This window comes from Helicoverpa zea, chromosome 1, assembly GCF_022581195.2.
Source record: "Helicoverpa zea isolate HzStark_Cry1AcR chromosome 1, ilHelZeax1.1, whole genome shotgun sequence".
Classification (NCBI taxonomy): domain Eukaryota; kingdom Metazoa; phylum Arthropoda; class Insecta; order Lepidoptera; family Noctuidae; genus Helicoverpa; species Helicoverpa zea.
Genome location: NC_061452.1, coordinates 13,747,257 through 14,035,614, shown reverse-complemented (window position 1 = coordinate 14,035,614; position 288,358 = coordinate 13,747,257). Strand labels below are relative to the sequence as shown.

The 288,358-nt window shown below is 37.5% G+C and overlaps 14 protein-coding genes across 24 annotated transcripts; 7 read left to right on the top strand and 7 right to left on the bottom strand.

Moving 5' to 3' along the window:
• Positions 1 to 9,141: 9,141 nt before the first annotated feature.
• Positions 9,142 to 10,875, bottom strand: LOC124632066. The gene has a single exon (XM_047166728.1). It carries the CDS (start codon positions 10,873 to 10,875, stop codon positions 9,154 to 9,156), a length of 1,722 nt encoding a protein of 573 aa, XP_047022684.1. The 3' UTR covers positions 9,142 to 9,153.
• Positions 10,876 to 54,355: 43,480 nt separating this feature from the next.
• On the top strand, positions 54,356 to 96,672 carry LOC124639797 (transmembrane protein 205). Its single transcript, XM_047177664.1, has 5 exons — positions 54,356 to 54,643; positions 87,065 to 87,234; positions 90,238 to 90,401; positions 94,088 to 94,210; positions 95,082 to 96,672. Exons 1-5 carry the CDS (start codon positions 54,396 to 54,398, stop codon positions 95,241 to 95,243), a joined length of 867 nt encoding a protein of 288 aa, XP_047033620.1. The 5' UTR covers positions 54,356 to 54,395; the 3' UTR covers positions 95,244 to 96,672.
• A 2,112-nt stretch (positions 96,673 to 98,784) lies between these two features.
• LOC124631830 (protein adenylyltransferase Fic) lies at positions 98,785 to 114,046 on the top strand. The gene is made up of 4 exons (XM_047166456.1): positions 98,785 to 99,951; positions 100,350 to 100,547; positions 105,704 to 106,146; positions 112,630 to 114,046. The coding sequence occupies exons 1-3, from the start codon at positions 98,921 to 98,923 to the stop codon at positions 105,834 to 105,836; spliced, it is 1,362 nt and encodes a 453-aa protein (XP_047022412.1). The 5' UTR covers positions 98,785 to 98,920; the 3' UTR covers positions 105,837 to 106,146; positions 112,630 to 114,046.
• A 131-nt stretch (positions 114,047 to 114,177) lies between these two features.
• On the bottom strand, positions 114,178 to 171,451 carry LOC124631812 (kinesin-like protein Klp10A). Of its 3 annotated transcripts, none has more exons than XM_047166424.1 (14): positions 171,024 to 171,446; positions 150,538 to 150,731; positions 144,060 to 144,096; positions 129,221 to 129,387; positions 128,123 to 128,308; positions 127,424 to 127,603; positions 126,910 to 127,055; positions 126,447 to 126,558; positions 125,931 to 126,065; positions 125,405 to 125,560; positions 124,820 to 124,973; positions 120,538 to 120,869; positions 120,032 to 120,221; positions 114,178 to 118,859 (listed from the first exon to the last, which is right to left on the bottom strand). In XM_047166424.1, the coding sequence occupies exons 1-14, from the start codon at positions 171,082 to 171,084 to the stop codon at positions 118,717 to 118,719; spliced, it is 2,193 nt and encodes a 730-aa protein (XP_047022380.1). In that variant the 5' UTR covers positions 171,085 to 171,446; the 3' UTR covers positions 114,178 to 118,716. The 3 variants fall into 3 exon arrangements, with proteins under 3 accessions (XP_047022380.1, XP_047022389.1, XP_047022399.1); XM_047166433.1 differs by having other exon boundaries at positions 120,032 to 120,206; positions 171,024 to 171,445; XM_047166443.1 differs by lacking the exons at positions 114,178 to 118,859; positions 120,032 to 120,221; positions 120,538 to 120,869 and adding an exon at positions 121,298 to 124,773 and having other exon boundaries at positions 124,887 to 124,973; positions 171,024 to 171,451.
• Positions 171,452 to 171,718: 267 nt separating this feature from the next.
• LOC124633467 (bifunctional arginine demethylase and lysyl-hydroxylase PSR) lies at positions 171,719 to 174,335 on the top strand. The gene is made up of 3 exons (XM_047168700.1): positions 171,719 to 171,904; positions 172,945 to 173,648; positions 173,731 to 174,335. Exons 1-3 carry the CDS (start codon positions 171,832 to 171,834, stop codon positions 174,112 to 174,114), a joined length of 1,161 nt encoding a protein of 386 aa, XP_047024656.1. The 5' UTR covers positions 171,719 to 171,831; the 3' UTR covers positions 174,115 to 174,335.
• Positions 174,336 to 175,093: 758 nt separating this feature from the next.
• On the top strand, positions 175,094 to 176,685 carry LOC124632620 (cytochrome c oxidase subunit 5A, mitochondrial). The gene is made up of 2 exons (XM_047167515.1): positions 175,094 to 175,440; positions 176,185 to 176,685. The coding sequence occupies exons 1-2, from the start codon at positions 175,307 to 175,309 to the stop codon at positions 176,504 to 176,506; spliced, it is 456 nt and encodes a 151-aa protein (XP_047023471.1). The 5' UTR covers positions 175,094 to 175,306; the 3' UTR covers positions 176,507 to 176,685.
• A 1,856-nt stretch (positions 176,686 to 178,541) lies between these two features.
• Positions 178,542 to 195,644, bottom strand: LOC124632569 (DNA-binding protein Ewg). 7 transcript variants are annotated; one of them, XM_047167447.1, is made up of 14 exons: positions 195,510 to 195,644; positions 192,618 to 192,786; positions 191,649 to 191,799; positions 190,765 to 190,889; positions 190,247 to 190,420; positions 189,382 to 189,544; positions 188,917 to 189,029; positions 188,339 to 188,455; positions 186,034 to 186,222; positions 185,542 to 185,664; positions 185,188 to 185,323; positions 184,696 to 184,811; positions 180,614 to 180,760; positions 178,542 to 180,086 (listed from the first exon to the last, which is right to left on the bottom strand). In XM_047167447.1, the coding sequence occupies exons 2-14, from the start codon at positions 192,708 to 192,710 to the stop codon at positions 180,045 to 180,047; spliced, it is 1,689 nt and encodes a 562-aa protein (XP_047023403.1). In that variant the 5' UTR covers positions 192,711 to 192,786; positions 195,510 to 195,644; the 3' UTR covers positions 178,542 to 180,044. The 7 variants fall into 7 exon arrangements, with proteins under 7 accessions (XP_047023403.1, XP_047023417.1, XP_047023427.1 ...); XM_047167461.1 differs by having other exon boundaries at positions 180,614 to 180,748; XM_047167471.1 differs by having other exon boundaries at positions 189,382 to 189,520.
• Positions 195,645 to 195,802: 158 nt separating this feature from the next.
• Positions 195,803 to 200,093, top strand: LOC124632613 (5-demethoxyubiquinone hydroxylase, mitochondrial). The gene is made up of 5 exons (XM_047167510.1): positions 195,803 to 195,820; positions 196,075 to 196,122; positions 198,360 to 198,462; positions 198,712 to 198,940; positions 199,253 to 200,093. The coding sequence occupies exons 3-5, from the start codon at positions 198,373 to 198,375 to the stop codon at positions 199,528 to 199,530; spliced, it is 597 nt and encodes a 198-aa protein (XP_047023466.1). The 5' UTR covers positions 195,803 to 195,820; positions 196,075 to 196,122; positions 198,360 to 198,372; the 3' UTR covers positions 199,531 to 200,093.
• Positions 197,188 to 208,737, bottom strand: LOC124632601 (protein shifted-like). Of its 2 annotated transcripts, none has more exons than XM_047167499.1 (8): positions 208,562 to 208,737; positions 203,794 to 203,957; positions 203,336 to 203,575; positions 203,001 to 203,165; positions 201,400 to 201,600; positions 198,209 to 198,304; positions 197,811 to 198,041; positions 197,188 to 197,408 (listed from the first exon to the last, which is right to left on the bottom strand). In XM_047167499.1, the coding sequence occupies exons 2-8, from the start codon at positions 203,954 to 203,956 to the stop codon at positions 197,368 to 197,370; spliced, it is 1,137 nt and encodes a 378-aa protein (XP_047023455.1). In that variant the 5' UTR covers position 203,957; positions 208,562 to 208,737; the 3' UTR covers positions 197,188 to 197,367. The 2 variants fall into 2 exon arrangements, with proteins under 2 accessions (XP_047023455.1, XP_047023457.1); XM_047167501.1 differs by having other exon boundaries at positions 203,022 to 203,165.
• Positions 208,738 to 210,025: 1,288 nt separating this feature from the next.
• On the bottom strand, positions 210,026 to 253,259 carry LOC124629427 (neuroglian). Of its 2 annotated transcripts, XR_006984570.1 has the most exons (17): positions 253,126 to 253,259; positions 252,655 to 252,747; positions 250,018 to 250,144; positions 243,718 to 244,332; positions 242,267 to 242,457; positions 236,641 to 236,916; positions 228,715 to 228,856; positions 224,020 to 224,147; positions 223,504 to 223,785; positions 222,550 to 222,772; positions 222,204 to 222,348; positions 221,807 to 221,968; positions 220,702 to 221,674; positions 217,214 to 217,424; positions 216,615 to 216,712; positions 214,971 to 215,880; positions 210,026 to 214,664 (listed from the first exon to the last, which is right to left on the bottom strand). XR_006984570.1 is itself a non-coding variant. In XM_047170338.1 (16 exons), the coding sequence occupies exons 2-16, from the start codon at positions 252,710 to 252,712 to the stop codon at positions 214,567 to 214,569; spliced, it is 3,729 nt and encodes a 1,242-aa protein (XP_047026294.1). In that variant the 5' UTR covers positions 252,713 to 252,747; positions 253,126 to 253,259; the 3' UTR covers positions 210,026 to 214,566. The 2 variants fall into 2 exon arrangements, 1 of the variants encoding a protein (XP_047026294.1); XM_047170338.1 differs by lacking the exon at positions 214,971 to 215,880.
• Positions 253,260 to 254,472: 1,213 nt separating this feature from the next.
• Positions 254,473 to 255,639, top strand: LOC124629578 (the record flags this gene model as incomplete). The annotated part of the gene is made up of 1 exon (XM_047163054.1): positions 254,473 to 255,639. A coding segment is annotated over one exon (1,167 nt), but the record flags the coding sequence as incomplete, so codon positions are not given.
• A 166-nt stretch (positions 255,640 to 255,805) lies between these two features.
• On the bottom strand, positions 255,806 to 266,905 carry LOC124630586 (neuroglian-like). Its single transcript, XM_047164551.1, has 10 exons — positions 266,694 to 266,905; positions 262,511 to 262,652; positions 262,073 to 262,200; positions 260,415 to 260,696; positions 259,872 to 260,094; positions 259,546 to 259,690; positions 259,137 to 259,298; positions 257,613 to 258,585; positions 256,243 to 256,363; positions 255,806 to 255,946 (listed from the first exon to the last, which is right to left on the bottom strand). Exons 1-9 carry the CDS (start codon positions 266,749 to 266,751, stop codon positions 256,275 to 256,277), a joined length of 2,202 nt encoding a protein of 733 aa, XP_047020507.1. The 5' UTR covers positions 266,752 to 266,905; the 3' UTR covers positions 255,806 to 255,946; positions 256,243 to 256,274.
• Positions 266,906 to 267,702: 797 nt separating this feature from the next.
• Positions 267,703 to 276,943, bottom strand: LOC124630578 (scm-like with four MBT domains protein 2). Its single transcript, XM_047164540.1, has 7 exons — positions 276,643 to 276,943; positions 274,185 to 274,595; positions 272,501 to 272,623; positions 270,649 to 270,777; positions 269,476 to 270,341; positions 269,191 to 269,366; positions 267,703 to 268,650 (listed from the first exon to the last, which is right to left on the bottom strand). Exons 1-7 carry the CDS (start codon positions 276,715 to 276,717, stop codon positions 267,761 to 267,763), a joined length of 2,670 nt encoding a protein of 889 aa, XP_047020496.1. The 5' UTR covers positions 276,718 to 276,943; the 3' UTR covers positions 267,703 to 267,760.
• Positions 276,944 to 277,983: 1,040 nt separating this feature from the next.
• LOC124630535 (CSC1-like protein 2) lies at positions 277,984 to 281,361 on the top strand. The gene has a single exon (XM_047164486.1). The coding sequence runs from the start codon at positions 278,321 to 278,323 to the stop codon at positions 280,565 to 280,567; it is 2,247 nt and encodes a 748-aa protein (XP_047020442.1). The 5' UTR covers positions 277,984 to 278,320; the 3' UTR covers positions 280,568 to 281,361.
• Positions 281,362 to 288,358: the final 6,997 nt, after the last annotated feature.

Here is a 288,358-nt window from a genome sequence, read left to right as displayed (position 1 = left end):
CCCACAGACCGACGCCTACGGTGGCCGGGAGTCGTCTCTCGACACTTGGCGCCCGTGGTATCTTCCTGGTCCAATACAGCGGCTGGGATGAGAGGTGCGAATTCGCAGTCTCTCCGCCGTCTCCTTCTCGAGCATGACTGCTTCGCAGAAGGAGGCGACGGTTTCCCATCCACTCAGGACCATGGTTTGAACCAGAACCGGGCACGAGAGGTCGACGCTGCCTATTGCCTCGTCGACGACACGGCGGTACTCTTCCCAGGCAGTGCACACCTGGACTGTGTGCTCCATTGTATCCTCAGAGCTGTCCGCATGGTGGTGAAGTAAAAGCCCTTTTTTTTGTTTTTTTTTTTAACGACGTCAAAAATCATCAAATGACCCCTTCCGCTGTGGGTTAGTAGCGGAGTGGGAGTGTCAGACTCTTACTGACTAAAAACCGTCGTGTTCCGTCATAGGCCTTTTATGTACCAGGGCCGCGGTATCTCTTTCGAACAACCCGCAGCCCCGGAAGTAAAAGCCCTTGCTCAGTAAGGTCATAGAGTAGGTAAAATAAGCATTAGCTACATTTTTACCTAATATGAGCTGACAGCTATCAGGAAAATCAGAATAACCGAATGAATAAAATTTGTTTACATATTATAAATTAAGATGAGAATGAAGATTTGTATCAATTGTATCTAACCTAGAGATAGTTAAGGAGACACATAAGTTTACTTTCCTAAAAAAACAGCAACTTTAACACTCTTACAATATGTAATGTATGCAATATTACCTTATGTTCAGGCTACATAATGAAGATTTGACGTTAAATGACCAATTGCTATATTTTATCACAAAAACGTAAAAACCGGTAAATTACCGGTTACATATTATTTTTACCGGTAATTTAAAAATCGCGAAAATGGGCGGTTTTACCGGTAAAACCGAAACCGGTAAACCGGTATTGCATGCCCTAGTTGGCAAGGACTGGCAAGCGGTTCTGAACAAACTCTGAAGAAACAAGCTAGTCCATTTCACGGGGTCACAATGTCACAAGGTCTTTTAGACGCATAATTTTTAAGAAACACACACATGATGCAGTGCTGTTTATACTAAGACATCATTTCACCACCTTATAAAACATTAATGTCATGGAAACCTAAATACACAACGTGCATTAACATTCTTTTGAACATTCTCTTCAACAACAAGAATTATTTTGAGACCCAGAAGTTTGCTGTTATTCTTACAAACAAAAGCCATGCAAGTAGACAAATACCCGTATTGTTTTCTAGTCCCATAGCTTCAGTTGATTGGACACCACAGAACAGTTTCTGTAAAAACCATGGTCGCTACAAGGTAACGTTTTTAGATGATGATCGCTTTTTTGTCAACTGAGGCGACTATAAAAGTTAATAGAACGCAGTAATTAGCACAGTGTTTGTTATATTTTGGAGTACATTTCCATATCCATAGCTGTTAGAATAGTTTTGTCATAACCATATACAAGCTGTTGATTTGCATCCGTGCCATAGTCAAGGACGTAATTATACTAATGATTCTCAACCCAAATCAACAAAAAAATTGGTACGATTTTTTTTTTTTTTCGGAAATTCGTCTATGTCACCTACCCGTTTTCAAACTCAGCGCGCGTGTTACTGGACTCAAAACTGTGCTGCGCCCTCACACAAACGCAAGCACAAAGCATACGCAACGCAAATTCATAAATTTCATTCATAAAATTGGATTACTTCGGAAATACTACGACTTTACAATTACAAAAAAAGCAGTGCATATTAGCTATTTCCCGTCTACTGTAATTCCAATCGATTATTTACGTATTTTATGTCCTCCTCCTGAAGTATGGCACAAATGCAAATCAACACCTTGTATAAGTAAGTCGTAGGTAGATAAGATACTTACTTACCAAATAGTTACTACGTAGTAAGTTTCACTAGTAAAATGAGTTCTTTTTTACAGGAGTTAATTCGAAGAAATAGCGTAGGTAGTTATTTCGTAAAGAATATTTTTTAAATCAATCCTGTCCTTAGACTTCTCATGAAACAGCATATCTATTTGTGTCCAAGTAACAACGACGTAAGGACATTTCGATAGAATTTTCTAGATCAGCTGCCGTTCATTCACGTCCACATGACAATAGGTATAATAGTACCAGATGTGTTCAGGGTCAACTGACCGTAACCTTTTACCTCTTCGTAAGCAAGTTACACCTTCCACGGTGGCCAATGATTTTCCTGTTACCAAATACGAGTAATAGTTATGATAAGGTTTTTACCAGCACATGGCTTTTCGTGAATGCTTTGTGCATTTCTGGAGATAAGTATTATTCCTATGATGTTCCCAAGATTGATTTGATTTGATCTGCGCAAGTCCTCACGTATAGTCCTCTAGATCATATTGATGAGACAGATAGTCCAGAAGATCACGCTCATCTATCTATTCTATTCTATTCTATTCTATTCACCTAACATGAATATTGGTAGCAATTGGCACATTCTGTCATTCATAATTAATATCCTATAGACCAAAAAAGTGTGTACGAATATTGAAGAAGCATTTTACTAAAAGCATTTTTTAGATCTTTGAAACATGCTGAGCAACGTAAAATAATTGTACCCATCGTTAGTTGCTAACTAGCATTGCTATTGCAATATTCCGGTTCCGGTATGAAGGCCATACTTCCCGTTGTAAAAACTTTGCTTTACGGGGAAATTGAGATAACTCTTGTATCATAGCATAATTTTATGGCTGACATCCTTATGATGGGGATTACTTAACACTAGAACAGTTAGCTTTTTATATAACTGCAATAAGTAAATAGCAGTCAGTCAGGTATGTCTTCTGCTAGGCACAGATGTCCGGTGTATCAAATGCAATGATGGAATAGTATTTGGCTGTCTGGAGTCCCTATAAGCAATGGAACCATTTGCCAGACAACCATAGTATAGGAACATTTACTGAGAAGCTTAGCAAAAAGGATTTAACGGTATTTTTACATTCAGTGTTGTTACAAAATCAGTCAAATAAGTGTCGTTAAGTTACTATGCAGTAACTTAACGAGTACAAGAAAGCATTTTTTATTAAAAGTAGATCCTTGAAGACTCCACAGTAAATAACAATATTCTTGGACACTCACGTTGCTACAGTAGTAGCAAGTTAATTAACTAAGTGTTCGTAACAATAAATTGAATAACAGCTGTAAAACTCGATCATCACTGTAATCAGGTTAGGCAGTCACGTGGCAAAAATGCCGACCAGATTTTTTTAAGGGGCAAAAAATGGCGTGTCTAAAGAGTGTAAATTTAATGATGGTCCAATGATACCTGACCATAGTTAATTGAGTCACTTGATGAGTCTTTAAATGTTGCTTTTCAGGACTGACCTTATTTAAACATAGAGAGATAGAATATAGTGTAGTAATGGGTTGCCCAGATAACTGAGCTGAAGAAGTAAGATATGGGCAATCTTTCCGTGCAAAACACTGGTACCCAGGAGCCTTTAAAGGTTGGTTTTCAAGACTGACCATAGAGAGATAGGATCCAGATCCCTTTAGTACCTATGACTTGCCCAGTTAACTGAGTTGAAAAAAATAGATAAAGGCAGTTATTCCGTGTAAAACACTAGTACTCAGCTTTCTATTCGACCAAGGACAGATCAATTGTTTTTCTTCGAACAAGTCTTTGGGGATTCGCATCGAGGACTCAGTTTATACTGACGCACATCATTACGCAACGTCGCATAATGTTATCATTCCAAAGCGTTGTTGACTGTAACATGCTTGTTTGCTATTGTTACCAGCGGCGCCCGCGCATCGCAGTTTCCCTGAAATATAAGCATGATACTTGGCTTGTCTCGAAATTGTGTGTTTATAGTACGCATAGGTAGTAATAATACGTTCTGCTGTTGTATGCGCTGTCGCTGTTCTTGAAACGCAAAACGGTAATACTTATGGCTATTGTCATTGGAACTGTTAGTTACTCAGAATAAAGTATGTGGGATTAGGACGATTGAAAAATATTTTGGGCATGATTATACCTATGCCATGAGACAGGAACAGAGTTTGATTACCTGCGTCTATCTCTCATCCAAATCAACAATATGAAAAGTTTTCTCATCCATCTTTTTAGGGATTTACATGTAGCTATTCTTCTTCTTAGATTGTTCAAGTTGTCCTAAGGACGCATCATATTATTAAATGAGTATTTTTATGTATTAAATGAGTATTAACTATGCTTTCCATAACATGTCTAGGAACAAACATATCATTAGTTTTGCATATAAAAGAGGTTACCCGGAAGGATGAGTAGTATTCACTTGGCAACTATACTTGGACATTACAGCATCGTTACAACCATGTTTATAATACTTCTTGCATAGGCCTACCCTTTGTAGTACGTGTTCTGGCTGTCGATGAACCATCATCGATAAATAAATATGAAAAGCAAACCTGTCCGTTTATCTTTTTGAGTTTTCTCAGAATACATTTGTACCATTTTGGTGGAAATCTAGAATGTTTAGAGATGTTTTGATCTGCTTAAAGTCAAGTAGAACATAGGTAGGTAGGTACTTAAGAATACCTACTACTCTCAGGTTGTGAGGTAAGCCGAAACTTTCAATTAATCTGTAGAGCTAAATTCAATGGGTAGGATGATGAAAAACTTTTTAGGTACTTGGATATAAAATAGTGTAGTTTCCTCGAAAAGCGAGTGAAGCTCCGGAAAACAGCTAGTTTTTGCTTTTAGATGGTGAAGTACTGATGATGCTGTAAATAGATCACGTTCATGGTCACAGCAGCTTCCTTTATTGTTGTCAGGTAGTTTAAAAATGATCCACGGTTCACAATTTGTTCTGTTGAGGAGTTTTTATGTGAGGATTGGCGGAAGGCCTTAAGTGAAGAAGAATTTGAGGACTGGATTAAAAAATATTGATATTCTGTAGTAGTGCATTCATTATTTGGTGGCTGGATTATCTCAGTGTGTGCTTAGGGAAGTAGGAAGCTAGCTTGTAGTAGCTTCTCATCTACCAAATATTTTATGTATATTTTAAGTCCCATACCACGCTTTATTTCTAGATATTTTACTAGCGATAAAGAAGTTTCAACAACTTAGCAAAACGAAGTTAACAAAAGAAACCAAGCTCACACAACAACAACACATGATTATGTATAAAGTACGCCATATTTAATTGTTATACAATATGATCAATTTGGTTCTGTCGAAAGGAAAGTATTTGCGCAACCTGGGTCAGTATGTCTAATTGTTATGCCTGGCCTATTGTGGATCGCGTGCTTATTCTGACCTACTGAATCAAATATGATACACCATTATATCTTGGCCCGCAATAAAAAGCTGAACTAATATTCACTTCTCCATTGGTGAAGACAGTGGCGCCGCTATCAGGGGCCAAGTTATACTGGTCATTTGAAGAGTTACGTGACGGAATGTCGCCATTAATTTAATTTAGTTTATTTTGCGTCCATTTTGTATGAGATGGATGAAATATGTAGTTGATTGGGAGTAGTCACGAGTTGACGTGGGTGATCGGAGACGAGAAGTAGGTTGTGGGTTGGCCATGGCACTATAGTAGCTAAGACTTGCTGGCCATACACGGAAGAGAGTAAAAGAAACCTTAAGACTACTCTTTAATACCTATAGATCTACTAACGTAAAAGACCTGTAAATACATTTAACATGTCACCATCGAGTTGGACAAAACGTACACAGTCACACGACATCGCATTTTCACGGCCAGACATGAAGCGTAAATAGATATAATGACTAGGTGGAGATCAATTAAAAACATCTTATTGAAGCAGCCCCGGATCTAGGGGGGGGCAAGCCGGGGCCTGTGCCCCGGGCGGCAAATTCAGGGGGCGGCACAATCAGGCGGGTACCAAATTCACACTTCACAGACCAATGGATAATCATTTATTTAACTTTGACCACGGAATAAATAATAGCACAAGTACAGCAATTTCAGCGCGCTCGCTACGCTCGCAGCTTTTTATTGCTTTACAATATCCTTGATCAGATATTTTTGTGTCGCAAGCTCAAAAAATTTCGCGCTCGCTTCGCTCGCGCAATATTATACATGCATTGCCTTAATGACTTCATAAGTCAAGTCCACGCTGCCTCTTTTTTTTTAGCGACGTTAAAAATCATCAAATGACCCACCCCTCCCGCTGTGGGTTAGCAGCGGTGAGGGAGTGTCAGACTCTTACTGACTAAAAACCGTCGTGTTCCGTCGTGGGCCTTTTATGTACCAGGGCCGCGGTATCTCTTTCGAACAACCCGCAGCAAGTCCACGCTGCCTTACTTTTATAAGTCAAATGTAGTAAAAAAAAAATATTTATGGAGTCCTCAAAAACAAAAAAGTTTGCGCTTCCGCCTGCTTGTAACAGCGCTTTTTAAAACTAATTAACCTTTTGTGTACCAAATTAAAAAAAATGCGCGCTCGCTTCGCTCGCGCTACTTTTTACGATTGCATCGTTCTGTCTCGACTTTTATAACTTAAACCGCCAACAGTTTGAGCCTAAAATGAATTGGACACATTTTTTTAAGTCCTTTACCTACTAAATAGTGCACTTCATTCGAACGTTCTTATTTATATTCCTTGTGACTACTCTAAGTACTTCACTTGGGTGACGATTGCACCCAGGCGCTTGGGTGATGATTGCACCTAGGCGCTACATGAGCTAAAGACAGCCCTACCTGCCTACATATTGATAGCTAAAATTATATGGATGATAAAGGTGAAAATAAACATAAATAGGTAATAGGTAGGCGGGGCGGCATTTTGCAGATTTTGCCCCGCCTAAAAAAAATTGAAGATCCGGGGCTGTATTGAAGAAGCCTATGCCTATGTCCTTTTTTTGTAACACATTTTCTCAAAAAGCCAATTTCCCTCAATCTACCTATCTGTTACGTAGTTTGAGGTTTTTATGTAAAATAGTTAATTGATTTAGGAAAACATTAAATGGAGAATTTCATCTGAAAAGACAGATATTTGTTGTATTTAGCAATCGCTGAAGCGTATCTAATAAATATAAACAAAACTTTTCCTCTTCCGAGTCCGCCATTTTGTTTTTTCTCGGAAGTACTTCCTATACTTTAAGGTTGGCAATTGATTGGAAAAAAAGTTATCTATAATCTATAATATAAAAATGAATCGCAAAATGTGTTGGTAAGCGCATAACTCTAAAAATAGGGTAAAGTAGAGAAGTCAGTTGACGGGAGCGAAGCCGCGGGCAAAAGCTAGTAGGTAATAAATGTTTTTAAATTATGTACTTTAGGTACTGACTTGATTTTTTATGAGAAGCAGGAGTCGTATCTTTTGTGTCCTGGTAAAAGTTTTCTAATCTACTAACAGCGAAGTGGATTTCCCAATGGGGAATGTTGGACAGGGTAACCTAATAAGCATGTATTGGTTTTGTTACATTAGTTTTGGTCGGCAAGAGTCTGTGCTCTCCCAATTCACCAACGGCTACCGCAGGATACTCGACAGACTACCTTATTTGACTGCCTAAAATTTTTGTTCAGTATGTCTTTCATCGGCAAATGTATGTTACAATTTTATCAGGCGCGCACAATGAGGGTCTTCTCAATTTTTTCTGCCACAGGGTGGCGCCACGTATGCGTCTGGTCCAAACAGCTGTCAAATAGTATGGAATTGTAGGGTCCGAACTTATTGTTTATTGAAATTCTGTTATATTGGAAGTGTTATTGATTTTATTATGGACTACGGTCAGAATAAGGTTTCCGAACTAAAAATTGAGCTAAGAGAGAGGGTGCAAAAGTCACTGGTACTAAGGAAAAGCTTGTTGAAAAATTTGTTAACACAATATGATTTAGTTTTTTTTATTTACTCAACCGCAATAGTAAAACAATAATGCAGTGCTTTAATTATAAAATAAAAAAAAAAACACTAAAATCGTTCACTATTCATAGTAAAGATAAGCACTTTGACAGTTACCTGGACCTGACGACTCGGTGCTGCCACCTCGTGGACGCCATTTTAGAAAACCCTCATTGCTGTCTTAGCCTTGGAAATTGCAAATTAAAGTTTTGATTTTATTTTATAATTTATTAGTTTTTATAAACCTAAATAAATATTTTTTCATCCACTGCATTATAAAGCAACATTTACAAAGGTAAGGAAGATAGTATATTAGTCTACTAGCTACAGTAACAAATCGCAAAATGGGAAGCGCCTACATTATTATGAATAGCAACTATTCTGACATTCAATAGTAACGCTTATCTTCACAGGCACTCAATGAATAAAATAATTATATTTTGACCTAATTTATCCCACTACTACAGAAACTATATAATCCAATAAACACACTTACTGATTCTACAAGCCAGACTGATGGTCGTCACTGACTCACACCATGGTCGCACTTGACCCGATTGTCTGACCCTGCCCTTGTCGATTGTCAGAAGGTCAGAACTCAGTCCCTAATATAGTCCACGGGCAGGTAGGGACGCAGTATGAATAATATATTCGTAGGACGTCCTTACACGATGAGTAGTTTCAAATAGATAGAATTTACGCGTAGCTGAGAACTTGTTTTCAAAAATCTTATCTCCACCAAATTAAAAAATATCCCTGAGCGGAGAAATTCTATCAATTTGTTGATTTAAAACTTCTCAGCTTGGTGAAGTCTGGGCTCAATGTCCAAGTGAAGTGTATCAGAATGAAAATCATAGGATTCCTAGACTAAACTATTGGAAACAATATCCTTGAAGCCAAGTACCAATCAGCTAAGGATATTTATTAGCATTTGAAGATGTATCTTGCATTCTTATTTATATTCTCATTGTACAACAGCATAGTGACTGTAATTAAGGAAGTCTGTAACTAAATTAGGAACGTGATACTAAATTATTTATTTATTGGATATAAATAAAAATTGTTGTCTAATATAACTAACGTGTATGCAACAATAGGTCGTCTTATAGATAAACATTAAAATGGAATGATGCCAATATTCTCGTCTGTTGATTTGCTTACTAAATATCACTGGCTTACCAGGATATCTACATTTTTAAATCTACCTCGTCCTTATAGAAAACCGTCTGCCTAGAAAAAAACCTCTCTGATCTTATAAAATCTCATTTATTTAAATACAAAATGCTTACAACTCTTAAAAAATCATATTCGGTTCTTCATGTAGCGTAGAAGTGAGACGCCGACCAACACGGCGGTAGTGACCGCGGTTATTTTGATGCCGCTGATTACGTTGATCTGCGATAACCACCTCTGCAATGGACTTTCGCTGATAAATATTGGCCAATCGGTCGCAATGATGTCATCGTACGTCTGAGCTTGAGGTCGCAAACACCCCAACAAGTGTAAGTAAGCAGAATGGCCAGCTTCCAACGCGGCTGCCACGTCACCGTCAGCGAATATATCAAGAGCTGCCCATTCTAAAAATTTTGGGCTCCCTACAGTTGTTAGTTCTCTTAGAGCAACGTAATCCCCACAGCGTGGAACATACACATCGGCTACAGGTGTCTCTCGGTAACTCGCAGGAAACGCCGCTTCTGGGCCAAACATATTTACTAGCTGCTCTATGACAGCTTCTTTAGAATCCTGGCCATCGTCGCGTACCATCAGATAACCAATCAACCCTGAATATTTCTCCAAACTTCCTGTAGTAGACAGTTTTGGTTTCTGCATCGCCCAAATTATTGGACCACGCATACTAAATATATCTCCGCTGTATCCTAGTCTAGTCCAAAAGTTTTCCCTGTATAGAATGTTAAACTTTTTTGCATACCCAGGTTTCATTTCTTTGGTTATTCTCGCGAATTCTTCTGACAGCAGCCGATCTTCTACTTGTATGTTGTGAAGCTGCTCTGGTCTCAGAGCCATCGCTAACAAGTTGCACACGTAAGTAGTCTCACCCTTTATCGTTTCAAGGATTACTTGCTCAGCATATGTGCGGATCCCCTTAATAGACATAGATTGCAATGTTATATCAGCTATACTTTGGTTAAGTTTGGAAGAAAGCCGTTTCCTACATTGCCCTAGAAGCTTTTCCCGAAACCTTGTGTTTAAACCACCGAGATGGTTCTTGGCACTGCTTGTCCTGTAACATTGATGAAGATAGAAGAGAAGGGATACGCTGTTGGCTGGAGCACCACAGACTAATCTAACTATAATCCTCATAATTTCCCTCGTATTTGAGAAGAGGAGCGTCTCGCAGATATTTTTCTCCATGGTAGTCCTATCGTAGTACAGCAATGTTTTTCTTTCTTCCTCTATATTTACTCTGCTAGTTTGGAAAAGATCGGTCATACATCTATCTAAGAATGTTTGGTACTGATTTAATTCAAACTTCTCTAAGAAGCTAAGGTATTCAAAATCATGTACGTTATTTAAAAATTCTACTGTATTACCGTCAGGGTATTGGAAGAGCTTCTGGAGCGGTACTTCTTCCCCAGGCTCTTCTGGTAATATCACGTCAGGTGCATGATGTGATCGCATTAGGTATCCGCTGTGTGCCATTAGTTCTGAGTTTTCTTCGGCCAAGTCGGGGTAGATGATGCAGTCGGGCAGGGGTAATTTGAACTCTTTGGCGTACTTGATAAGGTAAAATCTGGCGACGTTGTCTAGTAGCTGCCTGGCTGTTAAGTCGTACGATGAATCCTCGTTGTCGTAGTCTGAGTCCATCATGTTTGTGAAGGCGACGTTACATTTAGACACGTGCTTGGAGTCAGGTCCTGGCAGATCTATGACCATGATATCCATGGAGTCTCCAAACTTGCTCTTCAGTTTGTGCGCTGCTACAATGCCTGGGAGAGTACATCCTAGGACGATGACGTCTGCTTGTATACTAGTTTTTCCGCCAACACCGAACTTCTTGACCATTAGTGGTTATTATAAATGTATGTAAATATAATATTATATAAAAATTAAATGATTTTATATTTTTTATAGATTGACAATTAAATGACGCTCATATTTTACTTGTGAATTTATGGATTGAAATGAATGAATGTTTATGACGACCTTTTTACATAATCCTTTCCAAACAAAACAAAAAAAGGGTTCGTTCAGATTTAAAATATTGTTATAATCTTTATGTTAATGAGTATCTTATACGATTTCTTCTTTACACCTAAGAAAATATAATGTAATTTAAGATTAATTTTAAATTACACCTTAAACGTCTTTAATAACGATAGCCTAAAATAAAATTGGTTTTAAATTATAGATCAATGATTATTGACATAATTTATGACTGTAATATTAGGAATCGTCACGATAATCACCTTGACCATGACTTTGATAAGGTCAGCTTTATTTTATTTTACTTCATTACCGGCCATTACGATTCTCAAAGGTTACTTTAACTGGAACATTATACGAGTCGTATTTTATTGAATACAAGTCATATGGATACATGCTATAAAATAGGTATTAGAGATTTATATGGTCGATATTAGTATATCATTCCGCGTCCTGGTTCTGCTTGTTGCGTGGGATTCGTTGCTGCGGCTGCAGAAATCCTCAAAGGCTGCTAATATAGTTGTAGGTTGTAGCTTTGACGATAACTTGATGGTAAGTGACCCCTTAGCATTTGCCGGGGAGGGTTCTCATCAATCTAGCACCAGATTGAAACATGCTCATCTGCTTTTAAAAGAACTATGGGACATTTTTTTGAGCCTTCCACGCTACCCATGTCTCTTTTGTAGTCACAAATGCATAGACTCTAAAGTTATTCAGGGTGCAACGAACACAATAAATGGTAATTCAATAGGACCTTTTAATACCAAATGGTATTTGAGCGAACGCCTCACATAATTTATATAGCAATCAAGCCAAAATTTTAATGATGTTGCAATGTAGCGCAATATTTACACATTTGTTGCATATTATCGTTTTAAAGAACAAACAGTGTTATCACTCTGTTAAACATTAAACGTAAGGCGCCGCAAAAATAACAGTTAAATAAGATAATGCAAGGGCCCGATTCTGCTAAGTTAATAATGTCAAAATTGAATAGAAATTGAATCGCAATAGAAGTATATAATACCTTAGCGGGCATTTTGCTATTAATATAATAATGACATTCGATTGGTTTGCGATTGGTCTGCCATTTGGTCTATACGGTAGTTTGCTCTACGATATTGCAATCGTATATAATTTGCAGACAATATGATTCATTGTTGAATCACAGACTGAAACGAATTTTTTTTTATTTAATAACCAAAATAGCAGTATGCCACATACGCTTCAATAGTAATTGAGTCGTGGTTGGAACACAGTCGGATGTGAATCGTCTGTCGTTTAAGTAAAATTAGTAGAGCGCGCCCCTGATATGACGGCTGTTATCAATCAGTTAGTGACGTTGTGCAATCTGTCTGTGTTTGTATATCGCAATCAATGTCGTGTGCGAGGTGAAATACCCTTTACCTTTATAGTTTGTCATCTATTGTCATCATAAAGGTCCCTCCTGATACAGGTATTTGGCTCTCGAGCGGCTTGCGCCCATTGACGAACGCGCATGGTCAAAAACTCATTTGTAGCAGAATGTAAATGAGTGAGCTGATGTCTCGTCTCGAAAACGGCGCCATAAATTACCATATTATGATGACTGACGCCTTGGCCGGCCTCGTCTATCGCGGGCTGGGGCGACCAGCGGCTCGTCGATCGTTTCGGAAGGTCACCATAAAGTAGCTCCAAATTTCGAATGGCGGTACTCATTTTGATGGAAGTATATTTACTGTAATATGATTAAAAATGTCATAATCGCTAAAACTGGTTGTGTAGTTCCAATTTAAAATTTTGAGTTCTTCACGAATAGTTCTATAAGTTTACCTACATATGTATGACCACATTATGTCTTCTCTAATCTGGAAACACGCAAGGTCATACATTAAAGTCATATCATTTGAAACAGACAATTAAATTGCCTATTTGCTAATGCTAATGCCTATTTTAAGGTATTTAATTCAAGTGAATTCAAGTGAAGGGGAATAACTATAAAGATAACAGCTGACATTCGTTATCACCACTCACTATTTAATTTCGTCCTGTTACAATTAATTTTGGTAGATAATATTTATCTTTAATAAGCTCTCAGAATTTCATGAACGCGTTCCGTCAATCATTGTGACGATAGTCGTCACGAATGACGAAGAAGTTGTAGCTAAATGTTTATAAATAAAACTGACATTTCAGATACTTTGACACCTCTAAATATAAATGATCTGATTTTGATTATTCTAGAATTCTAGATATAATAATGAATTTTCTCAGACTAATAATTGCAGATATAGAATGACATGAGACATGATTTTGTGTCTAGAATGTTAAACCTGGGATGCGGCTAGTGTCATCGATGGCCTCATTGTTGAGGTTGTATCAAAATAGTTAATAGGTTGTACATATGTAATGGCAGGCAGGTAATTAACGTGTGACAGTTATAAAAATAGAATTATCAAATAAATGAATAGTTGCTGTCCAACCGTCGTTTTATTACTCATTTCGGTGATCTCTTGCGATCAGTGACAACAACTGGACCTTTGGGTACCCTGTGTATTTGGGTAACTTAATAGAGACAGCATTACGTAGCTGCCCCGTTCACAATACATGATACAGATATTTTTGTTTTCCAATTCAATACGTATATTTTTATTTGTGGAAAAGTACACATTTCAAAAATAAAAAACAGAACTGGTTTTTCCTGAGTTTCTTTATGTATAGTAGCTCCGCTTCGTTACATTTATTATGTATAAGTATTTACATAAAAAAGTAAATTCTGCTTATTAGAAGCTTAAGTGCCATGCAATATCTTATCGTACAAATAGCAATCAAATCTGTTTATGTATTTTGTTAATTAAATGTTAAAATAGTGTAAACATTACTGCGTAAATGATAAAACTTATCTTAGTTTTATAGGCTGCGGCTCATCTGCATAGCCATAAAATACTTGCAGTAATATTATGAAATTGCTATAAGTTTTCTAATTACTTTCCTTCATAAAAATATTTCGTTTAGAATAAAATGAATAGCGGAGATGTCTTAACGCAAAATCTCCTAAGAAAGTTGCGCGTCAAAATGCGGGGACGAGAAATGTTACTATTTCCGCCCTTATTCGCCCCCTTTGCAGCCAGACCATTTAATTCAAAATAAAATCACCAATCAATCAAGAGCTATCTTTGTCAGATTGGCTTTGATTTGACCAGGAACTCGGCAGCCTCGTTAGTACTAGTAACTGATCGTTTTCATCACGCCTGCCATACGTTATTTTGGACCTACAAGACGGCACCTGACCTACCTTCCCTTTGGGTTACGCCAAGCCAAGTGCAGTTTTGTTTGCCAAATTTATATTCCTTGCTAATGTTAAGATGGCGAAATTAATTTGTCTGTTCAGATTAACAATCTCTCATTCGCATTTACGAACTAGGATGATAAGGATTTGAACTGGTACCTAGCTATATAATACATAATATTGAGCACAAAGGTTTTTTTCATTATCAAACATTAATTATATGTTTATCTATAGTTATTGGCTTAGAAATGTGGCAAAAAAGACACATTAATAACTGCTAATTAGCATCCATAAAAGTTAATGACCAATCAACCATTATCTATAACCAACGTAATTAAGATAGTTGTCATGACAACGAGATATCGACATCAATAAACAAAATTAATCTAGTAACCACTCCACGATTAATTTTATCTTGGAACATAACTTGTATAAAGTAATACAGAAGTAAGCTTCATTAGCTCGTATTTACGAGATACTAAAAGAAGCATAAACATGTAATATGGCGCCTGATTTCCTTGAAGGATTGAGAAGGAATATAAAGTATTTACGCCCACATTTTACTATACCCTATAAATATTTTACTTCATCCTATGTTTGTATTCTACAAGTGGCAATTAGCAACTCTATATTTCGATTTGATATTTTACTTTTTATAAAAATCATACCATTTTTCCTGATCAGGAATACAATGCTCATAACATCTCATTAGACTATCGAGGTGTGATTCTGGTTTTTAACTCACTTCTGAAATTGAAGAAGGTTGTCAATTGGACTGTTTTCTTGGTCTTAGTTACTCGTTATCTAAATAAATTCTTATAAATTTCTTATTTTCTTGAAACAAGTTCACGCTGGCAATCTAGCGAATACATTATACAGGTAGATACATACATATATACATACAGCATGATGAAACAGTTAGTGCGTCCTCCGGGCGTTCACTCGTTGGCAACAGACTACTAGATACTTCATCATTACAAGTGCAGATTACTATCAATTGTATGAACAAGGTCAAGGGGTATTGTTTTGTTCTTCATTATGGATTAATGACTGATCTAGACTGATAGGTGGTGAAGTATAGTGTGTTGTTTATAAGAGATTTGAAGTCGGTCTGAAATTGGTCGGATGGTGAACCTGTTTTAACATATCTATCCGTATTTTTTGGTAACAGATTTAATTTTGACATTAGCTATAATATATACAAATAGGCTAGGCTAGACAGGTTATTAAAATCGGCAGGTATTCAGACAAATTTTCAAATCGACGAAGCCGACCCCAACATGATTGGGAAAAAAGGCTCGGAAGATGATGGTAGAATTAGGCAGTGAGACAATGATGATAGTATTTCAGATTGAATGTTTGTCCTAACTTGCCCTGAATTGGATGATTTATTGAACTTAGGCTTCAATGATCACTTACCATGGTTAGCGGCTCTTGGTACTGCTATCTCGTGGCAAGGTCATCATCTAAACCACTTTTAAATGTTATGTGTACCTGTACTGTACATATTAGACATCTGCCAAATCATGGCATAGCAACCAAGTATATAACTATTTTAGCCGTCTCTATATCTTGATTAAATCACCAACGTCCTCTTTGACTTACCAAAGATTACGACAATCAAAGCAAAAAAAAGCCAATTGGAGTCAATGATCAAAGTCAAAGTTCGCAAAAACAATTGAGGAACTATCATTAAGACGAATTGTTGTATAAGAGAACAAATTAATTTACTAACTATAAGATAATGATATCTCAGGCCATGGTTGTGGTGTCAGATAACATGACTTAACTCCCGGCGAGTGGAATAGGAGCCGGCGCTACGACGTGCGCGCGCGCACGTACGCCACCCTCCGTGTTTGTGTCCGTTGTTGTACGGTACGGGATTTTTTGGAAATGTATGTATGAGTATGAGAATAAGATATTTTGAGGGATTGTATCGGTAGTTGCTAGTAAACAAAATATGGTATTCTTTGGAAATATTGGTTTGTAATATTCACCCTTAAGAGAAATTGGAGAAGCTATCTTATTCAAGATATAAAATATTTAAAAGTCGTATAATATTTTCGCTTTTCCTGTAGATCTATCAAACATATTTAACGACCTTACATATATTCGATATTAAATAATTGTTGACGACCTCGATGGCGCAATGGTCACCATGCCGGACTGCCGGACCTGAGGTCCCGGGTTCGATTCCCGGTTCGGTCGACATTTGTGTGATGAGCATGCTTGTTGGCCGTGGTTTGGGTGTTACAATATGTATTTATAAATATGTATATATGTAGCTATATGTAGTCTATCAGTTGTGTTAGCACCCATAACACAAGTTAATTAATAACCTACCATGGGGCTAACCGACCGTGTGTGAAAAAGGTGTCCCGACATTATATATATATATTATATATATTGCTAATTTGGCTTCATAAACTGTAATTGTATTTGCTTATAACCAGTCATGCACACCACGCCAAACTTTCACAAATCAGCCTTGCATTGTATTACCGTGCAAAAACAATGGACACGTACTTTTATCTCGCATACAACGCGAAATGAGCGCGTTCCCATTCTAGCCGGGCCGGACGACTCGATTAGTTGACGATTCGCAATAAAATTCGCGATTATATCAACGTCTGCGAAACATATATAAGATCGATGGCCTCAGAGTAAAAATATACAATTTACTTGATCACTTATGCGATTGCGTGTCTCTTAGAAAAGACTTCAACGCGTTCGTTTTATTGGAAACAGCGAAATAAGGTGTATTTGCAATTTCTCGGTCTCTTTCTGTTGTTTTGGGAGGAAAGGAGATGGATGCGGCTATATTTAGATTAGCAGGTTCATGACCTTTGTAGGCAAATTGACATGACTTGATAGTTTTTATTTTTTTTGTTTTTAAACATTGTTCTTTTCATTCAAACTTAGTTGCAATTTGCAATCCTTGAGTTCAGTTTATTAATAGAGAGCTGGTATTTCGTGACTAGTTTGTTAGTACCTAAAGGTGAAAGTTCTCAATAACTGGTATGTGGTGAGGTTGTATTACTGAAAATATCAATACTTAGGTGAAAGGCAATCAACATTGGTAATGAAAGTTCTAATAATCATATATCGGTCTGAAGGGTGTTTAGACTTTGAAAAATCTGAAGGTAAGATAAGCTCTGTTAGCCGAGGTCAGTGCATGTATGAGTATTTCAAATAATTGTTGACGATTCTAAAGTGGATTAACGTGAAATACAGGATTAACGTGCAGTGGTTCTATTAATTATTATACATACTATTTATGTTTGGGAACATTGAAATAACTTTATTTAGCAAGCTGGCGAACCAAATATTTTCTGAACTAAATTTATAGGTACTAAAACCTTGAAAATACTATAGAAATACATAGTTTTAAAGTGGATTAATGTGTGAAATAGAGAGTGAAAAATAAAAATCATACATAACTCCTCATTATCTCATTTACTTACAACAACTCTCTGTTTATTTGAGCAAACAAATGCTGCGCTAAGCATTTTACTTTCATTTGGCATTGAAAGTGCGTTGACTAAATTCACAAACCCCGTTTATTTATAGATATCGTGGGAATATATAATATTGTATAATATGATGGACATAGTTCCTGATTCTTACTTCCTTGCTAATATTGTAATGATGTCAGTATAGTCTCCTTATTATTTCTGGCCCTGATCAAAGTTCTAAGTTATTTGGGGTAATGTGTTTGCCACTTCCATTCCTTTCTGTCTGACGTCTTACTATACATCCAGTCTCTTATTCATGTCATCTTTAAGAGGATTCATCCATCTTTTCATAAGTCTTCCTCTCTCACTTCATCCATTGGTACATATTTTTTAACGTACTTTTTGTAATATGCGTATAGTAACCTCTTTTTATTTCATCTTAGACGTTGGGCAATTCAAATTTTATAAATATTATATATTTTTTTTCCATAATCCATGTTGTACATACGATTAATTATTCAGGCCAGAACCTAGCCTCAACCTAGTTGAGTAAACTCAGGAATTTTATCTATTCAGCTGTTTTATGAGCAATAATATAATAAATGAAATTTTAATAGTCAAAGTAGTAATAAAGCACTAAAAGTTAGATTGACTTTACTTTATTGATGCTTAATTTTGTTTACAGTATTCCGTCATACACATTCCAATATTGTTATTAAAATATACACATTAAATTCTTCTTTCAGAGAACCCTTCGCAATCATTTAAAAGCCTAATTGCAAAATGTAATAAATAAGTGACATTTTCCAGCATCATTATCATCACACCCTGATAATATTTAAGTTGTAGTCGGTATACTCTTTTATCCGACATCATCTCTTAAGTGATATTCCTTCCATCTCTATCATATTCAAAAGGTTCTCCCTTCTAAAAATTACAAAACTTCACTCTGCCAACATAATAAATTGCTTGACAGCAGTACTAAATATTAATCTGCCTTCCAGTTAACACTTCATCAATAATGTCAAGTACCATAAACAAGCAAACTAACCATAAATCTCGCGACAAAAACCTGCTATATCTCAATACCTTGCCTATTCCCCACCATAAAAGGTCACCCACGAATCGCAATCACTTCTAATTTGCAAAACAAATTGTGTAGATACCCATCAAATAGAAATTACAATTTAATCATAGTATAGTGACGGAAGAAGGCGGCCACCCATCTATTTCCAAGCCTGGGTAATGGCGGTGCAATCTAAATCATTTTGTTTAATAACAAGGTGACAATTTCACGCCTCTCAAGTCGTTTATAGAGTGCAAGGTGAGTGCACCTGTTGTGAGAAGACTTTATTTTAATATTATCGGATGGAATGTTAAATTGTGGATCTCAGCTATCATTTGAACATTTTTGATGGTCGTTATGTGTAGGTCATAAGCCAGAAAGTCATGACAACCAGTGTTTCTAAGTGGTATGTTGTTGCCCAGGTTACTGTTGATTTATTTTCTTTCTTCCTTTTGAATATATGGTAATGATAAATTGGTACCGTTTGGGCAGATACAACGATCCGTACGATTACCGAGTGCTCAATTTAAATCTTCCAATACGTTGAAGAGAAATTCTGAAATTTTATTCAAATAAATCGAAAATGAAGTCGATTAAAAGGCCAACAAAAAGAAGATTCGGCAAGAAGACTTTCAAATACTGAAAAAAATCAATCGTATATTAAACAAAGACAGTTAGTAGTTTTATTCATAGTTGGTATTCCCTGAAAGTAAAAGCTTCTGTAAGGTTTATGAATAACATGTAAACAGGATACAATAACAGGATATTCATTAATATTGCGCAATGTGACAGTCGCGGTCATCAATGAACATTCCTCACTTTGCATAGGAGTTTTATTAAGCCATTATTTCCGTTTTTATAAACATGAGCAAGTCTATTTTTTATGAGCTTGATATTGAAAAAGTATTTAAATTGTAAATGACAATAAGTAAGGGAAGTATTTCGGCGGTTGAAACCACTGGCAAAACCTAGTTATTTCATTAAAACACAACCTATTTGATCGTATTTTAAATTTTGTAAACGTTACTGTGTGGTATACTCTTATGTAAATGTTTAGTGACTTATTTGTGCAGTACGTTTGCCAAAAAAGGAAAACAAAGGTATTGACCTACATGGCCATATAGTCCTGAAATAAATACACCCATGTCCAAAATCACATGCATCCAATACTGAACGTGGGTACCGCGATGAGATTTTATGGCCTGACATGAACGTGGCCTACGTAAATTTTACCGTAATTACCTAACCGAAAAAAAAAACAAAAGCAAACGAATAAAGTTTTATTTTTTTGCGAACTCCACGTGCTCCTGAAATTCGGCCACACTTAAGAGCAAACCTTACGATTTTACATGTAAATATAGATACTTGTATGTAGATATATTACTACACTTAGTTATGTCAGAGGTGTTTCCTCAAAGCTGAGTAATATACCTAGCGGTTTATATTATGTAATATTTTTCCTTGTCGTGAACGGAATGCAGATATAACAAGTTCTATATTTAGATTTCTTCACGGATTAAATATAACTGTACCTATTCTGTATTGTTTTTCCTTTTTTCTTTCGTTACACGAGCGATGAATAAATTCTTGTGATGATGATGATTTTGTGATTTATGTTCGATAAATTCAATGGGTACAGTCCCGCTGTTATATTAGTCTATTAATAGAATATATAAGGTTGTGTTCTACTTTACATCTTATCTAATGCTTTTTTTTTGCTTTGCTTTTTTTCAATACTTCGATTACTTAAAATGGGTTAAAAAATTCATATTGTCAAACAGCCGTCAACAGCCACACTCACCCCACACCTAATCCCGTTATTCCAAGCAAGGCTTATTCCATCTAGAATTAGAACATATTAAAAACTTTGACAGATATATACACCTCATATATCGAGTAGAAAATATGAAGGAAGACAGCCACTTAGAAACCAGCTGATCAAATTATACAAGACTTCATAAAATTCATGGGATAATGAAAGGTCAGATAAGCCTTGAAGAACGGTTAACTTTTTCTGTTTGAATGGATATTGGAAATGCGTAGTGATGTAAAATGAAAAAAAACGATTTGTTTTTTTTCACTTTATTGAAAAAAAACATGAAAAAAAACTTTGCATCGTTGTTTTTTTTCTAAATTTGGTTTTTTTTCTAGCCTACTTTTTAGTTCAATTTTCAAAATTTCCCTTTCGTTGAGTTAATATCAATGAATGTTGCCAACATTTTCATGAAATTTGGTTCTGTTTTATCAGAAAAGTACCGTAGATTCAAGAATAAACCTAAGACTCTTTTATGTAACCTTAAGTATTAATCTTTAACGGTAAATGCCCTAACAATTTAAGAGTTATTATACTCTTGAAAAAAACAAGGCCCAGAAAAAAAACAGTTTTTTATCTGTTTTTTTTTCAAGGTTTTTTTTCACACTAGAAAAAAAACGGTTTTTTTGCAACACTAGAAATGCGTATATGCAGATTCAAGACATGTATGTTAGTGTAAGATATTTAGGCGTTAATTGAGTCTCGTCTTCTGCAACATAGTTTCATGTATATGCATTTCGATACACACTAATGATAATTCAGTGTTTTAACATTTTCAATATGTCCTCCCATGTATACAATACAGCTGCGCAGAGGTCGTTCTATGTTTTTTATTCCTTCGGGTTCAGTTCAACTTTCATTATTACTTAAATCTTATTCTTGAGTGTAAGTTTGAGAATCGTTTTCTACTAACTAAACTCAAAGTATAGCGCAAGATGAGAGGAGAGCATCATACTTTGTTAGCTAATACAACGTGCGTCAATTCTCTAAAAGTAGGCAATAAACCAGTGAATTCTACTAAATGTTTATTTATAGAGCTGATAAATGTGAATCTCTGATAGTAATTCATCTCACATATCAGCATTACGAACAAACATTCTAACAATATTTGTTCCTACATTTGTCAGTCTATCTTCTCTTATCTTGGGTAAAACTGCAAGTGTGATGGGATTTCCACTATTGTTCACATCGAATCTATTATTGTTGCAACGTATGTTTTTCTGGGTAATTGACTAAGACAAATTAAAGAAAATTGTGCATGTTTTAAAATTGTTTATCTCTTTTATGGTTATAGGTTCACTGTAGAACGTGACTGTATCTGGTTGTAAAGAATATGATCAATATACTTACACATATAAACAGAAAAATATGTTTCAATATTGGTAAAGACTCTAGAACTCGCATGAAAATTCCCTGCGTTGTGATATCTAAGCTGTGGGTACTGTTTACTGAAAACTTCCTTCATAGTCTTATTCTTGCGGATTTTCAGAAATCCCTGTAACTAAGACCACTCTTTTCAAGTCTTTCAAAATACATATAAAGAAATCACCCAAATCCTTTTCCCAATACATTCCCCACCTTCATTTAACTCTAACAGCGATGTTTACTGCCTACATGTAAACAACGAGACCGTGTTTTGTCTTGTGCAGTGAAAGAATTCGTCGCCAACCGTAAATATAAACCGGCGGTGACTGAATACGTTGGTCTACGTGATGATGTTCAGGACGGCACTTTCGTGTTTGGAGATACGCAAAATGGGATACTATTGAGCTGTTGCAGCGATGTTTGTAGTCCTGTAGGTACTAGGAAATATTTTTGTGAAGCTTAATAGGGCTTGCCACATAGTTTAAGCACAAGGCTGAAGTGGCAGTGCACATAACTCGCTGAACTGATGGCCGAGGGGACAGAAAAGTTCTCGAGTGGCGGCCCGGAAGAGGCAGCATAGACCCGGAAAAGGCATCGTGGGCAGGCCCTCCACTAGGTGGACGGACAATCTGGCAAAGGCCGCCGGAAAGCAGTGGAGGCGGGTTGCTGAAGGCCTTTGGACGTCTTTCGGCTGACATGACGACGAAAGAAAATCGTCAAACCCAAAAATTGGCCGTAGATACACACTTTCATATGATTTATAAAATGCAGTATATATGTTTACTATGTATGCCTCTGTCAAATTCCTACAAAAAATTGGCATGATATACCTACTCATAAATATATTTATAATAATTTTCATATTTTCCGCTTCTGAAATGCTAGTGATGGCATACCGAGTTGCGCTCATTAGGAAAAGTGATGTTAACGAGATAGAATTCCTAACTGGCCAGATGTAGCAAATTATGTCAAGAATGCTTTTACTCCATCTTATATAAAACATTTCCTACGAGATATATCTACTGAAACCAGATCATCTTGCTAATTAATTTGAATAATTGCTTGTCTGAGTTCAGGTTGAATTCTTGGCACGTTAAACCGACAAACAAAAGGAAGGTTGAGAACCGTGGATGAGAAATAAAGGAACATAAATCAGTAAGAAATTGTTTAAGTATATATAAAGCAACTGAAAAAGATGGTGAATTTAAAACTACTAATTTATAAACCTGCACAGTTGGGCAGGTTTGAAATCGCTAATCCCTGGAATTACTCTGGTGGTCTGGTTAGAAAAATCAATAAATTGTGATTTAAATTACCTAATGGGTCAGTTAACAAAGGAGTCTACAGTATAGTGCTTTTATCCGGGTGCGCGAAGTAGTTCTTTCGGGATGACAGGGAATCCTTGCCTTAGAATACATTTCTAGTATTCTTTTAAAACAAACGCAAGAAACGTTTAGAACACACTACAACAACAATTCATAAAAACACTTCTATTAGTCTAACCCCATCCTTTGTCTATTCCCGCCTACGTCACAAAATCTAGAATACTAGATGTGCCATCGCGTGTCACGTATGCCGTGTTGATTGACGCCAGTCGGTGTCGTGTCGGACACACTTCATCAACAATTCATAAAAACACTTCTATCAGTCTAACCCCATCCAATTGTCTACTCCCCTACGTCACTAGATCTAGAATACTAGATGTGCCATCGCGTGTCACGTATGCCGTGCTGATTGACGCCAGTCGGTGTCGTGTCGGACACACTTCAACAACGATCCATAAAAACACTTCTATCAGTCTAACCCCATCCAATTGTCTACTCCTGTACGTCACTAGATCTAGAATCCTAGATGTGCCATAGCGTGTCACGTATGCCGTGTTGATTGACGCCAGTCGCTGATGACGCCATGTCGGGTCATATCGCTTCTAGAACGCGAATTTATGTCAAGGTCAATGTTACGGCTGATTTTAAAGATTGAAGTGATGTAAAGGTTATATTAATAGAAGTTTGAGGCTTTTTTTCTTTTTGCTAATACTTTGAGCACTGATGATTGAGATTGGAGTGATTATTTGGAGTAAATCATCACATTAATATTTTAAGGGCGAGTGTTTTTGTGTGTATGTTTATTACGTCTTCACGCTCTAACGGAAAACGAATTTCGATTAAACTAGGCAGTTACTTGGACATCAAAATAAAGTATAGGCGATTTGTATCGGGCTAAGAATAAAATAACGCATGCAAATGACATAATTCATTAAATTAACAGCAATCAATTATGTTACATAACTCACTACCAAAAACCGATAAAAATGTCCGCACATTAGTACGCAAATACGCATACACTCTCTTTCACAATTACATATGAACATAACAAATAATAACAAAATAATCAGCAGCTCGTGACGTCACGTTGTTATCAAAACATCGACGTCAGTAAATATTGATGAAAATATTATATTACTACGATGTTGATCTATAGTGAAGCTGTGCAGTCGCGTGATCTGGGGGCATAAATACATATATATTACAAGAATAGGTTTGTAGTTTTTACACGTGATATTGAAAATAGAATATCTATTGTCTTGGGTATGACAACAATACACGGAAAGTATTAAACGAGCCGCCTAGAAAACCTAAAGATAGCCTGAGAGATTGCTGTAAGGACAAGACCGCTCATTGTGTCACCTAAACATTTTATTAAATTGGCGTAAATAATAAAGAATATATCTGTCCATCCATCTCGCAGCTCGGGCTTCAAAAGTGTTTAAACTAGTTAGAAAGTAAGAAGTAGGTAGTTTAGAAATAACTATTAAAGTAATCTGTGGTAGTTGTTACACTCTGTTTTCATTAGGAGCGCACCTTAACACCAAATATTATAAAAGATCTGTACTGAGCAAAGACAAACTGTTTTCCGTGATATCTCCTACATCTACAGCGGACCTTCTTTCCGTACCTAGATGAAATAACTATGGCTTGCAATAATCAGGGATAAAGTAACACTCTAAATGATTTAGATGTTTTGAATGTGTTTGTTACATAATAGTTTTGTGTCACCATTTCATTAAAGTTGTCTCAAAAATGCTTCTGCGTGGTGACTTCGGCTCCACGTTCGCCTTCCAAAAATCCGGAACTCAATAGTCCCTTGGTCTGGTAGAGATATACAAAAATAATACTTATGTCGGCTTCGGCACCACGCTCGCCTTCCGAAAATCCGGGACTGTATAGTTCCGTGGTTTGGTAGAAGCAAACAAATATTAATGATAGAGATATAAGTTGGGTCTTTAGTTAAAGACTACTTAGTATACGTGACAGCACATCGTTAGATGTCTTCAAGAGACGAATTAAAGAACATTTCCTGTCAACATGACCTTATTTGTATGTATGTACTTATTTATTTATTATATTTTATGTTATGTAGTTTCATCTTTGTTTTGTTTAATGTTGTGCACTTAATATTTTCTCTTCCCTATCGCATCTCTCTATCGCTCTAAGGTTTGCTGTTAGAGAACCCAGTTCTGGGTTAAGCTCGCCTTTGTACATGTCTTCTCTGTGTTGTGTGTGTCTTTTAAATGTTTTTGTGTACAATAAAGAATAATAATAATAAAGACGTAAAAGACACAATTACAATATAACAGTCCAAAGCTGGAATTCACCTTGCCCTACTCTACACCATTCTGTAGGTACCTCTGATTCCACGAACTCCCATATAAAGAACGAAATATTTATTATAGCTTTTTAAAGATCATATCGACAAGTAAAATCAACCGACCCTTTAATTACGGCGCCATTTATTAAAAAAAAATACATTTAACAAACAATATTTCTTACATTGCACCTTAATTTGACAGTTAGCAGGAACGGCAGCCATTTTTCTTTGCAATTAAAGTTTGGAACGCGGAAGATGGCCGAGATTCGTTATCGAAGTTTGAAATCTTATTTCTCACACGATAGAATATTACGCGTTTTTATTGTAACTAATTCGGATTGATTTCAGGGTTTTTATACCCTTTAGGGTTGGTACGAACCGATGGAACTACTTCCCACACAAAAAAGATGAAGTCTTAACGTTTTAGGAATAAAAATATTGTTATTCTGATAGCACTATGACTGTATTTCATCAAAATCCAACCAAAATCAAAGATTTCTATTAGCATCAAATTCCCCAATAGGTAGTATTGGGGAATTTCAAATTCCCCACTGTCTTAATAACCTAAGGAATATTTCAATATTTGTTTTTTTATGCAGCTGTGAAGTTCTAAGAGCGAACTTTATAATAATGTGCACACAATTTGCGTCATATGATTATCACGAAATCTTTGGCAATAAGAACCAGGATTCAAATCAATTCCGACGCTATTTTCAGTACTATGTAATTCTTTGTTTTTATTTGATTACGATGATCGAAGTTTTAAATTGATCATACTTCCTTGTGGGTAAATACTTCATAGGTATCTACAGTTGGACAAATTGTTAAATCATTGCGGTTGTGGTTTTCAATTGTTTCGTAATAGTTGTGTATGTGATCGTTTATTTGTTGCTAACCTGATGTGCAACTATCAGATTGACTGAAAAACTAAAACTAAATTAGGTATATTAAAGTAAAAATTCCTTCTTAGAAATTAATATTTAGGTCAATTTCCGTCATTGATCCCAATGTTCGTTTTTAGAAAAACGATTGACTAAGTATATCTCAGTGCCCAAATTTCAATAACGTTTAAACGCCCCTTACATAAAGATCGGCGAAGACAAAAGCTGGATGTACGCATATAAGGAAGTATCACTGTAAATGTAGACTCTATCGTTCTTATAATTTGGTGGATATACCTATTCATGTTAGTCATGTTATCTATTCATGTTGTCATAATATTTTGTCACACCAAGCAAATAATCTTCATGATAACATCAAAGCCAAGAACGGCGATGATGCATTTCACCGAACCCTTCCATATCTTTTCTGATTCAATAAACTATCCAACAACATATCTATGAGTAACTACATTAATCCCTGTCCGTCAGTTAGTCACAACAATCAAAATAGTCGGCCTCACACTTTGACGCACCCCAACAGTCGCCAGTTAAGAAATGTGATCAAATGACATACTACGATCCGGGAAGACTCTCATTACAATGATGCAAAACTATTTGCATGCCAAAACGTCTTAAAACACAACTTACACAACGGAAAATCAACCTTAGCACTGTATGCTAGATTTGGGTTTCGCATGACGGGATTAGCGATATAAGATTATACGACGACGGCATAGATTTGATATTTGCACTGGGTGCACCGACCTCTGTCGATCACGTAGGCATCGCGAGAAACTCAAAAGCAAACAGTCGTATGTTTCGACGTATCAATGGAAGGCCGGATTGACTCGCTAAATATTAATTTAGAACTGTGTTTGTAGGTCAGGTACCGAGTAATTTTTTGACTGAACTGTCAAAACATGTGTATGAAGACTTTTGTAACATTAACCATTTTACCAGAAATAGTTAAGAAGTTGTTATTAAACAACATAGTTGTTATTAATCTGGTAGGAGACAACAATGGAGTAACTAAAATACCTGTCCCTCATCAAACCATATGGAAATCCATTCCCCTAGCAACCGAGCAAATTCCTATAACCTTCAGTAGGTCATCGGCCCACCTTGTGGGACCTACGCTGCCATACAGTGATGTTTGTAGGCTATTTATGTAGCAGACCTTGACCCTTCATGCTAGGAATCTTCTACTAAAGAGCTTCGTAAAATTATACTTCTCTATTAATCAAATCAAACACTCGAAAATGACTAACGATGAACGATGAAAAAAAAAACAGAATATTTAAATGAAAAAAAAAGCTTCTATCAGACAGCCAGACAAACCAGCCAGCAATAATTAAAGGTGTCAATTTACATCTTCAAAAGAAACAGACATGAAAAGAGGTCAACACCCAACCACGTACAAACTTCTGTTGTTACCGCGAATTGTTTTGACTAAAACCATTATAGTTCGGCCATTCAGAGAATGCGTTCCTGACACGTCGCGATTGAACTGACGACGTAACTTTGCAATGGCGTTGCAGTTACGATAAAAATATTTTTGCTGGTTGTTTACCGTTTTAACAATTGAGGAGCATTAAAACAACATTATTATATCAATAATCAATGAATGTTATTACGTCGTCAGTTCAATCGCGACGTGTCAGGAACGCATTCTCTGAATGGCCGAACTATAGCACTTTTTTACCTAGAAACTAAGCTTTTAAATCCTAGATTCAAAGTAAATTTTGCAATAAAACTGACGTACTAAATCTAAATATAGATCCAACTTGACAATTTTATTTGCAAATATGTGAGTCAGAAACATTTTTAGAATTGTTTACTTCCGATATGCTCATGAATGTTGGTCGTACTATATTTTGTTAATTTTCCCTGAATGGTTACTGGTTAGAATGAATGTTTACAGGAAAATTTGATTTTTATTAAAGTCAGGTACGCAATGTGACACGTAACGGTATGCAGTGGAAATAATGATTTAAAGAAATTATAATTATAGTATTTAAGAATTTAATTAAGTTATTTTTTCAGGTTAATATAGGTACCTAAAATTTAATTTAGTCAACAGGTAAATTATTGCACGTACAGTTGAATTGTGGTCTGTGCTGGTAGTATTCTACCGTTCTTACTTATACAAAAATATTTGGGAAATCAGTTAAAAATTGCTCCCAAAGTCTACATAAATTATGAAAAAATTCTTCTTTCGGCAGTCATAAAAAAAACTTTCAGAATTATCTGTTCTTACAAATGAACATTCGTGGAAAAATTGGATTTTTACTTGAGAACCTGAGGGTCTGCAAATTATCGACTTTACATTAAACTCAGCATGTTATTACTTCCGTACTGCCAAACCTTAAGTACATAATTACGTTAAGAATTTACCTTAATGTAGAAACAATTGCTTTGGAAAATGGTTCTGTACAAGATTTGTATAATATACGTGGAGGCTTGTTAAATTATTTGTTTGCCTTCATTAAAAGAAATAAACAAAAGATTACAACTATGTAGGGTGGTCCAAAAGATGTCGAACCGGAAAATTTAGACTCCTTATATATTCACTGTGAGCAGTTGGTTATTGTTGGATTTTTATTTATTGTATTGTAAATCTGAAATCACCTTTTATGCCACCCCATATATATGTTACCGTAAGATTACAAACATCGTTAGATTACAATCTATCTCGAGAGATTGCAAACTGTCGAATTATTGTGAACCGTAATATCTGATTGCAATTTAACGCATTATTTTTCGCTATATTATAATCTATCGATGAGAAATTGTCAAATTGTCAACTGTCCGAAAGCTCTCTCTGATTGGTCAGTCTTTTTGTAAGATCGACCAATCACGACCAGCCGTTCTGTTCCCATGGAGTTCCCGTAGAGTTAGGAATGAAATAGAGGTGTCAGTTAAATAAAATAAATGCTCTTCAAAAATTCTTCAAGTATTAAATTTATATAAAAATAACTCTTATAAAAATACAGTTAGGTATTTTGTCTTCAAATACAAACTAATATTTAAAAATAAAATAAAAGGGGTGCTAATTAAACAGGCTTCTTTTTAATATCATTATTCGCCCCCAAAAATGTATGTTGCCTTCTAAATTACTAAGTCAGCCACAATTAATAAAGCGTCGAGCATCTAAATAATACTATCTTAGCCACGAGTTATCTTCCACTCTAAATACAACTCAGCATGGTGGTTATTTTTTTGCATCTAAATTTGTAGCATGCATTCTAACAGTAAACTTCTTAAATACTATTAAATGACATCATAAAAATATTTATTTACCTTCTAATTTTTTTACTCGTACCTACTGAGTTTTTTGTTTAAAATATAACACATCCCATATTAATTGACCCAGCATGGAAGTAAGCATGCAACATGCAGCAAGCATAACTTCTGTCACGGCTCCGGCGCTGCGGGGCTCCGGCGGTCCCATGCGAGCTTATCGTCGCAGATGGTTTTCACGCTCACCACCGCAGCTTCGGCTTGCTGGCCGGCTCCGCCGGCCAGCCTCAGCCGCGGCGGCGAGCGCTGAAACTACCTGCGCCTCAGCTCGCAGCCGCCTCGCCCCTCCGCGCCTACGCGGTTTTGAATTGCACTCTAGGGGTAGGGCAGACAAGACTACGTGGAGTCGGTTTTGCAGCGATTCGTTTTCGTCACTAACTTCAATTTTTAATACAATTTTTAATTGTGTGTAATTTGAGTCTTAAAAATTAAGTACAATTTTTGATTTTATAAAAAATTAAACCGTCACTTATTTTTGCACGTCAAAGAGCTGTGACACCGGGAGTTGCAAAGAACATTGTCTTTTTTGACGTTCTACCAATCAGCGCGCAAGATGCATTCCGTTCTACGCCAGTTGACAATTTGACCGCTCTACATCGCTCTCGATCTTACAAAAAGACTGACCAATCAGGGAGAGCTTTCGGACAGTTGACAATTTGACAATTTCTCATCGATAGATTATAATATAGCGAAAAATAATGCGTTAAATTGCAATCAGATGTTACGGTTTACAATAATTCGACAGTTTATAATCTCTCGAGATAGATTGTAATCTAACGATGTTTGTAATCTTACGGTGACATATACATATTTCATCATTCGTACATTTTCTAAATGTGATTTCATTTGTTTCCATGCAACTGCGGATGGTCATTTATTTTCCCGCTTTCAATTACTCATATGGCGCGTTTAGGTTAAAGAATGATGGCCTTACTACAAAAACTTTAACCCCTGTTTTACACTTGTCTAATAAAATTTTGGCTGCAAAATGAACCGTATGTCAACGTCATAATTTGACATTTTTTTAGACAAGGCATAAACTGACGTTTAAAAGTTTTTGTGGTAAGACGGTGATTGTTTATCACATTTCTGGCAGGCCATGAATCGGAGTCTAGATATATTTGTGACAATGCTCTTATGTCATGTCAAGTTATACCTATGCAATCATGTCACGTAGGTGTGGTAATTAAATATGATCAACTTTAATATAATTTATCGTTGTCAATCAAGTGGAAAATTAGTTATTTTCTTTAGGATGAGGCTTTTTCTATTTACATAAACTCTATATTGTTACTTCTATGAAATTGTTTTGTGTGTCTGGGCCATTTTTAGGGTGTAAGCTCTGGATAGACTGCACCGATTTTGAAAATTCCTTACCAATAAAAAAACTAGGTTATTCTCGAGGTTATTACCATAGGTTATATTTAACCACGGAGAGTAGTTCCCAAGGGACGCTGATGTAGTTATGAGAAACCGCTAGTTTGTGATAAAAGTCACGTCACTCATGTTTACGTACGGAACGCCAAAAATCGTGCTCTCACAAAAAAACATATGATTTTAGTAAAAAACTGGTTTTGGCACGCGACACCCATTATGTGAGAAATTGCGTTCTTATTTATTTTTGATGACTTCGTAACGTTTATGTCATCGAACTTTGCTGATAATGCTTGGTATCGATTTTGTTTATTTTTCAAAATGGTTCAAACATTTTTCTTAGACATAATACATTCGCTTATAGTTTTTCATGCTGAACATATTTTATCTCATAATTAATAAATATTGTCACCTTCAAGAATGAGTTATCAATTATTTTTCTTACTAAACCAAAGCATGAATGAATTACCCATACTTACGTAACTTACCATTATCCATTCACACAAAGCCATCAGTCTTCTAACATCATAATACCATTACATTTTTATCTTAAACCCTACGTAATTGATTGATAAATAATCAGATGTGTGAATAATGTAATCAATCACTAACCCATATTCCCTTTTATAGACGAATAAATTGTTTCTACGTTGATATGATAAAATATATATAACTCAGACAAGAGTACGCAACGTATGTGTGTATATTAGATTCAACTAGACACGTGCTCGCAATGTTTCAGGTACCAATAGCTAACCTAAGGTATTTTTATTCCACCGCTTTTCAAAATGTGGAAACAAAATATCATCATACTGGTATTTCGTTATTTTGAAGTAAATTATAATTGTGGTAGGTAAAACACGTTTTTGTGACTCTTTGTGGCTACTACTTAATATAGTACCTTCATTTTGCAAATCAACCCGTGGAATTTCATTTTTCAGCAGTCGACTTAGAACCTTGTCAGCTTTAAAAATGTATACCTACTAATGTTATGAATTTAACGTCTCACTAACTAAAGGTCCGATATTAATGGCCTTACTACAAAAACTTTAACCACTGTTTTACACTTGTCTAAAAAAAATGTGGCTCCAAAATGAACCATATGTCAACGTCATAATTTGACATTTTTTAGACAAGTCTTAAACTGACGTTAAAAAGTTTTTGTGGTAAGACGGTAAATATCTTTCAATGGTAGATAGCCCATTGCCCACAAGACGCGGCAAAACCGCTGTAGCTAGTGTACTACAAATAGAAGAATTCTTCAATAATCTCATTTCTCCACTTTCAGTCACATACCTCACCCACACAGACACAGTTTATTATAAACAGTAATGAGAGTGAGGGAGTTTGTTTCTATTGTAGACACCACGTGACGAACTCACATGACAGGGCGACGTGACCGACAGACAGAAATAATTGTTTATATATAGAGAGTATTATTAACGAAGCTTGTGACCTATCCCTTTATGTAACTGTAAAAGGCAAGTGAGATGTTGAACGTTTCCTAGACTGAAACTACTAATGTTCAATGTTTTGATGTCAACAAATCATAATGTTAAAGCAACACTTATCTAGTGATGTAAAATGAAAAAAAAAAACGATTGGTATTTTTTCACTTTATTGAAAAAAAACATGAAAAAAAACTTTGCATCGTTGTTTTTTTCTAGCCTATGTTTTAGTTCAATTTTCAAAATTTCCCTTGTGTTGAGTTAATATCAATGAATGTTGCCAATATTTTTATGAAATTTTGGTACTGTTTTATCAGAAAAGTACAGTAGATTCAAGAATAAACCTAAGACTCTATTATGTAATCTTAAGTATTAATCTTTAACGGTAAATGCCCTAACAATTTTAGAGTTATTATACTCTTGAAAAAAACAAGGCCCAGAAAAAAAACTGTTTAATCAGGTTTTTTTTTCAAGGCTTTTTTTTCACATTAGAAGAAAAACGGTTTTTTTGCAACACTACACTTATCGCAGTCGATCCATGGATGAGTGACCATCTTATCGTGACGAATTCTTCGATGCTTCGGTAGGCATGTTATTGGTGGGTCTTGGCTGTCATATGTACTTCTGGTGTAGTGGCTACGGATGGTCAAAAGCCTGAAAGTTTGACAATCAGTCTTTCCAAGGGGTATCGGGCTGCCCGGATAGCTTGAGGAGGTCATATAGGCAGTCTCTGGCGCTAGTCGGACCCCCATAGAATTTTGCGGGCACTGTACATAGTATATACAAATTCCCTCAGGTGTGACCGAAAACGTAGGAAACTGAAACACATTTTATGAATCATACTGTTGGTATATTTGCCGAACAAAAAAAAAGTGTTTTGGCAAGCTTATCATTTTTGACACCTTTTTTTGTAACGATGTGTAAAAATCATTAGGTGATGGTCATTAACAGTTAACAGTAATATGCTATCAGTCATATGATGCACCCGACTATTGCATAATATGTTTGCACATTAATTTTATATTTTGGTCTAATTATTTAATAATAGCCATTATATAAAAGGCATCTAATGACTTTTATGAATTCGTTAATTTTTGCGGATTCTGATGAAAATTTAATATTGTGTAACTTTGCGTAGAATTGTGCAATTTATTTATGAATTCAATCAATTTACAGATTCTATCTACCATCGAGTTGAACCAATATCCGATATCTCAATATTTTGGTAAAAAATTGACGAGATTAGTATTTATTTGTAGTTCTAGTATTCTCTAGGAAAACATCTTGAGGAAACCTGGTCTATAGTCTGAAATTACCAACCCGCATTGAGCAAGCGTGTGATTAACGCTCAACCCTTCTCTTGTGAGAGGAGGCCTGTGCCGCGCAGTGGGAGGATAAAAAGGCACGAGTATTCTATATAATAGCATTCGATTGGAGGAAATCTCTCATGACTGTACAATACTTTTTCCTAGCTATTGACAAAGAATAGATAAAGATACCTATCACCTTTGTCCATTTTGTAAGGTCTGTTTACTAAGGTTAAGGGAAATTTATCCATGTGTATAAAATATAAATGCAATTGCGCTTTGACGCGACTACGTGGGAAATTAGCCTGACATCATATAATATTAAACAAATACAAAGATAGGTAGTTATTTCTTATTTGAGTTTAACATCAAGTTAAACACGGCGGGTCGACTAACAGAGATAGTAACGACAAACAGTGAAATTTTAGCGTTTAACCGTCTAGTTAGAACTACAACTAAGTTAGAATCTTTCAGAGTGACCTGATGGAACCGGATATCAGAGTTTACATGGAGTCACTGTCTATCCGACGTCCTAAACCCAGTTACTTGGTACCTTTGGTACAAAGAAGTTGATTATCAGACTGGTTGTCAGACTCTCTGGCTTAACTACCCGTAATTACTACCAAAGATGATCAAATGACTACCGGGGCACACATTTTAATGTGCTTCCGAAACGCAGTAATTTAATCGCTGTTTACAACAAAAAAGTTAAGTGCCATTATAAATCAAGTATAGGAATCAACAGTTGTTTATTTTCGAATAATTTAGATAAGGTTCAAAAACCTTAGTTTTAATGATGTCCAAATTATCATAATGTTGTTAATTGTAGTACTTCTTATCAACTTAAGGTATCTTTTATCACATGATTTCCGATGTATAGTATACATGTATGATTGCCTAGCAACAGAACCGTTGAACTGATAACAATTGATAAGCTAAAGTGGGTCATTAATTAATACTACTTGAAATCTAGGAAATTCCTACTAATAATGGAATTAGTCACCAAAAAACAACCTTCAACAAAGGCTATCTAGTTTTTTATCAACAGGATAAATAGTTCATAATGTTAAAACATTTCGGAAAGTACATACAATTGGAATTCACAGGAATACTCAACTGTTTTAAAAAAGAGATATCCTACTTATTTTGATTCCGACTGAAGAGAAAATAATAAAGTAAAGAATTATGCCTTACTACAAAAACTTAAAACATCTGTCGAACACTAGTCTAAAAAAATGTGACTGCAAAACGGACCTTATTTCGACGCCATAATCTGTCATTTTTTTTGTCAAGTGTTCAACAGATGTTTAAATTTTTTGTGGTAAGACTATTATAAAATCTGTGGTAAGACGGTTAATCTTTTGCATATAAAACAAATTAATAATAAGGTTAAATCAGCATGTTTTTAACCATATTTTCCACCATAAAACTATAGCCTTATCTGAAACCTATCAATTTAACGACACTTCGGAAAAGCGATGTAAACCTATGAGCCGGTTGTTTGAAGCTTCCTTGTTCCTATAAGATAAAACAAACAAGATGATAAGTAAATAAAATACATTACATAATCTGACTTCATTGAATAACTTACTGTGGAGTTCAAAAATATGTCCATAACTATATATGGTTTCTGGAGATAGAAAATTGACTTGTCATATTCCTATATCTTTAGTAGATCAACAGATTTATTAAAACAAGTACCTATACTGTAAGATATTAATTCTGCTATTGTTGGGGGATTTAATTAGTGGTTAAGCGTGCGACTGTTGAGCATAGTGTCCAAGCTGGACTCAATGGCGTACAAGTACTGTCGCTGTATTTTTTTAGCAGCAATCCTACTGTCAGGATCTGTATGAAAAAAGTGAAAGCTCGACCTATGGTAAATTATAGACTTTTTCTTGCAGTTATTGCATAAAACAGGGTAAAGAATCTGCGAATGAAATAAAGGTCAAAATCGATGTCTTTTTCTGACCTTCGAAGTGAAAATCCTGATATTATGGTTAACTACTACATGACGTTGTTAGTTAGCTATTGTTTCTAAGGGGAAATAGGTTAGCTACCCACCAAACCTGTTTAGGTTAGGTTTCAAAGTATTTCCTCAACGATAATTTTTCAAAATCGGAAGCGGTTAATTATTTTTTTAATTAAGGAAATGTCACACCACACATTGTTTTTTAGATTTTAATTGCTTGATCCTTCATTCATGATTTATGAAGCTAATCTTTACTGTTATATCAAGGTTACAGGTACTAAATGGGCAATTTTTATTCCTCGTACGGAATCTTAAAAGTTAAATAAATGTAATTTTTGTAATTATTATTGTATGACTTTCTGGGAACTCATTAACAAATCTTATGCTTATCAGAAGATCCTACCTACTGTATTTCGCTTTATTCTTTCTATAAATAATTTTGTAAGAGTGGCGATTCTTGGGGAAGGTATTTATTTCAGTCTTTCGGCTGAAATAACAATCATTTTGTATTGTTATTATTTCGAAGGTGAAATATGTAAATATTGGGCTATGTAATTTGTTTACAAAGTAACTGAGTTGTTACCTTCTGTGTCATGAAAACATTGTTGAGATGAAACGTGGTCTCAGATATTCACACTATGCAAAGTATGTTAAAGTTGGCAAATATTGAAAACATAGTCATCGTAATAATACCAAAAGCATAAAGAAACTACGACTTAGAACACACACACTGCAGATTAAACAGTCTGCCGACAGTTGGGCCCGATTTTTTTTAGAACGTCCTGAATTCCATCAAAGTTTTCAGCCATATACTCAGGTTAATTATATCTAGTCTTTGTAATGTGCGAACTTCCATTCATCTTCAGCAAGACATTCATAAACAAACTATCAGCCAGCCGTTTAGCTATTATATAAAAATTCGCAGGGTGCTCTTATATAATTAAATACATTTCTCTTTCTTGTTCCTTCTTTTATGCAATTATAGTTCATATAGTTAAGCGTGAATTTACGGTACTTGTCGTGAATATCACGAGTTACTACTGAACAAACAGACTCACGCGTGTGTTTGTGTATTGTGACGTAAGTAAGTAGTACGCGATGTCTTTATGTTTATGAACTTTCCTTTCATAAAACAGATATATGTACCCTTTGTAATTAGACAATAAAGCATTATATTTTGCTAATTAATATAATGTGTTTGTAATTTTAGATGTGTGAACTGGAATTAAGTAGCGATCCGCAGAACATGGAATACTTGTATCCGGGTGTCGGAACTAGTTTTTTCGAGAAGCGAGTACAACCGCGGGTGGAAACTAGTAAAATAATAAACAAATTGCTCACACATGTGTCACTGAAAAAAAAAAAAACTATATCCGTTTAAGTTTGCTTTTGTTAAATAAACTATAAAATATACTTTCTTTTATTACATGTTTAAGTATTTAACGAGACATTATTTATATTACTTAAACTTAAAAACTTTCTCCATTTTCTCAGAGAATAATCACAATAAAAAATACCATAATTACCTGTCACAATCTTCATACATATTTTTAACCAGACAGAAAAATATAGATAAAATAACTCAATAATAGTCAAAACCTTTCACTAGTTAATTGGTAGTTTATCGCTAAACTAAGTTGACACATGATAAGTGAAGTAAGGAGTATACATTAGTATTATATTTAGAAGTCTCTTAATGTCTACGTGCGCGAGAGTGCGTTCGGTTTGAGTACATACGGTCCCGTTTTTAGTGCGGTCAAGCTTATAAAAGCTGGTAATTATAGTTTCAGTATTTTACTAAATGAGGATAGAAAACAACAATTTGGTTATACGTATCTTTTTGATAGATAGATGGATGGTAAATAGTGAATTTCTAAAAATAATTTAAAATATTTCCAAATTAATCACGTACGTGACAACGAAAAATTGCTTATATACTAAAGAAAAAGAAAGTTCGCAATGCATTCAAAATGTCTTTCAGTGTCATATAAATAGATAAAAAATATAGAAAAGCTTTCTTTGATAAATAGGCTATCTGACATCATCATCCTCCGAGCCTTTTTCCCAACTATGAAGGAGTCGGTTTCCAGTCTAACCGGACGTAGCTGAGTACCAGTACTTTACAAGGAGCAACTGCCTATCTGACAACCTCAAGGTTAGACTGGCTATCTGACATCTATAAATAATTTTTCAGTCGATTAAATGTAGTACTTTCTGGGGTTAGAGCGTTCAAACCAACTCTTCACCTTTATAATATAGATTCGCAATATCTCCAGCAATTACTCTTCCCAATCAAAACACATTCGCATCAATATTTACGATACAATACACTAAATTACTACCACAATGTAACCATGGTCCAAATAACTTCTCGTAGCAGGTGGAGTGATAAATTGTCTTCGAGCGTTAACCTATATACTGCAATTGGCTCCTTGTTACATTGGTACGATTTCTATGTAGCGTGTATTGATTTGGTTCAATTTGTAGATCTATCAATCATGGTAGACAACTCTAGCCTCCACGTACATACGCTAGGGTTCGCATATCTTCGATATTAAATGTTTTTGGTCCATAGTATCTTTAAGAAATATGAATTTGCATAGCGGTAGTTGCTAAGGAACCAAATCAATGATATGTATGAATGGTCGTCACGGAGAAGAGGCAAAGATATATAAGACTATCTGACTTTATCTAAGTTAAAAAAACACTCACTTGGCTGAACCTAGCATAAGACCCTGAAGTCACTTCCCGTATAATTTTATTGGCATTTTTAGACGGATAATATTTTGAGCTCTTTATATTTTACATGTTCTTTATATTCCGAACTGCCTCGTTGGTCTAGTTGTCGCAAGTGTGACTGCTGAGCACGAGGTCTCGGGTTCGATTCCCGAGTCGGGCCGAAATCGCTTTGTGGGTTTTAGAAGACTTTCACAAAGCAGCCCGAAGCCTGGAAGTTGGTGATTGATTCACCCGTGCATCGGAGAGCACGTAAATGTCGGTCCTGCGCCTGATCTCTTTCCGGTCGTGTCGGATTGCCGTCCCATCGGGCTATGAGAGTGAAGGAATAGGGAGTGCACCCGTGTCTGCGCAAATGCTTGTGCACTATAATATGTCCTGCGCAGTTGGCTAATCTCCTTACATGAGAACAGCCGCCGTAGCCGATAATCGGCTAGGAGGACATCACATGTGCCATATTTTATCACAATTACGAAACTTGTACCAATATCGCATTAATAATATCTAATTGAAACGACACGTCACTTTTATAAACGGCGTATCAGTAATTTTAATTAACACATTTACCACAAAACGCTTACAAAGGCTGAATTCATTTGAACGTTAAACAACTTCCTGACAGAATCCGTCTGGACCACAAATATTGTGCAATAAGTCTGCAAAACAAGTCTTTAAGACCGCTTCTCATAATTACAAATGAATCATTTTGAGTCTGAAACTTTGAACTTAGGGGACTGCCCCTATATCGGTCAATGGTATACCATATGTGCAGTATTCCCTATAAGCAGTTATTTTATTTTCAAGACACAGTTTGTTTTGGTATTGATTTTCCTTAAATCCTTAAGGATGAATCAGTCTATTCTGAGAGTAGTAAGGAATCACCTAGTTGACAACATCTTTGGTGTAGACGGATCACACACTACCGACCACGTAGGTCGACTATATAGTGTTTACATAAACTCGCCTTGACAAGGCGTTGACACTTTAACATGACGCGTGGTTTGTGTGTGACCCGCCAATGCGTTTACCGCAAACCAATAATAAATTCCTATTACAAGATCAATTAAGCGTCTATAAATAATGATAACATCAGCTGCATTCCAAGAAGATAATAGTTGCAGTGTATTTTTGGAAGATCACAGTACTGGTTACTTTATTGTTTACTTGTAGTACTTAGAATTACTCCTGTTGAGGAAATACCATTAAAAAATATACACAGTAAAAATAGGCTGGTGTTTATGATGGTTTTTTAAGTTGAAACGGAATTTATAATTCAGACCTACTTTTCTTATTGCATCGTAAGGCAGTTTTCTACCGCTTTTACTAGCTTCCGCCTGTGTTTCACCTGACCCCTAATGGAACTAGCTAAGTCCCGTTCTCAGATGGGGTTAAAAACCCTATTTCCTTCTCCCAGGTCTAATCTACCTCCCTTTTTACTTACTACCTACATATTTTCAGCATAAACTGTTCAGCCATTCGTGATTAATAAATAGTATAACTATCACGAGTTTTTTTGCATAAAAGACATAGATGAATGACTGTAAAAGATTTGTTTTACTTCAGAGTAGCAGCTGCATAGTTTCACTCAGTTATGCAGTTACTGAATACCAATGTTCAGCTTCAATGAATGAATTATGTAATGACACGTGTGTGTCTGATACTGAACACATGTGACTTTGACCCATATATCAGTGTTTATACAAGGATATTTGAGGATGTTTAACTAATTCATGGTATTATTTACCTATATAGTGTAAATACACGGTAAACGGTTATCGGAAGCTAGTTATATTCCGCAGTTTCCTCAGAAATCTTAGTTGCAGCCTCTATGAACATACAGTTTAAACTTAGTAGTTTTTTAAAGGCGTTTAAACAAATAGACATTCAATTATAAGGAGAGTATTGCTAGAAAAATAATTTACACGTTTTTTAGTGATATAAATTATATACCCATTAATCTATTGACCTTCTATATCTACCTGCAATTCATGAAGTTAAACACTGGTACTCAACTGAATCCAGTTAGACTGGAAGCCGACCCCAACATAGTTGGGAAAAGGCTCGGGAGATGATGACTTTCATGCAGTTGTCTTAGACTCTATGGATAAGCAGATATAATATAAAAAGTACAGTACATAGCATGCTGTTGACAAAGTTGAACTCTTCACACCGTATTGAAAATCGAAAGTTTACGATGCTCGTAAATGTTAATAAAGATTCATTTTAACTGCAAAACGAATTGTATTGAAAACATCTTGTACTCGTGTTTATTGAAATTATTCTATTGCTGCAATCTTTTTATGCGAAAATTGTAATTAATCCCAAATTGATGTTACCGGAATGTTGTCAAGAATTTGATAATAAACTTAGGTAAGGTATATTAAAATTATAATGGTTGTTACTAGAGGTATATTAAGTAATTTGAGCTACAGGTTTGTTGCTGCAATGTTTGTTTGTATGATTTGATGCGCTGATCTTAGAAACAACTGGTACCTAGTAGTATTTTTTCCAAATGCGCGAAGCATGTGTCGAAATAAAGTTTATGTTCTTTGTTGTCTGCACTGAAAGACAAAGTCAAAATGATTATTTTATCAATAAAAAATATATTTTGAAACAATAGGATGTGATAATAGTAAAAAATAGTAAAATCACAGTGAGTTGCATTTGTAGAAAAAAACACGGATACTAGTAGGTATTGCCATAATTTCGTAATCAGATTTTGTAAAGCAAGTGGAGAACAACGTGAGTTGTAATCATATCTTACAGTCGTTTTATAGCTTGCACCTTTGATCTTGTTAAAATATTTATTTTTAGTCACTTACACTTACATCAACCTTCTTGAGAAGTTATAGTTCGGCCATTCAGAGAATGCGTTCCTGACACGTCGCGATTGAACTGACGACGTAACTTTGCAATGGCGTTGCAGTTACGATAAAAATATTTTTGCTGGTTGTTTACCGTTTTAACAATTGAGGAGCATTAAAACAACATTATTATATCAATAATCAATGAATGTTATTACGTCGTCAGTTCAATCGCGACGTGTCAGGAACGCATTCTCTGAATGGCCGAACTATAGGTACCTACACCTACTTACTTCTACTCTAAAACCTGAAATTATAAACCAGTGTTTTATTTCTGCTTCAATTTTTTTTTCAATGTTTAGAATTCTTTAATTACATAGATATTTACAACACAAAAAAAAACTATCCTAGTAAAACAATCAAAAAATCACAAGGACACACACGGACAAAGGATCAGCATGGCCATCCAACGAGGTAATGCTGCCAGCCTCTTGGGTACGCTCCCAGTTGACAGCGATGGGGATGATTTTTGACGCGTTTTAGATATACTCAAAAATTAATTTAAAAAATGAAAAATAATATTTTTCCTTGCTTGGGAATCGAACTGATTCAAAATCACTACACCAAACCGTCTGTCTTTTTTATCTATTTAGAGATACCTACCTTATAACTGCGCAGAATCAAGTCCAAAATATACTTGCGTATATTTTCAAAACTTCCGTTGACTAAATACGGCCTTCGTTAGTTAGGCTTATACAAAAAGTACTCTGGTGACCCCAATTAGTAATCTGAAATCGATTTTGTCAACAGTTCGAGACATGGCTATGGGCACGTCCCAAGAAATTCCTTGTAAGTTTATGTTCGCATAAGTTTACTGTTTGCTGGAGTGAGTAGACCAAATAATAAATAATAAATAAATAAATAAATAATGTCGGGACACTTTTCACACACGGTCGGCTAGCCCCATGGTAAGTTATTAATTAACTTGTGTTATGGGTGCTAACACAACTGATAAACTACATATAGCTACATATATACTTATTTATGAATACAAATTATAACACCCAGACCATGGCCAACAAGCATGCTCATCACACAAATGTCGACCGAACCGGGAATCGAACCCGGGACCTCAGGTTCGGCAGTCCGGCATGATGACCATTGCGCCGTCGAGGTCGTCAAAAGATTAGTGTACGCCTCAGTATCGCTTATCAATGGAATCTCACATTCAAGATAAGCAGGAGAACTAGCTAGTCCTAGTTATTTTTAACCCCGGATAAAAATAAAAAGTAGCCTATACCTATGTTATTCTGAAATTGGTATTCGCTTCATTATTTCTAAGGACTAGGAGTAAAATGTACTTTTCTTAATTTTTATCAAAAAATTATTTAAACGACTTTACAAAAAGGAGAAGGTTCTCAATTCGGAACTTCGTTTTTTTTTTTTACGAGTACTTAACTGGATGGTAATTTCTAAAACTTTCGTAATAAAGATTTACTCAATACCAACAAGGGACACACAAAATCGACAATCAAACAAATAAATCTTAAAAAAGGTGCGAGTAAGTACTTGTGATTTTCAATTGTTTATGTAATTGAGGAAAATATACACCATCTTCCGTTTGTCCATCCTCATTGTTTATTTATTTTTTTGTATAATCGCCGTGACTCCGTGAGAATATTTTCTTACGATATCTATCTAAATATATATAATATGCAGAGGCAGCATGATTTGACAGAAACTGTAAACTTATGTGTTTCTGACTGAAATCTATTGCATCATGAAGTATATAATCTATATCAGTTATATCAATATTAGATTAGAAGTCATCGATTACAAAAATAGTATCAGATTAACGTTTTTTGTTTAATCCAGTAGCTAAGTATGTTATGCGACATTCTATTATCACACTTTGATTCACTCTTGACTAATTTGGATACTCGAGACTGAACCAAAATGAAATCCCGAAAACCCATTATTATTTTAAAAGGAGTCACCTGCTACGATTTACTTTATGATAAACGCGGCTAAAGCAATTTTTATGAATCAAACCAGGATAAATATTATCAATTCATAATAAGAATGCCAATGAGCAATATACTACTTATCTGGAACCAGTGAAACTAACCAAGAACCCACCTTATAATTAAGCAAAGTTTTTCTACGAAGTCCTAGCTACAACACGATTTTTACCCAACCACTAGAATACAAACATTGCTCAGTATTGTTTGTCCAATCATACGTCAATGTATGACCCCCAGACGGCAATATTTGGGGTCTATGAAAACCCCAAAATATTCACAAGTACATGACTAAATCTCAAGATTCTTAAGATCTTGGAAAGTACACAATTGGCTGCAAACCGAATAATATGTAATGTTGACGTCAATATAGTGACACCATGAACCTTGGTTTTTTATGGACTATTATAACTTTACGTTTATTACTTTCAAGATAATTTTATGACAACTTTCAATATAACATTGTGTTACTTTTTCGTTGTGATCATCAGTGAAAATGGTGTATTTTCTTAGAAAGATTTGCGACTCTATAGAGCTATAAAAATTACAATGTAAACTTGTAATTGAAATAGAATTTACTCGTAATATTTTCGTAGGGAAAACTCAGGCATGTGATTCTGAATGAACCGAAACTTATATATAACTAGACTTCGCCCTTGGATTTGCATTTCAAGGTACTGTTTTCTGCACCCAGATAAAAAAGGTCCTATGAATAAGACTACGTTACTATAAAGTTTTATCAAGATCCGCTAAGCAGTTACAGTAGACATACACCTAAACTTTTACGTCAATATATGCTTTAACTTGCAATTTTGTTTTTATTACAAACATCTTTCTTCATGTTATGACATCTATGAACTTAATACCAAAGACAAACAAAACCTAAACTTTCACCCCCAAATCATGGTCACATTTCAATACATTGTGGAATACCACACAGGTAAAATAATTTAAAGGTTTTATATGAGACGAGAGCCTTTGGTACCATTCACGAGGCTTTACGAAAGGGGAAACCCTGGAGTTGGGGAAACCAACCAGGGAATCTAGTACGGTTAGCTTAACCAACTGTACCTGGATGGGAAAATACGTCATTAAAGTAAAAACAATCAAGATAAGTTGATGTAGACAAGTAAATTCAATTAGTCAAGAGTTCATTGTCGTTTTACCATCTCGGAATTGTTGCTTCCTTGTGTTTAAGTTGCAAAATGTTTGTACGTAATGCTTTAATAGAATGACTGAACCGAGTAAGATAAACTTAGATAGCATGAATAGTAAACCTGCAGTTGTCATAGGATTTTAAATGAACGCGAAAGATTTTGTTACTTCAGTATACTAAGGCAAAAATTCTCGTCATTTCCTTATAACAGCTGTCTATATACTTTGAAACTTGAACCTGAAAATTCATAACTAGGTAAACAGTTTTTTTTTAAGAAAACTGACTTTAAATCTAAAACCAAAACAACAACAAACAAACATACTTAAGTCACAAACTAATTAACATTAAGCAGGACAACTGTTTTTAACGACAGATAAAAAAACTGGACTTAACTTACTTACTTACTTTAATAACCAAACAACCTCATTAATAAATAAAAAAAAATGCTCTACTAATTAATAGATATAAGCATAGAGTAGACATATTAATTAAAATTGTCTGTCTCGATAGTATGTTGTCGAAAAATATCTTGCTTTCTTTGAGATAACGTGAGATGACGTCACACACCATACATTATAAAATTGCGTCCATACTTCTGTCATCTATAAATACCATTTATATGTCATCTGTGTGCTTTGCATATTCTAGGAATGCACTTCAAGACAAAATTATTTTTTTTAGACGTACCTGTCCGTATTATTCAGGATTTTGTTTTGTTTTCAGCGTATTAAAAAAAGGAAAAATTAAATTGGTACAATTAGGTCTCCACACTCTCTACTTGTAACTAAAACTAAGAAATATAAAAATCACGACAGTTTATTCTTATCTTCAAAAATGACTCGGGCCTTATTAAGCGTTTTAATTTTCTTTAGTATTAATCTTTGGTCGTGTTGGTCAAACAAAAACTTAGTTCACTTCTATAGAAAATTAATTAATTGGGAAAAGACACAACAATAAATCCCGTAAAAAAATAAAAACAAACCTTAATTCTTTACTAAAATTGTTATTTATTTATTTCGTAGAAACCCACTCTCTTTCTACGTAAAATGCTCATGACGTTGATGATATGTATGCAGCCAGGTGGGCCGATTAGGTACTTCCCAATCTACTCAACGCGATATCAATAATCTTCTTAGAACGAATGCCTACATGTGTACCTATACTAATATTATATACATAGCTGAAGAATTTGATGCGATTTGATGAAATATTAATAACAATCTACCATCTCGATTTGATGAAAAATTAAATATCAAACTACCACAGTCTTCAGTTTTGCATTTTCTGGTTTCGGTCGAAATCAAGAATTGAAACCGCAACCATAACTTACCTAAAACAAAATAAAAAAGTTATAAATACCTACGTCATAGCAATGCAGGCACCCTAAAAATTTCCCAAACTTGCCACTTTTTTATCCCAACTTCAAAAAAGGAGGAAGTTAATTGAAATTAACTACTTTTAACTGGTTCGAAGACGCACCAAGTAGCGTACTGTGACGTAGTCAGGAGCCCTTACGTCAAGCAGCAAAAGAAACAAGACTTTTATGTCCTGTTACTGTAAATAAATGCCTACAAACAGGATATACCGACATAAGCTTCTAAGAATAAATTCAAGATTTTTTTATATCGATTTATGTACCGAGATTACGATTTGACATTTCTTTCATAGGACTAGTATCAAAACTCTATCTCTTGTAAGCAAATCGATAGATAGATAAGTTATAGAGACTGGGCATAGGAGAATCATAATCAGGAAATGATCACAAACAACGTGACAGCCCAGCTGACTGCGCATGCGTAAATAAATTGGCAATGGGTCACGTGGATAGGGTCATGTGTTTACACTGTCCAATTCGGAGAACATTTAATAGATATAGATTATATTGTTTTGAAAAGACAGTTATTATGGACTCCCTTTCCATCCTTGTTAAGCACGAATCATCTGCCTAATCTTTTGCCAACAACGTTGGAGTCGATTTCCAGTCCAACCAGATGCAACTGAATACCGGTGCTTTACTCAGAGCTACTGCCTATCTGCCCACCTCAATTCAGTTACACGGGCAACGTTTCCATTAGGTAAGACTGACTTCACGGAGGAATCTTATGAATGTAACACAGGTTGGCTAGGTAGCCACGGACCTCGTCTCGACCCATGTAGTTGTTACTTAGCTACGAAATCTATCACAATGTACTTATTTGAATCTATATTGACAGGTATCACAGATTACTTAATGGTGCCAGTATGAACTCACTCAAGGTGAAATTTTCAAGTCAACGTCTCCTTTCTTTGCCCCTGAGAGGCCACAGTTAGAAAGATTTCATACATAGATAGTCCAGACTGTTTTATCATCAGACCCATTGTCGATATCATGACATTTTTGAAATTTCGTCTGATATAATAGTGACGTTACAAGATTCGGGTAGATTGCTCAAGATATTTTTGGATATTTTTACAGGAAAAATGTTTAATGCTTAGATTAGTACATAATAAGTACAACGTAATTTTACTTTTAGTCACATAGCTTATGTAATGAAACGTTACGAAAATCGTATGAATGAACAACATGCAACGTCATACAAAAATCTTTAGAACCTATAATACCTATACAAGCCATGTTTTTTATGTCAACCTCCTTGAATTTTGCACGGATGCAAATCAACAACTTGTATTTTGAATCTTTTAATGGGACGTAAAAAACTGTTTACCGTATTTTTCTCCATAACTTTATCTTAGTTTAGTTTTAAGCCAAAATATTTACAATTCAGAATACTAGAGATATATTTACAGTGTTATATAAGAGATGCCTTCATTTGTAACCCGAAAGGTTATCATTTACGTAACTAAGAAGTGTGAATCTGTATCGAAAATCATTCGATGTGTTAAGGTCAATTAAACAACATGGATAGCCAGTTCGTATCAAAATAAAACCATGAAATATAAGCGTATCACCCGCTCATTTCGTGAAATACTCTATCAAGTTCAAAAAAATAATCGTATCTGTCTAGTTTTGTGGTATCCAAAAATCTATTTAGAGATGAAAAAAAGTATTAAAGTTAATTTGTATCAATAGCCGTTTTAATTTATGTAAACCTGTTTAGATTCTTGCCTCTTCTTCTCTATAACATCCACTAGTTAAAAGCGTTCAACTAATTACTGAGAGAGTGCATATCTATCATACCTTCGCCGAACTTCTTTTCATCTTACTTCTAAAGAATTTTCTATGTTCCCAAATGTGTCACCTATGATAGTACAATATAAGGGCGGTATGCACTCAATACTAATTATATTATCGTTTTATGAGTCAGTGGGTGATAATAGATTGATTACTGTATTCTGTTTACGTTCCGATATGAGTCACCTGCGTGGCCTAGAATTGCAAATTCTCCGAAAGGATGCTGGATAAACAGCTTCCGATTATTGGCGTGAAAAGCAAGGGGATTTTTGAAGTCCCAAATCTAAAAACAATACCCGTGCAACCTGTACCCCAATGACGTACAAGTACAAAGATGAAGGCAAGTCACTTACCGTACCCCAAAGGATTTAACACAATGTCGCATAATTAGTATGTCATTGAAATACATTGACTAGCATACGTAATAGCAGTAATAGACTATTCTTGTATGTACACAAACAATGCGAACAAAGATTTACAACATAAGTTCTTAACAAATTGTAACCTTGCCATGTAGAATTACCGATATCAAAAGAAACTGGCCATCTGCGCAGGAAATAACGTACATACTACAAAGTGCAAAAAAAGTACTTGCTATTATAGGCCGTATCATAAAGTTCTAAGTCCGATGCGAAGGCAATTTAACACGCACGTCGAGGGATTATAAGCAGTACCGACCATTGTGGACTTTGATACTTAATGGCTTGTACTTGTGAGAAAATAGCTACACATTAAACAGCTGGTACACATCTTACCGTAACTGGTATGTTGTGTATTTCTGCCGAAAAAATACCTATTAAAAATTCATTTGAAAAGCAACACTTCAATCCAAAAAAATACATTATTTAAGAGAATTATTTCCACTGCGGCTCCGCATCGCTGCCAGTGCGGTGAATCTGTGGACCGCCTTGGGCACCATGGTCTTTCCTGTATCAAAAGTGCTGGTCGCATGGCACGACACGCCAGCATAAATGACATTATCCGTCGTGCTCTTGTCACCGCCGGAGTGCCAGCCATTTTAGAACCCAGAGGCTTGGCGCGCGACGATGGCAAGAGACCAGACGGGATGTCTATAATGCCTTGGAAGATGGGAAGGTCTTTGGTGTGGGACGCAACCTGCGTCGACACCCTTGCACCTTCCCACCTTCCCAGTACGGCGAGCTGTGTCGGTGCAGCTGCTGCAGCCGCGGAAAACCTCAAGCGGCACAAATATGTAAACCTCACCGGCAATTGCATTTTTGAGCCGTTTGGGGTTGAAACCCTGGGACCATGGGGCCCAAGTGCCCACAGACTCTTTCGAGAAATTAGTAAGCGATTAGTGGAGTCCACTCGTGACCAAAGGGCTGGCCTATACTTCGGTCAAAGGATATGCATTGCCATCCAGCGTGGCAATGCAGCCAGCCTTTTGGGCACGATCCCAGCTGACAGCGATGCGGATGAATATTTTGATACTTAGTTTCCCTATAATAAGATCATTTTGTAAAACTATTGAATAAAATAAAGATTATTAATATAAAGCAACATAATAAAGTAAATGATTATCAAATTTAAGAGAATGCTTGTTCGGTCACAATGCTTGTTTAAACAAAATTCCTGCTACGAGATAAAGAATATTTTCAAAATTGAAAATGTATAAAAGAACAAGCAATAAGTCCACATTTGTTAATAGTCCTATTTCCATATTACCATTCCCTAAGCAGATAAACTAGTTCCTACCCCGACTGTAGTTATAAATGTTATAATATACTTGGTTCAGTTAACGCTGTCATCAGCGGCCACCTAGAGCGACATCATCTTATGATGTTTATCGCTGTAAGTCTACAGATTATATTAATGGAGGACTTAACAGTGTCACTCCAATCAGAACTTAATGCTTAAGGTTACAAACCACTTTACATTTTTAAAAAGTATTAAGAGACTGGTTACAAGACTTAGGGTCGCTCATAGTTGGGCAAAGGCTGGGCAGATGACAAAGGCGAAGAGTCGGTATGAATTAGTAGGTCTTAATTGTTATAGAAATAGATAGCTTTTCATATATTTTAATAAGATTTTCGATAAAATGAAAACAATGTATTATATCTTATTGTTATATTTGACATTTCATGATGAGTTTTTGATCAAAAAAGATTGTGTGATTCATGTGACATATTTCGCGCTGTACATGTCGAGTATTGCTTTTTTAATGCTTTCATTAAAGACACTATTTATGTATTTGAAAATAAAATGTTTGCGGTAGAGGTAAAACGACAGAATTAATTCGTTGAATAGGTATACTACCTTAACTACCTTTTTCCCTAAATAAGATTTGCAAATTCCATGCACCAAATTAGGGACAACTTAGTGAATTAATAAACATAAATTAAATAAGGTATATATAACTTGTTCATATAAATAGAGTTATAATGATAAATGAGGCATCCTTACAAATAAAATAATGGATCTCTGCTGTTTCGCGAATTAGGTAAAATACCCATTTATCACCATTTTACGACATTAGTTCGCGATCTTAATTATATCTACTGTTACAAGTGAAAACAATTAATAAGAAAATCTATGAACACATTGAACACTTATGCATTGATATTCTTCGTAAAATCATCATAAAAAAAAAAAAAAAAAACATTTTATTTCGTTATTAGGTACACGATTTTACAGGGTTTATACAGTGGGTGGCGTCTCCTTTTAAGCATATAGATGCCTGTGCCAGGAGGTGCCGCCCTTTTGTATCTTACAATTTTAATCATTAATTAATAACTTAAATCTAGATAATTTTAATATTTGGTATGTGTGTGTGTGTGTGTGTGTGTATGTGGTCATCATCACCATCATCAATTGTAGACGTGATCAATGAAACTATACTAATTTAAGTAAACACCTTATTTATAGATTGTTGACACCCTAAAAAGTACATGAAAAATATTTTTATCATTTCTGACTCGAATTTCGTACTATTCCATCTGACTAACGCCTTTATCCACAGTTTAAGATAACAGTAAAGAAACTGCGCAGTATTTTGGCTAAAGAGTCATCGTTTCATGAAAACTGTCGTCCTTGGAAACTGTGAGCCGTGCCCCGATCATTGGCAGACTTTTCTCAGAGATAAAGTAAGTCTTATCATTGATAAGATATCGACAGAGGCCTCTCCGATACATAGGTCAAGTTTTTCCTCACTGTACTGTGATTCTGTGTCTTTCCATTATTATTATTATTTGTTGCACACTTAATATGAAAAACACACGTAGAGGCAGTCTATGCACAACGGCGAGCATAACTCAGAATTGGGTCTTCTAAGCCAACCTTAAAGCAAAGAGATTCGATTGAGGTAGGGTAAATTAAAAATGCACAAAACGAACAAACTTATTTTCACTTAGGTGCTTATTTTACACGTGTCAGTGAAAATTGTTGACGCTTTTCTTTCCTGATAAAAGTTTACTGATATATCACTCACTCACTTTCACTTGTCACTTTTTTGATAAATCTATTCAGCCTGATACAGTTCTAGCTTTTGGGAAAATTTTGAAAATGTTGTTGCTCAGATAAGGGTCATTGTCATTCAAATAAAATTAGTTTTTGCTCGTTATTTTGAACTCTAAGAAACCTGCAGAAAATTAAGTTCAAACACAGTAATATAATACATATTATGATAAAATTTCCTGAAGATTTTGGCCTTTTTCATAATCAATATTGAAATACGCATATCTTCTCAATCAGGGTGGAGTTTTAGGCTACATTTTAAAATCTCTAATAGCTATTAACTTTTCCACTTAAAACAATAAAAATTAATCGTTTTACTATCTAAACAAATACTAATCGTTTACAATTACTAAGATTACAACAATGGTAAGTATGTCGACGTTAATCTAAGAACCAATAAACCGATGTCTTATGAAATATGTTGAGACATTGTGTGAATCCCTTGACAAGTGCTTACGTCAAGATCAATATACTGACCACATACTGACCAATGGCTACATTCGGTTAGACTGGAAGCCGACCCCAACATAGTTGGGAAAAAGGCTCGGAGGATGATACTGACCAATGGCCTAGAGGTGGTAAAAGCGACTGCCATACGAGAGATCCCCCGTTCCTGATAACCTGAGTAGGTTGACGGAGTTACGCCTGGTAGACGTAACACCAGGGTTCTGATCTATTACCCAGAATCCATTAAGTCGTCGAATTCTGACACTAGGGCTTGTTGTTGTGGAAATAATAAGAAGAAGAATGTAAATGTGGGATCAAGGATCCCTAGAAGAAAGAAAGCTACTACATAGATTATTCTTATTCTATGCTTCATTCCTCCGACGCAATCGAATTTATAACTGCAATATTATGGCTCTACAGTAGCTTTACATTAACATTTGGACATAATTTGATTGATTCAGGCACACCTCGCAAATAACTACTTTTTATGTTACATTTTCTTTGAAAACCTATTTTTGTCACCTGTTTGATGAATAAATGAATATTTTATTAATTGCGATTCTATAGAAACCTATAAATGTCAAACATTTATATCTCTGACGATACACTTGATATCTATGATGTGGTTACTACACCCACGGGTCAGTTGTGACGTCATAAGTCATGTGACGACAGATGTGCTAATAAATAGCTTTTATTTAGACTTCAGAACACGAGATTTTCTTGCACATAATTCATTAATAGCATACGGGTGATATATGCCTAGGTGGTTTATGTTTGACTAATTATTTTAGGTAAATGAGTCATAATTTTAAGCTTATCTAATGGCACATCTTTGGGAGTGAAATAATGTTTCTAGTTATGGAATCTTCGCATTCCTAAGTACTTTTTAATAGACTGGGCACAGACATCGATTGGCTCTATTATGAGTTATGAGTCATTAAAGAGATCTACAGTTCTTGTCAAATAGGTTTACTGCTCTGAAGCTACCAGTCACTTCACGAGACAGTAGAAACAAATCACTAGGTACTCAATACGACCGAGGCAGCAAAGGGCTTCCTTAATTTTCCTTTTTGTAGCTTTTTCATTCTACGTTAAATCAGAATTTACTATTAACTGTGTAAGTACCATATTTCCAAATAAGCAAGAGCTTATATCATACAGTGTTTATGAAAACATGTGAATCCCTTCAAGACTATAATCTGAAAAATATTCATCATCATCATCATCATCATCATCTCAGCCATAGGACGTCCACTGCTGAACATAGGCCTCCCCCTTTGATCTCCACAGATACCTGGAAAATATTAAACAAAGAAATTATCGTTAACTAAATTCTGGTAATAGAGGTTTAACTAAACACTTTTAAGAAATTATCGTTATCAGTGCGTGGACCTTAACCTGTAGTCATGGCGCCTGTCTGCGACTAACAACACTAAAAATATTTATTGTTACTATCAGTTAGTCTGGAGATTCTTACGTAGTTAAACATGTTATGAGAAAGATTACTTTATTTATGCTTACAAGTTAATATTCCTATTGATCTTCTTGAAGTGACTTTGTAATAGAAAAGCTGGGTAGTTTCTAGCAATTTCCATTTTGGTGACAATCTGTCATCGTCCGGAAAAAGTCGAAAACAGTAATTAATTTTTGCGTCTTATATGATTTTCTTTTTCTAGACAAGACAACGGTTTGTACGTTACTTTGTATATAATTTTATATGGCTGTCCATAAATCTAAAATAATGACGTAAATAATGAAAATGCATATAATGATCAGATTCATCCCATGTACGTGTTCTTGTAAATGACAATAAATCCGTCTTCTAAAATTCGTCATTTGTTTACGAAAATATATGTTTTTTTATGACTGTAGTTCTCTGGAAACCATCATGTAAGCTTACATCATCGAATTTTGGGAAAAGCGCAGTTGTTCAATCTTATCACGTATGCATAAAGTTTTTTTTTTATTCTAGGTTCCTACTTAAACTAGATGATATTCGTATATTCATTGAAAAATGCTAATAGTTTTTGTTCATATCTATAACATAAAATATCTATTAATTATCATAATCTGATGAACAAAATATGCATGAAAATTGATGATGATGATAATTTTATTTTGGTCTGAAAGACTCTACATTACTTTGTCACAATGAATTGTGTATTATGTGTTCAGTGTATTATCTACGACGTTTGGAAGTAAAAGAGAGAGAAAGTGTGCCTAGCTGTTTATATATGGTGACTGGTAATTAGTGACAGAACGTAAACACGTGATTCTACTCATAATCATAAATACCTTTCCCAAACAACCCTTTTTCATGTATTTTATTTCAATCATGATTAAAATCACATGTTCTAGTTTCGGTCAAAAATTACCGGTCATCCAAAATACAGATAATGCTATTGTTTTAAAAAATAATTTGGTTTATTACTGCACATTCTAAATTTTAAATTAGAAAAAAAAACTATTCAGTGGCCACACGTAGGGGTCACAACTCGGCGCATGATTTCCAATGAAACATTTCCCGCGTTATCAGGGCGCCTGCGCCCGCTGCACACCTCCTTGCGTCACACCGCGGTGGTGGGGATAAAAAATCATCGAGTTATATACGCGAAAGGCGCGCGCGTCGGCCAATCGGTCAGTGAGCGTTCAACGTGTGTAGACGAAAAATGTGTAATATGTGTACCCGTGACGTGATTGAGGCCCCGGCTGTGGTGGCGCCGGCGCCGAAACCCTCGCGTACTTTAGAACGAATGAAGAAGAAGCATAACATTGTGACGGACCCCAACAACCTCGAGAAGCAGCAAGAGGTGGAGTACCAGCCCGACCTGCTGGCTATCTCCACCAAGTACTCGAAGATCGGCTACGACCTGATGAAGCAGGGCCTCGTCCGCCTGCAGGAGACGAAAGCATACGTGTGAGCGCACTTTCTTTTTTGTTAGGTTATGTTCGTAACATTCTCTTCGTAAAGGTCATTTAGACTTAAAAAAAAAATCATGTACTGTCTCTAATAATTATTATTGAAGTGGTGATTACAATATTTTGGCGATTAATATCTATCACATGAATGATTACGTGTGTAGTTTTCAATAGACATGACGGACGGCTGTAGCGGTTAAATGGCTTGTCGATGCAATTTTTCCGAGTGTGAAAATTTTCTTTTAGCACTTCCGATATTGATACAAGCAATATAAGTTTTCCCATTATCCATTGTGATTTTAATAGTTACTTCCTCCAGCGATTTAACATGTGTACTAAGGGAATTATCATGATCCCAGGCATATATTATTATGATCCCAGGCATGTATGAAAGTTTATGTTAATATGTAGTTATATGAGCTATAAGTATTATTGCCAAATTTCATGAAAATCCAATCAGTTGTTCTAGCGTAAAAGGGTAACAAATATACGTATACATCCTTCGCATTTATAATGTTTTTTGCTCTCATACAGTAACAGTGAATGGATAGAAAACTACCTAATGGAGAACGAATCAATCATTCCATCGGCTTATCTAAATTAGAAATTTCTCTTACGGCTATTTTCAATATCATATCTATCGTTAATTTGCTTACTGGAGATCACAATTTGACACAACTTGTAGGGGCTATTGCTGAAATTCTCTGTTAACTAAATCCACAGATAGATTGAATTAATCCGCAGTTGCGGATTAATCACTCAGTCAGTGCATGGTCGATAGCGTTGACCCTGCATCGGCTACACGTTATCAGGAACTCGTGATGCGTGTCACAAAGGATTGATGATCAGATCCACTTAATCTGGGGCCCGATTCTCCTAATTTTACTTAAGCGACCTTCGATTGACGTTCGACTCGATTCGACTGAGATCCAATCCCGACTCGATTACGATTGAAGCGTATGTGGCATTCCGCTATTTTTTCTTTGAAATAAGCCTTTTTATCCTTTTCTGTCATTCAATAATGAATCATTTTGTCTGCAAATGATTTACGATTGCAAAATGATTGTACAGCAAACTACCGTATAGACCAAAATCATCAAAATAGCAGACCAATCGCACACCAATCAAATGTCAATCGAATACGATTGGTCTTTTATTAGTAGCAGAATGCCCAATATGGTTAAAACTGCTATTACGATCATATTGCAATTCGATTTCTATTCGATTTTGACATTATAAACTTAGGAGAATCGGGGCCCTGAAATGTCGTGATCGGTGAAAGAAGTTATCTCTAGGACTATACTTTGGACTTAGGCGGAGCACGTAGGCCTGCTTTCTTTCAGACTTTATGATTCCATGCGACGACATACTGAGGTTTTTGAATTGAGAATCTACATCAATAAATTAAAATGGTTTCCATTTTTAAAATTACCGGGATACGCTTTTACATTAAAAAAAATTAATTCAAAATAAAGCGTTTACTTCAAATGGTGTTAGAAAATTTCAAACAATTAATTTTTCCTTACTAAATAAGTACATAGTTGCGCAAATTCTGTAATCTGTCAATCAAAGATATGCGTATCTGTTTAAACGATAACAACTAACACGGGCTGTGTTGACAGGTATCATAGATAAATTATATTCGAACTTCCTAGATCCATTATCTTAAACTACTAAACCCACTTACTCTTTGGAACTCGCCTTAACTACCGTTTAAGATAAGTTGGGAACCATTGTTCCTATTCCTTGTTAAAAGATACCATAGACTAAAATGTAAATGACGTTGCATTTTTTTTCTTTTTTGGATAACACTACACTCAAACTGAGGACTTTAGAAAATAGATAACATTCAATATATCCAGAGACATTTTTTAACTAAAGACATGTTTAGATAAAATATGCAACAATATAAATCACAAAATTAGGTAATCAAAACTTATCTTCAATAAAAAAAATCGTGCCGCGTCAACTTCTAGTTCATAAAAAATCATAACTCTATCGCTCATAAGACCATTTCTCGGTCACTGTCGCCATTTTAAATACTTCCCATGGAGATAATAGTTGTATTATAAATTACTATTATTCTGTTACTGGGCATTGATTGGAACGGATCTAGATGTCTAGCCTAAACCGAGGTCAGACTGTCTACTGTCTGTCACGAATATTAGTAGGATTTTGATATAAAAAGTTCAGATTGGTTCTTTCTAAGAAAACAACTTTGGGAATGTAAAACAAGGATATGAGAAGTTCCTGCTTACAAATGTTTAAGTTACTGTTAAAGTCTGACATTTTTAAAGGATAAATAATGAGAATCTTTGTACGATTATGTTAATTTTAATTGACTACCATGTCTTACAATAACCATTTAAATACATATTAGCATAATTATTTAAAAATCTACAATTTATTATGAGCTTAAATCTACTCACTCGTTTCAAACGTTGACAATTTGTCACATGAACCTTTTTGTTTCGGACCACTTTTAAAAATTAACCTTGGATTTGTCTTTGGTTACGGTTTGGTTCAAATATGGCGGCAAATTATCCATTCTTTAGATAAATAGCGAAATGATAAGGGTAACCATTAATTGGAATAATGTAGATCGTGATAATAATTTTCTACGGTTCTTTTCTGTTTAATAAATGCTGTTTTTTTAACAATTCCAGCTAACACGGTCTATTTCTTGAATTATGGGAATTGAATAGACAAAAATAGAAACTCTTGAACATTCAAATTGAATGACAATCGATTGTGAATAAATTAGGCAATAGTGCTTTACACTAAAAAGAATCGAATCAGTTGCTCTGAATCGCGACCACATAAAAGGTCAAATCACATTTTGGAGCACGCTTTCATTTCATTTGTATCTTATTGGGAATGTTCTTTAACTTATACATATAACAGTCACTATATTTACCTAATAGGTAATTACTATAAAACTTTTTGAATATTAAACATAGCTTGAACCCTGTACCACAGATAACTATAATAGTTACTGTACTAGATATGCTACTGATGGCTACCTATTTTTGTCTTTTTTTTTTTTACTTAGTAATAATCCAGCTGTCAACTATTTCTCGTATATTTACTTGGAAAATTAGGTGAACAATTTCATCACCCATGTGACAGATATTATATACTGACCATACATAAGCAATTACTAAGGAATGCAGCCGCATGATGCAACTGTTCGGCCTTTAATTATAGCCGGCATAGTGATAGCCTGGACGTTAAATAGTATTAATTGATAACAATGTTTAAATGGGACATATTTATTTATCCATCTCGACTCTTCCAATCAATACTTAAGATTGAGTACCAGTATAATCAAATATGAACCTTAAGAAAAGATTAGAAAGTTAAGAATGTAATGTACATATTTTTCAGTATTAGAAACAAAAATCTTATCATTTTATTATCACATTAAACACGTTAATCTTCAGTACAAATAAATAACAATTATATATATATATATAATTATTATATATATAAATAATAATAATATTTTCGATCTATTTATAACACTAGACGTCAGCTATTTAAACAAGCGTGAATACTTTATAAGTGGTTGCACAAATAAATATAATGTTTTACTATGATAAACAGGAAAACATAGTGCAATGTTCCGGATATACACGGAAGAGACAGATAGACAGACATTTGGAGTGTACACATACATAGTAGCTACGATAAACGAGGCCACAGAAACTAGTTTATATACTAAGAAAAAAAACATACATTACTCATTGCAAACATTATCTATTTCACGTGAGACTGAACTAAAGTCGGCTTTCAAGAAAATTGATGCAATAAAGAAACATTGAAAGTCATGCCAAAACAAAGTAACGTATCACATTTCAAAGACTGAAGACAAATAGGTTGTTTTAGTCAAGTTTCCATTAAAATCTTCCACAAAACAATAAACTTTACAACACGTGAAATTAAGGACACTCATAAAAAACTAAAGACAATATTGTTGTCAATAAACGGTCATAAGTCAAGCTGCAGAGTTTTAAGCGCCAATAGAATCTCTGCAAGTCTTGGTAATAATGACTGCTGAAACTGATCTCATATATACATACTCATAACATGATGTACGTGGCCTGAAAACGTGTCTGCAGGCACGTAACACCAGCACTGCACTGTTTATAACCCTCGTGATCATGTTATTGTATTCTGCAGAGTTATTGAAGCAAAACTGCAGAGAAAAATCGTCTCTGTACCGATTTAATAAGGATGACAGAAAACGCATTGTTCTTTTGGTGATGGCTATTCAATAGGGGCTCGTGCCTTCAGTTCTCACGGTTGTCCGACAATCACATGTTATGAAGTATTTCAGCCATCAAAACGTGAGGTGTTTCGAGTTTCCATTTTCAGACAATGAATACAGGAACTTGATAGCAGGAAATTTAAAAATCTAACTTTAAAAGTCTAACAAGATTAATGTGTTCTAGTTTTCTGCATTAATATAAATAGAAGCAGCTTTCGTAATAAACTTGTTTTTGTTTATAAATAAACTCTGCATTATCATTACGACTCTGCAGTTTCACTTCAGTTAGTAATGAGACTAAATATAACTGCAGAATTAGATCAATAAAAAGATAAAGATTGAAATAGATCACCTTCAATTAATTATACAATTACTTTTAATAGTATCTCCTTTGATAACAGACTTATCTAGTAAGCTAGTGTACTAAAAATATATTCTTTGTTGATAGGGTTTACTGGTAGGATTTAAGATAGTAGCCCTAGCCAGTTGATTGTCAAGTGAAAGATTTCAAAGTCCAAATTCTACTTTTACTGAATGTGTAGTTGAATAGAATTGCGTGGGCGAAAGTATTTTCAAAACCAGTTTTCACTTACTACTAATTTTATCAAAGACATATTAACTTCCACGCAAAGTTAAAGTTAATAGTTAAATTAACAAATCTCCACTTTCCTATCCATGAAACAGCAGGTGATATAGGTTAGCTTATGGCAGCAATTAAATTGTCTATTGCCTGTGTTATGCCAAAAAAGGTTGGATTTATACAAGAAAATTCCTGTGTCATTACACTCTTATCTGTTACAAAGAAAAATAAACCTTACATCAGTAACTTTATGAATCAAATCAGCTGTATCAATACTTTATAGGTACAAGTAATTTGAGTGAATAATACCTAATTATAACAAGTGCTATATCAATGATATAACATTATAACATTAGTAATGTTATCGTTGCATAATTTTTGTTAAATGTATTGTGATTCATAGAGGTCGGCTTTCGTACTCAAGTTTCAAGTTTATTCACCTTTGGACTTCAGTTTTTATTTCTGTCTAGACTTTGGTAGGAACTTTAGATTTTTCTTGGAAAATTACTGTATCATTAAAGCTGAAGAGATTTTTTGTTCCCATGTTTGAAAGCACTAATCTCTGGAACTACTAGTTGGGTTTGGAAAAATCTTTCAATATAAGAAAGGCATAGAGGTGGAAGCCATCCAGTTTACAGACGCCTTATCTAATAACCCATTTCAATTGCAATGACATGTGCAATTTATTGTATGTCGTTACATATTTGATATTAAATTATCCCACTACAAACTATCTTCTAGACATTATATTGCATCGGAATTAGACTGATTAATACTAGGTACTTACTGCACTTAACATGAAGTGGTTCAATAAAACCAATGTATGTGTACATTGTCACAATGACAATCCATCTTTTTCCGAGTCCGTGATACATTTATCTAGATTGCTAGATATATTGACAGCTACATAATCTAGACTTTCCTTAGGGTGCGTCCACATCTGGCGAATGCGCCGCGAATGCGCAGCACGCGAGCCGATCGCGAGCTGTCCGCGAGCTGCGCGCGTGCATTTTTGTTCGTGCGCCGCTTCTGCGCCGCACGCGCGCAGCTCGCGCGCGACCTAAGCGCCGCACGCGAGCGGCGCGCAGGCGGCGCGCGACGTCTGCCATCTTCGATAGTACTGAGCCAATATACGGAACTGTAAGGGCGAGAACTGATTGCGCGCAGATCGCGCGCCGCTCGCGCGCTCTATACGAGCCTTGCGTGAGTTGCGCTAAAGAGGCGCACCGAACTATTGCAGTGACTGCACGCGCGCAGCTCGCGGACAGCTCGCGATCGGCTCGCGTGCTGCGCATTCGCGGCGCATTCGCCAGATGTGGACGCACCCTTAGAAGAACGTGTTTGTTTGTTCACTTGTTTTTGTTTTTTAGGCCTTGTGTAGATAAGATGACGTGTTTTGTTTGTTTTTGAGAATGGAAATTATAATAATATTTTTCATATACTTTCATATGTTTTGCAATATCTTACTACTATATAGTGTCTGACTTTTCATTAGAGCCTGCAATGGCCGTACTTTTTGAAATAAATGCTTATGACTTTAACTTCTAGAAATTTCCGATCTTTAAGTATCCAAATGCGAGATAGCTCCATGATTTCCAATTGCTTTTATAGTTACCTGTAATAATAATAATAGCTACCTATATACTGGCAGCAAAGTGAGCATTTAAAAGCAAATAAAATATGTATTTATCACTCCTTACTGGAATACTAAACTTAGTTATTTCATTTTACTCAGAATCCATTCCTGCACCATACCTACAGAATTGCATAATATACCTATGCAGTTCTAGGTACCTAATTATAATAAGCACGTTGCTAAGCTGTCATTGTAAACTATGTGAAGCACCTGACGTTGCTTACGTAACAATGAGCTCAATATGTAGAATGCTCTGAGTGCCGACATTTTGAATGCGCGGGCGTGAGCAACTCGGGGGCGAACTGGGAAATAGGCCAATAGTATTGTGAGATTTGGACTAAATTGTAGCTGTGGTGTAGGGACTTTTTAGGTGTTTGTTCTAGAATAATGCTTGCTTATGTAAGATTGGGTTTTGATATGAATTAAATACTATGGCGTCAAAAATATTTTGCAGTTTGCCCTAGTTGTAAAACATATTTTTGTAGAACCTTATTTTAGGAACTGTTATTCCGAACTTATGAAATTCTCAGGAAATTATTCCCGAACACATTTTCATAGGTAGGTAAGCCTGTTCAGACTTGATTGACTTGTATAATAATATAGGTAATACATACAAGTCAGACATAGGTTTTCAGGAAAACATCAAATCGTCACGAGATAAGAATGATTGATTATTTCTTAGCATTGTTTCGCATTGCGAAACATTTATTTTTAGCGTCGGTAAAACCAACGGGATGTGGTCTTACTATGACTTCAGAAATAAGTGAGCTATAGTTAAGGATTTTTTGACAGTAACAAAAATTTTGGAAATGGAAAACAATTAAAATACCTTATATTTTTCCCAGTTACACAATAATGAGTACACTTTTTTCTTCTGTAAAGAACAAAAAGAATTCTATCGGATTGAATGTCAGTGACATCCATAGATAAGATTGTGACAGATTTTAAGCGCCAAATGATAGATTATCTTAAATTCTAGAAGTTCATTTGAAATGAAACATGAATATGAAAAACCCAACTGTAATAAAATTGAAAGATATTTGATAATGTCATAGTGGAACATAGACAGATTCCATGACTAAGATTTTACCTACTGATCACAACTTACTTTAATTTTTCAGTTTTCTTATTTTAAAATGTAGGATACTGTTTTTCTAAATAGGTTTTTAAAATATAGGTACGTTATTTGTCCATCATCTTCAATCGCGCTTTTTGCACTTTTTGCAACAAAATAATTTGGCTAACGGATTATCGACTGGCCATCGACTATTGTGCAGAATGACCTCAAAATCAAAGTTATAGCGGTGAAGGTTGGCAAATAACGCTTCTTATTATTTGCAAATAAAATTATACTAAGATCGAAAAGTAATTTTATTAGAATTATAGGCACATCGTTAATTGAAAAATTAAAAGCTTACTAACACACTTAGCGTTATTTGGTTGTAACCTGTATTGTAGATTCCAAAATTAAAAAGCTTCTATCAAAAGTCTACGGTTGAGTGTGACCTCTTGGTTACTATGACTACCGAAAAACATTAGAATCTACATATATAAATAATCTTTATATAATAATAGTCTGTCCTTTATGCTGTCCTTTTGATATAGCTAAGAATCTTATAGATTCCAGTTATCACTGACTTGTGACAGATCTGCGTATTGGCAAATCCTAACTGACGTAAGATTTACTAAAACAATGGAAGATTTTACGATTTCATTGGAAAATTAACTGAGAAATATAAATGACGGTGTTTATGCAAGGCGTATGAGTATTGGTCTGAACCTTGTATGAACTTAGAATTATGACGCTTCATTATAAAAATAGGATTTCCAGGTATCAAAGAACCGTTCAGTAGCCACAAATCTTGAGTAGGTATTCTTCTTACTGAAAAGACAGAAAATGGGTTTTTTTAGATCATGAAATAACTTCTGTAAAAACTTAGTTATAAATTTGTGTTCCAAGCATGACAACATGAATTTTTTTCTGAGATAAATCAATTATGTGATGACAAGATAAATACTCTTCTTCATCTTTATATCCGTGACAAAGGTTACAAACCTTTCTTTTAAAACTGAAAGATAAGATTTAAGAGGACAGGAGCCAGAAATGACAGGTATATCTTATCACTTTTCTTTTGACAAAAGAAATCTATCATTGACAAAAAAACTGCTACCTACTTCATTTGTAGCTTTCTATCTGGCCAGCTCCCAATTATTCGTTCAAAAATGCATCTTCTATTCAATTGTTCTAAAAGCAGATCAATGTGCCCTCACTATTCCAGTTCTCTCATAGCCCGATGAGACGGCAATCTTTCACATAATGTGTCTATGAATCATTTTTTAATTTTCTTACTATAATAGTGAGCTATGTATTAATTAATATCAGCAGTATTACTAAAGAAAGTAATTCCTTGATAATGAAAAGTGAATCAAAGTGCATTCTGATCATAAAACTAATCTCTTAGTGATAAGGATTGCAAGCGAACTACGTCACTGCTCTTATCTATACATATAATAAATCTGTAAAAAAACTTTGTCTGTACATTGAATATAATAAAAAAATAATAATTGAGTGGAGTTCAGAAACAGTAATAGAGCACAAATCCAAAAAAAAAATTCTGTCTGTTTGTCTGTATGTCTGTATGTCTGTATGTCTGTATGTCTGTTTGTTTGTACACGCTAATCTTCGGAACTACTGGACGGATTTCAATGATTTTTTCTTTGTTGTAACGGTATAGAGTCTGGGCAACATATAGGCTATAATTTATCTTCGAAACTTGAAGACCTGGTGCAGAACTGCAACAGACCAACAAAACTATAAGAGATACAAAAATGGTGCCATGGCAAACATTGTTCCACGTGATGAGCATTTTTGGCTGAGAGAATAAATTTGAAGATCTGGAACACCTGATGTGGAACCCCAAGAGCCCAGCTACACTGTAGCATATACGGGTATGACGTTTTAGCAAAAGTTGTTCAATCTGATAAGCACTCTCTGTTGACTTATAAAAAATGAAGATCTAAAACACCGGGTGTGGAACCCCAAGAGCCCAGCTACTGTGTAGCATATACGGGTATGACGTTTTAGCAAAAGTTGTTCAATCTGATAAGCACTCTCTGTTAACTTATAAAAAATGAAGATCTAAAACACCTGGTGTGGAACCCCAAGAGCCCAGCTACTCTGTAGCATATACGGGTATGACGTTTTAGCAAAAGTTGTTCAATCTGATAAGCACTCTCTGTTGACTTATAAAAAATGAAGATCTAAAACACCTGGTGTGGAACCCCAAGAGCCCAGCTACTCTGTAGCATATACGGGTATGACGTTTTAGCAAAAGTTGTTCAATCTGATAAGCACTCTCTGTTGACTTATAAATTGAAGATCTAAAACACCTGATGTAGAACTCCAGAAGCCCAGCTAAACTATAGCATATAAAGGCATGACGTTTTAGCAAAAGTTGTTCGATCTGATGTATATTTTCTGTTGACTTATGAGAATCGAAGATCAGAAAAAACTGATGTGGAAATGAAAGCTATCTCTAATTTCACTGTATAATCATATAATAAGCTGGAAGTACCTCCAAACGGTGAAGGCGGTAATAGTTTAGCACAGACTTTCAATGGTGATGGTATATCATCCTCAATTTTACTCTTTTACTACAAAACTTTATAGAATGAATGTTCGAGTTTTAATGCTATTTGAGGGTTGTATTCTTTTTCATTTATCTTCGTAGCAGGGTAGCCTGCTCAGTAACGCGGAGGGCGAGGGGGCAGTCAGCTAGATTTTAATTGATCAGGTATCTTCTCCACAATAAAACTATTACCATGGCCAGAAAGAGGTCGACTTTTTTCCAATGTTCCTAGGGAGAGAATCATAAGATCCCAAAGATATACGAAGAGCGTTTGGAAGGACTTGATGCTGTTCGAGAACATCAGTCTGCAACTTGCTCCGAGGAAATCTCATCGGATCACGAAGCGCGCCTCCGTCATTGGAAAATTTACGCATCTACATCCATATCTCTAGAGAACTTCTCAAGTAAAGAATATGCTACTCGCGAGTCGGAGACGTTCACTGATACAAAATAAGCATGGTGAATCAAAGAAAGTAATATTCCGTCTTTTAGATAACCCTAAAATAATGGACAAGTATTTTTTCTTTTCTTTCACAAACAAAGAACAACGAAGATACAACACGCTTGAATGTTGTGTTAAGTCACTTCTTAGTACAAATTTTACATAGACGTGACGTCGAGCCCCCACTCTCCGACTTTGTTGCGTTAAATCTCATTGTTATTATTGTTATTACCTCAAGAGCCTTTTCCCCAACTATGTTAAGGTCGGCTTCGATGCAACTGAGTACCAGTGTTTTACAAGAAACGACTGCTTATCTGACCTCCACAACCCGGTTACCCGCTCAACCCAATACCTCTTGGTAAAACTGATCACACTTACTAGCTTCTGACTACCCATAACGACTGCCAAGGATGTTCATTGACAGCCGGGACACACTAGGAATGACAGCTTCTCCAAAAACCGGTCATCATTCATACGAAGTAAGAAAAGTTGCATTGGCAGGTACTTTACAGACCTGGAATCGAAATCACACACTCATACTTGAGAGATTGGTTCTTTAAACACTAGGTCACCACTACTTTGTTATTTAAGGGTCCGTTCAGAAAGACCACTTAAATGCGGACTAATTAGAATCACTACTTTTCTCCCTATGGTCACGCCTATTGCGCTTTAGTTCTTAGCGTTTTGTTTAGTCTGCTGTGCTTTTGCCGTTGACGTACAAAAGTTAAATATATGGAACGTTTCGAATGATTTTGCGTATTCCGTTGTTTTCCCGTCAACGGGCCCTTAAAATTCAACATCAGACGATTCAGATCTTTGATTTTGCTGACCCCGTAGTCGCTGGCATAAGGGACAGGATCCGCGTACGAAGTCGCGGGCAGAAGCTAGTCATACATAAAGTTTAATGAACAGAGAAAGTTATGCTTGCCAAATATATAAATAACTTTAAAATGACATTTCAGAAAATAAATATGGACTTGAAAATTGAGCCTTAATCTAGAACCTGGCCTCATCTAGTTTATTATACAGATATACCTATTGAAGAATTGAATGGAACCTCAGTTCACTCTTGATGTCTATGACCGATTGACAATTCAGGCTGAATGAGGGATATTCCCTTTACTGAAGGCCGTTTTACTGATAACCTGATATAATAGATTCTAATCAGCTATTGTCTTAGTAAACCCACGTGATATATTTAAAACGATATTTTATGTAGGTACTGCATGATAAATCGGATTTAAATGTGCTTGACGTTTTTTGGCAAGCACACTTAAAAAGTTCAGTCACACTAAATGACAGTATAAAAATAGAAATGACACGTCAATTGCATAAGATGACACTTGTTAAAACTTTCACTCAAATACAAGTATGTCCATTGTGTACTTTAGCCATTGTCTATAAAAATACTGCAATATACCGATTCTAAATGTAACTACAATTAATACATCTTTATCTTATTACTGACAGCGTTGAATAAATATAGGTCAATTAAATCAAAAAAAGTTTATATTTACTAACAATTTTGTATATCATATTTATGCTAGTTTTAAGGTCTCTATCTATGGGCCTTTGATGCCTGAGAATAAAGATGATTTGATTTGAAATCAATATCTCTTCACGAAAATTTTTATGTATTGGTATCTTAATTATTTTACAACCAAAGATAAATCACGAAAATGTTATATAACTAAGTACGATGCAAGAGGTTTCTAACACATATTGAAACTCTTTGGTATATACTGGCTGCTTTGAAAGTACTTCGTTCGATTTAGCAACCATAAAAAAACAATAGAAGCTCATACAATTAGAAAAGGTTTCAAAAAAGAAGGATAAATACTTTCTCAATATGAATGCGTATTAGCTCCATTAATTCTAATAAAAATCTTCACAGAAGACCGTGAATTACATAGTAAACAAATTCTTGATACCTTTTACAGTTTACCTTCGGGCAGCTAATTATATACTAATCAGACCAGATCATTGCAATCATCAATCATTTACGCTTGTTCAAACAACAAAAACTCGAACCATTCTCTTACAGACAACCTTCATTGCTTCCCAATAAACAAATAGTACAAAATTACAAGATTTGTAACAAAATTCTTCATTAGAATTCCTAATTTTTCCTACTTCTTTCCTCAAATAAGAAAGTCTACTCGATTAGGTAATGTACTGAAATCATAGTATCAAAGTTTACCAAAGTAATATCCTTCTAGGTAATGATAGTAATTAATATGAGATAATAAAAAGTATAAATACACCTAATACTACAGACATCGGTGGGAAAACAATGTCCTGATTGAAAGCGTGATTAGTTTATGTAGACAAACGAAAAAATCCTTCAAAGATAAGCAAATTACGCTTATCAAAATGCACTTAACCGAAAATAAATAAACGATGTTTTACTGTATACCTAATTGAAGCCTTAAACAACAACGGGGTAACATACTGTAAACGAGTTAACATTTTCTAAATGCTAAGTGCATTTTCTAGCTATTGCAATATCGATTGTTTTCCGATAGCCTAAATACAATCGATTCAAAGCCTCATAAATGTTAATCGATAATCGAGTACTTGATTTCCAGGCTAATTGTTTTAAATGTTAATACGGGCCTACGAGGTTTGTTCGAATCGATTCCGGCCCACACTTTGTAGTTGGCCCAGGAATATTGTTCGTACTTATGTGTGGTAGATAAAGCATGTCTTGTGTTCTGATTGTATCCAATTGTGCTGTAGGGCTGTGTACAGCTTACTTCTAAATTGTAAATTACTCAAAGTTGACTTGAAGTAGACTTTGATACTGCGGAATTCGATAAATCAATAAATTCTCATAAATCTACGTGAGCTTAATGTTGTCATATCTGGACTCATTTAACCCCTGTCACAAAGACTGCTGTAAATCACAACGTGGTAACCGATAACTCAATTTCGTCACAGATTATTTAAAAAATACACGTTTTTACTACGAGATAATAAAAAACCGCATGCAAAAACATGTGAGTTACGAATCTGTAATCGAATCGACTTAACGTTTCGTTAATCAAACTGACGTCGCCCACGTACACATAACGACTGATAGGCAGTTGTATAAATAAACTAATCGGTTTATTTACCTTATATTTAGGTAAATCATTATTATGACTCAATGCGGACTTTGAAGGAAATATTGCATAAAAAATTTTCAATGTCTTCAAGCTACAAAACAAACGCCTTGATTCATTAGGTACAATAAATTGTAACCATCATTCAAAATAATAATCCTGAAAATGCAAAAACTTAAAAAAACAAACAAGGTACTAGAAGCTTTATTTAGAAAATGCATACAACATAAAAGATGAAGAATAAAAGTTTATACAAAAACTCCAAAAGATAGTCGGCTACCACGTTACTATAGTGACGCATGTATTTCTTTTTAATTTTTTTTACCACGTGAACCAAGCAGGTCACGTTGTCGCCAGTGTGCGAACTGGCCAATATTTTGCTAATACTGCACGATAAATTCGATAAGATTGTAAAACTATGCTTCCCGGTCGTTACACAGACGTGCTTTAGTTGACAAAGAAATGTTTTGTATCAATAGCAGTTTGGGAATTGAAATTGGTCTTCAATTGATAGTCTCTCCATGTTGAAAAGTTGTATCAAATAGAATGACAATAATAGTCTTTTGTTTTATTTGAAAATGCTTAGTTATTAATGTTCTGAAATACACATGTAATTCTTGATTTAAGACTCGAGACTCAAATAATAGTTAACTTTAAAAACTTATAAAAGTTGTTTATGGTAAATCCATACACACAGGATTTTCCAACCTTGTGACCTTAATAAAAAGACACGGAATGCAGTCCTTCAATCCGCTCTTTTTAATTTTTCTAGTAATCTGTCGTAGTTTCCCATACAATCTGAAGAAAAACATTGAAACGACTTATTTTTTTATATTTCCAACGTCGATTAAAATTGCAAATTATTTTATCTAACTGCAGCCGCCGTCCCTGGCAGCTTGTTAGCAGTAAAATTTAAAATGAGGTCGCATGTAGCGCGGCTCCGATGAATTGTACAAGATACGAGATTTCTCGGCATCAGACACATTATTTTAAGAAGAAAATCGTTTGAAAGACTGGAATACTTTCAGTATTTTTAAACTACATACTTCTTTTATTTTGAGCAATTCTAAAATCATAACACTGGCACAAAACATTTGGAAAAGTTCAAAAGTGTCGTCTAGAAAATTGTCTGGCACATTTCAGTGAGTGCTAAAAACCACTTCCCGCCAAATTGCAATTCATAAAAAGAATCCAATTTGGCGCGAATGTGATCATGAAAAATAACTTTGTTTTATCTACAGACCATTAATATTTATGGTCTGTGAAAATGAAATTTCTTGAAATTGTCTAAGAACTTCAAAACCTTTGTATTTCCATGAATTATTTATGTCCTTCCAGACCAAAAACATTCCAAAACTCCATTCATACAGAATCATTACAATTTGTTTCTGAACGCAGTAAGAAACTCGTATTCTCATGCATTATCTTGAAAAAAGTAATAATTTGCTGCTTGCGCAACTCGCGATTACTGACCGGTCGGTACAGATTCAATACGAGCAGTTATTTTTATCAGGAACGCATTTTCTCTGTTCGCCATATAAGACAAGTTATTTTCCGATATTTAAAGTGCGGCTGCCAGTGTCAAAGCGGCGCCATCACCGCATTTAGAACCTCTTCAGACCAACTTACATACTTTACATTTATTTCTGCGAAAGAAACTACTTTAACACGTTTTAATTAGAATTAAATAGACTTGAGCTACATCAGATATCTCGAGCTACAAGACATAAAATGAAACTTAAGCATGTTCATAAAAACTTTGTTAATGCTACATAAACGATATATTCATATCGCTTAGGCATGGTAATGTTGTAATGGTTTCTGACATTCCACGTGTAAATTAAAAAAAAAACTAGTTGCTTGGTACTAATTTATGGTTTTTTAACGCGATCGGAAACGCATCAAGAGGTTTTTTTACGAGACGTTTTGTAATGCACTCAATTAAAAACACCGCTCTGGTGTCGTAGTAAGTGAGTTATTAGCTGTAATTACTAATTGTAAGCGCTAATGTGCAGTCAATTAACTGAAACGCTACTGTTCGGAATGTAAGTAGGTTCCGATAACTGGCCAGCTTAGTAAAAAAATACCCATAATGTTACAGATTTTAATGATTCAGTTACTTACTATAAGCAAGTAAAACACGCGATCAGACGGCCTAGATCTTTTTATATTGCTGATGTGAATCCGAACGCAAGGTTTTAAATGGCATTCGAAATATGAAATGCCGATCTTCAAGCCATATTGGTAAAATGGCCACCCGTTAAGGCGGAAAATTATTTCCAATAAAAGGCATTACGACATAGTTTATAAAGGCTATAATTGTGTGAATAATTGTATGCAATGTATAATTAAAATTTGTCAAAGGCGCCTTGCGAATTAAGTGTACAAGTTTCCATAAAGGGCGTGTTCTTTGAAAGATCCGCTTGACTTATTCTTTTAACATATATTATTGAAATACGAGTCACAGCTGAAATGACAGGCTATCAATTACCCTTGTAAATTAATATTATTTTAAATGCGAAAGTCATTAAGTAACTTCTGTATTTTCAAAAAGTTTTAGGTATTGAGAAAATAGGTATTAATTAACCTATGCCAGGGCAGGTCTCAAGGACTTTTCAAATATGAATCACGACATAACTCTTAATAAAACGCTCCGCATAGTGACAAGTGACGTCACAAAATTAGTTTACTCTGCACTCTACGTTGAGTATGATGATAAAAGCAAACATACGTATGAAAAGCAAATATGTTTACAGTAAAGGAGTGTGAGGGGATCGTCTTCTTGTTGATTTCTTTTACAAATACACTATTACAGTAATTTAATTTAAACATTAATTTTAGATTAAATGTCTTTGAACCGAATTATTATATGTATGATTATATAGTATTTACTAAACTTTAGAGCTCTATATTTTAAAGGTAAAATTTTATAATGATATCTGTTTCTTTTAAACCACATAAAAAATTCTTCACGGAATCAAAAACAAAAGTTTCAAGCGACATGACCTTTGAAAGTCGCTCACGAGCGCGACGTCTCAGGCCGGTTACGTACGGCTGCGGCAAATGACGTAGAGACAACGTCACGTCGCGTGGCGTAGCTGTCACAAGGTCATATAACAGCCCGAGTTGACCTGCGGTGACAGTTGATTAGCTTTTTATAGCATTGTGGGATATAAAACTGGGTATAAGTATTATGTTTATGATAAATCATGGCTTAGTTGAAGAAATGATGGACACTTTCAAACAAACGCCCTGTTTGAGCGCAGCGCCTGCACTCTTGTTAATAGCAAGGTTACGCGTTCCGATAATTAGCTGTTAGTTTTTAAGTTTTTTCATTAATGTCATTTCTGTCATCTCTGTCATAACCTTTGTTCGTGTTTTTAGGTATTACATAGTTATTTTAATGTTTCACCAGCGACTTTCCTTTAATTCCTGTAATTCCTGTACATTTTGTGGTCCTTCGAGCCGGATATATATTTGGATAAAGGAAAAACAGGATTACCAGGAAATTGCGGATTCTTTTGGATTTTACCAAGGAAGTGATAAGCCGGTTAAGTGTGGTAACGTGGATAAAAGACTTTAAGTTCATTACAGTGCTATGAATAATTAAAATTAATATCACCCAACACTCAATCAGGTAGTATATTATGTAATTAAGGATTACAGGTCGACTGCACTCGGTTCCCAACATGTCCGAAGAAAAAGAACTCAAAAAGAAACGTGGAAGCTTTAAGGGTCGCTTGACTGCCTTTATCAATTACCTTGACGCATCATGTGATAAGCAGTTAACTAGTTGTGAGGTAAAGGAGTTACAATTGCGTATGGGAAAAATCGAAAGTTTGTTTGAGCAGTACGATGAGGTTCAGTTGCGACTAGAATGCATAGTTGAAGACGTCAAAGAACAATTTTCGGAGCGTTCTGAGTTTGAGTCGTTATATTACAAAGCACTATCTAGATCGCAGGAATTGCTGTGTAAGTACGCTAATGACGATAAGGAGTCGGTAAGTAGTGATAAATGCACACGTATTAGTCAACGTAAACCTGTCAAGTTGCCCACAATACAGCTACCAAAGTTCGATGGGTGTTATAGTAATTGGTTAGAGTTTCGTGACACTTTTACTAGCCTAATTCACTGTAATGATGATATTGATAATGTTAATAAATTCCACTATTTGCGAGCGTCGCTGGAGGGATCTGCTGCTATTGTGATCCATGCTATTGAGTTTTCCGCAAGCAATTATGACATAGCATGGAAGCTAGTTTGTGAGCGGTATGATAACAAACGTTTATTGGTGCATAATCACGTGTCATCCCTATTTAATATTAATGCCATCTCTAAGGAGTCTTCAGTTGCGTTAAAAGGATTGATTGACCTACTTAATAAAAATCTGCGTGCATTAGGATCTTTAGGTGAGCCTGTGAAGTATTGGGACACTTTATTAATATACTTAGTCACTCGTAAGTTAGATAATGTAACGTATCGTGAGTGGGAGCAGCACAAAGGTCGTATGAACATGGAAACTATTGTAACATTTGATGCATTCATGCAGTTTCTTCGTGATCGTGCTGTGTTGTTAGAAACTTTAGATTTAAAGGGCCACAACAGTAATCATTCCACTCAGAGTAAACCCAGTTCCCAATCTAATAAGATTAAATCTACGAGTATGGTCGTGTCACAGAATTCTCATAGTTCCAGCACTGATTTTAATAAATTATGTCCGCACTGTAAAGGTGATCACGTGTTATCTAGCTGCTCACAGTTTCTTGCACTCAGTATAGACGCCCGTCTCAAAGTAATACCTAACTATAAGGTGTGCTATAATTGTTTTCACGCAGGTCACTTTGCTAACCGGTGCAGGAAGCCGGGATGTAAGATCTGTAAGCGCCGACATAATACATTGATACATTCAGAGGACAAAGGTGCTTCTACGGCTCGCGATAACAACATAGTACACAGTAGCTCGTCCCATCCCGTATCAACGTCATCGCCCACTGACGCCATGGCTCGCACTAATGATGCGACTGCTAATAATTTAACTTTGGCCGCGGACGTCGTTGGTTCATCTTGTGGCGAGCGTAAGCAACACGCTGGCGGAGTTTTATTGTCTACCGCTCTCATCAAGTTATGTGATCAATATGATCGTCAGCACGTAGTGCGAGCCCTGCTTGATAGTGGTAGTACTTCATGTTTCATGACAGAACATTTATGTAGACGGCTTAACTTAGATACACGCCAAGTAAATGGATCAGTCCGCGGCATAAATAATGTGAGTTCACGCGTAGGCAAAATGTGTCATATTAAAATGACGTCGTTAGACAATAGTTATAGTTCTAGCCTTTATTGTTTCGTTTTGCCATCTTTAACGGGTGTAGTGCCGTGTCGTGAAATCGACATTTCTGATTTAAACATTCCAGATGATATTTGTCTGGCCGACCCCACCTTTTATAAACCTTCAGAGGTAGATTTATTAATAGGTGCTGATCTCTTCTGGGACTTGGTTGGTTCGCAGACAATAAGGCTTGGTGTAGGTAAGCCAGTATTATGTCAGACAGCGTTAGGCTGGATAATTTCTGGCCCTGTTACCTATAATAACGGTAAATCAGCTGATGTTGTTTGCAATTTTACTCAATCCGATTCCTCTAGCGTTGATAGTTTTAATAACATTCAAACGGATTTAGTAAAGTTTTGGAATCTGGAAGAAGTAAACTCTCAATCTTCTAATTTTTTACCAGAGGAAAAATTATGTGAAGAGCATTTTATTAAAAATACGACACGTTTAGACAGCGGTCACTTTTGTGTTCGTATTCCGTTGAAGCAAAGTCCTTCTGTTTTAGGTGAATCTTACCAAAGGGCTTCTAAATGTCTGTTCAGTTTGGAACGTAGACTGAAGTCCAAGCCTGATTTCAGTAAGCTATACTGCGACTTCATGTCTGAGTATGAGACACTAGGACATATGACTGAAATTATGCATTGTGACAGTCCCAATGGATATTTTATACCACACCATGGGGTACTCCGTGAAAGCAGCACTACTACCAAGCTTCGCGTAGTTTTTAATGCAAGTTGTGTTACTTCTTCAGGAGTTTCTTTTAATGATGTGCAGATGGTAGGTCCTACGGTGCAGGACGATCTCTTGTCTATACTTCTTCGGTTTCGGCAACATCAATTTGTCTTATCGGCCGACGTCGAGAAGATGTATAGATGTATATTCGTCCACCCATCGGATAGGCACCTGCAACAGATTCTCTGGCGTGATAATGTCTCTAATCCTGTTAAGGTCTTCAAGCTTAATACCGTAACGTATGGTACAGCTAGTGCGCCGTTTCTCGCCACGCGTTGTTTAAAACAGGTTGGTATAGACTATCGAAACGATGCCAATAAAACGACTTTGAGTTCTGCAGGTAAATCATGTTCAGAAAACAGAGATAAGATAGCTGACGTCATCATCCATGATATGTACGTTGATGATCTTTTGACTGGAGCTGATGACGTCGATGAGCTCAAGTTCATTCGCACAGAGGTCACCAACGCCCTCGCTTCAGCTCGCATGCCACTCAGAAAGTGGAGGTCCAACGTACCTGAATTAGTTCACGGGGATTCCCAGCCGTCATTAAATTTAGATGTAGGAGCTAGTGAACCTAATACATTATTAGGACTCAACTGGTTTGATGCCTCAGATGAGTTAGGATTTTCAAGTTCCCCACTACCTTTTAAGGATTCGGTTACTAAGCGTGACGTACTTTCTGTCATTGCACGTATTTTTGACCCTTTAGGACTTTTATCTCCATGCGTAGTCACCATGAAAATATTCTTGCAGCGAATGTGGTCAGATAAACTGTCATGGGATGAGCCGTTAACTCCTGCATTACAATCCAGTTGGAACACCTTGGTAAAGACATTACCAATGTTAAATAAATTCCGTGTTCCACGTCTTGTTGTTTGTCGTTCTAACTATGTTATTGAACTTCATGTCTTTACAGACGCATCTGAACGTGCATATGGCGCATGCGCATATGTACGTAGTGCTAATGATGAAGGTGAATGCATGGTTCGTCTGTTAGTCGCTAAAAGTCGAGTGGCGCCGATTAAGCCAACCACTATTCCAAGATTGGAATTATGTGGTGCGGTAATTGGAGCTCGATTGTGTGAAAAAGTCGTGAGTTCACTGCGAGTAAACTTCACTCACGTCTATTGCTGGACTGACTCCACCGTTGTGTTGGGGTGGTTGAAAATGTTGCCTTCTAAGCTGCAGCCGTTCGTACGGAATCGTGTTGCTGAAGTCTTAGAAAAGGCGGGGCATTGTACTTGGAAACACATCCCAACCGACAAGAACCCTGCAGACCTACTATCTCGTGGCATGGACATTAGTGTTCTGCAATCGTCGGACTTGTGGTGGGCTGGTCCCAGTTTTCTGAAGCTTCCGCAATCTTATTGGCCTTCTCAGCCCCAATCATTAGAGATAGATCAGCTGCCTGAAACTCGAACTCATGTTTCATTAAGTGCTAACGCTAATATTAACGTGCCTAATTTTATAGATTTTAATCGGTTTTCTAATTACTTAAGGCTTATTCGTAGTGTAGCGTACGTTCTAAGATTTATTAGATTATGTAGAAAAATTAAGTCACCATCTAAATTTCTATCACACGAAGAGTTGCAAGATGCATTAAATGTTATTGTAATTACTTGTCAAATAGAATCCTTTCCTGAGTACCGATTACTAGTTAATAAACAAAAGTTGCCATCTAAAAGCTCCCTCATTAAATTCAACGTATTTTTAGATAAAAGTAACATAATGCGTGTTGGAGGACGCTTAGGAAATTCAACATTTCCATTTAATAAAAGGCACCCTATAATTTTACAGTCCACTCATAAATTCACGAAGTTATTATTTGATTATGAACATATTAAGTTGATGCATGCAGGCCCACAGTTATTGCTGGCTTCCATAAGGGATTCTTACTGGCCTATTGGCGGTCGAAGCTTAGCAAAAAGATGTTATCGTAAGTGCTTGCGTTGTTCACGTTTATCGGGTAAAACTCTCACACCTTTAATGGGCAATTTGCCGCAGCAGCGTATCCTTCCAGGTGGCTATCCATTCGAGTGCACTGGTGTGGACTATGCTGGTCCCATTATGGCTGCTAGTAAACAAGGTCGTGGATGTAGGTTAGTAAAAGTGTATATAGCTATCTTTGTGTGCTTTACCACCAAGGCTATTCACTTGGAGCTGGTGAGTGACTTAACCAGTGACAAGTATTTACTGGCATTATTTCGTTTCATCTCGCGGAGGGGGAAACCCAATGATATGTACTCCGATAATGGTACTACTTTCGTCGGTGCATGTAACGAACTTTCGAAGTTTCTTAAAGCTAATTGTGATTCCTTGGGCGAACAACTAGTTAATAACGGGATCAAATTTCATTTTATTCCCGCGTATACACCTCATTTCGGCGGACTTTGGGAAGCGGGTGTTAAGTCAACCAAATTTCACCTTAGGCGAGTGTTGGGAAATTGTCACCTAACTTTTGAAGAACTTAGCACCACGTTAGTTCAGATTGAGGCGATTTTAAATTCACGTCCACTGACACCGCTATCATCCGATCCAGCAGATTGCACCCCACTGACCCCAGGGCACTTTCTAATCGGCCGGCCTCTCACTTCACTTCCACAGCAAGATCTTCAAGACTACTCCACGTCTTCTTTGAAGCGCTTCCAACGTATTGAGCAGCTACGGCAGCATTTTTGGTCACGTTGGAGCAAGGAGTATGTGTCTGAGTTGCAACAAAGGACGAAGTGGCGTAGCTGCAAAGATTCACTCGGTCTGGGTACCTTAGTTGTCATCAAGGAGGACAATTTACCTCCTCTTAAATGGAGATTGGGAAGAGTCATCGCCATTCATCCAGGGTCTGATGGTATTGTTAGAGTTGCGGACATCAAAACATCTGCTGGAGTGGTACGAAGAGCCTTCAATAGAATCTGCCCACTGCCCGTTGAGCCTGCATCTGGTTGAAAGTGCATCAGCATCTTTCAACGTCCGGGGGCATGTTTGAGCGCAGCGCCTGCACTCTTGTTAATAGCAAGGTTACGCGTTCCGATAATTAGCTGTTAGTTTTTAAGTTTTTTCATTAATGTCATTTCTGTCATCTCTGTCATAACCTTTGTTCGTGTTTTTAGGTATTACATAGTTATTTTAATGTTTCACCAGCGACTTTCCTTTAATTCCTGTAATTCCTGTACACGCCCACTTGCTTTTTGACGTTCAAAACTGGGATTAGGACTGTCCATCCAGTCAAAATTACACTAGCTACTTTCGTAACTTCCATAAATAGATCAGCACATTTTATCATCAACATACAATCAATGCATATCAAACCTTTTTTTAGATTATCATCACATCTAGATAATTTATTTTAATCTGCACTCAAAAGAATCCGACGTGATATTAATCAAATATTGCAATATACTTCAATTGCATACAAATAAATATTTGCACTTTTATCAATCACATTGGTATTTCGAATTAGTCATCTTGTGATGATTTTTAAATATCTTTGTTCGTAAACCGGACAAAACAAAACACGGTCGATCAATACATTGGACCAATATATTCGATTATTATTCGATGTTTAATTAATACGGAATCGATGGAAAGGCAAACAATGTCTGTTTGTACGTGAAAACACGTCAGAAGTATAAGACGTCATACATTTTATTATTAACGATTTTACTGTAACATTTAAAGGGCTTTAAAGATCAGGATCGTGCGTAAACAAATATGTTTGTATGAACAATTGTAAAAAAGTACCTAAGTAGGTACTGAGATATTTTAAGTATCTTGAAAGGAAAAACTTCATCCTTTAAGCCTATCAATATTTAAACTCTAACAAAGCCATATCAATTAAATCCATAGTGTCAATATTAAATTAATTTACTTTCAAATCGTCATATCACGTTGACCCCATAGACATAATATTAGTAAACAGGACTGCGCACATAAACCCAAAAAACGAGCCGAGTGAGACAGTTAGTACGGAGGCTGTCTGTCCCTTTCTAATAGGGTGACTATGAGATTAAGCTATGTGAGACAAATCCGAATTTGCTAAGATTATTAAACGCAGATTGGTATTGAAGTTTTAACTTACGCAGTTTGTGACCTTAAGATACTTATAAAGGTTTTTAATAATTAGCGGGAATTAGCAGTATAAAAGCAGGAAGATTCGAAGTGAAGACTGTTTTTTTTGTATTTCTACTTCATATATAGACTGCTGATCCATTTATATCGCCTTTCTTCATTTTTTGGGAAGCTATAACAATAGTACAACAGTTTTAAAATCCATCACCCATATTTTCACTCATTACAAGAATTCATGGGCACCCTAGTTGTTTGGTTTACGAAAATGTTATTATTAGCTAACCTGTGGAACGATATATTGCAACCACCATAGGATTCACTTTTACAAGTATAAACGCAACACTTTTTCACCATTTAAATAGTTTAAATTGATTTAATACAAAAAATATAAACAACATTTTAAATGCTGATTACGCGCCAAGAATGTTCAGGGTTACCGCTAGAAAAAAAAAAAAAAAATATGTTGTTTATGTTTTAAGAATTTATATAAATAATTTATTCGTATAATAAATTAATGCGATTTTTATTAATTTGTTGACTTACAATTGTTAAAATAAGATAAAAAGATATGTGATTCCATTGTTTTTTTGGGAAGACAAAACTGTTGATCACAACATTTTTTTATGCTGGCAAAGTGTTAGAAAGAGACAAACGGCCTCCGTTCTGACTATCCCTCTCGGCTTGGATTTGCCTCTGTGTATTATGCAACAAATTTAGTAACTTATTGCGTTGGAATAGAGTTCATTTTCGTAAATATATATTTTGAGCGTGCGCAATCTTGTTTATTATATTACATCTATGGTTGACCCAGACAGATATTTTCTTTATCTGTATTTAATGGGTAATACGTAACTTAATAACTGGAAAAGCGCAAGCTATATCAATAAACGTTTATTCCCTGTTATGTTTCCAAGTAAAACCACAGCAAAATAAAATTACAACAGCTAATTTAAACCTATAAATATTTAATTAAAGTTCTAACCGCGTCCGGTGTAACTTGCAAGCAAACGGGGTTGTAATCTATGGTCAGCTTAGCACCAGCAACTGATTAACCAGTTACATTCAATCAAGGATGACAGCTGTCAGGATTATAGAAGATATTTTAATTGGTATGATCATTAGACAGATATTTATGTTCATCCTGATATATTAATTCTTTAATCAAGAAAAGACTAGCCTTTTGAAAAATAATTTTGCTAAATTATTTCACAACTTTTTCATTGACGACTTCATTAATTAAAATAAGGTTGCATGTCTGTTTTTTTTTTCGGTGTGAAGCTATGTAAGATGTACTTGAATATAAAATCTCCTTGGTGGACTGATCATCTGTGTAATTATTTGCGATACTTGACCTTTTACAAGGCAAAGAAGTTAATAGGAAGTTGTAAACCCATTAATAACTAGCTTCAGACTCATTTGTAATAATGTAATAGACCATTATACTTCTTAATCGCCACTCAAGGATAGCTAGACCTTTTCGTTATTTTTTTTAATTCACCACGACCATCTTCAGGCTTCAAAAAAATAATCGAAATATAAAATTTTACCTCTGATACACTCTTTCCTTCATCTACAAAACTTCTGCGGTTAGAAGGAGCAAGAATTATACTCTGATCAAAAATGTATAGCCTGTTCCTGGAAATCAGGTCTAATTTTAGCGTTCCAATTCTCTGAAACAGCAGCTCAAAAGGGCGTTCGATATTGGAAACTCCAAAGTTAACTCTAAATGACCCAAAAGATTTTTACCGATTAAAAAGAGGTTTAAACCAGTAAATATTGAGTTTCTAACATTTTATACGGATATAGTATAAATAGTACAGTTGTTTAATTACATTAAACGACTCTAATAAACATTTATAGAAGTCTTAATTTGCAGAATTTGTGCCTACATTTGCGTAAGTTAGTGTCCGCACCTTAGGTAGCTTGATTCTGTAAAGTTATGGCTACTGAAAAGCCGTTACATAAAATACTTACGCCATTCTGAAGGTACTTGTATGAACTATGTAAATCTTTTTCTCCTGAATGAACCTACTTAGTAAACATGGTTCCACGTGGCATTCAATAGACAAATACCACAGTTTTTAAAATTAATACAGATGAGCAATGTAGTTCGCAAATATAGACTACAAAGTCTACAATACAGTTCACTGACATTATCTATTTGCCTTGAACAAGTACCTACATACGACTTTAAGCAACTAAGTATGTCTTTACAATCAATGTCTGTGATGTCATGACATACCTACTTACATGTTTCCGTACATTTGTTGACACAGTGACACAAATTGTAAGCACATTTACTATGACATGTAATTATGTAAAATTATTACACGTACACAAAATTAATTCTGTTAATATTGCATTTGATTAAGTTTATATTAGAAAGAGCACTGTTGTCTGGACAAAAGTCCATCCTAATTATATGTGTATTTCTTTCTTATTTCATATAATAATAATTAATATTAAGTGTCTACCAGGATATACTTTTCATTAGCTACATGTGAAATTATATGGCGTGTCCACCAAATGTAACTAATAGCTATTTTTTGCAACCACTAACCGTTAGAATCGCTTAGAAATTATCAGTTCTCTAATTGGTAATAAGCGTACGTCTATAAAATCAATATTTATTGTTCGTATTTTAGCGATAAGCGTATCCAGCAGTTCTCACCGATTATTGTGTTTCTGCGCAGTAATATTTTTTTTCAGCGTTTTCTTTCCCTCAAGTTCTTCCTAATTCTTGGTCAAGTTAGGGTCTTTTAATATAACTTTAAGAGCGCGTTTTCAAGTATGTGGATTAGAATATGTGCGCTTGTCAAGCTAATACATTGTTATCCAGTAGGTAGTAGTTTAGGTAGCCTAAAAAACTTAGGTTCTATAGATCTGTTCTAGCAGGTACATTATAGGTCAATGACTGCTCATACCTATTATTAATCACTATTGGCACTTGTGTATGAGATAAGACCAAGCTATCAAAAAAAGGTTAACTAAAAATAGCCGACAAAAACTAGTAGAATGTAATATAGCTTTTTAATTTATATTCATACTTTCCGGTTTGATCTGGCCACTGTCCGATTTCTCAAGTTCAAGATCAAAATTGCATTGCAAATCGATTCCCGCCGAAACAAACGGAACGATACAAAAAGACATTTTATTCACAAAGATGGCCGCCACGAATTCCATTTTTTAAATTTCTTTTTTTATTCTAATTCTATAATGTTAATGTTTTTGTGTGCAAACTGACCACAGGTTGAACAAACCTTTACATAAGGGTGCGTCCACATCTGGCGAATGCGCCGCGAATGCGCAGCACGCGAGCCGATCGCGAGCTGTCCGCGAGCTGCGCGCGTGCAGTCACTGCAATAGTTCGGTGTGCCTCTTTAGCGCAACTCACGCAAGGCTCGTATAGAGCGCGCGAGCGGCGCGCGATCTGCGCGCAATCAGTTCTCGCCCTTACAGTTCCGTATATTGGCTCAGTACTATCGAAGATGGCAGACGTCGCGCGCCACCTGCGCGCCGCTCGCGTGCGGCGCTTAGGTCGCGCGCGAGCTGCGCGCGGGCGGCGCAGAAGCGGCGCACGAACAAAAATGCACGCGCGCAGCTCGCGGACAGCTCGCGATCGGCTCGCGTGCTGCGCATTCGCGGCGCATTCGCCAGATGTGGACGCACCCTTAAATAGATCACTAACCTTATTTTGAGCAATAAGTCGTAATTTACATGAACTAAATAAGTAGCGACGACTTGAGCTAACTTGTTCATTGCTGTCTAATCTAAAAGACAAACAGAAATAATGTTTTTGTTTAAAATGCTATTACCACTTTAGTACGCTAAAAGTTTAAAGTCCAAATCTCGCCCTCAATGGTATTTTAGACTTTAGACTTCAACCTTACAAAATGACACATTTAAGGAACATAGATTATGATTTACCCATATTGATTACCCATATTGAGAAATTATCTAAGATTAAGCAGATTAAGCTATAATTATGAATCATTAGTAATGAACAGGAGGTCTGAATTATTGCGGTGATAAATACTATTCTGAAAACAGAAAACTGCACCAATTAGGTAACAGGTAGTAGTATGTCACTAGGTGGGAAGATATGAACTCTGGCATTTCATAATTTATTTTTTTCTTTTCAAACGATTACAGTTTTAAATGTAATTATTTGTCAAGATCATAATAAGTGGTATGGCAAAAATCTCGGAGAATTATCGTAAAAATAATATAGAATGTCGTTTCAGACTTCAAAGATCGTCACTTGTTGGCAAGCAAACAGACTCAACTCATTTCAAAAATAATATGAAGACAATTAGATAGTTTCTTGAAATGTAAATTATTGAAGATATCAAGTAGATAAATGAAAACATTATTCATTATACAAAGTTATTTATTAGTTTTTATTCATTTGTGTTTACATTCGGTAACATCACAACGAAAAATCGAGAGCAACCTCAATAAACTAAAATATTCCAATGCCAGCGATCATTGCTTTCAATTGCTAATTCTTCGTACATACTAATTAAAAATACGCACGTGGTTGGAGGCACGTCGGCAGTTGTTAATTCCTAATCAATAGTAGATATTGCCAATAAACGTCATGCTGATATTGCAGTGTGTAAAATTAAAACCGATAGGAAAAGAAAAAGGTCTGATAATTTGTGATGGACCGATAAACGGCTTGTCTGCGTTGTGTTGTGAATGTTTCGCAATAGAAATAGGTTATTTGCCTCTTGTGTATGAAAATTGTAGGTACTTGAATCCATTTTGGGGGTGGATTATAAAAGTAAATAAATGTTCTGTCACCTACAATGAGATTATGCGATTTCAAAGTTCACTATTTAGTGACGAACGACTTATTGGGATTACTTGGGATTTATCTTGAGACAAGCTAATGACTTTAATAATATGGGGGCTCTCAAGGCTTTGTATGACGCCTTGGTTAGATCTCACCTCGAGTACTGTGCAGTGATATGGGGACCAAGTGAAGCCAAATACAAATTCATGGTTGAGAGGATACAAAATAAATTCACCCGATTTTTGTATTTAAAAATATACAAGGTATACCCCGGCTATCCTCTACTATACCCAACATTATTTGTGTTGGGTATGGTGGGATACTTCAAACTGGAGACTAGGCGGGAAGTGGCACTGGCTGTTTATTTATTTAAAGTATTGCGAGGTAAATTATTTAACTCCACAATTCTTATGGAGCTACGCATGTGCGTGCCGGATGGGTATGTGAGTAGGCGGCGACGGCCGCAGCTGCTGGCGGTGCCGAGCGCGCGCACCAACCTGCTGCAGCGAGCGCCACTGACGCGCGCCTTGCGCACGCTCAACGCAGTGTCGAGTAGAGTCGATTTGTTTACTTGTTCGCTGAATGAGTTCACAAGGGCCACCTATAGTATTGTTAGTATTTAAAACTTTAGTAGTGGTATTATTTTTGTGATATTATATTTAGTTTCGTATGTATAATGTAATTTTGAATTTTTAAATTTTATATAATGTAACTAATTTTGTCGTATTAGGCTAAGTGCCTGTAAAGATTAAATTAGCTGTGTTTTTGATAACTAAATAAATAAATTATATCCCGGAAAAACTATTCGTCCGTGTGGACTACAGAGTCAGTACAAAATAAACACAAACAATAAATTACGTACACATTCTGTTAAAAATAAACCAAAGTCAGCTCGTGACGTGGCGTAACGCCAAAATCACATGTTTTCTGCACAGTTTTGTCTCGAAAATATTTTTGTTTTGCCATCTCAAATAAATATTTGTCTTTATCTTATCTTAAATGGGACGAAAAACAAATACTATAAATTTTCCTAGGAAATTGGCAAGATAATTTTATTAATAATATTATTGTTTATAGGCATAGATGGTGTCTTTATTCTTTTTCAGTATAGACAAAAATATTTTAATAGGCCTGAAAAACAATACATAAATCTGTCAACATTTTCTTTATTGTATTTTAATAATATTTTCGTTGAAAACTTATCAATCTAAACCTTTTCATATTATTTGCAAATAATATTGCCTCCTGAAAAAAAAAAGATTATCCCTATTCTTTAATATCCTATAAACTTAACAAAATATTAATGTTTTAAGTTCTGTAGTGTGTTTTTATTTCTGTTTTATTGCCTGACATTAAACTCAGTGACATTTGCAACCTAATAAAATATTTTTTGTTGCTTCGAGACCCAAAAATTTCGTATATCAAGGCCAAATTACAGATGCGAGATAAAGTGAATAATAAATAATCTTAATGATTAATACTTTATCTGTTTTGTTCAGGAAATCCTGTATTTTATATAAGGATCTAAGTTACTCGGTGCAGTTGAACGTTAGTTCCTTATTGCATTGTTTTTATAAATATAATAAGTTATTGAACCGCTTGGAAAGGAATGTCATGTGATTTTTCAATACAAAATACAGGTGTCATTGTTTTCAATTAATATGAGATTGAACGTTGTGTAATTAGTCATGTGATGAACTTAGAGGCAGCCATTTTTATTTAGGCTTAATGCACACGATATTGCACACGCTTTTTATAGAAAGATTGGTTATGTATGTATTTACTGCCTAAATAGAGGTCACACTTTCAATATTAAGATAATTATACACTTACTGTATGTCTTTACAATTAGGAACATTTAAAGACTTGTCGGCACAAGTAATTCTACATTCAAATATACAAATACATATTATTTGTGCGCTAAATTATCAGCAGTGACGTATCTATTATCATAATAAAGTCAGGCGCCGGAATATCACGATTTTTAAAATACTCACGTACGCTTTTTTGAAGAAATTGCTCTGTAACGCTTTCCTTTGGCTATTGCCCAAATAAGGCACGACTTGGGATACAAAACTAGGAGATTGTCATTAACAAGTATTGTAAATTCGCATCTATTGTCAAGAGAATTAAGTTCAATATCGAAAAAAAGTTGCACGATACTGCCAAATGAGGTTGTTCAAATAATGACACAGATATTTACAGATCTCTTTAGCACCTGTTTTCGTGGTTGTGAAATAATGTGTTCATTGCGTTAAGGAAGTCACACTTTCATATCAGCATCTTTTTACTTTAATGCTTTGTAAAAATACTTATACAGAAAAGAAAAAAAATATTTCACAAGAACATAATGTAGATCAGTTACTTGATACGAAAAAAGTTAACGCTCCATTTGCTTAATTTTTTGCTGCCGCGAAAAAATTTTGACAGCGAATGTCAAATGTAAAAGTAGAACTAAATGGACCCTAAGGGCGATTTATTGAGCAAGTACCACGTAGCTTGTCCGTCTGTCAGTCACAATTTAATGGTTAGCGGTTAACTAAAATGGCCCAGAATTAACCCCTTTTACTAGTAGTTGCTCTAGATATGACGTGGAGAGCATCGTGAAACTATTAGGGCTAGTTGCATCATCAATTTACAGATAGAAGTGAATGACCTACTCCTTTGTTTAAGAAATTATACTTCGAAGACGTGTGCTTCGAAACGGTGCTTGAAGTACCTAATCGTTACACCTTAATGCCTTCTACAAAAGTGTAGGAATTATAAATCGATAGCTTTTATCTGTATTTTTAAACAATCGGCCAATAAAAGAGACCTCAATATTCCGAAAGGCTCCGAAACTACTAAACTGATTTGAAAATTTCTTTCACTGTTGGAAAACTTCCCTTTTCCCGAGTATTTTAGGCTATATTTCATTCCGGTACGGGCAATAGTTTCCACGGTACGCGGTGAAACCACGAAAAAACGGCTGGTATGATCGACTGTCTACGTCATATTCATAGCTATCAGTTTGACGGCACGAGTAACAAATGACACGGTGCGTCCAATTTAAAGCAATCTATTCAAACCGACAACTGCACAAATTAAATTTCCATGCCGCCATTGTTTTTCCGTGTCACGTGTCCAAATCGATTATGTCGATAACTTCACACGGTGATATCGATGTTTTCACGTGGCTTTACCGTTTTTGGAAAATGTGGTGTCGAACGACTCACACTATAGGTACACTAGATAAAAATCAGAGAACTATATGAAGTTTCTTCACCCTAGAAACTTAAGTCTAACTATGTATAATAAACATATTTATAGGTAAAATCAAATAACACAAGAAGTCGTTAATCTAATTAACCACAAAATCGACCACAGCATTGCATATTTGTAGACTAACCACATGCCTACAAATGACATTCCAATTTAGGTGTCCTTATACATTTCCTCCATACTTTAATAAGGTTTCAATAATGAGGTAGAATATAGCTAGTACTTAGTCTACTGTTTATCGGCAGTTAGCAACAACCTTGGTTCAGTTACGAAACACTGCGGTTTTAATAGACTGTTGCTGTAAACTTTACACTGGTGTTCGCGTTTTGTATGATTTTAGGTTGAATATTATCGACTGGAGATATTCTAATTTAGTCTTAACGTCCCATTGCTGGGCACAGGCCTTCTCTCACATGGTCAAGGATTACTTATTCCGACTAGAACTCGGCTTTAATAACATAAGAATTATTAAACACCTGTAAAAAACTAAAGGACTCCCCATAATTTCTTCATCTTTCATAGACCTGTTCGTAACAAAAATAACTGACGTTCCTCTCTCTTGTCCACAGTATTGCGACGAGAACCTCTCAGCCTCTCCACGTGGCCCTCGCAGTCGTGGTCCTCCTAGCCTGGCTGAGCCGGCCCGGCACCAGCGGCAGCATCCGCGGATGGCGAGCGCTGTATGTCACAGCGGTGGCAACGCACTTGGGAGCGCAAGTCTGGATGACATTAGTCTCTGGTAAGTCTAGAATGTTCGAAAATGGCGGGAGTGTTTATGGTTCGTGATTAAAATGGTGGGGATCTTTAAATAAATATAGGTAGTGAGGATGATGATGCCCAAATATAATGTAATGATGTGATCTAAATATGAAGTCAAAAGTTATTCAACTCCTGAATACTTTTAGGTTTTCTTAAATTAGCCCTTACTCATCGAAGCTTTAAAAACCTGAAGTGTGCCAAGAAATCGCTGTTAATAGACTCTAGGTCTTGTGCTAACTAATTGTTGAAAATAAATTATTCATACATACAGATTCGATCATTGTTATCACAAACCAAATAATTAACGTTTTTACTTTCCTTATATAAAACCACGTCCAGAATCTCGTTTGAATTTCGAAGAAATGTATCACGTTTCCAAGCGCGCGCATTACGTACGTGAAGGAACGTTCGAATTAAAAAGTTACAGTGTTGTCGTTGAGAAACACCAGTTTTTATTAAAGAAGGTTGAACGTATGTATTTGAAGAAGGCGGAACTCTGTAATTGTTTCTGAGGATCTTGATTCGAAAATATTTGAGTGGCTTTAAGAATTTTCCTCTGTATTTCAAGAATTTATTTTGAAATAAAAAAAGAGCAGTTTTTTTACAAAATACAAGTACTTACGTAAAGAAAATGTTGTTTGAGACCTTTGAAAGTACCTAACATAACCATTAAAATGAACCTACGCAGTTTCACGAAGAAGCCATAATGAGTTAGTGTTGCTATCAGACTCATAAAATGACTGATCACGAGTGTTCAGTGTAGGTAAGTGTTCGTTCCCGCGGCCATTCCACTTTACACGTGTACATCGCAGAATGTATTGTTTACAGTCTCCATTCCTTTGTTTTTCTATAATAACATCAGCCAGTATTTATCAACTATCTCTGTCAATCTGATCGGATATCCTCTTACAACTGTCATTTGTGTCACTAGAAAATGTCTATGCACGATATTTAAACTGCACATTACGTTTCTTATCAAAACAAAGAACATAAAATTAGCATTCAAATAATATAATTATTTACATCCAAAAAGCTATTAAATAAATTACATTTTTAATAAAAAAATATCACCGTTTAGGTAGATCCTTATTTATTTCCCTAATGATATTTTGCAAAGGTCACAAAATAATAAATGTGTTTGTTTTTATGAAAAACTTTTGACCCAAAAGATGTGAAGGTGACAACAAGGACGAACATGTTGGGATAATAAAACAATTGCAATTATGTTTATTACGCTTGTTTCTTGTAATTGCATAACTGCTTGGTTTCTAATTTAGTAAATTATATGGTTACTACGTCCGTGAATTAGGAGTAGGTATAAAACTTTACAAGACAGAGGTGCGAGAAAACTTACTGACAGATTACCTCATATCTCTACTTATACAATACTTGGATCTGAGTAAAGGGTCCATTCAACCAAAGCATAAATATTTCTGCACGAGGGTTGATGGGCGATGGCCTAATCATTTAAACTGGCACTTTAAACCTTAAGGTCTTCCTAGAAAGTTAAAAATCAATTGGCAACAAGTTTTCTTCCTGTAAATAATTACTTTTGGGCTTGAAAAACATTCTTCACAAAGAATAACAACAAATAATTGTGTAATTATTTAATGAGAACTAATTGACGATCTCATGTCTTCGTGCTTAAGATACCGGGATTTTGTGTGTCCGTTAATTTCAAGTACTTAGCTCAGGTTCCAAGTTAAAACCTCTTTGGAAGAACCTGTTTGCAAGATGATATTTTGATAAGAAAATCCGAGCATGTTTAGAGGTGAATTCTGGATATTTCTTTAATGGTGTTCCATTTACTTAATACGCTTATTTTTCAAATGTAGTTCACTGCTGTTTTAACCGAATTACAGTGATTTAAAAAACATGATAAAAATACTGGCATTACATAATTGGCATTCATTTTAAAACGAGGTGTTATTCGAACAATCTGATTCACGAAATAATTCAAAACAATTTGGACATCACATTCATTACATTACAGTCAACATCCTTTATAAGTAGGTACACTGTCGTGCAATTTGCCGGTAACACGAGCGGACGAATTCGCGGGCATGCTGTGTTCCGGGTGACACTGACATCTCAAATAGATTGAAACGACCTTTGTGATTTGATCCTGGGTACTAAGTATTATAAATCTGAAATATATTAGTACCTACACGTGTTGTAATCGCGTTGTGTAACATTAATTCATTAGGTATGTAAATGATATGACAAAGAAATGACAGAAACAAACAATTGGAACCATTTGAATATTCCATTGTTAAGTACGTTGACATGCTTCAACGTTTAAAAAGACTTATCCTAATTATACCTATATAATAACAAAAAATAATACTAGGAATAAAAAAATGAAAATCTATTTCCTTAATATATAAACTTCTTTTTCCCCATTTATCTCAAAAATAACAAAGGCACAATGATGTGTAGGAGCGTCAACCCGATTCAGGGTCACTCACAAAGGTTCGCCAGACAGGAGCAAATATTTACAAGGAGGGCAATAGCTTCGGGGCAAGACTACCATGTCTGTATGTGTTTTATATAATAGGGACCATGACACGACGAATAAACGTGTTGACGTACTTACTCCATACTTATTGACGTACGCAGATAGAGTACTTTTGAAGTACGAGCTTAAACCCTCTTTACAGTAAAACCTTTTCAACGCATTCAAGTTTCGAACAAGGATGCCATTAGCAATTTTAAAAAAAGATTATGTAAATCTAAAATCTAGCTTAAATGTTTCGTGTTTTAAAATTGGAACCACATGCTTAACAACTAAAACGCGGTAATTTATTTCAACTTATCACATTTGGAGATCTTAATTAATTGATTGAGTAATATGCAGAAAATTTTTATTTTTCATTAAAATACTTTGGAGTTTATTTTTCCGTCATCCGTTTCTAGAAAAATTTTACCAATATTTTTAATTTACTAGGAAAACAAATAATATAATGTTTCCCTTCGTCAACAGGTATAGTGCTATACTTCAACCTCCCTCGCCACGAGTTCGGTAGAGTGCAAACGGTGCTGTTCCCAGTGTACTACGCCTTCAACGCAGTCATCAGCCTCCTGGCTCTGCTTGCTTACTACAGGACGCAGTGCCTCACACAGTTCGAGCAGACCTCCTGGGTACAGGTGAGGATCAAAAACATGATAACAAAAAAATATATATTGAAAAGTCTAATAATGATAGAGAATAATTCACATTGTGTAGTTTTTAGGAGTTCATCATCATCAAAACATAAGCTTGTTTTAAATTCTCAACATCTTAAAGACCTCAAAATTTAACCTATATTTAAACCAATTTACACACACACTTAAATTCAATCACATCTAACCACCAATGACCAATATATGCTTTGCATCCTTAAACAAAATTAGCACATAGTTACCAGGTTCTGATTTACAACAATCCATTTGACATGAGCAAAAGGTTACAGGTCCGCAATAAACTTCAAGTAAACGTTATACAAGAGTTGAACACAATATGGCGCATATAAGAACATTATATGGCGCATATCATTACATACGATATTAAATGGCGCCAATGCGTTAAATGTATGCACTTTACTTATTGCCATTGACATTAATTGAAACTATATTATACGCTGTTTATTCGATGTTCTTGCATATTTCATAAGTAAAAGTAGGTACGTATGCAGTCCGTAGTCTATAAGTAAGAAGTTTCAATTCAGCGGTACAGAAAAATGAATAGGATTAGAGCATTATTTTAGCCCATCCTTGAAGTTTTTTGTTATTTCCAATAGCATTTTAAATATGAATCCTAGAAAGTAAACCAGCTTCTCTAAAAATAATAAACACTTAATCCTTCTAACAAACAAGCACAATAGTAATACTCAAACAGTGATTTCACCAGACAACCACAATTGGACGTAGTTATGCCGAAACGTTCCAACCCACTGTACGCGTAAATGCTTATATCTCAAATTAAACTTGAATTTGAGATATAAGCATTTACGCGTTTCAGTTGTATTCTTTTTTATTAGGGTTCCGTAGCCAAAATGGCAAAAACGGAACCCTTATAGTTTCGTCATGTCCGTCTGTCCGTCTGTCCGTCTGTCCGTCTGTCACAGCCGATTTACTCGGAAACTATAAGTACTACAGTGATGAAATTTGATGGGAATATGTGTTGTATGAACCGCTACAAAAATATGACACTAAATAGTAAAAAAAAGAATTGGGGGTGGGGCCCCCCATACATGTAACTGAGGGATGAAATTTTTTTTTTCGATGTACATACCCGTGTGGGGTATCAATGGAAAGGTCTTTTAAAATGATATAAAGTTTTCTAAAAAACATTTTTCTTAAAGTGAACGGTTTTTGAGATATCAGCTCTCAAAGTCGTAAAAAGTATGTCCCCCCCCCCTCTATTTTTATAACTACGGGGTATAAAATTCTAAAAAAAATAGAGGTGATGCATGCTAATTAACTCTTTCAACGATTTTTGGTTTGATCAAAGTATCTCTTATAGTTTTTGAGATAGGTTGATTTAACTGTAATTTACGGAACCCTTCGTGCACGAGTCCGACTCGCACTTGGCCGGTTTTCTAACTAGTAAAGGTAATAGAGGTTTTATTGTTGAATTATATTGAGTTTAGATAACCATATGCTAAATTTTAGGCTGTTCAATCACAATAACTCGATTTCGGGTGATTTGTGGGTTGGAACGTTTCTGCATAACTACGTCCAATTTATTTCCTCACTGACAATCAATTTCATAAGGGACAATTAACTTCTTAAGAAATAGTGCCCTACAAGATAAATCATATAAAGGAATGTTCTAGAAGCTCACACAATATGACCCGTTATCTGATGAGCACTTCACACATTCCTTCAATTAACTAGATTTATTGGCCTCAGGAATTAATATATGGACGATATTAATTAATGTTGACACTTGTCGGTCGGTCTTAAAACGGGTCCAATTTATGTTTTGATTTAAAATGCAGTGTTAAACAAAGAATTAATTAACAGATTTATGTGTTTTTAGTGACACTATAAACTAGGCAAATTAAATGCGATATGGTGATTGAAAATGATGAAATTACGCAAAAACAGTTACCTATTGGATATAGGTACACATATTCTAGAGCGTAAATGGTAAATTCCAAAGAGGTTCAATTCCATTTTATCGATCTTTTAATCATTTTCTACGAATTCAGTACTGAAAATAGAGCTTTATTAAAGCTTGGTAGTTACGTTGATTTAAGCACAATAAATTCAGACTGCAAAACACTACAATATTTAGTACCTTATAATCATTTCACTGGATATTACATCGCGAGTTAATGACCTGTCTTATCAAAAGTAAACTAATTACCCAAATGAGTTTGATTAATGATGATTACAAGTAAACAGCCGCCATTACACATGAATTTTTCATTTGCGTCCTTGCAAAGCTATAAAACTTAAGTGCAGTGTTAAAAATACAATTTTTATTTATTGTTTTCAAATGTCAGGGTAGTGCCATTGTGCAAATTGTTAAATAAATACAGTTTCAGGCATGTAACTATGATTTTAACATCTCAATTTATTTGGCCTTTAAAAAAATCAAATATGATTAATGATAATGTTTATTGGTCAATTTTCGTACTCATCTCTTACATGCTCGTTAATAATTAGGACAGCATATACAAAGCCTAAAAGCCTTGTAGCAATAGGTATATTAAAAAGTGACCAATACATAGGATTACTGACAGAAGCCTCTATTCAAATTAAGAATAACCACAGACAGCTATTAGTATTTTGACATAACTTTTTTGAAGCTAATTGAGATGTATAATCTTCGCAAAATGATTGATGAATTGAAGCATGAAATAGTTATTATTAGAATGTAAAATGTACTTGCAAAAGCCTCATTGCTTTGCAATTATTTGAAACATGCAACACTACCAAATTGTAATGTGTGAACATAAATCATTAACCACAAAGAAAGGATACAAGGTCTTGATTAATCTTATAAACACTATATTTAAGTATATTTTTAACCGACTTCCCAAAAAGGAGGAGGTTCTCAATTCGTCGGGATCTTTTTTGACCACTCAGTTTATTACAAGATATTTACTTTGTAATCTTAAGTAAATGCAAGGTTGATTTAAAAGGTCGGATTAAAAAGCATGATCTCATTCTGGATAACTGACAGATTAAAAATTAAGCGCCATTTTATTATAGGAACCGGATATAAGGAAATATACGTTGAGATACTTTTAATTGATATCGTGACAGAATGTACTGACAACTTAGGTCAATGTACACTAAGCCATTGTGAACTTTTATGCCTTTTCTTGAATTCTGCGAAACATAGTCATTACTTAGGCTTTTAGTACGAGGAATAAAGCTTTTATAGTTCTATTCTATGTATTGTTATAGAGCTTCGAAGTAATTATAGCAAATGGATTTACTTTATTGTTTTCTTTGCGGATTCTGTATCATAAAGTTGATTGCCAATCTTACAATAAAACATCACACACTGCGGAGGTCAAATAGGTAGGCATTCACTTCATGTTATTTAAAAATATTTTCAGTAATACACAATATGAAATAAGAATACATCGACATGTCATAAAAACATCCAGAAACACACACACTTTTATTTCTAACCAGCTGTTTTTCCGCGGTTTCACCCGCGTCTCGCGAGATAGTATAGCTTCCAAACAGTGAAGACTTTTTTGTAATCTGCCCAGTATTTTCGGTGCTTTTAGGCTTTTAGGTTATTTTTTTTTTACTTTTCCTCTTAGGTACTTAGGTATATTGTATAGATTTTAACCTTGTACTAAATATGTTATTTCTCTTTGTTACAGCTAGCGCTTCTGCTAGCGGTATTCAGCATCGAGTCGTACGTGCGCCTGCGCCTGGTGCGCCCCATGCTGCGCGCCAAGCATGTCAAGACGCAGATGGAAGAGGCTGCCGGTGGCGGACAAGAAGTAAGTAGCGTTATTACTAATAATATGAGTTGATAAGACAATAACAGTAATACATATACATAGGTCTCTCTTTTATGTGGCTACCTATACCTCGCTGAAATCGTTCGTTGCACTATCTTGCAGAGAAGACGCAATTACTTAATTGGTTTCAAACATAGCCAATTCTGTATTTATGAAGAGATATAGAAGCAATCTAGATCGTGTACTCTTCTAAATTAATGCAGCCATTACCTACTCTTAAACAAAAGGTGTGTCTTAAACAAAAGAAACAAATAAACAACGTAGGTTCACAAAAAAATCCAGTCATGTCATTGCAATAAACTAGACAAATCTATTCAAACACTTTCTCTAGAACGTAGTGATCAAACATCAAAGTTCAAGGTTTACATTATCTATGACACATGCTTTACCCGCTACTAATTCATAAACAGCACTAAAACATAGGAATTGAGTCAATTGAGTGGCACTTGACAACAGTCACCTGATGCCTCCATACCTCGTGATTCACATCACACGTGCTATTGTTGCAAAATTTCGTACAACTGATAAATGCATTGGAAAACAAATGCCAATGATGCAATAAAACTGAATATTTAGCAATTGTTTACTTGGAAATGATGTTTGTTTTAATTTGAAGAATCACAGTATTATGTAATGCAGTTTCAGTTTGACGTAATCGAATTAGGGCTTATTTGCAAGGTTGCAAACCACGTGTAAAAATTGTCGATATGAAGTGCCATTAAAGCATTTCGATTAGGTACATGCTATTCCTCAATTGTCTCTCGAGTCAAACTATTCCGTGTCAATAATCGGATCAAATCGATATCAATGTCATAGATTTTTACTTAATGTCGTATTTTCTTTGTTGCAGGTCGGTCGCCTAATCCTAGGTGAGCTCGCACACTGTCCCCGCTACCTCCGTGTCCTCAAGACCTTCCGGACATACCACTCCAGTATAGCCATGGGCACCATGATAGCCCTCGGCTGCTCAATATACTCAACCATGATCATAGTCGATTCCATGTGCCGTTAATCGACTAAACGAGTAACTATTGGAGATGAACTAACTTTATCATATTTCCGTTGGCATGCTGTGTAAATTTTAACGTAGGAATTTGAAATTGTATTCTATTCGATTTTTTTGGTAACGAATTAAAATTGTTGAATTGTTAACATCTGTTTTTGTAGTTGGATTTGTACGGAGTTCTAGATGAATTAATTCTCATTACTAATCAAATAATGTTAAAACTAGGTTATTGTAGTCTGTGTGCAATGAAGATTCACTTTTTATGTAGAAACACAATGGCAATAGCTAAGTTTAGTGATTAGTTTACATCTAAAAAGAAGTTTACATAGCATGATACCACCGATAAAAAATAAGGATAGATTTCATGAATGCATAACTTTCCTAGTTCCAATTCAGGCTGTGAGGTCTGTTTCACTACGTACGCTTTTTCTGAGAAAAATAAACATAGTATTAAAGAGTGACTCGACAGGGATATAGGAGTGTGAGGCGCTGGTCGCATGAATTGTTTCCTAGAGAAACGCAGACAGAGAATTGTTCCAAATTATAATTTAGTTGTAAGTGACGGTAGCAGATGCGGCTAAACGCAACGATTGTATTTATACGATATTAACTCATCCTTTTCCAAAGGATTCGTAGAAATTGTAACATCGTTTTATAGGAAAATTATAAGTAACTTGCCAACAACTAACATTAACAAAATTAATCTTGCCAATTGTATGTCGCAGTATCGGTTAGCCGTCGGCAGCGGGCCCATCACTAAGCTGCTTGATATTATGAAACTCATGTTGTATGCTCTCTAATTTCCTGCAATACTGCCATAGTATAGCGCTAAGCGTAGTTTTAAGTAGTTTAGACTCTCGCCAACGCATTTTGTCGCACAGTAATCGTTAAAATGCTCCTTGAACGCAGGAAGTTACGAGCACGCAACTTACGACGATGGTGTTCAATCAAATCGATTGTAGCTGAGCTCTACACTCGATCGTTCGAAGAATGTTTGATGATCTTCGGAACTTGCCATTAGCGATTATGCTCGCTAAGTTTTATCGTTGTGACGACTCGATTGTCTAGTCAGCAACTTACGACGCGATCGTTAAATCGCCATTTTGCGAATTCGCGCGTTGATGAAACCTGAGCTTAAAAGTATTGCATTTAATCAAGTTCATTGTTACGAACATGTTTAAATGATTACTTTTAATCGTCAAGCAGCTTATGCCTTATTGGCAGAGGGTTTGTTTAGCTAATTTTAAGTATAATATTATAATTACTAAGTTTAGTTAGAAATAAATTTATTTAATCAATTAATGTGAATACATGTTAGTGATTACTGTTTACTTATTATTCGTAAATGATCTGAGTGTCTACGTGGGATTATTATTTATTTGAGACGAGAGAACGATAAAAGTATTAAAATTAAAAATAAATGATTATAATGAAAGTTTGTTGTGTTACTTAAGTTTAGCCCCTTCTTAGCTCGGCTGGGTAAAGTAACCTTAGTCCTTTCCCTGAACTGGTACGCCTAAGGCAGGCCCGCCGCTAGCTGTTTGTTCGCCCGCGTGCAAAACTGATTATGCCGCCCTACGACTACATACGTTTTGACAAAAAATATATACGGGGGGGGGGCGGATCCTGGAGGTCCGGACCCCCCCGCCCATTCGTATCCATCTTACTAGTCCAACAGAAAAAAATATGTACATGCACCGCTTTGATTGCAGAAAACCCACCTACTTTTGGATAAATAACTATTGCAATACATAACATACATTACACATAATTTATTTACTTGAAATGTTCAGAGTAACCTAAGCAGTCCTGGGTTAGCCCATAAGCAAACTAAGCAATTGCTTAGGGCATCAATGCAGTGCAATCATTACCCAAGTGGCTCCTATGTATTGAAAGATTGTGATTAACTTAAACTAACGCACTTAAATATCTAAAACAATGTTTAAAGTCAGTAACATATGTTATTTGGTGGGTTTCCCGTTGAAAACTTATAAGGCACATTTCATATGTAAGGAAGCGCGAGCGGAGCGAGCGCGAAAATTTTTTAGTCTGGGGACACAAAACAAATAAAGACCACTGTAAATTAACAAAGCAAAGTCAAAAAGTAAGATATGCACAAAAGTGAAGTGCAAAAGCCGCGAGCGACGCGAGCGCGATTTTTTCCTTAGACTTTTCATGAAGTAAACATATTGTCATAAAAAGCCATAACGGACGTGCGCGAAAATTTTTTTTTCGGAATTGAATGCCTCAACAATTAAACAAAGATAAAATGCGACATCTGACATGGAGCCGCGAGCGCAGCGAGCGCGAATTTTTTTGGGAATGCAAAGGGTGAAACAGTCAAAATTTATAGGAGACGACCAAAGCTAGGGCGGCTTTTTCTGAAATTTTATTGGTTTAATTTTGCCGCCCCCTAAATAGCATTTGCCCCACGCTACGCCACTGGTTGATCTTAAATCGTTTTTAAGAATCTTTAATTTTGAAAATGTCCTTTCAACAGATGTACCTACCTAACTGAAACCGGCAGTGTAAGTAATATTCTTAGCGCTATTGCTGTGTTCGGAAAGATTGAAATCAAATCATTAGTAAAAAGATATTGTATTTTTTTTAATATTACGTGATAACTCGCTAGATTTGCCGCCCCCTAGGACGTGCCGCCCGCGTGCTGTGCACGCGCTGCACGCCCGCTTACGGCGGGCCTGGCCTAAGGCGACCTTATCCTACTCTAAACAGTAAAATAAATAGCTTAAGAGTTACCTACAGTTTACAGTAGATATTGTCAGTAACATCCACCTTACTAGAAATGCATGAAAGTACTCACTACCGCTGAGGCTCCGCTCGACAGTAGCGTGTTGTGTCTCTTAAAAGAGATAGACATGACTTGTGGCGCTTTTGAAGCACCTTCGATTTTGAAGGTAATTGATAACGTTCGCTGGCTGACGATCGCAAAGCAATGAGTAGACATTATTAAAATATAGGAATCGATGCCACTGGTATATTGTTTTTAATACCACCTATTCTATATACATTTAAGAATAAATGGTGTTAATAATATGTAGTTCAAAGCTCACGAAGTAGCGTCGCACCGGGACACGGCTCCCCTACTACCTTCGAACCTGTGTACACCGCACACTTCTCACACAGGGGCGGCTCGGCTTGCAAATCAGCGAAAATCATTCGCGTTTGAAACTCTACAAACATGTGTTAGCATCGTTTCACCTCTTTCTAAACTATTTTCTGCGTGTAATGAAATGTTAAAATTGACACTGACAGCTTATTACAGGTGTTGCTAGTTGTAGTAAACTTTCTATTAAAATAGTAGAAAACTATAGATATATAATTTAAAAATGAATGGGTAGGAAACCTTTGTTTTATTAGTTTTAATCAGTTTTGAATGTACAAAAATATAATTTACTTCTCAATTCATCAAATCTAGCTTAGTGCAGTGTACAAATTAAACTGGGATTTTATTTTAGATCAAACATTTCAACACTTTTCTACCATTTCGGGCCTGACACTGACTGATGACACATTCAGTGTGTCAAAATGTCAACAATGACCTTACGTGTTTTTTTGTTATTAGAGTTTAGAAACAATATTGCAATATACGATGAAATCTAAAACTTTTACAGTCATTACAGAGATTTTATCGGTAAACATATGCTACAGTGAACGACGCAATCATGTTATTCATAGGTAGGACAAACAAAACCGAAAAAATGAAGTGCGGTTGTAATTGGAAAATCAACACAAAAATGATCGTAGATAGATGTAAAACTGTGCTAATTTTATCAAGTTTGGTGTGTACGATATCAGTTATAATAGCGCTGCACAAATTGTTAAACTACGAAGTGAAATTAGCGAAGCCATTTGCACCCATACCAGATGGTTTGTATGGTACTTATTTGGAACCCATTTCTGAAGAGAATCCGGTTCCGCCCCCACTGAGATCATTTGACAAAACTCGCGATGCCGAAGCAGTTGTTTCTCTGAACGCTGCTTTGGAAATGAAAAAGGTAGGCAAAGATGACAAAGCATTGAAATTGTTTCAACATGCTTTCGCCTTATCTCCGAAACACCCCGACATACTCAACCACTACGGTGAGTTCTTAGAAGATACGAAGAAGGATGTGGTCAAGGCTGACCAGCTTTATACTTTAGCTTTAACAAATTATCCTGAGCATACTGGAGCTTTAGAGAACAGGCAGCGCACTGCCAGCATAGTGGAGAACTTAGACAGAGAAATGTTACGGAAGATTGATGAGAAGAGAGATGCACTACTATCTATACCTGAAAGTAACTCAGCTTTAAGGAGAGCAAAGAAAGAAGCATACTTCCAGCACATTTACCACACTGTTGCCATTGAAGGAAATACCATGACACTGCAGCAGACTAGAAGTGTTTTAGAAACTAGGATAGCAGTATCAGGGAAAAGTATAGATGAGCATAATGAAATCTTAGGTCTAGATGCAGCTATGAAGTACATTAATTCCACACTGCTGTACAGATTACGGGCAATCACGATGGGTGATATACTGGAGATTCACAAAAGGGTGTTGGGTCATGTGGATCCTATTGAGGGAGGTCAGTTCCGCAGAACACAGGTTTATGTTGGTGGGCACATACCGCCTGGACCCTCGGAGATACAGAGGCTGATGATACAGTTCTTGGAGTGGTTGAACTCAGAAGATGCTTTGGACTTGCATCCTGTTAGGTGAGTTATGTAAATAACACACAAATTAATGTTTTTAAATGAAGTTCCTGTTTTTGTTATAATTTTGATATACCTATAAATTGTAAATAAAAACTCATATCAAAAGTATTCAAGATAAACTTTACTTATATTATGTAAACAAATACATGGACATGTAAACATTCACTAAATAGAAAGTAGTTTGTGTCTCACTGAACACACTCCATATGACTTTCATTTCCAAGTCTTTGCTATTTGTGTGCTGTGTGAACTATTGAAATAATTATGTTTTCCTGCAACATTTTTATGACAAAGTGCATATTCACTCCTTCAGTTAATCTTTTTAAATTGTTATCAAATCTTATAATTGCCCAAAATAAGCCCTACACATTTTCAATATTATTTTCAAACAATTCCAGATATGCAGCGCTTGCCCACTACAAACTAGTTCACATACATCCATTCATAGACGGTAACGGCCGCACGTCTAGACTTCTCATGAACTTGCTGCTGATGCAGGCAGGGTACCCACCGGTGATCATCGCTAAGCAGCATCGTCATTTGTATTACCAACACTTGCAGACTGCCAACGAGGGTGATGTCAGACCTTTTGTTAGGTGAGAATATTTATATTGCAATGGTTATAAAATACACCTGTGTTTTGTAAAAACCCCTTGCAAATAGGTGTTATTTGTAAAGAAAGAAAGAAAGAAAGAAAGAAAATACATTTAATTACGTAATTGATTGTTGTAATTGTACGTCGTAATTGATTTGTGTGTGATATGTGTTATTTGTATTCATGTTTTTTATTTAAAGGACAATGGGCGATTCCGGTCCAAATGTCCACCACGCACGAGACCTACATGGCTAGATAGCCCGTTAAATATAGAACATTTTTTGTTATGAAAGTAAAAAAAAATATAATGCCAGAAAAAAGTTATAGCAAAATCAAATAAAACATTTTATAGATTTTTTTCAATTTCATTTTTTCAATTACTTTCCGCGATGTTCGATTTTCGTACTTTCTGTTACTTCTGACAAAATATAATTGTTCATTATTAGAGAGAAGACACCACCAGTAACATCGAACTTTCTTAGATCCAGGAACAGCTGAGTATATTCAAGCACTTCTGGCGCCTCAATTGGTTAGTGATTCGTACATCCATCGGGCAAACAAATATGGGCTGTTTATATTCAAATGTGTCTTACTCATCTTAGTTTTAGATAAAATGCGGAAATGGAAGTGGAATAAAATAAAAAATAATAATGATAACATACAAAAACTACCGAAAATTAAGAATACATTTTTGGCTATAACTTTTTTTTGGCATTGTTTTTTTTTTTACTTTCTTAGTAAAAGTTACTCTAAATTAAGTGGACTATTTAATTATATAGGTCTCTTTCGTGGTGGACATTTGGACCAAACTTCATACATTCTTGCCCAATCTCCTTTTTATTTCTAGAGATATGTTTAAGAATATTGGTTCATCCGCAAAGCTGCTGTACTCCAAATAGACCCACAGCTCAAACTTATAACACCCGTCTTTTTGCGTCAGGTGTTAGAATAAATAAAATTGCATCTGTTATAGATGTTATGGACCAAGTGATAAATTGAGCAGTATACATAAGGGAACTATATTTTTTGTCACCAAAATTTATATTTGTCATCAAGTTGTATCACCTAATAAATAGATCTATCGCCACGAAATATTTTCGTTCTCAGATAAACAAAGAGTGTTCCCAGGTATGAATTAGCAAATTATTGTTAATATAATGTGTAAAATATGAGATGGATTACCAATAAAATTGTAGTGCATTACATGAATATAAACTTCGTTCTTATAATAATAGTTTTATTACTTAAATAATAGCTTGGTGCTCAAAATGGTAGATCTGTCACCAAATAAATCGATTAATCGATCCCTGACTGCGACTCCTTTTTATTTGTTATTTTGTCACCAATACAGTAGTTACATTTTATTTCGTTCAGTTATTAAAATAATGTATTCGTTACCAATTTAATACATCAGTTTATAATTTTAATATAAATATGTTCAAAGGGAAGAGGAAGGGAAGGGAGACAAATTGGCGCGCTTTCGGGCCTCAACGAATGGGTTGTAGGTTGGTTGTAGGTACGATCATACGATGCGTGGCGCGGGCAGTGAGATTTTTAACAATAAATATTGATTATTTTGATTAATTGTTTTATTTACTATTCAGCTAGAAATTTAATTTAAATATATTTATACTACCTGTGGAAACTAAAGCCCTTGGGGGGAGGCACATGGCCAGTTAAGTAGTAGACTCTTTTGGTTGAAATGATGATGACGACCACCCTACATTTTTAGACCTTCATGAAATTTTCTAGTGATATAATATATGATTTAATGGTGATCTCTTTAAATTAGTTTGCTTAAATACTATTAGGACAAACCTATTATAATACATACAAAATCATTTATTTGGTACTTGACCCCATATCTCCATGATTTTCGGTAATTTATAGTGGAAATGATTTTATATTGTTTGGTGACTACATTTGGTGACAAATCTACTATTTTGAGGGCAAACCCTATTATTTAAGAAACACAAAATGAATTAAATTGGTGACAGCTTAAATCATACCCTATACATAATGCCCGGTCATTATGAAAAATGCCCAATATGAGAGCGCAATTTGATAATAATTATTCAAATAATCAAATTGACCGGGCACTATACATATTGCCCGTGACCTTTTGGGCAAAGTAATACAAGCAAAGTAAAAACATATTTATATATTTAATTTTTTATTGTTATTGCCATTTAATTTAAAATAAACTAAATATTAAACCACTTAAATAATCAGCCTCATGATTTGGATTAATTATGAAGGACTTCTGCCTTAAAAATCCACTAGTTTTTGCATTTGAAAGTTAAGGAAAGTCATATTTAAAGGGTGCTTATTAAACAGGCTCCTTTTTAATATAATTATTCGCCCCGAATAATGTATGTTGCCTTCTAAATTACTAAGTCAGCCACAATTAACGAGCATCTAAATAATACTATCTCAGCCACTCGTTATCTTCTAAGTAAACCGCTCTAAATACAACTCCGCATGATGGTTATTTTTTAGCATCTAAATTTGTAGCATGCGTTCTAACAGTAAACTTCTAAAATACTATTAAATGACATCATAAAATTTATTTATTTAGCTTCTAATTTTTTAACTCAGTACGTTTAAAATGTAAGCAAGCAACATGCAGCAAGCATGGCTTCTGTCACGGCTCCGGTGCTGCGGGGCTCCGGCGGTCCCATGCGAGCTTATCGTCGCAGATGGTTTTCACGCTCACCGCCGCAGCTTCGGCTTGCTGGCCGGCTCAGCCGGCCAGCCTCAGCCGCGTCGGCGAGCGTTAAAACTACCTGCGCCTCAGCTCGCAGGCCGCCTCGCCCCTCCACACTTACGCGGTTTTGAATTGCACTCTAGGGGTAGGACAGACAAGACTACGTGGAGTCGGTTTTGCAGCGATACGTTTTCGTCACATCATCCTCCGAGCCTTTTTCCCAAACTATGTTGGGGTCGGCTTCCAGTCTAACCGGATGTAGCTGAGTACCAGTCCTTTACAAGGAGCGACTGCCTATCTGACCTCCTCAACCCAGTTACCCGGGCAACTGTTACGTGGGATACGTTTTCGTCACTAACTTCAATTTTTTGCTTTATTATCAAATTGCCCAACTGTCATGTAGCAATATAATAATGCCCGTGCAATGTGATAAATAATGAAGTTAAGATAGTTATTAATCACTTGGCCCGATAAAGCTAGACATTATTCATAATGCTCGGGCATTATTAATAATGCCCGAATTAATCACATGGTCCATAACATAGATAGTTCAACTCAGATTTGCGCGCGGCCCTATGTGTGCGTCGGCTTGTAAATATACAACTTTCATTCGTGTGACAGTGACGTCGTCCGAGCATGACGTGTTCTTATCGCTTTTTGTTATGGGTACAGTCGTTTACGAAAATGTCTAGTTCATCACGGAGAAAATGTTTTAAGGAGTCAGGTAGCGTTTCAAAAAAATGAAACAACATTCAAAGCTTTTTATTATTACATTTTACAGTTTATCATTATTTTCTCATACGGCTTTTCAAATTGACATCGACAGTAGCTAAGAAATAAATGAAGTGAAATATCTAAGATTAATTAAATACTCCTTACATATTTTCTAGCTCGGGGTACGCGGACAATAAATAAATGTGTGGACTAAGAATGTAAAAGACCTATAATTTAGTATAATAATGGAAACAAAATGTGTGGGGAATTTTAAAAAATTATATTGCTTCGCATAATGTCGACCAAAATAAGACGGAAATAATGAAACTCATAAATGAACGTTTAAGTCAAATTGATGAAGGGATGTTGGGTAATACTTGTCGACATGTACAAAAGAAAAAAGAAGAATACTATAGACATTTTGACATGGAGTCAGAATTTATAATTAACATTGGTGAAAGTAGCGAATCCGAAAATTCATCATTTGATTTTTCAAGTAGCGATACAGAATCATTATAAATAAATAAACTAAATTACGTAATAACTGTACTTTAAACAGCCGTATACAACCCCTAAATAACTGTATTTGTACCCGACTGTACCTCTTGTCACGCACACAAACTCACTGTATATGTACAAGGGTTACCCACACATAGGGCCGCGCGCACGACTGAGTTGAACTTACTATAATGCAATGGAGTTATCAATAAAATCAGCTTTAATTGTATGCATGTTTAAGAGAGTTGATATAACGATATTATTTTTTTCTCCAATAAGTATTCAATCGTGGTTATTTCGCTACACCATTAACATTTCGTTAGATTTGCAATCAATTTAAATTTTCCACACCAATTTACTTATTAAACTGAAAAAAACTAGATATGACGTATTTGTACTTTATAAAATGTACATAAACTTGAGATTTTATTATAATACAGCTAAATATTTTGACATCCACGTGTAACCATTGAATAGACTATTTACCACCTTATAATAATATGTTCCCTTTATGCCTGCTGAAATAAATTCCTAGTTAAGTATTTACGAAGTAAGCTTGGTAGGGTATGGACCGTCATAATAATGAGTTTATGTAATTTCTATTTCTTATCGCGATTTCAGCGAGGGAATTGTTCGATTGTTTGTCATTTGTCAATATTTTTATACTTGCGGCAGTCATTCTGGGGCCCGCTGCTCCTAATTTTACTTAAGCAACATACGATTCACGTTCGACTCGATTCGACTGAGATCCAATCCCGACTCGATTACGATTGAAACGTATGTGGCATTCCGCTATTTTTTCTTTGAAATAAACGTTTTTATCCTTTTCTGTCATTCAATAATGAATCACTTGGCTGCAAATGATTTACGATTGCAAAATGATTGTACAGCAAACTACCGTATGGACCAAAATCACCAAAATAGCAGACCAATCGCACTCCAATCAAATGTCAATCGAATACGATTGGTCTTTTATTAGTAGCAGAATGCCCGATATGGTTAAAACTGCTATTGCGATCATATTGCGATTCGATTTCTATTCGATTTTGACATTATTAACTTAGGAGAATCGGGCCCCTGTTTTAATAGTATTTCTTCAGATAATATGCTGAGCGTGTTTTCATTCAGACTTGGAATTTACCACTGCGTTGTATTAACTCTATTATTCTTTTACATATAACATTATATTTACTTCATTATTTTCAACGCCGCTAATTTCAAATTCTGTTCTCTTTCAGATTCATAGCGCAATGTACGGAGCGAACTCTAAACCTGTATCTATGGGCTACCAGCGAGTACTCGCACATGGTTCCTGCGATCGGCGATCCGCACATACTTACCGGCGAAGGCTTCGAAGATGACATGCTGTGAAACCTGATACTGGGGAAATAACGGTAACAGTGACTGTCACTACTGAACCCAAAATTGCCATGGCTAGTATTGGTTCTTTAGATTAAGTAGGAAATTCAACTGTGACTTTGGAACATGTATTGTAACTTTTTTGTGAAATTCTAAATTCAATCAATTACGTTTTTTTAAACAATAAAATCGCGATTAAAGAATTACTGAGTTGTAAATTAAATTAAATGCAAAAAATATGTTCCATGTTGTATTATACTGTTCTTTATAGTATTCTTTGTAAATAACCCTTGTGGTGCATTTCAAATTGTAAATAAGTGTTGTAACGCGCGCCTACCTTTCGTGGTCGAGTCCATGGCCATATATGGCCATCGCGTGATCACCGAGCCGACCAATACGTGGCCGGCCGGCAGAGGGGTGCGGGGAGCGAGGGCCTACTCTCACGAGCGGGGACGCTCGCTGAGTCGCCAGTCCGGCGCACGACGCCATGTATTTCGCACGATGTGTTAACTCTCGCGACCGTGGCTATGTAGTTAAGTACGACGTGTGTTTGTGAACTACCTATGTAACTAATTACCATGTCTGTATTCGAATTACAATAAACTTTCTATAACCAACAATGTGTTTGTTGTTATAAGTGGCGCTTCCAACTAGTGGCCGTGAATCCGCTAGCCAGTTTAAACCGGTTCTTTGCCGATCGACTTAGGACATTAGTGTTCGCGTTTATACCTGCGTCGCTGAAAATGCCGCCACGCAAAGTACGTACCGACGCTAATGTGGAGGACGCGCAATCCAGCTCGGATGAAGAAGCACCGAGACCGTCGCCAACGCTCATGTCTGGGGACCAGTTGGCCTCGTTCCTTGCCGCCTTCGCGAAATCTCAGGCGGAAGCGAACCGGCAGCTCGTCGAATCCCTCATGGCATCGCACGCGATAGGATCAGCGCGACCCTCACCGACGCCCTCGTCGACATGCAAGACCGGCAACATGTCCAAGTGTACGGCACGCTTCGACGGGCATAGCAGAGATCCAGAAGTCGTAGAAGCGTTTATCGACTCCGTGGAAATCTACAAAGAGTGTGCATCTGTCCCCGATGACCTGGCACTCCGTGGTCTCCCGATGCTTCTACATGGCGAGGCAGCTGTGTGGTTCCGCGGCGTTAAGGCATCGCTTACGTCGTGGGATGACGCCCTTGCCAAGCTGCGGGCGATGTTTGGTGTTCCTCGTCCGCCACATAAGGTATTCCGGGATATGTTCGCCGCGGAACAAAGTGAAGAACGGACGGAGGTGTTCGTCGGTCGTCTCCGCGCACATATGAGCAGGTTACCTTACAGTCTAGACGAACGAATCAAGCTCGACATAGTTTACGGTTTGTTAAACAAACGCATTCGTAAACGCGTAACGCGCGAGTCTATTGAGGACATCGATCAATTAATCGAAAAGTCGAGAGCCGTCGAAGATTCGCTCTCCGAAAAAGAGATGACAACGTCGTCAAGTTCGAGTAACAATAACACGCAGTCACAGCTCACACGAGCAGCGCCAGCACGACCCAGCGCGGCCGGCTTGCGGGCTCAGCACGCGGCCGCTCCGATGCAGACGCCGTATTCGGCGGGGAAGGGCGCGTCGAAGCCGCCAGCGCTGTCCAGCGGCGCGGGGGCACAGCCGTCGTCGTCGCAGCTCCAGCGTAATACTTCGCCGAGTGTTAGTGCCGCGAGTGATAGTGTAAACAAAAAGTCGTTTTGCGTGTATTGTAAGTGTCGTGGTCATACGCGTGAGTCTTGCCCAAAAAGAGGCTCTAAAGCAGTGGTTCTTAACCGGTGGTCCGCGGACCACTGGTGGTCCCTGGAGGCATTCCAAGTGGTCCGCGAAGCTTTGCTTCGCGACGTTGCTATCCATCTTACTTGACCAATAGAAAAAAATTAAGGTTTGAAATATAGCCCTTTTACGTAATTTTGGTTCTGAGTCTTAAAAAATAATCAAAATTTACCGCTCGCTTCGCTCGCGTATTCAGAAACTGTATGCCCTCGTTTTTACATTTGTCAACAAACAAAAAGTTAAGTACGTTTGGGCTACATTGTACGTAATTTTGGTTTTGAGTCTTAAAAAATAATTAAAATTTCCCGCTCGCTTCGCTCGCGTATTCAGCAACTATATGCCCTCGTTTTTGCATTTGTCAACAAACAAAAAGTTAAGTACGTTTGGGATACATTTTACGTCCGTACGAGTCCGAAAAAAATTTCGCGCTCGCTTCGCTCGCGCATTTGTAAGTAGTGCCTGCTGAGCCAAGAATTCTGAAGTTAGTAAAGAGAATGCAGTCACAAAAATCTCATTAAATTAAAGTCTAGTTTTTTGCTAAATAATAAAGAAATGAGCGCTAATTATAAAGTGTGCTCGTATTCTTTATCAAAGAACCCTCTATTTAGGCAAACCAATGGGGTGGTCCCCGGCAAGCCAAACTTTTGATAAAGTGGTCCCTCATCACAAAAAGGTTAAGAACCACTGCTCTAAAGACTTATTCTGTTATGGTTGTGGCGAGAAAGGGTTTGTTAGATCAAATTGTCCGTCGTGTAAAAATGTTTCAACTTGTAATGTTGATGTTAATAACTCAGTTTCACAACCACAACAAAATGTTTTCTACTCACTTAACACGGTACTCAGTGAGTGTTATAATGTAAGCTGTGAGAGTAAGAATAATATTATTATCAGCCAAGGCCGACCGATTTTAAATATTGAAATTTTAGGGCACAGTGGCTCAGCGCTTATTGATACCGCGGCCCGACGTAGTATCGCGGGTTCGACCCTGTATGCCTTACTTTTACGATTGGGTAATACATTTGTTTCAAAAACCATGTCGGTGAAACTGGCTGATGGTACTATTAGAAATAGTACCGTTTTGTTTACATGTGTGAATGTAAAATGTATGTCACTGTGTATACCTATTGAATTTATTGTGTTCCCCGATGCATGTAATAACGAAACCCTTTTGGGAATAGATTTTATTAGGCAGTCTAAGATTGTTTTAAATTTTAGTAATATGACGTGGTTCACAGCTGATCGGCCTCAGGTCATTCACCCCCTGCTCACAGAGAGTTCACGCGAGGCGGTGGAATGTGCTTCGGTCAACCTGCTGCGGGAGGACGAGGGCACACTATTGACCTTGGATCAGCGTTCTGACCTTGAAAATTTATTGGGTGAGTATTCTGATATTTTTGATCAGGTGGGGGAACCAACGCCATTTGCCGAGCATCACATCGACACCGGTGACCATCCTCCTATCGCCGTGCCTCCATACAGGGTCACGCCGGCGAAGAAGGAGGTCATGCGAATAGAACTGGACAAGATGCTCGCAGAAGGTGTCATCGAGGAGTGCGAGTCTGCCTGGTCTGCACCTACTGTTTTGGTACCGAAGTCTAACGGTGGGTATAGGTTTTGTGTAGATTACAGGAGACTCAACGCTGTCACTAAGACAGACGCGTATCCTATGCCGCGTATTGATGAGCTGCTGCAGTCCACTAAGAGAGGTTGTGTGATGAGCACCTGTGACCTTCGGAGTGGCTATTGGCAATGCAAGGTCAAGGATAAGGATAAAACCGCGTTTGTCACGCCGTTTGGTACGTACCGATTCTTACGTATGCCCTTTGGACTCAAGAATGCACCGGCTACGTTCCAGAGGCTTATTGACCGGTTCCGTGCGGGGTCGTCACTTAATGACGTCACCGTACTGACATATTTAGATGACATCCTAGTGATATCAGAGTCCTATACTCGTCACCTTTCAGATCTCCGTGCAGTATTTGACCGTCTCCGAGTGTTTAAGCTCCGTGCGAATCGAGACAAGTGTGTATTCGCCAGAGAAAAGGTTAAGTACTTAGGTCACGTGATCTCCCAGGAAGGTATATCACCGGATGAAGACAAAGTACATGCTGTACTTAGTATGAGAGAACCTACCTGCCTCCAACAGCTGCGCACCTTCCTTCAAACATGCTCCTGGTTCCGTAAGTTCATACCAGAGTTTGCGAAGGTGGCCGAGCCGCTGACCCGCCTCACTAAGAAATCACAGGCGTGGCAATGGAGTCTAGAGCAAGGTAAGGCTTTTGATACTCTTAAGAAGTTGTTAACTACGGCACCTATACTAGTGCAAGCTGACTACACGAGGCCATTCATATTGCGAACCGACGCCAGTAATTATGCCCTAGGCGCTGCCTTACTCCAGGGGGAGTCACCGCATCAAGAACATCCGATCGAGTATGCCAGCCGTCTGCTCACGCCAGCCGAGCAGAATTATTCTACTACGGAGAGAGAGGCTCTCGCCGTTGTCTGGGCTGTGGAACGGTTCCGCGGTTACATTGATGGTCATCAGGTCCACGTGATGTCTGATCACCAATCCCTGAAGTGGCTCTTTTCTCTCAAGTCACCTAGTGGAAGGTTAGTTCGCTGGGCCATGAAGCTACAAGCTTTTGATCTACGTGTCGAGTATGCACCAGGTAAAGTTAATGTTATTGCCGACACGCTTAGCCGCCCTGTGTTGGAAGATGGTTCTGCATCTGAGTGTGACATCTGCCCAGTTGTCGTGGATGTTCCACGCTGGGATGCCACCTCAACTCGGGAGGCGCAGTTAGCAGATGCTGAAGTCGCCAAGATCATCCTGGACTTGGAAGGTAAGGATGACCTTTCTGTTACTCGTTGGTCCGAGCGAGGTTACCTATTGAATCAAGGTGTTTTGTATCGGTACGTCCCGGATACTGATTCGGAGGAGCCTCAGCTCGTTGTCCCGGAGAGCCTGCGGAGCACAGTCATGTTCGAGTGCCATGACTCGCCCACCGCCGCTCATGGTGGAATTGATAGGACTTTACATCGTATCTCGCAAAGGTTCTATTTCCCCGGGATGAGAAGATTTGTTACTGACTATTTGAAGACGTGTGTCGAATGTCAACGATTCAAGCCGTCGAATGTCAAGCCTGCTGGTCTGCTACAAACTCCAGTTCCAGCTCAGAGGTTTGAAACTGTTGCAACCGACCTCTTCGGTCCGTTGCCTAAAGGTCCTCAAGGTGAGAGATGGATCCTGATAGTGGAGGATACCACTAGTAAATGGGTGGAGGTTTTCGCTCTTACTGAAGCTACAGCGGAGACATGTGCCAAAACTTTGGTTAATGAAGTTTTTATGAGGTTTGGTCTTCCAAGGCGTATTATCTCAGACAACGGAGTGCAGTTCGTAGCAGATGTTATGCAGAAGGCTATGTTTGTCTTAGGTATAAAGCAAAGCCTTGTGCCTCTCTACCACCCTGAAGCTAATCCAGTTGAGAGGAAGAACCGAGACCTCAAGGCTCAGCTCGCCATCTTGGTGGAAGGTCGTCACCAGAATTGGCCCGAGGTATTACCTTTTGTACGGTTTGCTTTTAATAGTTCCGTTACCCGGTCTACCGAGCACACCCCTGCTTATCTTACCTTCGGTCGTGAGCTGCGGTCTCCTCTGACAGTTCAAGCTGACCTGAGAACTGTGGTCGAAACTGAAAACTTTGTACCACAAATCACACCTTATCTGCGGAAACTCGCGGATACCATCTCGACAGCCAAGGAGAACCTCGAACGTCATCAGGATGTACGTAAAGCATACGCTGATAAAACTCGGTCTTCGCCTGTAAAGTTTCTTGAGGGTGACTTGGTGTTGATGAAGACTCATGTCCTCAGCAGCACTGCTAAAGGTATCACGTCCAAGTTCACTCCGAAACGGGACGGACCCTACGTTATATCTAAGAAGGTGAGTCCTACCACTTACCTCCTAGCTCATAGTAAGACGGGGGAAGTTTTTGGTAAGTACCATGTGTCTGACTTACGCCCATATCATGCGAGGGAAGGTGAGTGTCCTGAGCCGATGGTGCCTAAGCGTGGTAGGGGTAGACCGCGGAAGGGTGTCACCTAACTATATTACTTACCTTAGGTGGTTGTTCAGCTGAGTTGTTACTAACCTTGTGTTGTTTTCCTTATAAGTTTACTTACCTTGTGTTGTTTACCTTATAAGTTTACTTACCTTGTGTTGTTTTCCTTATAAGTTTACTTACCTTGTGTTGTTTTCCTTATAAGTTTACTTACCTTGTGTTGTTTTCCTTATAAGTTTACTCACCTTGTGTTGTTTTCCTTATAAGTTTACTTACCTTGTGTTGTTTTTCCTTATAAGTTTACATACCTTGTGTTGTTTTCCTTATAAGTTTACTTACCTTGTGTTGTTTTTCTTATAAGTTTACTTACCTTGGGTTGTTTACCTTATAAGTTTACCTACCTTGTATTGGTTACCTTTCAAGTTTACATATCTTGTATTGTTTACCTTTTAAGTCTACTGTATTGTTATTTACCTTATAGGCTATATAGGCTTGCTTACCTTGCAATGTTTAATTTATAATGTTACTTACCTTGTGATGTAACTTAGAGCCTCGCGTTACTGTTGTTCGACCAGTCGGGGGACCCTCCCTGGTCTAAAGGGGGAGTGTGTAACGCGCGCCTACCTTTCGTGGTCGAGTCCATGGCCATATATGGCCATCGCGTGATCACCGAGCCGACCAATACGTGGCCGGCCGGCAGAGGGGTGCGGGGAGCGAGGGCCTACTCTCACGAGCGGGGACGCTCGCTGAGTCGCCAGTCCGGCGCACGACGCCATGTATTTCGCACGATGTGTTAACTCTCGCGACCGTGGCTATGTAGTTAAGTACGACGTGTGTTTGTGAACTACCTATGTAACTAATTACCATGTCTGTATTCGAATTACAATAAACTTTCTATAACCAACAATGTGTTTGTTGTTATAGTGTTATATGTTATGTTATATTTTCTTCCATTGTGCTAACACGCCTGCTGGCAGGTGACTAGTGGCTCTGTACACGGATTGTTTAGCTGTTTGTTTTATATCGAGTATTGTATAAAATAATATGACTTATGACGAACTTCTATACAATGTCTTAACTCCTTGCATTTGCCCTTGCCGGTGCGCGGATCCACGCGAGACAAATTTGATTTTCTATTGTTCTCTAATTAGCGGCATTCAACCACTTAAGCCCAAATTAAGGGGATAAATAATTGTCAAAAATTTATATGTTTACTACAAATTGCAGGCGAGCTATTCAACGGAGCATAAAAAAAAACTTAACTTACTACACTAATTTTAAAAAGCAGACTGTTAAGGCATTGTTTATAGGCAAATTGAATAAAGTTTATATTACTTTATCTAACTTACGCTCATAAAAGGGCCATGACAAGTTATTAATGTGTACTAAATTAACTAAAACCAAAGAAATCTATAACTTTGTAATATTGACTTGCAGGATAGAGATTATGTGCTAGCAGCATTTGCGTAGTTTTAGAAATGTGATCTTATTAAACTTTTGGCACAGGCAAATAAGTGCTTCCACGACTATTACAAAATAACTTTTATACCTACATTTTCATTTGTAAAGCCATCAAGCTGCGATAACTTTGTTACAGGAAAACAAACAGGTTTTTTAAAACTCCACCAAAATTGTAAATATTCACAAAAATCACTAGGAATATGCTGTGATAATTGATTATTTATTTATTATTTTCTAATTAGAATGCACAAATTTTCGGGTGAAGGAAGACTAGATGAAAATTGTTAATTTATTTTGTGTAGGATTAGTATTTAGAATGTATTCAACTGTAAGTTGATACACAAAGTGCTATTTAGCATGTTTCTAAATTTTAATAAATTCTTTAAAATTGTTCTTTGCCATAATATTAAATTGAACATTAACTAAAAATTGCGTTGAAACTATCTTATTTAAATGTTTTATTTTTATTTTTTATTAACGCAATATAATAAATACAACGCGCCCTTCCGCCTAACTAAAAAATGTTCTAGAATATTTCTAATGTACCATAATGCTAAGGGCCGATGTGATGTTATCATTACTTTACCAATGATGTGTGTTATTCAAAAATATTACCAGCAGTTGCAATTTTAGAAGTAAAACATGAAAAATACAATACTAGGAGCAATTTTCAAATACCTTTATGATTAATCTCTTAACTTTTTTATTTTCCACGAAGTTGCAACTGGCTGGCGATCCTACTATTTTAAATCATATAACATGAATTATCCCAAATATGTACTTATGTGGTTTGTGTTGTCTTCCAGTATTTATGTGCGACTATTTATTTGCATTTCCATGATACCAGTACAAACTTGCTCTAAATATAGAAGCTAAGTTCTTTGAATATTTTGTTTTATTGCATACATCCTACCATTCTCATTAGTGAACAAATGCAGTTGTTTAATTTGTTATCTATGTATAGGCTCTAAATCAAAAGGGCAATTTCAATCAGGTATCCAACAATAAAACGTCAAATCAATTTTGATTAATTTATTATCATGTGCGATGTTAAAATAAAGTTTATAATAAAGCATTTAACTAGACAACTAGAGCGGGAATGCGCCGCACCTGCATTCAACACTTGTTCATTTACTCAAACGCTTCTATACAAAAACTAATTCAATCCAACGCGGTTACAATCTCTATAATAATACAATTATTAAAAAAAACGTATAATAATTATAGTAAGAGAGATTTTTTTGTTCAGTACGATCAAACATCGGCGCAGCAGCCACTCTGATACAGAGGGCCGATTCGTTTTGTTTTAATTATTTATTAATAAGCGCTATCTAATAATGTTGTAAGCTACAGTATACATAGTTACCTCGGATAGGGTCGACGTAGCCAAGGCGTTCTGAGGGGCTCGCACTCGTACATTCGCACGGACATTACGCAAACGTAATGATTACCGAGCCGAAATAACACTTGTAATTTTACTTAGCGTCAGCTGTAGCCACATAATAATTTTCTAAACCAAGTGTAACTAGCTCCCAATGACAACTGTTTGTGTTTTCAATCCATGCAAATATACGAGTGCTTTAATCAAATCCTTGACAACCCCGCATTTTCCACGATTACGAAAACTAAATTCAAAATTAACGTTACTTTCTGAAAATAAAAGCGAATACTTGTCAATCCTTCGGACCCTCGGGGTTATAGTTAAAAGCAAAGTCTAGTCCTAGCACCAGAAGAGCGGATATTAAACCACAAAAATGTTCGTGTTATGTTTATTTATTATTTCGCAGACATTTATAGTGGTTATTAATTCAGGTTACAAACGAAAAATTTATTTACGTATATTTGTAGTTCACTACGTTCTATATTCCATTCTGTTGTATGCGACAATCATCCGACCAGCAAATTGTAAAGATACATTCGTAAATTTATATAACTAAGAGAAAATTCCAGAATGGAAGATAGTGTTCGCGTCACGCGTGTCGTCGCGAGCGCAGGCTCGGCGTCAGGAACACGAACTAATATATGCTCGTTCTATCACAACATAATAAATAAGTCCCATTACAAAACAATTGAAAAAAAATATAATGACTGACTTGAAAAACTTACATAGTTACATAGTCTTTTAAGTAGTTTTACTATTTTTATTAATAATAAAAAATGAGTTTACGATTTTTAATAGTCGACGATGGTTTTTCTATAAAATAAATTACAATATTCATGGTAGGAGTAAATATCTGTGTATAGAAATTTATCTCACCAGCCCCTAGCATGCTAGTCGTTACTATCGAACACAAGACTGCATTGCCGTAGCAAACTGAACTAAACGCACCTGGGTTAGACTACACTCACGATGTCGTTTAGTGTTAATTCGCCGCAGTAACACAAATAATGTGAAAAAGACACAATTAAAAATGCGGGAAAGAGCTTTGCTCGAAGCCCACTTTATTGAAGTCAAATCACTGCCTAACGCACTGATCCATAAAATAAAGCATTGACATAAATAAGCAGGAAGAATGGTTCCATGTTCTTCCTTCACAATAAGTATCAATTAGCCGATACAACACAACATAGGGTACTTCGGACTACCGTTGAGTGAGGAACTCCATACGTTCGTTCTATCGAGTTATACCATGCCTATGTAAAGGCCAACGAATTCAAGCACCATAGGTAGGAATTATCAGTTATGTAAAAACGTACGACAATGAAATATTGATTTAAAAATTATTCAATAAATGTTAGTGTTGTCAAGACATGATATAACTTGATAATTTTACATAGTCACGCCAATGTTGAACGTCAAAAAATCAACAACACAATTATTACTGCATTTACTATTGTATATTATAAGATATATATTAATATGGCAGACAGCTGTAGGAATTATCTCAAGACAATATTGTGGTAAATGCCACAGCTAAAAGCTGTATGTGATTTCAATGAATGATATTATGAATGAACAATTTTAATTTTAAATGTATAATTTCTTAAATAATGACTGTAGAATAATGTTGTAATCTCATCGCATGGAATGTGTCACGTCGAGATGTCCCCTACAGCTGTCCCGGACGACTTAAATACTCAACTTTTACATTTCTAGCCAACTATACCATTCACGTAATTTATGAAAACTAAAAATTTATTGTGTGCGTATTTATGGAGGCATAAGTGAGTGGTTTGCATTCCCACAGAAATAATAAAAAAGAGAAATACATGTATAGCTAGAAGAGGTTAAGATTATATGACAGAAATGTATTCATTGTGTATAATAGAAGAGACAGTAAGAACAAAAGTGGATTTCGGGTATTGAAAGTAGAAACATCAGTAGAAATTTATTAACAAAATATGCCGCCTTAAATACGTACACAAAAAACTCAGTAAATGTCAATAGTTACGTTCACAACGACAGAATAACAAGCGATTTTATATGCAAAAGATATGTTAATCAATCACATGATACTCAACATTTATACATTATCGATCAATACTTCATTAGTTCATCGCGTTACGAAGATTATTTTTGTCTTAAAATTTTTTTTTTAATTGACAAGATGTCAGTAATTAAACGCAACTTAGGTAATTTATACAAAGATATTTTTAACAATAGTGAAATCTATCATATATTTTCTATGTTTAGGTGCATTTTACTGTCAAGATAAAAACAACCTTCGTGCGCAAAAGTATTACAACGCAGTATACATTCAAAAATATCTAATTTTAAAACAACTATTTCACAACATTCCGAGTACTTCGTTATGCCAAACATATTATAACAATTTTGTCATGAAAACAAATCACAGTATTTATCCGTCAAAACCGTCAACTTGGCTAGTCGGGTAAGCGGCCAAGTTAAAACTGAAACCATCATAAAAAGCTAGAAATAATATAAGCAATACTTGACCACACTTGGCTTAAATCAAGCATGGCCAAGTAAGAACATGTAAGCGCCAAGTTATAGATAAACACGATGGATAGAATTTTGACAGATACATTAATGTTTAAGGACATTGGCGCAACTAGGGCATTAAACAAAACGAACTTGGCCTGCGCCTTTCGACCCTTACAAACTTATTTATTGTTTTATTAACAATATATAGAAGTTAGTTTTTAGGTTAAAACAAGGCAATAAAGTTCTAAGCGGGTATCGGAAGCGGATGATGAGACTGGGCGGGGTCGGCACATTCCCGCTGCATCTAGTCACGCCAATGAGGAACTACGCACAATCACTGGGACCGCCTCACTGTCACGTTTGTACTTCCAAATCTCCCGGTATATAAAAATATCTACAGTTTGACAATAGGCCTTTAGCGAAAGTTAAATGCATCCAGAATTAGTGACTTAACGTTAATAGGGTAATGTCTCGCACCTTACAATTATATGATTCGATTACGTCTTAGATATCGATCGATAATCGTACCTACCAATATCTAACACGTAGTTTTGTATCTGTAGTATGAGCAAAGGGTGAATTCACTGATTAAACCTCGCGTGGATATAAATAAAGTGTTAGGGCATCACTCAAAACAAATTGACCTATACTGTCAAGTGAATTCGGACCTTTATCCACTTTAGTACTGTATAAACAATTACAGAAACTAAAGATTGGTCTCTACTACGGATACTCGTAATAGCACGTTTAGTGTCACACGCATAGCTTCGGCAGTACGACTGAGGCTGACATGCCGTTTTGGACGTTATTGAGTTAAAAATACACGTCAAAATGGCGCGTCAACGAGTCGCGGGACAGTTGCCGGCCGTACGACCATCATTTGTGCTTCAAACATTACAAATAAACAGTCTCTCGTTTTCAACACGACGGCACATACCTCGGTATACTAAGCTTTACAATAATATCGAACAAGTGGTCACAACTCGCTCAGTTTCCGAACCGCGGGCAAATCAATCAATTGAAGCAATTATACAGTAGGCCAGCTACACACGGTCACCGAACATTCAATTTGTCACAATACTGATTAATTTACACACTGTAATTTCTGTGTCAGCGGTTTGTGTGACGTGTTCGACCGCCATATTGGCCGCCATCTTATGCAGCGTCGATAAAATACGGAATAAATTCAATAGTCTAGTTATCGAATATCGCGATTCGTAATTTCTTATGTCAAGGATTAAAATTGATACATTACATTCGTCTTTATACTCCGCCCTCAAAATATCCTATTTTTATGCTAACTTTCAAAATGATCAATTTTTGTACATTTTCAATCCGGAGCCTAGAAGACAGCTCTCCGATGCACTTTACAGAACAGTTGCATCTTTATGCGAATACATGTATTTCATAATAAGGCGAATAAGAAACGACTAGTGGTCAGTCAGTATTTTTACAGAAGTTGATGTCATGTTATAACTAAAACAGACCGTTGTTGCACAAGTTCTATATTATATGCGAACAATACATTCATACGTCACTCGGACCGGTGCTCTTAGCAGGGAGACGGAACAATCCTGCTAAGAGTGTCGGCCAACCACAGACAAGTGAGAATCTCGGAGTTTATCGAATACGTACGAAGTGGGCAGGGTATGGGGGGGTGGACAGTGGGGCTAGTGGTGTCGCGGCGGCTGGATGCGGCGCGAGATGTGCTCCTCCTGCTGCATCTTGCTGCGGAACTCCGCCACCAGGTCCCGCGACTGCGCCAGCACGGCTAGCTGCTCGTTCAGCAGCTCCTCCCATTGGGTCGCGTATGCTGCGGAGATAAGAACATGTTAATAAAGAGAACAAGTATTATGTGCCAGGTTGATGTAAATAGAGGTTCCTTAACACTTGATATAGCAAAACTTTTTTTAAATACTCTGCCTTTCACTTAGACAAGAGAAAATTAACTTCTATTTATTTCAACCTCAATGTAAGTCCATTATTAAGCCGTTTTTTTTAGTAAAAATAATAATAAGCAAGGCGGAAAATAAAAAAGATTCGACGGTATTATTTTTTTAATAAGTAAAGATTTACAGACAAATTATTTGAAGAATTTGTATTTTTATACTTGTAGTTTAGTAGTGAGGACGCAAAATTTTGAATATTATGAAACCAATCGGCCCTGTGAGCGACAGCATTGGCAGCAGGATGAGCGACGCAGTTATTATGACTTTTATGATTGTTTCTTTTAAGGTACCGTCCACTCTACGTTTGTTGAATCTTATTATGAAGTTGTAACTATACTATTTATTGACAAACTTTTCATTTAAATCACTGTATTTTTAACAAACTTTCATCAAGTTTCAAAATTGTAGCCTGCCTAAAATGAGATCCTGACAGATTAAGATATAGACTGGATTAATTTATTCAGGTATATTAAACAAATTAAAGTTATGTGAATTTGTGAGCTCGTCCGTTTTTCTGAAAACAACTTTAATATAACTTTTCACGTTCAATTTTCAAAGTAAATAATTGTTTTAAGTAAACGGACATTGGTTGTCTCTGAACTTGGGCCTGTCTTAAAAAAAAGTCTAGTGGACGGACCAAAAGAGGTTGATTTAGAATTTAGAATGTGTTTGTGACCAATACCGGTGTTACACTAGAGACGAGACATCGCAAACCTAATACACGGCGCCGTCGCCGCGTGCCAACGCCGGCGCTCGGCAGGAAGCGCAGCCGCTTGATGCGGGACTGAACGCCTGACACACACACGCAGCATCAGACAAGCGAGCAAACACGCAGACATACAATAAGTTGTAGCCAACACAAGGATGACAAAATTGCTATGTATTTATCGTCATTGTTACGTCAAAGTCTTGCAACGATACCACCAAATAACATAATTTATTTAGGTGAAATTTCGAGAAAAGTAGTCGGAGATGGCCTTGTCCAGCACCTGGTCCTCGCGATGATCAACTGTGCATATAGTTAGCTACAACTCACCGTCCTGATCGTAGTCGACGTCCCTGGTGATGGCGAGCAGCTGGTTGCAGCGCTGCAGCGCATGCTGCAGGTAGTCGGAGATGGCCTTGTGGTTGTCCAGCACTTCCTCCTCGGCTCGCTGCATCTCGTCGATGGCCTCGTGGAACGTGTACATTTCCGCCGACATGTCGCCCTCCTGGAAATAATTGTTCTGAAAATATTATTTGGATAATTGTTATTATCCTTGTTTGCAATAATGTGAAGGTGTTAGTATTTCATGTTTGTCTGTGAAATGGTTAGAAAGACTGAAATGATGGATGTAACAAGTGTCTTGAAGACGGTTATAATAACCGCCTTTTAATGTGGGTGTGTATAACAGTATCATCAGCACACAGCGGATCTCGTGACGCTCAGGCCGCGTATCGAGTGCGCGGCGGCCGCGACAATGTTCGATAGCGGTAGCCGCCCGCACTCGGTACGTGGCATGCGGGATAAGCAACATGAGCAAATTCAAATATAACACTTACATTGAGTGACCGTAGCTGCGCTAGATCATGTGCAGGCTCCATGTCGACATCAGGCAGGGGTTCATCGTTCCTCCTGGCGGGGTCTGCAGTGCCCAGCTCCTTGACGCGGTCGGCATAGCGCAGGGTGTTGAGCGAGTGTTCGCAGGAGGACAGCGCGGGGGAGATCATGGCGATCATGCAGGTGCGGGACTTGTCGCCGATGAAGCTGTCCCGCAGTACCTGCGTCAGCTTCGACACGCGGAAGGGAAGGTGGTTCTGTCCCTTCATGCCGAGGGCTCGGATGCATTCTTTGAGAGCGAGTAGGGATTTGTTGATTTCTGCGCTTTCCATGCCTGTGGGTAAATAGGATAGATGATTAGATTGTGATTGATTTTAACATATATGATATTATTGCATACACATAATTTACATGTACATAATTTACTTATTATCTTCACTACATTTTTTTGCAAGTGTCGAGACAAATCCAAAATATAATATGAAGTCATGTCAAAAAATGCTACCATTCAGTTTTTTTACAATTCATTATTTAGTTAGACCGTCAAACGCCGTTGCGTTGGTACGATTATGATCTACATGTGGACATTTTGAGAGCTTTCTTTTTGACAAATTGACCACCTAGTTTGTCATAAGTTGTCAATATTTGTAGTAATAAGGTCCACATACGCGTCTGCCTGTTGGCGGAGGAGGTGTCGGCGCCGCGCTCGTTGCCGGCGAGGTCGATGAGCGAGAACTTGCCGTGCACGCGGTGCATGCCGGGCTATATAGAGTGTACATACGCGTCTGCCTGTTGGCGGAGGAGGTGTCGGCGCCGCGCTCGTTGCCGGCGAGGTCGATGAGCGAGAACTTGCCGTGCACGCGGTGCATGCCGGGCTATATAGAGTGTACATACGCGTCTGCCTGTTGGCGGAGGAGGTGTCGGCGCCGCGCTCGTTGCCGGCGAGGTCGATGAGCGAGAACTTGCCGTGCACGCGGTGCATGCCGGGCTATATAGAGTGTACATACGCGTCTGCCTGTTGGCGGAGGAGGTGTCGGCGCCGCGCTCGTTGCCGGCGAGGTCGATGAGCGAGAACTTGCCGTGCACGCGGTGCATGCCGGGCTATATAGAGTGTACATACGCGTCTGCCTGTTGGCGGAGGAGGTGTCGGCGCCGCGCTCGTTGCCGGCGAGGTCGATGAGCGAGAACTTGCCGTGCACGCGGTGCATGCCGGGCTATATAGAGTGTACATACGCGTCTGCCTGTTGGCGGAGGAGGTGTCGGCGCCGCGCTCGTTGCCGGCGAGGTCGATGAGCGAGAACTTGCCGTGCACGCGGTGCATGCCGGGCTATATAGAGTGTACATACGCGTCTGCCTGTTGGCGGAGGAGGTGTCGGCGCCGCGCTCGTTGCCGGCGAGGTCGATGAGCGAGAACTTGCCGTGCACGCGGTGCATGCCGGGCTATATAGAGTGTACATACGCGTCTGCCTGTTGGCGGAGGAGGTGTCGGCGCCGCGCTCGTTGCCGGCGAGGTCGATGAGCGAGAACTTGCCGTGCACGCGGTGCATGCCGGGCTATATAGAGTGTACATACGCGTCTGCCTGTTGGCGGAGGAGGTGTCGGCGCCGCGCTCGTTGCCGGCGAGGTCGATGAGCGAGAACTTGCCGTGCACGCGGTGCATGCCGGGCTATATAGAGTGTACATACGCGTCTGCCTGTTGGCGGAGGAGGTGTCGGCGCCGCGCTCGTTGCCGGCGAGGTCGATGAGCGAGAACTTGCCGTGCACGCGGTGCATGCCGGGCTATATAGAGTGTACATACGCGTCTGCCTGTTGGCGGAGGAGGTGTCGGCGCCGCGCTCGTTGCCGGCGAGGTCGATGAGCGAGAACTTGCCGTGCACGCGGTGCATGCCGGGCTATATAGAGTGTACATACGCGTCTGCCTGTTGGCGGAGGAGGTGTCGGCGCCGCGCTCGTTGCCGGCGAGGTCGATGAGCGAGAACTTGCCGTGCACGCGGTGCATGCCGGGCTATATAGAGTGTACATACGCGTCTGCCTGTTGGCGGAGGAGGTGTCGGCGCCGCGCTCGTTGCCGGCGAGGTCGATGAGCGAGAACTTGCCGTGCACGCGGTGCATGCCGGGCTATATAGAGTGTACATACGCGTCTGCCTGTTGGCGGAGGAGGTGTCGGCGCCGCGCTCGTTGCCGGCGAGGTCGATGAGCGAGAACTTGCCGTGCACGCGGTGCATGCCGGGCTATATAGAGTGTACATACGCGTCTGCCTGTTGGCGGAGGAGGTGTCGGCGCCGCGCTCGTTGCCGGCGAGGTCGATGAGCGAGAACTTGCCGTGCACGCGGTGCATGCCGGGCTATATAGAGTGTACATACGCGTCTGCCTGTTGGCGGAGGAGGTGTCGGCGCCGCGCTCGTTGCCGGCGAGGTCGATGAGCGAGAACTTGCCGTGCACGCGGTGCATGCCGGGCTATATAGAGTGTACATACGCGTCTGCCTGTTGGCGGAGGAGGTGTCGGCGCCGCGCTCGTTGCCGGCGAGGTCGATGAGCGAGAACTTGCCGTGCACGCGGTGCATGCCGGGCTATATAGAGTGTACATACGCGTCTGCCTGTTGGCGGAGGAGGTGTCGGCGCCGCGCTCGTTGCCGGCGAGGTCGATGAGCGAGAACTTGCCGTGCACGCGGTGCATGCCGGGCTATATAGAGTGTACATACGCGTCTGCCTGTTGGCGGAGGAGGTGTCGGCGCCGCGCTCGTTGCCGGCGAGGTCGATGAGCGAGAACTTGCCGTGCACGCGGTGCATGCCGGGCTATATAGAGTGTACATACGCGTCTGCCTGTTGGCGGAGGAGGTGTCGGCGCCGCGCTCGTTGCCGGCGAGGTCGATGAGCGAGAACTTGCCGTGCACGCGGTGCATGCCGGGCTATATAGAGTGTACATACGCGTCTGCCTGTTGGCGGAGGAGGTGTCGGCGCCGCGCTCGTTGCCGGCGAGGTCGATGAGCGAGAACTTGCCGTGCACGCGGTGCATGCCGGGCTATATAGAGTGTACATACGCGTCTGCCTGTTGGCGGAGGAGGTGTCGGCGCCGCGCTCGTTGCCGGCGAGGTCGATGAGCGAGAACTTGCCGTGCACGCGGTGCATGCCGGGCTATATAGAGTGTACATACGCGTCTGCCTGTTGGCGGAGGAGGTGTCGGCGCCGCGCTCGTTGCCGGCGAGGTCGATGAGCGAGAACTTGCCGTGCACGCGGTGCATGCCGGGCTATATAGAGTGTACATACGCGTCTGCCTGTTGGCGGAGGAGGTGTCGGCGCCGCGCTCGTTGCCGGCGAGGTCGATGAGCGAGAACTTGCCGTGCACGCGGTGCATGCCGGGCTATATAGAGTGTACATACGCGTCTGCCTGTTGGCGGAGGAGGTGTCGGCGCCGCGCTCGTTGCCGGCGAGGTCGATGAGCGAGAACTTGCCGTGCACGCGGTGCATGCCGGGCTATATAGAGTGTACATACGCGTCTGCCTGTTGGCGGAGGAGGTGTCGGCGCCGCGCTCGTTGCCGGCGAGGTCGATGAGCGAGAACTTGCCGTGCACGCGGTGCATGCCGGGCTATATAGAGTGTACATACGCGTCTGCCTGTTGGCGGAGGAGGTGTCGGCGCCGCGCTCGTTGCCGGCGAGGTCGATGAGCGAGAACTTGCCGTGCACGCGGTGCATGCCGGGCTATATAGAGTGTACATACGCGTCTGCCTGTTGGCGGAGGAGGTGTCGGCGCCGCGCTCGTTGCCGGCGAGGTCGATGAGCGAGAACTTGCCGTGCACGCGGTGCATGCCGGGCTATATAGAGTGTACATACGCGTCTGCCTGTTGGCGGAGGAGGTGTCGGCGCCGCGCTCGTTGCCGGCGAGGTCGATGAGCGAGAACTTGCCGTGCACGCGGTGCATGCCGGGCTATATAGAGTGTACATACGCGTCTGCCTGTTGGCGGAGGAGGTGTCGGCGCCGCGCTCGTTGCCGGCGAGGTCGATGAGCGAGAACTTGCCGTGCACGCGGTGCATGCCGGGCTATATAGAGTGTACATACGCGTCTGCCTGTTGGCGGAGGAGGTGTCGGCGCCGCGCTCGTTGCCGGCGAGGTCGATGAGCGAGAACTTGCCGTGCACGCGGTGCATGCCGGGCTATATAGAGTGTACATACGCGTCTGCCTGTTGGCGGAGGAGGTGTCGGCGCCGCGCTCGTTGCCGGCGAGGTCGATGAGCGAGAACTTGCCGTGCACGCGGTGCATGCCGGGCTATATAGAGTGTACATACGCGTCTGCCTGTTGGCGGAGGAGGTGTCGGCGCCGCGCTCGTTGCCGGCGAGGTCGATGAGCGAGAACTTGCCGTGCACGCGGTGCATGCCGGGCGACCGCACCACGATCTGGAACACCGCGTGCGAGCGGGACGAGTTCGAGTTCGCCGACGTCTGCAACAGTAGGAACAAGCATTACATACAGGAACAATACTGGAGTGGAGCGACTGACGAGCGTCGCGCGTTGGTGGGAACATCAGTACGCGCCGCGACGCTAGCGAGGACGCTACGGCCGGCCCGGACACTACAGCATGGTGCGCCGGACCGACCGACCACTTACATATTACATTATATTTACTTCCATATATTTACTTCTACTAGCACATATAGGACAATAACATATTTACATCCTCGCGACGAGTGGTAAAATTACAAAATAAAATCGCCCACTCTTTCTTCTTCATTAAAATCCTGTAACTTGTTCCTTTAAGTCTTCAAAGTAACAATTCTATACCTATATTATACAGAGTCATGGTTACTTTACAAACAAAGAATACTCTTCATCAAAACCATTATATTGTGAACATTTCACTATTAAGCCCCACCTGTCCTGAAGTCCTGGCGGCGTTGCCATGCTGGATGAGCTTGAGCACCTCGTCGACGTTGTCCACCACCTTCTCCGTCAGCCCCACGATCTGCACCTGCTGCTTGCCGTCCTCCAGCACCCGCAGCTTCGCCTTGTCCGCTAGCAGGTCGAACACCTGCACAAAGGGAAATATTTTAATGGAAAAATAAAAAATTGTGCACAACAAACATGGCGAATGATTAGTCCGTTTTTAAGACAACCCTAAAATAATGGACACGATTGAATTTTGTGTTACGTAACTTTTATGCAAAAAATTTACATAGACGTTCACGCAAACCCACTGTCAATCTTTCTTACGTTTAATCTTAGCAAATATTTAATGTTTGGTAAAATAAAAAATACTTGTCCAATATTTTTCGACTATCTAAAATGTGTAATTAGAATTACTACTTTTATATGCCTATTGCTAGATTATTTTTTGACATGTTTATTTGTCATGCAATTCCAATCTATGAAATAGTAAATCCTAAGACTATGTTATTCACCTTGCCGGAGTATATTTCGAAGAAGGAGGCGGACACGATGAGGTTGAGCGGCTTGTACTTGGGCGACTTGAGGTACGCGAACACGTCCCGCGCCGCCATCGCGTAGATGCCCTTCTTGCAGTCTTGAGTTTTACCCTGAAATGTTACAACTGTATTTGTAATCAAAGAAATAGCAGCGATTTTACTGAACTATTCAAGAGGCATTTTATATGTTATTGTTATGGAACTGTGAATTAGACTTTTTTTTGCGATTCGAATGCGAAAAATTATTTGTCTTTCTCTTTACTCCGTTTTACTAACCTTTATTTTCAACATTTTTTTTTATTTTTTTTACAAAAACGTCTCTCAGAACACATCCCTTCGTCTTACATACGAAGGTTACAGCCAGAAAAATTTCCATTGCTGCACTATATTTTGTTTTCTTATATCTTTTATATTATCTATGCGTCATGTTCTCATAAATAAATGTATCTTCTTTACTCTCTTATATACGTAATATAAGATGTATAACGTTACCTGGAAGTCGCCACCCATGGTATGCGTCTTGCCGGAGCCAGTCTGTCCGTAGGCGAAGCACGTCGCCATGCCGCCCTCGAATATCGTCTGCACTAGCGGCTTGGCCGTATATCTGGAAATTTCGCAATATTTGTTGTAATTTATATTTAAATAAATATCATAATCTACGATATCAAAGGTCTATCTCCATGATTACAGCCTATAAAAGGCTCGTCATAACATTTGGTCAAAATATTTAACAAAGGTTCGGTAAATGTCAAAGATTGCATTTATTAGAGTAAACTTCAGAATACTTTATCAAAATTCAAGATTTCCAACCTTTTAGCAACAATTTCAACATTTCAGGCATATTACTCCAAACTTATGTTCTTAGTACTTTTCCCTTGTTTTTTTTTTATAAGACTTCTTTGGTCCTAAAATAATGCCAAAATTCCCTTCTACCATAAGAATATACGCTACTAACTTGTAGACGACTTCATTGGTGCAGGAGTCATCGAAAGCGTAGTCGAAGCGGAACTTCTGATTCTCCAGGTACTTGGTGAGGTCCACCTTGTTCTTGGGCTCGTGCACTATCATCTGGTCTTTGGTGGGCACGCTGATTACGTCCACCTGGAATACATGTACACATTGTATTAGGAAATGTCAAAGAAAGACTAGAAATTGTAACTCCGTTAGGTTATCTGTCTTAAAGGTAAAATAATATCTTTTCGAAAGCACTATAATATTTTCCTGCGCAACTGGCTGATCTCCATTATATTTTTTTAGTTTGAACCAACCATATCCGTGTTAAACCATAAATAAAATTATGAACTTATCTTTGCGACGAAGATTTTTTAACTGATCTTTTTTTTAACTCTGTATTTTTAAACCAGTAATATTTCGTTATTTTTATGTGACTAATTCCTTCGTTTACTATATATTTGTTCTACCTACGGAAGGAAAAAAATCCCATGCATCCAAATAGGCACACCACTAACCTCTTTCTTCAAATTCTCCTTCTTATTGAGCGGCCTCTTCCTTACACAGACGGTGATCTGATGATCTTCGACCGGCTCGTTGCCAGTCAGCGGCCGGAACTCGATGCTGTTCTGATACTCTCGGATCATGGCTAGGAACTCCCAGTTCGGATTGCCAGGATCCAAGTTCATTAATGCTTCCTGAAATAGGATGTTGGTGGAGTTTAATGTTTGTGATCTATGTTGGAAAATATGTACATATTAGAAAAGTTTTACTTGGTTATATATAATTGATAATACGTGGATAACTAGAACCTCCACTAATGTAGTAGTTCTGGCAAGAAGTAAGTTGCAAAACCATTTGGATATTTCAGTTTTATTGTTGCTGTCTTCTGACCGTCATAATTATCTTTGGAGTATTGCGCCTAACACAAGGAATATTTAAAGTATGTTTGGGAAATTATTAAATGAGCCCTCTGCTGTAGAAGGGAGTAGTTAACTTTCGAACAATCCCTTAGCGCTGACTGGCTTAAGAACTGCCCCATCAATGTGCCCTGCGGACTGCCCGCTTATTTCAACCACGAGTGCTTTACCAATGATTGGTGATTAACGTTTAATCGTTCTCCGTGTAAGAGGAGGCTTGTGCCCAGCAGTGGGACGATAAAAAGGGCGATGATGGCTTTAGCAAATTTTTTGTATGTTTCATTAATTTCACGATACCTTTTCCTCCTTGAGCTCGGCCTGTCGCTGGCGCCGCTTCTCGCGGTTCTCCTTGAGGCGCTCGACCTCCTTGACGACGTTGGAGCGTCGCACGGCGCCCGACGCCACCGCGTGCGGCACCGACACCGTGCTCGACACGCCCGCCGGACGAGCCCCGCCGCCGCCCGCCACGCTGCTCGCTGTGAACTGCGGGAGACAAATCGTAACAGTTTATGTTTTGGTGAGACATCGAACAGAAAGACAAGAATAATATTTCGATTAAAGAGGACTCTGTTTCTTCCCTTCAGGTCCAAATCTGAAGAACGTCATCAACTCAGACTTTGGCTTAGGTGTTATAACCAACAAGGTGAGATAATAACGATGATGGCAGTCCAGAAAATATCCCATTTGGCGACGGCTTCATTGTTCATAACTGCGGATGACAATAACAAATCCTTCCGATGTTTTTCGATTAGAAACTGAAATTCGACATAATTTAGCTATGTGAACAACGAATGGATCGGCTACTGTAATCCACAGTAAGTTAGTTATATCTGCTCTACCATTTCCTCCTCAAGCTTCGTTATACAAGGTAATGGATTAAGGATAGAGGAAAGGAACAAGGAACCTCTTTAACATTGTGCATCCTCCTCTGCAGATGTGGCATGTAGGGCGACTGCTGCAGTCCTTGCGGCACCGACGCGGCGCTCGGCGTGCTGCCAGCTCGAGACCGCCCGCCTGAGGGGGGCGGCTGGAAACCATGGGATTGTGGTAGGACGGGTATATGGTAGGACAGGGCTTATACAGGGAAAAGGCATTGGAAATAAGGATATTAGTAAAGCTCTGGTAGGTTTGTTTGCGTGAAATATTAAGCCTCATAAAAAAAGAATATTCTTGCGCTATTCCACAACTTGTTATCAAACCTACCAAGAGTTATTTTGTTTTGTGTTTCCTTCGTCACCAACATGAACATTTATACAGCATGAGTTGTAAAAAGGCAACTGCGAATTTTTAAACTCCAGTAAATTGAGGACCTTTCAAGGTATGAAGATTGAAAGGACCCTAAGGATGGTATCAACAGACACGGAATTTCATAGCAGCATAAAGCCTGGTCCTCACCTGCTGCGTAATCCGGGTGTTAGCAGGCGTCGGCTGCGGCGGCTGCTGCGGCGGCGGCACGTTCTCCGCCCCCCGTCGCCCCGTCGTGTCGCCCCCATGCCCGTTCGTGTACGCGCCGCCCGCGTTCGACAACCGCATCTGGTTGTTGCGTGTCACCCGGGACGGCGCTGAAAACAATCATACACAAACATTAGTGTGAGATTTTTGGAGGCTCAAGATCATGGCAAGCGAAAATCAATTTAGGCACTCCAGTAGCAGATAAATGGTTTTTGCTGCTTGCTGAGAGATAAAGGTTATAACTAAGCATCACACCGGCTAAACAAATGAATCTGTTTTTTTATGTCTCAAAGAACAGTAACCCACTAAGCTTTGAAATCAGCGTAGGAAGACGACTATGCCAAAGCAAAAATCCTATCAGGCGATACAAATTATTGCAGGTTGATAAATACTATACTTAAAAGCTATGATATAAGGCCAGAAATATTGCGCTAACGGCATTATCGCCCACATTTTCATATATGGTATGTAGATATTTCGCATACAATGCTCGGTTTGTAATATTATGCAAAACTATAGAAATGTGTGTTAATCCTTAGCCTCTTTCAATGTTTAGTGAGGGATTATACTCGAGAAATTCTTGTTTCATAATATTTTACAAGGCTTTTGTTACAGCCAAATAGACTGGTTTAAATTCCTTTCCTGATACGCTTTAGCTATAATAGTTAACAACGCTATTAACAGACAGTATCTCCAGCCTTAAATAGAAACTCATAAAAATCTTAAAGACACGCAAAACAGCCGTCATGCAAAGATATTATTCAGTCCATATATTCGTCCATACAATGCCTAACATGTCTGTGAATCATACTGACGTAATGCTTAAATCTAGCCGAGAGGAAAAGAAAATGTCCAAAACTGTGCAAAAAGCGTAACGTAACGACAACTAGGAACGCGATAGTGGTGCGATATGGAACTGGTCTTACGTGACGTGGTCTTTTGTTCCTCCTGCGTCGCCTCTTCAGGAGGGGTTTCGGATTTCTCAAACGCTTCCATCGGAGCATCGTTTTCTGTCGAATCGGCGACGCGCCTTCGACATCTCAACCACGAACAGCACATTTTTGGTGAAATTGTTTATCTCGTTTGTTATTACATGATGTGTACTGCTCTGATAGACTGATTGCTCCGAATGAGTTCAGCATGCGTTGGCGCAAGGCAATCCTGCGCCTGCGCCCGCCATATTAGGATCTCTTTCCGTAGTCAAGGCAATGAACCGTGACGCATGCGCCGGGCACGGCCACACGTGAAGGTGAAAACACATATCAACCTTATTGGTAAACGAAATAGTTCACATACTATTTAAATGGGTATTTGCATAAAAAGTGATCGTTATCGTTGACCCGGTTCGGCATAAAGGGTAAAGATACTCGTTTCATTTAAATGCAGTTGTACCTAATATAAAAAATGTCAAACAAAGGGTAATATTTATATTGGTTTGTTTACATACTGTTGTAAACAACAGAGCTTAGAAAGTTTGACAAGACAATTTGTACTAAACTCTCAACGAAGATAAACACAAAACCGCAAATCCAAGTAACGGAATAACTTGCAATAACTTTCGAACATTATTCGCGATTATCATAAACCTACGCATCCTAATAGCATTTACAGCTTAAAACTATTTACAGTTACGAGTAACAACTATACGATTTACCGCCTAATACGGTAGAAAAACCTGAGCGAACCGACGGCTTACGGGGAACTGACGTGAAAAACTACTCGATACCGCCAGATCGATTACTTCCATCAATCCATTGGACAATCGACTAAAATTGGAAAATAATAGTCGTCCATTATTGTCCCCTAATGAAACATTTACTGTGATGTGACGTCATGAGCTTTTGTGTGACTAATCGATAGTTGTGACAGCTAGGGTTGTGAACTTGGCAGTGGGGTGTTAGAGAGGGTGACTGAGTTCCGTAGTGACGAACATTTTCGGGGGTTGACTTTGAAAATGTCTCTCTCAGCTGTGCGTTCCCACAGTGGTACCTACGTCACACGAGCTTTTCAAATTGTCATCCTAAACATTCGAAAGCTTTATTTATTAGAAGCAATAATATACCACAGTTGTATTAAACCAATCACTATAGACATGGTGTTTTCTAAATAACGATAATATACCAACCGCAATTTGTTGAAAAGCGACGAGAAACTGAATGGCAATTGAGCAAAACGCCTGCTATTAGCCGTAAAACTGAAATTAACCAATTCAATCTAAAAGCCCACCTGGGTATTTTGCTAGTGTTTTTGCTCAAACAAAGAACACGCGAGTAAACCAGACTTAGAACATTTTACACGCAGCCATTAATCTGGGTAGGAAAATATGTTACATATATCTTCTAACGGCCAGTTTCTTCATAAAAGTTAAAGTTAAAGTAATGTCTAAAATAAAAGTAACGGTTAAATTCGTTTTTTCAAGGCTAAAGTGACAGCAAAATTCATAGAAAAATTGAATTTAACCGTTACCTTAACCTTAGACATTACTTTGACTTTTACTTTGGCTTTAACTTTTGATGAAGAAACTGGCTGTTAGTGAAATATTTCGACCTCGGTTTATTAAAATTATGCTATTAAAAATTCTAATATGGCCTGCATAATTAAAATAATGTACCATATTTTTTTTTACTTTTTGCTATAAAATATTTTTTCTTCTCGAAACACTGCAAATCCAGTCACTCTTGGAACCTGCTGAAACTCAACTGATACACGAAAATTTTGTTCATCAATATTTTGAACTGGGTCATCGATTCGCATAACCTTACAGCACGCTACCTCCTTGCTAAAAACTTCATCAGCCTTTGTGGCAACATCCACATTTTAAACATCCACTCTTCAACCATCAAAAACACTCTTTCCACTCACATACATTCTAAAACCCAATTTAAGTCAAAGATTTTATTTTCAACAAGTCCCAATATCACAGCTGTTCAAGAAAATATAACAATGTGGTTGCCTGACAACGTCGTCTGTCACATGCCCTAACCTGTAGAATATTGTGCTTCGCCAGAATAAAGACCAGTAATAAAAAAACGGTCGTCACTGGCGCATAACAACGGTTCTCTTGACAACGAAGCGACTGCTATGCATTGATCAATTGGGATCCGCTTCCACGATGCACATTCGAGAGACAGCTGTTGCCAACGAATTCGCCCGAATGGATTTTGGGACGCGGTGTCGCGGCCAGTCCGTTAGATTGCAATGTGACATTTCGTAAAGTATATCAAGATCAGCTATTTTTAATTGCAACCTCGTAAGAGCAAAATATCACGTACACGTTTATGTAAGAACCCTCGAAAATCCGAAAAGAATTACCTGATAGACGAAAGAAAAACGAATGGTTATATCCTCAAAAAGTCTAGAGAAAAAGATGATAATGTAGGTTTGATAATTAAAGTACAAATGAACGTAGTGTTTACTATAACCACATAACCGTATTAATAACCGGCAGTATAACCACTAATAGCTAGTAGTAGTTTACGAGTCAACACACGGCTAATGTTCACGGCAGCTGAACATAAAAGTTACCTACTATCTACACGAACTTTACATTCGTAGTTTACACGTATGTATCTAGTAAGTTTGGCTGCAATTACCTGTTTGTATTTTATAATTTGGATCATTATTAGATCATTATTATCATCATTAGCATTTTATTATTATTTTTGTAGATATCCCGACAGACCCATGTTTCATGATGTCTGGTCACATGACAAGTTATTGTTCCTTCAACGGCGCAATTTTGACATTTTCTTGTGAACATGTTAAAACAAGCAGACAACAGGACGATAACAAAATCCTCCTAAAGGCATAAACCGGCCACGTTTCCTTGCCTAAATAATCGGGATTTCCTGGTTTACACCGTTATCATGAGAGTCCATCGCAGACGCGTGCATGATACCGGGCTCGATAACTGAACCAAGTATGTTATGTTCTAACAAATGAAACACGAAGAGAACTTATGTAATGACTGGCGGTAGAACGGAAGTAAGTGGACGTCGTTAGTGGAAACTGCTGTGGAACATGACAGCGTGTCGATGGCCGATTGTCTGTGGTAGAGAAGTTTTCTCATAGACAGCTGCAAGGCTGCGAAGAACGGTTCTTTTATGAAAAAGTGCAGCTCATTGATGTATCGTCATCGGTTTTGTTTCGACGTTTCGGAAGAGAAATCTAAGTGTTACTTGCTCACGCATTTTTAAAAAGTATAGGGAACGAAAGGAATGAGATTCAGAATTAACAACAGCCGTTATCATTTCTTTGTTTCCATACAATTTGCACACAATTTCATTACAAAACAAAAGAGTTTAGTTTGTTATAAGATCACCCACGCTTATCTCAAGCGTTAATTAGAACGGGAAGCAGTGCCAGAACTCAGTTCATAGGTTAAGTAATCATCGGAGTTCATTGTGATCAAAGAATACAATCCACTGGTAGGAGACTAATTTCAAGATTATTATTATTTACAAGATGATAATTAAAATTATCTCTTGGTATCTGGGTTTGAAGAATATTTGCCAATCATTTGAAGGACTGAAGCAACTGAGTCTTTCGAATCCGCTAATGGACTTCTTGCAACATAATAAATATCCCCAAATTACCATCACGTCAAGAAGCATTATCCAATTGTTCTTAAACGAGTTATAAACGACAGGGACTTAATGAACCGGCGACATGAAGACGTGGTGCAACGAATCGCGTTAGAGAATGACCGAGCATGCAAAATTTTTATTAACCCTATGATGGATCACACGACCTTTGAGGCCGAGATAAGGTCTGGTCGTAATCTGGCAGTGAGATTGCGTATAATTCGCTACAAAATCTTGTTCTTGTGAAATAATCATACCATTTTTCCAAAAATTCTGCATCTTATTAGACCATTGTTGAGGCCATGGGAACAATTTCCACAGAAGTAGACCTTTTTTGTGCTCTCTGCTTGCAAAAACTTAATTGTCGTCCCAGTTTTGGACATACCGGGTATGCATATCATCGACTTCCTTAGTTGCTAAGGAAAACGATGCGAACCCTATATATAAAACCTTGACGTATACATGACGGAAATGGTAAACAGCCTTATTGTATCTTATGGTAATAAACAACTTTGTATAATCCAGGATATGGTTTACTTTCCTAGCGTATTCTTTCTAAGGCAGTCGTTGAATATTAAGTCAATATTGATGAAGCAGGGGTCGCGAGACTGTCTCGTGGGTCATTACCCAGCTCCTACGCAAATGATTCAGAGTGTATCCTTACGTTCTTCATAATAAGATCATAAACAAAAAGTGTCGTGTTACAAACTCATTGCACGTGGGATGGGAACGAAGATTCGGTGATCAATGAACTCTATGGGTATTTGCGTTTGTAGATGCAATTACGAAGTTTTGATTTGTGGGGCCAAACTTGTGTAAAACTTTTTGGTTTTAGCGGCGTGAGGCTCTGAAGTTGTTGGCATGTTCGAAAAGAATTATACGATTAAAGTTATTAAACTTTACTTCGATCGTAATTTTAGCAAGTAAAAATACATAGATGCGTAGATAAATTTTCGCATGACAAAATGTTTAGATGTATGCCGAAATACAATGAAGTTAATAATTGTGTATAAAACAATGAGCAAAGAAAGTTTTTGCAAACAAAGACACAGAAATCAAGACATTAAAATTATGAAAGGCTGAGGAGACCATATCTGGAAAGAATTCATGTACAAAGAAGGTATGTTGTTTCATTTGTTCAGCTAATTTTGAAATGAAGTGCAAATCATAACCTGCATGTCTTATTAGTTTAAACATTTCAGTCATTATTGCACAGACGTCAGTAAGTAAGGAGCACTTGTTTATTAATCAGGTTATTTACTTTAAATCGATCGATAAGACAATGGCAAACTTTATTTATAGCCCAGCCTTTATCCTCTAGAAGGTCGTTCACGAACCAAACTCGGTAATGTCAACAGCTTCAACAATTAACATAATAATACTCCGTCGAGACTATCTGAAAAGGGAAACTTCCCCGTCTACTCCATCAGTATGCGAAACTTGCAACTCGGAATCAATTCTCGGGACACCTTCACACTTCACCACAAACTGAACCTTAACACAATGCATTTAGGATTAGTATTCCACAATCACCAGCACAGACAGACAAGGGGGTTGAACTTACGGCCTACAGTCGCCCGCCGCGCCTGAAGATTCGGCTGAAGGCATCGCTCGTACAACACTGGCATATCGATGAAAAATAGAACAAAAATAGCTGAATTTCCAACCCAAGGTCAGGTTAACAGCACTATTGTGTGTAATCCATTTGTGTGATTGGTAAAATTCGAATTTGGAACACCGGTGCCAGCCAGTGTTGTGGTACACGGCCGGTCGCGCACTGTCCGCGCGCCACGGCTCCGGCCCACACTTATAGCGATGGAACTAACGGAGTCACGTTGACCGCCCTATGTAAAATTCATACAACCCCAAAATAAAGCGGCTTAATAGCGACACGCTAGCACCATGTGTTATTATGATGATGAACATGGAAAAATGCTATATACGTCGCTTTCGGAAACCATATGTTAGGCCTGAACTTCCTGCGGTGGAACAAGCTGGGGAAACAGCTCTTGATAAAATAAAGGCAAAGGTCAAGTCCAGAATAGCATTTGTATGACAAAGTTAAAATGACCTTTGCAACAAAAACGTCACGTTCTTGGTGGTTATCTAGACGCCACTCAGAAAGCTTTCCGCTATAACATGAGGGTTTACTGAAAACTTGAGACGTGCTTCAAATTTCATCTAAGAGCTATTTCTGTGCACGTCAAATTGCCCTTATCGAAGAACCCACTCGACTGAAGGCTAGATTTAAGTAGCTGATGTAAAAATCAGGAAAGCTGTTCTTACATAAATAACAAAAATATCCAAAAATAAAATCATCTCGCTGTGTAGCTGCCGATACAAAATAATTGTTTTTAGGCCTTAGGTAAAAAAGAGGAGTGGGGTGTTATGTGTATGTAATTGATTTCTTCAGAAGATTAACGGGATTATCTTTTGTTTGAAGAATGAAGCCCATGAATTGGTGGTAGCATTGGCAATACTTAATCTCATTAGCTTAATTTTTTTATCCAGCTTTAACACTTGGAATAATCAAATTAATCGACTACACGTCTGTACGTCTGTTCATAGGTTCCTGATGTTTATACTTCGGCCGTTCAGAGAATGCGTTCCTGACACCTATCAGTTAGTCACGACTAGTGATGGGCACAACATAACACTGAGTTCGTTACCGTTCCTTCAAAATGAACCGCCGCATTATTTTAAGATTATTTTCGTTTTAAATTGGCGGAATCATTTGTTTTATATTTTAGTTATTTAAGTGGAAACCAAAAAAAGGTAATATTCATATAATAAAATTGTTTTATTTATTCTTTGTTACAAGTACATTGAATTGAATGTGCGAACAGAATATTAATCAGACTCCGATTTGCTTGAGGAGGTGGTGTCTTCATCATCATCTTCGCCTACATGTATAATTATATTATTATCAATAACAGAATCAATCCTGATATCTCGGTCTAACAAAAGCCGGGTAATCAAATAAAAACAGATCGAAAACACTTGAAAAACGTGGTCTATGCGCACGAAACGACAACGGACGACTGTTTTAGCGTCACAAAATGGCGGCCCATAACGCCATTTGGGGTTACCATTTTTAATCTAAGTATAAAAATGCGGTTTGGTCATAGTTTTATTTTTATTTTTCATAAAAGTTATAATTAAGTCTTATAGTCCATTATTTTCCAATTCTTAAAAAGAAAATCAAAACGTATTATTTTATATTATAACTGTATAAGAACAGATTACGATACTTGCCTGTTATTTTTAGCACAGCACTACAAAATATAAACCGCTGACATAACCTTGTAATAGCGCAGTATAGATTTAGAAAAATATTGTTTACCAAGTTATTTGACACTCAGTTTGGCACAAAATTATAACATTCATTGATTATTGATATAATAATGTTGTTTTAATGCTCCTCAATTGTTAAAACGGTAAACAACCAGCAAAAATATTTTTATCGTAACTGCAACGCCATTGCAAAGTTACGTCGTCAGTTCAATCGCGACGTGTCAGGAACGCATTCTCTGAATGGCCGAACTATAGTAGCATTTTATCAAAAACAAAAAGTGAAACGCTGTCCAGTGCACAGTCTTTTGTAAGTGAGAAAAATTTTAAAGGATTAACTAAAAATAAATAACACACAATGCCGCATAAACTAGAGCTAGCAAACGCAAACTACTAGAACAATGACACTGAACAATTCGTATAAAATAATTAAAAAGGTAGTGCAATGCACTTGTCAGTCGCATTCTCATGCCAGGCGGGAACGATAAATATATTATAACACGTCCACTAATTGTGTGAACCACCACCGGCGCCGAGCATAACTGCATAGGCACAGCACGCCATTGTTGCCTTCCAACGCTAATTGTGAAATTAATTAACGAAGAATTCTCAGATTTGGATGAATGACGGCTCACTCAAAAGACACGACTTTTAGAAATGGCCACGATATCGTGACGGTGTCAATGAATTGCTACCAGTAAATGGCTGGAGCAGATCAATAATGGACCATTTGCATGCAATTTGGCTGTTCAGATTTTCTTCCGAGATCCATCACACGATGTAGCTATGATTGATGTTACATCGGTTGAATAAAACCTGACTACGATGGAAACCAGTGAAAGTGAAGTATTATTTCTACATACATAAATAATATTAGGTCTTTTACCTCTGCGGTTAGGCAAAATTGCATACAGTCACGGAATATGTACAAAAATGCATTTAAAATAGTTGTTATGAATAACTTTTATTAGAACTGTCTGCAGTATTAATTAAGGAAATATTCACATTATTTTTTACTCAAAAAAAAAATACTTGAAAGCCAGAACATTCAGTACCTATCATTATTCAGCAAACAAAAAGCCATCTTTGCTGTGGTGGGTGGTATCAGATAATTCATGTCGGTAGCCGCGGAAGGACTACATTACAGGCAATGTATATCACCTGAATCTCTTGCGAAACGTTGACAAAACTGAACTGTAGATAATTCCAAAGAGTGTTTTCCCGTACTAAAGCTGAACTAGATATAGAAGCGATTTTTACTTTGCTCAACCAACGGCCATAAACTATGTATAGAGCCTATCTCAATCAATCACAATAATTATGGCTGAATTAGTCACTAATGGCAAACTTCAATCAGACCTGAATGAGAATGATCCAATCTGCATGATTACAAGCCACACAAAGTCGGTCAGCAACGCGTTACAATTACGCTTACGACCTTCGCGGCACCACAATGTCAAGTGCGGTAACGTTTTGACAATGACCCTACCTGATCGAGTGGTGCTGTTAAAGTTTGAAGATAAAAGGATAATGGCAATTTTAAGGTTGTCTGTGGAACACCAGTAGCAAGTTTTGTAGTCACAAAAAGCAGCAATAAATTAGATTTTGATGAATACTCTGATGAACTTAAGAATGTGCAAACAACAATGCCAATATGGTGCTTTCATAGCTTCTTTATGTGTTAAAAGCATGCAAGGGTGAAGGGTTATTGATTACTGTAATCAATTGGCGATAACAATGCTCTCGATAAACAAAAAACAAAAGCTGAGTGAGTGTCTTTTTAGAAAACCACAACTTTTCTTTTACTCAAGACATTCTAGAAGACCAAGTGGATCTTAAACCAAATCATGTCATCTTATTACAGGAAATGCACTTTCAAGAAACAACATTGACCACATCCCAAGTGGAACAGTCAATTGGGACATTTCAGATCACGAAAGCTGCCAAATAAATCTTGCGCAATCGATTGACGCAACTCTGGGGGTATGTGAGCGGACACGCGATTGGGGTGACCATCAGGCTGGACGGCCAACGAACTTAATTTTTCATATCGTAGTAATTGGTTACAGGTGGCGAGGGGTAGGTCAGGTTATGGACAAGGACGCACCGAATATAGACTGAAGAAAGTATTTAATGCGTCAGAATGTAATTTATAATCCATGAAAACTGAAATAAAATATTCCGTTCCATTAGAAGTCTCGTTGCTTCATTGGGTTTCAGACATAGTGCTTAACTCCTAATATGTAATACATAGAAATGTCGTGTCATTTAGAAATGCTACTTTCACAAAAGCCCTTGGAAGCCTCCGGCCCTAGGGGAGAGTAAGGATCCTTCCCAATGAGGGGACCTAACTAACCGGAGGCGGGCTATAAGGGCATGTCAATTTAGAACAGGACCAGAATACAAATACCTATCTCAAGTTTTCGTGAATCGAAGGGTTCCTCTACGTAATGAAACATAGCCACGATTGGAGGCGTGATCATCATTAGCGACTTTTGTTTTCTAATACCTACTGTAACTTTTCAACGTATTAAATAAGTCATGAAAATTACAATATTAATTAGATTGATTCAATATAACGTGTGGCTTGCGACATAAATAACATTTTACTCGATTTCCCGTAAATAAGTTGCAGCTGTTTATTTGGTGACTGACTTTTAGAGCAGTGCCTCTCGCTTTATTTTCCACTTTTCAGAGTTCTTGAAGTTTTAAGTCTCAGAAATATTTCAATGTATTTTTTATCATCGACTGTATCTATTTCATGTCTGGTGAAAATTACTTCCAGCTATGAAGCGGTATCAGATAAGTGAAAGTATTAAGAGCATGATAACAATTGATTTGGCAAGGCAGTTTGATAAGGAAAGGTCAACATAACAAAACATGAACATTATGCATGCATGCTTTTCCTTTCACGATTGGAGGTTCAAAATTAATCCAGATAACTGGAAATATTAGTCTCATAAAATTGAACATTATCACTCGACTGGTCATGTCTTTCAAACGGAAAATGGCCATTGAAAATGATTTGTAGTTTCATGAGGCTGCAGTTAGACACGATTGTCTCTGCTTTTGATAGAAGCTTACACCATTCGTATATCCACAAGAGGACATAAGTAGCCATAATCAAAACTCCTGAAATACAGTAATCCCCAATATTACCCGATGATATAGTTTTTGTCACCTATTAAACCAGGTCTGTCTGATAACAATCTCGAATACTTAAATAAAATTGTCACAAGTGACACAATTAGGAGTTCAACGACATTTGGATAGGACAAAGAACTTCCAATATTGATAGAACTGAAATTAACCTAGATATGGGTCTAAGATAAAATTAATGTTATCTTTTAGTCATTATGGTAAGTTTTACTCTGATACGCGTACGTCCGTAATATATTCTTTAAAATATTCAACGATAGACATAAAATAAACATTTCCCAGTGGAATACACCTGAATACGTGTTACCAACACAAAAGTCACGTAGGTGCACTTAAGTTTCCTACAACGCCGGAATTTGCTTCAGAATTTGAGAACCTTTATCTTCAGTGCCAACTCATTTATTTAGGTAATGTATTCGAGTAATATCTGAGCACCAGAATTCCGTGGTGTTCGTGATGAGTTGGTCACCTTAGTAACCATAAGCTTCTGTATCTATAAATTACAAAAGTGCAGCCAGGGCTTAGAGATCCGTACCCAATAAATTGAACTCGGGGTGGCACTTGGGGCTTACTGTACCTTACCTTACGAAGACTAGCACCTGACTTTTCTATAAGTATCAGGGAAAAACGCGCTCCCTCGTGTACTTTTTCATGTAGCCCGATATTTGTTCTTATAAAATTTGAAGTTTCCATATTTACTTCTCTTGGTCAGCTAAATGTCTTTGAACTTTAGAAAAAGTCTGGCACGAGACAATTCATAATTTCAAATCCTGCACAAACATGTACAAATCGACCAGTTTCCCAGTAACACACGAGTACACCAGTAGCCTATGATTGTGACAATCATTTCGCGTGTCCCACCTGCCCGACAAACAAATGACCCGCGACCGTTGAACCCGGCCAGACGCAGCGACGCTCATGCACGACGAATCAAACGTCAACCTAGCTTTGTCTCACTCTAAAGTGATAAAGATGTGTGTATAATGGGGGTTATACCTACTTGTGTTTCTTTAATTCTCTCCTCAGGTTAAGATGATTTGGCACTAAACATTACTAAGAGGAAAGCAAAGTTGTGATGGATACGACCCACGGAATTATTAGATCAGGTTGTCATCTCAATTGCGCTGAACTGGAGAACTCTTTCATTGATGGGATAGAATCCAAAATATAAAGTAAGTCGAGTCCAAAAGCTTGTGCAACTTTTACTCATCTTTAACCCGGCTGTTTTGTCGGAGATGAGTTCACAATCACATCACAGTACATTCATCACAAAGACTTCTTTGCTCATACGCGCTCATAAGCGTGTTGCTTCCCACAATCCATTTGTTTACATTGGGGCAAGGATTCCTTTCTAAGAATGATATTATTATTCCTACTTCGCAAGGAAAAATACCTCATACTTATAGTTATCTAGATTCCGTCTAGGTTAACGTAATGCAGTAGATAACGACCTGATGAATCATCGCGTGTTCGCGCTCATTGCAATGCATTGCCGATATTCGTAGACATTATTGTGATGAATGTTTGTTGAAGTTTATGATTGTAATTTGAGGAATAAATATTTTTGAAGGATCTATAAAAAAATACTTTTTATCGGAGCAACGACCTTCTGGGACAAAGTATTTTAAACTTAATGACTTGGTCCATCGGGAGACTAATGAGAACTAGCGAAATATAAAAACCAATCAAAACTGCTGTCGACATTCAGAAATCAGTTTAGGTTCATATTGTTACAATAAACATAAAAAAAAAATGAAAAAAAAAGAATACAAAGAGCACCAAATTGTAAAAGGACACCACTTCGGCCGTTCAGAGAATGCGTTCCTGACACCTATCAGTTAGTCACGTTTTTTTTTTTTATAGTGATGGGCACAACATAACACTGAGTTCGTTACCGTTCCTTCAAAATGAACCGCCGCATTATTTTAAGATTATTTTCGTTTTAAATTGGCGGAATCATTTGTTTTATATTTTAGTTATTTAAGTGGAAACCAAAAAAAGGTAATATTCATATAATAAAATTGTTTTATTTATTCTTTGTTACAAGTACATTGAATTGAATGTGCGAACAGAATATTAATCAGACTCCGATTTGCTTGAGGAGGTGGTGTCTTCATCATCATCTTCGCCTACATGTATAATTATATTATTATCAATAACAGAATCAATCCTGATATCTCGGTCTAACAAAAGCCGGGTAATCAAATAAAAACAGATCGAAAACACTTGAAAAACGTGGTCTATGCGCACGAAACGACAACGGACGACTGTTTTAGCGTCACAAAATGGCGGCCCATAACGCCATTTGGGGTTACCATTTTTAATCTAAGTATAAAAATGCGGTTTGGTCATAGTTTTATTTTTATATTTCATAAACGTTATAATTAAGTCTTATAGTCCATTATTTTCCAATTCTTAAAAAGAAAATCAAAACGTATTATTTTATATTATAACTGTATAAGAACAGATTACGATACTTGCCTGTTATTTTTAGCACAGCACTACAAAATATAAACCGCTGACATAACCTTGTAATAGCGCAGTATAGATTTAGAAAAATATTGTTTACCAAGTTATTTGACACTCAGTTTGGCACAAAATTATAACATTCATTGATTATTGATATAATAATGTTGTTTTAATGCTCCTCAATTGTTAAAACGGTAAACAACCAGCAAAAATATTTTTATCGTAACTGCAACGCCATTGCAAAGTTACGTCGTCAGTTCAATCGCGACGTGTCAGGAACGCATTCTCTGAATGGCCGAACTATAGTCACACGAAACCGCGACACAGATGCCAAAAATATACCCAAATCCAGGAGTCACAAAGGAAATCACGAACAATACGAATCATCAGTTAAAATGGAACTGAAATATGTTGGTAAAGTCGAGAGAGGCACACGTCATGCCAGTTCAAGATCGCCATTAAGATTGCCACCGACCGTTAGGGCAATGTCGCCTCATTAGAACGTCTTAACTCTTTGGAGACATTGTTATTACATGCCAGTTGCAATACTTTAAAAGGAGGTTTATTCAAGAGTGACGTCATTGTACACGGTTTTGTGGAATACTTCTTTGGGTTAATTACTTAGAAAAATAGTTCAGTCAAGGTCGGCAAACCACAAACAATAATGCAAAACAGAAAGCCTATTGATGATGAATATTATTTAGAAGGATGATGTCAGAGTACTGACTGTGCTACGTCAAAGTTACGTTTCGAGCAATCGTAAGCATTGAAGTAGGTACTTCGATTCTTTAATATCTTTTTAGCAGTTGATACATTAGGTATTATGAGATTCTCTATACAATGAAGAAATGATAGAAAAGCCATTGATCTGGCACCGTACGATTGAGATTTATAAAACCCCAATGCATTGTATTGCACCCGAATGTATTAGAATATTCGCATAACATTGCAGTATGATTCACAGACATCAAACAGTTGTATGACTAAATATAAACAGGATTTGTTCGTCCTTTTGGAGATGGTGTTGCAAAACCCGACTTTGTTACTAATAAACATTGCTTTAACATTGACCGACGTTCTCTTTGGTGCATAATTTGGAAAATAAGATGATAAAAAAAGAAGTAACACTTTTTGCGAACTTTGCATACTACATGACACATATTTAAAGCAATCGGAACAATGTTTATCAATCATGACTCGTTTAATTCATTACTCATTTACATCCGGTAATTACTTTCTCGTTGTTGAAATTTTCGTTAAATAAAAAATGGAGGACTCACCTTTTGTCGCCACCGGTATGGATTGCCGCGTCATATCCTATAACAGAAAACTAACATTAATCAACTTCACACTTTAATTATTACTCGCTAAATAATAATAAAAAGCCGCAGGACGGGGAAACGAAAAAGAAAAAGATCTATTTACAAAATTTTCTGATAGCCCTCAATCCGAAAGTGCGATAGATTGAAGAAAATATTCACATCACAAGAATTATTTGAAACATAATATTTTTCGAAAAAATCACCTGTCTACCAAACAAACGCATGTAAAACAATACGTCGATGTAACACGACATATAGACGAAAATAAGCATTCCATTCTAAAATTCATTAAAGCTTACAAAATAATAGTAACAGCGGAAACGATCAACTTAGATAGTGTTACAGTCTATGCCCGCATAAATATTACATTTTCATTTGGCAACACTGATATCAGACAGCTTTCGAAAAAGCCTCTTGTGGCGCTCGTACATGCGGGCATTTCAGTAATGTACTACTACGACAATTGAGTAATATGGAACGAATTGTTTTCACTTTTTGGGACATGGGACGCTACCACGCCCTCCTGATGTTGGTGTTGACATCTTTACAAATGATCTTTTCAAACTTCGTAACCATGAATCGATAGAAAAACTATGATGGTGTATCTGATACACTGGCATAGAACATTTAATAGCTGGCATACAAAAATACACAGACATCATTTTATACCCTGTACTTGAAGTTCGATTTCGTTCCAAAATTATCGTTGTGTTTTTGAATCGTTACGTTATCCATTTCATTTGGTTGTAATAAATACTGGAATAGTGCTTTGGTCCAGAGTCTGGAGACACTGGTCTTTCAAGGTACAATCTAAATTATTTTAGGTCTAAAGGTCTTTTAAAAATTTCCTTGCAGTTAAAATCTCCACAAACTACCCTTGATTAATGCAAATCCGTGGCCCACTAACCGAGTTTTTCACAACCGAGTTACGAGCCGAGCAAACTGCTTAACTTTGTAAAAGCTATCGACCAACTACTGAAAAGGATACCACAGTGATACAGCTAAAAGCAAATATTCATAGTTATAGTAAGCTTTTGTTATGTATGACTACGCAAATACTATCAATTTGGAGCAAAGGCCTTATTCCTTGGTTCATTCATGCGTAGGTACACTAGAAACCTATTTAATAAAATATATAAGCTAATCCATTTCACGACCAAGTCTACCAGAACATGAACCTATCACTTAAGTTTTACCAAAAAGCTTTAAGATCCAACTCTTAATACGATCATTCAATTTGAGAAATGTCCAGTATAAATATCTACGTTTACCACAAAGTCTCCAAACTTTTCTTTTGTTCCACCAATCTTATCGAGAAGGACATGATTGTTATCTCCATCATTTCGTACTATCGGGACACACCCAAAGTAAGCCTAGAGAAACCAGGCCAATAGTACGTTGCTCCTAACTTCCTTATTCACGGTACCTCACGGGCACTTCCTTCGCGAAATGCAATATAAACCCACTTTGATGGCTCTCTTCCTGTTTATCTGAGTGCAGTGGAGATTTATATCTTTATTTGCTACGATTTATGAGTTTAGACTTCAGCAAGTATGACAAAGCTGTTCTAAGAAATGTCTTAGATCAGTGTGATTTATTAGAACGTCATTTTGTATGCTAGTTTCAGCACAAGGCGCAATCGAATATTGCTTATGCAAAATAAGCAGACGGTTCATGAGTAGGCTGTCGAATCTTATATTATTCTTATATTCTCTTAGACTCTCTTAGGTAAGTCGTGGTGGCCTAGTGGGCAAAGAACCAACCTCTCGAGTATGAGGGCGCCGGTTCGATTCCAAGTCAGGCAAGTACCAATGCAACGTTTCTAAGTTTGTATGTACTTTCTAAGTATAGCTTAGACACCAAATGACTGTGTTTCGGATGGCACGTTAAACTGTAGGTCCCGGCTGTCATTGAACATCCTTGGCAGTCGTTACGGGTAGTCAGAAGCCAGTAAGTCTGACACCAGTCTAATCAAGGGGTATCGGGTTGCCTGGGTAACTGGGTTGAGGAGGTCAGATAGGCAGTCGCTTCTTGTAAAGCACCAGTGCTTTCACCAGTGCACTCAGCTGAATTCGGTTAGACTGGAAGCCGACCCCAACATAGTTGGGAAAAGGCTCGGAGGATGATGATTCTCTTAGACTCTCTAAAACATTATCCAAAACTTTTTGAAAAAAGATAAATTATCTCCATTTCGCGCCAGATAGAAAGCAATTAGCGGGAAGCAATTTATCACGGTCGGGAGGCGAGGCAATGAATGGCGCCCAACGCCAGGACTCTAATCTCTTCCACGGGACTGGATGCCGCACGGCCAATTTCCCAGACGACGGTATACCGCTAAATCGTTAAACTGTTAAGTGGAAATACGCTGAAGGAAGTGGGAAGGAGGTTCTATTTAATGTAGGAGGAAAGCCTTGAGAAAGTGTCACTAATACTTCGTTGACGGATAAAGAAAATACCTCTTGAATGTATCCTTACTTTCGTCGCCATCAAAGCAAAAATATGCAGGTGAATATTACGCTGATAAAATTAATATTGCAGTACAAACCAATGTCCATTACTGGGAATTTCAGCAAATCCTCAATTACGTATCTAGAAGACCTGATATTATAATTAGGTGCACTTTAATCAGACAGGTATAGTACTAATCTTATCAGCACTTGCGCACGCTTCCTATTGATAAGATATTTATGCATGTAAGACGTCATCGGGATTGACATGATTTCCTAATATGTTTTACTACAAAATCTGAGTAATTATTTAAAATAAATTATTTTGGTTCTGATTAAAATAAATGTTTTAAATCTTATTTTTGTCGTAGTCTGGAAATAGAATTTATGATTTTATTTATGTCAGCTCTTGAGAACTACACAAAAATTTTCTTTGACAATACCCGTTTTCTTTGTCTTCTTGGAATGAACAAACAATAGAACGGAATCCTAAAAACCACAAAGAAGATCCTCTTAACAAAATCCGCGATCATCTTATCCGCGTTGTTCGAGTTGACGCAAGCTGATTACAGTAACAACGGGATGTGTTACGATTGAACAATGAATAGTAATGTCTACACGTGTGGACAGTTTTATATGTCCATAATACTGCAATTTATTAATCATCTAGTATTTTAGAGTCGGTACCTGCTTGAGGTATGAAATGGTTTAGGAAAGCAAAATTGTCTACAACAATGCTTTTAAAACCGCTCACTTCAGCTAATAAATATGAAACTTCGATTGGTCATATCAATTTACTAATGTGATTGATACTTTAGCTACCTGCCTATGTAATTGACCCTTGAAAGTATGTAGAAATTATACTTTTGGTTGAAAGGATTTTCTAAGTACATTCCTTGTGGAACACTTGTCTTCGTAATATACCTAAGACATTATTCATGATGCGTTCATCTGCATGAACCTTGCTAAGAATCCGTAATAAGCATTAGCTCTGTTATTACGTATTCCCCTTGCAAGTTACTTTCTTTCAATGTCAGTAGCGTTATGTTCGTGCCTATTAATTGGTCGTTCATCAATTTAGAAGTGCACGTGGAAAGTTTTTTATTGCGCAATAGTAGTGTTTGAAAAGTTGTTATTATTACTCTTACTTCGTGTATTGCTTAGTTGTGCTCCTATTAACTTCGATTTATATTTTTTCTTGAAATGATTATTTTACAGCAAAATTTCATTTCATCACAAAAAGGTTAATTAATTCAAATATAATAAAATTAAAATAAAACACTCAAGGCAACGAAAATAATTATTCCGCCAGTCCAAAACATTTAGGTAGTTTTATAACAGCTCTTAAAGAAAACCAAAAAGCTTAAGCTGATTCAATTACGCCGAAACAGGCGAATGCAATTGGTCATTTGCTTCACAAAACGTAAGAAAATTTCCGTTAAAAGCCGATAAGACAGTCAGAGCGGCGTGGGAAGATGAATCATCAGTTGATGTCATTGTCGACGACCAAATCAGACTTATTGTAAACACCTGATAAATAGGCCATAAAAACACTATTTTTGAACATCTACTCAACCCAATTTCAACTTTGATTTCTATTTTAACTTACAAATTTTACATTCGGTCAAATGAATGAGTGCAGCAAATATACAGTACATTAACATTATACAGAACTACATTAAAATGATTGGATCGAGTTTTTGTTACGCCAAAGCCGCTGCGCAAACCGTATCGCATTGTCGACTGAGTTATAACAGGCGTGACAAAAGCACAATCCATTACATTCAAACAAAACACCATAACAAGCCGTTCGTGTGCAAATCATAGATCGTGGAGCAACGTAATCGAAAAAGTGTGAAAATAAAAAATAAGGTGGTATCGGAGCGGCGCAGCACGAGGTGCGTGCGCGTCCGGATCCGGCGTGCGAATGATGCGTTTAGTAAGTGCGTAAACTGTACCGATCGTGAGTTGCGCACGGGCAGCGTGTGTCCGGAGTCCGCGGCCGCGTCGCCCTCGGCGCTCTCCCGCAGGAAGCCGCCGTCGTCCGACGACGAGCCGGACGGGTCCTTCGCGGCCATGTCAAACATACACGTGCCAATGATACATGACAAAACACGGTGCAACCACTTACTGGACGCTCCGGAGCTTCGCCCTCCAGCTGCGTTTATTTTTATTATCAACAGTCACAAACGAAGTGCGTCCCTAATGGACTAGGTACGAGTTGAAAGTGAAACTGAAATGCTTGCACGAGTGTGTAGAAAATCGATGAAACCGGTGTCCGGCATGCGTCAAACCCATACAAGTTGGAAGGTCGTCTATATGTCTAACCATCAATCATCGTGGGACCGGGAGCCGGCCACTACTTAGCACGCGACCACCAGCCGGTGCTTTCGTAAACATCGTCATTATCTAGGTACATGTCACTTAACTACCGCTGTGTGTGTTTATCCATATCTAAACAGTGATCGAGCTTCGTGATTATGATTACACAGCGGCGTGCTCTAACAAACTACGTCGCCTTGGCAACGGTGCATTTTACAAAAGAAAAAACATTTCGTCAAGCTATGATCGCTACTGAGCTAGCTGCAAATAGTCACCTGCCAACTGTAGATGTATGGGAACATTTCTACATTTTCTCCAGCGGTTGTGCGACTACCGTAACACTGATGCTATTTTTGTCGCGCATTGACAGGATCACATATGCTTTCTTTGCACTGCACCTTTTGGTGTAAACCGACTGCTAAATGAGAGTTTTAGAGGAGTTCATAATGAGTATAACAATATTGAGATGCGACAGGTGTCGTGGCGTCATGGGCGGACAGCACATTCGCCTCACGCGGATATGTCAGCACAACTGTGGCGTGGCGTCTATTAGCAACTGTTCTCCACAACCCAAACAATGAGAGTGATCGCGGCTTGGTACGCGATTCGGACGCCCTTACTAATCGATAACACTAACTAAAGCTTTCATTTAGCTTTATCGCTAAAGTTTACAATCGATTAGAGGCGCAAACTGTAGGCGAAAGCAAGCAAATGGCGACTGCAGGCTTTCAGCAAAAATTAGGTCGATTTGACCTTTGTTGTAGCCGTGAGGAAATGCTTTAAGGTCTGGTCACATCGCATTTTTACACGTTGCGTTTCTTGTACGCTTCGTTAAGGCAGTTGGCAATTTCATGTCGCAAACTGTTTCAAATGTTTGCAGAACTATAAAGAAGTAGATTCTAAAAAATATTGGTTGAAAGCGTTTAGGATGAACTGAATCGGTTGGAAAGATTTGTTAAATATCGATTAACATCCACATGAAAAATTCTTACATTATGCTGTTACAAAACGCAGTGTTGCAACTTAGGAGCCACCGATCCGTGCCCAACAATATGAGCAGACCTTAACCACTAGAATTTATTGCACTGAACTTTACAATAGAGTTAACGCGGCTAAATAAATTGGACTGTAATGAAAGCAAGGCTGCCACGTTCCTGCATTACCTACATGTAATAATGTATTCATTGCTATTAATATTAATTTCAAAACAGTCGTGATGCAATCAGCTAATTGCAGATTAACACGGTCTGTGGGTATAAGAATGAATGAAATCATTTTATTGTATCACCGACTTGTATGATACTACATATTAGTAACACACAACTAATTCAAGCATGAAACTAATCTATCACGGTTTGCGGAGCTATGAATCTAGAAAATAAGTTTCACTCTAACATGAATTTCAAGCGAATTCATAACTGGTAAATCAATCGATCACGCTTGACGAAGTTTTTTAGAAATAAACACTAGCATTATTTATTTTCAGATTGTAGTGCTCGAATGATTCGCATGGTATGTTTCTAATATGATCGTGTTTAGCAAGCATAATGAAAATGTTATCTAGTCGATCACGCTTGACGAAAACTGGCAACCATAAAACTGCTAACATAGACCCACTTGTTATAGAAGTACTAGGCGCGCATAAGTTGAGAGGAGATAACTCTTACCCTGGCGAGTTTGTTGGGCATTGGCTGTAGGTGTGGTGTGTGGTGCCTGGGTCCGACTGCGAGCTCCGGGTTGAGGGCCAGGATGGCGTCAATCTCCACCTCCTTGCCCTTGGTCTCGCCACGCTCGTACCATTCCACTGTAACTGACCTCGTCTCCAAGTTGACCCCGGAGACGATCGCCGAATGGATCCGGCCTGGAAATTATAAAATGCACCAATTAATGCAGGGTCCCTCTCTACCATTATTTACGTTCCTTTACGAAAACATTTTAATTTCTTGTTCGCTTTATACTTGAGTCAGTTCAAAAATAATATAGGCAGCAGAGTAATGTCCTCTAGTAAAGGCTGTGCAAACAAATGTATGTATGCAAATCCATTGGTATATTTAAACAGTTGTTATATGGAGATTTGCCTGAAAAGAAGTAAAATTCGCACGAGCAACATATCTACTATAAATATTAACGGACCACCAAAAACGGTTTAATCAAGATGAAATTATTACATTGCTATGAAAAGGCTGGCTTGCAATTTAGCTATAACCGACGCTCAATTTTGTCCGTCCCGGTTGAGAAGTTTGTAATTAACTTTGGGCGAGGAATAGCATGTCTTGCAGTTTAAACTACTTCAATATTAGGGCTCATATTAATTATTGCAATGCCGTTACCAAAACTATAGTCGAAATTTGCATTTTGCCAAAACCCTGATACGCATTCCCAATCAATGAATAGCAAGGCCAACCGTACCAGAGTTCAATACAAAACGTGTGTCAAGGCTAGCAGATAAGGGAACAGTTAAGTCACAGTTTAATTAAACAGCTGTAGATGCATCTATACATAGCTATATGTTCATAGGGGGCAGGATAGTCTGCGACAAAAGGGGGAGTGACTAGACGCATTAAACAAACTGCCTTGTGTGGCTGCGCGGTTTATAAAAACGTAGGAAGTTGTTGTTTTTTCTAATATGATTCCAGTCTGTGTTTACTGGGTAAATATCCGCTTAATGTGTCTGTCCAATAAAGACATAGACAAGATTATAAAAGTTTGGCAAACATGGACCCAGAAACTAATAGGATTTTCTAAAAAAATGAGACTAAAATTATGTGTAAACTCTAGACGAAATATTAAAATATACACAGGCAACCTCGTACCTGGCACAGGCTATTCAACTCGCATAAAATTCAGCAGGACATACGATATGAAACACATTGACAACATAGTAAATATTCTATCTTTTACGGACGACATTCAGAGATATCAAAAGTCACAAAATACGAGCAGATGAAGAATTTACGACAAGCTGAAGTAAAAAAAAAATATAGGATGCTGTTTTGGAATTCATCCTACCTAATATGTTACAAGAAACACGTATATTGATGACAGTCAAACTTCAAAGCAAACAAAGAACTAATTATAGACTCAGGACAAGATCGCTGACCTTCTCCAATTCCCTGCTGTCCGCGCCCCTTTATTAGCTCGAGTATACACAAAAAGTAAAATTTAAAAATACACCATCCAAACAATAGGGACCTTGATAACAAGTGCTTCTAATGAGCTGATTTCGTTCATCCATCAGGATCGAATTTTAGTACATCATGAAATCGTAGAAGTTTTATTTGTGACTTGGAGGAATAAATATTAGAATCTAGATAAAAGTACCCAAGACATACCCAGCCTAGCAATTTCTTATCTATCAGATCGTTTATGGAAATGTAACGACGCCTTAAACGAGTTATTGCCATATTTGCAAATGTGAGTCACGAGAATCAGGTGTTTAAACCAAGACCACACACACATTGGAAACTTCGATTTTGAACAGCAAACTTTTTACTCCCAAAAGTCATCGATATAAAATGCAAAACTGACAAAGTTAAAACATCTCGAAGTTACTAGGTAAACAGGTACAACTTTATTATAGGCTAACGACCTCAATGATGTAAACTCTGAAATATTATCGGGTCAAGGCCGTCGACCTGGCGGGTGACACATTCATGCACTTCATTTATAAGCATGAGATACAAGTACATCATAAAAAACATTAAGAAAGTAAAAAAGAAGAGTATGCTGCGCTGATTCAATTACTTAATGTGATTGATTTTATCTGAGATACCACAGGCATTCTCATGAAATTAAAAGATGACCCTTAAGCTATATCAAGATTCTATATGCAGACTTTCAGGTTTAAGGGTGATTCACCAACCCATAATCTCTTTGAAACCTATCGAGAAAGTGACTTTTTTGTACTAGAAGCTAACAAAAGCGCTATACGCAGAACAGATTACGTCCACATTGTGTTCACCGACCATTGTGATAAGGTCGTACGCATCAACTGAGCCAGTAATAAATTATCCGAGCGGAATACCGCAGACGTGCATTGCTGTGTCATAGTAATACTTTATGCTTTCATGTACGAACTTTGTTAAGGCGACGAGTTTTTTGTCACTTTATCTTCGCCTTCAAAATCTCATTTAAATGTGGATCATTTCGTAATATACATTAAATCATGAAATAATTTACATACTATCATCGCTACTATATATTCATATACAAGTCGTGTCTTGTGCTAAAATATCTTAATACTGAATATCTAATTTACTACGCAAAACGATAACACAGCAAGTTATATAAATTAAGACAATAATAAAAAATACGTGCTACAGATGTGATATTAAACATGTTAAAAACTATCTTCTACTACAAAATAAATCGAATACCAAAAATATATCTAAAACGAAAGTATCTAAAACTGACAGACTGCTCAAGTCACTTTCAACGTCTGTCTGCGAGAAAGATTTTTATCAGCGTATGATTGACAGCTGGCACGCGTAAAGCAACATCATTCAGCCTTGTACAAATTATCCAAGTCCCAATTCTTAAAAAAACATTCGTTGATTCGTTTCCCCATTTCGCGGTGTGTACTCACGTAGCTTCTGATATTGAACACACTGCCGTCACCATGGTTACGCTCGGCGGACCCAATGAAAGTGGAACGAATCGCCGAAATAAAGTAAGCAAAAAACCACCGTTATTGGAAATATGCTTTGCGATAGGTACGGTCACGTTTGTGATACAATCGTTTGGACTTTCATCGTATGGCAAAAGCAATCAGATGCTGTGACCTATGGATTGGGCCAAATATCAGTAGACTCAGAAGTAGCAGTCTTAACATTTCAAAAGGCTCAGATTATAAACCACTTTTCAAGGTTTTGGGTCCATGAAATCGCCGTCTTGAGGTTTTAAGACCCTAGCCTACCAATAGAGGTAGAGTAGGTGTATAACTTAAATAATCTGTCAAATATAACCAGTGCCTACTGCTTAACTTAAACAATATTTGGGTTAGTTACTTTCTTGCAGTGTCTGTGATTTCCCATAAAACGTGACGAGTGAAAACCACAAACATGAAGGACAACACGAATTAGGTTAACAAAACGATTTCACTAGCTGTAGATAATTTAATTTCAATCAATATTTTGTTTGCGTAAACCACGACCTTTTCAATTTAATTTTCACTATTTTACACCTAAGCGATGAGTTACTTTATTACAAGGAGATTCTCATAATCTCCTGGACATTCAAATGTGTATGACTTTGCATCGGTTACTTCGTTTGCATTACCAGAGATGGCGCTACTTACAACATTTCTTTATAGAACTCAACTTCCACCTACTACACCTACAATAGAACCTAACATGTTCATGCAGAATGACAGTCATGATTCCTTCACCGTTAGGACACGATTAATTTCAATCATTGACACGTACTGTGTGTATATTGTCACGAAACTTTGAAATCGTGCTTCCCTCACTATACAACTATACCTATCCTATCTACTTAAAACAAACAGGGTTTCAAACGCCAGGATTACAAACATTTGTAGACAAACACCGTAATTAACTTAATAAGTGGGCGTAATTATGCAAATATTGGCCAACACCTTCATTTGTTGGGTTGGGTTGCAAAACAACGAACAATTTTGGGCTGCCTTGCGAAAATTGAAGTCCAAACGGCATGCTACTAATAAGTTAAAACGCCTTTCATAAAAGGAAAAGGATCGGAGAAAAATGTTACATAAGAATATTTAGTAGACCCAAACAGAAGACAATATTGATTAACTTAGTCTAAACAGACCGTAAACAAGTTCTCTATTTGGATAATCTTATGAAACTGAGCCTAGCCGTAATCTTAAATGGCAGTTATTAACAACACGAATTAAAAAAGGCGATGGCAAAAACTAGTTAGTATCTCATCGGAGTAGCTGCGAAAGTGCCAACATCCGGATATCATCGACTTTCATGCCGACGGCCGATGGCGAGTTGCTATCGCGAATAATCGCGATGCAGTGACAGGACATCGATATGAAAAGAAATAACAATAGCTGTCTGTAAATCTGAAATTAATTGACAATTTATCTTCAGATAATACGTTTATCTTGACTTAATTCAGCAAAGGAATAAAATGCACGTCAATTAGTATTTGCAGATTTTTTTGCGGTGAAACTTATGTTTTCCAGAGCCACATTGGTATGAATAAACGACATTTCCATGTTTATTAATTAGGCATACATGTGACACTAGTTGGCTAATGCCGTGGGAATGTTATAGCTGCATAGCAGGATATTGACAAACGGTGAAAAAAACGTAAACAATAGCGGCTCGGACACTTTAATTAACTAACAAACATGTGAAGAATACCTTTAGCAATTTCGCGTAAAATCGCAAAATCTTTAATTAAGGAAGCGGTCATGCTCGCATCCTCTTCACTTAGCAAAGAGGAACCTGGCACAATGCCAAGGAAACGTAAAGGGAGAAACACTTGCAATTTAATACATACTTCGAGCTAGACTAAAAGTATAGCAAAGAATATACGGGATGCCGTCAAAATTGCACACATTTTTTTGAACAGAAGTCAATGTACGATACTTGGCAATGACATGGCGTTGACAATGGTAACGAGAAGTAAACAGACATTATTTTATAAAATAACTAACAACAATTGCAATAAGCGCATCTGTACAAAAAACTGCCTAAACAGGGGTATCTATTTATGATATTGTAGAAACCAAATAAATACGGATTAAAATTGATTCTCACTTCCTCCGCCGATAAATAAACAACCTGCTTTCGAATATCTTCGACCTGATGGCAATAAACTAATAATAATCACTCTCGGAATTAACGTACGGGAACGTAGTTAACGTGCTAATTAATATGTAATCAATTTAATAGTCAAGTGGGTGAGGGCGTGAGGTTCAATTAATCGCGGGCTTGCATCTGACCGAATTGAAGCATGGCAGTTCACGTAAGTAGGTCAAGGGCGATTAGTTACTGATATAACTTGCGGCTAGGAAGCAAGAAATAGTGAAAAATAAAAAAGATTGTGAAAATGCTTGCTTTCTCTGCCAAGTAAGCACATAAAACCAACTATACCTTTCAAACTTTCATAAAACCAATGACCTATAAGCTGAAACTCAACAAAATCACCTGCACATACAAATAATTGTCAGCAAGAAACTGCAAAAACTAGACAGGTATTATGACTACAGTCGCATGAGACTGCACGCAACATGTCGTTAGCTGAAAGCATTCTGTGCTCGGAAATGACACTAATTAATACAGTGCTATTGTTCCTTCTTTGCCTGTCGCATAAAGTCTTCAAGAAGAAATCGTTAACACTGGAAATTGTGGAGAATAAATAAGCTTTGCTGTTTCTGGGGTTGTGGTAGAAATACTTTCTCGACTCATAAAACGTTTCGCAGCAACGCTATTTGTTTCAGATAGTCAATAAAAAATCTTAATAGGAAAGCTTAGCTAATTCATTGTCATATCAGACGTAGATAGTTTCGGTAATGAAAATGAAATTAAATGTTACCGAAGTTCTTCTAATTCAAGATGACGGTATGATTACTTTTAATGCCGGATTACCATGAGCTCAAACGCAGCACGAAATAATTAATTTTAAGTAAAACCAAAGAATGCATATTCGCTTAATAACATCATCAGATAAAATTCAAATGATCATCACACAATAAAACCATTCACTCTTTAGCCATTACTCGTTACTACTTTAAACAAGTGTTATAAGCATTTAATAGCTAATTAGAATGATTGTGAATCAGTGGACTGTAAAACGACTCAACTGCCGAAAAATGTTGTAGCCATAACTTGTTTCATCCTACTAATTGCTACAAACAAGGTCTGTCGGTTTATAATGTACTCATTAGTAGTAAACAGTGAGAAGTTGGCGTTGTTAGCAATTCCTAGTTTTGTAGTAGAAAGTTTAAAATTGACCTTCAATATGAGACTGCAGAACTTCATAGAGATAACAATGGCGTGAAAAATAGAAGAATCATCAATCGCCATTATCACGAAAACCGGAGTTCCGGACTTCATTCGCCCGATTCACTCGAGTACTTTGAATTTCGTAGTCAAACAGCATACATTCGCATAGTTACATCACCGTGCTGACTGAATACACAACTACCTTTAACGGTAGTCGGAGATCGAAGATCAGCTATCGATCCTTAAATAAACCCTAGGAATCACCAGCTGAACCATGGAATACGTGGCTGGCTGCCAAAAGTGCACCTGCGACCATTTTACTGAGAACTTTCACTACTCATTCGTAGGTGGAAATGAGGGATCTCTATGGGTTGGTCGCATGGCCAGTGACGATTTCGTATGGCATCAGGCCGCGTGTCATTGACCCGTTAACACATCGCTTAGCTAATTATAAATCGGGTGGGTTTCCTTATGTGAGCATATTTCGTTTTAGTTTCTGGTTTTCTGCTTAGCCCATGCCCGCTCATTAACATGATCATAAAACCCGTGCCAGGATTAGATTTTATAGGAGAGTGAAATTGGTCGGGCATTTGATGTAGCGTGTTATGAATTTACTGCTAAGGCAAGAATTTCCTGAATTAAATATGATCAGTCCAACAATTATGTTACGTTACAAAAAGTAATAAAATTCTTAATGGATAACGCGAAAGAAATTGTAATTATAGTAAGTACTTCCTACAGTGAATGTTCTACAGATACGGATACACTCACATTTGAAAAGTTGAGTAAAATCTGCTTCCACTGCATATCGTTTAACAGTACCTAACAAATTCAAACACAGAAACAAGTTTCTTGATGAAATCCAACTTTAACTGCAAATACTCACATGGTCAATGATTAACGGAGGTTCAATATACATAGAAGATTTAATCTAATACCATCCTAAACTGGGCCTATGTAGGACCTAAGTGCGGGTGAAGGTCAGCATAGAGAACACACTAAAACGGAACAATTATTTCCAAATCCAATTTAAAATGAGCATCTATCAAAATCCCAAGATAACAAGTCTCTATTACAAACTAAGGTTGTGTTAAATGGACGTAGTTATGCAGAAACGTTCCAACCCACAAGTCACCCGAAATCGAGTTATTGTGATTGAACAGCCTAAAATTTAGCATATGGTTATCAATATAATTCAACAATAAAATCTCTAGTACCTTTACTAGTTAGAATAAAAAAGAATACAACTGAAACGCGTAAATGCTTATATCTCAAATTCAAGTTTAATTTGAGATATAAGCATTTACGCGTACAGTGGGTTGGAACGTTTCTGCATAACTACGTCCAAATGTAACATAAACTTCAACTACGAAAGGCACAAAGCAGCACGACGTAACATTCTAACCTATAATTACATGACAGGTAAAAGTAGAAAAGAAACTAACTCACAGTACTTATTCCCACGGTCAAGATTGCAACAAGGGAGAGAAGCGAAGCGACGTGCAATTACTTGAGAAGCGTGAATGCAATCATTCATATGTATAAAATTAATAGATCGAGTTTCAATGAACAATCGTACCTTCTATAGCTGGAAGAGAATTTCTTAGGGCAATGATACTAGTCATAATTCTGAACAATGAATTTGTAGGTGCAATGCTGACGCATATTTTTTCGCAGTAAATGTAGTAATGCGCAGCGAACACCAGTTGTCCCGTAGCCTTCCCGTGCAACGCACTATAGATAGCGCTTATTAGTAATACCAATCGTAAGTGTATAATATATGTGTCAATTTGGAACAATAAATCAAACAAGTGTTAATATTCAATTGATCGTATCATTTATTCTCTCCGTACATATATATCACCTTCTACATACACGCACACAACACCTAAAAATTCACTTCAAGAGTGTTAAGGCTTAGAAGTTAGAAATAATCTAGAAGAAGAGTACGTGAGCCAAAACTTTACAACTAGTCCCACTAGCAAATACTTCGCGAGCTAACAAACGATACCTACTATTGCACAGTTTCGAATGTTATCGAATATTTTAACAAACAATTTGCATTCACAAACAGCAAATAGTACACTAACAAGATCTAACAAGCCAAACAAACGAGGCATTAGCGTCAAACTAGCGACGAACAGACGACACAGGTCAAAGATCTTGGTGACAGTAGGCGACGCTGCTCCTTATAAGGTCAGAATCCAAACGGCTTCTAGGGTCAATAGCGACTTTCGCCGTAAACCTTCCCATTAAAATCGAAAATCGAATGCAATGAATTGAGGTATTTGAAAAAATATGTGGAAATAATTCATCTACTCCTTTCAAAGAAAGCTTGTGCACTTATGATGCCATTAAGCTGGAAAATTGTTTCCGAATCGATTTCGTCATAAGAATTAAAACGAGGTCAAAGTTGAAGCTACTGTAAAGCTCCACTTTAGATGCAAGATAAAACGTCTGAGTAGTTCTCGGTTTATGTTACTGAAAGACAGAATTAGGGCAGCGAGACCCTGATACAGGGAAATGGGATCGCGGTATTAGAGGACACTGTAATCATAGTTTATTCACTCACAAGCGAATGTGAAAAAGCCTTCCTTATCCATAATGAAAGATAGAAGCTTATTTCTTTTAATGAACATTATTTTGTCATGAGCACAATATGCCAGTAATAGAATATTTTTTCCTTGTTACTCCCCATATTCCGGCTATTGTTTGCAGCGGAAAATACAAGCAAGATTTGATAGCTTGACGAAAACAAGTGTAGCTATTGTAGAGGTATGTAAAACATCCGAATTGCAAGAACATAGTCATAGAAAAATTGAACATCAGGAATGAAAACATTTAGTCTTGACTACGGATTTGCCATCAAAGATCTTATCCAAGACATCCCCTTGTTCAGAAAAACAAGTTTTAGTAACAGAGTAACTTCGGAGCTTGAAGGCTCGTTGTGACATTACTTACATACTAGCAAAGTTCTGGCTGAATCGAATTCCGTAAAGTTCGACGTCCTTGAGTAAAGTTTGTTATTGGAATCTAAGGAGATCTTAAAGTGGCAATTAACGTATTTATTGAGTGCCAAAGAGCTTCTTGTTCTACGTAATTAGAAGTATTTGGACTGATGAGTGACCTTTTTGCGTTTAACTAGAATCAGTTACACAAATAAAGGCTGAATTATTTGTTCAAAGAGAAATAAGTAGGACTCACCGATTGACGACACATGCAGGAAACTTAACAACTTTACTTAGATTTCCGCAAAAAAATTAGGTTATGCTCCCAATAGAAAAGGGGCTACTTAAATACTATTTGGAAGCTAAAATATAATTCAGAGGATCGTAATTCAGTTTGATAGTAGGCCGCCGGCCGACACTGGTAAGCATATTTAAGACCAAAGTAAAAGTAAATACACGGCTAGCGGTAATGAGTTCGGTAGCAATTTCGCGGGTCGACCGTAGCCCACATAGCGGCAGACGATGTTTAATATACATTATTATTTACAGACAAACGTTCCGCTCTTGCTATAAACTTTCGCTCTAAGGTGAACCATACAAATCTTGGATGCTTCATTACACGCAGCGGTAGGCCTGCTCAATTTTGGGGCAGAAACACTTACAACGGCTAAGCATTTTGCTCAAAACTAGATCAACTTTGCCGTAATATTTTTTTCTGGTCAAATACACCCTTAATCTTAACCACCAGAGAATAGACCGCAAAACTTACAAATGCAGAATTCTAATCAATGTCAACTTCCACGTAACCCATGAAGCATAACGGCAGATATTACTTAAACAAACATTAAAAACTATACTCGACAAACGCATATTACGTGACTAATTTATATGCATAATATGCAATCCAATATTTTTCAAGGCAAGCGACTAAAACTTCCTCAAAACAAATAGGAGTATTCAATGTAGGCTTCCTTTAAACTGGTAGTTAGACCCGTAAGCCCGTAAGTACAGTCTATACTCTATAGGGTTCTATAGAGATTTTGTTCCCTGACGAATGCCAAAGGGTTCAAAGACCTTGTGGCCTGTCCGACTGCTATATGAGACTAGGGTGGGTGGCACTGGAAGACCCGTGTTACACTGGATTAAATTATACGCAAGAATGGAACTGCTCAATTTTCTTATTGAGCAATTGTAAATAAGAGTACGTATACTACGTAAATGCAGTGATTGTATGCAAGCCCGACTGATGAATTTAGGTCTCCGAAAGCAGCGTAGATAGGTACATACTTTGTCGTCATAACACCCAAGAATCGAATATGAAACATTTGGCATTATTCTATGTGGATAGACCTGCAGGCAAGAGTCGTGGTGGACCATTTGGAAGCTCGGTACTGTGAATATAAAAACCAGAAATCGATTTACATATTGAATACCTGATAGATGAATAACGTGATCACATTTTTTCCCATAGCAAACAATTCGCAAACTATACCTGCCATACGCGTGCATAATCTTAGATATTGTTTATATTCTTAAGCAAGTTATTTATAAATGCGATAGAAACCTGTCGCGGATCAATAGAACATAATTCTGCTATTATTCTGCGGTACTTCCAAGAAGGTTACGTCACATAATGAGAACTTTACAGCATGCCAACTTTGAACGTGATGCACTTCATCTAAACTTTGAATTATTGGGAGCATTATGTTTAATGTTGCATACTCCACCTTCTGTGGCATTTACTTGCATAATGACGAGGTGAGTCAGACGAACCGGCGCAAACCGGCTAGACGACGGCGCCCGCGCAAGCCTACAGAATGCACAGATTGCTGATGTTGTGGAGCAGCTAATAAATAAAAGTGAAGACTTTAATATAAACACGTCAGCTTTATAGGTTAATTAAGTTTAGACTTGATCGATCTCGATAGCGAGTGTCATACTGACCTCTATTTTAATGTTAGACTATTTTACCGTTTTTTTTTTTGCGATCTACTTATCCTAACTTTAATGTAGCTCGAGGCTAAGAGATGCTAGACAATTTCGAAGAAACAAACAATTTTACTCAGCAAACAATTTCAAACAATGCTACTCATCATAAAATTCCCACATCAGCAAAAAAGTGGCAACCCGATACGAACAATGATATGACTGAACATAAGTAACGTTTCAAATGACTGAGACCTAACTTTTAAGTCTTAAAAGCAAATAATTCTTAAAACTACGATTGCACCTGAAGGTCGCAAACGAATAACTGATCAAACAGTCCATAAATTCAAAGATAACCATCATTTTCTTGAACAGTTAAGTAAATTCGAGCTCACTGCAAGTGTGAAGTGAGCATCATTATTCAAATAGTCTTGTACAATTGGGTTAAACATGTTCATTGTTTCGAACTGTTTTGGGAACGAGAAATTGATCAGCTGTTGATTTCCCACTCAGATGTCGAGAGAAAGCATTGTTGGCATCTAGTTTGTCTTACAAACAATAGGTTAACCCATCACATAGGTCTATGATGACGCGATCAAAGAAAAAAACTAGATTCTGTGGATTCCTTGTCGCCACTTCGGCTGCTGAACATGAGGCTCTATGTCCAGGTTTTATTATCTCATTTCCAAATACATAGGAAAAAATACAGAATTTTATTTCCAGTTTCTGACAATAAACTTTTCTAGGCAAGTAGCTAAATGAAGAGCAATATAAGTTTGCTCTTGCATAACCTTTTGCGCATTATAAGCATAACAATACGTTTGATACTGTTATCATTGAAACTTTGCCAACAGTAGCCAAAGATCTGGTATCAACTAAATTACACATATTATTAATTCAAGGCACACTAACTAACAGTAATCCAGTATTGACACTAAGAGATTCAGCCTCGTAACAAAAAAGCCACGACGATAAACGTACGCAGTGTAAACAGATCCACAATTACACTTGTAGGCAAACACCTAGTAAATAACGTATCATTTTTTCTGCTGACCCTGACATAGAATATTATGCACGTAAAACAGCGTAGACATACATTTATAGATACAATAAGGATAGAAATGTTCAAGTAGATAGACAAAATGTGAATAATAAAACACGTAAAATCGTAAATATTCAACATCGAGCCGTTTAGGAGTACTAAACTATCGTCTATGCTGTCTAACATATCAGATCGTCTATATGTTCTGGCATAAAGGCACACCAGTAAAATAAAATTGATAGCCTTGAACAATGATAGAACGACTGATGGATATCTATAACTAGCTTCTGCCAGCGGTTTCACCCGCATCCCGTGGGAACCTCTGCACGAACCTGGATAAAAAGTAGCCTATAGCCTTCCTCGATAAATGGGCTATCTAACACCGAAAGAATTGTTCAAATCGGACCAGTAGTTCCTGACATTAGCGCGTTCAAACAAACAAACAAACTCTTCAGCTTTATAATATTAGTATAGATATTAGAGAAAGAGCTGCATTTTAGACGCAACGTAGCTTTTTCAACTCGAATGCAGTTAAATCAGCTGCACGAATTGCCAATGTATCTACCCCATTTGATCCTGACAAAAAGTCCCGCTTTAACAGCAATATGCTTGAATATACAACCATTCCAGTGGATTGGAAGGAATCCAAAATGCGATTTAGTTACGACAAATTCAAACTTCGTCAAAGATCTAAAATTGCTTGAAACTTGATACCTTTCGTACTCGTTTCTACGCACCGACGTTACATATGAGGAAACTATTGCTTAACAGGCATCATCATGAAAGCCATTATCATTAGCAGTACTTCGTCTATTCAAATATGGTTGTTACAATTCGCACAGCACGGATTTCTTTTTACTCTGAGCCAAAATTTAACAAACACAAGTACCAATAAATCAATTATCTGCAGCTAAATTGAAGGAGGTTTAAATGAAACGACACAGCGAGTTATGGGCATCAAGTCCTGCAAGAGGCCGCGCGATGACATCAGTAGACGGAACCACTTGGCAACCCACACGCCGCCCACGAAGCAAGAGCCTTGCGAAACCCTCGCTCAGATGGTCGACTTACTCGAGACACCGCGTGAGCTTTGAATCATACAAAACAAACTGAAATTAAATTCAGAGCAGATCTGATACTCCTATTTAAAAACACCAATTAGAATATAATGGAGGATAACATTGATTAAATGTCGATCATGGTCCGAGAACAGTCCCAAATTGTGATTAATTTTAATGGCCATCCAAAAGCTTAGCCAACACAAATCCTACAGTTAGAAAGGATGTCAATTAACAGAGGACTGTTATAAAATTGCTCGTTAATCAACTAATTGATGGCTCCAACGCCATTCAATAAACTTGAATCAGAGAACATGGAGGGATGTGCTAAAGATGAATCGTAAAATAAATGGCTAAAAGCTCATTGACGCATATGCTAAATATCATAGTCGTGATGTCTCAAACGGAATTAATGTGAGAAAAATGTCACAAACAAAACACTTGGTAGCCAATATTATGTGACAAATAATTCTTGCTAACAAGGCGAAAAACGATGATTCAACGCCAATAAATAGGACGAAAGAAGTCCACAAGACGATAATTGTTCCTGCAAACGGCTTCAGTCAATTGAGGATAACGACTCGTGTCGACGAACTGAACTCTAGACGTCACACATGTTAGGAACGAACACTTCATATTAGATCATGATTAAAAGCAAATCTAGACCGCAGTGTATAAATAAAAATTAGTAATACTGTGGTTTTAAATCTATTCAGAGCTGTGGAGATTTATAACCCATGTTTTTGAACAGCGCCTCACAATCATAATTTAGGTTCGCATTCATTTAAGGACTGAATACTAATTCCTTAATGAAGCAAATTCAATGTTGTTCACAACAAAACCGTCATTTAAAAACAAATTAAGCAAATAAGAATTAATGATGCACATGCATGAGTTCATTGGTTTGTATTCGAATATGAAGATGACAGTATATCTAAAGGCAGTCAGTATTTCAAATGACTGAATTCCATTTGTATATCGTCATACTAAACGATTGGTCTTCTCGACCTTGTAGGTCAGTAACTATTTATGCGCTACATAAGACTCTGTGACTTATTAAACATTTCAATAAAAAAGTAAATAAATATTAGAAAAAACTGGAAAGTATCTTACCAAATGGCCATATTAATGTGAAAACTGCTTGTACAAAACGTTGCACCAAATGACAAAGCCGATTTAGAACCATAGTGAGCCACTGGCAGCCCAATACTTCTCGCTACAGACCATAATACATACATCGTAAATAGTACTGAGGGCGTAGGCGTTGAAGGTGAAATTACAAAGATGGTAAAATACTGACAAGAGTAGCCAAGTAGAATCAATGAGGAGGCGATGAGAATCGGAACATATGTTAAGAGGATAAAGTTACAACGCTACATTTAGTCCAATTTCTCCGAGAAATAGAATTGATAATGAAACTCGCGACGATAGAATAGAAACGAGCTATAAATGATATGAGTAGTTGGAAGACCTCCGCAAAATACAATAAGCCAGCAATTTTATAAATACAGAGTTATTACCACAAACCGCTCTACGTGCGGATATTTTTTATTTAATATAATAACTACTTGCTAGTATTATGACAGTGTTCGAGAGAAAGTTACGGACAGTACAAAAGAGCCATTTTCTATAGTCGACGAGCGTCTAGGCTCCGTCTTTTGGGATTGTTAACGGAAAACAAGCTTTTAAGGAATACTTTTATTTTCGCCGACTTGCTAGACCAATGGACCTATGAGGAACTAAAACTGGTATCAACAAAAAGTGTCCAACAAAGTTTTAATACAATAAAACTTCCTCCTGTCCAACATTTTATGGAACAAAAACCTTTTTGTGTATTCTTGATGTACTAGTTTTTATCAAACTACTTTCTCTGTTCATACTAGCGCCGTGTTTTCAATCGACCTGAAGTAGAATTAGAACTGCTCCAAATTACCCACCCCCAATTGCTTATCGATTACAGGATAATGTATTGATATCTTGTTATTTTTACTGTCACTGACATAGTTTCGTTAATTGCAATCTTTTAACTGACTCTAATGTCCGTAACGAATTGACATCATCTAATCTAAAATCTGCAGAAGCTGGTTCATAGTTTGTTTTGGATGTCCACAAAAAATAAAGCAATATTTTTGCAAGAACATCCTACTTATATTATAAATGTGAAAGTTTGTGAGAATGTATGGATGTATGTTTGTTATTCAATCACGCAAAAACGGCTGGACCGATTTGATTGAAATTTGGTATGTAGATAGGTGATACCCTGGATTAACACATAGGCTACTTTTATCAACACACCACGCGGGCGAAGCCGCTAGCGGAAGCTAGTATTTATTACTAGCTGGTGCCCGCGACTTCGTCTGCGCAGGTTTAGTATTTCGAACAATATGTTTACAAATTGTAGCCTATGTGTTATTCTGATGTATAAGCTATATTATTGTAAAGTTTCATTAAAATCCATTCAGTAGTTTTTGCGTGAAAGAGTAACAAACATCCATACATCCATACATACAAACTTTCGCGTTTATAATATTAGTAGGATAATTTGTGACGTGTCTAGGCCACTGGGACTACCATTTATTCAAATAGTCCATTAATAGTAACGCCTACGTGAGGTGCTGATGACATCAGTACAATCGAAAGTGGGTTTTTATCTCGCTCGGATCAGTACTGCAATTAACGGAATGAAACGCCGCACTAATTATCAACTGATCGGCTTATATGCGACTTGAGCAAGTCTCACGATCCCTGGAAATCCAAAGCTTGTTCAATGAATGATCATTATCACTGCGATATAAGTAAACAGACTATAAAAATAACTCGACCGTTTTAAGTACAATTTTTTCGACTAAGCACTAAAAAAAGATTTGTTACCTCTATTTTCAGACGGATACAATGACCCTAAACAAATTACTGTTATTGTTCGAGAATCTAGTAATTAGAGAGACGAGACGATTAACGAAGAAACAATCTATTATCAATGAGGTCAACGTCTTTCGGCAAAGTTCGCGGTTTTGTCGATAAATTAGTGAATTACCGTGCTCAATCAACCGCGATATAAGAAACAAGCATGATGTTAAGTGGTCCAAGTAGATCAAATGAACATGTCAAAGAAATAAGGTAATTCATATGTCGGATTTCGTAGCAACCTTGAATACAAAGAATATTTCGCCAATAATCGTAGCATCCGGGGGATACATAGTCTATTGAAGCAGAATATTATAAAACAAATAAAACAAATATTAGGTAATCCTACCGACATCAAAGATACGTTTTGGCAAATTCCATATCTTCTAACATAAACATAGAATTCGTAATCAACGATGGTCTTGATACGTCAAGAATGTTTTATACTTTATACGGAATGCAACTACTCCAAATAGAAAAAGTAAAATGGCTAATGAAACTCTTAAAGATCCATTCATTACTCCTTACGCAGAAATAATATGGCGTTAATTGGAAACAGCACGCTTGTTGACAGGACAAGAATTATTGTCCTAATCCTTCACAAAGTCTAGTATATCAATTGCATTCACAACATGCGACTCGCATAAAATATAATTCGTGAAGTTAGCTGTTAGAACGGATTGAATAGCGTCGGTGCATTATAACAACAAGACTTGAATATGAAGCTAAGACACCCACGTAAGGAGTAAGAATATAGTCTTGGAACAAGGAAACTACATAGTTTGGTTATAAGCTGTTGGTCCTAGGGCGTGAGAGTGATATACAGAAATTATTCTCTACATGTAAATTCTTCCTATAAGGCATGGCGACAACCCCAGAAGTCCAAAATGACAGGTGAAATAACAAACAGCATTCAAAGAGAAATGTTGCAGAAAGCAGTTACATCCAAACCATTTCCGAAAAGCCATAAACCTGACACAGTACAAGTTCAATTGCGATTTATAATATCAACGTCTATGATTTAAGTATAAAAACGTTGATAGTACTGTTACGTCGGGTTTCTCGTTTCGTATGTCGGTCACCGGCGAGCGAGGGAAGCCGTTCTACAATGACTCACTACTTGTTCGGAACGTTGCCACGCGTACCATTTGGGGGACCTTCATGCGCTGTTTTGCTGTCGATATTATTGATATAAATAAAAACACCGGAAAATTGAACGTGGCCTAATAACATACAACGATGGAAATTCAGTAGAAAATGAAAGGGTTTTTCATTTGATATGTATTCAAACCTTCGCTTTTGCAATTATAAAACCTCGTTCTATGCTGTGCAAAACGTTCTTACTTGTGCGTTGTCATTCGTATTCGTAGAAAGACGTTGTCTTTCGTATTTCACTTTGAAGGCTTTAAAGACTGCCGTCTTCAAAGAAAACTCTTGAATATGAACGTTTACTGTGAGAATTGACGAGTCTCATTGCTCTCGGTAATTTACATAGACGGTTGCTTTCTCGGACAAGATTGACATCCTTTACAATGAGGAATCTTAATGAACTCTAACTAGGCTTTCTAGTCTTTTATGTTTATTAATGGATGGCATAAATTAAATACTGATACTCTATTCAGAGGTTCTTTCACTAAAGGCTTAATTTATTACCTAGTCTGTACAATAGAGTCGAAAAATGGCTAAAAGAGGAACATAATATTCATGAATGCGGAGGGCAGAGGCCCTCGTATCGTTGGCGCAACCTTGGAAAGGCTCGTGGGCGACCAGGAAGTGGTTTCACACGAAGCACGAACATGAGCTTGTTGTCTCATGAATTGTTACTTTAGCGTAGTTTCCTCCAACATCAATTATGAAACGATCTAGATTGACTAGTACCAAATGGCGTAACTGAATAACGTTGGAGCAAACTGTGCTAATAAATATTGGAATGCGAAAGTCTATAACACAATTGGAATGCATTAATTGCATAATAACAATATTACTGTCTCTTTCACTCTGTAGAACTTGGTATCTGAAATGTTTTCTACAATTAAAATCCTATAGATGTGACGAATAATTTATCTTGCAACTTTAACCTCAAGATTAAATAAAAGTGCGACCAAAAATTCTTCCCGATCGGTTGAACTAGTTGGTCGTAACCTTGGCTATTTATTGCCATGCGTGGCACACGAGCAATATTGATGGTTTCCTGTGGTGTATGCAGCATGCTCGCCGCATTGGACACGTTAGATAACTATCGTAAATTAAACTTGACAGCTTTTTAGCCTTCATTAATTTAGTAAATAGAGAAGACCAATTTGCGAAAAACAAAAAACGAAGTTTTGGAGCCAATGTTTGGAGCAAATATTGTTTTGTACAGATAATGTCAGAGACATCAGTTAAACCTATAAATCGTTTCTAAACCGACAGAAATGGAAGATCCGAGGCGGTTGGCGCTTACTGCTTACGCCCACTATTAAGATTGGTCATTGAATAACAACATTCAAGTGATACATTGTAAGACGTCTAATATTTCAAGGAGTTCCTTGACTGCCATTACGCCAACTTTGCAATACGAATAATATATGCGCGTATACAAAACTGGCTCAGTAAGGCATTAAACCTGACAACATGTTTTCTGTGTCCAATTTTCTGAGAAAAAATAAATCAACATTATATGACATCATATTTAAAATAAACCGGTATTCTTAAAACTAAGCTCGTAATAAGCAATTAATGGCAACACAATGTGCTCGCGCTGTCGCCGCGGTCGGCGCGTGCGCCGGTCGTGCCGTATATGGCGCTGGCGGCACGCAACAAGGCCGCGCACTCCACTGCCGCAGCCAACGCCATCATTGTATTTAAAATATATTTAAACTCCTCAACTAGCCATGGAATTGAATAAGGCATTTGGGATGAATAATAAGGAAATTGGATCAAAAATATGCAGAAAATAGTTATGTCTGACTTTTTAATGTCTGGCAGTGGCAGAGTGATTTATTTTTATTTTCACAAAATAATAGGACCTCCATTCTACGGTAGTTATTTCTAATAGACTAATAAAGCCTTATTATTTTAATCATGATCGTTGTCTTGATGTTAGTGAAAAATATTTTGTTTATTTGGAATAAGTGATGTACATACTGCGCCAACCCCATGTAACATTGGGGGCAGGGCATGAAGAACATATTTTTTTCTTCCCATAGAATCGTAATTATGAATACAATTGGTGTTTTCCCAGTGTTGTGGCAGTGACAATAATTTTTGACAAACACATTTTATCGGCCATGAGTACTGAATCTCGGATCAAATATTCATATTGATATCAGTATTGGCGCATGCAAAATAAATATCAAATTAAAACAAGAAGCTATTCATAAAACGATTTTATTTGATAATTTTTAAATCATTTTCAATTTTTATAGGTTCTACACTGACATTTTTTAAATGTTTTGCTTATTACACAATGTTATTTCTAGGTAAATGATTGTACATATTTTAGAAACCATGTATTTTAAAGCTGTAATCATTGAATTACAACTCTTTTTAATTGTGGTTGATTTATTTGAAGTTCATCCACAAATGTCAAAATTAAGATGATTTCCTAGTAATGTTTTCATATTTTCACCCCTAGAGTTAGTTCAGTTATAAGAACATGGATCTGTGCAGGGATTTCTATAAAATTTGATGCACGGGTAGTCTAGAACCAGGGGAAAAACATAGTTGCAGGAAGCAGTTCTCCTGGGACATAGGTGAATCTACAAGGAACTACTCATGAGTCAGACTGCACGATGAGACAAGTTGAATTCACTATTTATGTACTGTTAAACATCAAATATCTCTGCACAAGGCAGATGTAGCTAAGATTTTCATGAAGCAAACAGAAAGTAATCAGTTTTTACATTTTTATGTATCATGTTTAATAACAAGACTAGGTCATGAATGCCATGTTTGAATATTCTGTTAGAATTAGTCAAGTACTGGTGATGATTCATACTGTTCTCCTTAAACTCCTATTGGAACTGGATTTTTTTGGAATTTCTAGCAGAATCTACTTAATTTTATTCTACTAGACTATCAGAACACACATCAGTTTCTAAAATTGGTTATGAATACACCAAACAAATCGTTTTCACTTTCTTGAGTAATAATGTATCAGATAATTGGCAAACGGATATAGCAAATCAATTTACTGCCAATGCCTTCAGGTAAAAGCAGTTCCTTGGCCTACCAAGTGAATCATAGGATACCCTCAAGTCATCGACCGCAGCATACTGCATCGCAGACAAACACGCCAGCGGATTCAGGGAAATACACACAAATTGTGGATATTTTAAGTACGTTAGCACTTACCATCTGTTCTTTTTATGTTGATATTAATTCCGGACTGAATCTTTATTGTACCGTCATCCATTTTCGCACAAATTTAGGCACCACATACACTAAATAACATTATTTCTCGAAGAACCTTTGTTCAAAATTAGTCTAACACATTGAGAAATTACACATGAGAACCGGTGAAAATTACAAAATAAATTTCTACACCCAGATTGACAGTTATATCGAGCTAGCTACACACTTCAGACTGGAACGTTTGAAATTTGTTTCACTACAAGAGTCAAATCAATCACTTTAAATTATTGGTTTTTAAAAGAACGCGATTGATTTGAAAATTGTAAATGTATAAAGTAAATAAAAACTGAAAAAACCAGAAATGTTCAAATTATTTCGGTTATAAACGCGAAATTCTAAAATTATCAGTTTGTGAGTTTGCCAATGCGTCGAAACGAAAACGTTTCGTTGCCAGTCGCAAAAAAAATATTTATGGAAAAACAAAGTTTTTGAGTGACAATTTGACCACACAATTTTGAGCTTATAGTTAAGAGAAAATTAAATATTTTTATATTCTTACAATTTGGGTTACGTTTTTTTAATAAAATCTAGGGAAGATGATAACTTAGAATTCAGTGTTTTGTATGACCTTAGTTTGAACTAAACATCAAAGAACCACATCACTAGAAACATAGACAACACAAGAAGCAGCCAGCCCTCCTCCTGTCAATCAATTTGTCAATTTCAACGCTGTTGCTGTTCAATAGTTTTGTAAGGAATCGCATCAATTAAACAAATATTTAGAAAATACTATTTTATTAAGAAAATAATGGACAGTGAGCACAAACTGTCGCATAAAGCCAAAAAGCGTATCAAGGAAGTAAAGAGGAAAGCGAGACCCGGTGAGTGAGCGGCCCCTGCCCTATTCCTATAATTGACACACTTTCCACAAGCTGCATTAATGCAGGCAAAATATATTTGTTTTGATGAAAATTCTGAATCTGAACTATCGACCTTAACATTCCTAAGGCAGAGAGTAGTAAAATACTAAATATTAAGCATTAATTTGTGGCATTCTAGAATGATCTTCGAAAGCGTGGTATCCGCTTATCACGATGCCTTTCTTGATTATATCCTGTAAGGTAAAACCTGTAGCATCACGATTCATGATAATAGAACACTGGCTGACGCAGAAAAATCAATCAAATCATCACTAAAAGTTCTAGGACAAGTAATGATCTGATCAAATATTAGTTAACTGATTTCCAAGAAACCTTGAGTGCAATGAAAGGAGTTGCATGTTTATAAAATAAAAAGTAACTTAATCTTGATTTCTCAAGTCAATCTGGTGTATCCTACTATGTAAACTACTGCACACTTCTTTAATGGACCTACCCTAAAAGTGCATTACAAATAATACTGGATGAAGTGGCTTGTGTTATGTTTCTCCAAGTTAGTTTACACTTCCAATATATTCAAACAATTCATACATATAATATGGATTTGAAATACATATAATATATCTTTTCATATATGAGTTCAATTTCCCCCTCCAAGAAAGAAAATCTGCAATGTTAATAAACCATAGAGAAAAGTGCATAATTTATGTGCATTGTGTTGTATATTAGAATACACCACAAGCAATAATTGATTGCACATTTCATGCACTATGCAGCTCAACTTAATAACAGATTATTATGTATTCTGCTGAAGTAATTTTGTATGAACTTTATGTTAGATTAGTTTTATTTTGAGGATGGACAGCAAAATAAAATGATTATTCATAGTCATTATAGCTACCATTTACTAGATTTGTAGAGGTTAAGTTTCATTATTTTTGTACATCATGGACATTAGTAATTCTAGTGTACCTACATAACTAAAAACAAACAAGAAATATGAATTCAAATAACTCACAGCTTTTTTAACATTTTTGTTACAGAATTAGCAGACAAGTACCAATGGACAGCCTTGAAGTATGCAACAAACTTTGACGAATTCCTCAAATGCAATGACAATGTTGACAGAATCAGTGAAAATGAGGTGACACCTGAAGAATTTATAGAGAAATATGAAAAAATTTACAAACCTGTAGTTATAACCAATGTACAGACTAATTGGAAGGCAAATCACAAATGGACTTTAGATAGACTTGCCAAAAAGTATAGGAACCAGAAGTTTAAGTGTGGTGAAGACAATGAGGGTTACAGTGTTAAGATGAAAATGAAGTATTATGTAGAGTACATGAGGACTACGACTGATGACAGTCCGCTTTATATTTTTGATAGCAGTTTTGGTGAGCATGTGAGGAGAAAGAAACTTTTGGAAGATTATGAAGCCCCCTTGTATTTCAGGGATGACTTGTTTAAGTACTGCGGTGAGGAAAGGAGACCTCCTTATCGTTGGTTTGTGATGGGACCACAGCGTTCTGGTACTGGTATCCATATAGACCCTCTTGGAACCAGTGCTTGGAATGCTCTGGTTTTTGGTCATAAAAGATGGTGCTTATTCCCTACCCAGACCCCTAGAGAACTGATCAAGGTGACTGGAGCTATGGGTGGGAAACAAAGAGACGAAGCTGTCACATGGTTCAAACTTATTTATCCTAAGACACAGTTAGAAACATGGCCCAAAGAATTTAAACCTGTATGTATAGAACTTTGTTTTTTCATTCAATATTTTACATGTATGAGTTAGACAGGTTCAGAACATTATCTTTTTATTGCAGGTGGAGATTCTTCAGAAGCCGGGTGAAACCGTGTTCGTACCGGGAGGCTGGTGGCACGTGGTCCTCAACCTAGACGACACGGTGGCTGTCACTCAAAACTTCTGCAGCCGCACGAACTTCCCGATTGTCTGGCACAAAACCGTTCGCGGCCGCCCGAAACTGTCCAAAAAGTGGATCAAAGTATTGGAGACCAAAGAACCTGACTTGTATAAGATAGCTAGTGGCATGGACTTGAGTCAAGGCACTGGCGTGGCTTCAGACAGCTCATCGAATAGCAGCTCGTCGAGCAGCGACAGCGACAGCAGCTCCTCAGACAGCTCGGAAGAAGACAGTGGTCAGGAAAGCATTACTGCCCACAAGAAAAAGAGACGAAGAAAAATGTAGAAGGACCAAAGCGCCTTATATCTTGCATAGGTAATCATGAATACCAATATTCATAAAGAGGTAATATCAAATAGAAATTTATATCATAAGTGTAAGCCTGTTTTGTATTACTAGACATAACGACTAATAAAAAATTTTTACTTGTTGTTTTCATAGTGAACAGTATATTTCTTTTGTTAATTTGACAACACAATTCTTTATGAATAAAGTATTATCGTATATCTTTTGTTTTATTAATTTATGTTAAAAATATTATGAAGCATGTATTTGGATTTGCTCATTTAATAAAACCCTACTTAACTGTGAGGACGAGCGACATGTGCCAGTATTCAAAGTTTTCTATCATTGCACAAAGTTCTCAACCAATATGCAACGCTGTCTACCAGTATACAGAGTTCTCTACCGGTGCACAAAGCTCTCTGTTAGTATAAAAACTTATCTAGCAGTGCACGAAGCTCTCTACCAGTATAAAAACTTATCTACCAGTGCACGAAGCTCTCTACCACTATACAAAGCTCTCTACCACTATACAAAGCTCTCTAACACTATACAAAGCTCTCTAACACTATACAAAGCTCTCTACCAGTATACAAAGCTCTCTACCAGTATACAAAGCTCTCTACCAGTATACAAAGCTCTCTACCAGTATACAAAGCTCTCTACCAGTATACAAAGCTCTCTACCAGTATACAAAGCTCTCTACCAGTATACAAAGCTCTCTACCAGTATACAAAGCTCTCTACCAGTAAACAAAGCTCTCTACCAGTATACAAAGCTCTCTACCAGTATACAAAGCTCTCTACTAGTATACAAAACTCTCAACCAGTTCACAAAGTTCTTCACCTGTGCACAAAGTTCTCTACCAGTGCACAACGCTTTCTACAAGTATTCAGCGATAGGTCATTCCCTAAATTCTCCTGGCTCTCTTTGCCAAAGTAATTAGTCATCAATATGAAATTTTAGAATTTCATTATTTCTTTTAGTTTTTTTTGTGCATTTAATTAATTGTTTCTCGGACTATGGGTGGAGCTTCAAGCTATCTTCACAAACATTAGCGAACCTTACTAAAATCAATAAAATGTGCGCAACACTAAAGACGTCAAACGCAGCGACTGGCACTCTAGTTTTTTAGTCTATGGTTGAGCAGCCATTTGTTATCCTTGCTAAAGTTTCCGTGTAAAGTCTGATCAAAATGCTGAAATCAGCTTCTGGTGCACTGGCCAATGTCCTGAGAAGGTCCCTGGTGCCGGCGACGAGGGCCAGCGTGGTGCCCCTGAGGCGGTCGCACGGCGGCCCCGTTGAATCCGATGAAGATTTCGATAGCAGGTTAGCCTCTTGTCGGAAATTTTGACGTTATGTAACTGAAAATTGTGTTAATCTTGTCGGTGATTTATTACTTCCAATAAGTTGGATGGATTTTTTGTTGTATGTCTAACTTGGTGGCTGTTTCTGTATTCTGAAGTCCGGATAGATATTATGTTGCGGGATTAAATGAAATTAATATTTTTTGAGTATATAACCTCCGCTCCCTGTCAATTTACACATGTATTAAGTAAAATAACAACTGATTTGTAGATACAGCCGCTAAAAATGTTATCTGCTGAATATTGATTTTTATATTTAGGCCACATGACCAAAATTTCAGCCACATAGTAATCCTGTTCAGTATTGATATTCTTATTTGAATATATTGATCACCTTCACTGTAGTATAACTTGTTATCTTTTGATATAAAAATATGTGTAATTTTCCTGTTCCAATGGTCCAATTTAGCAAGCCATGCAAATGCAATTAAGTATAACTTAATAAAATCATGCACTACATAAGTTCAGTTCTGCATTCAAAACAATGTTAAGTCAGAACAAATCAATTGAATGCATTTTTTTTCAATTCATGGGGAGTCCCATTAAATAATACTATATTTTCTGCATCCTGTTCCAAAATTTCTACTTATGATTAATATAAGTTTGGTACTAAATTAAGGAAACTTCTTTATTACAGATTTCTAAGTATCTAGATTATTTTCAAAGAGAATATCTCTTATTAAATTCTTAATCTCTTTGTTTTCAGATATGAGCTCTTCTTCAACAGGAAAGACATTGATGGATGGGAAATCCGCAAAGGTATGAATGATCTGTGCGGTATGGACCTTGTCCCCGACCCAAAGATCATCAAGGCAGCGCTGCACGCCTGCAGGAGAGTTAATGACTACGCACTCGCCATCAGGTTCCTCGAGGCCTGCAAAGACAAATGTGGCCCCAAAGTCAATGAAATCTACCCCTACATCATCCAGGAAATTAAGCCCACGTTAACAGAGCTTGGCATTGAGACACCAGAGGAGCTCGGCTACGACAAACCAGAACTAGCTTTAGAGAATGTTTATGACATGTAAGGTCGCCGTTAAATATCAAATTAAGCTGTAGAGAATTTGTATAATAGTTTTGTTGTCGAGTTTTTACTTTACTTTTAAATGTGGGAAGCTGCGTCTTCAACTAGTAGTATTCTTGTTCCATCATTCGAAAATCGACATGCTTGTCTAATGTTTATACATTAGAGAATATGCTATAATTATGAATGTGTTTCATTTTTCTATGATTTCTGTCACCCCTTTTATACAATGTCTTGTCGGTACCTAGTATTATGTTATATTTACCAATAAAGATTAACACTATTACATCACTTTCTTTTGTAGATTTTTGTTTGTAGATAGTTTTTTAATAAGTGAATAAAGTAGAAGAGGATCTTATAAAACAGAAACGTGACTTATTAATCATCAGTTACAAAATGATAATACTGAACAGCATGAGGAAAATGTCAACATCAATGTTTATGAAGTGATGACTCCTTTGTAGCAGTTAAAAGAGATCTAAACATGACAAATAATGTGACCCTCTATTGTTTGGAGAACAATGGCTTGCCACTGGCTAGGAAGGATTGGACAATATTGTCTCAAGGAATCTGTAGCTAATAAGTCTACATATTAGAAGTCTTTGACTACTTTATATTTTTCCCTATAGTTCGGCCATTCAGAGAATGCGTTCCTGACACGTCGCGATTGAACTGACGACGTAACTACATTCATTGATTATTGATATAATAATGTTGTTTTAATGCTCCTCAATTGTTAAAACGGTAAACAACCAGCAAAAATATTTTTATCGTAACTGCAACGCCATTGCAAAGTTACGTCGTCAGTTCAATCGCGACGTGTCAGGAACGCATTCTCTGAATGGCCGAACTATAGTATAGTTTATACATCAGAATAAACATGATGATAGGTAGGCTACTTCTACATACAAATGTACTCTGTGACGTCTACTATGCTGGATATATAGGCCACGTCCCTGTGCTCCGAATTTATCGATCTAAAACAAAAAGTCTTGTCTGTACTGTACAGGGCCCCGATTCTCCTAATTTTACTTAACCGTCATACGATTCAAGTTCAACTCGATTCGACTGAGATCCGATCCCGACTCGATTACGATTGAAGCGTATGTGGCATTCCGCTATTTTTTTTTTAAATAAACGTTTTTATCCTTTTCTGTCATTCAATAATGAATCATTTTGTCTGCAAATGATTTACGATTGCAAAATGATTGTACAGCAAACTACCGTATGGACCAAAATCACCAAAATAGTAGACCAATCGCACACCAATCAAATGTCAATCGAATACGATTGGTCTTTTATTAGTAGCAGAATGCCCGATATGGTTAAAACTGCTATTGCGACCATATTGCGATTCGATTTCTACTCGATTTTGACATTATTAACTTAGGAGAATCGGGCCCCTGTACAGTACAGACAAGACTTTTTACGATTGCAATATGATTGTAGAGCAAACTACCGTATAGACCAAAATCGCAAACCAATCGAGTGTCGTTGGAATACGATTGGTCTTTATTAGTAGCAGAATGCGCGATATGGTTAAAACTGCTATTGCAATCATATTGCGATTCGATTTCTATTCAATTTTGACATTATTAACTTAGGAGACTTGGGCCCTAGGAGGCACGAAATTAATCTAAATCGGTTTAGCCGTTCCACAATGCGTAACAAATAACAAATTACTACAAACTACTAATAACAAATTACTACAAACTAATAACAAAAAACAAACAAGTAACAAATTACTACTAATTCCTGGCAAAGTCTCATCAAAAATTATGAGGTGGCCGCGCGGTCGAAATGGACACGTCGTAAGCGGCAATTTGGGTATATTCGCTATTTGAATAAGTCTACAGGAAGTAGTTCGCGTACCCGCATAAAAGTCACCTTTGGCCATCATCAATAAATAGGCTATCTAGCACTAAATCTTTAAATAGCACCAGTAGTTCCTGGGAATAACGCGATCAAGAAACTGATTAATATTAATTGTTTAAATTTTGCTAAATTCGTAGGTTTACAGTTTATAAAAAACAAGAGAATGTACGTAAATACTTTAATGATTGCCATATTCACACAGTCATACCATTATTTACAATCACAAATTGTACTTAATAACAAAATTGTGCTATATCATACTATCATAGAGGACAAAACATAAACGTTCTATGGTAAATAAACAAAAATAAAATATGTACGAATTAAAACAAAGCTAAATAAATTGAATATTCGTTCGTGTCTTTTAAAACTAAAATAAAAAGTATATTCCGCTCATGAACTGCGCTTTTGTACTTTTCTATAATTTCTACCTTACGCATTAGTCCCGACTATAAACCTTATTATGTAACGTGAATTACATTGAAAACCCTATTCAGTATAGGATTATTGTAAATGAATCCCAATGTTGAATGCTGGACAATACTTGACTAGGAAACTGTCTACATTCAGTTTCGTACAGACATCACAAATTGAAATAAGTCTATACATTTATAAGAGTTAAACACCGACGAGTACTAACTTCATGAACTATGTGGTAACCCTGCGCAGGAATTATAATATTGTTCTTTAACGAATTTATATTACAGAGGACTATTTAAATTACATTTATTTTACAAAACTTACTTATAGAAAAGTTTTGGTAAAGTTCTTAACTATATTTCACTCGGACTAGAGTAGGTTTCTTTTGACTTGGTTTAGACTAGAATAAATAAATAAATAGTTGCGGTATAACAAACATAAGTTAAACTAAACATAAAACAACAAATGTACAACAAACTCGCATCAATAAAATTACAGGAATGTTATGAATTATTACGTTACGTATATTTATGTAGGAAACTCCTTGCACGAATGCTTCTCGAATAATAAAACCGCACAAGAAATTATCTATACAAAATAAAACGCGACTGGTGTATATTGCACAAATCTGTTCCCCACCTAACTTAGATTTGCATCTAAAATAAATTAGTCTTATTTTTCATATCAATAAATTAATAAGTTACATACATCGAAATAATCAAATAATTTAAATCCCATTTCATGGCAAAATTTTAAGCCTATATAATGGTAAATTTATTTCTAGAATTCAAAACCACTCCGAAATCACTGGACATCATTGCTATACGTTAATAATGGTGTTACGGTGGCTCCGCACACTTAACGTCCAATTCGAGTACCGCGCGTCAACATCGCAGTACTTGCGCCACAGGCGGCTTAAGTTTTTGTTTAATCGATTTTAGACTTCACTTGATCATACCGTTTGGTACCGCTCCGATCATTCTAGAATAACAATAACAGCTGCGTACGCCTCGCCTTCCGAGTCGCATAGTGAATCAATTCGTCACCTTTGGTGCGTATAACTTTCATGTTTGGAACTGTCATCCGTCGCCTTTGTAATCAGCATGCGTGTTGAGGTATATGTAATAGTCGCTGGGTGAGTCTGCGTGGCGGGGGCGGGGTGCGGGGGGTTATGTGCCGTCGCTGAGGAGCTCGGGGCAGTCCGGGGCGGAGTCGGGCGGCGGGGACGACGCCACCAGGGTTAGCAGCTAGGAGTCCGCGACCACCGCGTCGCGTTCAGCCTTTACTTGCTGTAACAATACATATAGATATACTTTACGGAATTAGGACATACACACATAATAATCAGACTAGTACTTATCAGGACTGATAACGATAATGTCGATGTCGTGGTATGTTGGCACCCTAGCATGCCCTAGATAACTGATAAGTAAATTATAGTTACTTATTCAATTACAGATAGGCTTCAATAATCTCTTAAACAGTCAGTTCGTTCCAATGATACGCACTTCACTTTAGGGCCGCAGCAACAGCCGCCATAGCCGGAATCGGTCTGACCATCAGCATGATACTTTATTTCGACAAACATCAGCACACTATGCCTCTACGAAGTCGTGTTTGTAAACTGAACACGCATCTTACAATAGTAATTTTACCACGACATTGACGTTAAATATCATTGTGTACATCGCAAGCGATTGGTACACCTATAGACATGTGACTGAATGGCGTTGAATCAAGGAGCTAGTTGTTACTGTATTTAAATCAAACTACGCAGAAAGATAAGCTACATATTTAATAAGAGTACGTGACTGACCATGGCCTTGGTGAGGACCTGCGCGTCCTTGAGGCTGAGCACCTGCAGCACCTGCGCGTCGCCGCCCGCCTGCAGCATCACCTGCGCCACGCCGCCGCCCATGCCCAGCGCCTCCAGCGTCTCGCCCTGCTCCACCTGCGTACCGAACTGTTCCAGCATATAATACTCGGCCAAACAAGATATATTGGCCCTAGGACCTGATTTATACTGCTTCAAAACCAAATTTTATTTATAGGAAAGAGTTACAAAAATCTAGGCATTTAAGGACAGGCGTGTAGGGCTCTGAAACGCCGAATTTTCTCCTTACTTTTACTACTGAACAGACTTTATTCAGACAGACATGAAGAAACTACACATTTTAAAACAAGAAACTTTAAAAATTGGGACACAATGATTTCTAGGACTCAAAATTAAACTAACAACACATCACTAAATTACTTCTACTTAATTTACAAAAACGAAAAAAAAAAACAAATAACAAGCAGCAAAATAAAACTAAAAAAAAAATACACACCTGTCATGCGAACAAACAGTGAGTGAAGCATCGAATCGTGCGAATAAAACAAAACATTACATTCACGTATTTATTGCGTCACACGTAAACACAAGATAAAACTCTTACCCTCATACGACACCAAGCAATCTAATACTGAGACTTGAGGATCGGTGATCCATGTGAATGTGCATGCTATCGGCAACTGACTATTGCTTGCATCTTGTTTCAAATTGTCGTAACATTTATTTATGCAAGACAAACTTATATGTATCGTAACTCGCTCGCATAGATACGGACCTTGTCCAGCCAGCATTCTCTACTCTTCATAATGAAAAAAGAAATTAATCGTCAACTGTTGATAACGTGCTCATAATTTGCGGCTTTGTAAGTGCCTAATGAATATGAGTCAGTGTCGTATCAGAGCATTTGTAACAAATACTACAACACAAAACATAACAGGGTTCAACTCAAAATAAAATATACAATGCTAGCTGTGCCTCAGAACTTGTCAAATATACAGACTATGTATAACACTTTACATTATTTTATAACTTTGTATTTATAGTAAACCTTCAAGGCATTACTTATAGAAAATGAATTACTATTGAAACTTTGTTCTGAGGCACAAAACATAACTAAATAAAAACATAGTAGAGCAACTAAAGGGTAACATGTCATACAAATGTGATGTACTCGGTACAGTCTTTGGCACGTATTACTATATTATTATGGCAGTAAGTTATATGGCAAACTGTAATAAATACAAAGCTTTAGGTGCGGCGCAGACAACGTTCTGTTGGCGAAGTTTTTAGTGTGTGAAAACAGTATATACAAGCTGTTGATTTGCATCCGTGCCATAGTCAAAGACGTAATTATGCTAATGATTCTCGACCCAAATCAATAAGAAAATTGGTACGAAAATTTTTTTTTTTTTTTTTTTCGGAAATTCGTCAATGCCACCTACCCGTTTTCAAACTCGGCGCGTGTGTTACTGGCCTCAAAACTGTGCTGCGCCCTCACACAAACGCAAACACAAAGCATTCGCAACGATCACGCACGAATTTCATTCATAAAATTGGATTATTTCCTGAAATACTATGACATTACAATGACATAAAAAGCAGCGCATATTAAGTATTTCCCGTAAACTGTAATTCCAATCGATTATTTACGTATTTTATGCCCTCCTCCTGAAGTATGGCACAAATGCAAATCAACACCTTGTATAGTAGTAATAGTATACAGACGCACAAAAAATCCATAAGATTTTGGCACATAGCGCGGCAATTTATGTATAGTTTATCTAAAGACAAATACTTGGTCTATATTTTAATTGTACTCTTTTTGCCTTCAATCTGCTATACAGTCATGCATATAATTAGTGTGCCACAGACTAGATCGTACAAAAAGTAAGTCGTCCGCGTCGCACTTTAATCTACTAGAAATAGTCAATTGTTTAAAATGTTGTCAGGCACAATAATCACAAACAACACAAACCAAATCAATTCTCAATAGTATAAAAATAAAATATACATATAGACAATTATTAAATGCTTCAACATTCATATTATTTCTAGATACAACACAAGTGCCAGTCAAAAATTTGAAATAATTTCACTTTTAACTCGCAATTCTAAATTCTAAATCGCAATTTTAACGGTAATATTTGCACAGTTAAAAAATCTTGCATATAAAAATATTGTTATTTCAATAAAATAACAACATCAACTGGGTATTAAAATCCATGACTGGGACGTCAGCAAAAAAAAAAATAGGTTCTAGGCAATAAATACAACGCGGAATAAAATAAGCACTGCAACGTAAATAGACAAGACTATATTAATACTAGCCCGTGCAGTCGGCAAATACGCTTCTCAAATTCACTGGATTAGTTGAAAATCTATTATTTATTTCATAGAGAATTTTACTTTTCACATTATATTTGGTTCCATGCATATAAGATCTAAGTTTCGTAAAAAGTGAGGAAGCGTATTTGTCGTCTACATTAAGGGCTACAAAACCAATAAATAAACTATGACACAAACTCCATGCATTTGGCAGTAGCTAGCTCACTAAACATTATACTTTGGTAACTTAAATCTCGCACAAACAACATTTTTAACACACAATTTATAAAAAAAAAATATCGAATTCGTTTGAATTCTCTCATAATTTGTTTCATATGGTTAAAACCTAAATTGTCAACATTATTGTATTTAATTAAAATCTATGAACTGTCCATTATCATTTATATGTACTTTTTAAAATTTCATAACGTCAAAATATAATCTGACATCAAGCAAAATCTTAGGCATAGTTGCATTTGGTATTTGGCTAGTAGCTAGCTCTATCTAAGTATATCTTATTAATTTTTAGTACCATCGGGTTACAATTATTATTAAAAGTTTACTAGCACTTCGAGATCGACAATAATACACGCCTATCGTTTATATACAAAAATATCACAATTTATCTAGGAAACTCGCCTTCAGTTTCGATATATTATTTAATGTAAATAGGTCATATTAACTTATTTAAATGTATACTTAAAGTATTTTCTGTGTTAATATTATGAAGCATCTATGCTTTATTTATAAGACTAGTGGGTAGTGTATTGCACTAGTGGACGAATTGAATAAATATCTATGTCGCAATTACTAAAATAATCGAAGAAATAAATATGACACTAACATCACATGTAAATAATTTATCTTACTTATTTAATCTGTCATAAATAACCAATTTTGGCAACATTTTTCAAAGGAACTCTATTTTCCAAAGAATTAATTAGGAAGCTACTTAGCTTCTTCATATAATACCACAAATGTGTGGATGTAAAATATTTGGTTTGACCACATAAGAGAACAAAAATACTTTAGGACAATTTCTTATGCTTGTTACAGGAATACATAAATTACTTTTCAATTATATTCAACAACAAGCTCTCACTATTTTAAAATCATCTAACTTTTATTACAAAGGACATCAGAATAATATATAATAGTTGGGGAATCAACCCCTTTTGCGATAAAACCAGGCTTTAAAACGCAGCTTGTAAACCACACAAACACATGGGCAACAAGCAATCTACTCTATTCAATTGTGCATAACTAATAGTGGACTTCTATAACTTATCTATCCATCGATTCAAAGTTAAATGTTTTTGTTTGAAATAAGCCTTTGCAGGCTTACATTTGCGATTAGAGATTGAGTTTTGACCACGGAGTAAGGAGAGATGAAGGTGATGATGAAAGAAAATATTAGGTTCGAGTGAACTGGCGAGCGAAAGAACTCTAAGCAACAAGTCTTCGAGTTCTTTGCGCTATCTATCAACGATTTTTCCGGTTTGATCCAAAGAAGGCGAGTAAGACCGGAAACAGTAACGTTCCTCGTCTCCCGCAGACCTACATTTTGACTACTTTTTTAGGCGAATTTCCGTTATGGCACTACCTTCTTTTTTTGACATAAGCTCCATCTCATCATCTCTAATCGCGAAACATCGTACAGACAGGTTATAGAGCTCCAGTAAGACAGTGGTGTAACGGGCATGGTTTGGCTAGTCGGGCGGTTCGAGCTTGGGCCGCACCTGCACGAGCGGCGCCACGCACACGCCGTCCTGCTGCTGCATGGACGCCACCATCGACTGGTACACCGACGCCGACACCGGCACCGTGATCACGCCCGACACCGACACCGGGTAGCCTGCAATACATTTTATAAATTTATTGCTATAGAAAAACGTAAAAGTCTTTGTTTTGACGCAATTGATAAACAAATGTAAGTCCGCAAGAGAACCGCACTGAGTCTAGTTGTGGCAGAAACCTGTTAATAATGTTTCTCCAAACATTTTAAAAGTTAGCTTCCAATAAAAATCACCTAATACGATTAGACAGAACCATCTGATATTATCAGTAGTTTGTTTGGATGAATTATGTTATTAAATCCCTGGTCATCCTGAAATGTTGTTTATTTTCTGCCAATAACCCATCACATAGTTTAAATTAGAACCATCCTTGACATGGAAGCATTGGCCACTGAAGACGTCATTGAAATGCTAATAGTACAAATATTTAGGTACCGTGTCCGTCCTCGCCGGTGAGTATGATCTGTCCGTCGTGGTTGAGCGTGGCCTCGGCGACGGCGTTGAGGTCCACCACGGCGCCCTCGCCGTCCAGCGTCTGCACCACGCCCGCGCCGCCCTCGCCGCTGTGGATCTGTGAACACACCGACACGATCATCTTAGTCATGATAGCCCTCTAAACTTTACTATGTGTGCCTCATAGGGAATTACTTCACTTAAATTACTTCAAACGGCGGCCCCAGGTCCAGCGTATTGTGTGGTAGCCTTAAAACTACTTACCCTAGTATCCAGGAAGCCAGTCGCTTCACAAGGTTTTGCTTCAAAATGTGTAATGTTGAGCATGTTACGTACCACCTGAGCAGTGGTGCCGTCTGGCAGCGTGATGATGGGGTTGTTGGGGTCCACCTGTATGAGCGACACCGTGCCGTCCGGGTTCGTGATCGTCTGCAGCACGGCCGGCGCGTACTGCGACATCTGAACAACATAGGGAGGAAGTTGCTTAGTTAAGAAATGTCTATGATAACAAAATAAATTCAGACTTGTGAATAATTCATATAAAATTGTTGGTGTCTAAATTGTTCATGCATGAAACAGGCAACCACATTTCATCTACAGAAACCATTATTTGATAAGTTATTAACTAGTAATTAATATAAGGGTGCGTTGAGATCAAACTGAACAATAAATCTTTAGAAAACAAGCATTTTTTATTTTTCTGTTACTACGCGGATAGAATGAGCATTTGCCTGCTTATTTCAAACGCACCCTTAATACAAAATATCATTAACATTAACTATTAAAATCTAAGTGTAAAACGCAAAGCTTATAAACAAAACGACAAACATTTGTCAAGTGAGTGGTGGTCACGACCGCCATATCATCACAGTTGCGTACATCGACATCGGCGAGCGTCATCTGGTCGATGCAGACTTGCTGTGACGTCAGCACGGCTTGCTGCTGAGAGCTGCGCCCGGCGCCGGACGACGAGCCCGACGATGTGTTGTTGTTCGCGTTCGGCATGCAAGCCGAGATCTGTTCGCGGGGAGGTACGAACGAACGGACACGGAAACCGAACCAATTATGGCGACAATTTAGTAAAAAAATTCAATAGATTTGTGGTATTACGCAAAAAATTTGTGGGACAAGTAATAGTAGTTTATAAAGGGTGGTAAGGTTGCACACAGTAAAAAGGTTTGTATAAAATTGAATAGGTTACCAAATCCAGGCAGCATTCCATGTGAGATAGCATTAATAAACAGTAAAATATAATTTAGACACAGTTTTAGAGCAGCTGAAATCGGTACATAAGCGTATAGACCTAATGTATATTTTAAAATTACATATACAATAAAAATTCTCAAATGTAAAGTATCAAGTGTGTTGTGTCATGGCGTAATTCCACTGATGTGCAACACTGTCAAGCATAAAAATGCTTATCCTAGACTTATTATTCTAGTTTTTTTTGTTCAACAGTAACAAATTGAGTGTGAACATTTCTTAGGGTGCGTCCACATCTGGCGAATGCGCAGCACGCGAGCCGATCGCGAGCTGTCCGCGAGCTGCGCGCGTGCAGTCACTGCAATAGTTCGGTGCGCCTCTTTAGCGCAACTCACGCAAGGCTCGTATAGAGCGCGCGAGCGGCGCGCGATCTGCGCGCAATCAGTTCTCGCCCTTACAGTTCCGTATATTGGCTCAGTACTATCGAAGATGGCAGACGTCGCGCGCCGCCTGCGCGCCGCTCGCGTGCGGCGCTTAGGTCGCGCGCGAGCTGCGCGCGGGCGGCGCAGAAGCGGCGCACGAACAAAAATGCACGCGCGCAGCTCGCGGACAGCTCGCGATCGGCTCGCGTGCTGCGCATTCGCGGCGCATTCGCCAGATGTGGACGCACCCTTAAGTTAATAATTTTCCCCTACATAAAGATATTTTCGGAAGCACAAAATATACTCATTGATCGGATTATAGAGTGAAATGACGTAACAGTCTGCCAATTAGTCCGTTACCATTAGCCATGTGGGCGTAAGTTTGTGACGCACTTTACACCTCTAAGGAAAAATATAGGTTTTTCTTACTTAGGAAAAGTAATACATTATGTAAAGAAGATTATATTGGCTAAACGAGGTCAATCTGTCGTTTTACCAATGGTGGATTTACGATATCTTTGTTAGAGGCTCTTCAGGCCGAAATGGAGCGAATAAATAATGACTTCTTAAAATAAATCAGCTTGAGCTACATTTTCTTGAGTAGGAAAACTTCTTCATATTATGGCCAATTAAATTTCTTTGTAAATTAGAACAGAAATTAGATTAATAACAGCGACTCGTGACGTAGTCAATTCGGTTCCCATGTTGTAAATTGAACAATCCAACTGACGCACGCGATATGATTGTGGCGATAATAAGATTTATTATTTATTGTATTGTGTTTATTGATATTGAGAGCTATTTAAGATTAATGACCATAAAAGTTTACATAGTTATCGCGAATTCCTTTTGCTTTTCTATTTGCAAAAGAAACAGAAATTCTTGTTGAAAAAATAAGGGACACTATAAATGATTAGACTTTGAAAATTTAGGCCTATACAAAATTGTTTGCTTAAATACTGAAAAAGAGTTTAATAATTTACAAGGATAGCGTCATGAAGGCAATCTAGCGCTATGGAAATGTAGGACACGAGAAGTCTAGACATTTTTATCGACACACTTTAGCCTTGAGTTTACTACTTAACTATTTACAATTCTTTTAACAATGTAGGCTGGTTTCAGTGTATTATTATGTATTATTTATTTTTTGTAGAAATAAACAACGGCTATTTGCTAAACTTGCTTACCTTATGCGACCTTCTCGCCTTCATTTGCCTTTATTTCGTTATGTACGGCATAAAATCTGATATGTAATCCTATTTTCTACATTATGAATCAATCAAGCTTTGTACATTTTTTTACCAATAAGTAAATCTAGACTGTCGGCTTGTTGTTTGTTGCTCCTTTTACGAGCGAAACCAGCACACAAAACCTACCTACAGAGATACCCTGCCAATAAGCCGTAAGATTGTTCGAAAGAAGACTGCACCCACAGAGGAAGGTTATTTGATGATTTCCCAAATACCACCCTCAAAAATAAAAAAAACATAGTACACAGATATGCTAACCGGTTGTGTGGGTGGACCCTTCTCGTCTTCCTCAGTGAAGGCGGGCAGCAGATCCTCGCGGCCGTGGTACTTGTAGCAGTTGATCACGATCTGACGCAGCGCGTGGGTCCATGACATCTGTGAAATAGGGGAAAGGTAAGGTGAAATGCTTTTTTGGTGTTGAGTTTGTTCTTAGGCCAAGCTATAGTTTGATTAGTAATAGGTTTAGATTTTTCCTACTTATGAGTGTGCATAAACAGCCTAAAAAATAGGTGTAAGGGGGAAAACGAGCACCATCCTTCCCCAGTTGTCAACCTCACCTGCCTGTAACTCTGATGAAAACGGACGAGGCTTTGGCGACCTACTGGCATAACCAACATACAGAACCAAGTGAGACATTAAATCCCTTGCCAAGACCACATAGGCTAAAAAATATCCCACATTCAGCGCTGTATACGACGTGGTAAGCACGGCTATCGGCAAAACCCCCAATACACATAAACCCTCCACCTTTGAAAGAACTCTTAGTTCTGATTGGCTTATTGATACTCTGCTACTGACCTGATAATAGCTGCAATATATTGTGTGGTCGTGCATACCTTCTGCTTCTCGTCCTCAGTCCTGGCGTCCATGCGCACGTTGGCCCAGGGCAGGTCCTTGGGCCACCACGGCGGACGCGTCGACTCGCGGCCCCAGCCCGGCTTGCCGCGTACTATGGAATTAATATGTGATTAGTGTAAGTTCAGAGGTATTTTGTCTTTTCAGAGGTTGTGAAAATAAGTGTTGCCAATTTGTGAAAGTCCTACAAAAACTAGTCTATATTATGAAGCGATTTGTTCGCTTTCCCATAGAACTAACAAAACCGATTTATGAAGATAATAGGAATCATAGAATAGTTCATATTTTTTTTTACTTAAAATGTGAAAGTAGATTACTTAAATGCCTGAATCAATTGAAATTGCTAGATTCCACAGCCTTCATTTTGAATCCTTAGTTTTTTATTGCATCCCTTTTGAAGCAATTTTTTGCCTGTAGTTACAATAACATTGTTACGTTTCACTCACCCATAGAATACTTAAGCATGAGCGGTATGAACGCCCGCAGCTGCGCCTGCGTCATCTTCTCGACGGGCGTGGGGATGCCGTCGATGATGAGCGGCGGCAGCTCGAACAGCGACGGGTCGTCCGAGGCCGGCGCCGGCGCCTGCGGGCCCCCGCCCAGCCCGAACTGACTCGTTATATAGCTCAGTGTGCTCGCCACTTATGTAGCTTCGTATCGTAAGAATATACAAACCACGTACGTCTCTGGGGTGATTTTTCAATCATCAGTTAAACTTCTATCTGAGGAATAAATATGACGGTTTGACATATTTTCTATACAAAATCTGTCAAAACGTCAAACATATTCGTCAGATAACAGTAATCTGGCGATTGGAAAATCAGCCCTTAGACTGTGTTCACAAATAATACTGACTCAGCCGCCGAATGAGAGCGAACCTCACGCAGTTTATTGTATTTCCATACATATTGATTTTTCCGTTCACATCTAACCGACGACAAGTTGCGTAATATGCAAAGATGCTAACATTTAGCGGCTGACAATCAATTTGGTTTGAACGCAGCCTCACTGAGTATACGCTTACGATACGCTTGCACTTCTTTCACAGTCTATATGTACAGTTATATAAGTTAGTTGGCTTGCTAACACATAATTTGCAATTTTCATTTCTACACATCTTATTGCATAGCTTAAGTTCTAATTTTAATACTCTTGCACATTTTGTACAATGGCGGACTTAACGCGTTAGGCGTTTTCTCCCAGTCTACCTTTGGGTGGTGGAGAAATAACAATGGTAGGTGATTTTTTTTTAAATTATAAAGTAATTATTGGCGGCTTTATTTAAAAAGAAATCTCTAGAGCTCCGCTTACCTGTTGCGCGAGCGCATTCTCCAACTCCTCCATGATCATGCAGCGTAGGTTCCTCACAACGTCCTCTAGCGGCTTGGCGCCGAACACGCGGTATGATGTGTTGGGCTTGCCTGGAGTAGCGACTAGTACCACGGCTTGCTGGCCCACGCGGGTCGCGAACTCTTCTATAGTTTGCTGGGTAGGGAGATATTTGTGTTAGAATTCAGCTAGCTTTTGACATAAATAAATCTTTATTGTAAAAGGCTTGTGAAGTGTCCTTGAAGTGGCTACGACTATAGTTGAGCCGTAAGAGGATGAGGTCAGTAATTCTTCTGGCCTATGTTGACAACATACAAGTAGTGTTTAAGGCATGTTTCAAATAAATTATTCGTAATTTTAATATTAATTGTATGCATGATGTGACCTCCTAATTGAAGGATTTCCCTCGGGACGCGGGTGAAACCTTGGGCGGATACAGGTCTTTCATAAATCAAAAATGCATATTCATGCTGTGGAAAACCAAATCATAATAAACTTACTCTGAGTTTCCTGAGCAGCCTGTTCTGATGCCTCTTCCTGACGGAGGGGTTGGTCTCGAAGGAGTGCGGCCGCTTGCGCTTCTTGGAGGACGCGATAGCGGCGGCGGCCGCCATGCCTACCGGACCTGTCGGTTTGAGCCATTTGTAAATCTTGGAAAAGAGGTTACAAGCCCTAAGGCACCGGGGCAACTTGATCACTTTGTTTCATAGATTTCAGCTAAGATAGTAAGGTTAAAGGCCTTTTGGTAGCCTTAAGTGTACGGAAATAAATATTTACGATCTATCAAAATGTTTATTTACAAGATCTAAAACATCGAAACTGATCTCCTATCTATTCGCGAAGATTAATGAGGGTTAATTGGTTTATTAAGTTACAACGGGCTGATGATTTCTAAATAATAATACATACCTAATTTCAAGAGTAGGTATTGTACGCTACTAGACTTACCACTTACCTGCTCAAATTACGAGTACTACATAAGGCTTTGCTCACGTGTATATTATCGACAATAGTTTCTAATGCAAGCTGAGCCTATCATGAGCCAGGCACGCGGCGAGGTCACGAACTTGGGCCTTGGTAACACCGCGTGCTAAAGCCGTATTCTCTTGAAGGTTTTTTTGTGAAAATGCCTACTTGTACTAATTAAAAAAAAGAAGTAAAATAAAGTAAAATACTGGTTCACACAAAAACTATTGAATAAACTGACACAAGGTGTAACCACGTTTATAACTTGACATTGTTTCATGCGAAATAAGATCTCATTCCGAAGACATTGAGAGAAAGAAACATTTATTTACTGTTTCCTACACCCAGGTGCAAATAACTGTTTCGTTCTTAAAAAACATTCAAGAAGGGTCATCATTGTACGTCAACTATAACTCACCAGCGGCAGCCAGCTGTTTGGTGACTTCATCGCTCATAGCGTTTTTGATGAGATCGGCGCTATCGTCGTAGTTGGAGCCGGCCGGTGATGACGCGCAGTCGTCATCGTCGTCTGACGCGCCGCTCAGGCAGCCGTCGACTTGTGACATGTCCTGAGGAATTAATTACTGTTATACCCTGTATATATGTAATATAAGGAACTAAACCACTTGTCGGTTTTAAAAAATCTGTGTTAGATAGCCTATTTATAGAGGAAGGCTATAGGCTACTTTTTATCCGAGTGAGTTTAGTAGTTTTTATGGCAGAAATCGCTAAAGAGAAGCTTGGAGTTTCTCAACTCGTCTAGCGAGAGTCTAGTGTCAAGAGTTTATTAGTATTCGATTCCGCACAAATAATTATGTATTGGCGTTTTGTAGCGAATTGAAAACTTACGGCAAATTACTTTCGTAAACAAAAGAACAAAGTTGGGGCGATTTGAAGCCATACTTATAAGTTGTCTAGCATTTGTAACACTAGAATCTTTGATATCGATTTTCTTACGACTGCAAATAGAAATAACAAAGTCTACGTCGAGTTAAAATCAAGTTTGTTTATTGCCAGGATGTCACCCTCGCGAAGTGAAAAAAAGAACCCTTATTTCAGACTTCGTTGGACTCGTTCAAAAGCATTTAGCCGATCGGTCGTCACGCTCTTAAGCCGAAATCAATAATCTTCACAGACATCTCGAGGACACTTTCGTCGGTTTTTACTCATGAAATAAATGTCAACAGCAGCGAATTATATAGGTAGGTGTTTTATTTCTTTTTTTTTGTGGTCAGATCATTTTCTGGACTTTCACGTAAAGTTTAAAAACCCTACTAAGTACCAAATCATTTACACTCGAATCGAAGATAGAATCCGGAACTCCTTTCACATCAGTCACACTGGCTGTTTAGAGAAAAAAAAAGTTTATAGCTCCAAGGAGTCTTACCTCCCCCTCCATATCCATAGACTCGGTGCTGACGGCAGAGTTCATGGCGTAGTCTGTGTCCCCTTCGTCCTGCCCCCCAATCTCCAGGACCATTGGGTTGTTACCCACCGGGTTTCTGCGTGCCCCCGCCACGCTAGATCGATTCTCTTCAACTGATGAGCTTTATGACCTGAGAAACCAAGTTTTAAGATTTTTTAGGGGCTGCTTGGTTCAGTAACTGTTTTAGTAAAGGCAGAATTGATGTGTGACTATTTTTCATAGGGGTTTGTTTGATGTTTAATTTTAGGTGCTAAGCATGTAGTCAAGAAGTGCATGTGTCTGTGTGCTCATGAGAAGGATACTAATCTTTTGACAAAATAGATATATCTACAAACGGCTGAGCCGATTTTGATGAAACATATCTAAGAATCAACACTGGAACACTAATTTTACAGACCAACTAAGAATAACACACAATGGCCTTCTTTTGTGTCACGGGTTAAAAAATAAATAATAGTTAATTATTATTTATTTTTTAACCCGTGAATAATTAACGTGTCTGTCTGTTACTCAAGCTTACTGGTGTATTGACTTGAATTTGCAAACATATAACATAGTAGAACTGCAACAATCCAAAAGTAGCTATCCTTTAAAGAACAAAAATAACATAATAGATATAGCAGTACCAAATACAAACAACATACAAAAAACGATTACAGAGAAGATCAGGAAATACACAGAACTACAAGAAGAAATAACTAGAGTCTGGAAAATGAACCGCGTAACAATAGTCCCAATAGTTATTTCAACTACAGGCGTCATCCCAAAACAAATTTTCAATAGCCTGAATGCCCTCAATCTATCTAAATTTACTTACCTCACATTACAAAAAGCAGCTATATTAAACACATGTCGTATAGTAAGAAAATTTCTACAGCTAGATCTGGACAATAATTTCAGTGCAGTACCAAATTCATCATCTCAAATTATCACATCAATAAATTAGTATCTCACTTTGGCTTGGGCCCGTAAGATACTACAAATACCAGGTTTCAATAAACCTGAGCAAATTAAATTTGAAAAACAAAATAATATTGTTACCTATATGTTGCAGTGTTCGTGTCTGTGTAATTCTTTTATTTCTTAGAGAAAAATACTTAAATTATATTATGTGCCTAAGGTTTCCAAAGTTAATAGATGAACTAAAACATGTTACATTCTCACTTCATTTTCTTATTTAGTTCATGATGCACATTTTTTGTTCAGCCCAACAATAAATTATAGAAAACCTACTTCCCTGCCAGAAAACTAACAGTATGTATATTGTATAGTCCCATTTGTAGCCAACTTTGTAGTGTTTTATTGAATTGAGTATTATGTAATTACAATACATTACTATTGTAAATAAATGCAAGGAATTCAGAAGAAACTGATGTTTATTTTAATGATCAGCACTGCTTTTGAGATGTATTGAACATAGCCAAACACCTGCAGATCAATTTATCATTAGCCTTCTTACTTTGCCACTGGGCACCGACCTTTTCGCATACAGAGAAGGAATGAGCTGCAGATTATGTTCCTATTCATAAAATAACAAAGTGTTATTTAAATATTAAGTTATTCTGTAACAAGCTTGTATTATTGGACTCAATGGCAGTGCTATTAAGTATTTATGTCTTACCTAACATAGTAAAGTACTGGCCTTGTAGTGTCTGGTACTAGATCAATACTGAAGATTTATTATGTGTCTATTTGTGTCTTATTTCTTTACATAATGTTTGAGTGGTAAAATTATTTTATTGTGTTTTTTTCTTACTTTAAGCATTGCTATTAGTAGAACAGTTTCATTAATATGATACTTAAGTTTTGATGAATAACACATGATTTCCATTCTTTAAGGAATTTTAAATATTAGATTTCTTTAAATTAATTCCATTATCAAATAAATAATATTTTAGTAGTTCAGTATTGATAATCCTCATTTAACTCTGCCTAAAATATGGGTAACTGAGTTATCTAAAAGTGACTGATGCTTGGTCAGAAAAATCAATAAAAGGTCAATGACTTGCCCCAATGAAAAATATCTCATAGCCACAGCTACCAAGACATTTAATACATTGATTAGGAAGCCTAAAATCTGCTCTACATTTCACCAGCCACCCCTGACCTTTATACCTAGCACAAAATATGCCTAGAATAGAATAATACGACTTTTTCATTTATAGTGATTCCAAATTGAATTTGAACCTCACATCCAGGATTTAGTCTTTACTTCCATTGAGGAAAATGTCGCCCTTTTTATTCCTATTCCTTTTCTGTGTTAAAAGTCAGAATGAATCTTATTGGAAAATACGATATCTCACAAGACTGGACTCACAAGATGGAATTGGTTTTTACGGCTTTCTTGTCCACATTATGAAGGAATCATTTATTGCCGACCTTTGGTAAACTTAAATATCAAAGCTATGTACGAAATGTAAAATGTTGGACCATTCTATTGTGTAGGCATCAACTAGCTCAGAAAAATCAATACTCGAGCTTCCCACATACCGACTATCTAGCTAGACAAATAATAGTCTAGTCTTGAACAGAACGATACAAGTCTTATGCACCAAATTATGATTTCGGGATCCATCTTTATTTTTCAGTTGCATATTTTGCACTGCAACTTCCAATTTTCAGGCTTTTACGCGCGAATAAATGCAGTCGCATACACCAATGACGCATTTTGTTTGATGTTTTGTTTATACGGTGCATGGTGCCCCGCGACGGGTCAGTTTCGAAGACGCATGACATGACGCAAGCTCTTTGCGGCGGCGTAAAGGATAAGCCAAAATGAATGGCCATCATGAAGGGGAGTCGCGCGTTCGAGCAGGCTCAGACAGAATGGAGAGACTACGGCTGCGTACGCACCTGCGTGATTTGAAGCACATTTTGCAATCCAATTAGAAGTCTTGCAAACTTGCTGTGATGTAACCCGTCCAAAACAACACTTTTTAAGACATTTGCACTCGTCCAGACACTGAATTCACGAAAATTACGGAGTGCACAAGAGTCCCCGAAAAATTCGAGTCCTCCATTAGTATCGATCGGTAAGCGCGGTATGTGGACCGTATAAACTTCGTATCTAGGGGTCGCCATTTTGTACGAGTCTGCGCGGTGTGGTTTTCGTATGGAAAGGGAAATCGCCCCTCTGCCTGAGGGGGGAAAGGATTCACAGCTTTGTGAGTAAATAAAAGCTTATTTTGTGAAAGATACTCACCAATTTTGGTAGTCAAATATTTCTATTTATTTATTCTGACGTCCTAAGTTGTTAGATGTTCAGGAAAAATCCCTAGTTTATTTTAGAAATTGATCATTTCACGTCATACGGTAGTGACATCTAGTGAGATTTTCAGGAACTGCATTTGACGTTTTGCGATTGTAAACAAGTTTTGTGAATTCGCGTGTTGAGTTTGTTATTTCTTTTTATTTACAGATTGTGAGATTGCGTAATATAGTCTCGGAAAATAGTAAAAGGAATAAGGTAAGTTGAATACTTACATTTATTTATAAGATCATGCATTCTTTGAGGTTAGTTGATAGATAGACAGACTGCCAAACTTATTTATAAACAAAAATCATGATATTATTAAAAGTGAAAACTATTTGGTGTTAAATTTTTATAAATAACTTTCGGTCCTGACCAAAAATGGGACTAAAACAAACAAACAGCTAAACAGAGTGTAGCACCACCATCACCATTTTTGGTGATTCTGAGTGATAGAACTCAATACCTGGCCATTTGTAGTAGGTATTTTGATTTTGTTAAGTCCTGAGTTCTCTGCGCACCCTTAGCTACAGTCTCACCTAACCTTTTTACCAAAAGGGGCCCATTAGTTGCATTTTATTCGTTTCCACATGTAATCAGAACATAAGGTACTTCCTAACCTTTACATTTAAAATTATATTGAAAAAAATACATAGTATATTATGTGTCCTAAAAGTGAGTGTAACAACCTGAGGTAACAACATGTACATTATGTATCAGTTTGCTGTTAACTGATTATGTGAAACTATTGACACAAAATAAATACCTATTTGATGTGAATTTGTCTAAACCTAGAGCCTTACTCAAATAGTACTATTATTATGCAATGATTGTCCACAATCATATTTCCATTGTAGACCAAAAGCTTTTACTTAAATAGTATATAGCCTACTATCTGTTCCCCGGGTTCCACCCATCTTGAGAGAACTACGTACGGCACTGGGATAAAGACTTTATTTTCATTGTATTTTTCAAAATTTATTCTAATCAGTTCAGTAGATGTAATGTGAAAGCTGGACAGACTGAGTTACTTTCGCTTTTATAAATATAAATGTAAGGATAAGTCTTACACTCTGTTAGGGCACTTACTAAAAAACAAGTCAACAGGCCTACCTAAATACTATATTGATAATAATTGTGATTGCTAGTGGAATAAGGTCGGCAATATTTTAAATTGCAATGCAAGGCATCCAGAATTTATTCATGATATGCTGACCTTGTCCTTTCAGGATGTTAGTGAAAATAGTAGCAATGGAAGTAGAAAATAAAACAAGCACAAAGTATATCTAATATTTTATTTTATTTTGTAGTCCTAAATCTAAATACATAAACTAAGTGGCATAGAGCTTAACATCTAAATGACTAATTTATCAATGTTACAAAATATGTATAAAATATTTATAATAAAATTTAAGAAATCACATCATTATTAAGTAGTTTCGTCAACAGTTTGTATTTGTTTCATCGAGGCCTCTTGTATTCGCCGGACTCTTCTGATGATCCTGTAAAAGAGCAGTTTCAGTTTTTACTTCATGAAATTTAAATAAGAAAAGTAGATCAACAATTCAGGGAGCCACAGACTCAAATATATTTTTACAGGAAATATTAATTTTGTGGCTGTTCATGCATTTCGGTATGATGTCATTGACCGCTAATCTTTTAGATAAAGAGGGCAATATTCAAGCTTAAGGTCTCTGCACACAGCGGTCGCGGCGCGGCGCGGCGGGACGGGACGGCGACGCGACACTGAGCAGTTGTAATGTACTAGATATTACGGACACCACACAGAGCCGTCCCGCCGCGCCGCGCCCGCTGTGTGCAGAGACCTTTAATGTTCAAAGCACATGGATTTCTGCTTACTCTTTTTTAAAAAGGAGTTGCGGCCTAAAGGTTACAAAACATACCGGTAGACCGATGACACCAGCGCCCCCTCCAGCCAGGCTCGCACACACACGCACCCGCCACACAGCGGCCGTGGCGGCACGTGTGAGCGCCGGCGCAGGACTCGCCGCGACACGTGCAGTCGCCCACCCGCCGCCCCACCTCGCAGTGGTTGCCGCCCAGCCCTACGGGGCAGCGGCACTTGTTCACCCCTTTACAGCGGCCCCCGTTTAAGCAGGGGATCACGCATTTTGCTGGAAAGATTGAAGCCGTTAGGAAAAATATCAAATGTCTATCTGCAAAATCTAGCTTAGGTTGCAGGCTAAGAAGCTTTTAGTCCAACAATATAAAGAAGTCTTTGGTTAAGCTCACATAGACTGTTTTCCTCATCATTTTGGTAAATGTAAAAGGAGGTACTTACAAAATTCACAGCGCAATCCGTAGTAGCCTTTAGGACATTCACATGTGTCCTTCTGTATACACTTGCCTCCGTTCAAACATTTCTGCGCGCATATGCCTGCAACAAAGAGTGTAATGTAACACATATTGTATCTATTTGTTATTTGTTACAGGAACTAGAACAAGATGCTGCGTCAACCGTTGCTGCAACATATACGCTGCGCGCACAGCACGGTGTCCGCTAGCAGTAGGCCGTATTGGAAGAAGAATCCACATGTGAGTACAATTTTGCATAACTTAAAAATTTACTTTATAAGAAGAACACTTCAAAACATAACTGCCTTATCCTTTCAGAGAATATTTGACCCTAAATTGGTTTAATATAACTTGGCTTCAACTTTAAAAAATAGTGTTACCATAGATGCACCAAGGTATAGAAGCCGCAATTCTACCAAAATAATTGTAACCTATATGCCGTAAAATATCAATGAACCCATTTGTAACCCATCCTGTCTCTCATTCCAGCTGGACCAGATAATCCGAGTGGACCATGCAGGCGAGTTAGGAGCAGACCGTATCTACGCTGGCCAGATGGCAGTACTAGGTAGCACTGCTGAAGGCCCGCTGATTCAGCACATGTGGGACCAGGAGAAGAAACATCGCGCCAAGTTTGAGGAGCTGATCAACGAGTACAGGGTCAGGCCAACTGCGCTGACTCCGATATGGAATGTTGCTGGATTCGTGTTGGGAGCTGGTGAGCATCTTTATAGTAATTCAGCTAAATGGTGTCAAAGACAACCTCAGAGTAAAACATAGTAAAACTTTTATAACATAGTTTTATTCTGAGTTCGAGAACCACGAACATCTGAAGTGGATCTCTATTTTTTCGGCACTCACGACGAAAAAGAAGAAAATACGACTAATAGGAACGACAATGTTCTCCGTTTGTCTTGTAACAATTAACTAAAATTCAATAGACAAAACTAATAGACCAACCTATTCTGAACCTACACATTTTTTTAAGCATCATAAACCTTAAAATAACAACTGAATCTTCCCATTCCAGGCTCAGCACTCCTAGGCAAAGAAGCAGCAATGGCTTGCACGGTAGCCGTGGAGACGGTCATAGTAGACCACTACAACGACCAGCTCAGAACCCTTATGGAGGACCCTAACATTGACAAGGAGATCCTGGAAACCATCACCAACTTCCGAAATGAGGAGCAGGAACACCACGATACAGGGATAGACCATGGAGCTGAACAAGCCCCCTTTTACAAAGCCATGACTGAAGTTATCAAGGCTGGTTGTAAGGTGGCTATAGCTTTATCGAAGAAGGTTTGAGTATAGAGGATTTTATATAAACTGCTAAAGATAGTCTAGTCCGCCATCTTGAATACATGTGAGTACTTTTGTAGTCACTTTAAACGTAATAAATGTTGCTCATAAGAATTACTATGAATAACTGAAAATACAAGAGTACAAAGTTTACTATTTGTGGAATTGTCTCCTATTTGCTTGTGATGTCATAAGACAGCCAAAACAACATGGACCACTTAGTTTTTATCCAATGTGGGTTCCTTTAATTTATTCATCGTCATGAGCTACAAATAGGAAGAATCCCGTATTAAGATTTTGAACAACTACTAGTAAGAATTTTTTATGTCAGACGGAGATTTTTGTGTCGTTATAAAGTTAGCCAGACATATTATGAAAACGCTTTGAATTTAATGTAGCATTTATATAACAAGAGTATCTATAAAGTATTATTTCCTGTTAGCTTTCTATAGCATCCAACAGACATCACAAAACATAGTAAAATAGTCTAGAAATTCCAAATATCTAGACGACTTTTTACATGACAATGTATATTTTTGTTAAACGAATAAAATTATGTATTAAACAGATTTCTGCTTTTCATCTTTGTAACTAATAAGCGGATACTGTATTACAGATTCAAACCTAAAACATCTAACTACTATCATGAAACGCTCTAATATTGATGGTAATAAAAATGATTAAAAGTTTCTGGGCCCTTGTGCTTAAGCAGTGCTACTATTATCAGTAGTGGGTCTTGTAACCATGATGTTACCTCACGACTTCGTCATATCGTACTAGCTACCAGTCAATAATAATATAATCAATCGATCTCAGTGGCGTGCATTTGGAGAGGCCTATGTCCAGCAGTGAACTGCGATAGGCTGATGATGATGATGATGAATCAGTCAATAAAGCATTGTCTCACAATTGCGTGAATCATCTCCCTCACAATTGCGTCCCTGGTACACGGGCGAATAACACACCTTGGTCCGACTGGCCAGCCCAATGTAACCCTTAGGACACTGGCATATCTTGTACCTACTAGCTACCTACTAGTCTATAGATAGCTGTCACCCACCTCCCTCACAGTTGCGTCCCTGGTACACGGGCGAATAACACCTTGGTCCTACTGGCCAGCCCAATGTAACCCTTAGGACACTGGCATATCTTGTACCTACTAGCTACCTACTAGTCTATAGATAGCTGTCACCCACCTCCCTCACAGTTGCGTCCCTGGTACACGGGCGAATAACACACCTTGGTGCTACTGGCCAGCCTAATGTAACCCTTAGGACACTGGCATATCTTGTACCTACTAGCTACCTACTAGTCTATAGATAGCTGTCACCCACCTCCCTCACAGTTGCGTCCCTGGTACACGGGCGAATAACACACCTTGGTGCTACTGGCCAGCCCAATGTAACCCTTAGGACACTGGCATATCTTGTACCTACTAGCTACCTACTAGTCTATAGATAGCTGTCACCCACCCCCCTCACAGTTGCGTCCCTGGTACACGGGCGAATAACACAGCTTGCGCCTAATGACCAGCCCAATGTAACCCTCCGGACACTGGCATATCTTGTACCTACTAGCTACCTACTAGTCTATAGATAGCTGTCACCCACCTCCCTCACAGTTGCGTCCCTGGTACACGGGCGAATAACACAGCTTGCGACTAATGACCAGCCCAATGTAACCCTCCGGACACTGGCATATCTTGTACTAGCTACTATACTACTCTATAGATCACTATCACACTCCAGGCGCGGTGCAGTTGCCGCCGTTCATGCACTGCGGGTAACACAACGCTGTCCGACAGTCCTGCTCCATGTAACCCTCGGGACACTGGCATATCTTGTACCTACTAGTCTATAGACTACTGTCACCCACCTCCCTCACAGTTGCGTCCCTGGTACCCAGGCGGGCAGGAACACACTCCGGGCGCGGTGCAGTTGCCGCCGTTCATGCACTGCGGGTAACACAGCGCCGTCCGACAGTCCTGCCCCATGTAACCCTCCGGACACTGGCATATTTTCTCGTTGTTGCACCACCCTTGGTTTGCGCATTTTTTGTCACATTCCGGGTCGGGGCCTGATCGTAGAAGGGTTAATTGTTACTTTACAAACAGGTTATGTAAAACTATACAGCGGATAAAATAGGGATTCGATTTTTTTTCAAAAGTAATTATTAGTTTTTCGTTTATTATGGTATTCGACACTTTATCTAGAATCAAAGGCAACTGGGACCTAAATGACAACGTGTTAAAGAGCTTGTCAAATAAATTAGTGCGAACATTGATGATGATGCAAATGATGATTTAACAAACCATAAAATATACCCGAATTTATACATTACTCCTATGAAAAGTGTTCGTGTGAAACGGAATGTTAGAATAGAGTTAACAAGGCTTAGAGAGTCCAATTATTATCTTAGATTATATCAGAAATCTATATGCGGTTTGTATTGATTGGATTTATTTTTTTTCGTAGGATATTTTCCGACTTTCATTCCTCAAGCTATACTTTAATTTATATTCTTTCAAACAAACATTTCGATTAATTGGGAGTAATGAATGAATACGGGCATTTCAAATAAAATGAGTATGTATTAGTTAGAAAGCAAGCATATGAATACGAACCTAAAAACACACAAATGCCGTGAGCAGAGGCACCGTATGCAGCCAACCAGCGTCTCGCGGCACCCCGGAAAATAACGCATTCGGTTAATATACGGCCTGGCGCGCATCGCAGGCTTACACACTGAGCTTATATTTGTTAGAGCGTACGCACAACACAGCGATTGATTTAGTGGAAATATTCTTTTTTTATTAACAAGAAGAAATATTTTACTGAACGAACCTTTATGGAAAAGAAATGAATTTCAGCATAACAACAGTTGTGGCCAAAGACAAGACCGTTGATTGTTTAGTCTAAATTATCGATTGTTTTAGAATAAACTTTAATAAATTCATCATAAAATGGAATACAAAACAGTAATAAATGTCAATCGCTGTATTGTTCCCGACGCGTGAGCACAAACAGGTGACGTGTTATGCTGTGAAACTGTAATAGGCGGTGGTAAAGCGTTCGCTCATACCAACTACCCATAAATGTATTATTAGTAGCGTAAGCATAACAATATGAGCTCGAAATAGATGAAATGCAATGTTCAGTGTTTCAGTTCTGGTATTCAAGTTCGTTATACTTCGCTTTTTATGAACTAAGCATGAGAAATTGAATTAATAAGCTTCGGGACTCTAATAGATATTGCAAGTTGTAGAAGAATTAATTTACTGTTATTTTTAAATCAAGTTGTAAGCGTTACGCCTGTGTTTTTGTTGTTGTTTAGTTTTAGGAGTAAAGCACGTTATTATAGATAACATTAGGTAATTAGTTAATTAATTTAGTAGTCATACAAATATGTGCAAAAATGTTATACAGCCACAAAATCACAGGCGTGTAAGTGTTAAAAATGCGTTGGCGATACAATACCTGTCCTTTCTAAATACACACCTCTCTGTGCGCATTCCTTCTTTAGGTGTAATCTTAATGGGGTGCCTTTTAGCGGCAATCCGCGGCCATTTTTTAGCACTAGCCCTATTTCAAACGTGGCCACGCCGCTATTATTGCCCACACATGGCAAAATTATACTGAATTCTGTGGAACAAACTCGTTATTTATATTTAGACTAATGACATTTACCTGTTAAAGTTGCTGAAAATGCTCTCTAAATTATATACTTCCTGGCAATGAAAATATCATGATGTAAAAAAATGGTCTAAAATTGGGTCTCACATTTCTCGTTAATTTTAACAAGTTGAAATTACCTTTTGATGTTTTAGGCACCCGTCCTCGTGTTTTGATGGACAATACAGGCGGCTTCAGTATCGTTAGGTCTGATGACGTCAGAATATCAAAGTCATAGTAGTATCGCTTCTTCGACTTCCACGTGAAGTTCACGTAGCCAACTTCAGATGGTATCACTGGCAGTTTATTGGAGAAGTTTGGGTCTAACACGTAGGGTGATACGTGACCGTTTATTATGGCGAATACTTGCATTGATATACCTGGAAATTGATATTTTACATACAGACGTTATTGTACTACTAGTATACACAAATGTAGGGTTTGCAGTTTATGTCCAAATGAAATCACAAAACGTATCGTCAAATATGTCCAAAACTATGCTTATCTGGACCTTACTAAAGAAGTGCAGTTCGAGGAAGGCTCGAAGATGTAGAAGAAGTTTGACTATGAATAATAGTGGTAAGTAAAAGTTAATTACCACTAAACATCCTGACTTGCCGCTCATCAATCCACAGCGATAGGTCGGCATGATGCCTCGCCTCCGGGTCCTTATAGTCGCGTCTCCCGGCGCCCAGGGCCAGCGACATCGCCAGCGCCAGCCCCGCGCACAGCCGCGCGCCCATCGAAGCCGATCGCCACATGCTGGGGGATTACCACTTCATCATTAGCTATACATAGTTATACTTGGGTGATCCAGCGGAGTTTGAAGGCCCATCGATGCCAAACGCACAATATTAGGGGATCAATGTTAGTATGTGGAGGTCTACATCTCTTACCAGTCAGTTTGAAAGCACATGTAATGTTAATAGGAGATTGTCGTAAGCTTTTACCCAGTGAAGCTTTTTAGCACGCTCTCGTCGCACTCACTATTTCTTATTGATGTCTTTGGCAGGTTTTTCCGTTAATACGTCTCCTAGTCCAGTTTCTAGCCTAATACTTAGTAGGTATGATTGAGCCGCAACAAATTGGAGACCATTGCTTTCGCGATGTGATTCAGGTGTTATATGTGTAACCATATATATGTGATGGTTTTGTAAATAAAGACATGTCGAGAAAGAATGATTGGGAATTCCGTTTAGAGTCTAGGCATGCTAATTTGTGTTTATAACTTAGCGGTCGTGGGGTTTATGTGAAAATTCTATTTTGGAGTAAACAGAATACGTAGTTACACGCAACAAGTATTTTGTATTAGTTATACATACAACAACAAGTAAAGAACGGAAAGATTTTAGTCATTTATGCAAAGATTCGGACTTGACTCGGCATTTGAGAGTCAATTTCACAAAAACCTGCCTTCAAAAATATATAAATATTCCTTTAACTAGATACAGATAATAATAAAAAATATGAACGCAACTGGTTATTACGGGCATTTCATCAGTCGTAAAATCTGGATGGAGCCCGATCCCAGACGTTAAAACCGAATCGTTCCCCAATGTCCAATTAACAGTCCAACCAACTATCACCTAAAATATGTCATGATTCCATTAAAGCGTTCCAACGCGACCCTATAATAAGCGTGTAAGTGGCGTATAATTTGTTTGTCGACCATACAAAAACTCTCTTCGCCCACAAAAAAAAGTAAAACAAAATTATCACAGTTAACATAATTGATTGAGACCGTTTGGGACGTGCTCCTACAATGGTATTATCGTGAGAAACCCTCGACTCGAGTAAAAAAAGCTACAACTTCATTAAATATCCCCTGTCAAAAGGTAATGTCTACTAGTTTTTTTACTCGCTCCCGGTGTCAAATTATACGTACAGAAGGTGTTAACAAAAAAAAGACGAGTCCAATAGCTCTATGCGTAGGGGTGCACAACAATTTCGTCTAAGTTTACCTTACATTTTGTTAGGAAGTCCAAATTATTGGGTCCTTCTTAAATACCTTACTTAATTACACGTATTTTACAAGGAAAAATAATAAATACCCATTAACCCTACTTGCATCACACTTGCTGCAAGTAGGCCTCTATTCATTATCGAGTCTATGGAATCAGAAAGCTTATATCTATTGCCGCTAATGATGCTTTTCCGAGTATCAATAGTTTTCCATAGTAGGGTTTCCGTTGAAGATGAGGATGGATAAGAGATGCGTAACTGATGCCCATTTTCACCAACAAATATTTTTGTTGACTCTACCGTATTAAATCTCGTGATCAAAGGGTTGACCACAATTGACCTTTTGAGACTAGATGGATATTTAAATTGTTATCACCCAATTAAATAGTGCGAAGTTTACCAACAACAAACCTTGTGTTCTAGAAAAAATGTTTGAAATAGTCCATCTTTATCAAGAGGTCACGTTATGTTTACAAATTATTGCTGTTCAAATGGGGGATAATATTTTTTCGGGCGCCATTTATCTTAGTGTTGTAACTGAAACACGTTTAAGTGCGATAACCTCAAATTAGCGTGGTCGGCGGATAGTAAAACATAAGTCGATAATTGAAGTTAATTGATACACAATTAGAGTGCAGTGTGACGCACCATGGCTCGCACATCGTGACTCTTGTGATGCAGGTCAGTTATGGTATTATGTACAGTTAACTATCATCCGATAGTCCGATACTTATTAATCGTCTCTTATCAGTAGAAAGTTATACCTACCAGTTTGCACACTTGCGATTAAGGTCTTCTTCTAGAAAGATCCCTTTGTGAATCTCTATTTAATTAAATAGATAGGTACATAAGGACGTATTATACTCCATTCTTGTTTATTTACAACTTTTAGTTGGCATAGCAATAAAACAAGACAAGAAGCCGGTTGCTATTGGCTAATTAATATCCATTTATCAACAAGCTAATTCTGCAAATGCCTGAAGATCATATTTGGCCTATGCTAAAAAGTTTTCAATTTTTGCATTGACGGGCACAATCATAAGATATCTGGTTGCCACTCAAAATTCAGTATCATGCACCTACAAAAGTATTAGAATGAATCAATCGTTACGTCTTTACCGCAAACTGTAGGTTAGGTAAAACTTTTTGCGGTAAACCATATACGCAAATAACAACGAATATCTTCTGGGGTTTTATTAATGACACGACCGGCTGAAATTGTCCTCATTCATGCCATTTTACAACACAACCAGTAGCTATTCTATTTAACAATTGCCCATAGCTGTCAACATTCAATTTGTTGATTAACATAACTACAAGTTATTGTGATTATAGTGGCCATCTTTAACTAACAGATTTGTTGCTGGAGAGTTTGTTGTGCTACTTCTTAGATGGAACAAGGAGATCTACGTATTGTATATGAATATGTAAGGAAATGTTGGTTTAGGTACCTACTTATTTTTGTATTTCTGAGAAAATCTTGGGGTTGAAGCGGATCATAGTTCTTGATCAACATACAAGCAGTTACTTTCGCATTTTATAACCAACTGAGTCATTGTTTCCATGCAAAAAGGATAGCCGTTCATAACGAACCCTTTATATTTAGAGCTAAATCATCCGAGTGTTCCCTCGATCTGGTATAAAAATAACGTTAAAAGGGTAATATTTTAGTTCCGAATGACAGTTTCAGTGAGTGAGACTGGTGCATCCTGTGATAAGACGTGCGAATGACCGTGGGACGATTCGCGAAAACCAAATGTTTATGTATTTTAGTTTTTTTTTGCAGTCACCGATTTGTGGTCTAAAACGAGTTTATAAAATACTCGAATCACTTTTATACATATCAATTTTAGAATATCTTCCAGGGTCTTAATTCGATTTGGATTAGATATATTCTTTCTGAATTTATCAAAGCCTATTATTTGCTGAAGTATCTCAACATATTTTGGTAACTATGCATATTTTTGCGTATCATGACACTAAAACATCCCCAAACTGACCCAAAATCCTAATCTTTATAACTATCAAGGCTCCACAAGCTTATAAAACAAAGTGCCACAGTAAACCATAGCTGTCCAAAGATGGGGCACCTCTGGCGTGCACTTGTTAAGCTAAGCAGCGAACCAGCGGGCACCGTCGATACGATACTCGTTCAGGGAACAGGTAACCGTGTAAAAAGTAAAAAAATAAAGTCCGGCTGCCGGCCGCCCCCGTCCGGCAAGCGAGTAAGGGCGCCTATTCATGATGCGACTTACAACTCGATTAAATATCTATAAGAATAAATTATAATAAGCAAGTCCATACTGTTAGCATTTTCTGGTCTTGAGGAACTTCATGCACCCTGAAATACCTACCATCGTATGTTCCTCAATTTCATAGCAAATGCCATCTAAATAACTCTCATTATAACTAGTAAGGAAGCAATAGGTGTGAAAAGATGCCGGTCATACCTAGTGGACTTTACTCTTGGAGATTTAGCTGTACCTAGTCATGTTTGCCTTACACAAAGAAGAATTTGTCACGCGAGATCAGATTAGTAGGTAAATATTGTCCAATAGGTATTGATAGACTAAAGGTGTTATAACTAAATTCAAGGTATTTTCACGATTGCAGTTTTTCCCTAATAAGCGAGCATTTGAAATTAAAATGAGGACGCAACTATAGGTACATTAGATAAGTATTTAGAGCTATCAAGCAATCGATTACTTATCATCGTAAGTAAAAGCTCCATCACCATTGACGACAAATCGTCAACTACATGTCCAACGATTAAAACATCGTTAAGTCTGAACCGGGCTGGTGCAAAAAGACTAATAAATCGCACAGGTACACTTGTCCAGTAAGTAGCAGGGCTATTAAAAACGTGTATCCATTTCATTTAACGATTACAACGTTGTCAGATAGATCATAAAGCCGGTTTTACAATTTTATCCTGCGTGTCTCACAAATCACACTCGACAAGTAGCCGTTTAATGGCCAGCCTTAACTCTCGTGATGCACCGTGCATGTGCACTGCTCCTAACATATGATCCCATAGTTAGGCCTCTATTAATAACACCCCGTGATGTTTACATTTGCCAGATATCAATGTTTACTTTTTTATGCTTTCTTTAATCTCCTGTTTTTGTTCAAAGCGCCCTTCTAACATTATTCTGCGGTTTAATCTTTAATAGTTCAATGATAAAATCAGTCTCAACTTTAATTATCTAATTACTAAGGAATAAAATCTCTTATCAGTAAACACTACATATGTGGGTAATTAATAAAGAAGATCGCCACTCGAATTCCGAATCGATTAAACAATTAACTTTTAAGTGGGATCAACGATCTTTTATTTACCGACCTCTGTCATCCTGAATGGATTTCGCGATATGATATAGTTTACAAGGAAGGTCTTATCTCACCTGTAATTAACGGCGGGTTCCTTTTAAAATAATATTGTGGCACGCACACTCATAATTTAAAAGTCACTTCACAACTCGCGAACTCGGACGTGTTGCTGGACAACAAATAAACAAGGCTCGATGATGTCCCACCCTGGCGACGGTCGGACACAGACTGCCTACATACTGGCTCCTTACTCAATCCATAGCTTTGTTTTGCGCTTCAAAAAGTTCTACCACAAAGGATTTTGGACTTAATTTTTCATATTATAGAGGTGACGCAGGCAGACCAATTTAGTTTGTTTGATACTTCGCCGATATAATTTATGATCAGTATTTTGCATGTTTCCATTGATAGCAAATCGTCCGGGAGACGTGGGAAGGTTTACAATCAGCTCACATACAATGTTATGGCCGGTCAAATTTAGCATCTGCTGATTAGATTAGCCGCTGCTCCAAGTTGATGGCGATGGTTTATCAATCAATCTTTCTAGATTACAGTCCATAAATTATGGATGAAGGAGCCCAGAAGCAAAAAGTATTAACACAAGCATGAATATTCATCATAAATCTTGGCAGATTTATTTTGTAAGCTCCTTTTCAAAGTGTAAGGTTTTGCGCGCAGTCGTTAATGTAGCCGCAGGTTGTTTTTGTAACTATTGTTAGCACTTTATGAATGAATAGCGCGTGTTGCCGAGGTTTATATTTTACCTGCCATTGACGCATTGTTTAGTCTGAACGCAACCTAATTTACTACTAACGAAATCTGTGTATGTTCTTTATGTAAAACAAGGTTCTCAGTTACAGGGATATCGCCTTAAGCTTAATCTTACATATAAGAGAAAAGAAAGACTAATGATTCATCGATATTCGGCTAATTCAGGAGTAAAGAAGAAAAATTGCCGGTGTTTCGACGGTAGGTGAGTTAATATGAATGTAGCATCAGATATCATTACAGGCCGCAACCGCAAATACTTTTTGAAGAAATTTTTGGGAAACTGTGATGTGGGTTTTATGACGCAAGATCTTATATAAAGTTTCTTTGGGGAAAAGATTCTACCTAATTCAAACATCTCGTCTCCGCCAGAAATTCCATTGGTTGTATAAAAAAAATATGTTCTGTTGGTTTCCTGATTTAAGTTGTGTTTAGTTTTAGCTGTTCTCGCCAATTTCATTTATTTTGAATACCCTACGTAAAGAGATATCGGTGCTCGGTGCTCCGCAGTCATGAAGATCATGAATTTGTCTTTAGTCCCAGTAGCTACTGAGTAAGCTCTAAATATGCTTCACACAAGTTTTTGGAACCACTCTTGTCGTAACAGTATGTTTATATTCCTGTTAATTCTTGCAATCAAATTCTCAGTTCCCATAATGTTGTTATGTAAGTTATATTCGTTTTCTCTGTGAAAATCTAGATCTCACCTTTTAAAATATTGACAAAACCAGCAAGAAGTCAGTACACTGTTGAAATGAAAAACAAAAAAATAATTTCTTAATATTTATTTTCTATGCAACATAAAAAAATATTCATCATAGTTACAATAAATTACAGTTACTTAATGCGAACTAAAATGTAATTTACGATAATTCGTGAACAGAATCGTACGGGTCAGATCAGAAATTTTCACAAGTCTTTACCTACACTTTTGTCATGATTTTAAACATTTTTTTTTATATAATAAATGCAAACTATTATCTAACCAACAAATAGTCCAATGTAGATAAAAAAGCTTGCTTAGCAAATATAATTAAACTGTTATTGATGCTATAATTTTCCCATTTTGTATTATAACAAGGGTTAGACGTCTAGCGCCTATAACTCACAAGATATTTCTTGAATGAACTGTTGAATAAATAAATGGCGAAAACCAAGCATCGTCAACATTATAGATAACACTGAATGTACCTCACAACAATTAGAATCTACCAGTTCGTGTTTAGCGAATACTTCGGCTATTACTAAATATTTAGTTGGCGAAACGTATTGAAAGCATTGTTTGAAAACTAGCTCCTCGATCATAAAGGGCCTTTGTAAAATACTGATGTATTAAAAGTGATAATATATGAACACAGATCTCTCTCGTGTTGACACTATTTCATCTAATTAGTGAAATGCTTTCAATACGCTTCGCTTTACATTAGGTCTATTACAATTTCATAAATTAATACTATTTTCAAAATGTATGAGAAGTTCGTTACACTTGCGACCGAATAAAGTTACACAACAATATTACTTTAACTGCTAACATCAACTATTATATTATGTGTACGGCGAAGTACCAATTACTGGGAAACTACTTTGATACAATTCACGGTAAATATTGTGACTAAGTAAATGCAGACATTGTGCTGTCAGGTCGAATCTGGACAAATGAAAATCACATTTTCATTCATAATTTTACGTAAGGCAAGTTCTTCACTAGGTACTTGTAAAACAAAATGAACACAGTGTAATTTAGTAGGGAAGGCAGTGAGAATATCCACCGTATACCGGTGACTAACAATCTAATATCAAAATTGTCATTTTGAACCGTAACAAGTTTTTTTTTTTCATCAAGACAAAGAATTTTCAAATCGTTAACGGGTATAAAAAGCGACAAAACAGACGCGAATAGAACAAGGCTCCTACTATAATCAATTAATATTAATAGATATATATTAAATTCTTACTAGACAATAGACATGATAAAGACTCCTTAACAAATAACTTAAAGGGGTTACAATAACAGTGCCATCAAATATAAATATGCAATGTATAAGGTACCAATAGTTACAGTATAAGCTCTAAATGAGAACATGTTACCTGCGACAAACTATACATTATAACGAGGGACCAAATAAATATGTGTCAAGTATTTAAATAATTATAAATTATGGTGGTAGTCTCGTCCGTCGGTCTAGTTTTACAAACATTGTTCAGATTACATCTGACCGACGCGTCATTGGGGAGACAATAAATAAAACGATTTGAAAAATCAACATGGTTAGACCGTCTGGAATGTACTCAATTAAGACCCGACACCTTTCAGGCGGAGAAGTAAGTATACACAAATAAATAATAATAAAGTAAATCGACGGTAATCCCGCCGGCGTGCGAATAAACCGGATACAATAGGTACATAAGGCAAAGGATAAAATATACATGTACAGTTGCAGTAAGCGAATGCGTTAGCTACCTAACATTAGTTAACACGAGTCCCTAGCCTTAATCTAAACACGATACAATTGAGATATTGTTACATGCGCCCGCCAGACCAACGCTCACCGATTTTATTCATACATACGACCAATTGTATTTAGCTGTATCGTTACACTGGTATCGGGTAACACTGGTCTCGCGTTTACAATTGTCCAAAATCAGAAACATCAACTTGGGCATTAACTTCAATGTGATCGGTGCAAAACTTCAATAATAGTCAAATATGAAAAATTCAAATACGAAAAAAGCCTATAAAGAGGACTTAATACTACGTAAGAGAGACATTATATCGACGGGTCGCCCCGCACTTAAATTCATTCGAGATTTGCGAGATGTACCAAAGAGGATGGTCACGGATAACTATAATATCAGAATGATGAATATTCTATACAATTTACTTTATCGATTACAATCGATACTAGTGTACCGACGATCGATGGATAAAATTCGAAGTGTTGAGGGATAAATAGAGATTTTTGTAACTCCTAATAAAACGAGATTCTTCGCAATATCATCACGCCTATGTTACAGTCAGACATGTCGGAACACAACACGCACACATTTCAAGCGGCTTTTATACAAGTTGATAACATCGATGATCTACATCTAGAGTAATGTGTTTATATAAAGTGACGCCTGTGGCTAAATGTTGATGATGATTCAACTACAATAATGACTATCCATTGGACTCCAATCTAAAGTCATCTTTCTGAACGTCAAAGTTTGTTTCTGGCATGCTATTTATCGGAAACCGTTATCTTTCTATGCGTTTGGTTGCATCGCCTGACTCAGGTGGGAGGCGTGAGGCCGCGTGACGCTACACTACACAACACCGAACTCGCCTCTCTTCACTTGCAAAGCACCACAATATGCCCCGGTGGTCAAACTGCGCAATCATATAAAAATATCTATTTACTTTTCTTAATAAAATATAGATTTCTCTAGATACTCAATCGTCGCGTCCATTGCTTTCGAGTTGTGAGATATCGCAGGTTCACTCAATACATAAGAGAATATAAGTCTTAGAAAGAACATAAAGAAGAGATCTTAATGGTTCAACTAAACAATAAATAGATTTCCTAAGCGAGCCTGCGGTATCTGAGAACACGGCAATGTAAGACAACATCTATTAATTGAACAAGCTTGGTCAACGCTTAAGTGTTACAACATTTTACAATGACAAAGATATATTTTGAATTTTCATAACAGTCATAGGATTGATTCGTAAAATAAAAATCTTTATGGTCCATAGCGTGTTTCAAAGAGTTGATAGAAAGATATGCATTTTATATAAAAATAAGGGATACGATAATTTTGGCTTGCGAACTGACCATTCAAACCGAGCCGCTAAACTCCTTTAACCCAAGCTTACCTCCATACTTATAATATTTAGCGAAGCGTGATAAGTCCGCAACAAGCGCACATGACCACCGGAGTTGAGAGCTAATTACCTTATTTCTGTGACAAAAATAGCTTTTCTTATCTCAAGTCTTGTCCAGCTACCGTATGTTAACTACACGTAATTGATATCGAGCCGTAACATCGCCTACTTACTAACACAAGCCGAGTATCTTGACGTTCAGGTTTTGGAGACCACTGACACACAAATGGTAATTTCGTACTACACACTATGCATGATGACTGCTTGATATAAACTATCCACGGTGTTTTATACGAGGATAGTTTCACGCTAGGCCCCAGTTCAGACATTTTAATTGGCGCCCAACACAGCTGTTAACGAATCCTATTTTCGTAATCCACCAAAACCTGAACGTCAGTGCCAGTTTGACTATTTCACATTACTTAAAATCAGTCTCATAAATAACGAAATGTTCAACAGACTTAGAGACGATCGCTAAGACCTCGAGGAATAGTCAATAAAACCTTTTTTAGCTTGTCTATGGTCACTAACAGTGGAGAGAGGGTAGGCTAGTTACCAGCTTATACTAATGCTTACACGCTAATAAATTTCAACTAAATATTCACTGTCGATAGATCACGGATAATTTTAAAGCGTTTGAAAAATTTTGACTCACACTTGACTATAACGTGGGAAATTCTGACTGTAGTTTTAAATTGTTGTGAAGGCACCAATCTTCGTTGTCAAAAGATTGTGTTAATTGACCCCCTTTCGCACCTAAGTCTGGTGTGAGTCGATAATTTTTCAATCAACCTAATACATGTAAGAAGAATGGCAGTGCAGTTTTACATTACAGATATTTCCGCGTCTCAAACAAACTGAAATAAGCTGTTAAGCTTGTATTATCGATACATCGTTTCGTGGTTACCGATAATTTCTATAAGTCACAAGATGACGTTATGAAATCGAGACGTTTTTTAAGATATTTTTTACAATATAATATTGCGAAAATAATGTTCTAAATAAAAGTCGACGCGTGCAAGACACTGAACATTCGTGACGTTAAAGTCTGCCTACTGTAACATATTGTTGCTCTTTCATACCGCCTTAGTGGTAAGTGTGAGAGAGATAGAGCGACAATACGTACTTACAGTCAAAACTACATGTGGTTAGCGCGGAGTGTTGCATAAAACAGTAAATACAATGTAAAACTAAGTTTAGGTCATACACAAGATATTTATAGCCACGTTCGTGTGTAGCCATGAATAAATTATTCATTGAATTTAAGATGAAAATGTCCATTTGACGGTACGACCAGCATAGATATTTTTGTTATACAATCTAAACTTAGTTTTACACCGAATTTTACTTCTTTACGTTTAGAATTTAGTTGCGATTTGTAATCCACCCCTTGCTTTCCACACAGACAAACAATAGAGATAATATGTGTTAGTACCGCGGTGGAGTTTATACGTATGTGGGCGGCTGCGCGGGCGCGGGCGGCGGCAGCACGCGGGCGCCCGGCACGTACTGCCCGATGAACGACCCGTCCTCCGTGAACCGACCTGAGGGGGACGGGAGATAAATTAATACAGGTTCATCAAATTTGGCCTTTTAAATAATCGATGTAAGAAAAGAGGAGAATTTAGACCACATAGAAACTATTTACCACAAAGTAAACCTTTGGTATATAAAACTTGAAAATACAAAAAATAAAATTCTGAAAATATTAAGATTAGAACAAGAAAAACAATCAAAACATGCATGGTTACACAATAAAAAAAAAAACATTTAAAAACATTATTCCGAAATTATAGCATGATTGAATGCAAAAAAATAAAAGAGAAAAATAAAAGCAAAAAAAATCATACCTTACGAAAGAAAACAAAAACGGCGCTCGTGCAGGCAAAGAAAAACAGGAAAAGGGACGGAACGGGAAATAATATCAACATTAAAACAAATGCAAAACTTATAACAAAGCACGCTAATAAACATTTAAGTAGGAAATTCACTCCAAATAATATCATCTGTTTCTTTACAACCTAAAGTTACTTACATACAAATTATTCTGTACTTAATACCTAACCTAAGCTGCGATATCTTGCGAAGGGACAGTGATAAAGCCTTTATTTAGAACTATTTCTGAAATAGTGCAATAAAGACTGGACGCCCTTTTGTAAATATTACAACTACAATTTTCATGCCCAAGACAAAGAACTAAATAATTTACTTATTTCAGTGGCGTGCATGAAAACGGTGCTTAAACTAGCAGTATACTGCTCAGATCAATAAAAAAAAAAGATTCACAACATAATTCACAGATCAAAACGTAATAGAGAACAAATTTTGGCGGGCGACGTCACCGTCAAATGAGCCAATCAGAACGAAGAAGAGATAGACCAAGCCTACGCTGATTGGCTGTCAGTACCGGACTGTTTAGTTGCATTAAATTGTGATGCAATGGCACTACGTTATACATATCAAACATACAAGAACGTAGCTATTTGGAGCACTTTTTGCAAAGGCTTAGAATGTTTACTGAGATAAAATATGCTACAAAATAAAGTGCATTGTTTTAAAGTTTTAAATGTTTAATAGACGAACACAAGAGGATTTAGTATGACAGGATGATCTCAGTAAACACTTGTGTGGAGGAATGAAGGAGAGGTAGTTAGACGAGCGTGGCGAAGGCCTGCGAGGCGGAGTCGGGGTTGGCGGCGGCGGGCGGCCGGCGCTTGCGCCCGTACTGCCCGATGAACGACCCGTCCTCGTTCATACCCGCTGCAAACGTTTGTACTTCATGCTAATGCTTAGCCACCACACACATGCTTACGATAACTTAGCAAAGCATTACAGAACTTAGCTCAACAAATCGTTTTTTTTTTAACTAATGAAAACTTTGGTTTAAGTTTAAAGTGAATATAGTTCTGTAACACGAATTGAACTGACCAAAATAATGTAATTCGCCCACGATTTTGATTACATTTTTTGCCCTCTGTTCAAATCAAATGAAATAATGAAAATTTTTGCACAGTTCAATAAAAAAAATACCGTGCTTTAAAAATTAATGACAATGCAGCAAATTGGCTAACAATTAAAAATAGAGACACTGCACTAAAAAAGTTAGAAACAAAACACTTCTTTTGAAAGATCAAGCTTAGCGCCAATCAAATACGAACAAAAAACTTATCTAGGCTTTTTGCATACAATGAGTGACCAACGCCAATGCTTCATGACAATACCGGCATATTTGAATCTTAATTAAATTATGAAATCTGATTATTAATTAATAGTTTACACCGTATTGAGGTAAGTAAAAGTCCGTGGAAAAACAATTAAATGGTTCAAATTACCTCCTACATTCATCAAAATAGTTTTAGTTAATGATGAAAATGGCCTAAACTTCCTCTTTTTTGTTATTTAACTCATCATTGGTCACCCACTGCCCAATTAAACAGTAAATGCCATAGAAAATAAACATCACACAAAGCAGCAACAAGTATAAGAGAACATACCGGTCTCGCCGTCGCCGTACTCGGCCATGGAGTCGGTGTCGCTCTCGGGGCCGGGCTTGGTGCCGCTACTCATCGAGTGGCGGGACTTGTTGTCTAGTCTGGAATGTCACGTAAGTAAGGAGTTAGTAAAATAATTTTTCATATAAAAATATAATAGTTTTGTTATTTCTTGCTCTTAAATGGGAACAATGATAGGTTTTTATTTTCGCAGTATTTCTTTCTTCTCAGGCTACGATAAGCTTGTAAAAAAATAATGAGAAAAAAAGGTTTTTTATATGGTGCTGCTATATTATAACTTTGTATTAGTGTGAGTGAGTCAAAATTTTGTATATAAATAAATTATACTTTGACATTAATTTTATAGAATAGAAAATCATCTTATTCCTTTAACTATGGCTAAGCGGAAAGCGTGTAAAACTTTAACTCTCAAGTACCCATTAATAATCCTCGTCCTTCCTTAGCTCTTTATTGCTTCCACATTTTGAAATGTGCTAGAAGTATCAATATGACGTGAACTTCTCAACTCTTTATTTTGGCTCATTGCTCAACCTTTTCAGCTGCCACACTTAAAGACTAAAATCAATGAACAATATACTAACGGATGCGTATACTCATGGAAGCCGGCATCAGCATAGTCCCTGCGTCCATGCGCCAGCTCGCGGTCGTGCACGTCGTACTTGCCGCCGCGGTTGCGCCGCACCACGCACACCAGCACCAGCACGAGCAGCAGGAAGGCCAGCGCCAGCATCACGCCGATGAACCACCCCGCCGTCGCCGGCTTGTCGCCGTCCGGCTTTACGATTGGACCGTCTGGAAAAGAGATATGCATTGTTCGGTTTTATTTAATTCTCACTCTGCTGGTCCTATGCCTAGATGCCAAAAGAAGAACATCTCATTTAAGTCTTATTTCTTTAGTTAGATAATATACTCTTTCTTTAGTTAGATATATAGGGCTGTAATTTTAAAATAAAATATTTCTTTAAATTGAAAAAGATTGACCGTCTTACCACAAAAACTTTTAATAACTGTTGAACATTTATCAAAAAAATATCAAATTATGGCGTTAAAATAAGATCCGTTTTGAAGCTACACTTTTTTTAAGCAAGTGTTCAATAGGTGTTTCAGTTTTTGTAGTAAGGCCATAGTTCTAACGATAAAAATGTACCTTAACCAATAACATTTTCATTTACCCCTTGAAATAAATAAACCGACCAAGTGCGAGTCGGACTCGCGCACCGAGGGTTCCGTACAAATGCTGTATAGATAAAAAGTGAGTTTCGCGCCAACCGTTCAGTTTAGAACAATCATAGTTATGGTAATTTCGTGAGAGTCAAAATAGTTAATATTTTTTATTTTATAATATAACTAAAATAGTAGGCCAGTACCTTGTAAAAGTTATTTTATTGAAGTTATTTATATACAACATTTTATAGTCATCATTCAGAAATCTGATTGAAAATAACTAATTATGTCTTAAAGGTCATGGGGCATATCTGACCCGCTTTGTAAAAAGTGGCGGACATGAATCAAAGTAGTTCTAAATCGTGGAGAATGGTATGACGTTTCTTTGAATATAAATATATTATTAAAATTCCATGGAGACGAATGTCCAGGATCGTTTGAAAAATATAAAAGACAAGCAGTTTCAGAGGATTGTACAGGTTGCAATGCTAGTTTTTATTGTTAAAGACATTTCATAAAGAAGGAAGGTGCCAATCCGGATGACCAGGATCTGATGAGGATCTGGAAACCCTGAGAAATCGAGGGCAACTCTTGAATATTGTAGGCACGCATCGAGTCATAACCAGACATGTGAGTGTATTTTTGAGGGTACTGGTAAACAGTGAAGGTTTGGAGCTGATTTGATTATGGAGACTACAGAGAGTCAAGGGAACTCCCGAACGGTATGTTGCAACTACCACGTGGTTGGGCTTATTTTATTCGTATTGGCGAAGACTTTCCACAAAGATAGGTTTGACTGCCATTGTGGGATCGACAGCTAAGATCAGATAATAGTTATGGGAACTCCTTTACAATTTATAACGTAACCTTGTGTTGGAGCTTATTTTATTTTAGGTGATGAGAATTCACTACTAACTTGGGTTAAAGCAGCCATTGCAGGAATGGGATCTTTTATTTTTGAGGGATTAATCACCTAAAGAGCCCCAGTTTCAGGTTTTTTTCGAAACCGCCTGACGACTTGTAGCTGTCGAATTGTAACAACGACTTCTAGAGAGTAGGATTCGGGGCTGCTGGCTTTACGTTTCTAGAGCCTTGACAAAAGTGTAATTCTGTCCCTTTCTTTGTTTTATAAAGTCGGCATTATTTTATTTTGTAGCATTTTACAAACAAATCCAACTTCAAACATATAAAAAAGCAACAAGAAAACAAAAGCAAGAAGGAAATTAAAAAGATGTTAGGTGCATCGGTCTAGAAGTCGGTGTCTAGAGGATGCATCTATATTTATTTAACCACCGAGATCTAGACCGATGCATATAAACAGTTTTCTTGTTATTTTAGAAGTTGTTTTTTTTTGTAAAAAGTTTTTATTTTTAACTTTTGTGAAAAGTTCTCGTCAATACGAATAATATAAGCCCAAACACGACGTAACTAAAACATACCGAGTTCTCTCGACTTTCTCACGTCTCCATCATCAGATAAGCTCTAAACCTTCACTGTTTGATAGTATCACCAGACATACATCTGAGAATCAAGTTTTAATCCTATGCATGCCTACAATTTCTGATAGTTGCCCTCGATTTCTCAGGATTTCCATCATCAGATCCTTACCTGATGACAATGGAAATAAACGGCGAGTACACTCTTTTACTACAAAGAAATGATTTCTCAAATCCGTCAAACTTGGTCGTTTAAATTCCCCATTGAAATGAGGAAAATATTTGATGTTTACACCTGATTTTCTCTAGATTCCCATGGTTCACATTGATGCGACTAATGCCATAGTAAATCAGAGCCTTTATCATTATATTGTGCTATATTTCGTTCGTATCCGCCGTGGGTATGGTTTTCATACTAAGGTGCCCAATGACCTTTGAATGATTTAAAATTTTTCACAGTTTAGAGGCCATTATATTTAAGAAGTGTTTGATATAAATTTCACTTTTTATTCAAAACTTTAATATCTCTACGCGTTCATGTGAAAAAGGGTAGGTAGTAAGTTTATAATTATTAAAAGAATATTTTATGTCATGTAAGCAAAAATAATATTTTAATATTTTATGTAACTTCAAATTTATCATTTTCGCAATTTTTCCTTTATCTGTACTATATAACGTTGCTTCGTGCCGAATTTTAAGATTCTGAGTTCACGGGAAGTACCTTGTAGGTTTTGATTCCCTAGCGTGTGACGGAAATTCGTCTAAGGTGTCGGTAAAACTGCTGTATCTTTTGATCGCGTTAACTTAGAAGTTTGATTTTTTAATTGCTTAAAGGGACAATAGACCTAGGTATTTGGTATAAATTTCAATTTGGTACCTTTATTCGTTCGTGAGAAATAAGGTAGTAAGTTTCATTTTATTAAAATATTTTTATTATATTATATAACAAAAAAAATGAGATTTTCGCAATTTTTCCTATATTTGCATTATATAACACTGCTTCATGCCAAATTTCAAGATTCTGAGTTTACGGGAAGTACCCTGTAGGTTTTGATTCCTTTGCGAGTGTCGAGAATTTGTTGAAAATATCGACATAATCGGTTGTATCTTTTGATTGGCTTGGCTTAGAAGCTTGATATTTTTACAGCCTAAAGGGACAATAGACCCAAGTATTTCATGTGAATTTCAGCTTGATACGTCCACGCGTTCTTAAGATAAAGGGTCTTGACAGACAGACAGACAGACAGACAGACAGACAGACAGACAACAAAGTGATCCTATAAGGGTTCCGTTTTTTCCTTTCGAGGTACGGAACCCTAAAAACACAAAGATGTATGTATAATATAAATCTACTTACAATATACCTAAATGCAACAACAGTACGACACAAAAGTACATTCCAATGCACAATACCCTAAATATTTTTTCTCTTCATTATCTATATAGGAGGGATATAAGGGAGGGCTTACCAATGGTAGTATCGACATCCTTGATCTCGCTGGCGCTGAAGTACTCTCCATCATGCGCCGTCAGCTTCACCTCGTACACCTGTCCCGGCTCCAAGCCCGTCAGGATCACGTAGTCATCATCCGTCACCTCGTTAGTCTTCGACCAGTCGGGGTGACCCTTCAGCTTGTACCACGCCACGAAGTGAGTGCCCGCGTGACCGTCCAACGAAGGAATCCAACGAACCAAGATATGGGCAGTCCCCTCCTTAGCAGGCAGTGTGCTCGTCTCAAACTGTGGAATGTCTGGCTTGGCCTTCTCAACTGATTTCGTCGATTGCTCCACGTAATACTTGTCACCTTCCCCAGCCTTGGTCTTTGCTCTGATCTCAATACGGTACTTGGTGTTGGGTTCGAGTCCAGCCAACTTTGCGCGGTCGAACTTGGGGTCGATTTCCTTCTTCCTTTCTTGGGTGGGTCCTAGAGAAGTGCCGGTAACTTTTTGGTAATAGATTTTGTATCCGGTGAGGACTCCGTTTTCATCGATGGGTTTATCCCACTTGAGCAGCATGGCTGATGACCCGATTGGGTACACCTCGAATGACTTCACAGTACCGGGTTTGCCTTCAGGGGTGTGGAAGCTGAGGGTATCGCTGGGTGGTCCGTTGAAGCGTCCATTGTATACTAAGATCCTGGCGTTATTCTTCTTGAAGGGCTTGAACTTGCTGACAAGAGCGCTGGAGGCGTCGGCTTTGACCAATATTTCCTTGAGGCGATCTTCCTCTCCATCCACCCAGGTCTGTATCTTGTATCCCTTGAAGTGTCCGCGAACGGATTCAGGTGGTACTGGGTTCCAGTTCAGTAGAGCAGTGGTGCCGGTGGTGACCTGCACGAGGGTGAAGTTCTGCGGCGCCTGCAGAGGCACGTCCTCGCCCGACCAGCCGATCACTTCTACGGGAGTCACGTTAGATGTACCCTTGTAGTTCACCGCAGTTACCTGGGGGATTAAATTATTCTATTAGTATTCATTTGTTACTGAGCTCACAAATATAGTATGGGTATACAGTTAATTGAAAAAAGTACTAAATTGGTTGTACTGAGTCGAGGTTTGAATTAGTTTTTGACTGACCTTAAGTTTGTAAGGCACGAATGTGGGCGTGTTGGTGACGACGTACTGCGTCTGCTGCCAGTCGCGAACCTGCTCCTCCACCCAGGGTTGCCCGGTGATGTTGCGGCGCCACGTCACCAGGTAATAGAACCCGGGACCGTTGTGCTCGATTTGGGGCATTTTCTGAAAAATAATCATGGCATTTTTTTTTATGAAGTGATTCGGATACCGGAGAGTTAAAATGCTCTTCAGTATAATATAAGATAATCTGGTGGTCAAGAGGCGTTTAAACCGGAGCGAATGCTAATCTATGAAATTATTTCAGAGAGAGAACAACGAAATAATGCTCTTGCTTTGGCACTAAGTTCTTCTAATACTATACAGCAATGTATATAAATAATTTAGTGAACATATGTACCTCCCAAGAGATGACCATGTTGGTGGGGTCGGAGCCCTCGCCGACGACGTTGTCGGGGTTCTTGTAGGGCACGTCGGGCTGCGTGCTGCACACCTCGGAGTGCGACGACGGAGTGGACGGCCCGATCTTGTTCCACGCGCTCACTCTGCAATCAAGTACATTCTTATTTGCTAACCGTATGTAGAAGCAAATTAATCTCTTATAGTGAGTGTAGGGGATTTGAATTTCAAGGCAGCGGACAGAGCAAATTGGTCAGTCACTCGGTATTAAACACTAAGGACTGCTTTTCATCTGACTGTCGGCTGTACCGGGTGTCGCAGGATGCTGATGATATAGCGACAGTTACCTGAAGGTGTAGTTAGCCCAGGGACTGAGCTGGACGGTCCAGGACGTGTCGATGGCTGGCACGTTGTCGCTGGCCGTGTACCAGGTGTCGGGCGTGAAGGTGGTGTTGTACTGTATGGAGTAGCGCAAGATGGGAGCTCTGTTGTCGCCCATGGAGTGCCAGCGAAGAGTTGCGGTACGCTCGTTGCATTCTACACCTTCCAGTTGCGGGGGGTTTGGCTTATCTGAAAAAAAATATTATCATGAGAACAATAAATACGAAACGTAAGGACTGTGCTGGATCATAACTAAGGTTATTAATTTTCAAAAAATAAAGTAACATATTTCTTCCGTTTGGAGTTATTTGAAACGCCCCCGAAGCCAGATTTGTATTGGGTTAAGGGCAATAAATCTAACAGGCAAGTTATTGCTTGAAACCCGAAATAAACTGACGAAACATGTAAGTGGTCACGTTTAACCCCTCGGGAAAAGTATGCGTGATATTAGATGCTACATGATGTTCCGTCAAAACTTGAAGTTAAACATTTTACCGACAATATAGAGCAAGTATCATAGCAGAAGTAATTTTGGCAATTTGCCGAATAGTGCAGTATGTAGTTGTAACTGGACGGGAGCAGTTAACATTACGACACATCATAAAGTTTGTGCTCGACAGGATTTATGTCATCATACCGTGTCAGCTACGGATTCCAAAATGGTGGAGGAAGAAGATTTTTTAAGATAGAAATGAGAATTTAAGTTAGCCTTACCGGAATATGGAAAATTTTACGTCATATAAAACGTTATTTTTGACGTTATATTTTAAGCTTACACTCAAAATCTTGATGGTCGCCATATGATGTGCCCAGTTTATTGTTAATATACCAACTACGAATTCAGGGCTACTTTTGAGAAAACCCTAAACCTACACTCTTGAAGATTATGGACTATGGCTATAAAAATATATTCAACTCACCCTGTACAGTAAGCGTAGCCTGAGCCCTAGCTTCATCAATGGCCGTCTTCGCAATACAAGTGTACTCTCCGGAATCCAGCTCCGTGGTATCAGAGATCAGCAGGGAATAGTCATTGGTCATGCGGAACCGCGGCTGATTCTCGAAGTCAATCTGCTGGCCGTCGTTCAGCCAAATGATCTGAAGCTTGAGCGAGTCGTCTGCGTTGGCGTTGCAACGGAATGTGGCGGAGGAACCCGCTGCTACTTCGTAGTGTTCCGGCTTGTCGGTGATCATTGTGCGTTCTGTGGGGAGTTTTGGATATTAGTCGAAAGAACTAAAATAAAGGACTTTGAGAATATTTTAATTACTAAAGCAAAATATTAATAGACAATTTAAGTAATGATAGGTTAGAAAGTATTCTTGCATCAAGTGAGATTTAAGTGCATTTATACGTCATTTGATCAAAATCATTGGCTTCCAGTGTTCAATGTTCCATTAGTCAGACAATTAGATAATATTTTATGCTAAATACTTACTCTTAACATCAAGTGATCCGTAAGCGGACTTCTCCCCGAACTTGTTCTTCGCGTAGCACTGGTACGTGCCCATGTCTGTATACGCTACCTCGTGGATCACCAGGTCACCATCAGCAGTTATGTTGTACCTGAAAGAGGATACGGAGTTAGGGGGTTGATCAGGGGTAGGACAGTTCCATACATCGACAGATGTGGGGTATTTTTTTTTTTTTTCAAAAAGCGACATCTACTAGCTCGATCGGTAAACAATTAGTTACTTTAAGTCACCACAGGTGGCGACTCTATTGATGAGCTTTTTTTTTATTTGTGTAAAGTGCGTTTTTTGCTTGTCCCCCGGATTTGACCTAATTTCATTCTTAAACCCATTAACTATTTGAGTTTTTAAAGATACTGGACCAAAGAAAATACATTTAATTTTAATTTATTATATTAGTTTCTGTACTAATTATTCATTATTTTGTTTTAACAGCATTTAAATAAACAGGAGTAGGCTTTTTTTGCTTGTCCCCAGCTGAATTTGTATGATTGGATCAAGAATATTTAGCGATTTTTCTACGGACGATATACTTTTTTTAAGGGGATTAGTTTCTAAATGTCATCATTTAATAATATTCATCAATTCATTTGTAATATTCTGGCTTATTTACATAAAAAAACGTATAAAATTACGATGATGAAATTTTGATCCACCCTGAACATTCAGTATTGTGACCGCATTTTATAGTACTTTAAGCCACAATTTTTGGGTCCTAATACTTTGAAACAGGTACTACTTAGACATACTACTGCGTTTTACTTTACTTTACTATTAAAGTCAAAAGGACTTTGAGCAACGTAGATGTTTTGTTGCTGGCTCCGTACAAGAACGGAATTTATGTTCAGGTATGTGTTTGAATTTTACTACAGCGTAACCAAATATTAGGATTGCTGTTTATTTCTAGAAACCGCCATTTCTTTAAGTTACTGTTTAAAATGACATCAAATGGAAAAGAACCACAAATATTTTTTTATAATTTTTTTTTAATCGGCAAGTATGAAAATGTGACTTCCGTTTTGTAACCAAATCTATGGTTACATACGGGCTGAGCTCAAAGTCACAACATGATTGATCCTATAAAGTTAAGTTTACATGGAAAACAGTGATGTTGTTTCAGAAATTCAGAATAATAGTTTTCTGTGGGGATCAATTTTATTTTATTCATGTTTACAATCTTAATGTAAACGAGGTACAATATTTTTTTGTTATTATTTGTTCCATTATTAAAAAGATATAGTATTATATAGTATTTCTTGATTAATATTAAATGTTGATCTGGAATATTACATAATTATAATAATAGCGTCCATGTAGATGAAGCTTTATCCTTTTCAGGCGTTCAGTGGTGTGACTGTCCCTGTTTTTTATTTTAAACAAAAAAATATTTAAAATTCTTTATAAAATACTGTTTTGTTCTGTTTTCGCTCGATGGACAGGAATTTAATTTTGATTCATAACTAGGGATCACTGCAGAAATATATTTTTATTATAGCTTAATATTTTAAAAATTAATATCCGATGTGCATCAAAAGTCACATAACTGAAATTGAAGTTTGATTTTTGTTATAAAACGTTCAAAGAATTGTCGTGTTTTGTGTTTTTTCCTTTTGACAAGATTGCTTCCTTTAATTAGTAATAAAAATATTAATAATATTTTGAGTAGTTTTTTGTTAATATCATACTCAATAGAGTCACATTCTAGAAGTGATCACATAGCTTTTTCCATTATGTATTCAAATATTTATTATTCTAGCTATATTTTTGGCGTTCCAACTTAATTTTCGTTAATTTCAATCTATACACTATTTAAAAATAAAAGATTCCATAAATTAGAGTTTTTTTAAAAAACGAAGTTACATGTTGACACAAATAAAAAAAAAAAGCTCTGATACAAATAAAAAATTTCACTAAAATTAAATTAATTAATATGATTTTAACTACCAATTTATTTTATTTATGTCGTATTATAATTATTTGCATAGATATAAAACTGCATAATATTTAAGATAGTGACACAGTGAATTATTGATTTCCGAATGTCAAATTGATCATCACAAATATGGCGACTGCTCCTTGCGTTACGCGGTGTCCTGCGTGAGCGACGACCGCGACGCTGCGAACGCGACGAACGCGATCAACTCAACGGCTTTCCCTACATGCGGCCTATGTGACAGTCTGCTGCGAGACGCGACGTAACGCGAACTTGTTTTGAGGGCGACCAGATGCGACACCACGAACTATTCAGAAGCGTTGATCGCCGCAGTGCGTGAATAAAGATTGTTGTGGGACAAAAAACATAAACATTATAGAAATCGTTTATTAAGTACAAAGAACTTGAAAGAATGTTGCTGTCTGTACTTTAAATATGAACTTTCAAGCAAAATTGTAGTTATACTTTTCATGATTTGAGAAGTAATGACCAAAATCAAGTAGGACATTTGTCGCGTATAGCATCGCGTCGCATTACGTCGCGTCGTGTTGCGTCGCATCGCGTCGCGTTCGTCGCTCACGCAGGACACCGCGTTTGCGCTTATTTGTAGTTTTCGTCCTATGTTTGTGCATTTCTTCGTGAAATACTCCTCCGTTCCTCCTCCTCCAGCTTTCAGTTCCTCCAATAATCTAGTGTAATCGTTTCTTGCGACCCGGACGCTACTTTTGTGCTGTTTTATTTGCGATATAGACGCTTGTGATTTTTGTGCATCGTGTGCATGCAAATATCATACATCTATAATTTTTTGTCCTATGTTATAATATAAATTGTGCAATAAAGTAAATTTATAAACTGTAAAAGAAAAGTCTTTTTTTAACCCACTCACCTTTAGGAATTAATGCTTCTTTACTAATTTGCTTATTTTAAATTTGATTAAGTTTTACTGTGATTTTATTACAATAAAACTTTATCCAATTGCAAAAAAGCAAATTAGTAAGGAAGAAGTATATGCAACTATTCCTATAGCTATACATATTATACCTATATCTATAGCTATACATACTATTAAAAGTTTGCGGATGAAGTTAATAGAGGCGCTAGTTGTCCGATCAATTGACATTTGCAGTCTACAAAAAAATCTGTGAGAGGGCTCTCTATACCCGATATATTACTTTCCTCTATGGGGTTGATATTCCATCAATAGTTATCCTAATCTATGTAAAAGTGTCTTCTAAAACTACCTAGAAATTAGCGGTAACCTTATCTATTATGAAATATAGAATAACAAGAGCTATAATTCGATCTTTGATGAACATAATGATTGTTTTTTATAAGATAAATACCCCAATTATTTCATAGGAAATTAATATTAGCCCATTCTTCCCCCATACTTCGTGGTACTGAAATACTTTTACAAATATATTTGTTATGTCTATCAGTTAAGCAGAGAGAACCAAAAATAGATCACAATCAATTCGCCTGATACAAACAAAAAGTCAAGTCACTTATAGTTCGGCCATTCAGAGAATGCGTTCCTGACACGTCGCGATTGAACTGACGACGTAATAACATTCATTGATTATTGATATAATAATGTTGTTTTAATGCTCCTCAATTGTTAAAACGGTAAACAACCAGCAAAAATATTTTTATCGTAACTGCAACGCCATTGCAAAGTTACGTCGTCAGTTCAATCGCGACGTGTCAGGAACGCATTCTCTGAATGGCCGAACTATAACAAGATTAGAGGATAAAGTAATAAATAACAAGAAACAAAAATACCCCAAAATAATGTCGTCCGTTGCGACCTTTAAGGAAGCCTATTTATAACACGCCGTAATCTGTGAACACGGGTCCATTTACAGGTTAATCTTTGCCCCTTACGAATAAATAAAAATACATTTCCATAGAAACATCTAGAAGGAACTAATAAGAACTGTTGCTTCATCAATCACAAATTGTATTACAAGTACAATAAAGCTTCGAGAAAGTTCTCTTGATCGATGTTATACGTTGAGCGATGATGTTAGACCAATGAACTATAAAACCCCTTTTCATGTCTCGAGGGAGCTGAAATCGGATAATATTTCCTTCAGTGAACACGACTGAGAATGTTCAGATATGCGATTTAGAGCTGTAATCTTAGTATGTTTGTTCGCTGTGAGAACGTGCAATGACTGAACATTTGTGTCAAAGAAATGAACAATGCTGTCTTCTTAATAAAAAACTATTCGCCAATTTTTTATCTGCAGGGTTTTATTTTAAAATGGTTGTCATAAATTCTGCAATATCTACTTTTACATCAATCATGCGAATCCCTTACCCTTAGTTCTTAAAAAAAGTGTGACAAACAATCTTCATTATCTCTATCAATCTCTCTATCATTAATAAATCAATTTTTGACAGCCACTGAAACTGATGTGTCACTAGTCATCCTGACCTTTTTAAACACTTGGAATCAAATAAAAACTGATAAGACCTTAAATTCTACAAATATCTACTTATCTAAGGAATTAATTTAAAAAACGCATAAAAAATATTTTCTAGGAATAGATAGATAACAATTAATAACTTAAGGATCTTTGAAGACTCGTTTGCGCTATATTACAAATTCTGAAATATCTCTTTAGAAGATTTTCGATTCTAAACAACATTTCAACAATATGTAAGTTCCCTACCACCTAAAAGACAAACAAACTTACAGAATGTTGTCATTCAAGGTACTTACTTCCCACCAGTAACGTCAACATCGTCCTTCATCCATTTGACGATCGGCTTCGGCGCTCCAAACACTCTGCACTTGAGCACAGCCTCGGAGCCATCCACCCTGGTGAGGTTCTCTGGTCCCTCCTTGATTTCTGGCGGGATTGCTGCACAGGGAAACAATAATTAGAACATATAAAAAAAAATTGTGATTGCCCATGAAGTCCACAGTAGTGCATGGTACAAAACGTTTATTTCAGTGTTCCACTTAAAGTGATATTACATCATAATAAGAAGAAATGCGAAATGTCATCCACAGATCCTTACGAACTACTTCGTTCACTATCATTGATCATCACGCACGCTCCAGGTGCGAGAAGGTTTTAAGACCTGGCATTTTAAGGCCATCATCAATAAGATCGATGTGCCCTTCAATTAATGATTTACAAAGTAAATATAATTTGAGAGACAATTTACGTTTTTATGAGCAAAATTGTCCATTACGGGCGCTGCTTATAGCAGAGAAGTGTTTTCTGAAAATCATCGCGCTGTAATTTTGATCCCTCTTTTGATTAATTGGTCACGTCCCGTCTCTCGTTTATATGCTATTGTTCACCATTTTGATTTCAAGATTTTATCAATTACGCCACCGTGGTATGATGTTACCAAATCGTATGAATAAAGCATAGAACTGGTATGCACTAGTATTATAGTCTATTTTCGTCAAAATCACTCCATAAAGTGTCTGTTTTCCCCACAACGTGGACTAACAAACAGGTACATAAATCACAATGTAGAAGATGGTAAGTGCATAATAATATCCGTGGGCTATATTTCTCGCGGATAGCGGGTGGGCGTGTGAATGTGTGCCGCGAGGATGTGGCCAATAGACGGCTACTAGAGACATCTCGTTATACACACATGAATTCCTAAATTGTAGCCAGACATATTATTTGGGGCTCTTGATGAATACGTAAGCATGTTACACGCTTGAGCTGTCTTTGGGAAACATGAAAGGTCTTTGACGTCATCGAAATGAACATCATTAATATTAATTATATGACAAGAAAGTTATCGCATGTCAATGATGTCCTTGTCAATAGCACGAAGATAATTATGGGTTCGATTATAAGAATTATAGTACAACAAAATATTCGAACAAAAAAATCAGTTAAATAAGTTATTTTTTCAACAACCCAATGATATTGAATAACCCAATTTAACCATTACATAATCACATAAATTATATTGGATCATCTCAAAACGAATCGCCCATAAACAAAGTAGGGGAGAGGATATATAAGGTAGAAATAAACCTCAATATAAAAGGGAAATCAGGGCGATTACACAAATTATCGGATTAGCGATATAAGTTTGTTATTCCGGCTGTTACGCTCGAACGTTTGAAAGGCTAATTTATAACGATGCGATGTTGATATGTTATGATTGGCGCATTAGGGCGGCGATGAAAACAAGCGTTTGTTCCAAAATTATCTTTGAAGCTTTCAGCACGTACAACTAATATTTTGTGGAACGAAGCCCGCTTCTACTGTGGAACATTACAAAATTGAAAATATCTTCCATATCTTCCTGTAGTATTCGAGAATGCTAATCGGTTTAATAGTTCAACAAATATGAATACCCAACCCAAGCCCAGAGTTCTTAATTTAACATTCATTGTTGACACAAAATTATTACAACGACCCGAGCGTCCTTGTTGGATGAAATATTTGTGCAAACATTGGCCTCACCTATCGGCAAGTATGTTGGCCAAACATTGTTAAACACGTTGGCTTTGTCTGACATGAATGGAGGACACACGCCGGTGGTGACATAACATAGTATTCCCCGTACTTTGCAACTGTCCATCTTAATCTCAAAGGACTGTACTTCCTACTTTGTTCTCTTTATTCGTTTCATTCATTCTATTAAGAGTGCGGTTTAGGAAGACGTAAGGTGCTTAGTAACTTCGTCTCAGGAGACGTTGCTCTAATCTTCAAAGCTTGTTATTAATTGAATTTGAAATTGGGAAGAGACAAAGTTGAAGCGCAAGCACAATTTTCAATAAGCCCGAGAGTATACGGATCAATTTACTACGCAATTTTTATATAGAGTTCAAAATGACTAACAAGAAATATTTTAAAAAGCAGACTACCAAATCCAATTACATTCATGTCGAAAAGTTCTGAGAAGTATTAATTCCTAAAACGCTTTCACAAGTGCTTATAAGTAATTTCATTTATGCCACATTAATTTCATATTAAATTACTACATTGTAAGTGATTGGATCGCATATTTTTGTAGCATCGTACAGATATACACATAGGACAGATATTAGGGGAGAGAATAAACGCGGACAATACGCCGTAATAGGAATTTCCGATACCACAGACCTCTGTATTCATTATTGTGGATTTTGGGGATGACTCACAGCACAATAGGTTACTGAACTCAGATAGAGGAAAAAAATCGGATATTAATCCATCCACACCCTTCGGCGCTCCCATCTTTGTAGTTGGGGTTAAATTCAACCGTTCAGGTAAACTGGGGTGCTACTGTAATTTACAAGCGTATTGCGCGTGAATGGATGTCTGATAACGATCACGATACGGCCCAAAGAAATGTTGCACTTTTGAATGTTTCTTTAAAAGTTTTTAATACGCGTGTAATAAAAAGACGGTTTATTGTTGTTATTCTGGCAGCTGCCGGAGCATGCTGTCCGGAGCAGTTTTTGTTCGATGCTACATCAAAAAATATTGGTTGTTGTTAAAACTTAAGCGTAACTCCCAAAACAAACATTCGCTACAAAATGAGTTTCTTAAAAAATTATATCTATTTATTACGTTTATCGATTAACATTTAATCGCATTTCAGCATAAACGAAACATAACTAATCGGGAACAATGGTCGCAAAACAAATCCGATAAGTAAGGAGGCAAACAGCATATCAAGTAAAAGGCAGACATTTTTTCAACCCCCAAAGGGCTTGAGTTACGTCATAAGCTCACGCTATTTAGCAATTAGTGGGTGCAGCTGCATACTACGGCCGTAAAGTATGAATTTAGAACGGTCTCGCTTCTAACACCACCCGATATGAATTGCACTAGAAATTCATAGTTTACCAGCCAGCTGAATACGAGACTAATTTTACGCGCGTTCTGCATTCTATGCGTAATTATGATTTTCGAGTTATATTTGAACGACATTTCTAAAACTAGAAATCGCACGCCTTATCTTTTGCCCAAATAATAAACCACAAAATTCTCTTTTGGCTCGGTCATATACTTGCGTGGTCCTAAAATTGGTCCTTAGGGCACTCCACATTTTAAAGATTGTGATTGCTTGCAACACATATAACCTCATTAAATACTTCTAAAGTTGCTGGTCATAATGCCATTCCACCATAAGGTTTCCAATGTTCTCTACTGTATGTAACAGCAATGACAGAAAATTAAAACCTCATCTTAGTAGGTACTTACACTGATAAGCAACTACAATAAACTCGTCGCTTATTTAGTGAGCTGCGATTAAAACCTAAGGTCGAACGTGACTCCCAGTCGTTTTGCCGTCTGCTTATGAATTTGTATCTCTTCATATTAAATTGCATCGCAGATAAGTACCGTCTGAGATGTTATAGACACGTTTCGTGTGTAGTTGGATAAGTAGAAATGAGAATTTGATCTTTAAGGACAAACTATACAGCAACGAAAGATGGATCATATGCGAAGCAACTGCCATCAGGTAAATTTATCCAAAAAAATACCCATTAGATGAAATGGCTGAAACTTTAACGTTGTTTATATTTCTAGTAAGATATCCAGCTTAAGGAAACATCCTCATAACCGTTCATAAAATTGCACATTGTATAGTAAATTCCTTTCATCATAAAACATTGCAAAGCGCATCCTCAAAAGCAGAACCAGCGAAACCTGTCTAATTCCGAGAAAAACTGAGCTACAAGCTCGTCATACAAAAACGGGACACGAATGTTTCTGAAAATCGATCTCGCGCAGTTTAAATCATTACTCGGTGGTGAATATATTAACATAAGTCGACAATAACTTAAGTGTGAGTGAGGTGATTTGACTTATCGTGCCGTGTGGTCCCCCGCTATGAGAGATCGCCGTGTACTTTGCTATGTGCACTTTAAATCATGTCTGAATGTAGAAATTGATAAAGCTTGTTCGAGAATATTTTGCGTTTGAGATTTTGTTTTTGAAATTACCGTAATTGATAGTTGAATTAGTATTATAAGTAACTGGACACTATCTATAATATCGCAAATATCAAAAGATGTCAGTGAACCAAAAAGCTTAGTTCCTAATTATACCTATTTACTTATGCAACTTGTTCAACCCGCTAAAACAAAGATCAAACGCTTTTAAATCACAATGAAACAAAGCTTAACACAGCAATTAATGCTGAAACAATTGACACAGCAGCAATTCCTCTTAATTACGAAACTATCGGCCGGGTCTACAATGTCAATACTCGGGCGGGTCGAAGCATCCCGGGGTATCTAGGTCATGGCTGGGACCTGCGTAATCCCGGGCTGCACCGCGTCATTCCTGCTATTTGTATGCACAACCGGTTTATTCGGAAACTAATTTGTGTGGAGACGAGTTTGAGCATTTAAATTGCTTTGGAATACGTGCTGATCATAATCGGAAATTATGTACGAGGAACAATGCGGTAATGGATTTTATACAAGTCTTATACTGCAGATGAAATAGAGGTAGAGGCATTTTCCTGCTCATAACTGGAATAAAGGAAAATCAATACGGTGCCATATTGAAGGAAAGCAAAAGATATCTCGACTTTGTAGCCTTGAAGGCTGAATGGGATCGTATCGAGAGGCGTGCTCTATCGCGTAGGCTTCAAGTGCCGCGAGATGATTTCTAGTCGAGGGTCAACACTTATCAGGAAAGTAATGACAACGAGCGTCTACTTGTTTTGCAAAAGTTAATACATTTTTCACATGGTTTTAAAAACGTCATAGTATCAAATTGTATACTTGAGAAGATATGTCGCAAATGTCAAGCCACTTTTCTGAAAAAATATGCCAGCAAAAATACCAACTTCACATTTCATAATTTTGAATTTCAAAATATTTCACGAAGTTTTGAACACGCAGATCGTAAACAGCCCTCGCGCCCGAGGCTTTTCACTATGAATTAAATAAGCTTGCTGTAGAAATATGTAGTGTGGAATTCACCGATAAGATTTAGGATGTAAATCTAATTAATTAAGCCCTTTTTAGTGTTACTGGTAGGCGAGTCACGCGACCGAATGTCCAAGCTTTTAAGGCTAATAGGACGGTATTACCTACTTCAAAATATTTTCAACCAAAGGAAAATAGTCCTGGTGAAAACTAAAATATTTTGGTAGGTAGATAGGTAATTTATTACAAAATTCATTTATCCAGAAAATTGAGGGTAGATCCAATAGTCTTGATTGATTTGCCGAGGGCGAAAGTGATTAGCACGAAATATTAGGTTTCAAGTAATCTGTCCGTAGGCGCTTTGACAAGGAACACTTAATAGTCTCATCAAAATTCATCTTAACAAGGCCTCATTAGAAGTTATAATGTACTTATAATGAGAAGACACAAACTAAGATAACAAAAGAGAATGTATTCATACTTGTAACTTGCCGAAATACACCTCAACATTATGAGGTGTCAGGTATCCATATTCTGTTTGACATAAAGTTACTTTAGTGTACTGAAAAATGTTACTACTCTTTGGATGAATATTTGAATGATATGTCTCTGTGAATTGTATTTATTGTTGTTTATTTTGTTTTCTGATGATTTAATTACTATTTTTGTTTGTCAATTTAATGTTAAGTTTTTTTTCTCTCTACTACATTTGTACGTCTTAATGACAAAATATAGCGTTCTAATTATACATAAGTAAGATCTTTATTTTGTCAATACCTATGTTTTACAAATAAAAATATTCTATTCTACTTATTTGTGATTTATGTATCTGTTAATTTATTTTGCAAGAATTCTGGTAATAAATTAAAGCCCGACTCTTATAAATGAGCGTGCGACCATGACACAACGTCATACGTTCAGATATGTAATTAAGAAATTTGTTATAAGACCAAGATCATTCCTATCTGTTTCAGAGTAATGAAAATGGCCTTTGTGGTATTAAATGTTTCCGGGTTTTGTAAGAATTGTGAGAGAAGTAAAATTCAAGTGCCAAAATGTGAAGTTATTTCATGAAGACTTCACTTTAATGATTTCCTCCTAATCAATAAAAACAACATTAACAAAAGTTCAATGTACTGTCTCTACCTATAAAATGCATCCAAACTATCAGACTAGGAACCCCAAAAGGGAGAGTAGCAGACCCAACATTGCAAATGGAAATCGATTAAGTTCTCCCCTACGCAAACCGCTTGTATAGCAAATCGATAACGATTCCGATGTATTTATAGCTGTCTCTATACAAATGTTACTAGGATGAACCCTCCCATCTGAAGCAACAAAATAAACTACACAACAATTGTGAAACATTTCCAAGAAAGAATATCTTCTACAACTTCGCAAACTATGGCCATTATTATGAAAAACTTTCAGACTCTCCTATTCATGCTTGTATTAATATGTTCTGTAATTCAATAGAAGCAGGACTGCGAACTACGGTAGGGTGTACACCTAGATCGATAAATATAATTTCAATGGCCATATCGATCCCTCCCACATTATACATCGCAGACCAACTGTGACGTTTCAAGAGCAACTTTTTTTCTCCACACAATAAAGATTTATTCCCAGTATTTATGAGTTCATCTAGGAGTGACTGGGGCGAATGCCAAGTGGCACACATATTTCAAGAAAATCACGACTATATTTTTTGCCACATAAGGCTTATTTTGGGTTGCATGGACAAGTTTATATGCTTACATTAGGGTCATAATTAAGTATGAGTGACAGTTTATGGTGGCTGTAGCTTTGTCGTTTCCTTATAAAAATTAGTGAACAGAACTTGTTAGGAAGGAAGCGGATCGCTATAAAATTGTGCTGTTTATCGAACTTGTTTGTTCGAGTTGTGTGAACTAGTAGAGCAGTCGAAAACTGCAGAATGTTATTTGTAAATTAAGTTGGCGACACAAACAACATGCGTGGAACTACCAAGTTTAACAATTACTGAATGAGTTAAGTTTCCACAGGTCGATGTTATAACTACGTAACTGAAGTGACCTAGTTCAAATAGAAAATTATATTCGACTCATTACAATAAATGACGTAATTTTTAAGATTAGTCATGGATAACTTATACTTTTCGTAAGTGCTAGTACTTATAAATGATTTAACCGTTATAAAAGCGAATATTTTTCAGAAAACTTGCACACTAAAACGTTTCACACCTCAGCTTTAAAACAAAGAACATTAAAACAACGCTTGAGCTGAGCAAAGAAACAAAAATGTAGGACGGCCCGGCGCCATCGCTACCGACGGAACGCCGACACAGGAAGAACTCGCATACATTTTACAAACATTTCGCATTTCTACTAGTTATAGTGGAACACTGAATATGTAGGCAATAGGATATGTGAGACAGTTACAATAACGAGTTACATTAGCTTTCAATGCGTGACGCATTCTAGTGTATCGATTGATAAGACCAGTTTTTGTAGCACGCATGTCCAGTGCGGGTAACCTTCCTTTTATCTAGACTCGTGAGGATTAAGGCTACCGAGTGTAAGCTGGTTGCGTTGCTAGTTGGAACTATGGTAAATAGAATATTACTATTCTCTGTTCGTGTGTACTGCTTGTAGCTCTCACTGCAGGGCTTTATATGGTTTTATTCCATGTTACTATCGAAGTGAAAACTGACGATGTTCGACAAAGTCTGCTACATTAGAAATCTCTACTTTTTAGGTAGTCCTGTAAAACACATTTTATAAGGCAATAAATTAAAATCTAGGTACTCACATTGAACATTAATGTAGACATCCTTGTACACATATCCAATGGAACTGGTAGCGTTACAACCATAGTTTCCGGTATCCTTCTTCACCAAATTTGTGATGATGATGCTGTTGGAGTTCACTTGTCTCCTCGGGTTGGGCTCAGCTTGTTCTATAGGTTTGCCGTTGTGGATCCACGTGATCTTGGGCACGGGAGTACCACCAGCCTCGCACTTGATCTCAGCAGTCTCGCCTTCAGCCAAGTTTTGGAATTCCGGCTCAACCGTGAAGAATGGTGCGGCTAGGGAACAAAATATTGTATTAGAACTGTTAAATAATGTTTTATCTTAAATTATAGAAATAAAAAAAGAAATGTTCCACTTTCTCGTGTTATGGTTTTATAAATTTAAGTTTAAATATTAACATTACTTAACACTAACATTACTTTTCAGTACCTTTAAAAATAATATAAACTATGTGCTACCGAATAACACCTACAAACAAGGCTCAACGTTTGGGAGGAGTAGAATTAGCATAACTGAATTAATGTCGCTTTGAACACTTCGGATCCTCTACGATACCAAAGTTTTCTCGTGTATCTAACGTCAGGTTAATTCACTTTTGATAAAGTACAGTGGGAATTAAACACACATTAATCACTCAAGTTAGGTAACGTGGCTTCGTCATATTTTACTTAAATTGACTTCATAAAATCTTCGAATCTTGGGTGGTTGCCATAAATTGCTCATTTCTCATAAAACCAGGTCAAGCTTAACGTGATTGTATCTGTGGACTTCTCCCATATTATGTTTTATTGTATACTGTTTGCTATAGAATGGAGAATAGGTGATGTCACAGCCAAGTATGTCCCTTTAGATATTTATTCTGAATGGTATGCTGGCATTTATTTAAACCCTAGCACTGAATAAAACTTATGTCATTTCATCTCCTTGATTCTATTGAATCAATTATAAACCTGAGTACTGTGAGCAGTCATAGGGAATTTCCAAGACTTGATAACTCTGTGTTAACAGTCTTCAAGACGCTCAAGACATACAGAATACAGTACAAAATCCTTTTTTACACCGCCATTGTGTCCCCTACCGAAAATGGAGACAAATAAACAAATGTATATGGCGCTGACTTATTCTACATTCTCAGTGAAGTGTTTTCTTCAATTTTGTATTGTGTATTGTATTTTAAAAGACGGTAAATCTCGAACGACGCTAGTACAACAATAGCTGGCGGCGATTACGGCAGACTGCATGCAAGTGCTCGCAATCTAGACGAATTGTTGACGAAACAAAATGGAGAGCTACAGGCCCGAGGCTTTTCATATGCTTTCCTTGGAGTAGGCATGACTTTGTTGTTCGTAAGTGTGTCTTATTTTGTGCAATCATGAGTAAATTGTACGTCTTTGAATACGTTAGAGATCTTACTTCTAGATGTTGGCTTGGGCAGTCTACATATTGGAAGAATAAATATAAAACCACCAAATAGGTACTAAATAATTTTTTACGGCGAATAAGCGTCAAGTTATATAGTCCGACAGTTAAATCAGGAATTCCGGTAGACTAGCACCGCGCTGGCACGCTCCAGGAAATTATGATCGTCCTACAAGTTGGTGTGATTTCGGATATTACAGTTTTATCCGATAAACTTTTTCAATAAGGGGTCACCAGCTATGAAGCTATAGCGTTTCTCGTCATCGACATTAGCTTACAGTTACAGTTACAGCCTTTTTATCGTCCCACTGCTGGGCACAGGCCTCCTCTCTCACGGAGAAGGATTGAGCATTAATCACCACGCTTGCTCAATGCGGGTTGGTGATTTCAGACTATATAGTCCAGGTTTTCCTTAAGATGTTTTCCTTCACCTTTTTATCAGCCATTGGTGTCTAAGATATACTTAGAAAGTACATACAAACTTAGAAAAGTTGCATTGGTACTTGCCTGACCTGGATTCGAACCCGCGCCCTCATACTCGAGAGGTTGGTTCTTTGCCCACTAGGCCACCACGACTTTTTTGACATTAGCTTGGAAGTTACTTTATTGGCGATTTGATTGATAACAACTACTTCACCTAGAATCTAGATTAGTTATTTACTAGGTTTCCCTCAGTACAGCTAAGAGGTTTTGAAAGCGTTGTTATTATTTTATGTTTTGCAAACCTGTTTCAAGGACCTTCAGAACCATGGGAGAAAGCACTGGATATCATAGAATTGGTTGCATTTTGTTTTTTTACCAACTATAAATTACTCTTCTGAAATCGTAGCATCAATCAAGTGATATCAAATTTTCAAAGCGTACTATTATAAGGCGGCCTCTAGCAAGGCAATAAAAAGGGCCGGACGTCCAGCACTGCGGGAACCGGGTTACCGAGTTATTTGCGTGCATGACAGCTGCTTACGTCATCATGCGTGTTGACTTGTTGACGTTAGGCATTATCACTCATGATCTGATAGGACTGCTCAATTTATTGACCGACAACTACTCAAACTGGGTGAAAAGCTTTGAAGACAGTTATGAGAAACTTGAAAAATGTCGCATTGAGGTGAAAATTCAGGCATAAATCAATTTTACTATCTCAAAGTTGGATTTACAAAAGCAAAAGTGAGTATCTCATTTCGAATTCCAAATAGATTTAAAGAAGTGCTGACTCAGCCACTTTCGTCGGAAAAACCGAAGGGTAAAGATTGCCTGTGGGTACGGACGGGAATTTATCACCCTCTCGGAAATTCATCCTCACCGGTCTCTGAACGTGATGTAAGAAACGATTGAGGGATTATCTGGGAGATGAGCGGACACCTGTTACCTACTAATAACTGAATACGGCTATTACTCTATTATGAAGCTGTAGTAACTCCCCTATTCCTCCCCTTTGTTTTACTGAACGATGAAAGATCCCATTTATAATTCAAATAACTTTATAGTGATGTGGAAATGACAAGGTTGTCGACAGGCTTCCCGTCTGATTCCTTGACACGAGGAAGGAAGCGAAAGGTCACAAGTCACATCACAATACACTCGGTTGCCAGCGTTTTGTTGTCAAGCTCGCGTAGACATTATATTTTAATAGCTCTCTGAAGGAACGTTATGGGAGGTATTAAAATACTTCGGTTAATATCATATGTGTGCCATATGCTTTCTCGTATATTAGGCGGTGATGTCACTGGACAAATATTAGGAATTATGTCAAATGAGGTTGACATGTGTATGAAGGTTTGATATGACATGAAACAATAAAATTTTGGGCTCGTCTATTATTTAACCAGAAGACTATAAGTGTCTGAGTTTACGATGCAAGAATATAATGTAAACACAGACGTTTGAATATCATGATGAAAAATACATAAAAGGGAAAGATAGCTCTTTGAAGTGAGGGTTTCTAATCCAAACTAATATTATAAATGCGAAAGTAACTCTGTCTGTCTGTCTGTCTGTCTTTCTGTCTGTCTGTCTGTCTTTTCTTCACGCCTAAACTACTGAACCGATTTGTGTGAAATTTGGTACAGACATAGTTTGAAACTTGAGAAAGGACATAGGATAGTTTTTATTACAAAAAATAAAAATAAAAAATAAAATTTATTACGGACATACAGTGCCATCTATTGGTCAAATGTCGAGCTGTTCCTATGCTCCGTAGATAGATGGCGTTAATCGCGTAATGGTGTCATTACACACAAATCTGCCGGAAGTCACTATTCCACGCGAACGAAGTCGCGGGCAAAAGCTAGTATAATAATAAATAGCAACGTCCAAAGCATGTGTGTGAATGTCACATCACATTGAATCAGAGCTTTGAATAATCAAATGCAAGAATGGAAAAAGTCAACCTATGTCTCGTATCTTTTTTATCAAAGGATACATTTTATTATTTTGAAGTATTTTCTCAGGAAAAGACAACGTCCATTATCGATATTGATTTTGATATTTTCACGAATCGCTCTAAAGCTAGAAACTAAATCCATTTATCATTTCTAGAATCTCTAAGCCTTGGGAATTATTGCAACTATGTTAAGACTTTTACTAGAGAAAGTGGGACTGGACGGAATGAAGGTAAATGTAACTACAACGATTTAATTTGAATTTTATGTCTCAATAAATTGTTCGTGGCCAGTAAATCATTTTTTTTTAGGAAAATTGAGAAATTGACTTCGAATTTTCTATGAAATACTAAACAGTCAATTTTAATAAATTAATTCCTCAACGCCTGTAATTACATTTGCATAATTCGTCACGAAGTCTCCAAAGCGGTTTTAATGTCATCTATTTAAGTCGAACCATAAACAATAACATAATAATGAGGGTTTTTGAAATTTTTTCTGCCACCGGGTGGCGCCACGTATGCGTCTGGTCCAAACAGCTGTCAAATAGTATGGAATTGTAGGTGCCGAACTTATTGTTTATTGAAATTCTGTTATATTGGAAGTGTTATTGATTTTATTATGGACTACGGTCAGAATAAGGTTTCCGAACTAAAAATTGAGCTAAGAGAGAGGGTGCAAAAGTCACTGGTACTAAGGAAAAGCTTGTTGAAAAATTTTTTAACACAATATGATTTAGTTTTTTTTATTTACTCAACCGCAATAGTAAAACAATAATGCAGTGCTTTAATTATAAAATAAAAAAAACACTAAAATCGTTCACTATTCATAGTAAAGATAAGCACTTTGACAGTTATCTGGACCTGACGACTCGGTGCTGCCACCTGGTGGACGCCATTTTACGAAACCCTCATTACGAACGCAGCCAAACTTTATAGTGGAGGGAAGCGGAAATGACGCTGTCACAATTATTAGCATCATTATGGCGGGCCCTTGCAGTTATGTTTACAATTAGCATTGAGGAAATGGCGTGGTCTGTTTGTAGGGACGCCTTTATTTGGCACGCCGTCTTTATTCTTTGTTGGACGGCGACGGAATAATTAGGAGCCTGCGACACCATTTTTAAAAGACGTGTTGTGATCCCCGGTGCTGTTTTCCTACTTCGAGGGGTGAATCTTAAACGGGGAGACAATTTCCTCGCCTCGACTTTAAAAATAAAGAATAGTTGTCTACGATTTGATGAGCATAGACGATGTAGAACATAGCTTTTACGGCGGAAAATGTATAAACACACATAAATAAGTTTTATAGCTATTCATGCACCTATTCAGAGCCATAAAAGTTATTAATACGTATGCATCACTTTCACGGCTGCCTGCGGTTTATTTGTCTGAAATTATGTGTTCATTACAGAGCAAAATTTCCATAATGATGTACTAAACTGTACCTAAATTACAATGCTCACATCGCTAACTAAGTAACTATGGAAATATTATCCGAGTCCTTTCTCTCATGATAGAGAGAGTTCCAACTTTACATTTCCTATTATAAAAATAAAAGAAAATCATTGAAGTTTCTCCTTAACGTGCCCTTTTAGCAATCAAAAGCTACTGTTATTAAGCCTACTTCATCAGTCTAGCCTTTGCCCAACGATGTTGGGGTATGCTTCCTGTCTAACCAGAAGCAACCCTGAACCAGTGTTTTACACGAAGCGACTGCCTATCTGACGTCCACAACCCAGTTACCCGGACAACCCAATACCCCTTGGTAAGACTGGATGTCAGACTGATCTGTTATTAAGGCAACTTAATTCATATAAACTCACCTTCAATATTCAACAGGATGGAGTACGACTGAGCAGTTCCAACACCGTTGCTGACCTCACAGGTGTACGTGCCCTGGTCTTCATACGTCGGGTACCTGATGACTAGCGTCTTCCCGTAGTTGTCTTGAGTAATCCCTTGGGAAGAGAGGATGCTGCGGCCGTTCTTCTTCCAGACGATTTGCGGTAATGGCCTGTTGGGTATTGCTTTTATTATAAGTGTGTATTGATAAGATGTCAGGTCGAAAATAATAGAAGAACCAACCCTAACGGCAAAATTTTCCCTTGTCTTGATTATATACTTTATTGCTCGGAGACCGTCGAGTGGGAGTGAAAAGTAAAGCTAGCTATCAATGGAGTTAAATTAGATACTTTAATCATTAGCATTCTGTCAATATAAGTAATTGGAAGACGTTCCTGCAAAGTTATTTCGTCCGAAAATACCCCAGCAAAGGGTCATTGTCTCGCAATCCTAAATTAGACAATATTCTAAAAATAGCTACAATAATTTATTAACCTACAGCACATAGGTCGGCCGATAAACTAGCGGTGAATTAGCTTGTATGTAACCCGATAGCAGAGAGAAAAGCCCACTCGCCGCCACTCATGCACGCGTGGGGCGCAATAGGTCAGTACCTGTAGCGAACTCGATAGGGTTGCCAGAGGAAAAATGTCAACAGCATAATAGGCCTCTTTGTACTACAAAGGCTGTATGTGTTTCTTTGTAAAGTTAGGGTGTCAAGGTAACATGAGCAGCGCCTAATTGAAGGATTGTTATTCATACGTTTGATGAATTCAATGTCAATGAAACAATAAAGGTGCTGCGACAATTAGGTGAAAATTCTCGAAAAATGAAAAAAAAATCACATTTATTCCTAGGTATTTCTCTTAATGGGTGTTAGGCAACCCTGACTAGACTGTCGCAAGCGCAGAATCAACGCGTCTAACCTAAAATCTCGGATTACACGTGTAGAATGCTAAACTACTACTTGTTTGAGCATGAATGGCTAATAATAAATGACTGCATTTATGTGTCATCGTTTAACTAGTTTTATTGTTAAATACGAATATTGAAAGTGATATCTATATGAACTAGTTTAAGTCAGGTCAGGTCACCCCTTTTAGTGCTACCATGCAACTACATAGAATTTACAATGAATTCTCAGAACTAAGGGCAACGAACTGAACGCTTATTATGTGCCGATCGATAATCCAATGTTACTAAATGACCACCATCTATTTATAGCTTAAACAAACGATGCATAAAGTTTGCACATCAGGTATAACACCTATCATTATGTGTGCGAAATCCGCAATAATGCGTTACCCCGCAGCTTGCGTGTCTACGGCCTCCGAACGACATAATTATCGATTAGCTACCTCGCAGACACAACACGATAAGCCCTAGCTTGTCTTTCCTTCTATTGTAAATAAAAATAATGTAAGATACTCACGTTCCACCGTAAATACAGTACAGTTCCACCCTCTTGCCTTTTAGCGCCTTCTCAACTTTCCTCGTAGTGTACTGACGCACCGGCTCATGTCTGTTCAAGGTAGGAGCGATACCAGTCTGAGTCACCTCCAAATATATCTTGTTGCCAAACTTGTACTCATTCCTGAAGATCGAATTAGCTGTGCAAATGTATGCGAAGTCCACACTCGCGTCGTGGCGAGTCACGTTCGAGAACCAAAGGTTTCCCTCAGGGTCTAGTGTCATGCGTGAGTTGTTGATAGTTTTGAGTTGTCCCTGATCGCCTTGCAACATCCAGTACACTTTGGGTTTGGGATGACCGTCTGGTGGTTCGCAGGTGAGTTTGAAAGGTTTGCCTTCCTCGGCTCGGACGACTTGTTGGCTGTCTGTTTCCTTGAAGGAGTTGAGTTCAGCTCGGCGGACGAACACGCTGTTGGAGGCGGCAGTTCCCCACTCGTTGTAGGCGAAGCACTGGTACTGGCCGAGGTCCTCGTCCCGTGGCTGGCCGACCACGAGGGTACCACGTCCGGATTGTTGAGAGATACGGTTGTCGTAACTCGTGTATTCGAACGGTTTGCCGTTCTTAATCCATCTGTACCTGTTGGGACAAAAGTGTTTGTGTTAATATCTTGCACGTCTCAGCCAATCAAAGAATTGATTTTGTATTTGACTAATGAAATGGGAATTAGGTAATAATGGGAAATGTTTCTAGTCTACCGTTGGATTATATTATTGTGCATATTATTCAAGTAGGTATAGTGGTCAAGGAAGAGTTAACAAAGAAACCACCAAAACCAAAATAATAGGTACATAATTAAAACAAAACAATTGTTATTATCACCATTGCTTTTATGCAACCATTATTATTATGCGGTTTTCATGTCTTTAGGGAAATTATAAAAATATCGGTATGTAAGCCACTACGTATCAATAGAAATAAACAATACCTATTAATCAAAACCCCTATTTGCCTATTACTACTTATTGTGAGTTTCCTCATAAATATTCACAAGTATTATACAAAATTCACTGAGAAGTAAACCCAAGAGGACAGTCTAAGACTACGCATACGCGATAAAATAAAAAAAATAAAACCGGCAAAGTTCTCCCTTAAGGTTAGAACTATTCAAAGCTTTCTAGCATAAACGCGAGGCGAGACGCAAAGGAGGGCTAAATATTTCAAAGGCTTAGAGTACATCTTTATGATTCACGCTACACTCCGTTAATTTTATAGCAGTAATTACATTTCAAATTATTTCACAATAATTCCGCGGTTTTCCTGCCACAATTTAAATTTATTAAAACTGTATGAATAAGGATATTAATTATATCAAGCCTTTTTAATAATAACAAAACAATAAATCATTCACTTTAAGCTTTGTTGCGGTATATTGTTTACTCGCCTCATTTATTTTTTACATGATAGTTACAAAACCACACAATTTTATTTCTAATAGTTGTTTTCAGCGGTTTTCTACTATTTTCCTAGAGGGCATAACTTTTCAACTTTGTCAGTTTAATCTAATTCCAATAAACTCGTGACAGAAATACAAGAGACCCACTTTCCTAATAAGTTAGGACGCAGAGATCACAAAAAAAAGCCTGTAGATTCCTAAGCTCCCGTAAAGATATTCAGATCTTACAGACTAGGCAGGTCATCGACCCGTCTTGTTTGCAAGTAATAAAAGGGAACCTACGTACAGTAGTTAACCCACTTCTAGTATAAAACACATTAGCTTGGCGAGGCATAACACATCAAGTGGTCTGAAAACTCAGCTAATCTTGGATGGCTTTATCATGTAAACTACACAATAGTGACGTCACTAGAAATTGTACATTCATGTAGGATTGAAGATAGTCAGTAAGGAAACAGCATTAAGACATTCTTCGTTTAAAACTTGCATGCCCATAGAGAGAGGGGAATTGTCGATGATACCAGGGGAGTTCCCGAATCAAAGCTACTGGTTACTGAATTTTGTGAAGAACTACATAATAGACTGGATGTATTGTAAGGAACTGGTATTCATGTAAACATGTCATTAGTAATGTTTTTTGCAGAGCTAGAATACATGAATGAATGTGGTTTTAGCGTAACACTGGTTTCTCACATTATGTAAGGGCCGAAACCAGTAAGGGAAACAATAATAAGTATCGCAAATTATTTATATGCTATTTCCGAGTGCAGCAAGAGAATAAGACCCACAGGATTCCAAAAAGCTAACGCTTCTGAAAAACCTTCGCGACTTTCGTAATCTCGCCCGGGCCATGACTGTTCGACTCAAAAGTTCTAGGGCAATGAGATCAACAGCAACTTTACGAATACAGAATAACAGGTTTTTAACCGTCATTTTATTATTTTTAGCAAATAAACACGCGTTATTCATACATGACATAATATTTCCGAGTGTATCGACGCCTCTTGCCTCGAGATGACTGCATTCGAACCAAGGCTGACTCACGCCATACATTATTCATGGTCCCACATTTATTTACTACTAATTTATAATTTATCTATTACTTCTATGAATGGGCTTCGCTGATTGTTTGTTAGTTGTTTATTAATTTAATATTAAATGGTTTTAATTATAATATTGTGTGCTAACTGGTCCGTTAACAAAGGATATTATCGGCACTATACAAGCTTTTTTATAGACAGCCATTTGCTAATTATAACTACTGTTTGTTTGACATGCAATTGTTGATAGAACATCTAGGTTATTGAAATCATTACTCATAATACCTAACTGGAAAAAGTCCCACCATTTATTGCGTTTACATCATTTCTGTATTGCAATACTATATCAATGTAAAAGAGTACTAAGCTTCTCTCACAGTAAAGTACCTTCTGGGCTTTTATATTTAAAAAAAATGATAGTAACAAGTCAAGAAACTTTTGAGGTCAAGTGACTTCACGTGTAAGTTAATTTAATTGATATGAACACTATAATCATTATATTTGAAACCGTTATCTGCCTCAGGTCATGCAGCCTACACATATATAAAAGTGACTCTTGATAATTTGATATAAAATGTGGCTTGGGCTTGGGAGTACAAGGTAAGTACAAGAGTACGAGTGTATATCGTAAATAGAAATGCTGGGTCATGTCATCATCAGCGTAATGTCGTATCGTAGCAGTAAAAAACTACAATTGATTCAGAAGTTTCGTAGATCGTCAACAATAGATGATGTTGTAATATGAATTGAACTATTTTCAATTTTGAATTGCCCTGTATTGTTAACGGAATGGAAGTCAAAAAGAGACCAATAGGTTTTAGAAGTCCTTCTTTAGAAGACGAGTTCTGTGATTTGATGATTAGGAAAGTTCTTGACTAATTTGTATATATTCTTAGTTAGTATTCTTCACATTTTCTAAGCAGTAAGTGATACGATGCAGTCACCCCCTAGAAAGCTTAGTTACAACTTAGTCGCTAATAGGGCGCAAGTAACGCGTTGAAGACAAGGAAGTGATTTAAGCCCTGCTGAGCATTTAAAAGGATTTCGCGTCTACTGTCTCATTTGCATACGCCGTGCGAAGAATTATTAATTAGTTTTACTTTCATTCGCCATCAATATTTAACGAGATCTGAAGGAAACCTGGAATAGTATAAAAACGGTTACACTGTGTCATAAAAATAGTGTATACGTAACTAAGTCCCTGCCAAGAAAATCATACTCATTAGAGGTCCTCAAGTTTCAGATACTAATGAAGATCACAAAGGCCAAAGGCTAAATAGTTTTGCTATGAAGTGATGACCATAACGGTATGATAAATCCAACTATTAATGCAAACGTGAGTCAATTTGTTTGTCACTCAATCACGGTGCAGCGGATGAGGTTGAAACACACAGGAACTTACGTCACGGTAAGGATATGCACTAGATATCTCGAATGGAACTGTAGTTCCCCTGGGAAATCTAGGGTAGTAGGTACTTGTCGAGTCCTACAAGCGATCCCCTACTATCCCTTCGGTTTCGCGATCTCTTAACACCTACGAAGCATCTTTGCAATATCGACAGAGCGATAGCAAAAAGATAGGTTTTTTATTATGTTTCCCCAATTTTGCAAACTTTCCTACTTGCCGCTTGCATTTTATTTATTTAGGAAAGGAACCCTATTTGTTTTGCTCGCGAGCCGTGAAGCCTGGAGGGTAAAGTTCATAATGAAAATGTCAATATATTTCACTCATGCAGAAACTACTGCTGTGGGGGGATTTATACGCATAAGGCTTTTAATATGAGTGTAGTTGGACCTGCAAGAGCCTGCCTCTAAATAGAGCTGTCGAAGTGTTTGACAGAAAAAAACATTGTATACAAAAACTTCAAGGAATGTTGTTTCCTAAAACACTGGCCGTGTTTTAGTCTCTAAACTACACGTTCTACATTGCAATAGAACCGACGCCGGTCGTGGTAACAATCCACATCCCACGTTGTGAGGAATCAAACGTACATTTAAGTACACGTGCACTCTGGAGCCTACACGTGTTTACAACGTATTTGGATGACACTTAAAGAACCCATGACTTCTGTATGTTCGTATTATCTGATACAGGATTTCAAGGAGTGAGAATACTATTAGACCTTAGATTCCAGACACGTGCGAAGCCGGTACCATAAGGTTGGCCGCAAATAAGGTTTATTTTTAGTTATTCCGGAGCACAATGTCCGCTGTACCATATTCGACAAGGACCCTACCTTTGTCAGGATCAGAATAGAGCGTTTCCTAACTGATCAAGAACGGACTAAGCGTGACTACAGAACAGTATGAAATGAATACCTCATACATAAAATTCCTTACAACATTTATACGTCATTTTAGCTCTATTTACAAACAGAATAAAAACGTAAATTATGACACGGTAAACAGAATGCCGTTTTTTGTTTGCATGTCCACTTCCATCTAGGAATTAATAAAAATGTTAAATGCCGGCAGCCATCTTTCATTCATAACGTGATATATTATGTATGCCTCACATGTATGATGGTTTGAAACACTTGCTAATACGTATTTTCGGGATGAATAAAAAAGTCATATGGCGCTATTTGGATGTGAACTTCTGGAGAAGTGATGTCATTATTTGTAAAGAGGTCCATTTCAGCATTTACGTGGATCTTTCCCATTTTTTTTTATTTTTGTGTTGTGGATTTTATATTTTCCTAATTTATTATTTTATTCTCCTGCAGTGCAGGTGACAGAAATAACAAAATCTACGGAAAAGTAGCTTAGTAAATATCGAAAAAAAAATTAAATTGTAACTTGTCATCTCACGAACTTCAATTAACTTTTTACAATTCTGGTGCTAATAAGACACTTCATGTTGCCACAGAAATGTGTGGAGATTTCTCGATAATTAACAGTGACAAATAAATTAATGACTGAATTCCTCTTACTGCAAAAATAAATAATATTTTCAGTGTTGGTGTGTCACCGATGTGTACTGGCCATCTGCAATAATCTTTTATGACTGGCGCCACTGTGGCAGTGCAGAAAAGATTATATTTAAACTGATGTGTTTCTTGATTGTAATGAACTTCTGTGACTTGTAAGAATAACAGTCAAGGAATTAAAAGACCAGTAATTAATTTCATCAGATGCTTGACGATACAAGTTTTTAAGTGAATCTGAATAAGTTTATACGATATGTTATTATAGTAGTATGTGCATTGTTATGCATGTTCTTTACGAAAAAGATCGACGATTGATAATACAGGGTCGCGAAAATTAATATGAAAGTAAGTTAACGAAAATAACCTTGTTGTGAAAGGTTATTTATGAAACAATTTTGTTTGAGTATAGATAGAAAACTGAGGCAAATAAAGAATACCTCAGAATAACTAGTAAAAGAAAGTGGTAGCCTAGTGGGTAAAGGACCAACCTCTCAAGTATGAGGGCGCGGGTTCGATCCCAGGTCAGGCAAGTACCAATGCAACTTTTCTAAGTTTGTATGTACTTTCTAAGTATATCTTAGACACCATTGACTGTGTTTCGGATGGCACGTTAAACTGTAGGTCCCGGCTGTCATTGAACATCCTTGGCAGTCGTTACGGGTAGTCAGAAGCCAGTAAGTCTGACACCAGTCTAACCAAGGGGTATCGGGTTGCCCGGGTAACTGGGTTGAGGAGGTCAGATAGGCAGTCGCTTCTTGTAAAGCACTGGTACTCAGCTGAATCCAGTTAGACTGGAAGCCGACCCCAACAGGATTGGGAAAAGGCTCGGAGGACGAACTAGTAAAAGAAACAGCTATCAGATAGCACAAGTTTAAAGTAGTAAAACAAGGTGACGTACTTAGGAGCCGGTTCGCCTTCGGCCTCGCACTCTATGATGAACGGCTTGTCCACCTCGCCGGGCTGCGCCACTTGGAACAGAATTTCCTCTTGCGTCGGCTGCTTGACTATCTTCGGCGGTGACGTCACTGGACACAGAATGCAATGGTTATGACGTATTCTATTACCAAACTAAGGTTACGCGCCCACGTCAGACTTTTTGTAGGTCAAAAGATTGGACCGATTTTGTAGGATGTTTTTACTAGGATTTTCTAACCGACTTTTTGTAGGGCGTGTGCGTTGCACTATTGCTAACACTGTGTTAAATTTTTCTCCTACAAAAAATCTGTCGCCGATTTATTTATCGGATGTGGGCGGGCAACCTAAGGGCTCAAGTTTACTGACAACATAAACATCAGTTTTCTTTAAAAAAATGTTTACTATAAATTTTCACATTCGATTTTATAATAAAAAAAATTGTTTTATAAAAAAAATACGCTTATGTTGTCGCCGAAAGTTATTTTGATTAATTAGAAGCTAGATCGTAGTTTAAATGATGTTTTAGAATTATATTTTGCCACCATAATATTAATTTTGATTTCTTTTACTTATTATTGTTGTATGTTATTATCAAAAAATACATGAATAACGAAAGTTATTGTCTTTCATATATTTTTTTTTTTAAATAAAACTTGAATAACTCAGTTAATTGCAAATGTCAAGGTTCTTACATAGCATTGGGTTAGGTCAGTATTTTAGCACCAATTGACTCCTACTGCTCAGTTTATATGATGTCATACTTTTTAAAAATATATGTTACAAGGCTCATTTTCACCAAACTACCAATAAGAGCCTTTGTTTTTAACTACGGGCCACATAGATCAAATATTCATATTCATATTATTTATTTGCATTCCACAATGTATAAAGTAGGTGTTACAATTAGGCTTAGAGCTAGTTACAATTGTGGACCCTGTAGGGCACAGCAAAATAAAATAAAATAAATAGTTCTATGTGCAAAAAATTAATTTAAAAATAATGTAGTCTAAAAGAGTATCTATTCATTTTAAGAATCTATTGGTCAATTGTTGAGAGAGAAGGCATGCAGGTTGCATTATGATCTAGTTGGCAATGGTCTCTCCTACAATCGGAGCCCTGTGCATGCCAATCTTTAATAGTGGCCCTGCACTCCAACTGCCAATACTGATGTGGATAGTAAGACAAACATACAAACAGAAAAATTATGCTAATACTGCCTTTTGCATACAATAACAAGTATTCTTTGTGTTGTTCTTATATCTGTATAGATAGATGTAGACTCAACACTGCTAAGGTGACTCAAACCATTTTGGTGAATTTAAAATTCAGAAATGTAAGATGCAATACTGAATATTCTACTTGGAAATATTAAGAATGAATTTTTATCATAATTTAGAGTTTACGTTGAGACTAGACAACCTGAATCACATTTTAGATTGATACACTGGTGTTTCTATATTAGGGTGAAGAAAAAAAAATAAGTGTGGCCTATGCTAAAAAACTAATTGTTTGCCATGAAAATAAATTATACAATTTATTGAGTCCTTCTTTCCTGTGAGTATGCAAATAAAATTCAGAAACGTTATAACTTAAAAAGTTTTTTTTCCTATCAAACCTAAGATAAATGAAAATATACAGACAAAAAGAAAGCCACTTTTGTATTTTCTTTAGTTAAGTTTACTTCAGTGACAACAATAAAATGATGTCCTCCAAGCAAATTATCGGCTATGTTGGCTGTTCTCATGTAAGGAGATTAGCCAACTGTGCAGGACATATTATAATGCACAAGCTTTTGCACATAACATAACAACAATAAAATATGGAAACAAAAACAATCAATAAAAATGGTTGAATGTAAGTAATTTACTCATTTCAATAACATTAATCATTCATAAACCAGCTTCTTCAATAATACTCTTTTCAATAACAATTCCTGTGAGAATCTCATTCATTATGAGAATGTACCGAGGCAGGTAGCCACACGGAGCTAAATTCAATCTATGACATCAAAATCTTGATCACGGTGTGAGCAAGGACAAAACAATGTTGTCAATTACAAATCTGGCGGACTACTAAATTAAGATATGATACCTATGACTAATGGATGCCTTTTATGTCATCGAAGAGTTTAGAGGCCTTGATGAATTCATCACGTTTTAATTGTGATTTTATGCAATTGCAAATTAATTGACAATAACATTTGAGTGTCACCCATCAATCAATTATTTTGTTCTATAGGTTGAGATTTCATTCATGGCTTTTCATAAACATTCAGGAGGAAATGAGTTGATACACATATTGAATGAAACTAAACAATGAAATATCTGCATTTTACAATGTGAATGTTCTCGTTTTAAAAAAAAGTTGGTGCAATATGTAATGTAGTTTTCTATTCAGTATATTTTAATACATTGTTATTGTTGAATGCAAGCAGGAAGACAATAATTACGACACTTACCAGAGAGAGTTGTACACATACACAGTCTCTTTACTTAATTATTTCTCTAGGAGTAATAAAATTGAGAAAATGCTGAATGAAATTAGGCCAGGAAAAATGTAAATCTAACTTAGGACACCAAACAAGTTATTAAACTTAAATAAAAATGTAAATAATACTCACATAACGCCGCCGAACATGATAGTAACGCGATGAAATAAAGTGTGTTTGTTGTACCCATTGTCACAGGTCTCCTACTTCGTAGTACTCGTGTATCTAACAAGAAATAGAATAAACCACTTTAAAACATATTTAAACACATTTCTCCGGCACACATGTTAACCGCACTCGATGACCTAATCCGAATAAAGCTTGGACCACAATGACAACACCCACTAAAAATAGCAACAACAAAATACACTAAATTGTCGACCTCTTCTGACACAAAAACTTGTTACGGAAAGTTAAAAAGTACCGCAATTCCCTTAGCCCTTATATTTACACGGTTTCACAACAGGGTAACGCCAGAAAACCCGCACAAACTCACTATTTGTTGCCTTACACGGTAAATCAATAATTGCATTCCGTTAATGCTAACTTGATGTATCCTAACACAGATTAAGTTTAAGTATTTTAACTAGTGAAAATTATTACCTAGATGCCTGTTTTTATAATAATATCATCGCGAAAACCAACTGAAATAATAAAATTACGGATTTAAAGGCGGGGCCTCTGAGATTCACTGTCGTTCGTTCGTTCAGCAATTGACGGTTCAATGACTGGCTTGGCATAGACAAGCTTGTCCAATGCCGTTTCAATTGCTAGCTCTTTTCCACTTGAACTTACATCGAATATCTTTCTCTTTTCTAGTAATCATAGACAATGGAAGTTTCTATATACGTTTAGAAACAATAGTTTCAAGAACTTGTTTTTTTGACCAAGAAGTTGCTAACAGTTTTGAATTTGAAATTGAAGTGGTTACTGTATTTATGGTCGTCGGAATAAAATCATAACAGTATTTTCAATAAACACCCACTTATTTAAACGAAGTTCATCAAAGTCTGTAAATGTTCTCAGAAACCTTTTTGGAATTTGAAATAACAAGTTAGTAACCGTTATTCTAGGAGCGCTTAGACACTATCGGATTTTTTAGATGCGAGAAATGAGTACGTACAACACATTCCATGCGTCGAAAAATCAGTTTGGGCACGAATCCGGATGCCATCGATCGTTTGAAACAGTAGTTTACAGGTGGCGTCAGCGTTGTCGCTCTTAAAAATCCAGCGGAATATTCGCTATATAGTGTGAAAGAAGTGTAAACTGAATAGCTTGTAGTTGTAGTGTATATGTCACCGGAAAATAACAAGAATAAGTACATTTCAAATGCCGTTTATTATTTTCCGAGAGTTGATCTACTACCTAGAAAATTGATCAACTTACGAGTCTTGTTATTTTCCGGTGACATATACATAGGTTCACCTACTCTGTGGGTTCACAGGTTCACAGCTCCAAATTATATTGCTCTAAGGCGCGAATTTTGAATGAGGAACTTTTACTTCTTTTCTAAAATGACCCTTTCAAAGAGAATAAAATACTTTACAGACGTTTTGAATGAAATCTGACGTTTTAAGTCATCATGTGCATTTAATTTTCAGAACTTTACAAAAATTACTGTCGTGATTGTTTTATTTTTGTTCTTATAACAGATATAAATCTATGAAGTGTATTGTTTCAAGTCTAAAAGGATTAAATAATAATTATTTTCCCTTCGCTTGCTACATCAATGATCATAAAAATATTGGAAGTTGAATACAATGGGTAAATGTGGCATCTACTTAAATAATGGTTTTAATTTCCTAAGCAGTCGATTTTCTTGGGTAACTTAAGCAAAATCATTATTGCCCTCAATATGTGACTGGCGTAATATGCGACTGCTGATTATTGAGGTTTCTTTTTATATGAGTTCTCCTACTCGGAGTGCAAAGCTGAGGGCGGAATTGAATAGTATTTAATAAATTGCTTCATTTCATTACAGGTGACCAAACTAATCATGCCCTTCGAGCCAGGCATAGCTATTACATACCTAGATGCACGGCGCACTCTGAAAACTGCTGTAAGTCGGAGGTCAATGTTGTCCTCCAAAAAGAGTATGTTTTACCGACCGGTTCTAGTAAACGCGACTTAAATGAACACGCCTCCTTTAGAAGTCTTGGAGAGTATTACAAGAAATATGAACATGATGAAGTGCCCGTTAAAGATTCCAACCATGAAGATTCAACTGTAGGCGACAAAGGATCTTTAACTAATTCGGAACTTGATAAATTAGAGTTGAAAATATTCAAGAACATGTCACAGGAACTACAAACTGAAAACTCGCTCACAAGTTTGGAGTCAAACATAAAATTTTTCAGAACGACTGTTCAAGAGATTTTTGATAATTTCTATGCAAGTATGCGTGACTTTGAAGTTTATAAAAAGAGATTTAACGAGATTCTTGCTAAAAATAAAGAGGACGCGTTAGCTGATATGGAAGAATTCATTAAAGATATGATACACCACATTATGTCTTCGGAAACTCTAATTTCTAATGAGAGCAAGAAATCGAATGACTTTGCGGCCATATCGTTTAAAGACAAAGAAACTCATATAAGCAGCTTCGACGACGACTCCAGCTTCGATACAACCACTATTTCTACGGCGGAACACCTGCATTCGGTAATAGAAGCCTACAAGAATGACAATTATCTCACGGATTCCACTTTGACTGATCGTTCTTCAAAACCAAAAAGTCGCTCTAACAAGGAAGAGATCTTCAATATTTATCTTTTAAGTGGAAACCCATGCGTACAAATTAAGATGAATGAACGAAACTTGCTATCGGAAATCAACATAAAAGAGCCTTTTCTAAGCTCAAGTGAAGGTAAACCTGTTGCATCTGCAGAGAACATGGAGAGGCTGGCTGCTAAGAAGCTGGAGCTGAAGAACTATGTCGAGCAACTACAGGACTATAACGCGCCCGATAGAGAAATACCTGTCAAGGTTTCCTACGCCAAGAAAAATATACACCTCAATGAGGACTTTTCCCATGACCGGGAAAATGAAAAATCATTTATGTCTAAACTTTGTAATTTTTTGTGCAGGAAATTCCGCAAAACTACGTATTCGTAATAAATTTTATATGAATATAAACTCGTGATTTAATTATTCAACAAATACTTTATTGTGGACTAGACAAAGAATAGAACAAGGAACAAAATCAAGACAATCCAAAATCTTCAAACTCGCCGCGTGCCGGGCGAGGAGGGCGGCGCGGAGCCGGCGCTGTGCTCGCTCTCCACGGACTCCACGTCCTTGTTGCTCTCCGTCTCTTGCGACGGCTGCTGCTCCTTTTTCTTCTTCTCTGGAGCGGCCTTTTTCTTTTTCCTCCTGCCGTTGACGCTGCCTTTTGGTCTGCCTCGGCGTTCGGTGTTGTGATCTGTAATTGATATATTTTTGTGTTTTATTTTTCGGTTTGTAAAAACATCGAACTTCGGATCTGGCAAAGATTACAGGTACGCGCATAAGACGCTCCGATCCTTTTGGATCTCAATGACTGAATCCCCCATTTAGCCGGTTGTTTAACAGGGGACGTTCTACCGCACACACAATAGTGAAAAATCCCGATACTATTAACTTATTGGAATGTTTTTTCCCAGTTTTCTTTCCCACTGAAGGTGTGAAGAAGCAAAACAAACTGAGATACGGGCAGGACGACGATGATGATAAACTTACGGAAGGTGGACTTGTCAACCCGCTGGCAGTCATTAGGGCAGTGGTCGCTGTGCTCGTCGGGGCCGAAGAGACACGGGCAGGCCTGCAGCTTGACGCAGACGCCGCGGCAGAACGACGACACCTGGCGAATGTACATTGTTGCATTACATTCAGCTCTGACATTGTGTATAATAATAAAGAAGAGGGTTGATGGAATCTAGACCTACCCATCGCATCGTAATAAGTCAACAGGTGTTCAGGCGGTGGTTAAGCAAAACCGATCCAAACCGGGCACCAGTAGCCCTGAGGAACTAAATCTCCTTCAGAGGATCAACTTCCTGGGAAAGACATGGTAACCTCACCATAAATATTTTCCCAAGAAAACCTGTCTAAAAATTCAGACTCTTAACATAGCGACGCAGGACGATCTGACTGACAATCGGCGCCATAGAGACCTAGAACTCTTAATAAATCGAGCTAAAACAAAGGTTATGGTGGTGGGGCAAAGTGGGAATCCTACCATGATTGACACACTCAACTAGGCCTTGTGTAGGAGTTTTACTTGTGCTCGGTGATCACTAATAAAGGGGTTAAGACGACGGATTGGTATCGCAAATAGTGCTATGCCCTAACTACAAAAGATCTTGACCAACCAAATCGCGGAAGACTAAGAAAGAGCTAATCGCTAGCCTCGTTTTCTCCATTTTTCTTTATGGTACGGAGACTACTTTCCTCAAAAATAAAATACAGCTAATATTTCTTCACAACAAACAAGATTGTTAGTTAAAACGAATAACGATTAATATAGATAGAGACTGATACCTAATAGCAACACTCACTATAGTGAATCGATGTAAAATCCGTACAAAAATATATACATCATATAATTAGGATTATTGCAAGAGGTAATGTTTATCGTTTCTTTGTTTCGTTAACCTTTGACCTTTTTGAGAAAAAAAAAATTGCGATAACCTTAAAGTACTAGCACTAGGGTATAATTTTTGTACCGTGATTTCTAGGTCACGGGTCAACTTCTCGTGTTTGAGAAAAAAACTCAAGTCTACAACATTATTTTATTAAAAGATCTGTGCTCATCATCAACATGTGTTTAGGTATAATATCTTTATTTGATAATAACGTGCTGTGTTTCAAATGTCCAATACGCTTTCAATAAAAGAGTTTTGTGCAAAAAGTAGCAATTACATTTTTATTTACGTCTTGTAATAAAAAAACACAGAAGATGTATACACAAACCTACTTAAAATACTACATAAATGCAACAATAGTATGACATCAACGTTCACTTCAACATAGGTAGGTATCCCTCCACAACAAGCTAAACATATTTTCTCTTCATCATACATAAAGGAGAGATATAAGGGAGGGCTTACCAATGGTAGTATCGACATCCTTGATCTCGCTGGCGCTGAAGTACTCTCCATCATGCGCCGTCAGCTTCACCTCGTACACCTGTCCCGGCTCCAAGCCCGTCAGGATCACGTAGTCATCATCCGTCACCTCGTTAGTCTTCGACCAGTCGGGGTGACCCTTCAGCTTGTACCACGCCACGAAGTGAGTGCCCGCGTGACCGTCCAACGAAGGAATCCAACGAACCAAGATATGGGCAGTCCCCTCCTTAGCAGGCAGTGTGCTCGTCTCAAACTGTGGAATGTCTGGCTTGACCTTCTCAACTGATTTCGTCGATTGCTCCACGTAATACTTGTCACCTTCCCCAGCCTTGGTCTTTGCTCTGATTTCAATACGGTACCTGGTGTTGGGTTCGAGTCCAGCCAACTTTGCGTGGTCGAACTTAGGGTCGATTTCCTTCTTCCTTTCTTGCGTGGGTCCTAGAGAAGTACCGGTGACTTTTTGGTAGTAGATATTATATCCGGTGAGGACTCCGTTTTCATCTATAGGTTTTTCCCACTTGAGCAGCATCGCTGATGACCCGATGGGGTACGCTTCGAATGACTTGACAGTGCCGGGTTTGTCTTCAGGGGTGTGGAAACTGAGGGTGTCGCTAGGTGGTCCGATGAAGCGTCCATTGTATACTAAGATCCTGACGTTATTCTTCTTGAAGGGCTTGAACTCGCTGACTAGAGCGCTCGAAGCGTCGGCTTTGACCAATATTTCCTTGAGGCTATCTTCCTCTCCATCCACCCAGGTCTGTATCTTGTACCCCTTGAAGTGTCCTTGCACGGACTCGGGCGGCACGGGGTTCCAGTTGAGGAGTGCGGTGGTGCCGGTGGTGACCTGCACGAGGGTGAAGTTCTGCGGCGCCTGCAGGGGCACATCCTCGCCCGACCAGCCGATCACTTCCATGGGAGTCACGTTGGATTTACCCTTACAGTTCACTGCAGTTACCTGGGGGATTAAATGATTCAATTAAATGTTATGAATAATCACAGGCAATTTATGACATTTTTTTATTGTTACTGAGTTCACAAGTATTACAGGTTATAACCATACAGTTGTAAAATGTACTCGATTGGTCGACATGGGCGAAAGAACAATGTCAGACGTCCATAGTAACTTAAGCTCAATAAAAATATTTCATGTACAGTGAAAATTCTTACAGTTTTTTGTGTAGTTTAATGTCAGAAGCTTTTCTATGTTTTCCACTTTTGCATTGAACTTCTCAAAACCAAATTATTCCAAATTATTAAAACGAAAAACCTGAACTCGATAAACAAAATAATTACTTATTAAAATGATATTTTTTTTTGGAAAAGTCTAGATAACAATTAAATATTTTATAAGAAGTTAGTATTTTATATTTAAATTGTTCTATTAAAGAACTTTGTGTCCGTGAGAATTTAGTTTTAAAAGTTGATTGGGTGGGCCGAAACCTGACATTGTTCTTTCGGTTGTTTAAAAAATGGAATGCAGTGCTTAATAAAAATGATTATTGTTACCTTAATTTTGTAAGGCATGAAGGTGGGTGTGTTGGTGACGACGTACTGCGTCTGCTGCCAGTCGTGGACCTGCTCTTCCACCCAGGGTTGACCATCAATGTTGGGGCGCCACGTCACCAGGTAGTAGAACCCGGGACCGTTGTGCTCGATTTGGGGCATTTTCTGAAAAATAATCATGCCAATGGAGAAATGGCATTTTTTTTTATGAAGTGATTCGGAGACCGGAGAATTAAAATGCTCTTCATTATAATGTAAGATAATCTGGTGGACAAGAGATGTTTAAGCCGGAGCGAATGCTAATCTATGAAATTATTTCAGAGAGAGAACAACGAAATAATGCTCTTGCTTTGGCACTAAGTTCTTCTAATACTACGCAGCAATGTATAAATAATTTAGTGAAGATATGTACCTCCCAAGAGATGACCATGTTGGTGGGGTCGGAGCCCTCGCCGACGACGTTGTCGGGGTTCTTGTAGGGCACGTCGGGCTGCGTGCTGCACACCTCGGAGTGCGACGACGGAGTGGACGGCCCGATCTTGTTCCACGCGCTCACTCTGCAATCAAGTACATTCTTATGTAGAGGCAAATGAATCCCTTATACTGAGTGCGAGGGATGTGCATTTCAAGGCAGCGGACAGAGCAAATTGGTCAGTCACTCGGTATTGAACACTGCTTTTCATCTGATTGTCGGCAGTGCCGGGTGTCGCAGGATGCTGATGATATAGCGACAGTTACCTGAAGGTATAGTTAGCCCAGGGACTGAGCTGGACGGTCCAGTATGTGTAGAAGGCTGGCACGTTGACGCCGGCCGTGTACCAGGTGTCGGGCGTGAAGGTGGTGTTGTATTGTATGGAGTAGCGCAGGATGGGAGCTCGGTTATCGCCCATGGGGTGCCAGTGCAAAGTGGCGGTACGCTCGTTGCATTTCACGCCTTCCAGTTGCGGGGGGTTTGGCTTATCTGGAATTTGCCAATAACAAGCCAACAATAAGTATGGAAAGTAAGAACTATAATTGTCTACGCCGGAACGATAAGGCGAGAAACGGAACGCAGCTTACGCGTGGGCGACGGAACGCGAGGGGTTGTGGCCGGTACCAAAAGGCAACTTATTGCTTGGAATACCCAATAAAATTACGAAATATATGGAAGTGTTCACATATTCTCCCCCGGGGAAAAGCAGGAGAGATGTTAGGTCGACATGATGATCCGTCCAGAGCAACTATCTTATCACAAGTAATTTTGGCAATTAGCCAAATAATGCAGTATGTAGAAAAACTCACCCTGTACAGTAAGCGTAGCCTTCGCCCTAGCTTCATCAATGGCCGTTTTCGCAATACAAGTATACTCTCCCGCGTCCAGCTCCGTGGTATCAGAGATCTGCAGAGAATAATCGTAAGACATGTGGAACCGCGGCTGATTCTCGAAGTCGATCTGCTGGCCGTCTTTCAGCCAAATGATCTGAAGCTCGAGCGAGTCGTCCGCGTTCGCGTTGCAACGGAATGTGGCGGAGGAACCCGCTGCTACTTCATAGTTTTCCGGCCTGTCGGTGATTATTGTGCGTTCTGGGGTGATAAGGTGTTTTGGATATTAGGTACCTACTCAAAATTATTTTAGGTTGTAAGGTTTTTCTGTCTGAAACATAACTTACGCAAGTCGGACTAAAAATGCCTTACAGTTGTAATAGCGTAGGGATTAAAAAAGATATATACTGGGTGTCCCATAAGTCCTTTGAAATCTAAATTTCGAATAAAATTTAAATGTCGCGCGGGAATGGCATGCGGGGTGCGGGGATAGCATCAACGGTCTTTCGGAATTCATTCGCCATGGAAAGTTTTACCGGAGCGGACCGTGGTTTTTGTGTGCTTGATTTTTATCACATCAATGATTCGGCCACCATTGCGCGGCGTAAATTTAGAGAGTATCGCAATTTGCGCTCGTTTAATGACTGTCCCAGTGTTCAAACGGTTAAAAATTGGGTTCAACAGTTCGAGGTGACTGGATCTACAATTTTATTTTGTTGAATAAACAACAATCGGGCCGCCCAAGGACATCACGGACGGAAGACAACATCGACGTAGTGCAAGAGTCAGTTCGTGAAAATCCTACTCAATCCATTCGTAAGCGTTCCAATGCATTAAATACACCCAGATCGACGTTACAGCGCATTTTAAAGAAAGTGTTACAATGATGTTTGTTTACCATAAAAATTAAGAGATGAATTCGGGATACGTGTCCATTAATTCTACCTATAGACTTAATTGTATTTTGTGTTTTTCGGAGAACTACACTGTTATAGATATACCTACAACCTTAAGCCACGTATTCACTGGGAAACAATGTTTCAGATACACAGTTTCTGAAACATCACGTAGATGTATACAGCAACAATGTTTCGGAAATTCTGCCGTCCACATCGTCCACAGAAACAAAATTATATGTTTCTGAAACAAAATTATTTGTTTCAGAAACACGTATATTTTGTTTCTGAAACAGTGTTTATAAACAATTGTTTCTCAGTGAATACATGGCTTTACAAGCTACAAATAGTAACGTAACCTTTTGTTTTGATACAACTAACGCTTTTCTAGAAATATCCCTGAGGTGATCTGGTCACACAAAAAGATACGCCGCGCAATGGTGGCCGAATCATTGTTGTGATAAAACTCACGCACACAAAAACCACGGTCCGCTCCAGTAAAACTTTCCATGGCGAATGAATTCCGAAAGACCGTTGATGCTATCCCCGCACCCCGCATGCCATTCCCGCGCGCCATTTAAAATTTTATTCGAAATTTAGATTTCAAAGGACTTACGGAACACCCAGTACTAGTAAAATAAAACTTTCAGTTGGGCCAGCAGCAATTACGTCAAAAGTTGAATATATATATATTTTCCAGTGTTTGAAAAGAAAAAGGTTAACCTCTATTTAAATACTTACTCTTAACATCAAGTAATACGGAAGCGGATGCCGCTCCGAACTTGTTCATTGCATAGCACTGGTAGTTGCCCGAGTCGGGGTACGATGCATAGTGGATCACCAGGTCGCCGTCAGCAGTTATGTTGTACCTGGACAAGGACACAGTATAGGAAATGGATAACAATAGGTTGATATTTCATCAATAAATACTACTTACAGTAACGAGATTATTTGATAAGTCTATTCTAACTACACAGCATAGGTGGGCACAGGTAAACAAAAGGTTAACTCCGTTAGTAATATTCTCTAGCCTTTTTTAGACTGTGGTTTGTTCCATATTACAAATTCAGAAATGTCTCGTTAGAAGACATTTTCGATTCTTAACCTTAGGTACCTATATACGGATCTCCACCGCCTGGAAGATAGACTTACTAGACTATGGCATTCGAGAATACTTACTTCCGACCAGTAACCTCAGCATAATCCTTCATCCATTTGACGATCGGCTTCGGGTCTCCAAACACTCTGCACTTGAGCACAGCCTCGGAGCCATCCACGATGGCGAGGTTCTCTGGTCCCTCCGTGATTTCTGGCTTGAGTGCTGCATACAAATAATAGAATGTTACAAAAGCTCTGTAGTGATTGCCCAGGAAATCAATAGTCATATCTAATCCATAAAATTAAAGTGCAACAGGTTTAGTTCAGTGTTCTACTTGCAGAGACATTATCTATACTAATATTATAAAGAGGAAAACTTTGTTTGCATCCTCAAAAGCAGAACCAGCGAAACCTGTCCAATTCCGAGAAAAACTGAGCTTCAAGCTCTACCATCCAAAAACGGGACGAATGCTTCTGAAAATCGATCTCGAGGAGTTTAATCACTACTCGGTCCTGAATGTCCGTTACCGTTACAGCCTTTTTATCGTCCCACTGCTGGGCACAGGCCTCCTCTCACACGGAGAAGGATTGAGCATTAATCACCACGCTTGCTCAATGCGGGTTGGTGATTTCAGACTTAATAGTCCAGGTTTCCTCAAGATGTTTTCCTTCACCTTTTTATCAGCCATTGGTGTCTAAGATATACTTAGAAAGTACGTACAAACTTAGAAAAGTTGCATTGGTACTTGCCTGACCTGGAATCGAACCCACACCCTCATACTCGAGAGCTTGGTTCTTTACCCACTAGGCCACCACGACGGTCCTGAATATGTTAACATAATATTATTATATGAAAAAAATATGCGAGCGAAAAGAACCAACTGCATATTTCATAATTTTGAATTTCAAAATATTTCACGTAGTTTTGAACAAACAGATCGTAAACAGCCCTCGCGCCCGAGGCTCGTTCACTATGATTTTGCGATTACGGATATCTGCAATTCTGGCTCTACCGTGAAGAACCGGGGCCGGATTCTCCTAAGTTAATGTTGTCAAAATCGAATAGAAATTGAATCGCAATATGATCGCAATAGCAGTTTTAACCTTATCGGGCATTCTGCTACTAATATAAGACCAATCGTATTCCAATGACATTCGATTGGTTTGCGATTGGTCTGCTATTTTTGTGATTTTGGTCTATACGGTAGTTTGCTGTACAATCATTTTGCAATCGTAGGTAAATCATTTGCAGACAAAATGATTCATTATTGAATGACAGAAAAGGATAAAAACGTTTATTTCAAAGAAAAAAATGCGGAATGTCACATACGCTTCAATCGTAATCGAGTCGGGATTGGATCGCAGTCGAACCGAGTCGAACGTGAATCGTATGACGCTTAAGTAAAATTAGGAGAATCCGGCCCCCGGTTTTACTTAAATGTTATGTAATCGATAGCGTCTTTGTGTATTTTTTTTATCTGTTGGGTACAAAAACTGTTAGGTAAATAATGTCTTATCTAACATTGTAGCAACAAAAAGAAGGAATCTTCCACTGACATTATCTCGTATTATGATTTCACTAATTAAAGTTTAGATATTAATTAACACTAATATTACTTTTCAATATCTAAGAAAACGATATAAACTACTTTTATCGAATAATGCCTATAAGCAACATGATCGAATAATGTCACAGGCTTCCCGTCTGATTCCTTGAAGCGAAAGGTCACCTGCCATCTTACAAGATTTTTTGACCGATTTTTTGTAGGACCTGTGCAAAAAATCGGCCGCCGATTAATTACACTGGTCAACAGCATTTTTGGTGCAAAGGTGAAATATATTATTTCTTATAGATTATTTGATACGTAATCGAAGTCCAGAACATAAAGTTGCACTAGCACGTAGGGATTTAGAGATATACCCCTCCTAAAGTACCAAAAACGCGTTTTTTAACGATATTTGACGATTTTTTTGAAAGACAGCAAAATTGTTTTTTAGTTTCTATCTATAGCATTATATAGTACTACTCTTCCCGATTAAATTTCATTTTTATTTCGAACGCTAAGAGTTTAAATTTTCATGAAATATGTATACAGCTACGATAGTTCGATCTTCCCTACATTTTATTTGGCCTGTTAGTATGAAAAAGCTCCACTTTAGTTATAAAATGGTATATATTAGGAAATAAAACTCGCAAAAATATAAATTAAAATGGGGTTAATGCGGGGAAAGTAGTACTATATAATGCTTTAGTTAGAAATTCCTATATAATTCTTCTGTCCCCAAAAAATTACATCAAATTTCATAAAAAAACGCGTTTTTGGTACTTTAGGAGGGGTATATCTCTAAATCCCTACGTGCTAGTGCAACTTTATGTTCTGGACTCCGATTACGTGTCAAATATTCTACAAGAAATTGTATATTTCACCTTTGCACCAAAAAAAATATTTTAATTTGTTGACCAGTGTTATCGGACGAGGGCGGGCGGCCTTAGAGCTCAAGTTTAACAACAACATAAAAATCAGTTTTCTTAAAAAAAATGTTTTCTATGAATTTTCATATTCAATTTCGTAATAAAACAAATTTTTTTTTTACTGATGTTTTTGTTGTTGGAGAAAATGGTCCTTAACTACTGTCCTTAACTGTTCGTGACATTTTTACTGATATTATGTGTTGTGTGTAATTTGAAAACAGGGAGGTATTTGTGTAGGTTGAGATTTAAAATTATATCTAATTAACTTTAAATTGTAAAATAAAGTACCTAAGTTATCATTTCTTGACCTATCCTGACATTTTTATCTTAAAGTGCTTGGTTACATCATCATTTATTTTAGTCATTTTGATAACTTAGAAGTTAGATTATAGTTTTAATGATTTTTTAGAATTATTGATTTCTTATGACTTAAGGCATTCCCAACCATTGGCTCGAATTGTTTTTTGTATATCAAAAAACACTATGCAATAATAACTAAATTGGTTGTCTTGTCTATCATAGGTCATTCATAAAATAGTATAAGTCAGTTGGGTAATTGTAAATGTCAAGGTGCTAACGTAGTATTGTTAGGTCAGTGTTTTAGCACCAATTTACTCCTACTGCTTAGTTTTTATGATGTCATACTGTTTAAATATAACGATACCTACAAGGCACATTTTTACACAACAACTAATAAGAACTTTTTTTCTAACTATTGTCCACATAGATCCACTAAATAAATGTATGTGTAAAAATTCAATTAAAAAAAAACAACTAAAACCAGGCTTTTAAAAAGTACAAGATAATTCGGACCTTAAGGGGACCGTTCAGACAGACCGGCTTGGAGAGCATCGGCGCGTATTTTTCTTTTCACACAGACCGGAATCGGCTCCAGTCGGCAGAATTTCTTACATACATAGTTAGTTACATACAAGTAGGGCTGCCATCTCAAACGCCCAATACGGACAAACATTTAAAAAACCCGGATATTTGGCATAAATCGCATATTTTCCCCGGACGAAGACGAAATGAACAATTAAAACCAAACAAGACCTAATTTTTTATCCATTTACTATTACCATTTAAAAAATATATTAATGTCGAGGACTAAACTAGAATGAAAGCGCCTACCTGCTATATAGCAGGTATACCTACAGCATCAATACAAGAAAGCGCGAGCGAAGCATGCGCGACAATTTTTTTTCAGGTCGAGGCCTAAAAGTAGATGAAAGCGCTTTCTTGCTATATCAGTATAAATAAAGAAAGCGCGAAATTTTTTTCAGGTCAGAGACAAAACTTATGAAAAGTGTTTGCACGCAGAAAAGGGCGCGTAATTTGTATTACTTATTAATTATAGCGGCATCAGCAACACAACTTCTGTGAAAATTCCAGGGTTCATGAGATACAGCATGTTGTTAACCTGGACAGCGGATTCTTAGTATCAGGGTCCCGTTTTCTCCTTTTTGCCCCATGACCCTCCTCCTGGATCCGTCCTTGTGTCCGGGCGAAATTCGAGATGGCAGCCCTACTCATAGTGCCCCAAAGAGCTTATTAAACTTTACTAAATTTAGCTTTCTAAATGATTTAATGAAACCTATCTTCCTAAATGCGATTACAATTGACTGAATTTAGTAACTGCATCGTTTAGACGACTGAATTTAGTCAAGTGTAATAAGCCCTTAAGCGTAATTCCAACTTCTACACACCGCTCCTGTATAATGTAGTGAATGTGTAATGTAGTTTTTATTCGCTATATTTTATTACATTGGTATTGTTGTAATTAATACTCACATAACACCGCCGAACATGATAGTAACGCGATGAAATAAAATGTGTTTGTTGTACCCATTGTCACAGGTTTCTTACTTTGTAGTACTCGTGTATCTAACAAGAAATAAAATAAATCACTTTAAAATTTATTTAAACACATTTCTCCGGCACACATGTTAACCGCACTCGATGACCTAATCCGAATAAAGCTTGGACAGCGAGAAGGCCTAACTTGAATCCACTCGACTTGAATTATCTCTAACTCGGGTTCGAAAACCGAAATTATCCGAATGGAGCCGACATCGAGCGAAGTTTGCCTATTATATTATTTAAAGAGTGAGACTATATTAATTTAAGTCGTGGTGGCCTAGTGGGCAAAGAACCAACCTCTCGAGTATGAGGGCGCGGGTTCGATTCCAGGTCAGACAAGTACAATGCAACTTTTCTAAGTTTGTATGTACTTTCTAAGTATATCTTAGACACCAATGACTGTGTTTCGGATGGCACGTTAAACTGTAGGTCCCGGTTGTCATTGAACATCCTTGGCAGTCGTTACGGGTAGGCAAAAGCCAGAAAGTTAGACACCAGTCTAACCAAGGGGTATCGGTTTGCCCGGGTAACTGGGTTGAGGAGGTCAGATAGGCAGTCGCTTCTTGTAAAGCACTGGAACTCAGCTGAGTCCGGTTAGGCTGGAAGCCGACCCCAACATAGTTGGGAAAAGGCTCGGAGGATAACTATATTCATTTCATTCACTGATAATTATTATAATTCATAACAAACAAAGAAGTGCCATTTGCCATTACATACATACATGTAGATTTAAGGGTCATCTTTAAAGTGCCGGTTACCTATTATTTATGTAATGTTCTTGAAAAATGTCCTAAAAGAAAATCTTTAGTTTGGGATCAGATATATTCAAATCGGCAAGCAAGGTTCTTATGAAAAAAAAAATAGGGCAAAGTAGAGAAGTCAGTTGACGGGAGCGAAGCCGCGGGCAAAAGCTAGTTTTATATAAATATAAACCAGTGAGTTAATTATTCAACAAATACTTTATTGTGGACTAGACAAAAATAGAACAAGGAACAAAATCACGACTCTCCACAATCTTCAAAATTGATTATATACCACCGCATCATAGCTATATGTTTACTAAGTTGCAGCGCAAATTCCTTCTTCATGTGCAAGAATTCCCTGATGACGGGCAGATCTAGCATGACGAAGGCTTGGCCGTCTATCTCCTCCTGCTTCATCTTGTCTGCAATCAGTTTGCAGTCGTCAGTGCTGCTCAGGTAGGCGTAAACGTCGTCGACGGACCAATCTAGCGGGTTTGGCGAGAGCTTTAGTTTTCCTTTCATCCAGGTCATAGCCATATCCTTTTCAAACATCTTGTTATCGGTCGGCAGAGGATCGTAAGTGTTGAATTTCAACTTTTTCAGTTCTGGTTCCTCGGAGTCCGACACGTCGGATATGTTTTTGGCGTCTCTGGAATTGGAGCTGCTCTCGTTGGTTTCGTTCTCGGTGTCGCTGTCCTGCGCGTTCTTCTTGACGCACGTGTTGCTGTATATGGTCTGCACGTCCTTCTTGTTCCAGTGCGCCTCCTTCATCTGTATGGCGAAGTTGGGCAGCTTGGCGCCGCGCGTCTTCATCTCCAGCTTGGGGTAGTGGTTGTGGCGGCGCCGGCGCGGCGCGTCGGGCGAGCCGGGCGGCGAGCCGGGCCGCGTGCCGGGCCGCGAGCCGGGCCGCGTGCCGGGCGGCGAGCCGGGCCGCGAGCCGGGCCGCGAGCCGGGCCGCGTGCCGGGCGAGGAGGGCGGCGCGGAGCCGGCGCTGTGCTCGCTCTCCACGGACTCCACGTCCTTGTTGCTCTCCGTCTCTTGCGACGGCTGCTGCTCCTTTTCCTTCTTCTCTGGAGCGGCCTTTTTCTTTTTCCTCCTGCCGTTGACGCTGCCTTTTGGTCTGCCTCGGCGTTCGGTGTTGTGATCTGTAATTGATATATTTTTGTGTTTTATTTTTCGGTTTTTGAAAAACATCGAATCTCGGATCTGGCAAAGCTTACAGGTACACGCATATGACGCCCCGATCCTTTTGGATCTAAATGGCTCAATCCCCCCATTTAGCTGGTTGTTTAGCAGGGGACGTTCTACCGCACACACAATAGGGAAAAAATCCCGATATGTTATTATTAACTTATTCTTCTTCGTGTCGATGACATGTCTTATAGTGAGACTACACTTTGTCAGCCTAATATGCCGCCACAGCGAGAGCACGGCCGGATGCACTCATGAGGTCCTGCCGCGAGCAAGTTTCAGGGCACAGTGGACATGCGATGAGGTGGGACATGGTCTGCATAGCAGCCCCGCACTCGCACCCAAGGTGCGTCCCGCCCGTGAAACCCAATTAACTTAATGGAATGTTTTTTCCCAGTTTTCTTTCCCACTGAAGGTATGAAGAAGAAAACAAGCTGTGCTGATCCCTAATAAAAAATTATATACGGGCAGGACGACGATGTTGATAAACTTACGGAAGGTGGACTTGTCAACCCGCTGGCAGTCATTAGGGCAGTGGTCGCTGTGCTCGTCGGGGCCGAAGAGACACGGGCAGGCCTGCAGCTTGACGCAGACGCCGCGGCAGAACGACGACACCTGGGTGGCTGACACCGCCACCGGCACATATGCGTGGTATGTACTGGACTTTAGCCTGGAAATGAGAAGGTTTATTTATACATTACAAAGATAATTCAAAACCCAAATAGGGATGATAAAGACAGGATGATGAATATCGTTTAGCCACTTCGTTTAATACTAACTTTGCTCTCAACATTTCGAGCCTCATCCCTTCCTCGGGCGGCCCTTCAGTCTCCCAATCCTTCAACAGCTTGGCCGGCTTGTATGACGCCGAGATTATCTTATTGAGCACCTCCTTCAGCACCAGAGACAGCGGCCCCGGCCCCACGTGCTTAGGCAGCTGAGACAATTTGTTCCTACTTATCGATGGTCCCGCGTAACACTTGTAGTTAAAGAAAATCCTATCGCACCATTCATCTGAACACTTCACGTCTTCCTTCACCGGCTTCTCCTCAACCGGCTTAGGTTGTTCCTTCTCTACAGTCGTATCAGGAATGTGTAAAGCGTAATCGTTGCTGTCGCACCAACCGACAGGGAATAACAAATCACTGTCTTGAGCATACCAATACTTCTCTCCTATTGGTAACAGTTCCACACACAGCATGTGTTCTACAATACTATCTACGTTCGCCACGTGTATTTCTTCATGATTTTGCGGATTTACGGCTTCTAATTTCATATTGATTTCTATGCCTTGTAGCGGCGTTTTGTTCCCGAAGCAGTAATCAGGCGCTGGTACTGAGGACGTCATTGTTAGGTACTCGTCCCAGTCGAAGAGTCCCTCTTTCCAGATTTTGGGATTTTTGAAGGTGAGGCCATTTTTCTGCGCCCACCCTATGGGGTATATGTATGGGTGCATGGAGTCGCAGAGCCAGGCCATCTTGGAGTCCTCATAGTCGTCCACGTGATCGTCTACGACTACGAGGAAGTGTAAATTGTTGAACACTTTGGTGACGGTCGCGGGGCGGACAGTGCGCATGTCTTGAGGACTCAGAGCTTCCACCTTCATGCCGCTGACGAAGTTGTGAGATTCTAGGTTTTGGTTCAGCTGTGGAGGAAAAATAATTAGTATTAGCGTTACGTCATTTGTGGGATAACCACATCGTGCATTTGCATTTGAAATATACTGACTTAAAAGAGGTTTCTTTGACGTCATATTATTCAAGACTTTTCCTCTATAAAAGCTGGTTCTAATTGGGGTTATTTGGAAATAAATAAAACCATAAGCTTTGATGCATCCAAAAAAGACTCGCTGTAATTAATGTGCATCTATCCTCATAGGAATTAGGTTTTATATTATACTTATTTAATTTTATTCGTTTGTCGAATTTTTCATTTTAACTAACAACACTTACCTGAAACAAGTCAGCGGGGGTAGGCTCTGAAATGGCCTCTTCAGCGCTCTGTCGCAGTTGTGTACTCAATTTGTTCTTGCACGAGAATTTGTTCACCTTACCGGGATATTTGAACTGCCACGGAGAACCCTGCGTAAGAAGAGATGTGGAAAATAAGATTTTTGAGATCATTGACTAACCGGTCAAAAACTTCAGTAGGTATATAAAGAGACATGGTATATAAGATTTGTAAGATCAAACTTGCTCGATCGTAATTCAACCAGTCAAAGGGTTCATGAAGTGCGAATAGGTTTATGTTGGATTTCGTTTAAATTCAAACTTTGTCACGGTGATTTGGGCTTGTGCCTTATAAGCGCTAATCCAAAACGCGATGCTTTTGAGAAACGTTTACCGAACATCGGATAGTTAATTGAGGTATCGTATAATCTCGCCATAGAAAACTTTATTGATGTCTTATTTCGGCTAATTCTAGCGTCAACTGTAAGTTGTATTGCAAGTTTGTTCACATTCGTTTTTTGACTTGCCTATTTTTTCACAAAGAAGTGTTAAAACCAGTAGGGACACCAACTCCTGCATACCGAAGGTATACTTATTTAACCTTACCTAATTAGTTTTACTTTACTTAAGTTATTATCCTAAAGCAATTAAATCCCAATTAGTATCGGGGTCATTAAACCGATCAAGTAAACGAGAACACAGGTTCCCATATTTACCGACCTACATACTAAGTACGGAATATTGATAATAATGTAACAATGGAGCTTTGATTGGAGCTAAAATTACATTGCAGAATCTAGGCTGTGCGAACACTCGGTAATGGTGTTGAAAGCCGAGCACTTTATTGTTTTGGATAAAATGCTAACTGCTATTAGTAATGTGATCATGCGAGCTCGTTTATTGCACAAAAAGGCTGGCACATGAGATATTTGGTTCGGGAAAAAGTTTTATACCCCGGTGAATGAAGTAAGTAGGTGGTGGGTTACTGGGTTCAACTGGGTTGAGGAGGTCAGGCAGGGCAGTCATTCTTGTAAAGCACTGGTACTCAGCTACACCGGTTAGACTGGAAACCGACTATAATAGACTGTAATAGAAGCAACACCTATACACTTATGCCCATTTTCACCAACAATCTCTTAATCTAAGTGCCACTTAGAATAAGGGCTCTCCCAATTTTGACATAAACAACTATGGATTAGGGATACCTAAACTTTGGTGAAAACGAAATTCTTATTAAGTGTTCCGTAAATGCTCTTAGGGGATCCCTTAATTTAGGTATTTGTTGGTGAAAATGGGCATTAAAAGCTATTCTTTTCTTTCAGAGACAAAGTAAATAATTTATACTTAGTTATCTGTAGCGAGACTAGCAAGTGATCTTTCGTTTAATTTAATTAATCAATCTTGACTTATCGTATTTTTCTGAGTAAAGCAGTTGTTTGTGTTATTCTGTCTCTTAAGCTATAAAAAGATTGAAAGGAGGCAAGTTAATGGAGAATGAATGAGCTTTGATTGGAGCTAAATCAATATCGTGATTGGCTGGAAATGGCATAGTAGGGACATTGAATTAATTAACATCGCGCTCGTGTAAATCGGGGTTCAAATGGCAGGTCGAGGTAGAAATATTGAACTATTCTTGGATCCTTTGCATATTGTCTCTTACGTACCTAGTACCTTTGAAAATGTGTAAATAACAATAATTACATAGGATTACTTACATCTGAAAAGAATATAATGTTTCAGACATAATTTTATCTATTTGGCACTGTTGGTCCCTGCAATCAATAGACTCCTTCCTCATACATCCAGGTTCTGCTTTAAAGAGGCAATAACCAAGTTTATTGATCCATTTACTTACCTTATTGGTAACATAGCCAAAGCTGCTGAGTCGAGGGTTGGAGAAGAATATCCAGAACTGCGTAAGGTCCTCATCAGCGCCGTCGTATCGGACTAGAAGACGGCCGCCAACGTTCTCACACACCTAACGATAAAAAATCACTGTAAGATGTTGTACTGACCTAGTTATTTTCATAAAAGCTTTACATAACCTTCAGTTGCTTTTGTCTAGAGCAGGGGTTTCCCTAAACTTTAAATTTCATATCAAAGGATAAGAAATCAACACTTTTTTGTTGGAACCTGATTACTATGCTACGGAACTCCTAGGCTACGCGGAACCAAGTTTGAGAAACTCTAGTCTAGCTGCTAAAGCAATAATATTATATTATATTGGAAATCATTTGAGTAGTTCTCACTGAGTAGGTAATAAAGAAGGTAAATCTTCATAACTATCAAAAGGGCTTTAAGGCTTCAAGCCCTGTAATGGAAACGGATCATAACAAAATTATTATTCCTCTAACAGTGGCGCATGAAGCGTTAAAATTTTACATGGGTAATAAATGTGTTCTATTCGAGGATAACCACGTAAGTAATTAAACAATGACATTACGAAGCCGTAAAATTATGAGCGGCTATCAAAAACCTTTGTCTGGACCTCGTACTAACGAACTTAGCCGTAGAGGCTTAACTCTATTAATTACTAGCCGTTTCCCGCGGTTTCACCCGCATCCCGGGGGAGCTTCTTCCCGTATGCCGATAAAATATAAGCTTATGTCACCCGCGGAAGATGTAGTTCAAATCAGTTCAGTAGTTTCGGGGCCTTTAGAGGACCCTTTTTGTTTGCAAACAAAAAAATGTTTCCTCGCTTTATAATACCCTATTAGAGGTACCTATAAAAGTATAGGTGCGGTACCTAATCCCTTCGCTTCCACCCACACAGAAAGCTATAGGTCAATCTATTCGCGGCCGCTGCGAGGGCGGCATTTTCACGAGTTTTCGCTTCAGGTTTCATGGTAGGAAAATAAACTCGCAATTATTATTTCCAAGAAACAACCTTCAATATGAAGTTCGCAGAATTTCAGGATTACTCTCGAAGCTTTTAGTAACGTCTCTATTCTAATAAATATGTACTAACGTAGCTTGGGTAATGCAATAGTGATTTCAATGCAGATATGAATTTAAATATAAAACAAATTGCAGAATGGACATTTTGTAAGTTGTTCCTAACATAATAATCATCACGTTTTAAACACGGCATCAGTTCAAGTCACGTATAATAATGGTCTACTTTGAAACCACTTGTGGCCGTCACAAAAAATATGGACAACGATCGCAGTTATGAATGTTTGAAAGAGGACATTTTTTATCATTGATTGGCCACTTAATCATGAGTTGAATAGTAATTTGGTTCAGTGGAACCGTTTTTGATTAAGCTTGTAACCAACATCTATTTAGCTATCAAATAAAAGTAGAGGGCTTACAGGACTTTTGTTGTGAACTAAATAAAAGTGTAAATTATTTTTAATCGACACACCACCTCAATTGCGACAATCGATTAAAGTCTAGTGTAGTAGTCTAGTAACGATTATCGAGCGCTAGATAGGTAACGACTTCGTATATCCAATTCAATACCATTACCCAAGCATCTAGAAAACACAATAAAAGAACAATAGTGTGACAATTATAATAAAGTCAATTAAACTTACCGTAGCAATCCAATATCTGTAAGGATCAATCACATTCTGCACCTCCACTTTCATTCCAACTTTGATTCTATCTATAGGGGACAAGCCCTTATTATTTAAAGCTTCAATGGACACCGACTGACCGTCTAATAAGGCCTTCTTCATAATCTCTATAATTGTATCTCCGTACTTCTCATTTATCTCATCGGGTGGTTCTATAAGCTCATCGTACTTCCCACACCAGCCGAGTGGATGCACCTTTGTTGTAGATATGTCGCACCAGAAGTCATTGTCTGCGCCAATGAATTTGATCCGCAGGAGATGCCCACAGACCATGGTGATCTCTGCTATCCAGTAGATGTCTGGATTGTTCTTATGACACACTTCCAGCAACATACCCTGTTTGATGCCATTGTAGAGACTGGTTTCCACCTACAGGGACAATATTTAAAATACTTATTTCTTGTGATAAAAATTATACATGCCAGCAGGCAAAACTTTTCCAGTTATGCTCTATTTTAAATAAAAAAAGAAGTTTGTTCTATAAATATCACAATTACATATTTATCAAAAGCTTTATACTAGTATGCAGTACCACCTTTTTAATATTAAAAACATAGCATAAAATAACTGTTTTGAAAACGAAGACAACTTTATTAAAACATCATTTAGTATTGCAGTAACATTAAACAGAAGAAGCATAGTTTATTATTCTGTACATTGTGTTTTTACTGATACCATCAAACAGATAGAATTGTATTTTAATATTTCTGTCAATTCTGGACAAAGGGAAAAAATAAGGAACTTGTAGTTTATGTAATAAAAATATTTGTAATTATGGTACAGAAAATATAGTGTTAATTTAATATCAGTAAAATAACACAGAGCTTTAATAGCTTTTTAATTTAAACCTCAACTTTTGAAATGAAATAGGATTTAAGTCTTTTTAAGGAAAGAAAATATTAATATTGCAATATGCTGTTCAGGGTCAGTCAGATTAGAGAGACGTTGTCCATATTAATTAAACAAAATATGGCAGTATTCTATTTCTTATTAATTTCTGTACAGTTACAATAAAACAATAGTTTCATGAAAGAAAGATTATTAAATGAATACCTAAGTTTTCATGAAACACTTTTAAGTGAAGACAAAATAAAAATATAAGAGAACTTTGAGAGAATTACATAATTTAATGCAGCCCTTTATAATAATCTTATCATTACAATTTTATTCACATAACATTATTTTTCACATTGTACCTAAATAAATTATTTATTAAGTTATTAATAGATAGTATAATATGGAGTCAACATGGTTAGATACCTACTGGTTGCCACACATTGCTAACTGTAAAGTGACAACTTTTTCCTTAATCATTTCATTTAAATCTAAAAATAAGCTCTGGGTACATACTAGGATCACTATTCTACCAACTATGCAAAATAAGATGGCAAGATAAATGGATGATCCAAGTTTCAGACAATTTTTTTATCACTTTTGTTTTAGAGATGGGTAACTCAGGAGTGATAGATAAAAAAGATATGTATCTTTCCGTTCTTATCACTCACTCTTTGTATCAGTTCAAATCCGAATGTATCAGTGTATCTTTAACAACTCATTCAATCCGTCGTCCGTTTGTATCTGTGTTTCACTCGCACACACAGCGTTGAGCGGCTGGCGTCACGGTTTCTCATCGGAAAGTCCAGACATCTCTTTCGCACTTCCCTACTTAGAATATTCTGTCTCACTTTCTCGATACCGAGAATAAGTGTTTGACCATTATTTTTATTTATTTATTCGATTTACACGGCTTTAACAGCCAATTACATAAATCGTAAACTTAAATTCAAAATGAAAAATAGAAACTTAAAAATAAAAAAAATAAACTTAAAAATATTATAAACTGATATACGAATCTATCTATCCTAAACGAATCTATCACTCTTAGTTCGTACTGATTTAGTGATACATTGGATTGAATTGAACGAAGCGAGTCACTCTGAGCAACAGTACAATGTCACTCGCGGATTCGAAAGGATATAGTGATACAAAAGAGTGATACATATCCCAGTGATCAAAAGATACATATCAATCTTTTCTTTTCAATGATACGTTTTTCCCATGTCTATTTTGTTTTTTTATGTTCATGACCATATGGTTTCATATTTATTATAATACTTTCCCTATCAAGTTCGTTATTTTAATACAGTCAAATTGCTTACAAACAGAACTTGAAAGTAATGCAACAGAATAACACCATTGATAAAATGTTCATGGGATAAAAATAGAAATAAATTAAGATGGTACACATCATTTTTATAAATCCTTGTTTGAAAATAATGTTTCCCAATTTTCGATCCTTGTTTTCGCAATAAATGAAGATATAAAGATTAACATAACATTGCACTAACAATATAAAATTAATAAAACAATCTTAAAAATATATTATACAACATGAAAGAAATAAATTGAAACTTACATGAGAAAATAATTCTTCAGGAACAGCGACAGTTTTATTCACTTCCAAATAATTGTTCCAATCGAAGTCTGCCATAATTCTTTACTTACTAATAAATAAGAAGTCATCAAATTAAAATAATTATCACAAAACAAGTTAATCGAACGGTCAACTTGTTACGAATTTCAGAAATTCATTCTTTATTCTCTCATTTCAAGTACGGTGTAGCTGTCTCATCCATTCAATACATTGTGTATTGCTATCTCTTTCGTAGGGCTTTTATCACAGAAAGTAGTAATGGACTGAAATAACTGTAACAAGAAAATAAATCATCACATTTTGCTAAAAGAAAAATCTAAAAGGATGTTTTACATTATTTAGAGAATTAATCAAAACCAATAAAATCAATTATTATCTGAAACTACACACTTTATATCAAATCTTATATTTTTAATGAACTTACAAACAATCCTAAATCTCATAAAAACTAAACGTACCTATCATTTAAAAATTAAATGCTGACAGTGCTAGAGGTGTGACATTGGTTTTAAAATACTTCGTATCTATACGTTAATACTTCGTATCTACAGTTAAAGAATACTGTAGCTTGTTACATTCGTTTGATATTCAGTGATAGTTGACTTATTATTATTATTTCAATCCACTTTTGAGTAAAGCTAATTACTTTTGAGTCTGCTTTTTGACTTCACGAATGAATGATTTTAATCTTAACTTTCTGAAAAGTAATTTTAAAAATAACTCCCTTATTTTAAAAAACTGAGATCGAAAAAAAGTTATGCAGCCTTGACTTTAATTTTATATGATGATGATGAATAAATAATTAGATAACAAAACATAAAAGTTACACAATATAGTTTCATGTGGAGGGCAAATTTTTGTAGTTATACATACTGACCATTGTTACTTCTTTTGAATCACATTAAAGATATTGTAGATTTCAGGAGTCTAGGGCAAAAACTTATGCCTAGTATTATTTTAACGTATAGTGTTATTTTATAAAATAAATGAGAAACGTTAGGTTAAAAATTAGGTTGATTTTACGCTAAACGGTTTTAGGTTATAGCACCTGGTCAGTATTTTTTATTTGAAATTCATGAAACTTCACACTGAAAATTATACGGACATGTCTACGAAGTATTATCTTCCTTGATAATGTTACGTTCCGATTAAGTTACTCGTAACAAAATCCCAGACGCGTATGTCGCAACTCTAAAATAAGACATTGTTGACTTTGACAGCGCAGAGTAAGTGGTTCAATTTTATAGTATTATGTTTCCTTTCCACTAATTAAAGTATGCGTAAGTGCAAAAGAGCAAGACAATAAACGTGGCAGCGACTGGAACGATCCTCAATTTTTGTGATATATGCGGCATAGTTTTTGATTTGGAACAAAATAATCGTTAATCTGTGGCGATTTCGATTTTGACAATTTCTGTCTGCCTGTGAGTTCCTTCAACGGCAGTGTTACAGTAAAACGTCATTCATTTTGTTATCTTTTGATCCAATTTATCTGACAACAATAGAATTTCCAGATGGTAGCCAAATTCGAGTACACAAGTGTACTCAAGTGAGTTTTCTGTGTGAAGTGTCAGTGAATTTTGTGGAATAGTTGGATTCTCATTATGTAAATACTTTCTCTTGTATCGCCTGACTGACTGCCCGTGTTGCGACATAGAAAATGAATCGTTATACAAACATAGTGTCATATTCCCTAGTTGCAAACAGCTCGAGCGGTAATGGAACCGATGATGAAGGGTGTATGTTGGTGAATACTACACAAAATGTGATAATAACAGGAGCGTACAACGGTATACCCCAAACCTTAATACTCAACTTGGTGTCGTGGTCATGCCTCATAGTTTTATTCACCGTGCTGCGGCGGACGGCATGGAACTACGGGCGAATGGCACTCGTGCAGCGCACAAAGAGTCGGTGGACTAACTTGTTCTACCGCGGCGGCGACGGCGACGCGCTGGTCAACAGGAGGCGCAGCGCGGAGGAGGCTGTCAACATAGACGAAGGGTTTTTTACGTGGCTACCGGCCGTGTTCCGCCTCACCCGCGAGCAGGTACTGGCCAAATGCGGCCCTGATGCTGTCCACTACCTCTCCTTCCAAAGACATGCAATAACATTAATGTTCATTGTTACACTAGTTTCTATCGGCCTGATCCTGCCCATAAACTTCCAAGGCACCAATTTAAATGTTGATTCCAGCACTTTTAGTAGAACTACATTGTCAAATCTTACTGGAAGATCAAACTGGCTATGGGTACATACTCTCATAAGCATCTCCTTTCTGCCCATATCTGTGTTGATAATGAGGAGATGCACAGGCCGCAAGCCAGTACCAACATCCATGACTGGCACAATAATGATCACAAACATATCAAAGGCTGATAGAAATGAGTCTACCATCAGAGCATACTTTGCTCACAACTTCCCCCACATACAAATAGTGGATCTCCGTCTTGCATACAACATCAACCTGCTAAATGATGTGCAAGAGAAGAAAGATATGGTGACTGAAGCTCTTATATATACGGACACATACTTCAAGAAGACTGGGAAACGCATTACTGTGAAGCCAGCATGGTGTGGACCAGAAATAGATGCACTAGAATTCTATACAAATGAAGAAAAGAGGCTGAAAGACGAAGCAAAAAGATGCAGAGCTATGGTACTAAATGATCCTCTTGGCATCGCCTTTTTGACTTTACCTTCATACCAGCTTGCCGAACATGTGATTAATAACTTTAGTTTACATCGTGGTTGGGTGCTGTCTCATGCTACCAATCCCTCTGACATAATTTGGGAAAATCTAAGTGTGCAACCAGGAGTCTGGTACCTCAAGGCTATTGTTGTCAACTTTTTCTTATTTATTGTTCTATTCTTTTTAACTACCCCTGCAATTATTGTCAATCTTTTTAACACCATGGTTGCTAAACCTGAATCTCTTGGCAAAATAAGTACTGTAATCTTTGAGTTCCTGCCAACCCTGCTGCTCTGGACCATGGCTGCTGTCATGCCTGCAATTGTTGCATTCTCTGATAAATTTCTGTCCCATTGGACCAAGTCACAACAAAACTACTCCATCATGACCAAAACTGTTTCATACCTTCTGTTGATGACTCTTATCTTACCCTCTCTGGGTCTAGCCAGTGCTGAAGCCTTTGTGACGTGGACGATACATCATGAGAATGATACGATGCGCTGGGATTGCGTGTTCTTGCCTGACAAAGGCGCATTCTTCGTCAATTACGTCATCACCTCTGGTCTGATCGGTACTGCGTTAGAATTGATCCGTTTTCCGGAATTATTTCTCTATGTATGGTATTTGTTGCAATCCAAGTCAAAGGCGGAGAAGAGCTACGTAAAGCGAGCCATTCTTTACGAGTTTCCATTTGGAGTTCATTATGCTTGGAGCATAGCTATTTTCTCAATTACAATGGTGTATAGCCTCGCGTGCCCATTGATCGCGCCGTTCGGCTTGTTATACATGATGCTCAAACACGTGGGCGATAAACACAACCTTTACTTCGCGTATGGTCCGTGTGACATGAGCGGTGTCGGCGGTGGGAGGATCCACGCTACAGCCGTACGACTCATTCGAGTGTCAGTTCTACTGCTACTCATTAACATGGCCGCTTGGGCCGGCCTGAGGGCAGGCTTCGAGGCTAGAACCATTATTCTAATCATGGCATCTATTGTAGCCTTTGGAACATTTTTGTTACTAAGTCCATTCCCGAGCTGCACCCCTCCGGCGCCCCTGCAGGAGGAGTCTAGTGTCAGATTTCCGGAGTACGTGGCGCCAGTGCTGACGAAGCCTATTGATTCCCCTCCTAGCACGACACCTACGACCCCGGATTACGGGGCTTCATCGCCTGTGACCACGCATTCGTACAGCCCCGATCCAATAAATATATAATTTTGGTAATAAATTAGCGAATTTCCCTTTATCAACTAATTGCCTTAACTTGCGGTCCGGTCATATCAGCGATAAACGAAGTACTCGGGTGGGTATCGATCGTTGTTTGCGATACAGGACGGAGGATTAGAGTTTTATATCGATGTAAATAACCAATGCAATATTTTTATATATTGAAGTAGTTGTAGAGGTAGTCGACTGAAATCTTATGTTCGGATCTTTATTTTTGTGTTCGCAATTTTTTGGGCATAAGGACGCAAAGATCATGATGTAAATGTTATATTTTATACTGCTTTATACAAGTCACGTTTTTACATAATATAATTTATGAAATGTATTTACTTCTGTAAAGAGAACTGTCGACGAAAGATCACAGCATTTAAAAGAATAGGTACAGCACTGTTTTCGTTGTTAGGTTTAGACAAAAATATTTAGCGAATGCAGCTGTTAATGTTTATTGTTGATGTAAATTATGTTATTTGAGGATCATATTGTCTACCTATCATATTCACAGATTACTTCTAAGTGGAGGGACCGTACGAAACTACACATATAAGATTTGTCAGAAATTCTCAAAATCTGAGATGATTTAGACAATAGTTCAGAACATAAGATATCAGAACCTCATTAATTTTTGTGATTGTTTTATGGCTGTCATTTTATATTCTCCCTAATTCCTAGTAACTTATTAGACGTTAACTATGCTTTATTTTTGTACATACTGTAACGAGATCTTTCGTGTTATATTTAGGTGAATAACATCGTCATTATAAAATAAACACTGAAGTAATATATATTTGTTATTTTCCTTAAACAACATACCCATATGCATTTTATCAATATGTAGGTGCCTAGTTTTGGATTCTCATTAATTGGCAGACTTGATGTGATTCTAAGTCCCGTTTCCCTGTATATTTTTATTGTTTTCTACAGTGTTGTAATTGTACACATAGTTTTAGTAGCAATATTCGCACCTTATTCAGAAAAATATGTTTATTCCATAGTATCGAAGTAACCACGTTCGCTTTTCTAAAAAGACGTGAAAATTAGAGCTTATCTAATTGGGCTTCTCGCTTACGTAACTTGATACTTAATAATGTATTTAGTTACGCCACTCTAAAACAAAAAAACCACAAGCGAAGCGAGTGTTTGCTTCTTTTGTGCGACAGGTTCTATCTGTCGTGTAAATGTTACATTATTGTTAAGTGGTTGCGGCGACTACCTAATTATTAAGTCCTTAGTCCATGACGTCTAAAAGTTCATGACCGCTTAGAAAAATCGTGCAAAGAAAACGCTTCTAATTCCATTTATTTTTATTTAGCTTCTAAATGTTGGTCACGCTCAAAAAACTTCATTAATAAGCAATAATGAAGAAGTTGTCTATTACATTGATTTTGAAATTGTAACCGGTTTGTGTCGGCGAGCCATAGCCGCAGTCTGTAATGCGATACAACGAGGACTTGAACACATTCCGGGTGTCAAGGTTTCTTCGTCAGATCTTTTATATTAGAAATTATCTAATTGATTATGTATGTCAGTGTCTGTCTGTGGTTTAATACTGTTTTAACGCTGCATGACTAATGTAGATTATAGTTTTCATCTTTTCCATGCACACGTAGTCGTCACAGTCTAAAAACGTCCAGTGCTGGATAAAGGCATAATGCAAAATGGGGGAATTTGTTCATATTTACTTCGTGTTGGAGAACATTAAACGGAGGTCTACTAAATCCTTGCATGTCTTCTTTAAGTCATGATCGAACGTATGGCTATTCCTCTCACAGCATAGTTATGCTTCAGCCGGGAGAATTTCATAATAGAAATAAATGACGCATCACTCAATGAGAACCAGCGATTGCAAGTAGGTACATATTTGTTTCGTTGACCGACAGTCCGTTGATGCAGTTACATTACGCTTGCAGCTGGCGAAATGGAGCGTTGCGTTTGTTTGACTACCAAAGTATGTTTTCACGCGAATTTTAACATGTTCTGCGCGTATCGCCAAATTTCTGAGTTTTAACGACTTAATAGGGGCGTACTAGTTCAGTGGAAAGGCGGCGTAATTTTCGGCAACTTTAAAAGAATAGTCAAAGTTTAGTTAGTTCGATATCTCATTCGGTATCTCGAAGTCTGCAAATTAGTGTAATCTTTATCTATAATCTAGAGTGCTTAGTCCCGCCTATCAATACAAAATCCACAGAACACATTCAGAACTGATAAAGTTGATCTGATGATTATAATAATATGAGCATGACAGACACGTTTGAATCAAAACTGGTTACTCACAGCAAGTGCAGAGAACATACATTACACATACTAATTGCCTGTATCGAAGCCTTGCGACTGACATGCACGGTTTGATAACAATCCTGGCGCATTAGTCACGCTGTATATGATCCAAATTGCTCAAGACTTCTGAGCGGAACATTCGGGAACGGCGTAATACAGTTTGTTTATAACTGGCACAGACAAACATTATTGTTTTAGAACGTAACTTTCGTGAGAACGATACATTTTGTGTGATGATAAGTGCGAGCTCAATTACGACTTAATTTCGTTGTAAGAGAACTCCAGTCGAGTCAGAAATTATTCGACGTTTCTCTCAGTTATTAAACATGCGAAGAACGCAATTCCTATCGTGTTTCATTGCCATTTCACGAAAGTTAATAACTGTGGCTAATCGCAAACACATATTGTAATGTGCTATTTAGCTGTGAACTATGAACCTGACACTATTTTCACATTACTGTGAGAATTAGACGATTCTAATACACCTATAAGATGTTGTGTTTTCTTTGTAACGTCATGAGAATATTTTTAACAAGGACAAGTGGCGAGCCATCCTTTATATGGCTTCCTAGATCATGACGTCTTACAGGAAGTGCAGCGATTAACTGCCGCAATACAGTTGTAGTGATTAGTTGTAATTATTCTCGTTAGCGTTTCGCCATTTTAATATTACCGTTTTCATTCGTAAATTATTATGAATGCTTCCTGTGCTAAATCATTAATCATCAACGATTTGTCTAATTTCTGTAATAAATTAATGACAGTTTTCCAAGAAAAAATCTTAACGAGTGGATTATTTTGCTAATGTCTATAGCAGTCACTATCAAAGTAAAGCTTAATAAAATTGCGTGAATCTTACCGCACCCACGAAGCAGTGGTACAAAATAGTGTTCAGTGACTAATGGCCTTGGGGATAGGCTGACATGGCAGACGATCGATCTGTGAGGTCGTGACCCTTTACAGACATAGGTAGGTTACCCACTTCTCACGGCAAACGAAAGCCAGTCCAAATGCTGCACCTAGCATAGGTACACGAAGAATCGAAAAACTGTAAAAAGTGTCAAGTATTCGCCAACATCGATTGAGTCATAAGTAAATATAGAAGAGTTGGCTTATTGTTATCAACAAGTAGGTGCCTGTATCTATGGATGGCACCTAATTAAGGTTTTTCCAAATAAGTATTTTTGAAGAACACTAAATAATATGTACCTATACCTATCAATTAAGTAGCTACTAGAGACAATCTGCAAAATTTTCCCTACCAAGTTTGCACCTTATGCTTTAGAGATAAAGTAGAGCATCTATCAAATTTTTGTCATATTGTAGTAAGTAGTTATTAGTAGTTTGATGTGCTGGCCGTCTGTCCCAGAAATTCCAATGGAACACAATTGCCTAGCACACGGTTCTCATGACATTCAAAAGACAAGTTTTTATTCAATGAGTTTGGTTTAAAGTAGCCAAACTTGTTTTTTAATTCCGTTTCCACGAGCAGCTGTGGGAACATCTGCTAACCTATATTTCCATATTTTGTTTCCGTATTTCTCCGTCTCATGTCCGTGGAACTATCTAAGTCAGATTCTAAATATGGCTTAACCTTTGAACTATGTAGGACAAATCAATTCGTATTATTGCTATCAACTAGATTGAGACTGGTTCCTGCAATTCACAGAAAATTTCTTTTTTACCCTAAGCAGAAAACATTTGTTTTAAATTGTTCGGACCGGAAAAGACTCTTACGTTGATCAATTACCCATTCTTATCGAATGTATTATTGTATAAAGTTCATGGAATTAATATTTACTTCGTTATCTTTATTAACGAGTCACGTTTCTTTACCTGCACCAAAATGAATAACTTATCGCAACAGTTGAACAAATCCCTTTATTTGTTTCAAGACGTCATCATTTATCAAGATATTGTCGAAAGAAAATAGTTTGAAATTAAATGACGTTTCAATACTTCGCCTTGGCTAATCAGGCACTTACCTCTGCTGTAAGAATCAATGACCAGCAAACCGTCGACGACTTTGTTATGGTCAACGAGCCCAAACATCGGTCGATTCGGTCAACTGCTGTAAATATACCTAGGTACACATAGCTTAGTTATTTCAGTCTAGATTTCTAGCGGCGTTGATTTACCAAACGATTGTTGTTGAGCGACAAGTCACGCTAACAGTTTTTATCGAGATTTTAGATAAGAGTCTACATTAATGATTTTCCCAAATAACGACCAACGATAAGTACGAGTGTTTATTTTCACGCTACATTCTACATTATTCGGCGTATGCTTAGGGTGCAGTTTTATTCGTTGGATTAGGTACGCTGAAAATCCGCAATGTGTACCTATTGAACATTGTTATTTTCACTATCGTCGTAGGTATATTCCGGCCTTGTATTGATAATGCGTTGACCATAAACGAAAAGCCACGGGCGGGTGTGGAAATGTTGTATGAGGTCATTCGACTAGACCAGTCATCGTAGGCAAGCAACGTTTGCAGTTTATCAGACTTTATCTCAAACTTGTTTTACTGCATCATAGTTGGCACTTCGGAGCGGATTATTGCATCATAACTTTTTTGTTAACTTCCTTGATATAGTGAATGTTATTTTTACTTGTTCTCTTGAATTTCATCGAAACATAGATTTGTACCAAAGCAGTCTATATAAAGCACGTTTAACACTTATATCTCTGAATAGGTAAAGGAATATAAAGTTTATTGAAAATATGCATTGGTTCTATGGTACCTAAATTAGTAAATTAAAATTAATTTAGAACTCCAAGTTCGTAATGCCTACGTAGATAGGAAAATAAATAATGTTAGTTGCTATTGTACCTACACTATTTACCTAACGCATTTTCGCTATTTACCGAAACGAAACAAATTAGCACTGCAGCTGTAAGGTAGCGTTTTATTAGAACATGAAATGCAATTTTGCTGAAGTCATCATTTTATCGCGTTGGGCTTCTGCCAATGCTGTAGGATAGCAAACGCATTGACTTGTACTAAAAAGTACAGCACATCTGGCTTACACTAATACATACATATTTATCGTATTTTTGTCTGCAACAAAGGAATCAATAACTGGTAAATTGACGTTGAAGTACGGTAAATAACCCCGACTTGCAACTGCACGAACGCAACGCGTAGATATCACGTTGCATAAATTAAAACTTCCTCTACCTACCTATATGCCATACTGGGACGAGTCACCTACTTCATTGTTTATACATACCAAATAGATAAACTGTGTCCAAGTTTAATTAATAAACATCACTCATTAGGCTACAGTGTTGTATATCATGATTCAATTAATTGTTAAGTTTAATAAAGTTTCAGTAAATTATTAATTTTTAAAGCACTTATGTACCGATCTATTTGTTTATTCTTTATGTGATTCATCCTTGGTCTTCATTGTAATATGGTATGTTCTTCGAAGAATGAATGATGTTTTTGAAATCGAGACTGCGTCATATTTTCATATGACGCGCTTATTTTTCTTATGGTTGATCTTGCCAAAACACGCCTTGTGTTTGTTTTGACCCTTTGGAGTCATTGACATTTCTTTCTACCATTTCTCAGACATTTGTTTACTCTCCTCCAGGTGAGTGATAAGTGAAGACGCAAGACTTTTCTTTGTCAGTATCTATATATAGGTACTTAGGTAGGTATAGCTGCTTCGTTGGTCTAGCCGCATAGCACAACCGCTGTCCACGGGGTCGGGTTCGATTCCCGGGTCAGATCTATATCTCTTTGTGGGTTTAAGAAACACTGACAAAACACCCCGGAGTCTGGGAGAGCCCCTTCACTGTCACAAGACTTTCTTTTCCCTCAATCCGCCTGATAGGCGCCTTGGTCAAGAAATCGGCTACACATTAGAATATAACTTATTAAATTAACCAAACGCAGCGTATGATCATATTGTGTGCTGGCGACAAAACTAACAGCGCTCTTAATTGTGTCATTTGTGTCCATCGAGTGGAATAGATCGTGGCGGCGATATTACACGTGACATAATAATCTATGCATCGCAATATCGCATCGTCTGGAGAATTGCATGTAAAAGTGCATCACGTTACGAACGAACCAGGTATCATAATACCTACCTACATGTGTTATGCTTACAGCTTACCAGTGCCAGTAGCCCACTAAGTAGGTATTTTTTTTTGCACATTGAAGTATATAAGTACCTACCTAATGATTATATTGGAGCAGTGGGTGAAGTGAGCGGCCTTGCATTACTTTCTCGCGTGATATTTGAAGTGGCTAAACTCATTGTCTGTTCAAGTAGGCACGAAATGTTTAGCTAGATTTATACCTGTAGAATGGAGCTTGCAGTCATCGCTGAGTCATAGATTGCGACTCCTGTCTCCAGGTTTAAGTGGATTTACAAGGTCGTTTAATTCAAAGGTCTGACCCTAAAGTGGGTAGGAAACTAAATAAAATTAGAAGTTAGTAAAATTTTCAATAGGTACTTAGGATATCAGTAGGTATATAATCCGTGAAACATACACTTCCTATCAATAGGTATATCGTCACAGCCTAATACGTCACTGCTAGACAACGGCTTCCCCCAAGCTGTGGGGGATTTTGGCCATACTTACTGTAGAAATGGTGCCATCCTTCTGCGCTGAAGGGCATGAAGATAAATGTTTTAAGGTTTCTCTATTAAAGCGATTTACTAAACTATAAAGTGTTAAGTAATTGCGGTTTGGCCTTGGGCTTTGTCTTCACTTCCATGCGGCATCTAACATTTATTAAACTAACGCTCGACGCCAGCGCCATCTAACGGAATCTCAATGTAACGCCTTTGATTATCGATTGTCCTAATTTACCAGTACTACCGAAGTAACTATTAAGGTAATCTGTGGTAGTACCTGCAGTTTTTAAATAAAGCTGCTGCTTCTTTAGGCGATCTTCACACTGCCCCGCATGATGCTGCATAGCATATTGCGTGTCGACGCACCTACGCGCGTTCCTGCGGGAGTCCAGGTCTGCATCATCGTACGGGTTTTTTGCGCACTCACGCGCGTAGGTGCGTTTTGTAGATTCACGCATGGCGGCTCTCATCGAGATCCATTTTCAAAAACACACGTCACGCCCATTCAAAATCACGCGCGGCCCTGCGGGATTCGGTGTGCCATACCATGCGTCTCGCCCCGCACCTACGCGTGGGGGTGCATGTTTTTCCGCGTGTATAGTGATCCGCATGAACGCACGTGGATGCATTTTCAGTGTGTTGGACTGTGCGTGTTTTCCATACAAACGGAGATACTTACAAACAACGGAAGAACACGCATCCACGCGCTACGCTGCATCATGCGGGGCAGTGTGAGAATCACCTTACTGAATCATTTAGATTAATGTTGTCCTTGCGGAATCTAAATGTAAGGTGAACTCTCAGCATTTTAACTGCGATCCGACGGAAGAATTGGTAGGTAGTTCACAGTTAGACCCATAGGGGACCTATTGTAGCCTGGTCACCCAGGCACCCAACCAAAAAGAAG

Excerpts from the sequence above, each read along its gene's own strand:
- LOC124632066 (XM_047166728.1), bottom strand. The coding sequence starts at position 10,875 with ATGGTCAAGAAGTTCGGTGTTGGCGGAAAAACTAGTATACAAGCAGAC.
- LOC124639797 (XM_047177664.1), top strand. The coding sequence starts at position 54,396 with ATGTGTAATATGTGTACCCGTGACGTGATTGAGGCCCCGGCTGTGGTG. Across the intron at positions 54,644-87,064 it reads CAGGAGACGAAAGCATACGT|TATTGCGACGAGAACCTCTC; the intron begins GTGAGCGCACTT and ends TCTTGTCCACAG. Across the intron at positions 90,402-94,087 it reads AGCAGACCTCCTGGGTACAG|CTAGCGCTTCTGCTAGCGGT; the intron begins GTGAGGATCAAA and ends TCTTTGTTACAG.
- LOC124631830 (XM_047166456.1), top strand. The coding sequence starts at position 98,921 with ATGTTATTCATAGGTAGGACAAACAAAACCGAAAAAATGAAGTGCGGT. Across the intron at positions 99,952-100,349 it reads TTGGACTTGCATCCTGTTAG|ATATGCAGCGCTTGCCCACT; the intron begins GTGAGTTATGTA and ends AAACAATTCCAG. Across the intron at positions 100,548-105,703 it reads GATGTCAGACCTTTTGTTAG|ATTCATAGCGCAATGTACGG; the intron begins GTGAGAATATTT and ends GTTCTCTTTCAG.
- LOC124631812 (XM_047166424.1), bottom strand. The coding sequence starts at position 171,084 with ATGGATGACGGTACAATAAAGATTCAGTCCGGAATTAATATCAACATA. Across the intron at positions 129,388-144,059 it reads CATACCGGTGGCGACAAAAG|CGCCGTCCCGGGTGACACGC; the intron begins GTGAGTCCTCCA and ends GATTGTTTTCAG. Across the intron at positions 118,860-120,031 it reads CGTCGACTACGATCAGGACG|CATACGCGACCCAATGGGAG; the intron begins GTGAGTTGTAGC and ends TTATCTCCGCAG.
- LOC124633467 (XM_047168700.1), top strand. The coding sequence starts at position 171,832 with ATGGACAGTGAGCACAAACTGTCGCATAAAGCCAAAAAGCGTATCAAG. Across the intron at positions 171,905-172,944 it reads AAAGAGGAAAGCGAGACCCG|AATTAGCAGACAAGTACCAA; the intron begins GTGAGTGAGCGG and ends TTTTTGTTACAG. Across the intron at positions 173,649-173,730 it reads GGCCCAAAGAATTTAAACCT|GTGGAGATTCTTCAGAAGCC; the intron begins GTATGTATAGAA and ends TTTTTATTGCAG.
- LOC124632620 (XM_047167515.1), top strand. The coding sequence starts at position 175,307 with ATGCTGAAATCAGCTTCTGGTGCACTGGCCAATGTCCTGAGAAGGTCC. Across the intron at positions 175,441-176,184 it reads GATGAAGATTTCGATAGCAG|ATATGAGCTCTTCTTCAACA; the intron begins GTTAGCCTCTTG and ends CTTTGTTTTCAG.
- LOC124632569 (XM_047167447.1), bottom strand. The coding sequence starts at position 192,710 with ATGGTCCTGGAGATTGGGGGGCAGGACGAAGGGGACACAGACTACGCC. Across the intron at positions 190,421-190,764 it reads GGCTGCTCAGGAAACTCAGA|CAAACTATAGAAGAGTTCGC; the intron begins GTAAGTTTATTA and ends CTCCCTACCCAG. Across the intron at positions 189,545-190,246 it reads AGAATGCGCTCGCGCAACAG|TTCGGGCTGGGCGGGGGCCC; the intron begins GTAAGCGGAGCT and ends ATAACGAGTCAG.
- LOC124632613 (XM_047167510.1), top strand. The coding sequence starts at position 198,373 with ATGCTGCGTCAACCGTTGCTGCAACATATACGCTGCGCGCACAGCACG. Across the intron at positions 198,463-198,711 it reads ATTGGAAGAAGAATCCACAT|CTGGACCAGATAATCCGAGT; the intron begins GTGAGTACAATT and ends CTCTCATTCCAG. Across the intron at positions 198,941-199,252 it reads TGGATTCGTGTTGGGAGCTG|GCTCAGCACTCCTAGGCAAA; the intron begins GTGAGCATCTTT and ends TTCCCATTCCAG.
- LOC124632601 (XM_047167499.1), bottom strand. The coding sequence starts at position 203,956 with ATGTGGCGATCGGCTTCGATGGGCGCGCGGCTGTGCGCGGGGCTGGCG. Across the intron at positions 201,601-203,000 it reads TGTGTATTTAGAAAGGACAG|GCCCCGACCCGGAATGTGAC; the intron begins GTATTGTATCGC and ends TTCTACGATCAG. Across the intron at positions 198,305-201,399 it reads GGGACGCAACTGTGAGGGAG|GCATATGCGCGCAGAAATGT; the intron begins GTGGGTGACAGT and ends TCTTTGTTGCAG.
- LOC124629427 (XM_047170338.1), bottom strand. The coding sequence starts at position 252,712 with ATGGGTACAACAAACACACTTTATTTCATCGCGTTACTATCATGTTCG. Across the intron at positions 228,857-236,640 it reads TGTCTACATTAATGTTCAAT|CAATCCCGCCAGAAATCAAG; the intron begins GTGAGTACCTAG and ends TTCCCTGTGCAG. Across the intron at positions 221,969-222,203 it reads ACATGGTCATCTCTTGGGAG|AAAATGCCCCAAATCGAGCA; the intron begins GTACATATGTTC and ends ATTATTTTTCAG.
- LOC124630586 (XM_047164551.1), bottom strand. The coding sequence starts at position 266,751 with ATGGGTACAACAAACACATTTTATTTCATCGCGTTACTATCATGTTCG. Across the intron at positions 260,697-262,072 it reads CGTATTACTTGATGTTAAGA|AACGCACAATAATCACCGAC; the intron begins GTAAGTATTTAA and ends TTATCACCCCAG. Across the intron at positions 256,364-257,612 it reads GGATGTCGATACTACCATTG|GTGTCGTCGTTCTGCCGCGG; the intron begins GTAAGCCCTCCC and ends TACATTCGCCAG.
- LOC124630578 (XM_047164540.1), bottom strand. The coding sequence starts at position 276,717 with ATGGCAGACTTCGATTGGAACAATTATTTGGAAGTGAATAAAACTGTC. Across the intron at positions 269,367-269,475 it reads CTCGAAATGTTGAGAGCAAA|GCTAAAGTCCAGTACATACC; the intron begins GTTAGTATTAAA and ends TCTCATTTCCAG. Across the intron at positions 268,651-269,190 it reads GGTTGACAAGTCCACCTTCC|ATCACAACACCGAACGCCGA; the intron begins GTAAGTTTATCA and ends TATCAATTACAG.
- LOC124630535 (XM_047164486.1), top strand. The coding sequence starts at position 278,321 with ATGAATCGTTATACAAACATAGTGTCATATTCCCTAGTTGCAAACAGC.